We start from the raw sequence: 288,358 nt of genomic DNA, 5'->3' as shown, positions 1-288,358 counted from the left end.
GAGAGAGAGAGAGAGAGAGAATCCCAAGCAGGCTCCACACTGCCAGTGCAGAACCTAATCCGTGGCTGGAACCCAAAAAGCCGTCAAAGTCGTCAAAGCCATGAGATCATAACCTGAGCCAAACCAAGAGTCAACGCTTAACTGACTGAGCCACCCAGGAGCCCCCTTTTTTTCTCCACTTTTTTTTTTTTAGTTTATTTTAGTGTGCATTTTATAAAGTGATTTCAAGCATCAAATATGTCATAATTTATAAAATGTGTAAATTTTTAAAAAGTGGAGGTGGGACTTAAAGAAGCTACTCTATCAAATTTTTAAGTATGTTATGATTCTGCAACAGAAGTATAATGTAGAGATCTATATTACCAGTAATCACTGTTTTTTTTCTCATTTGAGAAAATTCCAACTCCCAGTTAATGGATTCCTCATTGGAAATTCTAATTTGTCTATTCTATTTATAAAATAAGGAAAATGGTTATAAATATTTGTTAAATGAATGAATAATGTGAAATTTAGGAGGGAAAAATCAACTCATGCAATCATTCAAGAGTTTTTGAAAGTCATCTATGCACCAGAAAGTGGTAAATCCCTTGTTTTCATGGAGTTTATATTCTAGCGGAGGAATCAGTTAATAAATGATTTTTAAAATTACATGTCAGATGACTATTGTGCTGTACACCTGAAACTAATAACATTATATGTCAGTTACACCTCAATAAAAAAATACGTCAAGTGATAACTTTTATGAAGAAAAGTAAGTGAATAGGGACAATAGGGCAGCTATTTTCGATGGGGTTTCCAGGAAAGCATGTGTCATAAGGTAACACCTGGGCAGAAGTCTGAAGGAATTTGAGGGAGATGACCACATGGATATATGAGGGGAAGGGCCAGGAAGATGGAAGAGCCTGCACAAAGACCCTGAGGCAGGACAGTGTTTGGTGCTCAAGGAAGGACAAGGAAGCAAGTGTTGCAGGAGTAGAATGAACCTGAAGAAAAGCAGGTGGCAACAGCTCAGACAGGTAACAGGGTCACTCCGCAAGCCTGGGAAGCCAGAGCAAAGACTTGGGCTCTTTTTTTTTTAATATTTGTTTATTTTTGAAAGAGAGACAGACAGATAGACCATGAGGGGGAGGAGCAGAGAGAGAGGGAGACACAGAATCCGAAGCAGGCTCCAGGCTCTGAGCTGTCAGCACAGACCCCAACACAAGGCTTTAACTCACGAGCTGCGAGATCATGACCTGAGCTGACATCGGACTCTTAACCGACTGAACCACCCAGGTGCCCCAAGATTTGGCTCTTTAGTCTCTCTGAAAAGGAAGTCATTTAAAAGGAAGAGTGGCATGTTTCCAAAGGATCTCTCACTTTGCTAAGTGCGCAGTAGACCATGAAGGGCCAAGGGAATAGAGGAGAAATTAGAAGATAATAATCCAGGAATGAGATTATGGTTTGGACTGGAGGGGTTGCTGGGAGTATTGTGAGGTTTGGTCAGATGTGGGAGAAACAGGTTTGCAGGGAGGAAATTTCATTTTGAACATGTCAAATGAGAAAGGCCCATCAGTCATACAGGTGGAAATGTCAGGTGTACAGGTGGACAGACATGTCTGAGAACCAACTGGAGATGTAAACTTAGAAGCCTTTCACATACAGGTCTTTAAAGCCACGGGATTGAAGGAATCACCTGAGATGTGAGTGAGACAAAATCAGGTCTAATGACTGAGACATGGTACATCCTAACTTTAGAGTGTGGGAAGATGATGAAGATCCAGCAAAGGATATTGAGGTAGGCAGAGAATCTCAAAAGAGTGGAGACCTGGAGGCCACATGAAAAAATGTGCCCAGCAGGAGGGACTGATGACCATGTTAAGCACTTCTGATGTGCCCAATATGATAAAGCTGATAACTGGATTTGGCAACATGGAAATCATTTGTGACCCTAAAAACCCTAATAACTCTGGACCTCTGAGAATATTTTACACATAGTGTATTTAAAAATATTTGTTGAATACATGAAAAGCTATAGCTGTACACCATAATTCTGAAGTTTTATAGAATTCTGTCATTGAGCCACTTAAAAATATAAAAAGTTATTGCTCTGATTTAGCATAACAAAAGTACAAAAGAAATAAACTCTATGCAAACAGGTTGCCCAAATGCTAGAGATACACCAGAGAAATTCTCTGCATATGATTTAAAATAAATTTTAATGCTGACTGTTGTATTTAGATGAATAATTTTTTTTCATTAAAAATAAATAAAAGCACAACTCACTAGACAGCCTGCGGGAGGAGATAGTAATGGATGTGATTAACATAAAAACAGTAGCTTCTAAAAGACGGCTACAGAAAGAAGTATCCTGCCTCCAGGGTGACCAATCAACCAGAGACCTCAGGGTAGACTTTCCAAACACCTGCTTAGAAACTGGCGTATTTTCCCAGATCTATTCCTGCGGTTGTAATTAAGCTAAAGAACATATCAGTTTTTATACTTGGTATAAGCTGTTGCATTTCCAACTGCTCTCAAGGTTTATAAATAACATGTGCATCAAGGGTAGAAGACATTGAAGTGTTATGGCTTACTTTATGTCATTTCATTCTGTGAAGAGGTTTAACACCAACACTAAGATGATGTGGGAAATAGGAGACACAGAGTAACGAGTACAAAATACTGGACCTGAAAACCTGTGATGATTTTTCTGAGATATCTTCACATTTGACAAAGTATACTAAGTACTCTGAAACTAGGAATTAATATTTCAGCACTATCAATCAACTAACAAAGTATTTGAAAAACATACTGTAGGGGATACAAAGAAATATAAGAAATGATCAACTGATAATCACCTCATTTACAACTAACCAATTGTACAGCTGACATTTGTGTCAGGAATTTGAATTTAACTAACACCTTCTGAGCATCTTATATAGGCCAGAAATGAGAACAAAAATGCATTAAGACTTCCTGCTTCATGCATTTTATGAAGTAATAATTATTTATTTCCTCACTCCAAGGCAAGAGCAGATTAATTGAAAGTTAACGTGAAGGGAAGTTCAACAATTAGGCAGCAAGCCCATTGTGAGGGTTAGGAAAGGCCTTTCATGATACCCTGGAGAAAGGACATGACAGCAGCATTAGGTTTTGCGATCTACAGACTTAAGAAAATAAAGGGAAATGCAATGCATAAGGAATAATTAGGTTAATTTAAATATAGACTCAGTGTTACAATTATTCATAATTACTGGGAAATTAATGTTAATTTTGTCATCTGGGACAATGGTACTGTGTTTATATAGAAAATATTCTTCTCATTTAGAGATGTCATATGACATATTTGGGGGCAAAACATCATGATTTTATTAATTTAAATCACTTGAGAAAATTAAAACACAAGAAGTGAAATGCAAGGGTATCAGATACTTTTGCCTATTATAAATATCTGTCTGCTGTGCGTCTTCAATCCATAAAATTGTAGATACTTTTGTCTCCGTCTCCCCAAGCAACTTATATTGATCTGAGAACCACTGTTCTGAGAACTGACAGAATACAGTTACAGGTCATTTGAAGATTAAATGTGTTTTTAGGCTTCTAATCACACTGAGAGAATATGTCACATATGCAGATTTTTCTCTTGTACTCGATATTAGTTGTTTTTTTTTTAAGTTTTTTTTAAGTTTAAATAATCTCTACACCCAATGTGAGGCTTGAACTCACAACCCTGAGATCAAGAGTCACATGCTCTTCCAACTGAGCCAGTCAGGTGCCCCTCACTATTCGCTTTTATGATGAAATAGACCTCACATTAGAAAATATATTTAACTTTTACATACAACTTAAAAATATACACCCGGAATGAGACTGAATCTATATATTAATTTGGGGGAAAATTGACTTTTTTTTATTTGGAATCTTCCTACTCTTGAACATTGTATGGGTCCCCTTTACATTTATATTTAGGTCTTGCTTTAGTATCTTCTAATGTTTTATAATTCTCTCTACAAAATGGTGTTACACTTCATTTGTTAAACTTATTTCTAGGCATGTTATTTTGCTGACATTGTTGGGAATAATTTTTATTTTTTAATTTTCTATTTGATGCCAACATATAAATACCAATCTACACACAGATGTAGATCTGTTCATTCATCCAATGTATTATGTTGATCTTATATCTGGGAACCAGGCTAAGCTCTACTATTATATTTAGATTCTTTTCAATTTCTACATAAATGATCATAGAATTTGTGAATCTATCTAACTCTTTCCCTTTCTGGTCTTACTGCATTGGCTAACGTCTTTAATGCAATGCTAAAAAAAAAAATACAGTGGTAGCAGCAAGAATTATTTCCTGGTTTTTAATTTCAGACAGAAATGTTTTCTAAAGTATATACAATAAGTATTTTTTTATCTGTTGTATTTCACTTTCTTTAGATATCCTTATAGGTTAAGGAAGTTACTATCTATATCTAATGTTAGAGCCTGCAACATAAATTAATTAAATTATAGTGACTGTATCATTGTTCTCTTATAATCTTCTATACCACTATGGTGACTTACATTAATAATATTGCATTCCTGGAATACTCCAACTTGGTCAAATTGTATTATTTCTGCTATACCTTGCTAGATTTGATTTGCTAATAAAATAAAATAATAAAATATTTACTAATATTTTACTAGTACTGAGGGCATGCATGAAATTGGTCTAATGTTCCTTTCTCATATTATCTTTATCCAGTTTTGATTCCAAAATTATATCAGTCTCATCAAATGAGGTAGAGAATGTTTTCTTTTTATATCTATAAGTAGATATAAGATTGGAATTTGCTGCTCCTGATATGCTTGTAGAACTTGCTAATGAAACCCACTGAGTGTTTATAAGAGGGATAATTTTTGACTACTGATTCAACTTTTTTAATGTCTTAGCTGAATTCTACAGGTTTTCAGATGTAATGTTTTTATTTTACATAGTTAAGTATTTTCTAGTTTCTCCTATAATTGCTTCTTTGACCAACAAGTTGGTTTAAATGCTTTTAACTTCTAAACATACGTTATCTATTTTGTTACTGACATCTAATTCAATTACATTGGTCAGAGAATGTGGTCTCCATACCAGTTCTTAGAAATATGTTGAAATTTGCCTTATGGACTCACATATTTTCCACTTTTATTAAAGTTCATTGTGTGCTTAAAAAGAATGTACAATCTCCTGTGGTTGACAGCAATGTTCTGTATATGTCCATTAAATTAAGTTTGTTGATTTTGTTTTTCTTTTTATTTGGTTTTTTTAAATCTTCTATTTCCTTAATCATGTTTTTGTCCACTTGATCCATCAAATACTGAGAGAAGTGTGTTAAAATTTTCAAATATGATTGTGAATTTGTCTTGTTTCTTTTGTAATTCTATTGGCTTTTACTTTATAGAACTTGAAACTATGCATGGGGCATACACACTTGCAATTATTATTGTACTGAAATTTTATATATTACATATTATACATATTATACACATATATCAGTCCATTTAAATTGACTGTTATTACTAATATATTTGGATTTATTTCAAATGTGTTATTTTGTTCTTTTTGTTTATGTTATTTTATAATTCTTTTTCCCCTTTCTTGCCTTCTCCTGGAGTGATGGACTATTTCCCTTCATTCCATATTTTCCTTTTCCTGCTTTGAAAGTTATAGTCTATTGTAGTCTTACAGTAAGTACCTTAGAGATTACAACATGCATATTTAACTTTTTTAAAAGTTTAAAGATAATCAATGTTTTTGTTTTTGTTTTTGTTTTTTAATTTTTTTTTCAACGTTTTTTATTTATTTTTGGGACAGAGAAAGACAGAGCATGAACGGGGGAGGGGCAGAGAGAGAGGGAGACACAGAATCGGAAACAGGCTCCAGGCTCCGAGCCATCAGCCCAGAGCCTGGCGCGGGGCTCGAACTCACAGACCGCGAGATCGTGACCTGGCTGAAGTCGGACGCTTAACCGACTGCGGCACCCAGGCGCCCCGATAATCAATGTTTTTATCCCTTTCTGCATAATACAAGTACCAAAAATGTTTTAACTCCAACCCCTATCCCCTTCTACTTATACAGTCTTGTTGTTAGATTTATTCATGCTGTTTATTTATTTACTATCTCCCAGCTCCAAGTCCACTTTTTTCTACTCTGTTCTGTGCTGCAACTCTACAAATGATACTTCCCAGACTTTCTTGCCTGCTGACTTCCTATTGTGCTGATACTTGGGACACAAAAGGAATGTGAAAAGTCAGGGGAGAAGAGAAAAACATTCCTTCCAATTTTTCAATTCTGGCCAGCATTGCCCATCAGCAACTTTGTTGGTCCAGCCCTCACCTTTTTCCAGAACTTCCAATACCAGCTTTGGCAGTCTCCTTCAGAGCAACCAGCAGCCTCCACGGGGACTCCCTCTGGAAGTTCAGCTTACTAACAAATGGGAAAATTAGGAAGAGTGAAAATGCAAGGCCGGTTCCAAAATAAATATAATGTTACAGTGACATCTTGTGGATACTGGCAGTATAGCACTGACCCATCAGTGAAAAGTAGCATTGTAACTACAAAGCTGCTAGGTATTTTGGAACTTAAAAACAACAACAACAACATGTTTTAGCTAGACTAGAAAAATTAAGATCAAATAAACACAGGACAACAGAAAGTACAATTGGTTAAATCATGTTTCCATTCCTTGTGTTGCACAACACTAGATTGCTCCTTAAAAACATCAGCTTGTTCACATGAATAGACACTTTTACAAAAAAAGCCATCGAGATGGTTAATAGACACATGAAAAAATGCTCAGCATCACTCATCATCAGGGAAATACAAGTCAAAACCACAATGAGATGCCACCTCACACCTGAAGGAATGGTTAAAATTAACAACTCAGGCAACAACAGATGTTGACAAAGATGTGGAGTAAGAGGATCTCTTTTGTACTGCTGGTGGGAATGCAAACTGGTACAGCCACTCTGGAAAACAGTATGGAGACTCCCCCCAAAATTAAAAATAGACCTACCCTACGACCCAGCAATTTCACTAGTAGGTATTTATCCAAAGGATACAGCTGTGCTGTTTCAAAGGGGCACATGCACCCCCATGTTTAAAGTAGTGCTATCGACAATACCCAAAGTATGGAAAGAGCCCAAATGTCCACTGATGGATGAACGGATAAAGAAGATGTGGTATGTATATACACAATGGAATATTACTCAGCAAGCAGAAAGAATGAAATCCTGCCATTTGCAATAACGTGAATGGAACTGGAGTGTGTTATGCTAAGCGAAATTAGTCAGAGAAAAACAAATATCATATGACTTCACTCATATATGGAATTTAGGATACAAAACAGATGACCATAAGGGAAGGGAAGCAAAAATAATAAAAAAAACAGGGAGGGGTACAAAACATAAGAGACTCTTAAATACAGAGAACAAACTGAGGGTTGCTGGAGGGGTTTTGGGTGGGGTGATGGTCTAAATGGGTTAGGGGCATTAAGGAAGACACTTGTTGGGATGAGCACTGGGTGTTTTATGTAGGGGATGAATCACTAGAATCTACTCCTGAAATCATTATTGCACTATATGCCAATTAACTTGAATATAGTTTAAAATAAACAAATAAATAAGACCAGCTTGTTCCACTTCAGTTTGCTGCCATTTTTAATTTCTCAAGTTTAAAGACCTAATTTCTTCTTCAAATAAATCAATGATCCTCACCCTTTTTTCATAACTAGTGTTTTCCTATTTATTATATATTTTTATAGTTGTGTTCTGTACATTTCTACCCTTTTCATTAAAATTTTCAACTTGTCAAAAAGAAAAACACAACTTTTAGCAATCTATCCTACTAAACTATGTTTTTGTGTAAGACAAAGACATTAGCCCTGATATAATTGTAGTACACCCATTAATTTTTCTAAATTTCTACATTTTCCCTTTATTAAAAAACTTGCTGGTTTTTAAAACCTTCTGTTATTATGTTGTGTATGTCAGTTACCACTTCAACAGAATTTAACCACTTTCATGGTTTTTTTTTATTTTTAAAAAAAATTTTTTTAACGTTTATTTATTTTTGAGACAGAGAGAGACAGAGCATGAACGGGGGAGGGGCAGAGAGAGAGGGAGACACAGAATCTGAAACAGGCTCCAGACTCTGAGCAGTCAGCACAGAGCCCGACGCGGGGCTCGAACTCACGGACCGCGAGATCATGACCTGAGCTGAAGTCGGACGCTCAACCGACTGAGCCACCCAGGCGCCCCAAACCACTTTCATGTTTTAAAATTAATATAGTATGCAAAGAAGTTTAGTAGGCCATATAACATATTAGAAAACAAGATACTTGGTTTGAGAAGACCTAACCTCAAGGCTAGCCTTGCCATTTATTAGTAAGACTAAGGAAAGTTGTCTAATTTAATTAGCCTCAGTATAATCATCTGTAAAATGGGGATTCCAACAGGACTCACAAATTTTACAATATTAAATAGGAAACTGTACATAAAATACTGATACATTGTAAAGTATTCTACAGATTCCGTTAGTTGAGATAACATGCATCATGTTCACAAGAGTCTACTTAGTTTAGAATTTTGTATGGAAGAAATTTAAAGTAGCCCATTCCATACATCTGACAAACAATCCTCACATAATTACTCAGAGTCTATTTTTTGCAAGATACTCTAAGAGATATAAAGGCAAATGATTCCCAGTGACAGCCTTTAAAGTTTTATACTTTGTTTTGAGGATTCATATATACCTGATAAGCTAAATTACAAAGAGATTTAACTAATCTTTATTTTTTAATGTTTATTTTTGAGAGAGCATGAGAAGGGGAGGGGCAGAGGGAGGGTGGACAGAGGATCTGAAGTGGGCTCTGTGCTGACAGCAGTAAGCCCAGTGTGGGGGCCCAAACCCATGAACCTGTGAAATCATGACCTGAGCAGAAGTCTGACACTCAACCGACTGAGCCACTCAAGTGCCCCTAACTAGTCTTGAGGTGACTTCACAAAAAAAGTGTTCAGCTAGGTTTGGGGTACAATGATGGGAAAAATAAGCTGTGAACAAAAGAATACTTTGATTTTCCCTGTCTTAGCACTGCTACAGTATTTACTGTTAAAAAAAAAAAAAACACTGTTGTTAACTTTTGGCTCCTAACCATATGGTGCTTTAACGTATAGTTTTGGTTCCCAAATATAACTTCGGCTCCTGTTTAATTTAGGATTTCTGCATGGATGTTCAATTAAGCTTGGTCAACGATTTCTTTTTCTGTTCTAGTATTGAAACCAATGTCAGATTACCTTTTTAAAAATGAATTAGATGGTGTCTCATCTTTTTCCATGTTCTGAAATAGTTTGTATAAAATAAGAATAATCTGTTATTTTACGATTTGGTATCACATGACATTTGCTAGTGGCAAAACTTTGCAATATCCATTTTTCTTTTGTGACAATTCCTCTATTCAGATTTTCTACCAGCCCTGTCTCAGGAATGGAGGTGGATATACTCTATCTTTTCCAAAAGAACTGCAAATTTAAGTGACAAAGAGCAGCGATATAGGGAAGGATATAGTGTGAACATAAGGAAGGATATAGTGCGAACAATTATGCAAAATACCACAGACTATATTGTGTTAAACCATATTTTTAAATTTCCTGTGTCCTTTTTTTTCTCCTGTTCCTCTCTTCTCCTTGAGAAATCCTACAAAAGATTTTTCTACATTATTACATTACATAAAGAACTAGCTTCTAATTTTATTAATGAACTCAAATTGATTTTTTGGTTTGTTTTATCTTTCTTTAATATTTATTTCTCAAATTCCTTCATTCTACTTTTTGGAGGATTATTATGTTGTTCTTTATCTCCGTATCTTTGCTCAATTATAGTCAATCTTTCTTTTCTAATCACAAACATTTAAGGGTATAAATTTCTCACTGGACACTAATTCAGGTGCACAACAACATATTGCTTTTTTAGCCTAGTTCCAAATTTTTATAGTTTGATTTTTATATGCTATGTTTAACCAAAAAATTATTTAAATGTATGTTTTTAAATCTACAGCTATGTATAGAATTTTTAAATATATCTTTCTGTTGTTGATTCCTTTTTAATACTATTCAGGTCAGTGAACAGGTATGTATGCATGTTTGGGGTTTTGGAGGCCATTTGTGGACAACTTTTCTCTTTGGTTGATTTTCAAAGATATTCCATGTTGAAAAGAACATACATTCCCTTTTTGTTGGGTGCACAGTTGTATATGTATACTACGTTCTGCTTGTTAATTGTTCTGGTCTTCTCTGTTCTTATTTTTGCCTACTTGATCTTTCAGTGTCAGAGTGATGTGTTAAAAACTCCCAACAGGCTGTATTAGGCCATTTCTCCTTATACTTCCATCAATTTTGTTTTATAAAGTCTGACACTATGCTGTTCCTGCATAAATGTTAATGACTATAATGCATTCTTGGTAATCTGTTGGATTTTTTTTCCATATAAAAGTAACATTCTTTAGCCTTTTTATCTTGGGAGACTGAGTGAGTACAGGAGCTGTGTTTTATTCAGAGGACCAAATCCTAGTGCTCCTGGGAGCCTGTACTGAAAGCTGTACAGAAGATGGCACATAGTGGCCTGGAAAGTCAAGTAAGAAAAACCTTTTAAACCACACTGCAAGACAAAAACTAAATAAATAAATAAACAAACAAACAGATCAAAGAGATTCTGTTCAAGAGGGAAAGAAACAAACACACACAAAAAGGTGGGGCGGGTAGAAATTAGAGAATTAGAGGATAAACCTAAGAGATCTAATACGCAAGCAAATGTTCCAGAAATAAAAGATGCAGAGGAAACAGGTTATAATTAAAGAAATAATAGAATGGGGCGCCTGGGTGGCTCAGTCAGTTGAGCCTCCGACTTTGGCTCAGATCATGATCTCACGGTTCCTGAGTTCGATCCCCACGTCAGGCTCTGTGCTGACAGCTCAGAGCCTGGAGCCTGCTTCGGATTCTGTGTCTCCCTCTCCCTCTGACCCTCCCCCATTCATGCTCTGTCTGTCTCTGTCTCAAAAATAAATAAACATTAAAAAAAAGAAAGAAATAATAGAAGAATTTTTTCCAGAGCTGAAGGAAGACCTAAAAAAAGTTCACCCAAGGATGATTAACACACACACACACACACACACACACGCACGCACACACACACAGAGCCAGAGACACATTCTAGAAATTCCTAAACTCCAAGAATAAAGTGAAAACCTTATAATCATTCAGTCAGAAAAAAAGTTGCCTCATGAGACTGGCAATGAATGTTTCATCTGCAACATTAAAAGATGAAATGGAAGGCTTTCAGGGAAGATGATGGAGTAAGAGGACCCTACGCTCACCTTGTCCCACGAATACACCTAAATAACACCCACATCAGTGTAAATAACCCAGAAAATGACCCGAAGATGGGCGGAACAGACTCTCCACAGATAAATGTACAGAAGAGGCCACATCACAGTGGGTATAAAGGGCAGGGATACAGTCGGAACCAAGTTCTATCCATGGGAGGGAGGGATGGCACATGGAAGATGAATCCTCATAACGTTTGGCTTTGAAAGCCAGAGGGGCTTAACTCTGCAAGTTCTTACAACCAATGGGGCCTAACATCTGAAGATGTTGGTTCTGGGAAAACCAGGAGGAAGACAGGAAACTGGGCCCTCTGCCTTAAAAAGACAGCACAAGAAATAGCCCCTCTGACATACAGTATAGAAGGAGCAGTTTGAAAAATACCTGGGGTACACAGGAGGGAGATTTGTTTACTAATCTCAGAGCATGTGCTAATGGGGCAGAATCTTTAGGAAGCTTCTCCAAGAAAAAAAAAAAAAAAGAGCTGGTGGGTACCATCTGCCTCCTCTACCCCCTTGTGTAGACACAGGGACACCTGCAGGAAATAGTGCAGCACTCTGCACCTAGCTTGCTAACAATGTGCCTCAGCTCCACACTCTTCTGCAGATGACCTAATCCAACCTGTCCTCAACAGGAGTTTGCCAAAGCGGCTCCAGGTCCCTTCCCACAGCAGACCTGTGCAAACCTTGCTAACACCCCAAGCTCTGTTCCCTTACTCTCTTGCAGGCCTGCCCCCTCCAACCCACCCTCTGCAGAATTCCATCTAAAGTGGGCACCTCAAGCATGACAGTACGCAAGCAGCCCCAACAGGTGCCAGCACCACTCCAAAGTGACTCCTGCCCCGGGAAAAGGGAAAGATAACCACACCAACAGTATGACTGTAGCCCAGGCAGTGGGCTGGGGGCAGATATCTGGGGGAAGATAGGCCCCACTCACCAAGGAAAGCTTCTCAGGGGACAACACAAGGAGAGCACTCAGCAGTTCAGTGCTACTGCAGCTCTGACAAATGCCTAGTCTGATCCAACTCAAGCCCAACATGGCCCCAGTCTGGCCCATTAGTAAAATGAGGACCAAAACCTTTGCACAACAGGTAAAGAGGGCCATGGAAGACAACTGGACTGAAGGAAGATGCAGCTCAGCCACAAAAGCAGGGCAGACACAACACACACAGGAGAAGCACCATGTACTAGTGAACAGGGGATATGGCACAAAAGGACCTCTTCTTCATAAGGCCACTACTTTCAAAAGCAGGAGATGGAGCTGACTTTTCTAACCCATAGAAACAGACACAAAGAGTTAGACAAAATGAGGAAACACAGGAATGTGTCCCAAATGAAAGAAGAGGACAAAATCACAGCACAAGAGCTAAATGAAACACAGATAAGTAGTATGTCAGATAAAGAATTTAAAGTAATGGTCCTGAAGATACTCACTGGACTTGAGAAGTGAGTGAAGGATCTCAGCGAGACTCTCAACAAAGAAACGGAAAACATAAAAAAGGAACCAATCAGAGAGGAAGAACTCAATAACTGAAATAAAAAATACACTGGAGGGAATAAATAGTAGACTAGAGGAAGAAGAAGACCAGATGACTGAACTGGAAGACAAAATAATGGAAAAAAATCAAGCTGAAGAGAAGAAAGAAAAAAGAAAAAGAAAAAAATGAGAGTAAACTAAGGGAACTCAGTGATACCACCAGGCATAATAACATTTGTATTATAGGAGTTCCAGAAAGAGATGAAAGAGAAAAAGTGACAGAAAATGTATTTGAAGATATAATAGCTGAAAATTTCCTGAATCGGGGAAAGGAAACAGAAATCCAGATCTAAGAGGCACAAGAAGGTCCACACCAAGACATATAGTAATTAAAATGGCAACAAGGAGTGATAGAGAGTTTTTAAAAGCAGAAAGAGAAAAGAAAACAGTTATATACAAGGGAAACTCCATGAGGCTATCAGCTGATATTTCAGCAGAAATTTTGCAGGTCAGAAGGGAATGGCATGATAACTCAAAGTATTGAAAGGTAAAAATATACAGCCAAGAATACTCTATCCAGCATGGCTATCATTCAGAATAGAAGGAGAGATAAAGAATTTGTTAGACAAACAAAAGTTGAACAAATTCACTGCCACTAAACCAGCCTTACAAGAAACATTAAAGGGGATTCTTTGAGTGGAAAGGAAAGACCATAAGCAGGAGTAAGAAAAGTAGGAAGCACATAAGCATTAAAAATAAACATATCTATAAAAATCAGTCAAGAGATTCAAAAAATAAAAGGATGTAAGTATGACACCATATACTAAAACGTATGGAGAAGAAGAGTAAAAATTTAGTGCTTTTAGAATGGGTTCAAACTTAAGCAACCTTCAACTTAATATAGACTGCTATATGCACAAGACATTATATATAAACCTAATGATAATGACAAATCAAAAGCCAGTAATAGATATGCAAAAAAATAAAGAGAAATGAATCAAAGTATATGACTAAAGAAAGCCAGCAAACCATGAGAAGAGAGCAAGAGAAGAAAGCAACACAGAACTACAAACCAACCATATAACAAGTAACAGAATGGCAGTAAGTACATACCTTTCAATAATTACCTTCATTATAAATGAATTAAATGCTCAAATCAAAAGACACAGGATGTCAGAATGGATAAAAAGCCAAGACCCATCCAAATGCTGCCTATAAGTGTCTCATTTCAAACCTAAAGGTGCATGAAGATTGAAAGTAAAGGGGAGGAAAAGCATTTATCAGGCAAATGGAAATGAAAAGAAAGCTGGGGTAGCAACACTTACATGGGACAAAACAGACTCTAAAACAAAGAAGGACACTATATAATCATAAAGGGGAAAATCCAACAAGATATAACAATTATAAATATCTATGCACCAAACATGAAAGCACCCAAATACATTAAGCAGCTAGTAGTAAACATTAAGGAAGCAGTCAATAGTAATACAATAATAGTAGAGGACTTTAATACCCCACCTACTCAGTAGACAGACCATCCAAACAGAAAATCAATAAGGAAACAGTGGCTTAGAATGACACATGAGACCAGATGGATCTAACAGATATATTCAGAACATTCCATCCTAAAACAGTGGAATACACATTCTTTTCAAGTGCACATGGGACATTCTCCAGATTAGATCACATACTGGGCCACAAAACAAGTCTCAGCAAATTCAAAAAGACTGAAGTCATACCCATAATCTTTTCTGACCACAATGCTATGAAAGTAGAAGTCAAACACAAGAAAAAAATTCTGGAAAGGCTGCAAATGCATGCAGGTTAAATAACATGCTACTAAACAATGAATGGGTAAACCAATAAATCAAAGAGGGAAGCAAAAATACATAGAGACAAATGAAAATGAAAACACAATAGTCCAAAATCTTTAGGATGGAACAAAAGCTGTCGTAAGAGGGAAGTTCATAACAATATGGGCCTACCTGAAGAAGCAAGAAAACTCAAATAAACAACAAACCTGACACCCAAAGGAACTAGAAAAAAGAACAAACAAAACCCCAAACCAGTAAAAGGAAGGAAATAAAAACTTTAGAGCAGAAATAAATGAAATAGAAACTAAAAAAACAATAGACGAGATAATGAAACCAGGTGCTGATTCTTTGAAAAGATCAACAAAATTGATCAACTGTTAGCCAAATTCATTGAGAGGGAAAGGAAGAGAATGGACTCAGATAAATGAAATCAGAAATGAAAGAGGAAAAATAACAACCAACACCACAGAAATACAAAGGATTGTAAGAGAATATTATGAAAAATTATATGCCAACAAATTGGACAACTTAGAAGAAATGGATAAATTCTTAGAAACATACAACCCTCTGAATCAGGAAGAAATAGAAAATGTGAACAGACCAATTACCAGTAATGAAATTAAATCAGTAATAAAAAAAACTCCCAGCAAACAAAAGTCCTTGCCTTCACGGATAAATTCTACCAAACATTTAAAGTTAATAGGTATTAACTTCTCAAACTACTAATAGGTATTCTCCTCAAACTACTCCAAAAAATATGAGGAAGGAAACTTCCAAATTCATTTTATGAGGCCAGCATTACTCTGATACCAAAACCACATAAAGACACTACAAAAACAAAAGAATTCTCTGATGCCAAAATCTCTGATGAACATAGATGCAAAACTCCTCAGCAAAATATTAGCTTAACCAAATCCAACAATACATTAAAGAAATCATTCACCACGATTAAGAGGGATCTATTCCCAGGATGCAAGGCTAGTTCAATATTTGCAAATCAATGTGATATACTACATTAATAAAAGAAGGGATAAGAACCATATGGTCATTTCAAAAGATGCAGTAAAAGCATTTGACAAAGGACCACATCCATTCATGATAAAAACCCTCATCAAAGTAGGTTTCAAGGAAACAGAAGAAAGGCTATATATGAAAAACCCATGGCAAATACCATACTCAATGGTGAAAAATGGAGAGCTTTTCCCCTAAGATTAGGAGCATGATAAAAAGCTTCTGCACAGCCAAGGAAACAATCAACAAAGCTAAAAGTCAACCTACAGAATGGGAGAAGATATTTTCAAATGACATATCAGATAAAAGGTTAGTATCCAAAATATATAAAGAACATAAAAAACTCAACACCCCCAAAATAAATAATCCAATTAAAAAATGAGAAGACATGACCAGACATTTCTCTGTAGAATACATACAGATGGCCAAAAGACACATGAAAAGATGCTCATGATCACTTATATCAGGGAAATGCAAATCAAAACTACAAGGATATATCACCACACACCTGTCAGAATAGCTAAAATAAGGGGTGCCTGGGTGGCTGTCGGTTAAGCGTTCAACTTTGGCTTAAGTCATGAACTTGCAGTTTGTAAGTTCGAGCCCCGTGTTGGGCTCTGTGCTGACAGCTCAGTCTGGATCCTGCTTCAGATTCTGTGTCTCCCTCTCTCTGTGCCCCTTCCCTGCTCATTCTTTGTCTCTCTCTGTCTCTCAAAAATAAGTAAATATTAAAAAAAATTAAAAACAGAATGGCTAAAATAAAAAACACAAGAAATAACAGGTGTTGGCGAGGATATGGAGAAAAAGGAACCCTCACGCACTGTTGGTGGGAATGCAAACTGGTGCAGCCACTGTGGAAAACAGTATGGAGGTTCTTCCAAAAGTTAAAAATAGAACTACTACATGATCCAGTAATTCTACTACTGGGTATTTACCCAAATACAAATATACTAATTCAGAAAGATATTTGTACCCCTATAATTACTGCAGCATTACTTACAATAGCCAAGATATGGAAGCAGCCCAAGTGTCCACTGATTGATGAATGGATAAAGATGTGATGTGTGTGTGTGTCAACTCTACAACTTGACATTGTGTGTGTGTGTGTGTAGTGGCAGGCATAAAAAAGTATGACATATTGCCATTCGCAATGACAAATGACATGGTTGGAGCTAGAGAGTATAATGCTAAATGAAGTAAGTCACACAGAGAAAGACAAATACCATATAATTTCACTCATATGTGAAATTTAAGAAACAAAACAAATGAACCCAGAAAAAAACAAGAGAGACAAACCAAAAAACAGATTCTTAACTATAGAGAACAAATTGATGGTTACCAGAGGGGAGAGAGGTGGGGGATGAGTAAAATAGGTGATAGGTGATGGGGATTAAGAGTACACTTATCATGATGAGTGCTGAGTAATGTACGAACTATTGAATCACTATATTGTATACCTGAAACTCATATAACAATGTATGTTACATACACTGGAATTTAAAAACTAAAATTTTTAAAAAAAATTTTAAATTTTAAAATGGAGATAGAATGGCATCCACCGACCAGTGAGAAATAAGAACTGTATTCCAACTACCCCATGATGGCCATAGATTTGCGGATATGCAAAAATTTAGAAAATACATCTGATTTGAGGAAAGATTTCCAACAACAAATGAATGTGAACAAGAGTACTCAAGCTAAGAGCATGTGGAGAAGAAAGGAAAAGAGTGATGTGCAATGAATCTTCCAAGTTAACTGTCTTTAAATAGTTCGATATAAATTAATAATGAGAAACTGAGGATATGGAAAATAAATAAAAACAAAGAGCACTGAAAAAGAAGAGACACAGTGCCAGAGATATTCTAACCACAGTCACGAATGGAAAGCAGTAAAGGTACTCAGCAATTCCTAGTAGCAGGTGGTTGCGATAGGAAAGAAATACAAGCATTACAAATGGGTCCAGAGGAGGCTGGGTGCAGAGCAAGGATGATAAATTATTCTAAAGATCTCACCTTACTGGGGAAAAGAGTGAGGAAGGTGAGTATTCTGGTGGGGGAAATATTGGTTATCATGTTTCAAAAAATAAAGAAATTGATGTCTAATCATAAGTGCTAAAAATTGAAAAGTAGAGTGGCATTTACAAATTAATCAGGGGGAAAAAACAGTAAAGACCCAAGTAAAAATAAATAATAAAGAACTATGGAAGGAATACCAAGAATATTAGTCAAGACATAAAACTCCTACAAATACTATCACTGTCTGACACTCTGCCAGATTCAACGGAAACTAAACCTGGCTGCAGTCTGTTTCCAAGAAAACAGAATGGGAAAGGGGTAAAGCGAGGCTGGAAATGAAGAGAGGGGCAAAAAGCAGAAAAACATAAATTAAGCAAAACAGGGGCAGGATGGGCAATTACGATCAGGAAAGATTAAAGTGAAAAGTGATACAGTGGACAGTCATGTTTACATATGTAGATATGGATATATAAATAGACATACATACAGAGATATACATGAGTTCTTACAACTTGTAAAAATAAAATTTCCAATGGGTAAAAAATGTCAAGTTGTAGAGTTGAAATTTTCACAAAGAAGCAACAAAAGCAGCCTGTGGACTGCTGGACACAGTCCACACTGGCAGCACCTAGAATACTTGTTCAAGTCATTTGCAATGTTTAAAAAGTGTGTGTTTGTGAGGTGCCTGGGTGGCTCAGTTGATTAAGCATCTGACTTCGGCTCAAATCATGATCTCACCGCTCATGGGTTCCAGCTCCCTGTTGGCCTCTGTGTTGACAGCTTAGAGCCGGGAGCCTGCTTTGGGTTCTGTGTCTCCCTCTCTCTGTGTGTCTTCCTCTCTCTCTGCCCCTCCTCTGCTCATGCTCTGTCTCTCAAAAATAAATAAATGTTAAAAAATTATGATAAATAAATAAATAAATAAATATTTTTTTTAAATTAAAGTGTGGTTGGGAGGGTGGAGGGAGAATCTCCCAAAAGAGAATCTAGAAGCAATTCCTCAGAATCCTGTGTAAAAATAGCAGAATCAGCTTGTTTTTGCTTTACCATAGCAACAAAGAATAAGATTTTGAGTTTCCAGTTTGTAAGTTGTAAGGGCATTTGCACCTAGGTCAGTGGTTCTTATCCTGGGTGATTTTGCCCCATAGGTACGTTTGGCAATGTCTTGAGACATTTTTTGATTGCGACAACCAATGGTGGGAAGTCTTAACTGGTATCTAGTGGGTAGAGGCTATGGGTGCTGCAAACATCCTACAATTCACAGGACAGTCCCCCAAAACAACAAATTATGTGCCCCACCATGCCAATAGTTCCAAGGCTGAGAAACCTTGCTAGAGTGACCAACTAATGTGGTTTGCCCAGGACTGGAGAGTTTCTCAGAACTAAGAACTTTCAGCTCAAAAACCAGGAAAATCCTACATTATTGTAAATCAAAATGACAGGCAAAATAATATGGCTGTGTAAGGAGCATTTTGGGGCACTCAAGATACTGACCTTAGTTGGACTCCTATCTGTATCTCTACAGATTGCTTCACAGCTCCTTTAAAGTTAATTTGGAGCTACAAATATAAAAAGATAGAGTTTACTCCACTTTCAGAAAAATTTTCTTTGGGACAGTGTCCTCATAATATTTTTTAACATAGTAAATGGGCATAAAAACTAAGCCATAAAGCGCTATACATCTTTTAGAATAAAAACTATATAATTAAAAAGTGGAATAATTCTGTTCCTAAATGATACCTAAATAACCCTGATTTTATAAAGAAAATCTTCTCTATATTTCAAAAATAATTCTAATTAATAGACTAATTCCTAGGACTAATATGGGTTTTTAATAGATATATAGTTAAGATAACTTGCCAAAAATTCAAAAATAAAATTATGCTTTAGAAATATTCTGTTTTTTTTTATTTTTTTTTTTAACATTTATTTATTTTTGAGACAGAGAGAGACAGAGCATGAACAGGGGAGGGGCAGAGAGAGAGGGAGACAGAATCGGAAGCGGGCTCCACGCTCATCAGCCCAGAGCCCGACGCGGGGCTCGAACTCACGGACCGCAAGATCGTGACCCGGGCTGACATCGGACACTTAACCGACTGAGCCACCCAGGTGCCCCGAGAAATATTCTGTTTTTTAGGGAAGATGTTTCTGCACTGTAAAATTAAATACTCAGAAGTATGGCAACTTTATTTTTTTTTTTTTTTTTGAGAGAGGGAGAGAGAGTGCACGCAAGTGAGGGAGGGACAGGGAGAGAGAGAATCCCAAGCAGGCTCTGTGCTGTAAGTGCAGAGTCCGACAGGGGGCTCAGTCTCACAAACCATGAGATCATGACGAAGTATGGAAACTTTACAGATGCAGTAATTCAGTGGTCTCTTTACGTGTCCTGAGAGCCTGTTGGTAGATTTATATTCAGAATAACAATAAAACAGATATAACAATTCCAGACAACCATTTCTACTTATATCACTTTCTTAAAAGCAAACAAACATTTCCTAGATTCCCCCCATATGACTTCCCTTTTAATCTTACTGCCAGAAGTAGGTCACATGCTCATTTTTTTTAAATTGTGATTTAAAAAAGGCATACAGGCAAAAGACAGGGGTATCCATTCTCACCACTCCTATTGAATTAGCATAGTACTAAAAGTCCTAGCTAGAGCAATCATTCAAGAAAAAGAAATAACAACATATTAGAATTGGAAAGGAAGAAGTAAAATTGTCTCTATTCGCAGATGATATGATTTTATATATATAAAATCCTAAAGACTCAACCAAAAAACTATTAGATCTAAGCAATGAATTCAGTGAAGTTACATCATACAAAATTAATATTAATATACAAAAATGAGTAGCATTTCTGTACATTACTAACGTATTTTCCAAGAAAAATAAATCTATACCATTTGCAATAGCATCAAAAAAAAAACACTTAGAAGTAACTTTAACCTTAACTACAAAGATGAAAGATGTCTACTCAGAAAACAAAACACTGATGAAAGAATTGAAGGAGACACAAATAAATGGGAAAGAATCCTATAATCGTGGATTGGAAGAATTAATGCTGTTAAAATGTCAATATTATCAAAATTCCTCTGTAGATTCAATGCAATCCCTATCAAGATTCCAATAGCATTTTTTTACAGAAGTAGAAAAAACATTGCTAAAATTAATTTAGAACTACAAAAGCCAAATAGCCTGAATAGCCAAAGAAATCCTGAGAAAGAAGGAAAAAGAGAAGGCATCACACTTACTGATTTCAAGTTATACTATGAAGCTTTAATCATAACAACAGTATGGTGCTGGTATAAAACAGACAAACAGACCAATGGAACAGAAAACCCAAGCATATACAAATCAACTAGTATTTGACAAGGGAGCTAAGAATACTCAATAGAGAAAAGACAGTCTCTTCAATAAATGGTGCAGGGATAATTCGATATTCACATGTAAAAGAATGAAACAGGACCCATATCTTACACCACTCACAAAAATTAACTCAAAATAGATTAAAGACTTACGTGTAAAGACCTCAGATCATGAAACTCCTAGAAGAAAACAGGAATAAAGCTCCTTGTCATGGGTCTTGGTAATGAATTTTCTGGGTATGACACCTAAAATACAAGCAACACAATAAAAAATAAGTTGGACTACATCAAACTAGAAAACTTATGCATGAAAAAAAATCAACAAAAAGACTATTTATAGGACAACTGTGGTTAACAATTCATTATCACCTAAAATGTGCCAGGAATCCACTAAACACTTTTCAAGCAAGCACTAAAACATCAATGATGGAAGTTTTACTCTCACTTAAAAATATTTACAGTTACTTGATTAATTGAGCTCTTATTCTGGGCAGTTAGAGAAGGGTGTCTGTGATTCCCAAGTGAAGATCCTAATCTTCATATCTTTCCCCAACAATCTTAAGAAAATGGAGATAGTATTTATGGGTTCCCCATGTTGTTATCAATCATCCCTATATTTTTTGAGATCTGAGCTCTCTCTAAAGCAAAGTTCTTTAAATCATGACGTAACACACCAAGATCAGAGTTAAAAAAAAAAGTGGAGACCTTAATCTGGTAAATGTCGTTGCTCATTTCTTCCTGATACATTAGACCTGGGGTTAATTCAAATGCAGGAAATAGTGAAGCAACTTCAGTTACTGAGCTGGAAGGTCTCCTTCACCCTTTACTTGAGCAGAGAAGTTCCACCTGCATGCTCTATGCAATTCTTTATTTCCTTTTTATCAAATTATAGTTGACACGCAATGTTACATTCATTTCAGGCATACAACATAGTGTGGGTACAACTCTATACATTATGCTATGCTCACCATAGTGTAGCCTCCATCTGTCACATACAACACTATTACAATACCACTGACTCTATTCGCTAAACTGTCCCTTTCATCCCTGTGACTCATTCATTACACAACTGGAATCTATGCAGTACTTTATATTAAATTTTTTCCAGGAACAAAGAGAGTGTTCACACAGCCTTTAGTCTTGAAAATAGAATAAAGGTGGATTGGGGACGGTAAAGCACAAAAGAACGAGATTCTCTCTGAGAGACATGTTCAGCTAATGCTATAACTTAAATTGGAAAAAGTGAAATATTTATATCAGGCTAGGACAGCCCTTCAAGATCTTGGGCCAGTCATTTACCTACTCCCATCCTCTCTCAGCTCTTTCATCTTTTTCATAAAACAACATGGCTGGAGAAGATGGCAAAGGTTATCTGTGATTGCATTGATGTCAAAATGACTATGATCCATAGCCTATCTATAAACCTCACATAGCTCTCACCCTAACCCATATTGCTGCCACACCCCTCAACCATTGTGGTATGGCTGCTTAATTTCTGTAGTCTTTTTCTAGATCTTAGCAAATTAAAACAAATAACACAGTATTTTAGTCCCCACACTGTCCATAGAAGTTACGAATCCCTCTTCCAACTATATAGCTTGGGTGTTCTTTTGCTGAGTTTCTTTAAATGGCTTGAGGATTGCAACACCCGTATCTAGGACTCTGTGATCTGAACGTATAAGGGTAAGAATGGATTCTGATTCCACTGAGGTTTTTATTGGGTTCAAAATCACAGTAGACACAAGGAGTGGACTCTCTTTCTCTAGGTTATATTTAGAAATGGAGGAAGTAAGTAGGCATAGCTCCTTGATGATTTGTGTGGTCTTGCCCAAGGGTGACTCGTATGACTTTGGACAGTTTTTCTACCTCTAAACATTCGTTTTCTGCAGCCCCTCCACTGCCCCATTTCCTCAGGAAGCAGTACAATGAGGGGGGAAAATGTGAGTTTGGTTTAATATCTTTGTAGTTTTTCATGTTTTTTTAAAATGCCCATGCTTTAGAGTTAGGTAGATCAGAGGTCAAAGACATGGTAATAGCCTTGGGAAAGTTACTTATGCCTCAATTTCCTCATTTATGAAATGTGGGTAATTACATCTCCTTTTTCAGGTGATGTTCTTTAAGTGCAGTACCATAATGAAGTATCTTGGCACTTGGCACATACCAAGAACTTGGAAGTTGCTTATTTCTCCCTTCATCTTCACCCCTTCCTTTGGAATGAATGTCAAAACCATAAAAATAAATTGCCTGTATTACTTCTGTTTTTGTAGAATTCCTATTGAGTACATGTTCTTGATTTTGGGGGGTTCGACAATACTCAGCCTATGAATAAAGTAATCCATGATACATGGATAAACATTCAAAGCTGGCTTTACATCCAGCTTTACATCCAGCTTTACATCCAGCTTTGTCACTGAACATGTCATCTAGCTACTACTACACAGGATGCAATTGATAAGTCAGGGATTCACAGTGTCCCAAAAGGTCATCTCACTGGACTACAGGAAAGACTTTGAAGAAGTCATTTTATACATCAGATCCTATCCCAAGGAGGTCATCATTTCTAAGTGTGACTCAGGCACTGCTACCCACAGCCCTATCCTAAAACCAGCAAAGCATTTGCTAAGGTGCTCTTCTCCTGGGGTCATAGCCAGAATCCTAGAGGGGTTTTCAGCAGTGGTTGGCAAACTACTACTCAAGGGCCAAATCTGGCCCACTGCTTGTTTTTGTATAACGGGAGCTAAGAATGATATGTACATATTTTAATAGTTGAAAAAAATAAAATGAAGAATAATGTTTCATGATATGTGAAAATTATATGAAATTCAAATTTCAGTGTCTGTAAATAAAATTGCTTTGAAACACAGCCACACCCATTCATTTGTGCATTATCTATGTATGCTTGCATGCTACAATGGCAGAATTGAGTAGTTGCTACAGAGACTATATGGCACACAAAGCCTATTATATTTACCAACTGGCCCTTTACAAAGTTTGCTGTCCCCTAGTGTAGAGCACAGGCTCCAGGGCCATGTGGCCTGGAAGCCAAGCTCAGCTCTGTGTTCATCCCACTTAGGAAAATTCTCTCATCTCCTCTGTTTCCTCAACTGTATAATGAGGATGATATAACCATTTACCTTATGGGATTCTATGAGGTTTTAGTGAATATATAAAGTGTTTAGAAGAGGGTCTGTCACATATTAAGTACTGTATGTATCTGTTGTTATTAGTTGCCACAATTTTTTTCATAAACTAAAACAGCAGCAACTTAACAATTTGTTAACAATAATTGTAAGAATTTCATTTGTAGCACTCCATTAAATTTAATTGTTTAGCAGTGGGGTAGTGGGAAGATGTCTGAAGACAACTGAAAACACAATTAGCATAGTTGCTTATCCATAAAGTTCATTCTGCACACTCATAAATATTTCATACATTATATGATCTTTCAAACTTGAGTCTTGAAAGAGCTTACACTCAACTTTGAGTTCAGTCCTCTCCATCTATTCTTTATTCTTGGTTACTTCTACAGAAATGGACTTCAAAGCAGAGGTCAAGTAACAGAAGAGAGAGCCCCAAAATAAATCTGTGCATATACAATTAACTGATCTTCCGCAAGAATGTCAAAAATACACCATTGAGAAAGGATGGTCTCCTCCACAAATGGTGTTGGGAAAACCAGATATCCGTACACAAAAGAATAAAAAAAAATTGGAATCTTATCTTACACTATACACAAAAATCAACTCAAAATGGATTAAAGACAATATAAGACCAAAAACTATAAAACTCCTAGAAGAAAATATAGGGGAAAAATTCCATGACATTGGAGTCTATCTTAAAACCAGCTCTATCTTAAAACCAGCAAAGCATTTGCTAAGGTGCTATTCTCCCAGAGTCATAGCCAGAAGACAATGCCAAGGCAATGATTTCATAGCTATGACAACAAAAGCATAGGCAACAAAAACATAAATAGACAAGTAGGACTATATCATACTAAAAACCTTCTGCACAACAAAGGAAACAACAGAATGAAAAGGCAAACCATGAAATGGGATAAAAATGTGCAAACCATATACCTGATAAGGAGTTAGTTTTCGAAATATATAAGGAATTTTTACAACAGCAAAAAACTAATAACCCACTTTGATAATGGGCTAAAGAAGCCAACAGAAACATGAAAAGGTGTTCAACATTAATGGTCATCAGGAAAATGCAAATCAAAACCACAATGAGATATCACCTCACACCTGTCAGAATGGCTAAAATCAAAAACATAAGAAACAATAGGTGCTGGTAAGGATGTGGAGAAAAAGGAACCCTCTTACACTGTTGGTGGGAATACAAACTGGTGCAGCCACTGTGGAAAATAGCATGCAGGTCGCTCAAAAAATTAAAAATAGAGCTACCTAACGAGCCAATAACTCCACTACTGGATATTTACCCAAAGAATATGAAAGCACTAATTTAAAAAGATATTTGCACCCCTGTGTTTATTACAGCATTATTTACAACAGCCAAATTATGGAAGCAACACAAGTGTCCACAAGAAGGATGAATGGATAAAGAAGATGCAGTGCATATATACAATGGGATATTACTTAACCATAAAAGAGAATGAAATCTGGCCATTTGGAACAACATGGATGGAGGTAGAAAGTATTACACTAAGTGAAATAAGTCAGAGAAAGACAAATACCGTATGATTTTTTATATGTGGAATTTAAGAAACAATACAAATGAACAAAGGAAAAAAGACACAAACCAAAAAACAGATCCTTAACTATAGAGAACAAATTGGGAGATGGGTGAAGAAGTAGGTGAAGAGGATTAGGAGTACACTTATCATTATTAGCACTGAGTATAGAACTGCTGAATCACTATATTGTACATCTGAAGCTAATATAACTAATATAAACTAATTTAAGTATACTGGATTTAAAATTTTAAAAAAATTTTAATGGGCTAAATAATTAAATAAATATTTCTCCAAGGAAAGTATACAAATGGCCAACAAGTACATGAAAAAGTGCTCAATGCTACTAATCAGGGAAATACCACACTGAGCTATCACTTCACACCTCCACTATTAGGAACCCCCACCTGACCAGACAATAAGTGTTGGTAAGTATGTAAAATAATTGGAATTCTTGCATATTGTTGATGGGAATGCAAAATGGTATATCCACTATGTAAAACGGTATTGAGTTTCCTCAATTAAACTAAATTTAAATTTAAAATAAAACTACCATATGATCCAGGGGTGCCTGGGTGACTCAGTCAATTCAGTGTCTGACTTCCCATGGTTTCGGCCATGATCTCATGGTTTGCGGGTTCAAGCCCCACTTTGGGCTCTGTGCTGACAGCTCAAAGCTTGGAGCCTTCTTTGGATTCTGTGTCTCCCTGTTTCTCTGCCCCTCCCGTGCTAGTGTTCTCTCTCTGTCTCTCAAAAATAAATAAACATTAATTTTTTTTAAAAAAAAGAAAAGAGGATTTCAAAGAGCTATTTACACAGCCATGTTCATCGCAGAATTATTTGCAATAACCAAGATGCAGAAGCAACCCAAATGTCCATCTATGGATGAATGAATTTAAAATGTGGCATATACATGTAATAGAGTTTTATCCAGACTTAAAAAGAAGGAAATCGTGTCATATGCTACAACATGGATAAATTTCAAGGACATTATGCTAGGTGAAATAAGCCAATCACAAAAAGACAAATACTTCAAATGATTGTAATTATTGAGGTAATTACAATCATTATTGTAATTATTGAGGTATCTGAGATAATCAATCTCATAGAAACAAACAATGCTGGTTTTGAGGGGCTGGAAGAAGGAGCAAATGGGGAGTAGATGTTAATAGGTACAGATTTTCAGTCACACAGGATGAAAAGTCCTAGAGACCTGCTGTATAACACTATGCATATAGTTAACAACACTGTATTGTACACTTAAACATTTGTTAAGAGGGTAGATCTCCTGTTCATTGTTCTTACCACACAAAAGGAAAAAAATAAGAAAAAAGAAAACTCCGCGGAGGCCAAAGACTCAAAAATTGCCTAATCTACCTCGATAATAGCTTTGGAATTTGAAAACAGTAATCTACTTCCTAAATCAAACATTAAACAAAGTTTATTTGATAGGTAACAACAGGGACTATTAAAGTTGTTCTCACAACTCAGGACTTATCATCTTTGGAGTTTGAGCAGCCAAAAAGAGGACTTGGAAGACAGTTATACATTAGAAGAAAACAATGACCCTAGTGGGAACACAGCCCGGAAACTTGGAATGGAGGAACCCTGTCCACCATGGTGAACAGCACGTCACCACACTCAACAGGTGTTCCAACATTTGTTAAATGTTTATGACTCAATTTTTCAGTGCAGCCTCCGTAGCAAATAATGTGAATGTTGCTCATCAGTGCATTTCTTAAAACGTTCAAATTCAGAAAAACATTCACGACTGAAATGACATGAAACAAAACCAAAAAAAAAAAAAAAAAAAAAAAATCTCACACCCGAATTGCTCACATCAGACTGTTCAACGAGGGTGAAAAGAAAAATGCATGAAGAGAACCATTTCCTGAATCTGCCTAAAAGAATAGTTCTAACCTTTCACCTTCCTGAATATTTACCAGGGCACTCTTAGCTTGCCCTAAACTTTTCTTGTATACAAAGTGGCTGAGTAATTTTGGAGAAGGGGGATTGTTTCGCCTGAATCATCAAGATAATTCAAACAACTCATTTTCTAAGAACCTGGGCGGGGTTGCCTTGCCAGTCAATGCCCTCCGTCCTCCCCAGGCCATATGACACCCAGCTTAACCAAGAGCTGACCGCGTCCCCTAGCAAGAAAACAGGCCGGTGTTCAGTGAAATGTGCAACCGCAAACCAAAGGCTCGCTTGCACACAGTTCCTGAAGTTTATTCCTGTTTTCCAAGGGCGTTTTCTCATTTTGATTTTCCAACGTCTCCTTCCCTCACAGGCATCTAAGAACTGTCCTAATGCATCCAGCTCCTTCCCTGCAAAACTGCACTCCGCTTAGAGCCGAGCGGCCCAGACTAACGAAGTTGGTTAAAATGTTCAAAAGTATCAGAATATAGCCGAGTTAGGAAGAAATAAAGAACCCCCGAGGCACCGTACTGGTGTTGGAATGTGCCATTCGTTTCGCAGGGAGGAATGCCACCGGCGTGAACTGCGTCGCAGGTCCCAGGCACTTGCGGGAACCTGGCTTGGGCGCGACCCCGGCACAGGAAGCGCGGAGCCACGCGGTGCGCACGCAGAGGGCTGAGGCGGGAGCCGAGCGCCGAGCGGGAGGGGGCTCCGGCGCGCGTCCCCCGCCGCCCGCGTGGTGCTTTCCGGGGCGGCCCCGGCGGGAGGGTGAGGGCGGTGGCGGTGGCGGCGGCGCAGTCTGCACCATGGCGTACCCCGGGCACCCTGGCGCCGGCGGCGGGTACTACCCAGGCGGGGTAAGTGCAGCCCGCGCGGGCTGGTGGCCCGGGCGCAACCCTGGGACACCGCGGACGCCGAGAGGCCACGCTGGGCCACTCCGCCGGGGCGGCTCCGCGGGCGCCTCCCGCCCCCACCCCGGGCTTCTCCCGCCCCCACCCCGGGCTTCTCCCTGCCCGCTGCCTCGCCCCAGGCCGCTGCCCTTCTGCCTCATCCTGGGGCTCCCTCCTTCTCCGCGTCCCTTCGCCCTGCGGGTGGCTGCGTGGGGTCGAGGCGCGGGTGGGCTTTAATCCAAGAAGCCCACCCTGTGACTTTGGGACACGCGGCGTGAAATTGTGTAAATTCGCTTCCTTCCCCTCCGGGTTTCCCCTGAGAGCAACAGCCATTTTAATCTCGAATGGCCCTGGGATCCACCTCCCATCTTTAAAAGAAAGTGGGATTAAAAGAGAAGTTGGGGAAAGACCGCTAGAGTAAAAGCCTTCCGGGAGGAAGGCCGCCTCGCCGGGCGCCTGGGATGTGCGTCGTCGTGGGAACTGTTTCTGAAAAGGAATGTTCCTTCGCCGCGCCTCCTCGCCCAGGTGCTCGCCGCCAAATAGCCTAACCGAGACACCTAAGCACGGCCTAGGCTACACCTGTCTCAGAATGCTTCAAAACACCATAATCGTTGTAAAAGGAAAAGGAAGACAATTCCGAGCTCTGCCCTTAAGTTGCTTGCCTAGGCTGCATTTAATCTAACCTGCAGGTTAATTGGGATTTTGAAAGTTGCTTCGCTCATGCAGATGTCACTATTCGGGACATCTCATTTTGGTCCAAGCTGCCAGTTTTTACATTGTGATGGAGTGGGAATGAAAGAAAAGGGGTGGGATGATTGCAGTTAGAGCGTGCTGGTGGTGGGGAGGTGAACCATGGATGTGAAGGGCCGGCATTTGCCTAGCTTTGCACAAAGGCATTCAGTGGTGAAAGAATAACACTGGATTCAGTGGGATGATGCTTTTGTGTTTGTTGTTTTACAGTATGGAGGGGCTCCCGGAGGGCCTGCGTTTCCCGGACAAACTCAGGATCCGCTGTATGGTTACTTTGCTGCTGTAGCAGGACAGGTTAGCTTTTTCCGTTAATATTAAAGAATTGTCAGAGTCTTCATTTGTATTAGCTGTTGTTAGAGTGGCATGGAAAAAAGAACTCTCCTCTGGAAAAGAATCCCTTTGCTTGTGGAAAGAAAAGAAGAGAGAAAGAATGAAGTTTATAGTCAGTTACTTATTTCTGCATATTCAGAACAAATTAGGACAAAGTGTTACCTGTATTTATGTTAGTTCACTTCAAGACTAAATTTGTGATTGAATTAATGCCAGAACGAACAGAATAAAGGGCAATAAATATACTGTGAGGATCTGTAAAGTAGAAAGATGTTTTTAGAACGATGAATTGTCAGGGTCCATGGTGGTTTACAGAGAATAAATTCCAGATCTGGTGAACACAAACCCTTGTTAGTACGGTTTACAGACATGTGCCAGTAATCATGTAGTCAGATTCTAATGGTCGCTTTCTTTGGATTGAATTTGTTAATCAATTACCCCCTGAGGAAATAGATACTTATGTTAAAAACTTACCAGCTTCAACATAAGAAAGTTACTTACTATTCCCTTACTACCAGGAAGTGAATCTTGTGCACAGTACTTTCTCTTTGATGCTGATGCTGTTACTAGGTCAGCTCTTCCATGTCCGTATAAGGTGTTGTGGCTTGTTGACCCAGAGAGAGAATTAAGGTGGGCTCCTGGAGACCTTTGACTTCTCTATATTATGTGGTAGGACAGGCGGTGGTGTACATTGAGGAAGGACGCTTCCCTAGTTCACCACGCCACTGTGTATGGTAAATTCACTGCTGGTAGAACCCAGTCCTCTCCAGAAGGGATGTTTGCTCTTTTGTCTTGGCATTTACCTTTGTTTTGATCAAAAGCAAGAAACAGCACAGTCTTAATGTGAAGAAGCTGTAGAATATTATGGGATAAAAATTCAAGACCGCCTTGCAGAAAAGCATTCTAAGAACTATAGCTCAAGAAATTGAATGGAAAATTGAGTCCAAAACCGAAAGAGCATCCATTTAAGTATCTGCTTAATCGGTTAATGATCTGTATCTCTGAAACCACAAGACAGGGCAAAGCTCAAGACTTGTGTTCTTAGATTGCCTGTGCCTCCAGCCCTGTAAGTGACCCCACCTGCTTCGCTTGCAGCAGACTGGGCCTACACCTACATCAGCATAGCCATTGTCTTTCAAATTATTGATCCTGCTCTGCACTTAGAAGTTACAATCCTCATGGACGTGAGGGATTTAGGTATTTTATTTTTAAATCCCTAAAAACAACATATATCTAGTTGTGAACTTGGTTAGCCAATAAATAGGCACTGGGAACCTGTATCTTCCAGATATAATTGTAGTTCTGAAAAAAACCATTCACCTCATCATAAACCAAGGGATCACAAAGGCCTCTGTTTTATCCAGACTTTATTCATGGATGTTAGCTTTGTATGCTGCTATGCCTTTACCACCCCCGCCCCCCACAAAAAAATAGCTAGAAAGAGGAATAAGACTTTAAAGCAACTATATAAATAATTTTAAATGCTTAAATGGCAGTTTCCTAGCTCAGACTAAAAGAAGAGTAGTTCAAGACAGAAACTAATTTCATTCACACATTAAAAAAAAAACTTGTGTATCAGAAGAAGAAACTGAATTTACCTCAGTGTTTCATTAAAAAGACCAACCTTCCACTTGAAAATTTAATCCCAAATCTAATTGAGGAACTTAGAGGAATGATAAGAAGATAATGTTTATACTAAAGTAGAGGTGTAAGCAGCTTTCCAACCTTGTGAATTCGTATGTAATAATTATTTAAAATAGAGTCTGAAATTGAATGCCCACTTAAGTATCACGAAATGTATTTTGTTTGTTTATGGCCCTAAGTATGCATTTGTGGAAGAGGACTTAACTATTTGTTTTTCTTTCATTATTATTTTTGAAAGTAGAATTGGGAAAGGAATGCCTATGTTTGGAAGGCATTTTTTTTTCCAAAAAATAAAAAAGGTCTTACGCATGAAAATGCTCATTTTCTTTGTCATTGCTAAAATAATATACTGAAAGTGAACAAAGAACTAGAACGTACAAATCATTATTGTAATTTGTCTTCCTATTTTTTTTTTTTTTTTTTTTTTTTTTTTTCAAAAGGATGGGCAGATAGATGCTGATGAATTGCAGAGATGTCTGACACAGTCAGGCATTGCTGGAGGATACAAACGTAAGTTGACAATCCCACAGTACTCTTCTGTTTCGTATTTTAACTTCCTTATGATTATAGCCTCCAAGGAAATTGAGCTTTTCTGATCCAGCATAATTTAGAATTTCAAAAGCTAATTTTGGTTGTTTATTATCACAAAATATGAATTTGAAAACAGCTGTTAATAAATCATTCTACACTACCTGCCCGTTTAGCGGGTCCATTGGATTTGGAACCTTTGGAAGCAATGAGATGGGCAGCGTGGTCTCCTTCACAGAGGACGAGGTGAGGTGCTGAAATGAAATCTGCTAGGTCAGGTGTCATTAATGACAGGAGCTAACATTTACAACTGACCATTTGCCAAGAGTTGACTGCCCTGAGGCTGATGGCACTTAGGACTTTGAGTGCCTGGTCCTGTGCAGCTGCTCCCCAAATGGCCTGTCCTGCACTCCCTAGTTCTGAGTGGTCAGTCCTGTCCCACGTTCCCTGCAGTGGCTGGTCCCCACCCCTGGTGCTCAGGAAACCGGTTCTGCATTCATGGGCTCTGAGCATGCTGCTGGCAACATGAGTGCTTGCCATGACATCCCCCAGGTCTTTCTTCATTTCTCTTTCTGCTTCAGAGAGTGTGGGCAGGCTATGTTGGAAGTGCCCTTCCTAATTTCTTAACTCTTTGCACTAGTCTTCCTTCTGGCCTCGTCCTCAGTTCTGCCACCTTATAATTCAGTGCTTACACCACCTTCCTGCCTTTTGAAAGAGCTCTTTGCCACGAGCTACAGATGGGGAATGATCACAGAAGTACTGCATCTTATCAGTGCCTCTCAACCTCCCGTGTACATCCCACTTGCTTCTTTTCCAATCAGATCCTGACCCTGACAGATACATAAGGTAGAAAGTAGTGTCTTGACTTGCTAACTTCTTTGCCTGTTGTTAATGGGGACAAAACATCAAATCAGAGCCTTAGCTGTTGGTAAATTGTGAATTAAAATGCTCAAACTACAGGGGTGCCTGAGTGGCTCAGTTGGTTAAACGTCTGACTCTTGGTTTTGGCTCAGGTCATGATCTGTTGGTTTGTGAGTTCGAGCCCTGCATCAGGTTCTGCGCTGACAGTGCAGAGCCTGCTTGGAATTCTCTCTCTTTGCCCCTACTGCGTGATCTGTCTCTCTCAAAATAAATAAATAAACTTTAAAAATAAAATGCTCAAACTAGAAGTCACACATGAAGATTTATGGTCGCATTTTCTTTGACTGTTTGACATGGCATATTTACTAGATGGCTCTCTTCTTAAACTATTTGCATTTCTATTTTTATCCTTTGTATTATATGACTTAAGTATCCTATTAACATTTCCTAGTTGGAGGAATTAATATGAAAGAGGAACCGTTTGCATTTCTCATTTAATCTGGTCCTAAACAAAAGAAGCACTTTCTAGATTTGGGAATTTTTTTTTTTTTTTTAAGTGTTGTAGGGAATACATTTAAAGTGTTAAATGTTAACCTCAAGCAGTTGGGGCTAGTGAACATAGCAGGTTTAATAGGGTTTATGAAAGTGAGCTGTGTAGCAACATAAACTATTACTCTGTACCCTTTCAGTAGAAGAGGTGTGGCAGGTTTTAAAATCTGACTAACAAATGGGCTGTATATCCTGGGAGAACAGTCCTTTTAAAAATTTCATATGAGGAGGCGCCTGGGTGGCTCTTGTCAGTTAAGCGTCCGACTCTTGGTTTCAGCTCAGGTCATGATCTCATGGTTCGTGGGTTTGAGCTGTGCATAGTTTCTGTGCTGATAGTGCAGAGCCTGCTTGGAATTCTCTCTCCCTCTCTCTCTGCCCCTCCCCTGTTCATGTTCTCACTCTCTCTCAAAATAAATAAACTTAAAAAATTTTTTTTTTTAATTTCGTGTGAGAAAATCATGTTTAGCGATGGCCGTAGAGCAGTGAGTTATAGGGAAGACATTTCCTGAGTCATCAGAGCCATGTGATTGAATTAATTTGCTTACCATCCTCTGGTTGTGGAGGCTGTAATAAATCACAAAACCATCCTGCTTGTGAAGTGTCACAGTGAGTTTCATGATACAGAAATTGTACAGCCATTGGTGTTTTTTAAACCCAGCTTCCAAACCAAAAAGTACAGGTGGAGGTGGAATGAGGAACAGAGAGTATTCCAGCCTAGTTCCTACAGTCATCTTCTCCAGCTTAAAAGGAACCGGTCATACTCAGAAGTGGAGTTGATAAGGAACGTTGCTCTAGTCTGTAAGATAGTAATTCAACTTCTTTTTTTTCCCCTTGAGTGTAGCCGTTACTCTATGGTAAGGCTGAGAGAAACAACTGAAGGTAATGTTTTCCTGCTAGGTCCATTACATTTTGGATTTCTACTAGAAGAAAAGATGTATGAGGCATTTTAGTAGAATGAACAGGAGAAGGGAGAGAGTAAAAATAAAATTATCAAAGACTCTTGAAGCTATTTAAAATAGAATAGCACTAGTATTTCTTGGGACACCTAGGTGGCACAGTAGGTTAAGCGTCCAACTCTTGGTTTCGGCTCGGGTCATGATCTCACAGTTCGTGAGTTTGAGCCCCATGTAGGGCTCTGCACTTAACAGCACAGAGCCTGCTTTGGATTCCCTTGTCTCCCTCTTTCTTTGCCTCTCCCCTGCTCACACGTGCTGGGTGTGCACGTGTGCTCTCAAAGTAAATTTTAATAAATAAAAGCAAACTATTTCTGGAGAAAGATAAAATTGAGCAAGAGATTTCCCTACCCAAACTTCTGTGACATCAGTGTTCTAGTTCATTAGAACTGTCTGAAATAGTGAATTTTCTCTCATTCACTTTTGTTCCCTGCCCATCACATTCCCTCTTTTAAACCCTTCTCACAAAAGATGACCAGATTTTTGGGCTTCCTGACGCATCCTCTAACCTGTTAGTTTCTTCTTCTAAAATTCTTTGGTAGCTCCTTGGTACCTGTAAAACAAAACCTAAACCCTTAGTAGGAATTCAAGATCTTCTAATGTAGCCTCATCAAGCCTCCCACTTACTTTGCTTGGCCTGAACTTTCCTGATACACTTTGCTTATGCTGGTCCATAGCACTACTTACCTGTAAAACAAAACCTAAACCCTTAATAGGAATTCAAGATCTTCTAATGTAGCCTCATCAAGCCTCCCACTTACTTTGCTTGGCCTGAACTTTCCTGATACACTTTGCTTATGCTGGTCCATAGCACTACTTAACTGTCCCCAAATGTCCCTCATCTTTCCTGTCATTCAAGGCTTGACTTAAATGCTGCTGCTTCTGTGAAGTGCTTCTTAGTAGGAAGGAGCCTCCTGCTCCTCAGTACTTCCTGGTACTGCTTACTGTCTCCATTATGGTTCACCACTCTCTACCTTGATTGGAGTTGCATGCATGCATGACTTCTCTTTTCCTTAGACTGTCAGCTAGGGCAGGATCCAGTTTTTAATTTGTATCTCCAATGTTCTTGGTATCCTGGGCCCTGTACATAATGAGTACTTAACAGGCATTTGTTGAATTAATGAGTATGGAAGATTTCCTAAAATGGAGAAAGCATAGCTCTGTACCCTTATTGGTATTTTGACTTATGATTTGTCTTAAGGTATTATATAGTCCTTTTAAGTATCCGTAAAAATGAGATTTTATTTTTAAAAACCTATCCTGCGTATACTGGTTGAGGGGAGTGTATAGCTGTCTACACAGGGATGAGGGGTCCTATCTATTCAGCTGTCTAACCAACACATTTTAATGGATACCATCACGTGCAAGGTGCCAGGCTGTGCACCCACAAGTGGTGCCTGTGGGACACAGTGAAAAGTGCTGGGATAAGTGAAGTAGAGAGGCTGTGGGCCCACATAGGAGAGGCACATAACCCAGAAAGTGGTCAGGAAAGTTTTCCTTGCAGAACTGATGCCAAACTGAGGAGAAATGAAAGTCAAGCGAAACCAGGCAGATCAAGAAGTGAGAGGGATAAAGGGCAGTTGTGCCCCAGGCAGATAGAACAGCATGTACTAAAGACCCACAGGTAAGGGGAAACATGTGCATGTGCAGTCAAAGAACTGGGAGAAATTGGCCGTGAAGATGGAATGTGAACGTTGAATAAAGAGCAGGAAATTAGCTGGACTGGGAACATATGCATATGACTTCATATGCCACTTAGGTGCTTGGACTTCATCCTGACAGCAGTGCAACATGTCTACTGGGTTTTGTATAGAAGAGCACGTACTGTTCTGGATGTAGCATAAAAACCAAATTGCGGGGCATGGGTATGGGGGGTGTGGAGCACGGGGAGTCAGGGACACCTGTTAGGTGGCCATTGGAGTCATCAGGTGAGTAAAATACTTCCTAAACCAGGGAAGTGATTGTGGAACTGGAAATGGATAGGTCCTAAAGCAATTTAGAAGGCGATTGAGGGGCGCCTGGGTGGTTCAGTCGGTTGAGCGTCCGACTTCAGCTCAGGTCATGATCTCGCAGTTTGTGAGTTTGATCCCCACATCATGCTCTGTGCTGACAGCTCAGAACCTGCTTCAGATTCTGTGCCTCCCTCTCTCTCTCTGCCTCTTCCCACCTTGTGCTCTGTCTCTCTCTCTCAAAAATAAACATTGAAAAAAGAAGAAGAAGAAGGTGATTGAATATCAGGGGACAGGGAACTGGGGACACTCCCTGGTTTCTGGCTTGGGTGACTGAGTGGATGGAGATGTTACTTGTAGCTCTTGGGACACAGGGAAGCTGTCTGCCTTACAGCCCCTCAAAATCCTTGACTTAAAGTCAGACACAAGTGGATCTGCCTCTTGGTTGACAGGCCCTCTAGAGCATTGGTTCCTAAACTTGAGCTGTGTCAGCATCACTGGATTGCTGAGCCCTGTCCTAGAATTTTTCATTTAGAAGGTCTGAGGTAAGACCGGAGAATTTGCATCTGGAACAAGCTTCCAGAAGATTCAGGTGGTCCAGGTCCACCAGCTGTTTTTATGTGAAAATAAATCACCTGGGGATCTTATTTAAATGCAGATTCTGATATTTTTGGTGTAGGTTAAAGGCCGAGATTCTGTAATTCTAAAAGGTCCCAGATGATGTTAACATGGCTGGTCCAGGAATCACACTTTGAGAAGAACAGTGGTCTCAACCTTGGCTGCTCACTGGAATCATTGAGAAGCTTTAAAAAAAAACAGTCATGCCTTGGTTCCATGCTCAGGGATTCTCATTTAATTGCTCTGTGGTGATGGTGACAATACTGTATTATATACTAGAAAATAGCTAAGAGAGTTGATCTTAAAAGTTCTCATCACACAGACGAAAAAGTTAACTATGTGAAGTGATGGATGTGTTAAATAACCTAATTATGGTTATCATTCTGCAGTATGTGCATATATGAGATCATTACATTATACACCTTAAACTTACAGAATGTTATTTGTTAATTATATCTCCGTAACGCTGAGGGGAAAAAAAACTGTTCTGTGGTGCAGCCCCAGTACTAGGATCTTTTAAAGCTTCTGGGTGATTCTGATAAGCACCCGGGATTGAAAACCATTGGTCTAGATCAGAGAGACTTCGTGCCTCCACACAACTTAAAAGTCAAAATGAAGAATCAACCAACTCTTTCTCAAAAGTGTGTAGAAGCGTTGCTTCCTGTCACCTCAGAGACCTGTATCTGTGGATTAGATGGAGTTTGAAGGGCCAAAACAGAGATAGTCCTCCACCTTTTATTTCATGTTCCAGAGTATGCCAAACACAGGAATCTGTTAAAAGTGGAAAATTTATAGTTTATACTGTTTGGAAACACTACAGTACTGAGAGTTAGCTCAGATGTATTTGAAATTCAGTTTGTTGGAGATAAAAATGAAGCTAGTAAGAGCTGTAAAAATGTTAGTTCTGTGTGCCTGTCAACAAACTTGCAGAATTTATGCCAGCTTTGCCCACCTGACCTTTGTCCCTTCTGCCTTCTAGCCTTCTAGCTTCTTTGTAACTATATATTTCCCCAGTCGTTGATTCTCATGAACAGAATGGAAGATGCAAGGAATTTTTTCTTTATATTTGCTAATGCTTAGGTAGGTCATCAGTAGGCCCATTAACTAGTAAATATATTCTAGTGTGTTTTTCTAAGTGTCGTATAGAAATGTCCTCAGAATATATTCAAGCTGTACAAAAACTCAAAAGGCTTCCAAATCGTGGTCATCACTGAATTGGTCATTGTATCGTATTCCAGAGTGCTCTTACTTAACACTATTCTAGCAAGCATATTTATCTGGTTTCGTATATAAACTTACTGTATATAAAAAGGTGTCATAAGCTATATGAGGTAGGAGGTAATTCATTGTGTGACATTAAAGGGGAAAGAAAGGTAAACAAATGAACTAGTGACACAGAACAAACAAAACCAGCAAATGATAGTCAGGAGTAGAAATGTAGTAACCCTATCTTCCCACTTACCATGGTGAATATAATACATTATGGTTCATTATGGTGAATTAAACTCACTATATTACAGTTTCACAGGCAAAAAAGTATATAAAACTTTTTTAAAAAGACTATATTAGCAGCACTTGAGTGGCTCAATTGGCTAAGTGTCCGACTTCGACTCAAGTCATGATCTCACAGTTCGTGGGGTCGAGCCCCGTGTTAGGCTCTGTGCTGATAGCTCAGAGCCTGGAGTGTGTTTCAGATTCTGTGTCTTCCTCTCTCTGCCCTTCCCCCGCTTGTGCTCTGGCTCTCTCTGTCTCTCAAAAATAAATAAATGGTAAAAAAAAAATTTTTTAAGACTGTATTATAGAAAATGTATGCCTATCTAAGAACAGAGATAATTATTATGAACTTCCATGCACCTGTCACCCAGCTTCAACAATTACCAGTGTGTTGTTATTCTTAGTTCATGTGTAATCCTGTCTGTTTTCTTTTGAAGCTCATTCCAGATATCTTAACATTCATTTCATCTACAAATAACTTCAGTATATACGTTTCTAAAAGATAAGGACATTTCCCTCACCAACTTCAAAGCCATTATCATACCTAAAAATATTAATAGTACAATGCAATACTTTTTTTAAAAGATTTCTATTAAAGTTATTAAAATCAAATTTGGGTTCTGCAAGGAATCCCCTCTATCTGGAAAAAATCTGCTTCAAAACTCCCATGTTGTTTAGCATATAAAAATAAGATTGTGTAAATAAATAGTCATTTTCCTAATTAGAATTTGAATGTATGCAATATAATGTGAATTTTTGAAACTATTATGTGCTTTTTTTGATTTAACAGCTTTTAACCTGGAGACTTGTCGGCTTATGGTGTCAATGCTGGATGTATCCTTTACTTTGATTGATGTCTAGAGTGTTTTTTTCTGATCACCCTCCCCCCCCCCCAAAAAAAAAATTCTTCCTAAAAGAATTTATCTAGGAATTAATACCCAGTAAACACAAGGTGACAGATGACCACAAAAAAAGTTTTCTGAAATCATTAGCTTTTAAGATGTAGTTTGGTGTGAAAAAGGAAAGGAGCTCAGTAAATAGAATGTTGGTTCCTCAAGAATTCAAGGAAGCATCAGAGAACACCTATAGAAATCAGAGTGGTCTGGCAAGGTTTTTTGCTTTAACAGTGAGCTATGCATGATTCATACCTGACCTTCAGGCGGTGGAATTTCTCACATCACAGTTACTGCACTCAGGTTAGCTAGTGGTGACCCTGCAGTGCCTTTCATCCCACCTCATTTTCCAAAAGTGAAAACCCTGGGTCTGGAAGGGCCCAGCAAAGGAATGTTAAAGCCAAGACCCCAGGACCCTAGCAGCATCGCCTGGGGCACCCAGAAAGTGCGGCACAGTTCCAGGAACTCTGTTTTTTACCTGTGGCTCACAGTGGCCACATTATTTCATTGTAATCACCTCACATAGATTATCTTTTTCCCACAGTGGAAATACGTACTCAGCTTTTCTCCCTAGGCCCTTTTTATTATCTCATTGGAGTATGTTTTTATTATATCACACTAAGAAGAACATACAACATTTTTAACCTTTTTAGCAGAAAGATCATTATATTCCCTTATCCTTGATCTTGAATCGTTACAAAATGTTGCAAAATAAAGATACTCTAATCCTTGATTATAATTCAGAGAGATATGTCAGGCACAATGGGTTTCAATGAATTTAAAGAACTCTGGGCCGTGCTGAACGGCTGGAGACAACACTTCACCAGTTTTGACAGTGACAGGAGTGGAACAGTGGACCCTCAAGAACTGCAGAAGGCCCTAACCACAATGGGTGGGTATGGCTAACTCGAGCCACCTGGTCGGCATAATTCTGTGTTAATTTCTAAGACTAAGTGCTATGGGAAGGCAGTTTCTGATTTCTAGAAGAAGTGTATATTCATAATTACATGATACACACATAGTTGCTAGTGTGTATTCGTAATTAAAATGAGTGTGCCCCCAGTCTGAAAAAAATTGTGCTTGATTATTTTCAACGGTCTTCTTGTAATCCTTTCACGTTTTTTTCACCGGGTGATTTTCCTTCCTTCAGGATTTCGGTTGAGTCCCCAAGCTGTGAATTCAATTGCAAAACGATACAGCACCAATGGCAAGATCACCTTTGATGACTACATCGCCTGCTGTGTGAAACTGCGAGCTCTGACAGGTGTGTTCTTTGAGATGGTGTCTCTCCAAGGGCCAAGAAGACACAACTTGCATGACATTTCATTTTCAGTGTTCTGAACTTCTTTTGTCCCTGATCACTCTTTCCACCCCCCCTCATTTCAATGGCTTTTTTAACACTGCTATTGAACCTATCTAGCAGAGTAATTGTGTTTTTTGTTTTCAGAAATTCTTTCAGATTAGTGGTAATCTGCCATTAAAATAATCTTAACTTTCACAAAATATTCCAAAATATGATAAGCTAATTTGTGCACTTTTGATCAGAGTATGAGTAGTATTCTGTGATTTCTCCCTATAATGTAAATATGTGAAGAGAGTAAAATTACTCATTTGTAGCTCTCTTTCCTAAGTCCTCTTGTTGGAAAGTAATTTTAAATGGTAGTCATTTAAATGGTAGTGATATTAAATGGTAGAACGTACTTCTTAGATGAGGCTATATTAGTAATCTCTACTTTTCTATCCCCTCTTTCTTTTGTATATTTTTGTTGTTCCAGTCTTCTCTTTAGTCTTTTTTACTCTTTTTAAAATGTGGTTTTGTAATTTTTTTTTTTTTTTTTTGCATCCTAACAAAAATTTGAGGTCAGTTTTTTTAATTTAAATTCAAGTTAGTTAACTTACAGTGTAGTAGTAGTTTCAGGAGAATTTAGTGACTCATCACTTACATAGGACACCCAGTGTTCATCCCAACAAGTGCCCTCCTTAATGCCCATCACTCATTTAGCCCATTCCCCCTACCCATCTCTCCTCCAGCAACCCTCAGTTCTCCGTATTTAAGAGTCTCATGGTTTGCCTCCCTCTCTGTTTTTTTCTTATTTTTCCTTCCTTTCCCCTATGTTCATCTGTTGTGTTTCTTAAATTCCACATATGTGTAAAATCATATTACATTTGTCTTTCTCTGACTTTTTCACTTAGCATAATATACTCTAGTTCCATCCACGTTGCAGGTAGCAAGATTTCATTCTTTTTGATTATTAAAGTAAATTCTTTTCAATAGCACAGAGCTCAGATAGGTGAAATATTTTATTACAGCCCGTTTGTCATATTAGGGACTCCCATCTATCCATTTCCTAATTAAACATTATCTATGTTATTAACAAGTTTGAAATTCTGTGTTTTCATCACAATTAAGTAATGGCCTTGGAGGTCACATGGCTTTCACTGACTTTGGGATAAGATGCTTTCTTCCAGCTGCACATTGAAAAAGACAGTTGACTAACTTCTACATTGTTGTATTACTTTGTTGTTTATTAAATTTATTCATGTTCATTGTAGTTGGCTTCTTTGCTGTGGTCTTTTGTTTATGTTAGCTGGTTTTACAACTCACATGTTTCTACAGTTTGAACCCAATGCCAAAATAAGTAACTATTGTGATTTCAGATGTTACAAAAATAACCATAAATTTTACTGTGGTGTTTTACAGACAGCTTTCGAAGACGGGATACTGCTCAGCAAGGTGTTGTGAATTTCCCATATGATGATGTAAGTCTCCGTAAATTCACAATTGGGCATCCCTTTTGAAGTTAGCCATTAAGAGCATCTTAAGGATGCAGAGTAATGAAGGATTAAATGATCAGGAGTTACCGTTCAAAATTTATCAGTTTCATTTATTATTAGTCTTACTCATAGACCACTGTTTGATTCGCATTAAAAGACTTGGTTCAAAGCCCAAATGGTCTCACTTGCTGGTAGGGTCACTTAGGCAGGTTTCTTCATTGCTCCAAGACTATTTGAGGAGAGGAAGTAGTAATGCCTTCTTCCCTGGGCTGTTGTGAGATTTCAATCAGAAATGTCCCTGAAAACACCATGCAGATATTGCTGTTTTTGGCTTCATTGAATAAATATCTCAGTCACTGAGAAGTAAATTTAACAACACCCATGTTCTTCATTGAGGCTATAAAGCACAAACTTAAGTTGCAATTTAAAACAATGTATTTACTAAACAGCCACACTAAATGTGATAGGACAAGGCAAGGCCACGTAACCAATGTGAACATAGCCAGTTGTCATCTCTGATGGCATTAGCTGAATACACATAACTAGGGAGATGCTTAGTTGTTCTTCTATTTTTTGGTCAGCTATGGACTTTAAAAAATTGCTTTCAGAATAGCAGTCACTGTGATAACTGAATGTTCTAAAAAAGGTTTCTCTGCTACAAAATGCAAGGATGCACATATTTTCAGTTTGGCAGCTGCCACAGTTCAGATCATTTAAAAAGGCTTATGTGTAAGTATGTTTATTTCTTCTGCTTAAAGGTGTGTTTTCATTAGTGTGTATCAGTGTCTCGGGTGACAGTCCTGTCATTCTTTCCAAAGATGGAAAAGCAGCCTATGGAGTGGAAAGTGCATGGACTTTGGCCTCCGATGGGCCCTTAGGAGATTTTAAATGTTCCCTTTTATCTGAAAGTGATCATTAGCTTGGCCTTGTAGGAATGCTGTAGGGATTAGCATACACAGTGCCTCACTGGTGTCGGAAAAGCAGAGTGTTGGTGTTTATGTGAAGCAAATGTTTCACAGCAAATGCTGATGCCTCTCAACTTGGGTTTCTGAATTGCAGAGGAAAGGTCATATATTCCGTTTCTGTGTATACACATACTTGCATGCTAGGATTTATTTGCAATTAAGCAGATTTTAAGGGCATAACCTATTTAAAAGGTGCTGGTGCCAGAGCAGTGGGGTACTACTGTGTAGTTTGGAGGTCCCCAGGTGATTTAACAGTATCAACTGTTATTTCTGAGTGGGTACCTTTTACCATGACCATTACCATTTCTAGAGTCTGAGATATTTGGAATTTAAATATTCGTTATCCATTGAAGTAAAGTCTGCTTTCTGTAAGAAGAGAAACCCACTCGATTTTCTATTAGACTGCTTCCCCTACAAACATGAACCTTTCTGTCTATCATGTACTTTTATTTTAGAAATGGATGTTTCTTGATCCATAATTCAATTTAGGAAAACAAAATGTATACTGCTGAAAAATAAGCTAGGGTGTACTCAGTGCCACAATGTGTGCAGGGTAACGTGGACTTGGTCTCTCTTTCAGTTTATTCAGTGCGTCATGAGTGTTTAAATCAAGAGGAAGCTGCATGAACATAACCGACATTCCGACTGGAGTCCTCTTTTGCCTTTGCCTTCAGTAACGTGTGTAACTTGCATCACTGCTTTTCCTTAAGGGCCGTCATAAACGTTTATTACTTTATGTACAACTGAAGTTTTTAGTATTGATAATAAATTCTTTGGAATTTTACTAATACAAGATCGGGTCTCTTATACCATTTACAACTTCGTTGAGCCATTGTCAGTGATGCCTTATTTTGTTGCTGAGCCTCTTTTATGTAAATTTCAGCATGCAAAATGTTTAAGGCACATTATGTATTTTTCATTGTAAGATACTTTAAAATCTTCCCATCAGACTATATTGTTCTTATCTTTCCTAGAAGAGATTTTACATGGTATTGAAGGCCTTATGTGTGGAGTATTCTTATCATGTAAATGATTTATACCCTCTTGGATGCAGGGAAAAAAACAACGAAAAACCATGATAATCCATGTCAGGCTTCACCTTAGTGGAAATTTAAGAACAGGCTTTAAGGCTTACACATTTTTGATGGCCACACAATTGGACAGGGAGCATGAGTGATTATTTTCTGCCTCTTTAACACCTGTTGAACCATTTGAGTGGCAAATACTATCTGTCACCAAGTTTGTTTGTCATCATCCACCTAGACTTTTATTAACTGCACTTAAAAATCTTGTAAATTATGGACTTGACTATGTAAAAAAAGAAAACTGATGGAAAGAAACCTAAGGGAATATATGAAAATATTAACTATGGTCATTTTTGGCTTATGAGATTCTAGGTGATTTGAATTTCCTTGATAGATTTTAGTATTTTCCAAGTTTTCTATAATGTGTGTGCTTTCCTTCTAAAATCAGAAGATAATTTTTAAAATATTGATAGATCCAATTTGATAGGCCACGCATTCACACTCACATTATAAAATATACACAGAAAAAGGACTGGAAGAAAGGACCAAGATATTGATGTTGCTACCACTGGCAGTCAGGGTCATGAGTTCATTTTCTTCCTTCTTACTATTGTTCCAAATAATCTCTGATAAGCAAGTATTGCATTTATAATGGAAGACTTTTTTTTAATTTTTAAACCACGTGCTTTTAAGTAGGATCTGGAGTCCAATACCGGCTGTGTCTCTTCCTGAATATGTAAATTAATCATCTCAGATAATCTCAGAGCCTCAGTTTCCCCATCTTTGCAAAGGAGATTAATACTCCATGGGATAGTTCTGAACATGAAAAAGTGTGTTGGTTTAATAAGCACCAATAAAGTTTCCGTTTCTTGGATTTAAAGCTGGTCTGGTTTGCTCTTTTTTGCGAGAGAGCACAAGAGGTGAAACATGATGCGGTTGGCCTATTTTCTCCCTGCCAGCAGAATATCTGTCTTATTTTAGGGCTCCAGTGTGATAGCTACCATTCAGATGATCAATTATTTGTCACCAATGAGAAAACATTTCTAAGCATCTTCAGCCTCATTTCACTTGGTTATTTTTTCAAATATTGCTAAAGTATATTAAATTTATAAATATTTAGCCTTAAGTGTGTCAAGTATTCATACCTGGACTACATATGTGAGGCAGGCAGCCTGCTTTATATTACACAGTGTCTCTAGGTTTCACTCCAGATACACTGTGAGACCATAAACCTTGGCTTGAGCCTGAGCTTTCTAGCAAAGGGCTAAGGAAGGGTCAGAGGGCCAGGAGGCAGAGAACTCATTGTTAAAGCCCCAGTGCCTGCTGTTTGATTCAGACTCACTAGGATCCCACGAGGAAGGGATAGTTAAAGGAAATGGTCATTTCCTGGGTGACCCTAATGTGATAAGGAAGAAGGCCTACACTAGCCCAAAGTTACAGACCATGTTTGAACTATCCTCCTGCTCTGGTAAGTCCCACAGGGTGCTGCATCAATCATGGTTCTGAATTTGCTTTTTGGATAAATGCTCAAGTATTGCAAAACCGTGTCTCTTGAAACATTCAATTACTTCAGTTTTAATTATTGATACCTTGTAGCAATCTCCTTATCTCTTCCACTTCTGCTTTCATAGTGTCTTTCCAAAAGTGTGGAGCCTCGTCTTCAGTATGTCCCCACAGTTAGAACGTTTCCTTCCCCTTGACAAATTTGACATATCCATCCGTGTTCTTCAATTACAGCCAAAGTCTTCATTACAAGTGAATCTCGGGTTGCCTTATTCCTATTTTATGTTGGGTTCTGTGTTTCATTCACTATATACTTCCAGTGTAGTCTCACCAATTCTTAAAACTGTTTCTTGATCTGTTCTTCTTAAAAGCATCTAGCTGGAGTATGGTCAAGCTGTGAGCCCGAGCTTGACCACTTCAATTATTTAGAGATGAAGTTCCTCAAAAAATGCCAACTCATCTTTGGAGATCATGTGAGTTAGTCTTGTGTTTCAGGAGATTCATGATTTATAAAGTACCTATATGTAACCAGTTTTGACGCACTCCATTGGAATGTGGCTGCAGAAGCCGGATTTATACCACAGCAGCCCTATATAATTAACCACAGTCCTCTCTCCCTTTGAGCCAAAGTGGAGGTGAAACTGCATTTCAGCATGATGCTCCAGGTGGTACTGTCTGTCCATGAGAGGCACGTGAGCTAAAACTTGTGCTATCCCAACTAGACTTTGCTTTTGCTCACCTGAGTGTGTTACTGTTTCAGTGTTCATCTGAATTCTTCTATGCCTAAAATATTACAAATACAAGAAATGGAGCTATATGTAATCCTAAATTTTTTTAATCTAATAAACATACAAACTCTAGTCAATGACTTCTGTTATCCTCACGTTAAAACTACTTTGGGGGTGCCTGGGTGGTTCAGTTGGTTAAGCGTCTGACTTATGCTGAGGTCATGATCTCACTCTCCAGGAGTTCGAGCCCTGCATCGCACTCTGTGCTGACAGCTCAGAGCCTGCAGCCTGCTTCAAATTCTGTGTCTCCCTCTCTCTCTGTCCCTCCTCCACTCCTGCTGTCTCTCAAAAATAAACATTAAAAATAATAATTAAAAAAAACCAGTAGTCTGACTACTTACTACTTTTTTCCTCAGCAGACTGTGAGCTGAAGGCAAGGAAACAGCAGGTGTCAAGGTTAAGACCAGAGGATGAAATGGCTCTGTGAGAGACAAACAGCTAGGTGGACCAGTGTTTTAGGCAGTGAATCTCCTGAACCTAAGCCAAGTGCATCCAAAGCCCAATGCTTTAGAGTCTAACACAGGTGAGCTTATTCTATTAAATAAGCACCACTGCCCGGGTTCTGGGTCAGGATTCAGGAAACAGATCCATGTTAGGGTCAGAGAGGAAGTGCTTATGAGGCAAGGCAAGTGGATAACGGGAGACTCCACCTGTCACTCAGCTGAGGAAACTGTCCAACAAAGTGAGCAACCAGGCTTTGCTACAGGATCTCTGTACTTCTCATGCTTCTGAAAGAACCCACGATCGGGAGAAAAAACAGGATTAAAGGGAGTCAGGCATCAAAATAACATAAAATCTTTTATTGAAAGTCACTTTATTGATGTTACAATGAGAGTAACATAGAAAACTGTGGTATCTTTTTAGCTTCAGAAGTGAATACAAATAAAATTGTGCCAGAAATTTGAACCTCAAGTTACAGTGACCTTTAAAAACAGTTAAGGTTTTTGTATACCTACAATATAAGAACAACTTGATAATTTGAACAGCCATAAAACACATCACGCTTGCTCAGGAAAGCAGTTGCCATAAACATTTCAGTTGGTGATTGCCAAAACCCAATTTTTAAAATAGCTTAAGACCTGAAGTGCAGAGGAGCAGAGAGAATATATTAAAATGAAGCCAATCTCAGGTATATACACAGGATTACCTGGTTACCAAAAGTGAAATCATGCCGATAATAACACTTCCCCACGAAGTGGCTTCCACTATCTGTAGATGGACATCACCCCTTAAGATGATGGTTGTGGAAAACACTAGCGCAGACCTACCTTGGCTAACATATAAGCTGCTATGTTTAGTTAGAATGCCCAGTTCCTAAAAGAAGTTGTCTTTTTGGGATGCTAGATTGGAGGGGTAAGTCTCTTCCAGCAAGTTTAAAAAGGACATACGTGCTTAGTTATCCTGAATAAACCTTTTGTTAAGCACTTTAGAAGTTAGTGTTAAAAAAAAAAAAAAAAGTTTCCCATATAAAACAAAGGTGTTGGGTCATTTTTACCCATTAAAAAGACTGGCTGTAGAATCACAGATTTTGTGCTAGATTAGAAAAGAAAGTGGGGTTTCTAATCAGGCAGTGATACACATGTATAATTTAGCAAGAACTCTTGTATCATAACTGAATAAATTATTAATTCATATCAGCACTTTCCATAATGTGTTATCTGGTATAACTTAGCACCGCTATGTTTAAAGATTTGGGGGCTATTTGCATTATTTTAGAGTTTGACCATTACAACACAAAAAACCCACATCTGACACTTTTTTAACTTGAGAGGAAAATGTCCTTTTCTTCATAAACTCTTTGAAAACTTTACTGATGATTTTGTAAGTGCATTATCTTAAGATTGCTAGTCTCATTGTATGCCTTTTTGTAAAAAAAAAAAAAAGAAAGAAAAGAAAGAAAAAAAAAAAAACCCACCCTACATTTTCCCTGGTTTTGATTTTAAGGATACCTAAAAACATGAAATAATGGTGCCCTGGAGCAAAACTCTGCCAGCCTTGAAGTACGTCTCCATTCAATACAGGTTTTATGAACAATTCAATAGGGACACACTGAGCAAGGGTGACAGGCCCAACATGTACTGGGCCCATAAAGTATTTATAGAGCCAACACTCAGTAAAACTGCAAAGTATACCATCTGTCGTAGGCACTCAGCCCCTCTGTCCCCACCACACCCCCAGTGATCACCTTCTGCACACCTGGCTTCTGGGTTCATGTGCGTCTCCATTCTGCTCCTGTGTCAAGACTAAATACCCCGTGACCTCCCAAGGCTCACTACTTTCTACCCCCCCTCCATCCTGAAATATACCCGAGGACCAATCTCTTAGTGACTTCTAAATGTTGCATAATCCATGCCCAGTTGCCAGTGAGAGAAGACTAAAGGTGCCTCTCTTCCTCCTATTCTTCACCCTGTGGTTCTCCCCAGTGCCAGTTTAGCCAAGAAGGGACTTACCTCCATGACAGTGAGGAGAAAAGGGCTGGCAAGCTACTGAAGAGGAGTAGGAAGGGTTTGGAAGCATCTCTCAGACTCCGTAGGGAGGATGCTTACTGTTTGTCAGGCCCTGGAGATAAAGGACAAAAATGCCAGGCAGGTTTTTTTTTTGAATGTTTTGCTTTCCTACTTATAAACTGAACCAGATGGTGCTCCATGTTAGGGGCTCTGACAAAGCCATGAATAAAACATGAAGAGAAATACTATGCCCTGATTTCTAAAGTCCTGCTGTATCTTCGTTTGATGAACATCTGGGAAAGCTCCTCTCAGAATTAAAGGCACCTGCCTGCACAGCATATGCTATCAGCATGTGCCCAGAGTTCTAGCACATGCGGCTGTGCACACACGCATACAGACACCCAGATCGTGGGCTGCTGCCTCTTAACTGATTCATAAGAGCAGTCTAAGCTCCTCACAATCCAACAGGGGAAGCTGTTTATGAAAGTGCTTAGTGCTCCTATGCCAGGAGGAAACGTGCTGCATCCAAAATCAGAACAGTTTTTATCCATTCAGAAAATAACTGAGGGGACAAACAACAACAAAAAATTAACAAGCCTCAAATTAAGCCCTATTCCACAGAAATATCTGCCTTTTATATATTTTAAGCTAGTAGAATGAGAAATTCACCTTGACTCCATTGAACAACAACGAAAATGTGCGTAGCAGTTTTAAGGGAGAACGAAAGCAAAAGGAAAAGGACCATCAGGACCCTGAAATGTAGATGTTATGCTGCCAGTGGAAGTCAGAACATTTCATGAAAAACTGATGGCAACTTACCAAGTTGGTAGGATGGAATTTATAATACGCTGCCCAAGGGGGCGCCCTTGACAGCAGCTGGCAGTGGTGTCCCAGTCAGGCTGTGGCAGCAAGCGGCTGGCCACCCTTCGTTCCTTCAGTCCACTGAGTGCCACATCTCGGCACTGCCAGCTACTCAGTATCCTCCCAATAAACTACCCTTCCTTTACGTTTAAGTAAAATAAAGTAAAATAGTCTTCTCTTTAGGTAAGGATTTATTATGTTGAATAACACAAGGAAATATTAAAACACTAAATATATAAGTTAAAGTAGAAGTACATGACAACAGGAAATGAAGAATGGATGAAATAAACACGCTTGATTTCGTAAAGGAGGGCATAAAAATACTGCATTTCCTCCAGCCCATAGGTAACTAAAAAGTAAAGAGCAAAGTCCAAAAAAGCAAAAGGTAAAGAGATCTGGGACAATTGACAGTTTAAATTATGCAAATTTGCAAGGTAATCAACAACAACAACAACAACAACAAACGTAAGGCTGTGATGAAAATCAAACATAAATAGTCCTTTTCGGGAAGTGCACAAAAGATCTAATTTTATCAGCAACTTCTTTTAGAAACCCTATCCATCTTATGCACAGAAATCTATACCAGACTGACTTTATACATAAAGACAATTTTAAAAGCCTTTTTAAAGCCAGGAGAAAAAGAAACTAGTATCACTTAATAAAGCACCTATCTCAAGTATTTTTGGCATTTCAACCCTACATTTATTAGTCAAAAATTTTTAAAGAACAGCCCTGGGTTTCTTTAAACTATAGAGCAACTAAGGTAAACTGAAGGCCCTCGCTATGCTGTGCTGTTTGAGTGGGTTCCTTTCCACAGACTGCACGTGACCTGGGATCACTTTCCAGCTGAGGGACTCCTGAGGAGGACGCTACTTCCTGACTAAAGAAAGAGTTGGCTGGACACAGACCGGTAAGTCTGACCTCAGTTCCTTCAGGGGCTCCCTCTTACCCCCACCCCCTTGTTATCATTCTTAATAAAGAGATTTCAATGTTTAAGTCAGAGTTTGCTATACTGCAATGTCTGTGGACAAATGGACCATTGCAGGCAGCACGGTTGTCAATCTGAAGTTTTATCTATGCAAAAAACTTTAGAAAGAAAAGAAAAAGGCATACAATGGAACAGAAAGGCCAATGAACCACTCTTCTCTGCTTGGCGTCAGAGTTCTATAATTGACTGGGGGCTATAAATATTAGTTGCGTGATACAAACCGCTCTGATGACCTCAAAGTTCCTCTCCAAAATATATTAAAAAGTTCTAATGCTGTGCTTGTGTTTAGTGCCATAGGTCCATTTTCCTGTTTCAGTGGATGAAAAGTCATAAATATTTAGATTTAATACATCTAAATACCAACCATGAGTACCCGTATAGGTATTTCTCAAAAGTATCCACTAAGATTATAAACTTGTCAGAGAATTCTGCAAATGGCTATAAGAATGTTCAAACATTCTTAGGCAGATACCCAGAACAGAACATTAAAGCTACCATAAAATCATAATCTTCCTGCAAATAAAACAAATGCTTTTCATTCAGTTCCACCTGAAGGTTATTATCAAGGAGCCTGACTATAAATAACTATGCCTTACAAAAGACATGTTACAATGACTTTTACTTGAAATAATAATTTTCATGTAAAAATAATTGAGAAAGTAAGGAAAGTGTATGGGAGGGAATCTGTTGACAAGTAGCTCCCCATTTGTAAATTCTTTCAAATTAGGGTTTATGTAACCATAACTAGGAAGCATATTTACACAAGGTACCTTACATTCATATCTATAAACTCTTTTATAGTCAAAATAAATCTTATAACATTAGCATTTTATACACTCAATACCAGAAAATATTCAGTGCACATTAAAGTGATCTTGGTCAAAAGCCACTTTATTTGCTATATCTTTAAATCTGTCTGCCCTCCTGCCCTTCATTTGAGCTACATGGCATCGTCACCCAACACTCACCCAAATCTTAATCTGATGGATCATTTTATTGTAGTATCGACAATTACATCCCTTCCTGTCATGAAAAATGCCATTTACAAACACTTTATAGCTTTGAGTGATTAAATTTCTTGTCAAACATTTTCAAAGACTTTCAGAAGAGAGGTCCGTTACAGAAGACAAAAACCATAGAATATAAAATACTGCCTCTAACATGGCCCTTCAGTTTGGGCATCTAAGATGACTATATGTGAAGATGAAATGGATTTTGACCATGGACACTACTGGGAGAGATCAAATTTAGGAGAATATTTCTGAAATCTTGTCTCCAGATTCCATTCCTCTCAAGAAAAAGGAAAGAAAATGAGGAAATTCAGAAGTACTCTTCACATCAAAAGCATTAGATTGATCCCATCAATTTTGGAGTTCACTAGAGTAGTCTTTCCTGGGGAAGTTTTCTTTTAGAATGACAGAGCTGTGTTGTAACAGCTATCCAACTTTGGTTTTAAAGAAGGGACTTTAACATAGATTTCTCACTTTTCTATGGATTAAAAAAAAAAAAAAAAAAAAAAGAGTTCAAAACGTCAGATCTTTCCCCCTGCCAGCTGTTTGGGTAACTTCACAGTTGCCGCACACTTGCGGCTTTAGGTTTCTTCTAACCCTCTGTGGCCTGTTGAGGCTTCCCGCCCAGTTGGTAGAACCTCCATCACCTTGCTTCCACATCAGTGCGGAATGACCTGTTGGACTCACATCCTACTGATGATAAATATCCTTGATAAACAGTGTAAAAGTTGGTTTTATTAAAACAAGCTATTCATCTTACAGATAAAGGTAGCTAAAAAGTTTTGTCAAAGAACAAAAATTGAGGCCACAAAGGGTTAGAGTGTCGGCAAGTCGGAAGCTATCAATGTATCAGGGGCCCCGGTCTCACGTGTCTTTGGTACACTTGCTTAAGGTCAGCAGGACGTGCTGCTGAGGGGCTCACGGGCCTCCAGGGTGAGACTAGGCGTGCTCTGATACTGAAAGACAACAGCTGCCGAGGCAGACACTGGCTGGAGGACTCCCAGGGAGCAGCCATCAGCTTCAGAGTGAGTGCCTGGAGGCCGGAGACTGGCTACACTACTGAGCTCCTGCCCCAGCCAATGTGGAAGCCCCAGATTTGCTGGGCATTTTCTTCTCTGGTTCAATTAATCACTCAAGAAAACTGCCTCCAGGCTGTGCACAGCTTAAAGGGATATCACAGGTTTTGGAGGACAAATACCAATTACGGAGAGAGACACTTAGGGCACTGACCACTATATTTACAACATCATCTGTTTATCATCTTTAAAGACCATTTGATGGATGATGACGATGTGCCTGTTACTGATTATTTTTAGGCATTTGGCAAAATACACTTGTGTGTAACAGTTGCTTTTTTTATTTTAAAAATGTTTACATATGTACAATTGTCCTTGTATGCTGATATAAATATGAAAAGTAAAAAAACAAAAATAAAGATACATGTTTAGAGTAAGCATATGGGATATTGGCCTCTCAAGCTTTAAAGTCCTGCAGAAAAATCCTATATGCCTTAGCCCTGCATGCTAGTTTCTATTATGGGATGTTGTTTCCTTAAATGTGGAAAGCAATAAACAGAAGCTTCATGCACATAGCATTACTGTCTACAATGAGGATGTGCTTCAGAATGTCAGTTCTGAATCCACTATTGTCCCTTAGGAAACTTGCTACATTTGGGTCATGAGTTAATTTTAGTAAGATTTCTACATGTATCTGTCATGCGGATTATCCATTAACATACCGGTACCTTTATTTTTCCATGTTATAGTGTAACATTTCAGTAGTTCTTTTCACGGTTCAGTTAAATCCTAAGCCAATGACAAAAAGAAAACGGTATCCAGACGTGAGACTCGGCTTCCTCTCCTCTGTGGCATCTCAGAGGGTCTGTATTGTCTGAAGAGCAGATAGATTTGCAGTGATTCTGTGAGGCTGGGTTTCTATAAAAGTTGAAGTAAACAGTTTTGATGTATCACATGTAAACAGTGGATCTTAAATGGATGTCTCCCATAGCTGCACAACAGAGAAAAGCAAAATTTCACATTATGAAAGCAGGAAAACAGGCATATTTTTTTTAATGTTTATTTGAGAGAGAGAGAGAGAGAGAGAGAGAGAGAGAGAGAGAGCGCGCACATGAGCAGGGGAGGAGCAGAGAGAGAGGGAGACACAGAATCAGAAGCAGGCTCCAGGCTCCACGCTGTCAGCACAGAGCCCTATGTGGGGCTAAAACCCATGAGCCGTGAGATCATAACCTGAGCTGAAGTCAGATGCTTTACTGAGCCATCCAAGTGCACTGGAAACAGGCCTATTCTGAGCTATGAAGATGAAAAAGATGAAAAAGAGTTGGTGATTCCATCCATACTTATGTGGTTGTGGAAGCACACCCTTATGACATCTAATGAATGAATAAAATAAACGCTCTAATTTTTAGCTTTCTCCTTCCTCTAAACCTGTGTTTCAATCTTGTTAGCAATTGCCACCTTTTAATACCAAACCCGTCACATCTTCATTTACTGTTACTCAAAAATTTGAATAGATTAAATATTATGTCTCGAATGAAATAAAATAATTTAAAATATTATTTTTTTAAAATCATATATACACTCCTTTTCCCCAGGATTCTGATATGGCCTTCTAGAGTAGTGGTTCTCAACCCACCTGCACATTTCAATGATCTGAGGAGGTTTTAAAAATCCTACTGCCCAGGCCACTCATCAGACCAACTAACTCAAAATCTCTCTGGGTCTCTGGGTGGGATTCAGGCATCAGCATAATCTAGAAGCCCTTCAAACAATTCCCATTACGGCCAGTACTGAGAAGTACTGACCTCGGGAAAGTGTGATTCCATCAATACTACTACCACCCACTTAGAAATCACTGCTGTGGGCCTATGACCAGGCCATCCACTCTCCAAATCCATCACTGTCTCCTAGAAAATTGTCCTTTCCCAGGAAACAAAGCACCCATGGCATGATGTCAATTCCTTACTTCCCTTACCTCTTCCCCTCCTTACCTCTCCCATCAGTTCTGTACACTGTCCTGTTCATATCTAATTTCTACAGCATTCAGTAATTGCTTTAATGGACTATAAACAACTTTGGAATGATCAAATATGAATGCAACTCAGCTCACCAGAGTGGCTAATTAAAAAGAAGAAGAAGAAGAAGAAGAAGATGACGACAACAACGAAGAAGACCTGGCTGATAAAATATTGCTTCCAGGCAATATGATTTGGGTACACTTTTATAAACATGAACAAAGAAAGTCTAGAGACCAGTGTGACTTAAGTTACATCCAAATTAATCCAAATTCCATTTTTACTGAAATCTAGAGCATGTCATTGTATACCTAATGAGATTCTGGGACAGAAAAAGGAGAAACGGCTAAGTGACTATGTGGATGTTTCTATGTAGGTTCCCTATTTAATAGGTTCTCTTGAATCTTCATGGAAATCTTGTTCTCAATAGTCATGTTGGCTACTCCACAAAGACTATGGTAGAGACGCCTGTGTTCTCACCCTTTGGAGGACAAATCTCTCAACTCTAAGGATGCTTGTGTGTGTGAATGACCCCTGTTGGTGGAGAATAGTGAAAATGAATGGTTAAACAGGACGTTTGCTGGGTAAGAACATCTGGATTGACACTCAGATGATGGTATGGAGTGGTAAAGGGTTCAGGCTTCAGCTTCAGTGAGCCCAGTTTTCTCTCAAACGGTTAAGAAAATTAGTGACAGCTTGCAGAAAGGGGAACAGAGGGATTACACTGGTGGGACACTGGTGGAACCTGAAGATCACCATCATCCCATTGAGGAAAAAGGAGCGAAGAATTTTCCAAGTCATCACTTTTAGGAACAGACATGACTGTGGCCGTTTCTAATTTCTAGATGACTATAACGGAGGGGTTGCTGGTAAAAAAGATCTGCTCGTTTGATAACTCCCCAGCCCTCCAAGACAGGCCAGAGATGGGGGCTGCCTATTCTTCAGGATTCTGCTATGTGCTCATGTGGCTGTTCATGGTGAATGTAGCCATGGGCCTTTCACACTGTCCCCGGGGTTACAGTCTTCACTGTCGCCCCATTCATTGCCAGGAAGAGGCCACGAGCCGGCCATGTCCTCTGGGGAGCTGTCATTTTCAGGGCTTTCCTGTGGGAACAATAACCTGCACCCTGGCATGACAACAGGTGAGAGAATATCCCCAAGTAGACAGAGCAAAACAGCAATGTAAACAATTTATCAGAGGTAAAAAGTAGGGTGTTATACTTTGACAATTCTCTGAGGAAGGATGACAGCCTTGGATTTCTTTACCACATACTCGTGTCATGAACAACTGGATGCCTATTAACGATTCTGTTTTTTACAGCCAGAAAGCTGAGTGCTGGGAATCTGAATTTTCTTCTTCCTTTCCATCTTTTACCATTACCCATATGAACACAGGAAGCTAACTTGTCACGTAATTCACAAAACACCACTGCTTAGTTTTAAAGTCTTTTTGATCATAGTAATCTAATCTGCTTTTAGCGAGTTTTCTTACTGACTGCGAGTGGATCGAGTTAAAATTTGAATGATTCGTGTATACCTTGAACCCCATTACTTAAGCCATCAAAGAGGCTCTGAAATATCTTTCTACACCAAAAAACCTAAGAACCCGAGACCCACTAGCAGATAAATCTGCCCGGGCTTTTAAAGCTCCATTTTTTTTTTATTTTATTGCAAAATTATTTCTGAAAAGATCAACATTACACTGTAACTGACCACAACAGAACTCGGATACCAATAAAAGTATTCTTTAGTTATATCTCTCATTTAAGCCTCTCTGAGGGCCAGTCTGCCTCTCTAAATTCAACTACCTCTCAAATTTCACATAATGGATGTATTCTGGGAATACTGTGAGGCTGAGCAGAACCATAATTAAAGTTATAAAAGAGGACTCAGTATTTAAGGAAACTTCTGGCACACCTGAAGCTAATATAACACTGCAGACAATACTAAATTATATTACTAGATTATAGTAATACATTACTTCATTTAAAAAATAAAGTAGAAAGGAATTGGTTCTTCTATGTGAAGACCCAATGACAAATTTAAAAAAAAGTAAATAAATAATAAATAAATAAAACTTATGGTTAACCATATTTTTATATAATCAGTTCTTATGTGTTTTTAAATATGGCTTTTTAGGGGTGCCTGGGTGGCTCAGTTGGTTAATTGCCTGACTTCAGCTCAGGTCATGATCTCCCTGTCCATGAGTTTGAGCCCTGAGTCAGGCTCTGTGCTGACAGCTCAGAGCCTGGAGCTGGCTTTGGATTCCGTTGCCTCTGTCTCTCTTTATCCCTCCCCCATTTGTGCGCTCTCTCTCTCTCTCTCTCTCTCTCTCAAAAATAAATAAATGTTAAAAAAATAAAATAAATCTGTCTTTTTAAAATATAAGAGGTTGCTAAATTTTACCATACCCATTGCCATATTTTTTTAATATTAGAGATTTTCTTTTTTTTTTTAATTTTTTTTTTTTTTTAACGTTTTATTTATTTTTGAGACAGGGAGAGACAGCGCATGAACAGGGGAGGGTCAGAGAGAGGGAAACACAGAATCTGAAGCAGGCTCCAGGCTCTGAGCTGTCAGCACAGAGACCGACGCGGAGCTCGAACTCACGGACCGCAAGATCATGACCTGAGCTGAAGTCCGCCGCTTAACCGACTGAGCCACCCAGGCGCCCCAATATTAGAGATTTTCATATGTATCCAAATTCCACCCCTGCCTCTAAGCCACTGGTCTTTCTGTCACAGGTTCTGATTTCTAAAGTCCTATTGGGTATTATTAGCCAGTAAAAGGCCTGAGTAAGCAAATTAGGCATGAAGATGAGGCTAGTTTATTTCATCTCTGGCATTTCCAGGTATATTAAAAAACTGATAAAAATGAAACACATTGTTTTGTTTATTCCAGGCTGTCATATAGAAGCTATGAAGTATAATAAAAGATATAAATACATAGCAATGAATGATTAAAACATACCAAATATCACTAGAATTAATTCAGTAATTAAACTCATTTGCAAATATAAATCTGAGCCCCATACCCCAAGAATCTTCTATTTTTCAATGGAATCTTGAAAATCTTCCCCCCCCTTTTTTTTATAAAGAAGGAAAAACAGTTCTCTCTTTTAAAGCATGAACTCATAGATAAACGATAATGACTGAGGCTATTAGTGTATATTCCACATACCCTGGCACTTTGTCGGTTCACTTTCTTCTCTTCATCAGGAAGTGGAGGCATTGGGTATGGGTATTTTCTGCTGGAGGCAATAGACCCAGTTGATGAAGAAGGAGACTTGGCAGGAGATAGAGTCCTGAGATGTTGAGAACACATGGAATAAATACTATGTGACTGCCTAACATCTCTTTCAAATATCTGAAAAGTAGGTTCAAAACAATCCCTCTGATTGCAATTTTCATAGGCCACTACTGCAAAGGTTTAACTACTGGGAGATTCTCTGTTCTTCACAACACTGGAATGCTGGAATTTTATTTTCCTAATGTCATAACTGCAATGGATTATTTAAATGTTAGCACACAGAATCAGACTCTTCAACTAGAAAAGCCAATCATGAAGTTTCCTATAGAATAGATAAAAAGCTAAAATGGAGAAGGGGCAAAATTATTCTAAGAGCTCATAATGGTAAATTAAATGGACAACATAGGAATATTCTGCCTTGTTTTTACCACTTAATGTAAAACATGTTTTAGTACAGTAATTCCAATTATATTTTTAAGTTCTGAAAATACAATACAATTGATACATTTATTAGTTGCTAAGTCACACACCAGTTTACACATAACTCATGCATTCAGAGGCCAGTGTGTTAGTTGTGAAAGAACAAAGGCAAATAGAGGGGTTTTAATAATAAATTAGTAAACATGCAAGCAGTAAGGAGTGCAGAGTTCCAGCCAAACAACGAGTCTGATGAGAACATACAAAAATGGTCTGATCAGTCCCTACAATCAGCATTTCTGGACAGGGAGGGTTTTGTGCCACAGAAGTAGATCTTGCTAACTCATGTAGGGTGTACTTCTCATGCTAATAAGGTGGCTACACTTTAGTGACTGGAATTTTACTGAAACGAACACAAAACACAAATACCCTTCCTATTTAGATAACGTGTATTATCTCCATCATGAAGACATTCCATATGAAAGATACGCATGAGTTGTGATGTATTCTGCTCTTCTGTATTCTGCCTGTGCAGTGGTAATATATGTGACTAGGCTGAGCTCACAGGAAGTGCCCACATCTGTTATCTTGTCTTCAAAGTAAAAAAAAACAAAAACAAAAACAAAAAAAACAGCTGAGAGTTTGTTCACTTACACCATATCAAAGGGAAACAGATGTGCTGATTCAGCAGTACCTATCCATTCACAAATGTTACCACTCCACATCTATGACTGCTCAGCTCCCAGTGTCTGGTGGCTATGAGCCACACCGCTGAAGTAGTTACACAGCCACGTCAGAGCACAGGTATTATTGCCGCAGGAGGCACCTCACCTGCTGGGGGGACTGACAGCCTGGGAGTGTCAGCAGCAGGGCGGTGCTGGGCAGGGGAAGATCCACTGCACTGCATGCAAAGGCATCAAGAGGGTTCTTCTTTCCCCCTTGTTGTAAATTTTGGTTCCCATCCATATATTATGCTTTGCTCTAGTTCTCCTGTAGTCTTCAAACCGGCTTCCATGTTATAGACACCAAATTCAAGCTGAGGTTTGAAAATACTTTTTCCTACAAGTTCTGAGATTCAAGTGACCCTTCTTGCTCAATTGTAAGAATCAATACTGCTTTAACTTGCTTTTAATTTGTAACTCCTAACACTTCCTCTAGTTTTGGGAAATGTCCAGGACCAGTGTGAACTGGTCTAATGTTCTAGCAGTGTGAATAGTCACAATATCACAGATATTTGACTTTTCTTGTGCTGATGCTCCCCACTACAGAGCAGATGGGTAAAACTAAGAATACAAGTACTTCAAATCCTTCGAAAGACTATTAAGGCAGTGTATTGCTACTGCATTTTTTTTCTAATGCAGAAATTAAGGATGTTTTTAATTTTAAGAAAACACTGCCAATATGACTATGACCTTTAAGAAACATATTCAGTGTGTGTAGAATGAGGGTAAGTTTTTGTATTTAGATATTTAAATACATATTTCTAAAACAAGGGATGTTAACCTGGGTTCAGATTTTTAGCCTAATCACTACTGGCAAGAAACCCAAGTTCAGGAAAGCTAGTCAGGTACACAAAGAAATAAATCTTGTTTGCTTTAGGGGAACATGCAAAATGAGTCCTCTTCTTAACTTGCTACAGTGTGGATGTGTCCATAGCATGAGCTGTTAGCTTATAGCTTCACAGTCATGCCAGTCATTCACTTGGCCATGAGTCCAAATGACCAGCTCTACACACATACCAGGCCATCCCAATGAGAGGTGCTGGAATATTTCCTCCAATATTTCCTCCAAATATTTTTCCATGGCCAAAGCCAATGGTGAGTGAAAACAAAACAGAAGATATTCTCCAGATCCCCCAAGAGATTGCATGTATACTTCCTCTCACATGAATACGCCAGCTAGCTGACACTTTGACTGACCCTAAGGGGAAGAAAAGCCCTTAGGGTTTTAGTAGGGATGGTTTTAGTAGGGGCAAGGGGCATCATGTCCTGGAGGTTGGGTGGTGTGTGACAGCATATTATTTTGAGGGGTTATTCAGCACCAGAACAGGAGTCAGAATAAGAGCAGAGAACAAGGTGGGGTAAATCAGCTTAGGGAAATAAAAGCAAACTAAAATTTTGTAACAAATGTCTAAAGAGAGATTTCTGCCTCCACAGTCTTTTCTGACCCTGGCTACTTGCCTGGTAGTTCCAATCTGGCATTTACTGAAAACCAGGCACTGGCCCAGCTCATTCACTTAGAAAGTAATCTTTGAACAAATGTTAATGATTATCATTACAGCATTTTAAAAAACCATATAACCTTAATGGGTGCCATTTAAGGCTACACAATGAATGTGTGCCTGTGTGCCCATGGATTGTGGTCTATCTTGGGGCCACAGGAGACTTGCTGGGCTTGTCTTTTTTAAACATGTCTGTAAGGCCACGCTAAGCTCAGTTCTGCCCCCAGGAATGGCTGAAACCACACCAGTCACATATGAGGGACATGGGTCCACCCTTACTCACTTGTCTTTGTTCAGATGCAAATTTTATATAATCCAGAAGGATTTATAATGTGTCCTAGGATAGAATTTAAGTAGTCACTATACCCCCTGCCATTCTTAAGTAATTACAGAGAAGTAGAAAGGGAACAGATTTTGGAGTCACAGCCAAGCTGATAATTCTGATTCTTATACTTACTAGCTGTGCTACCCTGAGTTACTGGTTGTGTCTCAGTTTCCTCTATCCATAGAAAGGGAGTAAGAATGCCCAAATATCATGATGTGGTAAGAGATAAAGGTATATAGCAGGCACTCAATACAGGATAATTATTTCTGGTTTCTTTTCAGAGCTACTGCATTTTCCGTAAGATCATGGGACTCTGAGTAATCAAATGCATAATACTCCAGAGAAAAGATACCTGCTCAGAGCTTGGAAAGCACTGTCACCAACAGAACTGCCCCCAGGGTGTGGGTATGGGGAGATAATGCTCTTGTCCTGCTTGATGGGAGTGTATGCTGGCAACCATTTGAGCAACCAGTGTCGGATACAGAACTGCGTAAGGGAGCACAGCTGAGGCACTACCATCACTCAAAACTTTTTGGCATTTGCTTTTCTCTTCATAGTGATGAGGATGTAGTATTTTAAATGCTGGGCTATACTTTGGACCAGTTTGTAGCACTCACAAAGTCCCCACTGTGTTTTGATTAAGGATGCCACAAAGCCCACACCACATGGGTGATTAATAAAATGACCTTTGCCCCCATCGGTGTTTTGGCAGGAGAGGGAATCCCAAATAACCTGGTGACTGTTGAAGCATATCTGAGCTTAAGCACAGGGTTGGCAAAGCATAAGCCAAAGTGTGAATGCACTTCGGCCCTCTATGTAAGGATTGGCTTGGACAGAGGGTGGATGAAATTCTCTCTGTTGTGTTAGAATCATTGTGCTAAAAGCTCTGGGGCATCTTCGATTATTCACGACTTTCACAAAAATTGTGCATTGGTTATCAGGTCCTACCAACATAATGCTTATTAATCCTAAAATGAGAGTTACATTATAAACCTCCACTGGATTTTATCTAGCCTTTAAATACAAATACGGACTTTAATAATTAATTCATAATGTTGCCATCCACCGTGGGAGGTGACATCTAATTCTAAAAGAGGAGATAAAGAAACCCTCTAAAATTGCCCTCGCAGCTTTGCACGTGCAACCAGGGGTGCTAAAGCATTTCCCCATCCAAATTGCGTTTAGTCATGCAGCTTCTGGGCAGACCTGGGTGCTGATTTTAAGAAATGTGAACTCTTCTCTGGGAGCCACATCAACTACTCAGCTGACCCAGGGGAGGTGAAACAACTCTTCCGGGGTACCATTTCACAAATTAGTGTTGCAAAGATGCTAGGTCCATTTAGGGATAAAAGTCCTAGCCCATATGCGACTAAAGTCATTCTGTTTGGGTTCCATGGCTGATACAAATTACAATCTGCCCACAAGCCTGAGGAAGATAGACAGGAGAAATAGGACTGCAGGTGAGCCAAGATTCCAAATAACATTCAAAATAATCTTACCTGTCTTCCTGACGCTGGCCATCTTGAGAGCTACAGGTGAGGGTGGGATGTTTGAATGTGAGTGTATGTGTATGAGGTTCAGTGTGAGAAAGTGGTAAAAGCAGAGGAACAGGGCAGAAGGGAAAGATGGGGTATAAAAGCAGGATATATTGTTGTGAGCAGGCAGGGTTATGCTTTCCTTGGGGCATATGCAAATGTATGGATCAAAATAAAATGCAAGTAGGGTCTAATCATTTTCTCAAACTATACATGTCTAAACTAAATGGTACACTGGAAGAGAAAGTCCACCTTATATGGGTGCTGAGAGTTAAACACACGTACATATTTTGATATCTATTAATGCTGACCCAAGTCATGGCAAAAAGTAATCTGAAAGCTAATTGTGTTCAGAAGAGGTCGTAATTGAGTCCATATTTCTTCTTTACATTAGTTGTCCACAAAGTAGTCAGATATAAACTGGACATTTACCTCTAGGAAATCACTTTGGTATTAGAAAGAGTGAAAAAATGCCATTAAGAGCTCTTGGAAATTCTCTCTGACCTCTGACGTTAGATTGAGCTACAGTGGATTGAGTAAATTCTAGAGTTTCTAAAATGTAGGGATACTCTGCTCTTCTGTGAACCAAGAACATGTTTTCAGTCTGCTTCCTGCTCTGTCTGAAGTGTTATACAAGCATTCTACTAGCATAAAAAGTGCCTTGAATGTTTTGTTGCAAATCTGTAAAGTACTTCTCGGCACTGCCCTTGTCTGGGAGCAAATGGTTGTACTGAAAATGAAACCTAAATTCATCCAATCTACTCTCTTGTGGTCAAGATTCTCTGGATAATTTTAAGTTCCATTAAATCACTGGTTTTACTCAAAGTAAAATTCCACTACATTTCATTTAGTTTCTTTTCATGTTTTCCCTTAAGTTTCCTTGTACACACTATGCACTCTTAAGGCAGTAAGTAGGAAAAATGCACTATGAAACTGCTAAATTCTAGACATTAAATTGTTCAGGTTAATAGTGCTTCTTTATTAGTGGAAAGTATGTTTCATGCCCACAGAACACTACATAGCATAAAATGAAGATAAAGCTACTAAAAAAGCTCAAGATGGTGATGGGGACATGCACTAAATGGCAACCCTTTCAAATGGCTTCATTTGAAACATTCAGGAAAAAAAAAAAAACTAAAAACAAAAACTAGACTTGCTCACGAAGCCAGAAACAGAGATCAAAAGGCAGCAAATAAACAAGGACCCTTTCCACCTATGGGAACTTGTATTGGGAGATACAAGATAGAGAGCCAGTCACACTACAGTATTTGTATGTGCTGGGAGAGTTTGAAAAGGATATAAAATTAATTTATAAAATACCTAAAGTATGGTCCTTCAGTGTTTTTATTCACATCTTCTACCCACTTAGCTACATTATAGTCTCTTTTGAACCATGGGTTTAAATACCTGCAGAAAGCAATGGAAGGAACAAAGAAAGCAGAACAAGATAGAAAATCTGAAAATACACAGCACAAGCTTAGCAAGGATGTTCTTCACCCTCCAAATGCAAGTGACTATGGCAAATAAACCAGGATGGATGTTGGGTGATTATGAGGCAGTCTGTACAATGACATGAGAATAAACTCAGCTACAACAAGGCTCGAGGCATTCTAGAATGTATTCAACATTGCAGGGAAAATCTTTCCAGTGGTTTCCCCAAGTGGATCAGAAGCGGCCTTCCAATCATAGTACTGTCAGTAATCTCATTCACCCACCTCCAAAGTGGCTTTTTCCAGGCCACCTCTCATTTGGTTCCTTGGTTTTCAAATGATAACGATGCTTTTTGAGAATATTCAGATGGCTGCAATTCCAACCTGGTGTTTGGGTATATAATGCCCCAAGAACAATTAAAAGGAGCAAAGTTCTCTTTCCAGTATGAAAAAAAGACTTTACAAGGCCTTGGTCTCACGGTCTCACTCCAGACAGCAGATCCTAAGCTGGAGTTAAAGATAGGTGCCTCAGCCAGCTCTATCAAGAGCAGACAGGGCCCCTGCTCTTCTGATCCTGGAACCCCAAAACACATTAAGTGTGGTCCAAACAGGCCTGCACGACCTTTAAGTTGGGCTCCGCAATTTTAGTTGTAGCTGCAAAACTCCTTCCTTTTCTTCATGCACTCCAGACTAAAGTGTTCCATGTTTGCATTAGCAAATGGACCTCAGAAGTTGCCTTCTGAGTGTCCGATCATGAACTTGTGTGACTGCCAGAGGATACTAATGACCTTAATTAGCATTTCCATGATGGATCTGGCAAAGTCTCCATCAGAATTACTGTGCAAAGGAAAATGTAAAAAGGTGGTAAAACTGGGAGTGCAAGTCTGTTTTTGTTTTGGGGGGGTTTCCCCCCACCCCTCCCACTAGAGTTTTCTTTGATTTACTCAGGGAGCCAAGCAAAAACACATCCTCTTTACAATGTGCCCTTGTAAAATAAAAACAGATTCAACAAATTCAGTGTTGGAATCATCTGCAGGTTCTACTGAGTTTTCTCATTTAAAAAGTAACTCCTAGAGATACTATAGATAACGAAGATGCAAGCTCCATCAAATTTTGCAAGTCATTTGGAAACAAACCAAGGGAAAGGTAAAATACACTATTTGTTTGGGGTTAAACTTTGCTTCTTTCTACCATGTTTGGTTTCAGTTTGTAAATACACTTAAATCATGACATTTCCAGACATATAAACAAAAGTAGATTACTTTTTCCATAGTCCTTTCCCTCATTTTTAGCTATAACCAATGAAGTTCCCTCCTAAGAGAAGGGTTTGGTTGCCTTTTATGGCTGTAAGACCATTTTTGCTAAGACAGTGTTCCCTGACTCAGGAACAATTTCACACTAGTTTTGCCTTTAGCCACAATCATTGCCAACTTGCACTTTTCACAGAGATAGCCAATTAAAACTTGCATAAAAATTTCCACCGAGACTTTGAACAAAAAGAAAATGTCAAAAAGCAAGTGCAGCCACAGATGAAGGCTAGTGAATGCTCTGGCCTGGGGAAAACCGTAGAAAAAGCCCATGCAGCTGTTATCAGGTGAAACATAGCCACACAGCAAACTGAGTCACCCACAGGCAGCTTCCAGGAGGAGACGTGTGTTCCTTTCACTGACAATCTTAGAAGCTCAAAGGACTGATGCCATGGCTGTTCCATGATACCTACAGCTACATGGCTTGGCTTGTACATGATGGACCTTTTCTTCCATTTCAAGGAGCATCTCAGAAGGCTGTGATCACTTCACTAGAGGTCACTGAAGAGAGCTCTCAAAGGTTGTTCCTTCTGGGGATCTGCCCGTTAAAGTGTCTTCACAGTGGGCTTCCTAGCATCTCTAGGTGGCGGTGGTGGAAGTAATGAGAGTTTATCAAACCGCTATAAACCTGCCTATGTGGCTTGACTTGGCTTGTAGCGCAACATGCAAAAAAAATGCGTTAGACAGGGTAGGAGAGCTCTTTGTGTTCTCCAGGATGGAAAGGCAGAGGAAAATTAGCTTGTGCTGGCTGGACCAGGACCATGTCCAAGCAGACATTGGGGGTCAGTCAGAGATCAAATGACCCCGTTCTCAGCCAAGGAAGGGACTAGGAGGGAGATTAAGTGGCAGCCCAGAATGAAGGGGCAGGTGGAGACTGACCTGTGATCCAGACTCCCTGTCTGGGGGCTGTCAGAGCCCCCTGGGCTTATGCCTTGGGATGGGACTGTCTGGGCGAGGGAGTGCCCAGGCTCAGGTGCTTGGGGCTCCCTCCTGTAAAAACACAATATATAATACAAAGTCTAAGCCAAAACCTTCTTTTCACAGCATGTACAACAGTGAGGAAGATGCAAAAACGTTGAGTGTCAAAACAATACAATAAACAAGGACATTTTATGTTGTTAATTAGTAGGGTATGCATTTGTGGTGAATGCTTTAATTCATGTCCTGATGTTTTATCATCCCTGGGGATGATGGGTACTAAAGGGGATATGGAAATAATGAACCTGATGATACCTTTTAACCTAAAAAATAAAAAAAAGGTATGTTTGTCTGTGGTCATTCTGCTCCTCTTATAGTCCCACAAATTATATTGTTGTATCAGAAGCAAGAGGGATTATTTAACGAATATGGAAAGGTATAAAAAATGACTGTCAATGTAATTCCTAAGATGCTACGTATTAGGATTCCTTTTAAGAAAAAACAAAATATGTATGTATATAGTGCCCATATAACAAGGTATGTGAGAATAGTGGTAAACTTCACAGGCTTGGTTCCATTTAATTAATATGAGTCATGTAACCCAAATGCAGAAAGTGAAAAATCTGAGGGAGTCATTACTACTTTTTCTCACAAAGGTGATTCCACTATGACGTCTTATTAAATATTATAGCGTTATCTCACAGGCAAGAGATTTATTAAGGGCTATCTAGTATTATAATTTTCATCATATGATATGAGCGGGAATTCTACAGAAAAATTTTTCAAAATAAGTGACTGCACTAGCAAATATTGTATGAATCTTGCTAAACACCAAGTGCTGTTTCGGTCCTAAACACATAGCTTTACTATGATGTTGATCTATTTCCACTCGGGAGTTTTCAAAGCCTTATTATAGGAAATATCATTAAAACGCTAACCAGCACACAAAGGAAGTTCTGAAGAACACTTGACAGTTTTATCTGTATTCTCGTGAGCAACTGAGATGAGCTAAGGAGCTCTTACCAGGTGACCTCATGCAAAACAAATCAAACAACATTCCAAGAAGAGTTTATCCACAATGAGCCCTAAAGCATCCAAGCGCTTTGGGAAATGTTTAAGATAAACTCTAACAGATTAGTTATTTATGATGGAGTTCTATGATGCCATTCTGGACCATGCAATGGTATCACTTAAACCTATATTTTGTTTCTAAGGTAAAGTGTCCTCTAGCAAACTTTGACAAGCCACTTACAAGACAATACCATCAGCAGGAAGGTCCAAATTTCAGGGCACTGTTATTATTCCTGGACTGAAAAAGGCAGGGTATATGATGGAAAAGCTAACATAAGTTTCTGACAAGCAGTTAACAAATACCTGCTATTCAGATTTTTAAAGTATTAAGGCATGAAGAAGCAATAGTGATCCTGAAAACAATAACTAGCACTATAGTGAGAAATAAGTTAAAAAAAAAAAAACTTTAGGTAGGTCAAAAAAGTACGGTTAATGAAAACCTGGTGGCAAGGAAGTTCCAGAAGCATACCAAGGGTGTGTTTTATTCCTCGACGTCAGGTTTGAGGAAGCTTACTTTTGCTGTACTTTCTTAAGTGAAGAAACAAACAAAAACAGTGCATGGTGTTTACCTCATTAGAAGTAACTTTAAATGTAACTTGTGATCCCACCCCCCACTTAAAAAAAAAAAATGTGTGGCTATCATTTAAAACGGACAGTGTTGCACTTAGTGACAATGATTCCGTTAAAGAGCAAGTTTTGGGTAAGTGCCCTTTTAAATGTCCTCAGAAGGAAGATTTAAAAGGGAAGTGTATTCCATTAGTCTGAGAGAATGCTTAGATTGCAGCCATGAAGCCCTCGGAGCGGTGGTTTCACACTGGGAGCAGTATCATGCTCAAGGACGGTGGGAATTTCCCCCTGATGCTTCTAGGCTGTGTGAATACTGGGAAGAGGAAGGGTGACCCCTCTGGAATGGCTGGACCCCGGGTGATGAGAAGAAAGGAATGTTATCAAAATTCCCTTCAAAAGGAACCAAGACACCACAATGGCAGGTTACTGGAGGAAAAAGCCTGCAGCGAGGGTGGGAACCCCGCTAGCAGTGAATATTGGTTTGGGCACAGTTGCGGAGATGCCTATGTAAAAGAGAAAAGCCATGGTTAATTTTAAAACGGCAAAAAGGAATTAAAAAGACAAAACCAAGACCAGAGGCATGGTTTACAGTTCTTTGATGATCTCGTTAATTAACTTTTCACACTAATTGCATAGGACCTTGGAATGCCTTTTTCCATTAGAGGTGTAGACTTACTCAGTTGAATTAGACCGAGGTCTAAATCTTTTGCCTCTGATTTTCTTTCTGTTGCCTCCCAGGTTACCTGAAAAAGATGGTTTATGGCTAGATTCGCATATAAATGAACAACTGCCATATGTTTAATCACACAGTATTTCAAGTGGTAATATTCCCAGCCAGTCCCACCCAGAACACAGGGCTGTATAGCACATACAGCCTTCTGAGTTTGTCCAGAGCCCTGGTACTAGTGAATCCCATCATTTCTCAACCAAGAAAAAAAGACATGGACTTTCATAATAAATGCCCTCATCTCTGTTGGGAGAAGAGCTAAAGAGCTTACAGGAAAGAACAAATCTTTACAACCAAGAACCACAAAATGTAAAATTTGGGTTCTGCAAACAGACACACTAGCTGTTCAAAATGCCGCCCTCTACCTTGCCAAGAGTTACTTCGAGGTCGTCCATTTTCACAGATGTCTGAAATGTGTTTTGTGTCTGGGATCCTTTCACTCCAAGAATGAGAAAGCCCATTAGACCTGAAATTGAAAATGTATATATACTGTTCAAAAATACAATCAAGTGAATGCTTTAAAATCAGTAAGCAAAATCTCTAAGCACTACTGTGCATTAAATAAATCAAGAAAGAAAAAAATCTGAAATGAAAGAATGAAGAGAACATGAAAGTCTTCATGAAGAAGGCAGAATTACACAACATTCAATGTAAGAAAAGTCAAATACAATGGAACCCCATTACAATAGTTTATAGTTGAAAAGTATCAGCACACAGTGCAAGCCAATCACATTGCCAGCAACCACATGTAACAAATTCACTACATATTTCAGCTATATAACTGGAGCAGAAGAGTTATAATGGGGTCCCACTATAGATGTTTCTTAACTGTAAAGCAATGGTTTTCATTCAAATATTATGAGAACATGGACTTCCAAGAGATTTCACTAAGATCTGTTCAACTGAACCTAGTCAACGTTTACCAAAGTAACATTCAGGTTTTTTTAAACAATAAAACTGTTTTCTGAGAATTGGCATTTTCTCCACAAATACGGCCACCTCAAAATGTAGTGTTGTTAGTTAACTGTCCAATAACTGAACTAAATCACATGTTTATGCTGGAAGTATCTCTCACAAAGCCCATGTACCATGATGCCCTTGTGCTATCTGTGTCCTGCCATCTTAAATAAACTGTCTACAGAAGCAAAATTCATACACCTACCACATAAAAAAAGTATTTTGACAAACTATATATACTTAGGAAGAGTTACATAATTTGATACCATTTTTAAATGCTTAAAAGTCATAACCCATTTTTCTAAAATCTGGGAATTATTCAAGTCAATATTTTAAGTTCTTGAGATACATTAGAAAATAGCACTATGCTTAAAATATTTTCCATACGTCATTCCAGTTAATCACTAATAAACGTCCATTTTAAAAGGAATCTTCTACAGATGAATGAAAATAAATGGAACTCAGCACAATTATTACATATTAATTCCCCAAATTAGGATTTTTGCAATGTAAATTTGCTAATTATAGAATGAATCTTATTTTGTACAGAAGGACAACAGAAATTCCACTGGAATACATTGATTTCTCTGCTTATTTACCATCTTATTTAATTTAAAATTAAATATGTGACCAAGAAAATATTTATATACAGGCAGAATTTAGATCTTATTCTCTTAGCCAAAAAAATTCCCAATATGTTAAAAAAAAATAAAAATTTGGGGGCATCTTATAGATTTGTACTCCTTGTGCAAAAACTAATATTTTTACTTTTGCTCTAAGCTATGTTATCTGAGTAAAAACAATCCTTCATGCTTAAGATAGTTCTACATAAAGAAGAGTTCCCAGATTTACTGATTCTTTCTTTTCTCCTTTGTGATTGTTTACTGAGTGAAATCCATTGCAGAATTTTTACAGATGATTCACTTTAGAATTCCAGAAGAGATCACATTTCTTCTAAACAAACTAGAAATTTCCACTTCAGTCTACAAAGTAAGTACTGTGCCCAAAGTAATGTACTGGGCTATAAAAAATTTTTTTTCTATATATTACACCAACAATATTAAAGAAACTTTTCCACAGGAATATTTTAGATTTCTTCAATGTGAATGGAGGTCTAATTTCCTAAAACATTCCAACTATTTATTTCTTCTACCAGTTTATTTTATTAAGCAATTATACAGCATGCAGAATTTTAACTGGTCTTATACATCTTAAGATCCTGGATAAAGAATATAAGATCGAAGTTTAAAACATATAAATAATATATTAACCCCATTTGTCCTATTATAAAACTCAGGCAAATAGATTTAAATATACTTAAATTAATTTGGCAACCAAACTCTAAATTAGAAAGTCTAGAAATAATCATTCCAGGAATAAAAAGCAAAATCATAATATTCAAATATACAATTCACAGAAAAGCGATCTTTTTTTTTTTTTTTTCACAGCAAGCTTAGCTTTGGTATATTTAAAATTTTTAAATAGTCAACGCAACACTTATATTACCAACTTAACAACTGCTTTACGGAAGCATGACAGTAACCTTTTTCTTTGACTACCAAACATGACATAAAGCTCACCATTTAAAATATTATCACATACTATGAATAGTTTCTCAAGCCATATAAGAGCAAGATTGAAAAACCCTATGATTTCTATATAGATTTAGGATTGCTGTTCATTTAGTTCAGTTTTGTTTTGATTTCTGGCCTGATTTGTTTGAGTGGTTCTGAGCATATGGCATTTTGAAGCACAGTAATCAAAGAACAAAGGATACTATTTGTTAACATTCAAGAAAGAAGGAAGAAGTAATCAAACCTGCTGCAAAATAATGAAATGTTCTGACTAATGGAATAATGTGTGATGGAACAGGCAGAAATCTGAAAATGCGACAGAAAAGCAGACCTCTTCTTAGAACTAGATGCTGAGTTTGTGCTGATTCCGGGAGGAATGTCGCTATAAAAAGAGTCACCATCTCCAGGCTTTTTTACATAATCTCCCTGGGGTAACTGTCTAAGGCATAATAAACATTTCAGAGTCAGAAAACAAGACACACACATGAACACAGACATATACAAATATTATTTTAGGAAAAAAAGAGGTAGGGGTAATGATCTACATGAACCAAATCTATAACAACACGTAAGATTATTAATAAATGTGACAAGTTTAAGTTAGTCATTCTAACTGCCAAGGTCAGAAATGCAATCGCTTAAGTCTTTACAGTCTGGATGAATAAAGCCTTGCTTCAGGGGAAAACTATGGAAAGATGAGGTTTTTCATTGTAACTTTATTATACTTCAAGATGTTAACTGCAGTTTTGTCTGAAAATAAATAAATAAATAAATAAATAAATAAATAAATAAATAAATAAATGGTGCTGAAGGAGACATGTCGGGACAGACAGTCCCTGCCTCTCATAAGGCATAGTTTTGTTTTTGTTTTTTTTTACTGTCATGAATAAACTATTTATGATTTCTAAATGTGATATAATGTAACCTTAATTGGTCTTCAAATAACAGATTAATTTCTAAGCCATGTCTATAATTTAATCCAAGTAAATTCTTATTAATCTGTTCAATTTGGAGTTTCACTGTTCATTTAAGAGGAATATGAAGAAACTGAAAGAGATTCAAACATCAATCAAAAATGTAATTCTATAACTGCACAGGAGAATATGTGAAGGAAGATGATTTAGCAAGAGGAAGAAGGGGTTGAAAACAATTCTTGTTGAGACTATAGGAAGATATTTATAGGTAGTTGGTGGGTGACCTCAGTTCTCTGTCTCCACCATAGAAGGATTACAACAAAGGAAGATCTACTTACTCTGTACTATTACTGACCCCACTTGCTCTGATTTTGAATTAACTACGATTAAAACAGACTTTTATTACTTTTCCTAAGGGAGGAGGGTAGAAAACTATAGAACGGACCACTCAATCTCAATAACCAATCATCAGCCAGTGCATGGACCGCAAACAGCCAAGTGCATCCAAAACTTGATTCAGTTCCATTCAGAATCATTGTGGGAGGTGCCACAAACTGGTGCTGGATTGAGAATTTTAAAAAGAATATACTTAAAAAGGTATCCAACGAAGGCCACAGTTTGTAACTGCTTTTCCTACTTGGTCTTTCCTTAGTTACCATGCTTACCTTGGTTACTTGCTGATGCTAAATTCTATTTTATTTTTTTTCTATTTAAAAAAAAATTTTTTTAATGTTTATTTATTTTTGACAGAGAGACAGAGCATGAGTGGGGGAGGGGCAGAGAGAGAGGGAGACAGAATCCGAAGCAGGCTCCAGGCTTTGAGCTGTCAGCACAGAGCCCGACGCGGGGCTTGAACTCACAGACCGCAAGATCATGCCCTGAGCTGAAGTCGGATGCTCAACCGACTGAGCCACCCACCCAGGCACCCCTAAATTCTATTTTTAAAAAATGCTACTTTCAGATATTTGCCTTGCTTGTACTAATTCCCATTCTGTTTAAAATGTTTACAATACTGGATCATTCGCTCTTTGGAATGACTGAATACTTCTCTCATATTTTTTCAATCCTATATACTCACACACCTCCATAAATTAAATTTTCAACCCATACGAAGCACATATAATAATTTATGTGATCCTCCCTTTCAAAGAAAGTCAAATTTCTCATTAGAATTGTAAGACTAATTTTACCTATAACTCTGTGACACATATTCCTTCAAAATATTTTTAACCCCTTACGTGACTTCAGCTGGTAATTATAACCTTTTTTCTTTTTCCCAGTATATTACAAAACATTAATTTTTGATAAGAAATAAGACAATTCCCCCATATTCATAGTGTTAATAAGACAGAGGTGGTTGGATGGCTCAGCCACTTAAGCGTCCAGCTTTGGCTCAGGTCATGATCTTATGTTGGGCTTTGTGCTGACAGCTCAGAGCCTGGAACCTCCTTGTGAGTTCAAGCTTTGCATCAAGACCTGTGTTGACAGCTCAAAGCCTGGAGCCTGCTTTGGATTCTGTGTCTCCCTCTCTCTGCCCTTCCCCTACTCATGTGCACACACTCTCTCTCTCTCCCTCTCTCCCAAAAATAAACATTAAAAAATTATAAAAATATAGTAATACAGGACAAATGATACATATTCTTATTCAAGAGATCTTTAATCTCTGGAATCACATTTTCTGCCTTGCCTCCTATGAGTAAAATATTCTATCAATGCTCAAAAAAAAAATGATCTCAATAAAATCAGAGCTCTGTATGTCGTCTCAGGGAGGAAACTTTCCTTTTGGATATTAATATTATCAAAGAATGCCAAGGAACATCCATCAATATCACATTTCCAATAATAATCCTTATGGTTAAATCCTTTTCATCATCATTACCTTTAATGATCATCTGTATAAGTTGATGAGATGTAACTCACTACAAATTAAAAAAAGACAAGTTCCAAATCCACTTGAATTTTCCCATTAATCTATCCCCTAAATTACCTTCTCTTTACATGGTTCTAGCATTTGTGCATTTACCCAGGGCTCACTTAGCTGATCATGCAGGCTTAAATGGACTGCCTCTCATGACGGATGGGCTTAGATTTGTTGTTGGTTTGTTGTTGTTGTTTTAACTGTGCACATTTTACACTCCTTCAACATAATTCCTCTGCAGTGCATGGTCATCTATCACACAACGCACAAAACTCCTAAATGCCAAATATATCATAAACTGTGGGCTTCAGTCAAGGGGCTGGAAGGAAGTTCAAGTACAATGAACTTCTGGGGCATGGCCTTGTTTTTATCGTGATGGGCAGATTAGATTCTTACCTACCTCTATTAGGAAGACTCCAAAATATAGACGCTACTCTGCATTCTCCTTACAATTCCATAAGGAATGCATGTAACTTTCTTCACATATTAAATGAATAAAAATGTTAATTATAAATTAAGAATTTTGTTAAATCTCTTAAGAATAATATTTAACATTCTTCACTGTCCAGAAATTTATCCTTCATCAATATCCATTACAGATTATAACAAACTGATTTCTTCTTGCTTAAACTTTAGTGAAGATAGAGAGTATCAGGTCCCCATGATCAATGAAATAATATTTCATCATTTGTTACATAAGATCATAAGTGACCAGCTAATTGATTCTTTAAAAAATTTTAACTGAATGTATTTTTCTAGTCTTTGTGACTTTCTTCTTAAATTTTGCTCATTTCATGGAATTTTGAATCAAGAAGTGATTACTACATTAGATGGCCTGACCAGTGCCAAGTTTTGTAATGGGAACATTATCTCATGTTTCCCACATTATATGCAAATATTGTAGACATGCGCATGAATTTTTATAAATAATGGCCAAATGAAAATAAAAGTTTATTTAACTAAATTCTTTTTCCTCAAGAAGGAACCCTCTTATGAGGGAAATCTGGTATTTCTTTAAAGGGTCCATTGAACCATAATATTTAATTTAATAATCCTTACACAGACTCAAAATGAGAATACAATGAGAAAAAGTAAGTCTTAACCTTCATGCTGAAGGAAGCATTTCTCCAATGTTTTGTTGGTACCTGGGTTGTCTGATATTGGAATTGTTACTTTACTGTTTTAAGAAATATTGTGTAATGTGTACCAAGTCACATTGACAGATGCATGAATGTCACTGAAATAATAATAATAATAATAATAGTAATAATAATAATGTAAAAACAAATTAAGATAGGTTTGAAAAAAATGAGGGAGGGTGGTTCACAAGCAGAAAATAAACTGGTTAAAAAGGATGAGAGAGAAAAGAAGTGGGGAAAGGGGTTTCTGCTTAAGGAATAGATCAGGAAGATATGATCTAGTTATTTATTCTATTTCACATTAATTATAATGATGTGTGTTCATTTCAGACAAAGGAAGAAAATATTTCAGCTCACTATGGATGTCTCATAAATCCAAGTTCAGATTAATGTTTTCTTATTCTATTGCTCTTTGCAAACCTATCTGAAAACTAAAGCTCAAACTTGTAATTCTTGTTACAAAGTATACAGATGCTGGGGCACCTAGTTGGCTCAGTTAGTGAAGCTTGAGACTCTTGATCTCGGGGTTATGAGTTCGAGCCCCCTGCTGGGTATAGAGATTGCTTAAAAATAAAACCTAAAAAAAAAAAAAGTATACAGCTGCTAAATCCTAAAGCAATTATGCTAAAAATGTAAGTGATAGCATCAACTGAAAATATTATGGAAGTCTTCTTCCCTGAAGATTTTAAAGAAAAAGATCAATAGCCATCTATCCAACCACATTATGTGTAAGAACTCTCGGTGGCTCCTAGGTTACATGGTTCTACCCTTCACAAGGTAACATCAGCAGATTTAAAGTAATATCATTCATGTATTGGGTTCTGCCTCTACTGTGCCCCAGAATAGGGTTCTATTTTTTATTAAGCAATTTGTAAACAAAAAGAAAACAATGGGTTTGCTTCACATCTTTTTGCCAGACCTGCTATTAAACCTATCATGCCAAGTTATCAAGCTCCTTCACAGAAGTACTTGCCTGACCTCTCCAATAATTTGAAAGTTATGCCCAATGGCATTTCTGAGCCATTATATCATTAGTAAGAATCTGATAACTAGCTACATATTTAATACGGTCTTGCATTTAGTGTCAAAGCAAACCTTTATGTTCGCGAATACCTATACCAGGTCAACCAGTATGTGTGGGTCTCATTCATATCCATGAATGCTGCCTTTCTCTTTGAGAATAACCACATCCACCTCCTTTATTTGAAGATCAGAAAAACACAATGCCCTCAGAGACCACATACTAATAACTTCCCTTGCGATAATGCTTTATAGATTACAAAGAACTTTATCTGGTTTTAAAGTTGTGGAAAGTTTAAATGATTTCCCAAGACCACATCCTAGCAAGTGGATTTCTGATTTCTTGCCAATTGGTCCGCTCACCATGGAACCTCAGAGGAAAACCTACCTTAAAGGCAAGGATGACTCAAAATTCTTATTTCTATTTCCTGGCATCTTTTAGAACTGGACACATCTTTATTTGAATCCCTGACAATATTTTTATGAGACTATAAATTTCTTAATGCATCCTTTGTTCCATTCACCTTACCACCTGCTCTGTAACCATTGACAAATATTCTCAAAAAGGAAAGTCCTTCAGAAGATATTTATACATTTACGACTTGCTGATCTAAAGTCCACTGTTTGCTACTTCTCCACTTTGAGGATTATTATACAAGGCCTAAGATTCATTAGCAATGGACAGGGCAAAAATAAATAAAGTTTGTGATGAAACATATCAAAATACATAAAATAAATATCTGTCGAAGATGTGACAGCTCTCAAAATAATGAACTAGATTCCAAAAAAGTAACCAGATCGACAAAATGATGACTCAGTAATACCAGGAGGCATGAAATTTTATCAGACACATAACGAAAATTCTTAATGTAAAAATGTTAACTGTGCCTAAGCATATATTGAGATAGAATAAGAAACTGGTACACAGTTTTGCCTATGAATAATTTTTTGTACCGTGGGCAATCCCCTAATTCTGGATAATACTCTTGGTGAGAATGTGTCTTAGAGCACTGGTTTAGGTTTGCTTATGTTACACAGTAGTGACATTTCACTTTCTATCTTATATAGCTAGCAATATTAAATTACTTTAGAGTCTTAGCTACTATGGAAATGAGCCTGGGTCATCAATATTTGATCTTATTAGTCTAATTTTATTTTTCATTAGAGAAATCCACCAAACTTAGATTTCAGTGTGACTGATCAAATTCTACCCAACAGAAAGCTTAAATGATTCCAGCTCTTCTCCTGTAGTTCCAGACACTAGAATTTTAAACATATCAAAAAGAAATCTAGTTTTTAAAACTTAATTAATTTTGTTTAGGTTTACCTTTTACATTAATGATGAGTTAGTTACCCAGAGCAAGGTGAATATTTTCTATTATCTATGCTAACTGACCAAGATCTGCCTTGTGAGCACATTTATAGAGACTATACTAATGGCTAAAGTCTTCTAGGAATTTTAAATTATAACATGGAAGGAAACCGAATGAAAAAATGAAATCTGGTTGGGGAGTGAAAAGGTGTTATCACGTTTATTACTTCTTATTTCCAATCTGCCTCTGACATTTAATGGAACAGTGGGGAGAGTTATGTAGGAACCTGCACAGATATCTTGAGCACAAAACTAGTACTATGTGATGTGCAAGACCTGGTCTGGCTCATCTATTTCCAGGATATTTAAATGTTTTTATTGGGGCGCCTGGGTGGCTCAGTAAGTTAAGCGTCCAACTTCAGCTTAGGTCACTATCTCGTGGTCAGGGGATTTGAGCCTCGCTTCCAGCTCTGTGCTGACAGCTCAGAGCCTGGAGCCTTCTTCGGACTCTGTGTCTCCCTCTGTCTCTGCCCCTCCCCTGCTTGCGCTCTGTCTCTCTCTCTCTCTCTCTCTCAAAAATAAATAAACATTAAAAATTTTTATTAATAAATAAATAATTTTTTGTATCAACAGCTAAGAACATTAATAATTTTTTTAATGTGAAAAGTGAAGGAGATATCTCAATATGGACTAATTTAGATTTAGAAAAAATAGACATGTTTATAAAACTACATGAATGCTTTGTATCTCTTTTTATGCTGTTAGCTAAACACAGATTTTAAGGTTATGATGAATAGGGGTACCTGACTTTATGGGCTTTTATATTTATAAAAAAAGTACACTAGACAATCTGAGATTCTAATAATGCAAATCATTTCTTTACCTAGGCAATTACCTAATCAGTACAAAAATATTTTCTTAGGCAGAGATAATCAGGCCCATTAAGTACTAGGACATTCTCCTGAACCCAACACAGTGCCCACAGAAATGTTATCATTTATGAATGGAAGTTACTAATATAACAACAGTAACAAATAACAAATAAATTCCTTTATAAAGTACTAGGCAATAAGATTGTTTAAAAGATGAAGAAAAGCCAATTAATTAATGTAAACACAAGTGGTTCCTTAACATAGAGGAAGTTTGTTTTAGATGGAAAAAAATTCAATTCCACACATATTACTATAAAGGTAATACAAGTAACTGCTATTACTGTAGTATTGTTGGATGAAAGAACCATTAAAATTAAACAATAGGTCTATTTTAAAGTAATACATTCCTCAGCACCATTATTAAAATTATCATTTCAAGGTCATGAAAAACAAGATTGCTTTATCATTTCAACACAAAAACAAAGTCAACCTGATTTATAACTGCATGTATAAATTCCAAGGATGCTAACAGGATTTAAGCTTTTCAGTTATATGTTCAGGTTATTCTCATCACATACCTCTGTTCTCGATAATTTCTTTTCATGGACAAGAAGAAAAGGGGGGAAAAAAAGAATTAGTTACCTATGGAAGTACATTCAGAGAGAGCACTAAACATAAAAGCTCTAACACTCATCGAAAGGTCTCTACAAAGGATTTTGAATTGCAGAACTAAAATGAGGAATACAGTCTCTCTCTTACACACACACACACACACACACACACACTCCTCACTTCATCTTTAGAAATGATACCAATGGATTAGTGACAATATTTTCAAATAACTATTTTTAAAAGCATAAATAAGCTTCAGTTATTAGAAAAATAACCGTCTTCTCAATATCAATTGTACCATATTTAACATTTAGTAATGCTCTAAAGTCAATCTTACTCAACTTACTTATATAAATTAACTGTGCTTCCATAGAAATAAAAATCATAATTCATTCCTTTTGGAATCTATACCTGCAAACTAAAGCTCTTCCTAAGAATTTCAAATAGGAGAACATAACTGGACCCTAGAACATTTTATGTCATCATGTATGTAAAATATTAGAGTGAGTTAATTCACAGCTGTTATGGACCTTCTAATTTACCACTACTTACTGAAACTGTACACTGGAAATACTTTGTTCAAAGTTTAGTCTCTGTTTTTCACTAAAACAAAATTACATGAGTTTTAAAACACATGATCTTAAAAATGTGTCCTAGATGGTATAGTAGTTAAGACACCAGAACTCAAAAGAGTTAATTTTTAACTTTCTATCATGACCTAATTAAGTTTTAGTATTTTGAAGACAAGTTAGAAAGGCCAAGCAACTGAGTAGTGGGCTCCTTCCTCCTAGATCAAGCATGTTTCCATATTGCTTTCATTTGTAGCACCTTCCTCTGCCTATCTAGTCCAATACGTATATTGGCTTTTTTAAAAAAATTTTTAATGTTTACTTATTTTTTGGAAGCAGAGAGAGACAGAGCATGAGTGGCAGAGGAACAGAGAGAGAGGGAGACACAGAATCCAAAGCAGGCTCCAGATTCTGAGCTGTCAGCACAGAGACCAATGCGGGGCTCGAACTCATGAACCGTGAGATCATGACCTGAACTAAAGTCAGATGCTTAGCCGACTGAGCCACCTAGGCACCCCAAGTATCTTGGTTTAATGATGAGCTCATGAGAGTAAAAGTTCCAATTTGTTACTTATGATTTTTCATTCTTCAAACCACTGGATAGTGGGGGAGAGAATAAGCTCCAGAATTTTTCTATTCAGTTTGTTTTAATTTTATTGCCTCAGTGTGATTACGTGAGTGGTCTATCAGTTCCAAGTGAGTATTGCTCATTGCCTATTCCTGCCATTCCTTCACTCCAAGTCTTGGAGAAGGGGTAGAAAGTTTAATTGGAAGGATTAATGAGGAAATGAATTCCCACGTCCTACATCCATCTTTGAATTTCAAATAGAATATGAAATTCATGAATTTAATTCCTATATTAAAACTTAGACATTCTCTTTCTACTCTTAAACATATTCTGAATAAGTTTAGTAGCATTAAAACTTCCATCGTTTATGTTCAAACTATTTATGAAGAGGATACTGTTGTATGAATAAGATTGGTATTTTTCCTTAGTGAATATGCAAAGTACAAATATTCAGAAATGGAAAAAAACAGTGAAATCTCAAAAGAATTTCATAAAAATAAGAAATGATATAAAGAAATAAGTATTTTAATTCTAATTATTAAAGCAAAGGTAATTTCATTAGCAATAGGAGAAGTTTAGATTTCATATTTTCTGAAAAGTAATTTTTTTCCAAGATTGCGAAAACATGAAATACCAATTTGCATCAGTAGGTGGCAGAAAACTGCACACAATAGAACTAATAATTTTGCTTTCCCCTTTTCCCATGACCAATGAAACCCCTGAGCTACTTCAAGAATGCAAAGCTTCTGATGACAATTGCCACATAGGTCTTAAATCAGGGAAGTTGAGGAAACAGTGTTACTCCAAGATGGGGCTGATTCACCTGAGGTGTGAGGCAAGATCAAACAACAAATACACAGAAAAGCCTTCCTTTCAAACATGGGATTTTACAACTTCTAATGTTATGCTGAAATCAGCTCGTGCAAATATAAGTATGCAATATACCTGATGGCCTGCACATCAAAAAGGCCCATAGGTAGTAAGCATGTATGAGCCGGTACAGAGCTAGGTTCTCATTTAATCAAGGCAAAGCATTCCTACTGTGCTGTGCCCTCCTTCACTGGTCTAGGCTGTATTTACTATGCTGTGCTGAACTATATACTATGCTGTCTGGGTTGCTTGTTAATATAGCCTTCCACAAATGCCTTCTATATTTTAATGCCTTTAGCATATGAACTTTATTGTGGCAGTAAGTTAAATGGTTTCCATCAAAGAAACTCTTTCAGAGTTTTGACCTCGGAAAGAGCAACAGCCATGTACGCTTTTAAAGAAATTTCCTTTAACTCAACTGATTTAAGACTATGTCAGGTAATAATAATAGTAATAGCACATAATTATATAGTGCCTAGCCTACTGAAAAGCTTGGGGTAATTTGGAAGCCTAAACTATTCTAATACCCAAGTCTTTCAGTGAACTAAGTTTGGTCTATGAGGGTGAAAAGGTGCTAAAACGCGGTAATGGCCAGAATGCCTAGAAAAAATTGCAGGCCCTTCAAAAGGGAGAAGCCCCGTTGGCCCGGGGTGCTGAGACATCATCATCAGAGATCAGTAGAACTAGGATTTTAAGTTGAAATATTAAACATAACTTAAGGTTCACCATATTTAAGTGTCAATTTATTAAATTTAAATAATTTACTTGAATACTAAGGAAATTTTTTACATCATAAGATGTACTTTAAAAGGAAGTTGAACATATTAAATATACAAATAAGTTTGGAATTTTTGAAGTCATTTACTCAGCTAAATGTTCAACGAGATGCAGGATTCAAAAGTTATATAATTTATAACTTTTTAAAAATTATATATAAGAACTAAAAACTTGTAAATTGAACTTGGAAGCTTAAGAATTAGGTTGTAGGGGTACCCGGGTGGCTCAGTAGGTTAAGCATCTGACTTCAGCTCAGGTCATGATCTCACGATTCGTGGGTTCAAACCCCATGTTGGGCTCTACGCTGACAGTGTGGAGACTGAAGCCTGCTTCAGATTCTGTGTCTCCCTCTCTCTATGCCCCTCCCCACTCACGCTCTCTCTCAACAATAAACACTAAAAAAGGAATTAGATTGTAAAAGTTGTAACTTAAAGCTGAATTTTAATTTGAACAAATAAAATAATCTCTGAACAGTATTTTCTTCACACACAAAAACCCAATATTAACAAATAATAGTATCTCCTTCATACTGCCTATGAAGATAAAGAGGTTTTGTCCTCAGCAGGATGCAAGGCCATACCAAGTACGCAGCCAACAGATGTGCTGCTGCTGTTCTTGTCAATATTGATGTTATCACTGGGGTGGTTAGTAAAGCACTATGCTCCCTACATAACTATCTTGCCTAGATTTTTGGATATGGGTTTAAGTCAAGAGAACCTGTGTCACTAAATAGCCAATCCACACAGCCTTAGTTTAAGACACGATTTAGATTGATTTCACTTCACACCATGGTTTTTAAAACAATATTCTTTACTTTGAGAATAGAAGGCAGTTATTTCAAAATCTATTTTCAAGAATAATAAATCATGATTACCTCTAATCATGCCAAGAATAATCACTGATTGCATGTTCAGCCAGAATGATTTTCACTGAAAATGCTACAAAACTTTCTAGATGTTTAATTCACTTAAACAAAATGTTTTAAAGTATATTTTGATAGTAACAATACTGAGACATTTCACTTACTTATAACCCCATGCAGTTATTCCTAATATGAGGGCCAGCACCAAGATAGTGCCAGCGATTATGCCTATTATGATATTGGTACCAGCAACACCTACAGGGAAAAAAGAAAACAATGAAGATCAAGTGTATGTAATTGAAATTTTGATACAAAGTTCTTTCAGGAACTTTATTCTCCATATTTGGAATCATGACACTAACAAAATTATTTGTTTTAAAAAGTGGGTATTGTTTTCTTTTACCAGTCTCAATGTTAGAGAATATTTTTTTTCATTTAATGTTTTTGACCTACAATTGATACGCTGTTGTAGTGGTTTCAGTTGTACAGCATAATGATTTGGTATTTGTACATACTGTGGAGTAAAAAAATGGGTGTTTTTTAAAAGGATAAAAAAATCAACCATTACTTAGCAATCCCCATCAAGTGTTTTTTAAAAAATAATTCTTGGCTTACATTCTCTTTTAATTCTTGTCCCAGTGCGTTCTGCAGTTTTATTTTCCATGTAATTTTCTCAAAAATAAGATGAGGTCAATGAACTACAAGAAGAGTAAAGACTGAAAAAAAGGGAGGGTAAGGGTGACCCTACTATATTGCCATAGCACTCTCTGGACAAGAACTTGTAGAAATTCATGTTCTTTTTTACTCTGACCTCTTCCTCAGGAATTCCAGAGATGTTACAGTCTTTGTCTCTCCATCTTTTTTTTTTTTCAAGTTTATTTATTTTGAGAGAGAGAGACAGCACATAGAAGAGAGAAGAGAGAACATGAGTGGGGCAGTGGCAGAGAGAAAGAAAATCCCAAGCAGGTTCTAAGCACTGTCAGCGCAGAGCCCAAAGCAGGACTCAAACCCATGAACTGTGAGATCATGACCTGAGCCAAAATCAAGAGTCGGATGTTTAACTGAATGAGCCACCTGGGTGCCCCCATGTCACTCCATCTTGACAACTTATGCAAAGTTCTTATTGCTCCCACTTGTACATGTGATACACTGTCACTCATATATAAGCTCCTTAAGAGAGAAAACATGTCTACAGAGTTATACAATCAGTGCTTAGGTGATACAGATAATACAAGCACCGGGCTTGTAGTTCCCAGTCTTTGTAACAATGGCTGGCATCCTAGAGAAGGAAAAACCAAAGATAGAGTGTAGTGAGCAGGAGATCAGTGCTGGTCAGGCATGAGAGTGAGGCAGCAGCAGACTGGCAGAGGGCCAAGACTGGGCTGACTCTCAGGACTCAGTAATGGCACTGTTGTGTCACCACCTGCTGTCAGATAGGCAGAGATGTAATCCATAGGGGAGATCATGGTGGTGTGAGTGGCCCAGTAAGCCAAAGCCTTGGTCAAAATGCTCAAGTGACAGCCCAAGAGCAGAAAAGACTGATCAGAGGCCTGGCTGTTTTGCTGATAATGATCTGCACCACACATTTCAATCACCCAGATCTGTTTCACTCAGAGCAGCTCAGATCTCTTTTTGTCTGCTGCACTCATGAAGCATCCTTCTAGATGTCAACCATCAGTGATCATGTGCAACAGAGCAGATGGCAAATCCCCATGACAGAAGTGGCAGCCTCCTTGTCTGGGAGCCCTCAGTAAATCATTTCGGGAGCAGGGCATCTGAGGAAACTGGCAGACTCCACCCTGCCCAGGTCCTCTGTGAGATGGGTGGATGCAGAGGACCTTCTGGGTCAGTGGGGTTTTCCCACTGTAAGGCCTGGCATGTCTGTATTCTCTTCCTTTTCTTCCAGTGATTTTTAACAGGGATCAATAAACTTGGATGCCAGCCTGGTTATTTCTAAGTAATGGTAAGACTTTTGACAAGTCACTTAAATCCATGGATCTGAATAGCCACATCTCTGCTTTAACTGCTGAAAAGAAGCTCCACATTACCATTGCTAAGGCTGAGGATACCAGAATCTTAATTCTTTCACTTTCCTTGCTAAAGTCATCTTGGCTAAGCATTTTAACCTGTCTGGATGATTACAATGAACATACTTCTTTTTTCTCATCCTTTGGAAGTGAATGGACTTCAGAATTTGAGAACTTCTGTATGTAGAACACTCAATCATGAAAAATAATAAAATAGTTTAAAAGGGGACCTCTCCTTGCAAAGTATGCGTTCTTTCAACTATCTGCATTTAATTTCTACTTCTCCAGTTGGACCATTCTAGCTTTTAGATCTGCACCTGTTGTTTATTATCCATGTCCTTAATCCCCTTCCAGGCACCTTGGCTAAGGTTACTACTTCTAGAATTACCTACAGTTCAGGCTACAGAACTCGGGTTGAATACAGATGAGATTCTATAATGAAAAATATTAAAGTCGGGGCACCTGGGTGGCTCAGTCTGTTAAGCATCCGACTCTTGGTTTCGGCTCAGGTCATGATCTCATGATTCGTGAGATTGAGCCCCACCCACCTCAGGCCCTGCACGGATAACCCAGAGCCTGTTTGGGATTCTCTCTCACCCTCTCTCTCTCTACCCATCCCCTGCTCATGCTTGCTTTCTTCTCTTTCTGTCTCTCAAAATAAATAAATAAACGTAAGAAAAAAACACACATTAAAGTCAACAAGATATTTAAAACTCAATTCTTCAACTGTTTTTTTTTCCTACGTATTCAGTCCCCAAATATAAAATTCTTCCCTTAAATTCAGACAGTTCAGAAAGAGGACTACTGCTTTTTCACTTAACTTCTAGGGTTTTGTTGTCAGCTCCCAAAAATAGAATACTTGAAAAATCTCAGTCTCATGTAGGACAAGATGAGGCTCAATCAGTAGACTAAGTTATATTCAATATTACACATGATTACAAGTTAATGGAAAATATCAACTTCATATTGTAGATCCCAGTTGTGTTTTATAGTTGAATTATAATCTAAATGAAACTGTCTGAAGAGTTTCCTTTAGTTATGCATAAAACGATGTAATGGCACCAAATCCAGTACCTACCATTGCCAGACAGAGTAATGCCAGTCTTGGAGTCCTCATTGTGAGGGAAGTAAGTGCTGCAGTCTGCACCCACCCAGTGTCTGTTACACACACACTTCAGCTCATTACTGCAAACCTGAAATCCAAAATCAATCAAGAGGAAACGTCAACTCTCTGATACAATGGCATGAAAACTAAAGAGTGATTTCTAATTGTTATATGCCTAGAATTTGATGGTACTGAAAAATTATTGGTACTTTCTTCTTCATACTAATTACCTTATTTCTCACTCAAGTACCCAAAATAATATTTTCTAGAGATCAGCAGTTAGACCCAAAGGGAAAAATGAATTTTAACAGGGGAAATGAGTTTACAGTCCAAAAAGAAACCAATGAAATTACTGTTTTGAATTTCATTAACTTAAATTTTATAGGAGGGAGGTTTTTATTTTTTTATTTAAAAAAATTTTATAGGAGGGAGACTTATAAACTAAGCAGAAATACAAGCATTTGCCAATTATCTAATACAAACGTTTCTTTCTTCCAAACATAATGTCAGGAATTCTAGATGAAGAAGACATTGTTATCATTAGCATGAATGAACAAGAAATAATTTCAATGCTTTTGCCCTATCCCCCAAAAAGCATTTCCGCTAACATTTTCTTACTTATTAAAGAAAGAAGACTTATTAGACTCATCTATAGGAGCAGAACTACTTACCACATGCCTTCTCTATTTTCATTTGGTGTAAGAATTCCTATCCTTTGGCAAAAAGTTACTAGTAATACCTCCCTAAGAAACTTCTTGGCACATTCCTGGGGATCTATGTGGAATGACCAGGATTAAAGACTGACAATTTCAGGACAGGGATCCTTCACCTCAACTGGATATTATGACCAGTTCAAGCAAAGAATCTGGTGAGGGTAGAAAGAAAATCATAGTACATGCCAAAAGAAAAAGAAGTGAAAATTATTTTATTAGTATAGGAATTCCTAACTGAAAATGAGAAAACTATAGTCACTAATAGAGCATGTTTATCTAAGCTACAAATTTTGTTATCTAGGACTAACATTATCAGATAGATATATGACAGAAAGAATAAAATTTAGTATTTTATACAATGCCATTATTTCTATTCATTTGTTGATAAACACTTCCCTGAATTATTCAGTTTTCATTTCGAGGAGTTATCCTCAGCTGATACACACTCGGTGTGGCCACAACAGGTACTTATGATCTGTTCTAATTGCTTAGTGCCTGGACAATACGAATTGTTAAATACTGTGGCCAATGATATTCCCTTTTACACCCTTTTTAAAAAACCCCATTACAGTTTATTAAAATTTGTCTCCCAGATCACTTGTAGAAAACTGGCCATTATACTTCTATTATATGAGATCACATTAACATGATAAGAAAGAAAAACAGAAGAATTTGGTTAGGAAAACTATACTTTTTCTTATTCCCAGGCTTGCACAGATTACGCAAGAGAAAATATTCCAGTGACTATGACCAAATAACTGTTTACATGCCAGCTAGAAACACGGATAAGCATATTTTCCATTTTTACAAAATAAACAGGTTAGGGTCATGTCTATTTCTTTTTTTTTTTTTTAATTTTTTTTTTAATGTTTTTATTTATTTTTAAGACAGAGAGAGACAGAGCATGAGCAGGGAAGGGGAAGAGAGAGAGGGAGACACAGAATCGGAAGCAGGCTCCAGGCTCTGAGCCATCAGCCCAGAGCTCGATATGGGGCTCGAACTCACAGACTGTGAGATCATGACCTGAGCTGAAGTCAGACGCTCAACTGACTGAGCCACCCAGGCGCCCCCTTTTTTTTTTTTAATTTTTTTTTAATGTTTTTATTTATTTTTGAGACAGAGAGACAGAGCATGAGCAGGGAAGGGGCAGAGAGAGAGGGAGAGGTCATGTCTATTTCTGTGTTACAAAAGAATAGAGGAGTTTCCCTATGGCAAGGTACTGAATACTTACTCCATTTCCTGAACAAACAGTGCCTTCTTTATTGCTTAAGCAAGTACTAAAGTTGAAGGAAGCCACAGGAAGACACCTGTGTTCTAAGCACATCATTTGGGGACCACAAGGTGTCCCATCTTCCACATAGCCAAGATCTACATCTTCCTCAAGCTTCACATGCCCACCACTAAAAAAAAGGAAGCAAAAAGAAAATAGGATTGTATTAAGTCACATTCATTTTGAGAATCTGCTTTAAAAAACTAAAAAGTGGGCAAGAAAGTATTGCCCACTTATTGTACAACTGCAATAAAGTCGTACAGTGCTCTCTCTTCCACCATATATTCCTCCTTGGAAGAAACTACTTTCTACTCTATTTTCTATTCATTATCTAATAAAAAACAACAGCATGAGCATTTTCTTCCTTTAAATGAAGAAAGCAATTGAATCTTTTGATCTAATGCTTTTGAGATATTGACATATTTTAGAATTTGAACATAATTATTATAGCAAAGGTCTGAATTAAAATAGCTTTATCATTTTGCCTTGGATATCATGTACAAGTCAAGTGAGGCATTATTGCTAGGATTTGATTTGGTAGTTGTAATTGTAGCTTTCAAGATTTCAAACATGTTTCAAACAAGCATGAGAACTGGTCTGGGTTTACATTTCCCAAGAAGGTTAATAATTTAAAAATTATATTAGAGAATGGCTAAAATATTTAACTTCACTATTCAATAGAGCAAGCCTACATGTTCTATAGAAATTTAAAAAACCAGAATGAGATAAAAATGTATATTCATAGTTGATTTACTCATATGGTGCCATGTCAATGCCAGCACATAAATCTCAATTCTTTTTATTTATTTTTATCAAAATGACACATGCATACAGTTTAAAGAGTCAATCAGATAAATCAGTTTTTTAAATGCAATAAAGTCTTACAGTGCTCTCTCCTCCACCATATATTCCTGCTTGGAAGAAACTACTTTCTACTCTTAATCGGTTCTTTTGTTATTTATCCACACATTTTTAAATAATGAGTGTTACTATTTTTTATTTTTCCATTTCAGATATTAGCAACCAACTTACCTCTATGGAACTTGAAGATTTATGTCTTTTTCCTATACCCCCATCATAAATTTTGTTTAATGAATAGTTAAATCAATAATAAAAAGGCACATTACGACTATGTAAATGTCATTCAGTTGAGTGATACAGTGTGCCATAATTAAGTCTTTTCTTTCCTGCACAACTCTTCATTTTCCCTCAAATTAGCAAGTCTCTTATTGTCTTTTTTGCCTACTTTTTAAGAATCTGTCACCAATGTAAAACTGATCAAACTCTGCTAACCCCAAATCCATACTCGAGATGTGTCTTGAGCATCAGTTCATCTTCCTGCAGAAATCTCTCCTAGAGTTTCCATCTGCAGTCTGCCCTGCTCCTGTCTGATCTAGTTGTCTACTGTACCTTGTGGAAAACTTGAACACTTGGATTTCCCCTCACCATTCATTGCAGGATTGCCCTGTCTTCATGGTGGGTATTTTGTTTCCTACATGCACAGCCTTTCTCTTAGTTTACTCTTTGATTTTGGTGGAGTACAATTTCACCAATAGCTTCCTAAGAAATGGTACAGGGCAATAAATTCAGGGGCAACCTGAATATCGAAAAGTGTCTCTATTTTCTACTTTCACACTTGATTGATAAGGTACAGAAATAAGGTACAGAACTTATTTCAAAAATCATGTTGTCCATTGTCTTCTGATTCCCAGGGCTCCTGTTAATAAGATTCCAAGTCTGATCCTTTTTTTCTCCTCTCTGGAAACATCTGGGATTCCTTTATTTGTCCTAAGGTTGTGAAATTTCACAATGACATGTTTAAATGTGCCTCTAATTTCACTCAGTGTATTTGGCACTGGTGAACCTGTCAATGTAGAAACTCAAGTCTATCCATTGTAGACAATCAAAGTCACTCATTGACAATTTCTTCCCTGGTATTTTCTCTGTTCATCGTGTCTATTCTAACTTGGTGAGGTTTTCTCTGTGGTTCCATTCCTTTGCTGCTTTTGCCCTACTTTCTGGGAGATAATTTCAACTACTGAGTTTAATTCCTACCTCCCTATTTTAAAATTTCCAACAGCATTTTATTTCTATGAATGCTCTTCATTTTTTTAAATTTTTTTCTATTTTGAGTAAGAGACACAGCAAGCGAGCGGGGGGAAAGGTACAGAGGGAGAAAGAGAGGGAATCTTAAGCAGGCTCCACACTCAGCATGGAGCCTGACACAGGGCTCAGTCCCACATCTCTGGCATCAAGAGTCGGATGCTCAACCGACTGAGCCACCCAGGCACCCCTGCTCTTCATTAAATAGCACTTTATTCTGGTTTCATGATAGAAATATCTTATCTCTCATAAATATTGACAGGTGCCTTTTTTTTCTGGCTCTTTTTAACTCTTTGTGTATGTGTGTTAGAGCCTTTATTCACATGTCTGATAAACTGCTCATATTTGAGTTAGGAAATCAGATAAACTATAGGAGATTTTAGGGCTTTCTGGCTGAACATCAATGAGGCTAGACCACTTCCATACACCCTGATATCAATATTGCCGGCTATCCTTCAGTTTGGAAACCTGCTTTATTATCTGCAGAATGTAAAGCTCAAATCTTTATTGGGAGGGTGAGCAATCCCCAGTTTAGGTGGGTCAGGCAGTAATCTGTTAGCAGACTTTCAACTAACTTCTTTAATTTTAGCCCTTCCTTGCCCCAAATCCTTTACTCCCTCTTGCAGAAGTAGATGATGTTACCAATTTTTTAGCCTTTTGGGAACTAACTTTATAACTGGGCTACCTCTCAGTTTTCCCCGTTACTGACTTAGGAATTCAGCTTTCTTAGTTTTTTTTTTTTTAATTTTTTTTTAACATTTATTTATTTTTGAGACAGAGAGAGACAGAGCATGAACGGGGGAGGGTCAGAGAGAGGGAGACACAGAATCTGAAACAGGCTCCAGGCTCTGAGCTGTCAGCACAGAGCCCAACGTGGGGCTCGAACTCACGGGCCGCGAGATCGTGACCTGAGCCGAAGTCGGCCGCTTAACCGACTGAACCACCCAGGCACCCCTCAGCTTTCTTAGTTTTGACAACTATTTGCCACACATCCATTTGCCTTCCATACTCCAAAATTTTGTTGTTGTTGTCTCTTCTCCCTTTCTCTGCCTCCCTGTGGATACATGAATTCTAAAAAAAGATCCAGTTAGTGTCATTTTAGTGGGATTTCAGAGGGAAGTAAAAGAAGATGCATATATTTAATCCACTGATTTTACCCAGGAGTTCTCACTCACTTTCCTTAGTAGGAAAGAAATGCAAACCAAACCCTGCAAGGTATTACTGACCCATTAAATATAGCTCCAGCAACCAAAGTCAACTAATTCTCATCTTTTCAACCCTCTTGTGTCAGGATTTACTCAGTCACCTCTCTGGGCTAGATTCCATGTCGCCTTGCTAACATGCATGGGAACTGAAAACCGAAGTGATTCTACGCGGCAGTCCTCAGAAGTAAGATGAATGATGTTCTCATGGAAAGAGATAGAGCATTACCTGCAGTTTAATGTTCTTCCCTGCTGCACAACCAAAGTAGATGTGATTTCACCGTCAAGTTCTCCAAGCCTTGGGATGTTACCAACATTGGTGCACAAAAGGTAACCACAAAGCACATCCCTGTGTTAAAAGATAACAATTCTTTACTTCTTTCCACAAAGAAAGAACAAACCATGTATAGTTAGAACAATAATCTTATCCTGCTTTAGCGTTTGTTTTTCATGTTTGTTTACATTTTATTTGCTCAAATTACAAGCTAAATACGCCCAAATTAGTTTGCCTCTCACTTTAAAAAGTGTCTTCTCTGAAACTCCTATTAGTGCACCAAAATCCCAACTGTGTTCTAGCTTTTCCTGTACTGTCCATTAGTTCAAGTATTTGTTAAAGGAAATTATCCATCAGATAGACATCTTTTAGATCAGAATCTCTTTCTCTAGAACATATTACTGGATATGTGAAAACATTTTTTAATATTTGGTAAGTGAATAAATGACCTTTGGGTGAGTATTCTTTTGGAATACAGCTCTTTCTTTAACCTGTTTCCCCCAAATAAAGAAGAATTATGTGTGTGTGGGGGGGAGGGTATGTGTCTATATATATAGACACACACTCATGATCCCTTTTTCAATATATTCCACTATTCTTCCAACTGCCACATATAATAACTAAACCTGTAAAATATTTGTACTGGTACAAAATATTATCTGACATATTTTCTGTATATAGAACATTTTAATTACTAACATACATAATTATAAATACATATACTGATAACTATCTTGTCAAGAATGATTAGTAGACTAGCAAGATTATATATGGAAACAGGCTTTATCAGATAGAGAAAAGAGAAAAATTAGAACTTACATCTATCACTAGCACAGAAAAAATGTATTAATTCATACTTAAAAAACAATTTTTAAAAGTTATTTCATTTTATCATATCTATCATAAACAAAAATGCTTTCTTAACACAGAAGAGATGGTCAACATTTTTATAAGTCTTATTTATGTGCATGGAGCTTACAAAGTACTTTAGGATATACAAAGAAAAAAAGACATGGTCAAGGAAATACACTCTCGGTGAGAAGAGAATCTCACACATAAACAACGATAAAACAGAGAGGCTGGGACAAGGGCCACAATAATAGAACAAAAGGCCGTGGGAATTCAGAGAAGAGGGAAATGACTTTACGTTTGTTTATTTATTTTGAGAGAGAAGGAGAGATGGAGAGTAAGCAGGACAGAGGCAGAGAGAGAGGGAGACGGAGAACCCCAAGCAGTCTCCATGCTGTCAGCACAGAGCTTGACGTGGGACTCAAACCCACAAACTGTGACATCATAACATGGGCCATAATCAAGAATTGGATGCTTAAGTGGCCAAACTACCCAGGTACCCCGAAAATGATTTATTTCTAGAATAAACCCAGAAATAATTCATAAAGCATGGAGAGAGGTGGGGGAGAGGGGCAGAGAGAAAGGGAAAGAGAGAATCCCAAGCAGGCTCTGCACAGTCAGTGCAGAGCCAGATGCAGGGTTCAAACTCACAAACTGTGAGATCATGACCTGAGCCAAAACCAACAGTCAGACACTTAACCAACGGAGCCACCCAGATGCCCCTCAGTAGAAGAGTAGAAAACAGCATGCCAGATCTGCTTGGCTTAAAACACTGTTAAGAGGCCTTTGTAATAGACCAAGCGTTAACATAGGTCTTAGCTGGGGTAATAGGAAAGGAATGAAAAGATGAATTAAAGATAAATGGTGGGGGAGTAAAAGGGAAGAATGACCATGATTTGGCATTTGGACAATGTGTCAGAGGCACAGTGGCATCAAGGTCCATTGTGAGGCTTCTCAACTGGAGGACAGTGAGTTATGGTGACCTCTGACAAAAACAGTGGTTTCGAAAGTCAGAGCCAGCTAACTGAGAACATATTCTGGTGGCTTTAATTTTTGTTGCTTTTGAGATGCTAGCAGGTGCCTTCTACGTGAGAAAGTCCTGAGGCAGCTGCAAGTGTGACCTGGGCCTTTGGGGAGAGGCCAGCATATGTGTTAAGATTTGGGAGGCTTCTGCAAGTTGGTGCTGGAATGCAGTGAAAAGATGAGGTGAGCAGGCAACCGAAAGCTCTGGAGGATGCAGAGAAGAGGAAATGGGATGCTGAAAGTAATGCTTGTAATTCACTAAGGGATAAACTCTGGACAAACTTCATCTCACCGTTTGTTGCACTGTATCCACGTATCTTTGTCTTTTCCACAGTTACCCTTCTCTGTCCCTTCGATGTTCAGTTTCTCATAGCAGTATTTGTCTGATGCCATCACCTCTGAAGCAGAATAGAGTTTTCTCTCAGTGAGGGACAGAACATGTGAGTTGCTCAAAATGTTTGCAGTAAGGGAAAGAAGCCATCTAAGGACTCTTCTTCATGACAATGTGGCCAGTTCCAAAACCTGGACCCATGGTTCTCCAGAGTTTTACTTGACCACAGACATCCATGACTCAGCTACATTCTTCATGACTGCTCATTGGAAATTTGGAAAACCAATCTATGTCAATCTTTGATAGGATTGAGGCTATCGGTTCCAAGGAACAACACTCCTCACAATTTGGCCAATAATTAGGGCAAGATACTACCAAATGGCTCCCAGAATAAATACTCCACACTTTAATCTCAGTGCCAAATATAAAGCACAAATTTTTCACGTGTCAATTTTTATTAATCATAACGATGAGTTTATTAAAATAGCTATGCACTATAATTAAAGATTTAAGAAACAGTATGAATTCTACCTTGTTTATAGTTAATTCTTATAGTTAATTCTATAGTTAAGTCTATAGTTAATTCTACCTTGTTAATTCCTAACAACTATCAAAAAAAACCACCTTAATTTTATTCTATTCTAAATAAGCTTGAATTCATGTTAAATGTATGAGGGCCAAATAACATTTTAAACAATGTCAGCATTACAAAACTTTAATTTTGCTAAAGCCAGGGCTGGCTGATGGGATTGTCCTGTAGTGAGATCAAAAATGACTTCTGCAAACTAATCAAATGATTACTGTTTGTGTATATTTTATTTTTTTTTTAATTTTTAATTTAATTTTTTTATTTAAATTAAAGTTAACTTACATACAGTATAGTCTTGGTTTCAGGAGCATTTGTGTATATTTAAAAAAATAACTAGTCACCATTGGTAGTTCTTTTTCCCTACTTCTTGTGGTGAGCAACACTTTTATCTCAAGCGGGGGAAACAAAACTGTAACTCCGTTCAGAGTGCAAACGTGCACACACCTCCCCTCCCAAACAGAATGCAGCCACTATCTGTGACAAGTAAAGATCAGCATTATCTTTTGAGCTTGCTTTCTAATACAAACTGTCTTCTGAAGGAGTTTCAAAAAAAACTGCTTTCAAAAGGGCCAGTAACACTGGGGGAAAAATAATGACACAACCTTTAAATACACATTTAAATAAAGATATAATTTAAGTCGTATGTTTTAGAAATCAATGTTACATTTCCCTCAGAAAGTGTGACAAACTTTGAAAGCGATAATGCTGAAATTGTTTTCTGACACAGTAGAGCTACCTCAGCAGAAGGTCACCTGTAATTTTAAGAGAGATGGTTGAGGAAGAAAAAGCCACTCTAGCTAAAGTGCTACAGTGCCAAGGGTGCCCTATCCAGGGTGCATGTCCATTCCATATGGTTGTACAGGTTTTGCTTAAGGACATTCAGCTGAGGGAAGTGTAAACGGAGCTCAAATCCAGGTTTGTTCTATTCTCCAGGCTGCATACTCTGGGGTGGACTTCACCTGCCTGGCAGCAAAGGCACCTTATTTCTTGTCCAAAGGCACAACCAACTAGCCAAGTGTCTTTCAAGGGAGGTGCTCCTCTCTAATTCCACAAAAGTGACCCTTCCAAGACTTGCAGTGTCTTTGAGAATCCCCCAGTCATAAAGTGGTTCAAAATTAACTTCCAGCCCACACGTCATAAGGCCTCATATCATATTGTGAAAGCAATCAATCCACGCTATTTACTTACTTTGCCCCCAGATGTATTTGCATTGTCTATCCCTGGTTTTACATCTTCCTCCAAAGCAAATCCCCTAAAATGGAAAAGCACACCTATTAATGATGCAGTGTCTGCTTATGTCGGATCACTGAAAAAGAAACTGCGACCGCGACAGCTAGTAGATGAGTATTATAAAGGCTTTTATCTTCAGAATGGATTACAAAACATTTAAACTGACTTTCCTCTTTTGATAAGATTTCAGTATTTCTTTCATGCTGGCACACATGAAAGATTTAGGTAAAGATGAAGTAACCTACCTGAATACCATCACATGAATATCCATCCATTTTATGAATATTTGGGGCACACTAGGAAATGAAAACAGAACTGTGAACCACGCGCACAGCAAAATATCAGGCTGAGCTAATCCCTGTAATGTTTCCATTAAAAAAAGGTAAAATAAAAGTCTGATAATATGGTAAGTCTCTTAAAACAACTGAAAATAAAAACAAAAAAGATCAAGAGAAAGCAAAAGGAAATACAATGATTGGTGCACTTTCCTCTAAAAATATGCATCTACCAGAGGTATAAACAGTTGATTACATAGTAGCAAATAAAAAGAAGCAACAGCAGTGACTCAGACAACCCCAACATTTCAGAGCATCTTGCTTTATACAGATACATCATTCCTCAGAGCGAGAAAAACGAGAGCGCAAAACAAAAGCAAGGAGGATCCCAACGTAAACGAAGCAATAGCTAGTTTCCTCTTTTTTACCATGAGAAGCACCACAGCCCTTACTCTTAAAATGCTCCTTGAGCAGAAATCCACCTAGCGCACATTAGAAAAATCATGTTATTTTATAGCCTCGGTTTTCCCTTGTAGCAAGTGCAGAAAATTGTAAAACATTCCTGTGTGGCTATAAAGAGTAATTTTTAAATTTATTACACATTTTTTTCTATCTGTAATAATTACACACTCACTTGAGAAAAGTTAGTAAATGTAAAAAAAGTAAAAACACACACACAAAAGTCTCATGTTCCCACCACCCAGAGACAATTTTTTATATTATGGTACATCTTTTTCTTTACATTTTTCTACAAAATTTTATTTTTTATTCTTTATTTACTTTCTTTTTCTTTCTTTCTTTATTTTTGAGAGAGACAGCTCGTGAGAGTGGGGCAGGGGCAGAAAGAAAGAGGGAGACAGAAAATCCTAAACAGGCTTCACAAGGTCACCTCAGAGCTCAACGCAGGGCTCGAAGTCATGAATTGTGAGATCATGACCGAAGCCGAAATCAAGAGTCAGATGCTTAACCGACTGAGCCACCCAGGTGCCCCCAAAATTTGATTTTTTTAAACACAGGTATGTAATCAAGTTATAGACAGTATTTTATATTCAGCTTCTTCTCTTTATTTTTTCATCACGTGAATTTCCTCATGTCACAATAAGTGTTTTTGTAGGGAATCTCTTTAATAGCTGTAGTACATTGCATTGTGCTAACAAACCATATAACCACCGTACTGCATTATTCATTTATAATTATAAAATATTATAAATTTATAAAATACTCATTTATAATTAAACAGCAGTTTATGCTGTTTACAACTAATTCAACAAGAGGATCTTTATATGCCATCTTTGGATTTGGGCTTCTTTTTTTTTAAAACTCCTACTTATTGGATTTCCAAAGAAGTTGCTTTAATATACTCCCCCTCCAGGAACATATGAGGCAATCATTAATTGTATCCTCATCATCACTACGTGTTAACTTAGAAAAACAATGCTAATCAGATAGTAAGAAAAGAAAATACTTTCATATGAAAGATCTTTAGTCTCTTAGGATGACTACCTTTAAAATAAAACATTTTTAATGATTAATGCAGGTTTACCACTATTGAATCCCTCTTCTCTAGAAGAAAAAGATATAGGCTGTCCTTGTTTTCATGGCTCCGATATACATGAATTTCAGTCACCATGGTTTTGTTAAATGACATCAGTACCCCAATGACACGGTTCCAACTTCAGTTACCACAGCGTATTGACTGTGAGTAACTGCATAAAGCACAAACTTTGCTGCCAGCTCGTTAGTCTGTGGTCACTAGGTATATGACAGCTGCCATTGTGGTCATTGATCCAACCTGTCATTTCTCGCACAGTCCACAAGGGACTGGTACTTGCCTGTATGCATTTAGTTCATGCACAGACAACAAAGGTTGTAGCTGTGCTGCCTCTCTGTCTCTGGGTAATAGCACGTGACATTTTATAAAACTGGACAATCATAAGAGGGAGCTGGCCAGAAAAAGATGAAAGTGCAGAAAAGAAATGAAAAGTGATGACAGTAGAAGTGAAATTCCAATCAAACGTAAATTGACTTACAGAAAAAAAAAGCACTAACTAGGAATGCTGATACTGCTGTTTGGCCAAAAAAAACCCCTCCCATTCACATCTTCACATCTCCTGGAGATATTTCATGACATTGGAAGTACAAAGGATAAAATGTCAAAAGCTGATCCAAACTTAGAAGGGAGTGTGATCATTGAACAAGGCACAGAAAAGATGCTTACTATGGATCTTAAGGTTTCTGAACAGAAGACATGCACAGCTCAAACTACTCCTGATAAGGATTTTACAACAAAAATAAAGCTTTTAATTCTCAATGTTTGTTTTAATTTAGCATGCTAAATAAATACTGGTCTATTTTTTCATTTCCTTATTCACTTAAAACCAAGAGTAAGAGAGGTTTTAGTAGGCTGGCAACATTTTTTAAAGATCACAGAACAACTCTCATTTTTTCCATTGATTAAGATGACTTTACATGACTTCAGCCTGCATGGTCATTTTTATGGTCCCACACTACCATGCAAACTGAAGACTGTCTGTAAATATAAGGACCATGTGAAATCTGTGAACTCTCACCAAAGTGTATCAGTTCCCGCATCTTCTCCATTTACAACTACATGATACTAAATTCAAGAGCAGGTATTAATGGGTGAGGTGCTGCATGTGGTCTCAGATCAACAAAAGATAGAACAGACCCCTTCTCACAACCCAGTGCTCTGTGGGTCTCTGTGCCTTGGCTGGCTCCTGTCTCAACCAGCTGAATTGAAAATTAGACAAAAAAGCAAATGCCTTTTACTCTCTCCTTAAAACCAAAATAGTTAAGGTATGAATGTAGTCTTAGGTTAGTTAAACATTAAGATAAAATTACACGGAACATCTGCTCAAGCTTTGATCACGGAAACTTAAATTCCCAGAAGTAAATAAAGAGAGAATGAGAACTGATGTAGAAAAGACATCGTGTCCCTTGACACTTTGTCTGGGGGCCAGGGCACTTAAGCTACCCCTGCTTTTTTGCCATCAGGTTTAGAGGAATGATTCTGTAAAGTACCTGGCTGGAATTTCCTGAGCACGTTTCACGAATATCGCAATCATTTACTGCTTCTCGGCACACAGTCCCCATAGGCTGAAACTAAAATGAACAAAAATCAATGTGTAAAAATGTTGAAGAAAAAAAATCTCTCACAGTATCTATCATCTTAAAAAAAAAAAAAGCAACATGAATATTTTTGGATAAGAATATTTTAAGCTGTTTTAAGATGGTAGTCTGAAGACCACAGTTACTGAATGAAACGTTCATTTAGTAAGAGAGTTTCTCTTGTGTGAAAGAATTTGCATACTCATCACACAGAAGTCTTACAACATCTACTAAAATAGGGTACATCTTGATGGTACCTCTCCCCAGAAGGACAAGTCAGTCCATGTTCTACTAATTCTCCCTCTCAAAAAGGTTTTAGATTTACACTTTCCTCTTCATTTCTTACTGGCACCTTTGTCACATTACTCTTCTTTGGCTTATCTGCCAAGAATCTGAATGTTACATTCCGGGCTGAATTGCAAAAGTTAGATTTTCTGGCAAAGCAATTTCTTCCCATACTGTCCTTTATCTCCTGCCTCGTTTTTATATAGATCTATGGCTTGGTCTTTTATTCTTGTCTAATGTTCTTGTTATTTGTATACCTGTGTATGGGAAGAGTCTTTCCTCTTTGTTTGTTTGTTTTTGCTTTTTCTTTTCTCTATTTTCAACTACCTCAAATATTTCTCATAAGTATAGGGGTTACAAATAAAATTTTAAGCTCACTGAATTTATAAATTGCTAGAGTCTTTATCCTCACAAAACAGACACACAAAGTCATCATCTTCCTTCTCTCCTCTTCCATACTATTCTCTTTCCCTCTCCAAAATGCTAACAAATGCTATGCTTTTATGTCTGCTCACACAAACACACACTCGATGTGGGCCCCTCCCTCCCCCACTAACTTCCATTTTCTCTGCCTTGCTCACAACCCTCCAAGCACTTGCGTTTCCTATTGTTCCCAGAATATGAACAGCCCACTCCAATCAGGATTTCAACAGTATTTCTTAGAAGAGCGAAACAAAATTTGTATTCATTTAGTTACCAAGTATTTACTAGGCACTTAACATGTGCCAGGCACTTTCTAGTCACTGGGGATTCAGTGGAGGAAAAAAAAGCACAAGAATCCTGCTTGCAAGGAACTCACATTTTAGTGGGAGTAAATAGGCCATGAAAATAAGGAAATAAACAAGTAATTTAAAATCATATACTCTGGTTCTTATCCTTCCGATTTCTTGGGATTGAGGTAAGTAAGCCACAATTTTAGAACATCTCAGGTACAAATATAAGCAGATTTAAGATGGAGTTTATATGAGAGTGTAAATGTTCTAGAACTGCCAAGAAACTTCTGAAAGAAAGCCCAGTGAAGGACAGTTTGCTCTAAGTGCTGGGATATGCAGTAGATAAAGTGACCCAAATCCCTGCCCTCTTGAAACTTACCACTGAGTAAAGAAAAATACTAAGTCAATGGGCAATGTTTTAGAGCAGGGGTTGGCAAATTATAGCTTGAGGACAAAAAGTGGCTGTCCATCTGTTTTATTGGAACATAGCCATGCTGATTTGTTCCGTATTTTTTTACAAAATTTTTTAAAAGTTTATTTATTTATTTTGAGAGAGAAGGAGACAGCGTGAGCAGGGGAGGGGCAGAGAGAGAAAGGAAGGGAGAGAATCCTAATCAGGTGCCCTGCTGTCAGCACAGAGCCCAACATGGGCTCGAGCTCATGAAGCTGTGAGATCATGACCTAAGCCAAACCCAAGAGTTGGACACTTAATCGACTGAGCCACCTAGGTGCCCCTTGTTTCTGTATTTTTGATGGCTGCTCTCAAAGGTAGAGTTGAGTAACTGAGACAGAGAGCTTATGACCCACAAAGCCTTAACTATTTACTACTTGACCCTTTACCTAAAATGTTTGCCAACTCTGACTTACAGATACTTTAGCATAAATACATACAGGGAAAACAGAGATACACAGGATTTCTCATCCTGTTTTTCTGTTCTCCCTCCTCCATTCACTATCCTGCCTCTGGCTCCTCCAGGAGGGTAGGGTGGGAGTAAGAGCCGGAGGTGCAGGATAGAGAGAGTGGCAAAAAGCTCTTACTTGACTGGTATAACTGTAGCTTACTTTGGGGGATAGTTAATCCTGACATTTTATTGTACATATTATGATTCTATTATTTTATATTTGTTCCTTGAAATATTCATATCACAAAGAGCCTAATTCTATACTTAAAAATAAAAATGGCATTTTATAAATGGGCAGACTTAAAACATCGAAGATTAAAATGAATGATGGGGGACCCATTGTTATGGCAGTTGGAGAAGCTGACAGATTATATAGTTGATGCAGCCCAAATTTAAAAATGTCTGTTTCATATCTGATTTTATATTCCTTTTTTAGAAAGTGCTTTCAGAGATCTCTGCCAGTGCTTTGCTTGTCTTAAAAAGCTGCCAGAGAGATAGTGATAAAGTGGAAACAACACAAATGCTGCCAGCAGATCTGGGATGTAACTTCACATTTATTCCTTAATAGCTGAATGAGCATATGCAGGTTATATCACTTCCTTGAGACCAGGATTGCTCAACTGGAAAAATAAGGATAATAATGCCTTTCCCAAAAGTGTGGTTGTGAGCATTATCTACGACAGCAGTCTCAAGCAGCAATGATCTTACCCCCAAAGGGACATTTGGCAATGTCTGGAAATATTTTTGGTTGTCACGGCTGGGAGGGGTGGTGCTTGGATCTAATGGGCAGAAGTCAGGGATGTTGCTAAATAACTTACAGTACACAAGACACACCCTCAAAACAAAAGAAAAAATTATCCAGCCAAAAATGTCAATAGTGCCAGGGTTGAGAAATCCAGATTCATGATGATATAACATAAAAGTGTTTACCACAATCCCCGGCACACAGTAGATACTTAGTATGATAGGTTCATATCCTACTCTCCCTTAACTCATTAGACTAACATTAGTCAATCAGCATATAATCAATAAGAGAGTGTTGCACATATTTATTCTTCATTCAACAAATATTTACTAAGAACCTGTAGCAGTTACTCGGTAAGTACTAGGGGCACGTAGGTGGCTCAGTCAGTTGAGTGTCTGACTTTTGATTGTGGCTCAGATTATGATCCTAGAGTCATGGGATGGAACCCCATATTGGGCTCCACACTGAGCAGGGAGCCTGCTTAAGATTCTCTCTCTCTCTCTCTCTCTCTCTCGCTCAGCTCCTCTCCTGCTCAGGCTCTCTCTGCTAAAAAAAAAAAAAAAATACATACGAAGATGTATACCAAACCTCAGAGATAATGTAGAATATTGTACCAGATTTTATATGAGAAGAGAAAAAGAGAAATAGATTTATTTGAAAAAGATAAGCCTCAAATAACTTTTCGTCCTGATGTTAAGGCTTAAATATTTGGAGAGAGGTATAGGATGCCATTGGGAGGATGAAAACAGATAATGTGAATAAAGATGCATTCTAAACTCTCATGTGAAGTGTTATCATGTCTAAAACTACAGTTTCCGATCTCTCAACTGCTAATGCAAGAAATATACCAAGCAGAGTGGCAAGGAAAAAGAATCTACTGAATAGCCACTTGGCTTTACAAAGAAAGGAAAAACACAATTCAAAGGTTAGGAACACCTGGCTTCATACAATGTGCATATTTCTGAGGGAGGCAGTAATAAAAAGACAAACTGAGGAGATTAACAAGGTTCAGGACCCAGCTCTGTGACTTACGTGGTACAAGACCCCAGGCACACTCGCACTTAGTCACTCAATATATCTTAGACACTACTATTGTTATTACATTATATTTACCCAGTCTTAACGATTAAATCAAATATATCCTCTTTTTTTGTCAATTAGTCATTGCTCAACATTTATTTACCTTGCATTTCTTACAACAAAGACCATCGCTGCATTGAGAGTCTTGAGTCAAGGTGCATTTCTTACAACACTCTGCTCCTTCAAGGACACATTCCTAAGGAATATAAACATTTGCAAAACATCAGGAAATCATGTCATTTTCCTGAAAGTAGCAGAATATTTTTTAAAGAAAAGTATATAGACACCCCCCCAATAATAATCTTTCTTCCATATATCCTATGAAATTTCCAGACATAACACCAGCTCTGTATGTCTCAGTGTGTGGAATAACTCTGAATAACCTAAAAAAAAAAAAACATCAAAACACCCAGAGACTTACTGCAGGGGTCCCACAGTCACACTCCTCTCCAGTTTCGATGAAGCCATTGCCACATTCAGGAGGATCGAGCAGCTGCAGGATGAAACCAAAAAGACAACTACAAATTAGATAAATCAAGATCAAAGACCTTATGAGGGACCATAAGTGCCACACCTACGCATGCGGCATACTTATCAGTCATTTGAAAGTATATTTTTATTTTCCCAAACTTGAAAGCTCAACTTTAGAATTTTAAAACTGGGAGCTTTAGAACAAAAGTGTCTACTTCTGTTTCCATTTCAGATTTAATTATATTTACATAAGTAACATACATATCAAGTCTAGTAAATTCCACCAAAATAAAGATGATCTAGCCATTGACCCTTGAAAATTTCATTTCAAAGAGGAAGCAAGAGATTTGGGGACAGAAAGTCTGTTCAAATCTTGGCTCAGCTACTTATCTTGGGCAAATGGCTTGTCATCTCTGAGCACATAGATGCCTTAATATTTCAAGCAAGAATAATAATAATATTAGCTGCCCATCTACATCACAAATTATTGTGAGAATCAAGTTCAATTATCTGTGAAGGCCTACTAACTATAACTCCTTGTGAAATAGAGAGTTATTTCATAGACAAGTAGGAAAACATCACAAAAATTAATAAATCCATTGATTTATTTAATATTAAATAGAACTCCTCCTATTAACATAGTTTTACAGATAACAGTAATAATAATTTGCCCCAGAGATGGAAGCAACTTTTGGCCTGTACAAGAGTATATTTTAAGGCCATTTTATCTTTTAACTCTGTATCGATTACATTATCTTTTGAGCATAACTTACCTTATGGTGATAGTTAAAATTAGTAAGTAGCTGCTATGTTCCACTTACATATTACTTATTCAGAAGTTCATCAAAGTTTATGTGTTATAGAATGGGCTGGAACACACACCTATCACAGACATACACCCACACATACACTTTCTTAACTAATTAGAGGGGGGAAAAACAGAATAAAAAAAGCAGCAATAACAACAACAAAACCCCCACCTGATTTCAAATATTCTCTTCTCTCCTACAAAATAATCAAAACATCTTTAGATTCTATTTTCAGTTGAAAGGGATCATAACAAATCAGACAGCTTTAAAAGCCAAACTAAAACTTATTAAGGTGAAAAACACACTTATTCTTTTACTCTGAGTTCAGAATAATCAGTTATTTTGGTAAAGAGGCTTGAATTGTTTTTCATTTATAGCAGCAGGGATTTAGATCAAATATCCCTTCTGAAGTTTTGCAACAAGTCTCACAATTATCAAGTTGCTTTTCAAGGCAATATGATACTCTTCCTAAATTTCACTGGAACAGAGAGAGAATGAAACCAGGAAAAATGATTATAAAGGCAATGCCACTCATTGCTATGGCACACAGAAGCACGGAATGGTTCACATAATTAACAAGGACAAAGCTTTCTACTGCATGCAGTTTTCCAAATGCATGAGGAAATTACTGCTTTCAAGTCAGTAACCAGAAGATGCCCTGCATGTTGGAAAAGCCTCTGACAAAGTCTAAGTACACAAAGACTTTCTCCTTTTCTGCTGTAAGCAGCCTTGGTTTTTATACTGAGAAGTAATGGTAATTTTAATCATACTGCTCATTCTGAAAGGCAGTGGTGGGGAGTAATGTGGGAAGCAATGCCCTCCTTGCTATCAGTATGAGTTGTGATTACATATCCAACAAACAAGGATCCAAGAACATGAGAAAGAAGGCAAATGACACCATCTTTGTAAGCTAATTATTTTTCAGAAGTAACAGTCTTTCTACCTGCTTTCTATTCCTATCAGAAGAGCCCCAAATGCCCAAAATTAAGGCTGACTTTAAAATGCAGACATTTTAGGGGCGTCTGGGTGGCTCAGTCAATTAAGCATCTGACTTCTGCTCAGATCATGATCTCGCATTCATGGGTTCAAGCCCCACATGGGGCTCTATGCTGACAGCTCAGTGCCTGGAGCCTGCTTTGGATTCTGTGTCCCTCTCTCTGCTCCTCCTCCACTTGTGCTCTCTCTCTCTCTCTCTCTCTCTCTCTCAAAGATGAAAAAACATTAATAAAATGAAATAAAAGCAGGTATTTTAGGGCTCCTGGGTGGCTCAGTTGGTTAAGCGTCCACCTTCGGCTCAGGTCATAATCTCACAGTTCGTGAGTTCAAGCCCTGTGTTAGGCTCTGCGCTGACAGCTTGAAGCCTTCTTCGGATTCTGTCTCCCTCTCTCTCTCTGCCCCTCCCTGGCTTGTATTCCCCTCCACCTCTCTCTCCAAAATAAATAAATAAACATTTAAAAAAATAAAATAAAATGCAGATATTTCACGTATCTAGTATATGTACATATAAGCCAAGTTAGAAAGCCTTCTTCTGTAAGACCCAATGGCTAAAAACTTGTGCTTGTAATAGATTATAATATAATATATATAATATAACAACTGATTATTATTAAAGATTATTAACTAATAACTCTGATCACACTTATTACCTTGGAAGGTTTGTTGAAAAGGCAGGCACCACCCCCACTATTCAGAAAGTCATGATACTCTTCAATATTACACTGAGTGAATTTTTTAGGAAGGTAATACCTAGAAGACAGAAGAAAAGCAATAATTGGGTACAATTTTAGTCCCTTATCTGTATGTTAGTCTTAAATTTGAACATTGTTAGAACTGCAACATTATTCTTAAAGATGAAAGAATAAATTCCACTTACGTACAAAATTTGTGTTAAATCCATAAGACTTTCATTCCACCAATACATTTCTAAATTATTCATCGGGTAAGTAATCGTGACTATGGGTTATTCATTGTTAGCATACACACGTAAAGGAAAAAACACATACCTGTATTTTCAATCAAAGAGAGATAGGAATACTTTATTTCATAATGAGTCTTTCTTAAATATTAAAACCTGGCTGGATCCCAAACTGCACAACATCTTACAAAGTAACTGATTTATAATCTATGAATGTGTCAAAGTCATGAAAGTCAAAGAAAAACCAAAGAACTGCTCCAGAATGAAGGACACTAAGAGACATAAAACTAAACACGATGCTTGATTCTGAATCTTCTGTTAAAGGGGCATTTTTGAAATAGAGGGCTAATCTTGAATGAGGGCTAGGAATCAGATGATTTCCTTGGTTGCACTGTGGTTCTGTAGGAGGAGCTGGTCTGTAGGGAATGCACACTGAGGTGCTTGGGGGTGATGGGGCACCAAGTTAGCACCTTAAGATTCTAAGAAGTTTCTTTGTTATTATTCTTGAAACTTTCCTTAAGTTTATGTCTATATATATATATTTATATTTATATATATATATATTAATATATATATATTTATATTTATATAAAAATATATATATAAAGAAAGGTATACCAAAAAAAAGTAATAAAAGATCAGTAGAAAAGGAAATGTGGCTAGAGAACAATGGCAATATATATTAAGAACCTTCAAAATGAGAAATATCCTTAAATCTGATAATTCTGCTTTAAGAAATTCTTCTTGAGGAAATAACTAGCTATGTGTACAAAGATGTTGGAACAGAGGAACTTCCCACTGGAAGTTACACAATTTATTTATTACACAAGTTGTAATAGCCAGCACTATGAAAATCACCTAAATGTATAGAAATAAGAAACTGTTAACTAGACTGTGATATATTAATAAAATAGAATACCATGTAGTTATTAATAATCATGGTGTCAAAAACTACTCAGAAAAATGCTGACTATATAATATGTTACGTAAAAAATTAATAAACAATGACATATGCAAGATCCAAATTTTATAAAGCAAGAATAAACATGGAAAGAGAAAAAAATACTAATTAGCAGTATTTTCACATTAACCATGGCTATTACCAAATAATGAGACAAGTAGCAATTAATATTTAATTTTCTATTTTTCAAAAATTGTTTTAATTGAACTTTTTTTTATGTTTATTTTTTTTTTTAATTTTTTTTAATGTTTTATTTATTTTTGAGACAGGGAGAGACAGAGCATGAACAGGGGAGGGTCAGAGAGAGGGAGACACAGAATCTGAAACAGGCTCCAGGCTCTGAGCTGTCAGCACGGAGCCCGACGCGGGGCTCGAACTCACGGGCTGCGAGATCGTGACCTGAGCTGAAGTCGGCCGCTCAACCAACTGAGCCACCCAGGCGCCCCATCATGTTTATTTATTTTTAAGAGGAAGAGACAGGGTGCAAGCCGGGGAGGGGCAGAGAGAGAGAGGGAAACACAGAATCTGAAGCAGGGTCCAGGCTCTGAGCTTTTAGCACAGAGCCCCGACACAGGGCTCAAACTCACGAACCGCAAGATCATGACCTGAGCCAAAGTTGGACGCTTAACCAACTGAGGCACCCAGGCACCCCTAACATTGAACTTTTATAAAAGTGAAACATAATTAAAAGAATAATGGATAGTTTTTATAAAGTCTCTCCCACCAGCCTGCAAGTACGATGTCCACTTATATCCCTACTTCTTTCTACCACAAAGGTTAATGCTTTGTGAATCAATTAATGGAATTTACAATGATTATTTACCCTAAACTAATTTGTCAAGTGTTTCATGCCAAATAAAGGTATCCTGGGTTTATGTTATCTGAATTATTTTATTTCCTTCACTTCATCTTCCTAATAGGTCATGAACTTTATGCTTTATTTAAGAAGTTTGTTACACATATTACTTACTTTTTTCCTTCCATTGCCTACACCCTAGCCAAAGTTTTTATCATCTGCCCCTCTAATCCATCCTACGTATATCTGTCTGAGTTATGGGATTTAAACAGGATTTAAGTTCCCTCTTCACTCTACTGGCCGAAACTTGATATAGCTCCCTACTGGGAAAGAAAAAAGTGACTAATTCTTAGTGTTGGACCCCTAGTGTTGGAGTCCAACTCTAGTTCAGCCTCTACCCTGCAACAGAGCCCTCTGGGGCCTCAGCCTGGCCCAGCCTCCTGCCCACTGCTCACCTGGGGGTTTAGTCTGCTCTTAGCAGTGACAGGAAACTCACCACCTTATAGGAACGTTCTTTCTACATATGAAGAGTTGGAATTTGTGGATTTCTCTTACCTTCACCGTGCCAAGTCTGACTTCCTATAACTGTCACACACAGTTTTGTGTGATTACCTGTGTCAAATAAAACTAACTCCTCTACCATGCCATGGCTCTTCAAATACCTGAAAGCCAAAATCTCCCTAGGCTCTTCTCGGAAACTTCTTTTTTTGCAGGCTACTATATTTATTTTGAAGGGCAACTATATCTATCTATTTGCAGGATAATGTATCTATTATAGTAAATGCTTTCTTAAAATTTAATTTTTATATCTTTAAATAGGACTGGTGGTCATTTCAACATGCTTTCCAACATTTAGGAGTACACAGAAACTTCAGAAAGAGAAATGAGAGGGAAAGTACCCATCAGAAATACATGTCCATAATTAGTACTGTTAGGTGATGTTTGACACAGCTCTAATTTTATATAGTATTGTGCTAGACAATGTCTTACGTTAGAAGCTTTTCTCTTGCACACATCTATTTGATGTAAGAGGAGTTCAATGCAAAGAGCTATATATATATTTCTGAATGTCGCCATTTGATCTTGCTACACATTATGCTTAGTCTAAGTAGATTGTCTATAAAATTTTGTTTCTAGTAATTAAGCAGAATAATCAAATATAACATACTAAATAGCTTTTAAAAGATAAGAACCTCTAGCTTTCAATTTAGTAATTGTTGGAAAATTACAGCTATGGATAAGGAGTTTTATCATTTCCTTTTATTACTAAACAGAAAATCGAAAGGTATTTTGAAAAATATTTTAATACCTGTTTGCATACACATTCCCTCAATCATTTATTTTCCTTGTCATACATTTCTTGAGAGTTCAAAATTCAAATACCAATGAATAGTTATTGAAAACCAAGTGTGTCAAGAGATGATGGTGTGAGGTCAAACAAAAATATCTACGTAATCTTCAACAAGTCACAACTAATTGGTGAGTATAAGGATATATGGAATTAAATTACAACACAGGAGTTAAAATTACAATAAATCTAAAATGACTAGAAGTGTGGTTAGAGAAAAATGAGAATTCCAGATGAAGACAATATACTAAAGGAATCAAAAGAAGCTGGAAATTACATTAATGGTGAGCAAATTTTTAAGAAGCTTAAAATCAATGGAGGATTATCGTTAGAAAATTTAAAAAAAAAAGCTGGAAACCCCTGTATAATTATGGCAATAAACAAACTGACAACCATGAACAGCAGTGGAAAATGAGGTTATAAGTGATGATGAAGAAAGATTATGCACATCTAAGTACTGGAGGAAGAAATCCAAATCTTATTCTTCAGACAATAGAGACTCACAAAAGTTCTAAGCAGGAAAATGATTCACACACACGAAGAGGAAAGAGAAATTTGTGCTGTATATTTTCAGTGAACTAGGGCTATATATTATCAGCATAGATAAATCTTACAAACATAAAGATCAAAGAAAAGCAAGTCACAGAAGACTACATATAATATGACCCCTTTCATATAAACTAAAAGTTGCAAAGCAATGCTATGTATTACTTCAACACACACACATATAAACTGTGAAAGGTGCTTGTGAATGATACGAATCAAATTCAAGACAGATGTTACTTTGGTTGGGGCTGGGGACCGACCAATAAGAGAGAACACAAGGAATATTTAACTATGTAGGTGGTGTTTTGTTTGTTTGTTTAGGCTGGGTGATGGTATACAAGTGTTTACTCCTCTATGCTTTATACCTTTTCAGTAATGATGGAAATGGAGTTCAGAAGGGGAGAAAGGAAGGCTGAAAGTTGCCTGAGTATCTGGAATGCTATTAAAATAATAAGAGCTAAGAGCTCAAGATGATAAGAGTTTAAAGAAGTAGTGATGAGCTTGACATGAAAAGAATGGTTGTACAATTTATTTAGGAAAAATAAATAGAAGACTGGCATCTGATAGTGTGTGAAGGGTTTAGAAATGAAAACCTTTCTCAGGACAGCAAAGTGTACACATCTCTTCCCTACTCCTTGCTCGGTGACATACTATTGGTAGCCTGAAATCAGCAATTGTAGGAGTATTTACACCACAAAAATCTGAGAAAGCTACAAATCCAGGCTCTTTTCTTGTTTTTGACTTTGAATATCAGCTTACTAGCACATTACTGTTTACAACCCATTTAATTAGAATTGAAGAGACAAAAGAAAATTAGTAGGTAAGCCACGAAGAACACACCTGTTCCTCAATTCTTACATTTCTAGCCTAGATTGAAGCCTACAAAAGTCTTTGGACTACTATCTTAACTGACGTCAACTGTTTTCATAAATAAGAAACTATTTTGTGAAAATACTTTATAATACAGAGCCATTGAGAAAATCTACTTCCGATTTTCTTTTTAAAGTCTTTGGTGAGGTTGCGCGCACTAAGTTATTTAGTATCATATTCCTAAGAAGACAACAGCACAGCAGGAAAGGGAAAGCGAGTTATTTTCCAAGAGAGGTGGCTCACCCAGTGTCTCCCATTATGCATCCAGACCACGTGTCCTCACATTTACACTCACCTAAGAGAAAATGAATACACATGCTTTGTTATAAAGTGAAAAAAGGTGCTTTAGAGTAGCCTGTTTTTAAAAGTATATTTTCACTTTATTCCTTAAATACCTTTTAAAAAGTAATACCTGTTTTCTAATTTTCCTTATATTTGAAGTTTTCTATGCAAGTATAACAACAAAAATCTACTCTGATCATATCAAGATTATATAATTTTTATAACAATAAAATCTTGATATTTGCTTCAAAATGGCTTAACAATTCCAGGGGCCCCTGGGTGGCTCAGGTGGTTAAGGGTCTAACTTTGACTCAGGTCATGATCTTACAGCTCGTGAGTTCAAGTCCCACTTTGGCTCTGTGCCGACAGCTCAGAGCCTGGAGCCTGCTTCAGATTCTGTGTCTCCCTCTCTCTCTGCCCCTCCCCTGCCTGCTCTATCTCAAAAAGTAAGTCTTTTTTAAAAAAAATTTAAGAAAATGGTTTAACAATCCCATACCAATGAAACAGCATCACTATGGGATTCTGGTTTCACAGTTCCTTATGGGAATTCCTACACTTTCTTGTCCAGTTTTAAAACCTCTGCACCAAAGCTGCTGGCAGAAGGTAGTATAGCATACTAGTTAAGCAGAAAGGCTTAAAACACCTGGGTTCAAAACCTGGGCTTGCCACTTAATTTATGTGTCATCTTGAAGACATTACCCTTTTGACATCCAGTCACATTATTCTGTAAAATGGGGCTGATAATTGGTATGGTGCAGGATTATCTTGAGGATTAAACCAGTATCTAGATGTAGATAATAGTGGCATTCGGTTATGTCTTATAAAGGGTACCTCATAAGTGGTAATAGTTATTATTAACAGAAACAGTCTCATTTATATTTATTATTAATACAATAAATAAGGTTCTAATCAATTCACTCCAAATACATAATATTTGACCATTCCTGATAAATTAATTTTACCTACTTGAAAAAACATATTCTTCCCTGATAGTAATCCTAGTGTATTTTACTAGATCTGTATTTTACTAAGCCCTTTACGAGGTCTGATCCTGGCAGACAAGTTCTATGTCTGTGGCCATACTAAGAGACGTTTTAAATAAACCATAATAGAAGTATGCCTTAAACCTATATGCCTAAGATTCTCTACTAGACCATTTGAAATTAGCAAACTGAGCTCAATTTTTAGGTGAAATTCAACAATAAATTTATTATCACACAGCTTTAAATGTTTATTACACATGGAAAAATTTTCATCTGCAATATAAATATTACCTTGTATTACTTTTGACAAAGATGTTATATGCCCTGGCTGTTTATCTTAGACTGTTACCCAAACTCTTTTTATCAAACAACTGAATTCAAAATCTCATTCTCTAAAATATTTATAAATAGTCTATTTTAAATACAACTAAACCACAAGGGTGAACTTACCACTTGCTAACTTTCTTTTGTCTGAGATAATACCAATATTATGGGCTAATGACTGAGCAAGTGTAACTGCCATTAAATCAGTTTTCCCAAACTGAAAAACAAAAACAAAATACATGTAAATACAAATTATGTTTTATTTAAGATGGGCCAGAGAAAGATGTCATAATATAATTGGAAATATGTAAGTTCTAAGCATCTTATTTAGCAGAGGTTAAACCAGTAGCTAAAGCTGAACTATGGAGCATTTGGGAAAAAGCTGTAAGAAATAAATCCACATTTGATAAAGTCTTATAGGGAAGCCTAGAAGCCAGAGAATCACCAACTTTTGGGTTTTGAAACTTAAGTCTAATTGTGAGTCCAAATTTCACCAGTGACATTTCTGAAAAACTTAATACTTGTATATACTAAATCAGTCTTTTAGGTAATAATAAAAATAAAGGTGTAAATTATTTGGAACTTGTTTATCTTTGTGTATCCATCCAGTTCACTCCTGAAATTTCCCCAGATTAAACAGAGTGTGACTTCAGAAAACAAATGGTATGGGTAAAAGGAAGTGGTAATGATCTGTGGGCAAAAGAAACTTGAAAAGACCAATAAAAGATTTTTTTTTTCATTATGTCAATTTAATATTTTTCTTGTAGATCACTTCCATCAGATTTAGTGCCCTAAGGGTATATCCAAAAGAAAGTTTTCTTTGGAAAACCTAATCTATTTTTTTCTCTAAAAATTTACCAAATAATGAAGAAGGAAGAAAATTTCCAACTGGGTTGTTAGGTAGGAAGCCAATGCTTCAGAGAATTACTCAATTCTCCAGAAAATCAGCCAACATAATAAACAGGGTTTTATTTTCAATAAAGGTAAAAGTAAAACATTTTATCTATATAATCTGTAAATAGCTAAATTTGCAGATTATTCTAAGGAGAACATGAACAGAATTATCAAATATGATCTTCCATTATTTTCCTATTCTTTGTCCTCTGATCATTTTGGTTGTTAATAAAACAACCTAACATCTAGAGAATGTGGAATATGAGAAATGATCTCTTAAATATTAGGAAAACATTTTCAGCCATCATACCACTTTGTATTGTACAGATGTTCACACCTACTTCATTCACGCCTCCTCCTTTCAGCAACGAGCAAATCCCACCAATATAAGCTGCCCCGCTCCGGCTACTCTCAAATTGACTTCCCCTTTTAGAAAAGGAAATGGAAAATGCTTACTCTTCGCAGTTCAAATATCATTGCACCTCTCATTATTAATTTACCACACTTATTTTCTCAACGAAATGCATTTCTATACTACCTGAGTAAGTGAGGAATGTGAATATGGTTTACACACATAGCCAAAGAAAAAAGTCTGAGGGATGTTTCCCCACATGAGCAATAATATCTTAAACAGGACCATACTTATTTTAAAAACTTACTAATATGAGGTATTCTGAGGATACAAAAATCACTTCTGTGTTTATTTCTGACCAAAATACATAACTTGAATCTCTTAATGAAAAAACATCAGATAATCCCACAAGGAGGAACATTCTATAAAATAACTGACCTACACTCTTCAAAAATGTTAAGCCCAAAATACACAAAGAAAGGCTGAGGAGATCTCCCAAATTAAAGGAGACTAAAAAGACAGGACAATTAGATGCAATGCATGACCCCGGGTTGGGTCTGAATGGGGGGAGGGAATTAGCTATCAAAGACATTATTCAGATAACTGAAGAAATCTGAATATAGACTATGGGTTACTTAAAAGTCTTGTGCTCCCATTTAATTTTCTAGTTTTAGTAATTTACTCTGGTGATATAAGAGAATGTCTTTATTTTTAGGGAATATATATGTATTTAGTAGTGAGGCCCAGTATGTGAGTATCTCCAACTTCCTCTCAAATGGTTCCAGGAAAAAAAAATTGATAGATAGAAAAATAAATGAAAGCGAAAAAAAGAAGGAAGGGAGGGAAAAAGGCACAGAAGGACAGAAGGAAGAAAATCATACACAAATGGGGCCAAACGTAAATAATTGATGAATCTGGGTAAAGAACATAAGATATTTCCTTGTAGTATCCTTATAACTTTTCTGTAAATTTGAAATTGTATAAAACTTAAAAGTTATCTCAAAATACACTCTTTGACTTCCATTTAAACTTCCTTCAATAGTTCTTTTGATAACAGGTTTTTTATATGCTATAATATATAACTTGCTATTATATCACATATGCATTTTACCCCCCAAAAACTGAAACAGTGAGAAGAAATTAAAAATAAACTCCAGAAATACTAATGTCTCCCCTTGGAACCAAAACAAAGGTAACATTAACATTTAAAAGAAAGAAACTTAAAAGAATATAATTAATCTGTTAAGAATATTCTTTATAATATTACCAGTACTTTTACTCAATAAATACTGATTAAAATATCTTAAAAATTAAATACAAATATATATTCAGTAATAAAATAATTCAAAATTAAACTTCTTACACTTTCGTGACAATTTCAAACAATCTATACTTTAAAACTTCTTCCAAATGTATCTGCCATGTCAAATTCTAACTGCACTATACAGCAGAAAGGATATATCTCAGTCACAAGTAATAGAACATTCAACATGGAACCAAAAAAAGTAATAAATCATAAGTTACGTACGAAAAAAGGTGAACTGCATCACTTTTCTCTTTGATAAAATCCCTCCTGTATTTCATAAACTCACGTAGGGTGATCAATGGATTTTCAGATATGGCAAACTTGTTGTCAGCTGCCCAGGTTTCCATGGCAACCAATACTATCCTTGTCTTCAGTTGGTCCTTATAGATCTAGTATATTAACAAAGTGAACACACCAGCTATATACATGCAGTAAAATCAAATGATTTATGAACAGGACTATAAATCTTTTATTAAAACCCTTGCATTTTAGTTAAATGTAAACAACTCTACTGTCTTTGAGGGAGATAATTATTTTTTCTAATTCCTATGCATTTTCCTTGAGTAACAGAGAATCAAATTGTTTACCAACTAATTTCCAAAGAACAGAACACTAGTTAGAAACAAAAGATCACTTTTTGACAAATATTTGCACCCTTATTCAAGACACCCTGAGTCTATTTTCTGGCACCCTGGAAAAAGAATTTATGCATTCTTGGGTTTTCCAAGCAAAGAAAGGAACAACAAAAACACCCCAAGGATATAAGTTCTATGCAACCTAACTGGCCCCAATTAAACTCACACTGCCTTGTCAAGAAAAGATTCAGAAAGTGAACACAGTAGGATTACTTAGTGCATTATTCCCAGAGACCTAGGCACTCTCTTGAAAATAGCATAACTGCTGTACTGTTTCTCTGTATCTTTGTTAAGGGCTAGGACTCAACTTTTTATTTTTCAATGTGAAAAATATAAGAAGAATTTCAAGCGTAAATCCATGGGTAACTCTGACCACCGCCTTTTATCCTCTTCCCAGCCAGGGATCAAAATCAAGGAAGTCCACTGCAAGGTTACTAGGGACATAGAGGACACCTTGCCTGAAGGGCAATTCAGAGCACCGAAAATATATGAACCATATTATCCATTCTATTAGCAATCAGGAGAAGAAATCCCTCTATGGCAATACTAAGTAGAGTCGATACTTACCAAATCCGCCATGTTCACCACCGATTTTGCATATGTATTGGTATGTACAACTGAAAGCCGATGTTTTTTAAACTGAAAACAAAACAAACAAACAAGTGAAGGGTTTCCAAGGTCATCAGCAAGTAATCACCTCAGCAGACAAAAACATAAAGTAACTGAAATATCTCTACAGCTTTTTGTAAAAAAAAAAAATGTAAGAATTGAGAATTAGTTCTTTATATGTTGTATAGTCTAGGAAAGGCTCTTAAAGTTTGAGTCCTCAGTTGATTCAACTGTGAGATAAAATAAAAAAATACCTATTCCATCCATTTCCCAAGTTTATTTTTATCACAGAATTGTTACTCAAAATGATAAAACATGAAAGTTGTCTATGAACTGCAAGACATGCAAATATAAGTAGGGTGGACAGCCAGAAAAATGTACGTGAATACTGCTGTACGTATAAAAACTTACAAGTTCTACAAGACTTAATCAGTAAGAAGAAGAAAGTCCTAACAGGTCACAAAGAGGTAACTTAAAGGCTAGATGTGGATGCCATAAACCTTTTGTTTGGCCTCAATAGTGTTTTAGAAACCAAGAACTATGTAAACCTGATTTCTGGCTTCCCTTAAAATTAGCATTCTCCCCATGGTGATAACTAGCAAGGCTAAGAGGCAGTTACTTCCATTAGACAGGCCATGTAACTTTGCTTTTGCCGGAGGCCTCAACCTCCTCCCCCATTGTTTTACTCCTGGCTTATTTCACTTGTGTTACCTGCCTATAGACATCTGAATCTGTGCTGTCCTAAAACATCCAAATATATGTTTTTATAAATTATTCTGATCTTGTAAAAACCTCAGAAAATAGTAACATTCACTGATTTCAAAGAGGTAGAAAGATAAAACTTAGTTCTAGCCTGAAAAAGAAGCACCCAATCTGGATATTATTATCATTATTATTATTATTATCATTATTAGCAACAATACATGATCAATATGTTTGTTTACTTAATCATATACAAACAAATGAGACACTTTCCTTCAAATAAATCAAAGTAAATTAAAATGCACTTGTACTTGAAATTAAGTAAAAATCAGCTATGTTCATCACTGAACATGTTTAGTTTAAAACAGTGGTTACATAGAACAATTAGCATCATAATTCACTGCTGTGCTATAAATGTAAGCTAGTGACTCCAACAAGTCCATGAGTTGAATATACACACACTCTGGGTCAAAATAAATGACTCAGCAAGAAGGAGGTTTTGCCAGGTTCCTATCCTAAAATCTTCACTGCTTGCCTATGTAAGCATTTCCACATGGTTTGCTACAGAGCAAGCCAGAAATTGAAAAGCTGCTTTTTCTTTTATTAGGATAAAGCTGTACATTTCAAACTAAAGTGTCACATTACTGGTGCCTCACTAATTTTTTTTTCAATATAAAAATATTAATTAAGCAAATCCAAAGAGCTGACTAATTGTAAGTCAAATAAATATTTTTGGAACCTCACAAAATACTGCTAGTTACATCCACCTAAGAATGTTTCTAATTTACAGGTTGTTACTGGCTAACAAATACTTCAGCCACTTAAATGTCTTCTCCAAGTAACAATTTTTTGGGTTTCTTGTTTCTTCTAAACATATTTTTGCACCAACCAGCTTTACCCACAGGGACAGACAAGTTCAAACAACAAACATTTCAGCAAATCCTACCATGAGATGATCGTTGACAATCATCAATTCAATATATTTGGTCTCCTCCTCTACATTACGAGGATGTCGACGAAGCTGCAATATAGTAAAGGAAATAGCACCTAAATAAGCCCTCTGAACTTAGCTGTAACTAAAAAATATGTTACACGTTATGTCACACATTTTACTGTACTTTTTTTTCCAAACTCTCATTTCCCCCACTCCTAGCCCCTGACAACCACTTTTCTACTCTTTTTTGTGAGTTTGACCTTTTTTTTTTTTTGATTCCACATAGAAGTGGTACCATACAATATCTTTCTTTGAATTATTTCATTTAGCATAATGTCCTCCACGTTCATCCATGTTGTCACAAATGACAGGATTTTCTTCTTTTTTAAGGCTGAGTGATACTCCACTGTATATATTTACCACATTTTATTTTTTTTATTTTTTTTAACGTTTATTTGTTATTGAGAGACAGACACAGAGCATGAGCAGGGGAGGGGCCAAGAGATGGAGAGACACAGAATCTGAAGCAGGCTACAGGCTCTGAGCTGTTAGCACAGAGCCCCACACGGGGCTCAAACTCACAAACTGCGAGATCATGACCTGAGCCAAAGTCCAACGCTCAACAAACTGGGCCACCCAAGCACCCCCCACGTTTTCTTGATTCATTCATTTGTTGATGGACACTTACACTGATAAGACTGTATTGTTTAATTGAAATATATACACACACATACACATATTATATATATATCAAATCCCATTGTACAGTTGTACATCCCATTGTACATCCCATTGTACACACACAATCAGTGTGTGTGTGTGTATACACATTATATATATATATATCAAATCATCCCATTGTACACTTCAAGTATCTCATAATTTTATTTGTGAATTATGCTTCAATAAGGCTGAAAAAATGTTTTTAATTTTAAAAAACAAAAATGTATGAGAGAAATAAAATTTCCACTTTCATTCCTTCAGAATTCTTTTTTTCATTTTCATCAATTTTAACCTAGTTTTTGAATAGGTAATACATTTATATGGTTTAGAGAATTGTCAAAAGGTTCAGGGTCAAAATCTTCCTCTCACTTCTGTTCCCTATCTACCTAGTTGTTAACCCTTCCCCCACAATTGGTATAACACAGTTACTTGTTTCTTCCAGAAATATTTATGCATATAAAATCAAATATAACATTTATTTTACTTGGTACTTCCACTTATTTCACTAGCTTTTGCATGAGGGTATTTTCACTTACCAGTATATCTTGGAGGTTATAACATATGAAGGGCATGCTTTCCGTTTAATTTAAGCTCCTGCGGATCTCTGAGAGGATACAGGGAGTGTCTGATGGACACTTTTATTCTACAATCTCCAAATCTGGGACTGAGAATGTCCCTCCTTCTTCTGGTACATTTTAAGGGATCTCCCAAATGATATAAGAGCTTTTGTTAGGATAGTTTTGAGAGGTTCCAGGAAGTCTTAGATTATCTAGTACAGCTATATTATATGTCTGTTTAACAATGAATTTTCTCCACCTTCAAAATCATGATTAGTGGATGCCACCAGTAGGAGACACGTAGGCAGCCATATGCCTTTGTTCCCTGCAGTCAGTCTATAACACAGTCTTTAACAAGATCTATAAAATTAAGTCTTAATTTTTTTTAATGTTTATTTTTGAGAGAGAGAGAGAGAGAGAGACAGAGCACAAGAGGGGAGGGGCCAAGAGAGAGGGACACACAGAATCTGAAGCAGGCTCCAGACTCTGAGCTGTCAGCACACAGCCCGACACAGGGCTCGAACTAATAGACTGCGAGATCATGACCTGAGCCAAAGTTGGATGCCCAACCGACTGAGCCACCCAGGTGCCCCAATTCTTTCAATTATGCTATCTTTGGTATCCATTTTTTCAGTAAATCTTTTTATTCACTTGTCCAATGGCTATTTTTGTGATGAGAGTATATAAGCAAACCTAACCAATGCATGAATATTTGCTTTCAGAGCTGCATTTAAAATAAACTAAAAAAATTGCTGCCATGTGGATTTTGTTCCAGTGTTAATTGCATTCCCAAATTTTAAAACTTATTTTAAAATTCAAAACCCTTATTACACCAAGTTGATAGAATTCTCAGTTTGGAAACCAAGTAGTAGTATAAACTGCATCCAATAACCTGAGGCTTTTTAAAAGTGGATGTTTTAGGATGACAGTATCTGCTTTGTAATTGTGGAAGAGACCTGAGTCTTACCAGTTATCACAGCAGACTTTCTAACAAGACTCAACATTTTCTCAATGTCAGAGACTTGCCATATTGGCCACACAGCATTCTAGCACCTCACCTCTGTGGGTCCACAGCTGTCTCAGAAAAAGAAATCTAGTGTCTGTCTGCCTTCAAATGACTGGATGTCACAGATGTTTATTAAGAACTTCAAGGAATGCATCAAAAGAAAACTATCCTGTTCTCTGATCTCATAAGTCATGAAAATAAATATTATTTCAAATTAAATCCTGTTGGCATCTTTATTTAACTGGGCCTCAATATGTATGTATATTCACAAAATATATAAAGCTCATGTAGCAATTCATAGAACACAAGGGCTTCTGAGAGGCAGTATATAAAGTATATATGGTTATAAAAATACCAGACTTCCTAGGTCAGAATCTGAACTCCACCACTGGATAACTCACTATAACCCTGGGCAAGTTTCTTAAGCTTCTCATGCTTCAATGTCCTTATCAGTAAAATAGGGATAATAATAATACATTCCTTATAAGATTGTTAGGAGAATCAAATGTATTAATATAATTTAAATTCTTAGAATAGGACCAGGCACAAGTAACCTGTGCCTCAATAAAAATAAGCAATTTTATTCACATTAGATATGTGTCTGTAAACTCATTTTATGTCATACTTATAAACATATTTAAACAGAAGATGATTGGTTTCTTCAACTGTGTGATCTTACTAGAGATCTATTTCCATCATCCTATGTTTTTTATGCCAAACACCCATACATAATGTATGATATTTTAATTCTAATAACCGGAGTTCTGTTCTTTCTTTTCCTCTCCTTTTCTTTTTTGAGTATACTAGACATATAATGTTACATTAGTTTCAGTATACAACACAGTGATTCAACTTCTAAGTTATGCTGTGCTCATCACAAGTGTAGCTGCCATCTGCGACCATACAGGCTATTGCAATATCAGTGACTATCTTCTCTGTGCTGCCCTTTACCTCTGTGACTTGCTCATTCCATAAATGGAAGCCTGTGTCTCTCACTCTCCTTCTCCCATTTTGCCCATGACTCCACCCACTTCCCTCTAGCAATCACCTGTTTGTTCTCTATATTTACTGGTTTGATTCTGCTTTTTGTTTGTTTATTCATTTATTTTTTAGATTCCACAAAGTGAATGAAATCGTACGGTATTGTGATGAGCAGAGTTCTTATTATGCCTAAAGCATTCGCCAGTTCTATGATTCTGGTCATTTCACATTCGAAGACATCATTTTTTTTCCTGTGAAAGGGGATTGATAGCACCTACTTCATATGGTGCAAAGCATTATACAAATTGTTATTATTTTTTCCAAGTCCAAGATGCACTGAACATTCATAAAGTTGACATCCTGAGTTTATATCCCAGACTCCAACATAGTTTAAGTGTGGCAACAGCATTTTGTGGCTTTAAAACCTGATGGATTCTCTTGTAAGGGGGTATCAAGTAGACCTCATGATGTGGTACAACCCAGGCCAAGGAAAGAGGCCTATGTTATAAAGAACCCGAGATGCCACAGCAGGGGCCATAATCCATCTGTAAGATGGATAACCATATTATCACCACTATCTTGAGTCCTTTTTGAGTCTATGAAACAATATGGCCCCATCTCCACTGCTCCTACAGATCCATCACCCTTTCTGTTTACCATGACAAATGACTGAACTAATACTTAGCCATCTTACAGAGACTTAATATAGATTTAGATGACTGGTAGTTGCCAAGTGTTTTTGAAACATCATGGAATATCCTGTGAATACATACCTGCCGTTTACTTCTTTTTGGTGCTGGCTTCAAAATAAATTTTGGTGGAGTGATGTGTACTTGCTGAAATTCTAAAAGGAAATAAAAATAAATTAATGTAACTTGTATTTGCCAGTTTTCTTTCATATAGAGGAATCAAAGTTTTACTATCCCTTCCTAGAATAAATTGTATAATTATACTTTATTAACTATTAGTAACAGTTACTATGACTGTTGATAATTAATGTAAGTTATAATTGGAAAATTAGATCATTATAATTATGTGGTTATTATAAATTTTATAATATATAATGTTACACTTAAAGATAATATAGAACATTAATCAAAGTAATTGTGTTCATATTAATACTAAATACATATATCATGAATGAATATAATTAAAGCAATCTTGGGCACTATTCCTATTTTAATTTATCTCAAAATTTTTCTCATATTTCTGTAATAAATACTATCACATCCTTTATCAAGAATCTTCTAAATAGCCAACTTGACTTCCCACTACTGACCTTCATTAAAGAATGACACAGCAAACGCTGATGAAGATGTGAACAATCAGAACTCTCATATAGTGCTGATGAGTGTAAAATGGTATAAGCACTTAAGAGAAAGGCTCAGCAGTTTCTCACACAACAATAGTTCTCAAAGTGAAATCCATGAACTAATGGCATCAGCATATTCCCAGCATACCTGGGAACTTACTGGAAATGCAAACTCTCATAACCCACCCAAGACGTACTTGAATCAAAAACTGTAGCAACTGGTGCAGCCACTATGGAAGACAGTATGAGGTTCCTCAAAAATTAAAAATAGAACAATGCTAGGATCCTGCAATCCCACTTCTGGGCATACAGCCAAAGGAATTGAAATCAGCATCTCAAAGAGATACGTGCACCACCATGTTCACTGCAGCATTATTCACCATAGCCAAGACATAGAAACAACCTAAATGTTAAAGGAAATGTGGTATACACATGCATTGAAGTATTACTCGGCCTAAAAATAAAACAAGAAGGAAAGAAAGAAAGAAAGAAAGAAAGAAAGAAAGAAAGAAAGAAAGAAAGAAAGAAAGAAAGAAAGAAAGAAAGAAGGGAGGGGGAGAGAGAGAGAGAGAGAAAGAAAGAAAGAAAGAAAGAAAGAAAGAAAGAAAGAAAGAAAGGAAGGAAGGAACCTTTCTATTTGTGACAACATGGATGAACCTGGAGGGCATTATGTTGAGTGAAACTAGCCAGACACAGAAGGACATATAAGAGTCCAACTCCTAGGGGCGCCTGGGTGGCTCAGTCGGTTGAGCGTCCGGCTTCGGCTCAGGTCATGATCTCGCGGTCTGTGAGTTCGAGCCCCGCGTCGGGCTCTGTGCTGACCGCTCAGAGCCTGGAGCCTGCTTCGGATTCTGTGTCTCCCTCTCTCTCTGACCCTCCCCCGTTCATGCTCTGTCTCTCTCTGTCTCAAAAATAAATAAACGTTAAAAAAAATTTAAAAAAAATTTAAAAAAAAAAAGAGTCCAACTCCTAGAAGCAAAGTGGAATGGCAGTTGCTAGAGGTTAGGAAAAGGGGAAACAGGGGAGCATTCCTCAAAGGGCACAAAGTTACAGTTGTACAAATGAGAAGGTCCTAAAGATCTACTGTACAGCACAGTGCCCAGAGTTAACAATACTATATTCAGTATACTTAAAATTTTGCTAACAGTGTAGATCTTGTGTTGTATTCTTACCACTACTACTACTACTAACAATAATAATAACAACAACAACAATAGTAAAGAGGGTGAAAACAAACTGCTGGAGCTAATCGGTATGTTTACAACATAGATTACAGTGATGACTTCATGCGTCCACATTTACCTCCAAACTCGTCAAACTGTATACATTAATTACGTACAGCTTTCCTTTAGTGCCAATCATATCTCAATTAAGTGGCTTGGAAAAACCCTCTAGATATGCGGCCAGGAGTCTGTGTTTAACAAGCTGCCATGAGGTACTCTGATGCACTCCGAAGTTTGAGAGGAATACACCATTGTATGGTTAAACATACAACTACGCTGTGACTCGGTAATACCACCGCCAGGTAATTAATTACAGAAGAAATGTAAACATGTGTCCACCAAAGAGATTTTTATAAGAATATTTATAGTTATTTTATTCAGACTAGCCAAAAAGTGGAAACAACCCAAATGTCCATCCACAGAATGGATAAAACTCTGTGTTATCTTCAAACAACAGAACGTACTCAGTAATTTAAAAAGATGAAGACAAACTGTTGCTACCTCTGACATTAATCTCATAGGCATATGCTAAGCAAAAGAAGCTGGACACAAGACATAATGCATGAAGATCTAAATCAGGATAAACTAATCTACAGCAAAAAAAAAAAAAAAAAAAAAAAAAAAAAAAGCCACAAAAGGGACTGCAGAAGTGGGAGCCACTGACTGGGATGCGGTACAAAGGAAGGTACTGGGATAACAGAAATGTGCCAAATCTCACCAAGGGAGTACATATGTACCAAAACTCATTTAAAGGTATTCAAGATTTACATACTTCATTGCACTAATTTTTATTTAAAAAAAATTTTTTTTAATGTTTATTTTATTTTTGACAGAGAGAGACAGACATGAGCAGGGGAGGGGCAGAGAGAGAGTGGGACACAGAATCTGAAGCAGGCTCCAGGCTCTGAGCTGTCAGCACAGAGCCCGACGCGGGGCTCAAACTCACAGACCGCAAGATCATGACCTGAGCCGAAGTCGGACACTCAACCGACTGAGCCACCCAGGCGCCCCTCACTGTACTAATTTTTAAAACAGACTGTGCTAAGGGGTCCATAGGAAGTAAATAAACCTTTCCCAAATGTTTTCTTAGGGACACTAGTCCTGAGAGATGGGTCATGTAAAACAAAAGGGTCCACAGTGAAACAAGTCTGGGGGACACCTGACCACATTCTGTCTCAGAGACATGCATCATGCACAGCAAGACAAAGGTACTGATAAGTCATGACCCAGGAAAACTTCATTAAATCTAAAGTAAAAAAGCTTCCACATGAGCTTATTTCACAAAAATTGCAGTTTTGACATTTCTTTCTTTCTTTCTTTCTTTTTTTCTAATTTGTCATAATAAATCCAAGTATCTAGAAAGACAAATAACACTCTTAAAACTGACAGTGCCAACTTCTGACGGGAAAAGAAAACCAGAAACTAAGGGAGACAGACCTGACTTGGGGAAGAACACATTCAAAATTATTGTTAATGACAGCAAAAGTGCCAAGTCATCTTTAAAAAGTTTTATAGAATAGAAACCCTGAACAAAGTTTAAGAAACAAAACAAAACTGGAAGATTGTATCACAGCAAGCCTACAGTAGAGTCCTTAGGGGGATCTTTATTTATGACTTTAAATATTAATTAATGTTTATTACTTCCAGTAAGACCTATTAGGTTGTAGCTTTATTCTCAGACAGACTGTCATGATTTACTTTCTTCCCATCACAGGGATTGTAAATGGTTTCACAAGGTAACCGAAGGAATAGCCTCAAGTATCTATGTAAAGTAAGAGCATCTATATGCCTATTTGCACATTTTTTTAAATTGTGAAATCTATAAAATGGATCCCCTAGCCCTTTGGCAGCAGGGCAGAAGAAGTGCAGAAGATCAAGGAGTCACAAATCTATTTCAGAGAAGGGACATTAGCAAACACTCATCTCATTTTCTAATAAGGAGACAATGTTAACGTCTTAAAAAGTATTTATTTTTTAATTTATTTTGAGAGACAGCAAGTGAGAGCACACAAGGCAGGAGAGGGGCAGAGACAGAGAGAGAGAGAGACAGAATCCTAAGCAGGATCCATGCTGTCATCATAGAGCCTGACGCGGGGCTCGATTCCAGACACCGTGAGATCATGGCCGGAGCCAAAATCAAGAGTCGGACGCTTAACCAAGTAAGCCACCCAGGCATCCCAAAACTTTTTATTTTTTTAAGTTTTTATTTATTTAAGTAATATCTACACCCAATATGGGGCTTGACCTCATGACCCCGAGATCAAGAGCTGCATGTTCTTACAACTAGGCCAACCAGGCACCCCAACAATGTACACTTTTAAGTGGTTTTCCTAAGCAGCAATTTAGGACATGCTCTTAGTTGGATAATTCTTCCATTTCCCCGCTGCCTCTCTCCCAGCACACGTTCTCATAGTGGCACAATCCAAAACCCCGCTCAGCCCCCGACTAGCTGTGGGCCCAGGAAAAGACAAGCTAGATGAGCCCATTTCCTCATCTATAAAATGTAAATGATAAGATCAATCTCACAGTGCTGTAACGAAGATAAAAATGAGATTAAAAATTCGAAGGTTCTGTAACCATAGGCAGGGCCCACTAAGAAAGGAAGCGTCTCCACCCCAGGTATTCAGAGCATGCTCTGTCTTGAAAAGAAAATCAAGGAATCCAGTACATCCAAAGACAAATGTATTCTGTATAATCGCTGCTCGACTAACGAGGCCAAAGTAGGAGTACTCTGCCCTGCTTGTCATGCAAAGATTTGGATCATCTCAAGCCAACACGTATAAATAAATGGGCCTGCAAACAAACACACGTGAGATGGAGAGACTTTTCACAAAAACACATAATAATAAAAAGCATTAGTCTATAATCGTGCCTTCTGAAAACGCTGGGGCAAAAAGAGAGGAGGAAAACAACAAATGGGGAAATGATTACAAGTCCATCCGTATGTTTATAAAATCAGTATCTCACTGAAAGTGAATTTTTCTGTATTTTGTCCACGCAGACCAATTTTTGCTCTAACATTATTTCTCCTTTCAGAGACACTACTGTGATTGTTGCCATTTTAAAAAGTCTTCCTCCAATGTGCTCAAGCTGTATCTTTCCAAACTCATCCACTACAAACATGAGGTCAGTTTGCATTTTATTCTCCTTCTTGATGTCACTTGACCTCATGTCACTTTCTCTCTCAAACTGTTATGAGCAGTCATGTGCTAAGGACATTTCACATACAGATTAGCTCTAAAGCATTCAAATGAATTATTAAGCCTGACTTTTTTTAAAGTCATAATATGAATACCATACCAGATGGAAGATCATCCAAGGGAAATTCAAACAGTCTGGATTTGTAAACCGAATGAAAATGGAAATCCTCCTGCAATAACAAACAACAGAGATTGAGCACATGCAACCACTTATCCCCAGCCTCAGGCAATGAGAGCTGAAGAAGCAGAGACCCCTAAAAGAAGCATGACTATGTGCCCTCCTGGATTTGGAAAGGCAATGAGCCACTGTGCAACCCTCCCCCGCCTGGATTCCCCCTGCACCAGAGAAATATCCTATTAGAAACAAAATGCCTCTGCAGACACAGAGGCCAAAGCCTGCAGTAATGGAAAATAAATGAATGAACCTATTCCCCCAAGGAGAAGTAAGACATCTGGGAAAATGGGCTAATGCTTTTTATAACTAGTTCCTTTCTGTGGATCCCTGCCCCACTTTCAGAGTCAGAGAGTTTTGCTAGGCAAAGACTGCAGGGCTAACACTCTTCCGGTATCGGGGAGTAGGATGACTGGTGTAAGCAGATGCCCAAATGGACCTTGCTCCAAAATTCAAATGTCATACAAAGTTCTGTGACAAACCAACAGACAAAAAGTCCTGTTCCATCTAAGAAAAATTAATGAACATTCAAGTAACTACTTCTGGCTTCTTTCCATTAAAAAAACCCAGAATGTCATAAACAGTCAAGTTTCATGATAACTGCCATAAAAACATCACCTGGCCAGGTGAAGTGATACAACAGCCAGTAATAGGCACCCAGAAAACAAAATACAATACAAATAGCTTCCCTTTATGGGTGGCAACACAGTGTATATTTTTAGAAATTACTTAAGTGTTTGAACACTGTTGCACGACACAATGAAGAATGTTTCTGCGCACAGAGCTAGAATGGAAGTGTATTATCTTTCTCTGCAGTCTATAATATTAACTCAACCCTCTTCTAGTTTTTTTGGAAAATGAATTGTTTCGACTAAAATGAAGGAGAAATTAATAAAACAGATTTCTCTACATTTCACCAGCACAAGGCCTTACAGACAATAGGCAATAGAGAAAAATCTGAAATCCAGAAAAGAAAATGAGGTGGAAAATCATGCATCTATTGAGTTGGTGTGTAACAGACTGAATGATTGTGTCCATCCCCACCCTGCCAAATTCATATGTTTAAGCCCTAACTCCTAATGTGACTGTATTTGGAGATTGGGCCTAGGAGAAGATACTGAAGGTTAAAACAGGTTTCAAGGGTGGGGCTGGGGTCCTTACAGGAAGAGGAAACACCAAAGCGCGCGCTCTCTCTCTCTCTCTCTCTGCCATGTGAACACAGAGTAAGAAGGAAGCCATCCCAATCGAAGGGGAGAGCCCTCGACAGACATGGACCCTGCCGGCACCTTGATCTTGGACTTCCAGCCACCACAACTGTGAGAAAATAAATTTCTGTTGTTCAAGCCACCCACTCTCTTATGATGACTGCCTGAGCAAACTAAGACAAATCACAGGACATTATGGTGGAGTTAGAACAAAAATGGAGGCTTCAGAACACCTGAGAAGGAAAGTATTTCCAGTATCTAGAGAAAGAGACAGACTTTAAAAAACACTTGTGGTTTTGACTTATTCAATATTCAATTATATCCTGACTCTAAAAATATGAAAATAGAGACAAAAAAAAAAAAAAAAAAAGGAGGAAAAGGGAAGAGGGAAAGCCCCCAATATAAATTTTTACATTGGCCACAAGAAACAGGAGCACTTACTTGGGAGGTGTCATTCTCTTCTGGTTCAATGAGATAGGTGTGGTTCCCATCATAGAACATTCCACTGCCAAGGACAAGAAAATAATCAGGCATAGCCATCTTGCCTCAGAACAAGATCATTTTAAAATCAACAGCTGCCGAAGGATGAATTCACTTCTCAACACTCACTTCCCAGTCCCACCCATCATCGCCAGTTACACACCACATACCATAGACACACAGACACACACACATTCCCCATATACCACACCACACACACCCTACTTACCACACACCACACACATACACACACACCCCACATATACCCCCACATACCACACATACACAGCACATACAGATTACATACTACATACCACACACCATACCCCACAAACCTCCCAATACCACACCCCACATACACATACACACTGCACCACATCACATGAGGGTAAACACACACACACACACACACACACACACACACACACACACACACCTAAAGGGAAAAGCCCGTTCCTCTGACTCCCCATAAACAGCAGGGTCTCCTCATCCTGACCCTTCTCAGGTTCAGGATTATCATTCTTTAACTGTGGTCCATTATTCCTCCCTCTAACACGTAATTTTAAAACTTTATATGCAAATAGTCACCTGGAGAGCTTGTAAAATTGTAAAACTTTCAGGGCCTCCCTCAGATTTCTTGGCTAAGGCCCAGGAAGCTGCATTTTAAACAAATCCCAGGTGGTTCTGACGCAGGTTGTCAGGGACTACACTGAGAATTGCCTATCTACCACACACCTGAAACATTCTCTGGTAACAAGAGATGATGCATTTCAACAATTTACCATGAGCTAAAAACTTGACACTCATTTGAATCGGTTCCACAAATGTATGAGGGAGGCACACTTATACGTTTGCCTATACTCATTTTACAAGAAATGAAACCAAAGCTCAAAGAGATGAAGTAACCTGACCACATTACATAACCAGGAAGATCAGAGGTGGGAACAGAGAGAGCCCAGGCAGATTGGTTCCTGAACTCCTATCTGCAGTTGGCTACCTCTTCATCCATTCACTCATTCAGCACACACTTATAGAGCACCTACAATACACTGCTCTAAGTGCTGGGGGTACCATAGTGGACAAAACAGATGATTTTTCTGCCCTCATGGTGCTCATGTGCATTGTAGGGAAGACAGACAAAAAATGTATAATCAACAAGTATATATATATAGACATAGATAGATGTAGATATATAGACATAGATATATATATAGTATATATATATACTATATATATACTATATACTATACTATATATATTTATATATACTATATATATACTATATACTATACTATATATATTTATATATACTATATATATACCTATATATACTATATACTATATATATTTATATATACTATATATATATACCTATATATACTATATACTATACTATATATATATCTAGATATATCTATATATATATATAGATATATATATGGTGGTAAAAAATTCTAGGGAGGAAAATAAAGCAGGTTAAGGACAATAAATTGTGCTAGAGGACTGGGTGTAGAGACCAAAGAGAGAAGACTGTTGATTTACATAGAGTCTCAGAGAAAGGCTTTCTAGAGAAGATCTGAAATAAAGGAAGGGAGGATATCTGTGCAAAGAGCATCGAGCCCTAAGTGTGCTCCAGGAACATCAAGGATGCAGTGTGGCTGGAGTAGGGTGGGTGTGAGGAGGGCTCTGAAATGATTATCAGAGGAAGAGTGGGGCCACATGAGGCAGGCCCTTCTAACAGCCCTGGCTTTCATCCTGAGAGACACGTGGATTTAAGTTAGCAGAGGGAAACATGATCGCTCTTAAATTTTAAAATAATTGCTCCAACTGCTGTGTTAGAATAGTCTTTAGGATGGCAAGGACAGGAAATGGGGAAATTATAGCAATAATCCAGGTGGAAAAAAAAATGGTAGCCACCTAGATCACTATGGTAATGGTGGAGATCGTGAGAACTGGTCAAATTGGGGGTAGTTTTTCAAAATTAGAACACCAATAGGATTTACTAATGAATTTGAATTGGAGTATGCAGGAAAGAGTTGTGTTGATGAAAACTCCAAGGTTTTGACCTGAGCAACTGGTGAGATGGGTTTGCCATTTAGTCAAATAGGAAAAGCTGCAGGAAGGACAGAATGGGCCTTGGAAGCAGGATGCAGGGAGCAGGGCATAAATCTGGAGTTGGGTTTTGATCTCTTAGGCTGAAGATGACTATAAGCCAACTGAGAAATCCTCTGGAGGGCATTTTAAGCTACAGATGGCCTCAGCTACCACTCAGAGAGATCCTGATGGCCATTCCTTCTAGGAGAACATGGTCTTTCTACTAAGATGAAACCTCTAATGACACTGAAGAAATGTGTCTTATCATTCAGGCATCTGAGAAGGGACAAAGTGTGATCTTCAGGAGTCATTTCTCAGTGTTATGTGGAAATGACTGCATGAGACCCAAACTGGTAAGCATATAATAGTATTTATCTTTTGATGATGGCTTAATGGAATCAGTTGGTTTCCCTGAGCTGTAATCATAATGGCTTTCAGCTCTGCCTCTATCCAAATTCTTTCATTCCTGCTGTAACATCTTCCACATGCCCTCAGCTTTCATATACCCTTAGAACTGCTTCTCTCACATCTGTAAGGTTTTCCACCAAAGTACACTTTCTGAATTTGGATGACATCACATTTGGAATTTGAAGATAAACAGATGTGATTTGTAAGATATTACTGACAATACACTCCTAAAGAATCAGAGTGGGGGAAGCCTTTTTCAAACAGTAGACCAAATATGACAGCAGACATTCTCTCTGCACCTGTTGAGAACTGGCCAGACCCATCCAGAAAATGGTACAGAACAACCACCCTTTGCCAAAATTCACATGGCTATGCTGATTAAACAGCAAGCAGATTGTTTTGTTTAAATAATCCAGGGTATTATTTCCTCTTGCATTAAGTTGGTGTCCAGTGTGAAAGTCAGTGACCTTTATTGGATCTAAACATCACGATACACAGGGTAAAGAAATCAGATTCTGACATCATATATATCTAGAAGATTCTGGCTCCCTATATGATAATGTGCCATCACTAACTCTTTAACTATTAAAAAGCATATGTGTTTTATTTGTTTTGAGGATTGACACCTTTCAGTTTTATTTATATAAAATTCCAATAAGTATATCAAGTCCACACAGAGTATACATTTGATAAAAACCAGCATCCAGGACCTATTTATTATAGGCTAATAGAGCTGATTTTTTAAAAGGCTGGATCAAAACAAGATTTTGAAAAGAAACGGCCATTCTTAAAAATTGCCACAAGAGGGCAATAAACTTACATCTGATTCCATTCTTTTAGGTTCCTATAGTTACAGGATTTTGTCATAACATCAAACATACCAGGACCAAAATACTGCCTGTTAGTCCTCTGAATTTGAAAAAAAAAAGTGCAATCCTGAGAAACTTAACAGAAACCCATGGGGGAAGGGGAGGGAAAAAAAAGAAAAAAAAAAAAAAAAAAAAGAGGTTAGAGTGGGAGAGAGCCAAAGCATAAGAGACTCTTAAAAACTGAGAACAAACTGAGGGTTGATGGCCTGGTTGGGAGGGAGGGTAGGGTAGGTGATGGGTATTGAAGAGGGCATCTTTTGGGATGAGCACTGGATGTTGTATGGAAACCAATTTGACAATAAATTTCATATATTGAAAATATAAATAAATAAATAAAGACTGCTTTCCAAAAAATAAAAATAAAAAATAAAAAAATAAAAAAAATAAAAAATAAAAACTTAAAAAATTTTAAAAATTTTTAAAAATGTGCATTTTCTGGTTCTTTATGGAAAATATATATAAATCTGCATCTTTCCCCCCCCTTCATGTTCTTCAACTGAATTCAGTAAATCAAGAAAAATGAGAGATCTATGTATGTACTTGGTAAATTATTAAAGATGAGTCATGGATGAAATAATCTATTTCATATCCAAATCAATGTAATTGATACAATATAAATTATTTAATATTTAGTAATATCCTCTAAAATATTTGTCAGCAATTTTTTCAGAAAGTAAAATCAACATGAGGATAATTAATAATAAATTAACAAAATGGATCCAGAGTAAATTTATCCAACACGCTCACGAAGGTCTAAGAACACCCAAACATGCTTATACACAATCCTGACAGTGTTCCTAGACACATGATGCATTTTCTGTTTGTTTTTTTTGTTTCATTTTAAACAGAAAAGTTTCTCACGACAGAGGTAAATTTTAGCTAGTTAAAACAACTGAAGCTGCCTCAGAGTGATACTCCTGATATAGTCACTAAAGTTTCCTTAAAGTTTCTTTTCCATCCTCCTTCAAATGACTGTGTAAGGTTAGTAGCAAGCTCCTGGTCTACCAGAGTCCCTGGAAGGCAGTGACGCCTTCTCATTGCTTCTTACAACATGCTGTTTGGAAAACTGGAAGACAAAGCGGAATAAGCCCTGGGCAAGATGCTTACATGGGAACTTTGGGTTGAGATGGTAAGAGGAAGAGAAGGAGAAAAAAGCCTCTTCTTTTTTATATCACTATCATACATTTGTTGTCACGAATGTCGATGGGCCCAGGGTACCACTCTTAGCAGAAAGCTGTGCTCATCATGAGATGAGGTGTAACAATTTTATTACTGAAGGGGACTTTAAATTTATTTTTACAGATAAGAAAACCAAGACCGTATAAGGCATGGATTCCTGTTTGTAAAAATGTCTCTTTAGTCAAAGACTGTAATCAAAGTAAGTAAAAGTCTTTCAGAGCAAACGATCAGCAGATAGAGGTCTTCCATGCTCTTGGGCATCTGGTGTCATTCCTCTGGTTCCTCATAGTCTCTACCTTCTGCCTCTCGCATACCTACTGCCCAAGTCTGACTGGAGGCACCACTTAGGTAGACTAGCTCGATTTTCCTGGATTTCCCATTAGAACTCTATCCTAGCGTTCTTTAAGACCTGTCTGCCTAGCCCTCTCTCTTGGAAGGCTCTATCAAAGCCTATTCCAGGGCCACTCTACCTACTCAGATGGCATTTCTGCGGAGGCCTCAAGCACTACCTCATTCCCCAGTGCCCACTCTCTATTTGCATTTTTCTGTTACTTTCTCTCTCAAAGAAAACATACCTATCTCATTCCATAGTAGGAAGCTGAGCTAGTTTTAGCTTCCCCCACAGGACTGTGGGCTGTTGTGGACAGGAGTCATGTTCTCATTGCCTCGATTTTCCCAGGGGCTGGCACATAGCAGACACTCAATAACTGCTAGCTACACAAAAAAGCCAGATCTCTAACTTGGGAACTGACAGGATGCATTTTAAATTTTCCAAGCAAAAATTTAACAAAACTAAAGTGCTGGTTTGTTCCACATCCAAAAAAAAGTAAAACAAGGAAGAACTGAGATGATTTAGCTTCAGTAGAATGCAGAGGAGTGACACGGTAGCTTCACACGGTGTTAACAAAACAAGTAAGAGCTGGCCACCTGTGTGTCACCATTAGCGACAGAACAGAGGAAGTGGATGTATTCCCATGTTAAACATCAGCAAACATTCTTTGATAATGAAGGTTATGAGAAAGGAAGCAAGGCCCCGAAGAAGGATGAACTCCAGTCCTTGGAGGTTTCCGAGAACAGACAGACGCTCCCACAAGCTTGCTGTGGGTTTTAGGTGGGATTCTGGCCAAACAATGGGCTCCAACACATGAGCTCTTGAGGTGATTTGCAGTCTACTGTCTTTGTACAAGGAGTCAAGAGTTTCCACCTACTAAAATTTCTACTATTCCATAAAAGTATAAAAACTAGCATCAAGAAGGAGTAGGGACAGAATGGTACCAAGGGTCTAAACACCCAGAGAAACAGAGACCCACATTATGCAAACCGCTCCTGTCCCAACTTGGATGAAACTAGAAAATGCTTCAAACATCACCATAGGGTGTCATATCATAACTCCAAAGACCCTGGCCTGTTTCCGCAACTCTAATTTAAAAATCTACCTGGTTTCGAAACCTCAGAAGAAAGTAAGATCAGATCCGTTGCTGATTTAAAATCATTTCTTGACATAAGAATTTTGATTACAGTGCATTAAAAATAAAGAAAATAAGTGACTGAAAGAGTGGATAGTACAAAAAATTGGGGGGACACTTACTGAAGTCCATGGCATGTTGACAATGCAACAAATGAAGCAGGGTTTCCTCGGACACGGCCCTGGTAGTAGCAATGTTCTCCTCCCTGGAAACAGAAACCGAGAGCATAAGCCTCCACCATCGCCAGGAGCATCACCCACGTCATTCCTCAGGTTCCAGTGCACACCACACCTCCATGTCTAAAGCTCTGCAGAATATTTCGTTATTCAGATTAGTGCTATCAGACCTCTTCTAACAGAATTATTCATAAACACTCCAAGTGAGCCAACTCCAAATCAAAAGATGAAGAAATAAAAGTTGACTTAACTTGCCTTTTATGTAGGTGATGATAGAAAGAGCAAAGAAATAGATAGTGAAATACATCTGTGGCTCCTGCATGAGGATCGGTTGAATCATCTATCTCCCCAGTCATGAGAAACTCAACCTAGAGCACCAGCAAGATGATGCTCTTCCACATACAGCTAAGTAAAAATGACTATAAATCATTCCAGAGTCACTAAATTAAACTGACAGAGGAAAATACCTATTTTTATAGTGTTTATAGCAAAACTTGACAAATTTATACTATTTTGTTCTCCAATCATGAATGGCTTTCCCAGGAAGCTGTCTGGGGTTTGAAATTCCAAACTTTCCTCTAGCAGCTGGTTACATTAACTAAAATCCCATGAGACTCATTTCTTTGGATTAAACGTTCCTGGAAAAGGTAATAGGATAAATCCTCTGCCATCTCAGGGTGGGGCCTCAGTCTTCAAATATCTGCCACTCAGAGCATAGTCTAGAAACCAGCAGCACTAACACCCCCAGGAGCTGGTTAGAAATGCAGTTTCAAACTCCAGCCCCAACCTACCTACTTATTATAATCGGCATTTTAACAAGGCCCCTGTTGATCCATATGCACATTAAAATTTGAGAACCATTGTTCTAAATGGCCTCTTCCATTCCCCCACTAATCTCCTATTTCTTCAGAAGCTGAAAGCTGCTACTTCAACTGATCCACTGAGATGTGAAAGAATGAAATCAAGGACTTGAAGAATGGATGGTTTAAAGGGGCAAATGCTACCTGCCTTATAGTCTGACTTTAGGACTAATCCTACCTCAAATATTCAGTACTTGACAAGTAGAGGGGAGAGAACAGAAAGACACAGGATGTAACAAGCCTGAAGACATTTTCTGCACTGGAATCCCAAGGAAGGCAGCTGGGCCTGTAACTTCTGCTTCTCGTGAGATAATCCTACAGGATCTGGGGGACCTCAGCTGCAGTGAGGGGGCAGAGAATAGGCACTCGAGCTAGTCTGCCTAATCCTGTGACATCACCAAATCTCCAAAGGAGTCACTGAGCATCATGAACTGGGGAATGCAGTTGGATTTGATGGACGGTAAGAACAGGGGGGTACTTCACCTATAAGCCTTGCAGGGGGTATAACCCAACAGGCCACAGACTGTATTTCTATCCTAGGAAATACAGACAGACACCAACTTTCTGCATAGGGCTGGTTTGGTGTAGATGCTAACTGCATGAGCTATCACCTCCTTCATTTACTGGCTGTGTGACCTCAGGCAAGTTACAGGCCATCTGGCAAATGGGGGCAACAATTTCAGAGGGGTGTTCAGACCATTAAAGAGGTAAAATGCAGAAAGGGCTTAGAATAATGCTTGCCACTTAGTAAGCACTTAATAAATGCTTGCTACTGTTATAATTACTGTGTGTCAATTATTCAATGTGCATACACAATCACCTTAAATCCCTACATCAATCCTATAAAGAAATATTGCTCCCTCTGTTCTACATAGGAGGTCACAACCTTAAGAGTGAAGGTTGTCCACCTGGGAAGTTGTGAAGTAGAGATGCAAACTTTATGTGAATGTGTAAATGCAAGCCCTGTGTCATTTCCACTACACTACTTATGAGTTGGGCCTAGAACCTGCAGGGTGTCTAGTGAAAATCTAACCTTTCCCCCAGGCTGCTTCTTTAGGGGTTTTGTTTGTTTTAATTTATTTTTTGAGTAGAGCTAGGAGTAAATTTAACAGAGTTTAAAATATCTCCTGTTGTGAATTATCCATAACATTAGATTGTAAATTAGAACTCACTTTGTTTCAAAAGACCTTGTTTTCCTGGAAACATCTAATTGGACCAACAACACTCTAGCTTTCTACTCAACAGACAAGAGGGGCCAAGAGTCAATGGGGTCACCTGGATAGAGAGATAATTCTATCTAAAAATGTTTCCCTCTATTGGATAGTTACTAAATAACCCCATCAGATCTCTTTCTGAAGTCTAAGACTGTAGTGAACAGCAGATATAAAGATAGTAGAAACAGGTGGCTCAGTTGGTTGAGCATCCAGCTCTTAGTTTCTGCTCATGTCATGATCTCATAGTTTGTGGGTTCGAGCCTCGTGTCAGGCTCTTTGCCAACAATGCAGGGCCTGCTTGGAGTTCTCTGTCTCCCTCTCTCTCTACCCCTCCCCTGTGCTCTCTCTCTCTCTCTCTCTCAAAATAAAAAAAAAAAAAAACAACTTAAAAAAAAAGCAGAAACAAAAAAGATAATCACAAGAATTATGGTATCAAATTAGGGAACAATGGAAGTTGACAAGTCACTGTACGTGGGGAAAATATGTCAGAGGGAAAGGCACATAAGAAATCTTTTATAAACTACTAAAGTTTTCTTTAAAATGCCAACTCTGGAAACATGTTATAGTAAATCATAAAAAAAAAAAAAAAAGAATTCATGTTTTAAAACAATCTTCCAATATACTGGGACTAAATAGATGATTAGATAATGGAAAACAATCTTTCACTAATTTCTGATTCTGAAAAATAGGAGTCAATCCAAAAACAGCATATGATTGAGACCCATCTGCACAAAAGCCTAACACTGCAAATGAAGCGAAGAGCTCAATATGGTTGACTCATTATCAAATGTTTCCATGACACTTCAAGAGAAGCACAAACAACAGGGGGTAAAATCTCTTCAGTTGGGCTATTTACAATTCCTATCCTGAGGCTCTTCACTGATGGTACATGCAATTCTTCTAAATACTGATGAGAATTAATTTCTGTGTTGTGATTTTTTAAGGGATTATTAACCAGATAGCAATAGTTATTAAAATAAGAACTAAAGCAATGAAGTTTTACATTGAAATTATTAATTTATTATTAAAATAAATAAAATAAGTATTGCTTCTCAGCCTTTTGGGTAAGATCAAGTGTAAAATACATAAAATAAATTTAATAGATTTTGAGTTTTTACCTAACTTTTTATTCAGTATTTTTTTTTTGTTTACCCAGTATTTAAAAATTAAAACATGCTTACAGAAAAATTCTAAGAATTCAGGAGGTACATGACAAAGAGTAAAAAAAATATCTCCTTCATAAACACTGTCCAGGCTATAGATGACTCCTAAAAAGTAAGCATGTTTGGCAGATTTTGTGTGCTGTATCAGGAATGGTCTGTATGGTATATTTAAGGAAATACCTAAATACACAGATATCTATTTCAGTGCACAAATGGGTTGTACACTGGGCACACTGTTCTGCCACTTAATTTTTTTCCTTTAAGGTAACCTCGACATCTTTGTATATCAATATCTCATTCTTCCAGTGATGGCATAATATTCCATTAGAGGGGTGAACCATGATTTATTTAAATAGTCCTGTACTAACAGACATTTAGATTATCTCCATATTTGTTTGTCATCATAAACAACATTGCAAACATCCTTTAACATATTTTGTGCAATTCTGTCACTGTCTGTAGAACACATTACTAGATGTGGATCTGGCAGGTCAAAAAATATGTGCATTTTAAATTTAAAAAAATACTTTAAGAAGCAAATAAAATTGTGTATCTTTGCACTTATATCTTAAAAGAGGCACTCCATTTGAAAATAATACACTTGTATCTTAAAAGAGGCACTCCATTTGAAAATAAAAACAGTATACTGTAAAAAAGATGACTCCTTAAGCCAACTTTCTCGAGTATTATCAATTATAAAAGTTCTCCATATCTTCATACAAGTTTCTTGAGGAACCAGATGCTTTATGAAAGTAGGTATTATAAATAATAATCTAAGACAGATGTAGGAAAAGAAAAAAAGCCAGCAGCACATCCTAATAGAGTTCGGCTCTTTATCCAACTGCCAGTCAGAGCTTTATTCCTTAAAGTCTCTTTTGTTCCAGAAATAAATCCACTGTCATTGAAACTTTCTTCGTACTCCTTGATTTAGTAACACAATCGTAACAGTACAGATGTTTATTTTTAGCTAATTAAATAGTTACAGCTAAAAAAAATTACCCACCTCTATAAAAATGAACTGTATGATAGCTCCATTGGTTTACTTCCCCCTGGACAACAGGCTTATTGTAATTTTTATTCTAAGGAAGTCAAAATAATCACTTACTTGCAATATTCAAAGACAAACCACATTTTTATTAAATAGCCAGAAAGATCTCAAAACAGAAACAGTTTATTATAAATATGATAAACTGAAAGCACTAAGGAAGTTACACAGACTGGGTTACAAAACTATAAAAATCCAATAAAGGGAACCAATTGGAGCGCAGCACCAAGGCCACAGTCATTTGTCCTCCATTCAGACCCTCAAAGGAAATTCTGCAACTTTCATCAGTTCCAAGAGGAGTGGAGCCAGAGTTACCTCCTCTAAAGAGCCTTCTCTGAATCCCTCCTCTTCACAAATTACTCTTCCTAAACCTCTTTGAATTTTCATATATTTTCAGGTCTGTACTCCACCTCATTACTATGTCCCCCACTAGACCATGGTGTCTATGTTTATATCTCCAAGTGTGCTGTTAGAAAACTGTGAATCTCAAGTTTCCTCATCAATAAAATGGGGATAATATCTACCCACACTGCTTCACAGACATATGCGAAGGATTCCAGGAGATAACAAATTAAAGTCCACTGTAAACTGCTATATAAATAGGTGAGAGGTGCAGTCGGGGAATATTTACTCAATGAAAGATTCTATCATGCCCCTTGAGCTAGGATTCTGTTAATTTATTGTCAAGACGAACAACTCAGGGCATTGATTAATAGGAATACACCAGAACAGTGGTTCTAAATCTTGGTTGCATATCAGAATCACCTGGGGAGGTTTTAAAATCCCATTGGGGTGCCTGGGTGGCTGAGTTAAGCGACTGATTCATGGCTCAGGCCATGATCTCCTGGTACCTGAGTTTGAGCCCTGAACCACATTCTGTGCTGACAGGGCAGAGCCTGGAACCTGCTTTGGATTCTTTGTCTCCTTCTCTTTGCCCCTCCCCACCACCCCCCCCTTCACTCTGACTCTGTCTCTCTCTTTCTCTCTCTCTCTCTCTCAAAAATAAATAAACATTAAAAAAAAATTTTTAGGGGCATCTGGGTGGCTCAGTCGGTTAACCGTGTGACTTCAGCTCAGGTCATGATTTCATGGTCTGTGAGTTCGAGCCCCGCATCAGGGTCTGTGCTGACAGGGCAGAGCCTGGAGCCTGCTTTGGATTCTGTGTCTCCCCCTCTTTCTACCCCTCCCCTGCTCATGCTCTGTCTCTCTCTAAAAAATAAACAAACATTAAAAAAAATTTTTTTAGTCCCAATGCCCAGGCCATACTCCAAATCAATTAAGCCATAATCTCTGGAGACAGGGCCCAGGCATCAGCAACTTTATAAATGTTCTCAGTGATTCAATGAAGCTTCAGTGGTTGAGAAGCCCTGCACTGGAGAACAGTTGCTCAGGAGCAGTGGTTCCCAAAACTATTCCCCAAAGCAAAGCCTCACTGTGATAGGCTTTGTGAACCAAATGATTCCCAGGCCTTTCCTCAGACCTACTGAAGCAGAACGTCCAAGGAGGTAGGGCTCTAGGTTTTTTAGAATTGCAAAAAGTTCCCCAGGTGGTTTTGAATATTGTATTTGGAATTACTAACCTAAAAATACTCAACCCAATAGGAAATCATCCCCAGGTAGGCACATGGGTGGCTCAGTCAGCTGAGCATCCAACTCATGGTTTCAGCTCAGGTCATGATCTCATGGTTCACAGGTTTGAGCCCTAAGTCAGGCTTCATGCTGACGGTGTGCAGCCTACTTGAAATTCTCCCTCTCTCTCTCTCTCTCTCTCTGCCCCAACCTCCCCACCACCCAGCTCACACTCTACTCCTGCTCTCTCAAAACAAACTTAAAAAAAGCAGTTTCCATCACAATAACATGTACTTGTTAGAAATACAAGTTCCTGGGGCCCCTGGGTGGCTTAGTCATTTGGGCGTCTGACTCTTGATTTTGGCTCAGGTCATGATCTCATGATTCCTGGGTTCGAACTGCACATCAGGCTCTGCAATGACAGCGTGGAGCCTGCTTAGGATTCTTCCTTTCTTTCTCTCTGTCCCTCCCCGACTCATGCTGTCTCTCTCTCACATGAAATAAATGAATGAATGAATGAATGAGAAAGAAAGAAAGAAAGAAAGAAAGAAAGAAAGAAAGAAAGAAAGAAAGAAAGAAAAAGAAATTCTCAGCCTCACCCTAGACTTAATCCAATCCGACGGTCTGGGGATGTTTTTGCCAACCCGCCAGCTGACTTCAATGCACTCTAGACTTTGAGAACAACTGCTTTACACCACACCTGTCCTCAGAGCCCCTCACTGCAGAGCTCCCTGAAATCGTACACTAGTTCCTCAGCAGATTCTTAATGAAGCAGAAAGGACGTAAACAGCCACAGCTCTTCTCCACTCCTTTTCCTGTTTTCCCCAGAGCAGCTGGCTTTATAAGAAATAATATGGAAGGTTAAAGGTGAGCCAAGAATATGTGAGAGTTCTACTGTGGACAGAGTCATGAAAAGCAGCACTACTTTTTGTAGGTGAGGTGCTGGTAAGTAGGATGCTTTGGCCTGCATTACAAAACCCAGAATGATCAATTGTCCTGGTTAGATTAAGATCAAGGGGGCCTCACAGGATGCAAGTTATTCAGTGCTACATCCATGAAAACCACAGGAAAATAAAGATGATGTGGTCACCATAAAAGGGACATGACCAGTGGAGACACTACCAGATCAAATTGTCAACATGGAAACCCTTGTGTTCCTGCTCTGCTCCCTGGGTCATAGCCCTCTCCCTGTCCATGGGTACCAGTTCCAGGACCAGCCTTCTGCCTTGCAGATCAGGGCTTATTCCAGTCATCCTTGTCTATGGGTGAGATCTCTGCTCACTCTAGCACAGTGGTTCTGAGCCCTGGACATACATTAATATCACAGGGGAAGCTTTTAAAACAATACCAAGCCTCACTTCATACCAGTTATATTAGAATCTCTACAGGTGGGACCTGGCATTTTTAAAATCTATCCAGATGATTCCAATATGCTGCCATGGTTGGGAAGCTATGCTCTGGCCAATACCCCTTTGCAAGAACTGAAGCCCTGCTGTTGAACTTTACTGTATACTAGATTCCTCCCAGGCATGTGCACTCCCCAGACTTCTGTTTGTGGCCACGCTGCTGAAATCTATTCCACCAGGTGCTTGCCTACAATAACCTATTTCCAATTTCCTCTTGAGTAGTATCAACATGAGGAACCCACCCTTTTCTTACCTTTACCCTCCCTCCCAATGGTGACAAATGGTGCTTTCAGTCATTATTCAGTCAGGAGTATACCACATCTCCCTAGTGCCATCTGCATCAAGGAAATTCCTAGAAAAGCAAAATCTTATTATGTTGGAGAGGATCTACCAACCCACCTGGATTAAAATTCAGGATTAAAATTTGGGATTACAAAGAATCAGAGCAGATTCGCAGAAGTGACATAGGCTAAACACCTCTTCAGGTACAAAGTATAAGAGTATTTGATTCTACAGGCTCTCAAAGAAAAGTGTAGAGAAAGATAATCTCATCTCATTTTACAGTAAGTTAAAAATTAAAGAACACTACCACATGGTGGTTCCCAAATGCCAATAATCCATGGGTCTATACTAATGCAGGTCAAAATCTCTACCAGTTCATGGCAAAATGAGAAAAATAATTACAATGTTGTCAGTTTTTCATAAAGCTAAATGTACTTAATTTTTATATAACTTCCCGTTGTTTTGAGATTAGTCCATTCCTTCCCTTTGATTATTAAACTTAAGCATTTTTAAATTTTTTAGAAAATCTTTATTTTCAGGGTAATTTTAGACACAAAAAAGTTGCAAAGATGGTGCACAGAGTTCTAGAATACCTAATCACCCAGTTTCTCCCACGGTTAACATCTTACATTACCTGAGTACATTTGTAAAAACTAAGAAATTGACCTCAGTACATTACTATTTAATAGACTTTGAGCACTGAGATTTTACCAATGTTTCCACTAATTTCCTCTTTCTGTTCCAGGATCCCTAACCCAGGGTACTATACTGCATTAGTTGTCATACTCATTTTCTGTGAATTGGTGACAATAGCAAATAGAATTTAATATGAAAGGTTGTTTCCTATACAGTGAAAATTAAAAGACTGGCAATCCTATAATGATCTCCATAATTTGTTTTGTTAGTTTGCTGGGCTATGAAATATAACTCTAGGATGAATAGTATAAGTGAATACTTCCTAGGCTTTAACTTCACTCATACTATAAGTTTTCAAAAGATTTTTTTAACACCCTTATGTAATCAGCTTAATTTAGGTGACTGGTTAAAAATATATTTTTTAAAATAACCCATGGACATAAATTCCAGGGGCGCCTGGGTGGCTCAGTCGGTTAAGCGGCCGACTTCGGCTCAGGTCATGATCTCACGGTCTGTGAGTTCGAGCCCCGCATCGGGCTCTGTGCTGACAGCTCAGAGCCCGGAGCCCGTTTCAGATTCTGTGTCTCCCTCTCTCTCTGACCCTCCCCTGTTCATGCTCTGTCTCTGTCTCAAAAATAAATAAACGTTAAAAAAAATTTTTTTTAAATAACCCATGGACATAAATTCTAAAAGATTAGTCAATAACACTTTGCTATAATAAAAGTCTAGGACCCTTTGTTTTCTGTGATTGTTCTGGACTATCCTTTCAAGGATGTTCATATAATGGACGGCCTTGAAAGACAGAGATATCTCCCTCTAGAGCAAAAAGCTAACCATGTTTACTTCCTATTTTTTTTTATATTTACTTATTTTTGAGAGACAGAGAGAGACAGAGCGTGAGCAAGGGAGGGGCAGAGAGAGAGACAGACAGAATCAAAAGCAGGCTCCAGGCTCTGAGCTGTCAGAACAGAGCCCGACACAGGGCTCGAACCCACGAACTGTGAGATCATGACCTGAGCTGAAGTCGGACACTTAACTGATTGAGCCACCCAGGCGCCCCTGCTTCCTATTATAAAAGATCTAGGTTTCCTAAATTCAGAATTTCTCTCTAGTAACATGACACACCATGTGTGCAGGTGTCACCCAGTCCCTCTGTTAGCCCCTGGAAATTAAGGCTCAAGACACAAATAAAAGAAAATGTTGATGTTCCGGCTATTGCTATTGCTATGAGATATAAAGTCCTTTGTCTCTGACCCGGGATCTCCTCTCTTCTGCTAACACAGATGAAATTGCAGCAGGCTAACTTGTTAAACTGAAAGTAGGATAAAATCTCAGACCTTCAGAGTTCTGGAAATTGGGATTTCCATCTTTCTCTGAAGGTTAGGAGATTTGCTAACAGTGAGCCTTAGTCCCATACTTCCATCTTCCTGTAGGACAAAAATCAGCTGAAGATGAAAAAGGCACACATTGCCCATTTTATCACAGCTAGCCACTCTCTCATTTATACTACTGGTTGATACCTTTGGATATTTGTGCTTGCCACCCTATTCCATGGTATGGTTATCTAAGCAGCAACCAAATTACAGGCTTACTCCAACATCTGGAGCTAATGGGTCATTCAAAATTTGTGCACTGTTTTAATATTCACTGATAAGCACTAGGATTTTGCAGCAACATCATTAATCAAAAAACATTTTAAAAACTAATAGATATATCTAGCTGACAAAAAAAGAGAATTATTTCATTTAAAGATTACATGGTTCCTGTTAAAGAACCATGTAATGGTTCTCTTTAACATGGTTCCATGTTAAAGAGAAAAAGATGTATATTATTGTAGCAAAAGTTACTACAAGAAAGGAAAAAAGAGAACTAGAAAGTCACTGGATATAAGTAAAGGTGATAAGGAAAGAGTCTTATTGGAAGGTGGTGAACATCACAGAAAATGAGGGCCATAACTTTCTTACGAGCTCTCAGGTTTAAAAAAAAAAAAAATCCCACCAGGGACCTAGTGAACTTAAAATCTATTTTTATCGTTGTGCAGGAGTCTTTCCTTATACTGATTTCCCCTGGGTAATGTCAGTTAAGGAAAATAAAGTATGAAAACTATGATAAGTTCCCAGGAGTTCCAGCTCACAAGTACCCTAAGCGAACAATTGGTAGTCTTTTGCGATGCAATGCATTTCCAAAATGTACAGACTTAGTTCTTTCTCCTCTTGGATATTGGTCCAGGCACCTCCAGCACATATTCTAAATGTTTTTACATTAGTTATGATCAAAATGCCTTCTGTATTAGTTTCCCAGGTTGGCCATAACAAATTACCAAATTACCTGGGTGGCTTAAAATGGAAATGTATACTCTCACAGCACTGGAGGCTAGGAGTCTGAAATCAAGGTGTTAGCAGAGCCATGCTCCTTCTGAAGACCCTTGGAAAGAATCCCCCTTGTTTCTCCCTAAGTTCCTGTGGTTGCCAAGAATCCTCTATGTTCCCTGACTCGTACACACATCCTCCAGCCTCTGCGTTGTCTTCACATTGTGTTTTCCTTGTGTGTTTATGTCTCTAAGTTTCCCTCTTTTTTTTTTAATTTATTTAAGTTTTTATTTATTTATTTTTAAGAGAGAGAAAGCACAAGGGCGGGGGGGGGGGGGGGGCAGAGACAGAGGGAGAGAGAGAGAATCCCAAGCAGGCTCTGCACTCTCAGCCCAGAGACCGATGTGGGTCTCGAACCCACAAACTGAACCTGAACTGAAGTCCAAGACTTAACAGATTGAGCCACCCAGGGGCCCCTAAGCTTCCCTCTTATAAGGACACCAGCAATGTGATTATGGACCTCTTTGTAATTTGATTATAATCTGAAAAGATCCTATTTGCAGAAAAAAGGTCACATTCACAGATAACAGGCACATGAATTTTGAAGGTACACTCACTATTCAACACAGTACAACTTCTCATCAAGTGAATGTTTAGATTTCTAAATCCAGGGATTTTGCTTCTAAGAAGATTGGCTCAATGGAATAAACTGGAGGCGTCCAGCTTCATTCATTTAATAAGATTAAAATGTATCCTAATTACCTCTAGCCAGCCATTCTAGTTTCCCATAACTTCATTTAAAAATGCTCGCCATTATTTTTACACAAATAGTATGGTAAATCTGACCTTCAGTTCCCTTATTAAGTCAAACAGAGCTTCCCAAATTGCTTATTTTTAACCAGAAAATAGGCAAGAGAAATTATTTTTCAGCTGTCAGGTAATTATGACACTCATCAATATAACAATGTCTTCTTAGACTGCTAAAAAAATATTCAGTTCCCACAAAGTGCTCCTCTGCAACAAATTACTGTAATACAGACAGGGTACTTATCAGGTACTGTGAGATGCACTTCTAAATTGGGAGAATGGAAAATCAATGTGGACCACATACAGTGACTATATAATTACAAACTCATGAAATTATAACTCTTTCCAGGAAATTATTACATCATTGTATCTTTTTAAAATAACAGAAGTTTAAATCAATTGCTCTATATGAATTTTTTAGCATAAGAGATGTATATTATCTAAAACTTTATTCTGTAGTTGATGTCTGAACATTAACATTGAGAAATATAACTGATTAGGAGATAGTTCTGCAAAAAGAAAGCATATGTGGCATCCCTAAAATGAAGAAAAAGATTATGTTACATCTGAAAAGAAGACTTTTGTTGTTTTCTTGTCCTTTTTCTCCCCCCCCCCCAAGAAAAATGAGGGTCTGGGGTAAGGAGAAAAAGGACTTTTTTCCCTCACTTCTACCATGAATTTATCCTCCTTTATTTTCATTTCCATTCTATCATTCTCCCTCTACTCCTTTTCTGAAGAAGTAAGGATAAGCAGCATCCTTTTTCCCTCTTATACCTTGAGTCTCAAACACTTGAGCTCAAGAACTCAACACCAGCATTCAGCATTCCCTCCCTGGATGATTGTGAATTAGCTCAGGGAGGATTTAAATGCACATACAAAAAACTGACTTTGTAAGGAGGAACTTCTTAAGCAATGTCCTTCAGAGAGACAAACTGGTATATTTAAGGCTGTATCTGATGAAAAGTGAAATTAAGTTTGGAAAAGTAAGTGTTGTTGTTTTTTGTTTTTCCCCCAGCAACTGTTTCTGTGGACACAGGTTGGTCATTTGCCATGTTTTTGTTGCTTATTTTCTTGTAAAATGAAAGTGGGAGTTGAATTACATGGTATCTATGATTTGTAATCTATTTTTTATTATTGTTTTTTGTTTGTTTTTGTAATTTACTTTTAAAAAATCAAAGATTACCAACTTTTTTCTTTTAAATACCAGGCCAACTTCCAAAAATTCAGTATCTTATATACAGCACTTAGCATAAAGCAATAAAATTGAAAAACAATAACATAAGATTTGGAAATGTTTTTAATGTTTAATACAAAATTTTTAAACAATTTAAAAATTGTTTCTAAAATCTAAATAATTTCTGAGTCAACTGAAGGTTGATGGGTGTGGGGGCTGGGGGTGTGGGGAAATGAGTGATGGGCATTGAGGGCACTTGTTGGGATGAGCACTGGGTGATGTATGTAAGTGATAAATCACAGGAATCTACCACTGAAGCCAAGACTACACTGTATGTTAGCTAACTTGAGAATAAATTAAAAATAAAAATAATAAATAAATAAATAAATAAATAATTTGTGAGTCATATAAAAGTCATGGTATAGGGGCACCTGGGTGGCTCAGTCAGTTAAGCATTCCAACTCTTAATTTCGGCTCAAGTCATGATCTATGCGTTTGTGAGATTGAGCCTCACCTCGGGCTCTGCACTGACCGTGCAGAGACTGCTTGGTATTATCTCTCTACCTCTCTCTCTCTGCCCCTCCCCTGCTTGTGTGTGCTCTCTCTTTAAATAAGTAAATAAATACATTTTTTTAAAAAGTCATGGTTATAAATTACGGAAAAAATGTATATGGACAACAAAAAAATGTAGGTATCAGAACTTCATGAATACTGCTAAAATAGTACTTAAGAGTAAATTTTACATTCCTAGATGCTTACAGAAAATAGGATTGATAATGAATCAGCTAAACATTTAACTCAATGAGTTATGAAAAGAACAAAGAGAAGTGCTTTTAAAGTAAAAGCAGTAAACATTAATAACAAAAGTAAAGCTGATTCTTTGAAAAAATGTTTTAAAAAAAGTTTCAGGATTGATCAAGTAAAAGAGTAAAAGCATAAACAAATGGAAATAAAATAGGAGACACAACAATATAGAATTCAATTTTAAAAACCTTGAGAAGATTTGAAACAAATATAGCAAAATACTAACATGTTAAGTGTATACATGGATATGTTATAATAGATGCAATTTTTAATGTTTTAAGTATTTCAAAATTATAGGAATTTATATCACAGGTCAGCTGCTGATAGCTTATGATTTTCAATTTAAAATTGACTTAGAAGTGGCTCTAAAATACTTTGGAAAGGAAACACGTGTGGATGTGAGCCTCAGCACAGGTGACGAACTTAGCACTAGGTGAACAGATGTGAGGCTCACAATCTGGTTCTTGGTATTCCTGTTTATAGTTACTGCATCCTTTTATGGCAGGGGGAGAAACAGAATCTCTCACACCTGTCCAAACTGGACTTCGCCCCACACAGTGTTGGGTGAATAGGAGCAACTACCCTATTTCCTAACGATGGGCTTAATTCATTCACTTATTTTTTTTTGTTCAACAGATATTTATTGTCTTCTAGGCACACAACATGCTGAAGGCTAGGTACACACTACAAGTTTCCACATGAGCTTACTCTTGGAGTAACTTCTCACGGAATGTACAGTCTAGAGGCACAGATGATTGTTTTATTGTGAAGCAGAGTGTGAAGGATAGCTTTTGTTGATACGGCAGTGCCTCCTGTGCCCTGAGTAGGATCAGAAACCGGCAGGAAGAATGGGCAGAAGCCACCAAACGCCTAGCTAGAAATTCTTTACAAACTGTCACCCTACCTTAATAATAATATCAAAACTGATATTTATGGAGCACTTTCTCTACCCAAAGCTCTGGGCTACATGTTTGTCTTACTCATTTCATAGACGAGGAAAATGAACAAAGAAGGAATAAGGACTGTCCAAGGTCCTACAAATACAAACTGGCAGAGTCAGGATATGAATCTAAATTCATAGACTAATTCTTGAACTAAATTCAAGACTGTCTAGCCTTAATGATACTGTCAGTCTTTAAGCTTTACTGCTTCCAAACTACAGACCTGTTCTGGACTTCGAAACAAAAGAAGTGCTTAATTATATCTGTTAACACTACTCAAGAAAAATTGAAAAAAAAAATTGTTTTTTAATCAGAAAAGGAGCATGAAAAAGCTCAAGAAGATAGCGCTTACTCTGCACAAAAATCTAATTGCCATGTGGAATGTCTACTGACCCCACTCAGAATTACCAAAGCCACTATTCTGCTTTCCAGAGACAGTTAAAAGTACTCTTCCAGATTTTCGAGAATATTGAGAAAAGAGAAAAATCAATGTGTAAACCCAAAGGCAGGATTGGTCCAATTCTTGTAGGTCATACCTGATTTCTTTGAGTTGAGGCTCTGGTCACAGATCATACTCCTGCTTTGATCCCATCCCTTCTTGTACCACCTCCTGCTCTATCCACTCTCTCTGGTTTCTTTCAGTTTCTCTAAGGCACCAAGATCCTGCATCAGGGCCTCTGGATCCTTACACATGCTAATTTCACTGCCTGCAAAGCTGTTCCTCTCGCTTTTCACCTGCCTGTTACTTATTTTTCAAACTTCAGAATTCTTATCATTTCCTTAAGGAAGGCTTTCCTAACCAAGCAGACTAGATGAGGTCTCCCATAAAATGCTTTTGGGATGTGGACTTAATTCCCTTTACAGCACTTTCATAACTGCCATTTGAAAAGCTCTTTTGGTAGTTATTTTCATTATGCCTGTCATCCCCACTGAACTGTAAGTGTTGAGAGAGAGAAGTGTATCATACTATTCATAGCTACATCCCTAAGCTGATGGCAAGCACTCAATATATATCTATTGAAAGAAGGAGAAGTGAGAACACAAACAGGGTATCTGAGAATTTAGGTTTTTTCCCACTGTCATAAATCTCTAATGTCACCTTTCATAGTTCCTTAAACTCCACATGGGTAAGTTTTCAGAAGTTTCCCATAGGGATAATCAGGTCCACTTGGATCTACCTCCCATTCTAACTCTTACATGCAACAAAAAGGCTGTTATGATAAAACATCAAAAGGAGCCCTGATCAATTACCCCTCCAAAATGGCTCAAACCACTCAAAGCTAAGGTACTTATTCTCTGGTCATTATTACCTGTTCTTATTTTTACAGTGGCCACTTATTCACTGGAAAATAAGCATTTTTTTATAAATGAGTAAGAAAATAACACTAGGACAACACAGGGAATAATCTATGATTTTTTTTTTTTTTGCTTCAAACCAGTTTCAAACTTGTCAAAAACATTTCCACAACTTCCTGTTCAATCATAATTACTCTAGTAATTGTTCACTCTAAATTCAAAAAAAATTGCAACAGTAGATTTATATAAGACATTATATAATGAAAAATTAACTCTATGATTAGAGTTAGAAGGAACAACATTCTATTACAAAATAGTTAATTGGTTCTAAACATAGAAATACCATTAGTTAGTGCTACTTTTAATTTTAACTTACGGCTGAACATGTCTTTTTAAGTTTATGGATAACACTTTGAATATTAACAGATGAAATAATTATTTAGGGACTTAATTGGAAAAAATATTACACTAGAAAGAAAAGAAATAGGACTTTCTACTCAAACTGGTTACAAACAGAGCTTTGAAATAGAACTCACACTGATACCAGCTGTCACTTTTCATTTCTCCCTGCTCCTAGCCCTAAGATACCTGACCTGTATAAACTGGGAATGGGCCAATATATTTTCTTCAGGCTACAAAGTTAAGACTACTTGCAATCTTAACAATGCCATTAAGGTAGCTGATGCATTATACATGATGATGGACCTACAGCAACCCTGCTTTAGTCCCAAGGGAAAGGAAAATTTACTTAATCCCCAAAGAATTTCTTCCTACAATGCAAAGAGAACCAAATTGTGAAATGTGAGACCTTCCTGAAACCACACTGATTACAAGATGGCAGAGGAGCATATGTCTGCATAAGCTTGCCAAGGGAAAAATGCACACACTGTCCAGCTCATCAAAAGAATACTAAAATAGAGACTAGCTGTGGCTAAAAAATAAAGTTAGGAAACATACCCAGAATAAATATCACATGTAAGGAAGAAACAAACACTTTAGAATTTTTAAATTAAATTTGTGTAGTTCTTTAACTCTTCTGGGGGGGGGGGGTGTGGGTGCACACACATGGGGAAAGAAAAGGGAATGGGTATTTTGAAGCAGGCTGGCAGAAATATAATCAAATATCTTCTAGTCTCTTGGCACGATGATGATATGTTTCGGCTTAGTTACTCTTGTCCATAGAACTTCACATTTCCTCCAGATGCAAATAAATTTACACATAGGCATAAGATGGGCATAAGAACCCAGCCATGTGTTTGCCATGTGCAAGACAGTAACATATTTCAAAGGGTTATAATTTAGCAGCCTTGGCAAATTCCTATACTGAATGGTAGTCTAACCTCTATGGAGAACAAAGAATAGTTAAAAATAAATCTCAAGAGAATGGGGCACCTGGTTTGCTCAGTAGGTTATGCATCTGACTTTGGCTCAAGTCACGATCTCATGGCTCTTGAGTTTGAGCCCCGTGTCGGGCTCCGTGCTGACAGCTCAGAGCCAGGAAACTACTTTGGATTCTGTGTCTCCCTCTCTCTCTGTTCCTCCCTCACTCACGCTCTGTCTCTTAAAAATGAATAAACACTAAAAAAAATTGTTTTTAATAAGTAAATAAACCCCAAGGGAAAATGGCTAAAAAAACAGGGCTTCCTTAGAAGGCATTTGGTTTTCTTTAGAATAGAAATTTTGTATTTAGAATAATTGAAATTCACCTAAACCAAATGATTACATCTTCACTATATGGCTTACTAAAACAAGTGCCAATGGAGAGGTAATTGCAAATGGTAAACTGAAGTGTTATAACTTAAATATTTGTATTCTGATTCCTCTGTTATTATTTGTTTCCATACAGAAAGTAGACTATAGTGGAAAATAGTAGGAATTCTGGCACCAGACTACTTGGATTTAAATTCTTGGGCAAGTTAGTTATTAAACTTTCTGTGTCTTTGTTTCTTCACTGCAAAATGAGGATAACAATGGTACTATTGGAGGATACATAACTTAGCGTATGTGAAATTTTTATTAGACTAGTATCCAGCACATAGTTAGTACCACACCACCATCTGCTATTTCTTCAACTGCCACCAGTACTTCTAATCTTATTATTCCTCAGTCCAGTTACCAGTATTGATCCCATCAGAATATCAGTATGATTCAAAGAGGTACAGATCGCATAAAACAAAAAATCCCTGATGGTAAAATGAGCATCCAAGGGGTAATAATTATTCATTTGCAAAAATGCAGAATTTTGAGAATGATATAAAACAGAAGCACAGCTAGGGATTTTATTTTTCAATTCCATTAAGGTGAGTACAGTTAGCTGGAAAGAACATGCTACCAATAGCCTTAAGGAAGCAAAATGAGTTTGGCTTTTAAGGAGAATTGGTTAACTCTTGCAAGCAGCTAACATTAAAACCACTGGCAGCAGTAATTTGCCATGAAGAAAGATTGAGTCCTGCAGATAGCAATGAACACATAGACTTTATACAGGAAAGCAACACATGGTAATTATCAATCAACAAAGCCAGCTGACTAGGATTCACAAACACTAGCCATCAAATAGATGGCTTTTCCAGCTATACTTTTGTTCACAATTTAAAATACTTATATGAGGATATATGGTTCTTGCACTAGTAACAGGGAAAATTAAGGAGTCGTCATTTCAATATAATTCACTATTTGAAGATTAAAATATTTAAAAATGAGCAACAGCTCAACTCTGGACCAGAAGCACAAGGTTTCCCTGTGCTGTCTCTAGTTGCAGTTACAGAATCATTTCTAAACCAGGAGATCCTAGAATTGAATACCACTACCAGCCCCCATTATTACTCAATTCAATAACTTCTTATTAAATTGCTGGAAGATTAACCTTACTTATATACATATTTTGCAGAAAGTCTAGATCTCATTCTTGGAGGATTCTTATATCCTCAGGTTTAAAAAAAATTAGCTATGTCAGCAGTTATAGGCTAGTGAAATCATTAAATATAATAAAATACATCTGGTAACTAAATATTCATGCATAACAAAAATATGTAGACCAATAATTCTTTAAAAGTCATTCAGGTTTTACTACTAGTCAGACTGATGTTACATCATGGCTAAACTGTCTCAGACAACGGAGAAGAAATTTCTTAAAGTCATCTAATTTTAAAAATCACATATTTGTGGGTTGCCTGGGTGCTCAGTCGGCTGAGTGTGTAACTCTTGTGGTTGGCTCAGGTCATGCTCTCACGGTCGTGAGATCAAGCCCCATGTGGGACTGCACTGAGCATGGAGCCTGCTTAGGATTCTCTCTCTTCCTCTCTCTACCCTGATCCCATCCTGCTTGCATGCACATGTGCTCTCTCTCTTTCTCTCTCTCTCAAAATAAATTAAAAAAAATTTTTTAATTGTGTATTTGTGGTGAACTTGGTTTTTATTTTATTATTTTTTAAAAAATTTTAAGTTTATTTTGAGACAGAGAGCAAGCAGGGGAGGGACAGAGAGAGGACGAAAAGAGGATCTGAAACAGGCTCTGTGATGATAGCAGACAGCCCAATGTGGGGCTCAAACTCATGAAGTGTGAGATCATGAACTGAGCCGAAATCAAGAGTTGGATGCTTAACTGACTAAGCCACCCAGGCACCCCTGAACTTGGTGTTCATTAGTGTAAAAAGTTATCACGTCTATATATATGACATATGAAAATCTCCCCCCTGGTAAAGAGAACCTGTGTCAGGTACCTGCACAACCTGTAACACCTGTCCCTGAAATTGACCTTCATCCTGTACCTAGGGTTTTGCTCACAGAGTTTTGACTCAGTGGTGAAAAGTCCTTAGCCTAAATCTCCCAGAAAATCTAGCAACAAGAACATAAATACAGATTCTGACATATGGGTAGCTGCATCTGCCAAACATACTATCAATGCTTCACTAAATTGTTTGTAATAATTTTAATCAACTCTATTTACACACACTTGGTTAAAAAAACAAAAACAAAAAAAACCTCCCTAACAGACAAAATTGAGACCAAAAACCACTTCAGTTTATAGTAAGTGAACTGTATCTCAATAGAACTGTTTTTTTAAAAATAATCCCAGTTACCATGGCAGCAGGAACCCCCCAAAGGACCAACTAAGGGTCTTTGATTGATAGTCTGCCCCTCGGCCATCCTTAAAATGCACATCACCGAGTTACTTTACTAGATAAAGGCCTTCTCCATTTCCACAGAGCCAGGGGAAATGCCTGAACCTTGTATTTGAAATTAAAGGTGATACAACTAAGAGCTTACATGAAAACTTCTATAAATAGATCCATTAAAAAAAAAATCCTCTCTAAAAGCATCTTCCCAGATCATGTGACTTAATTACCGTCTAGGTAACTAAGTATTACTCCCTTATCCAAGAAGCTCCGAAAAAGCTACTGTAGTGAGAATTCAAGATAGAAAGCATGTCCCTCAAATGTGAAGGAAAGTTGTAAACAGACACATTTTGGAAGGGAAATGCTGTTGTTGAGTTGTCCTCCTAAAAAAACAAAAACAAAAATGGAAAACAACATTTTAAAAAGCTTTTGTGTAGATCACTTGGCAACAGTGGCTGTTGCTTGCATTTCATGTCAAAGACAGCCTCAAAACAAAGAGATCACCTAAAAGCTACTTGAAAAAAACACAAGTCTCCATTTCAGAAGATTCATCACTGAAGCAATGGTATAGAGGGCCCTGTACTAATGCATGCAGCAAAATTTACTGCACACCCAAACCTGGTTTTCCTTTTCTTCTTAATCGCTTACTCTTTCTTCTTCCTTCTATAGAAAGAACCAGGATTCTGAACAGTAATGCAGTTTTGAGAATCAATAAGGAAACTTGATACTCAGAATAAGCAAAAACAGATTAACCCCTTTGTTCATCTTTTCTGCTGCAATAAATATATATAATGACACTTTGGCAGTTAAATAGCAATTTTTGTGTTCCCATGGCCAAAAAATAAATAGTTCAAGCATTTACGCACTACTCAATTGCATGCAATGAATTCAAGAAAAATCTCTCTCATAAAAGGATATGTTAAGCTTTTGTCATTAAAATAAAAAGTAGAAGCAGAATGCAGCCACTGAACTATAATCTATATTTTAAGTAGACTAAATCCTGCTACTAATGACAAACTGAGAACATTTTTTACTTAAGAAAGCAGTCCGCAATATTTTATAGCAACACATAATTATTTGGGGGGGTAGTTTTTTGCAAACAAAACAAGTTAAAAGATATCTTAAGAAACATTTATTTAATACATTATAGGCTTTTTAAACTATTCAAGTGTCGAACATTATGTTCATTGTGGAGAAATCAGAAAATGAAACATGAGAAAGCTTGAAAATAATTCAAAATAACCAGGAATTTTTTATGGATACCATTCAGGCTTAAAGGAACTACAAAGTTAGCATAAGCCAGGAAGGTATATGTTGCCCTGATGGTCATCACATTTAATATTTTCTAAGTGATCTCTTAAAGCTATTCTCCACTAGAAGCTTTTTTCCTATCTTTGACACATTCATTGTGGAAAACAAAAAGATTAAAGGCAGGATTAAAAAACAAGTTAATCTCTTCTTTATGAAAGAAGAACGAGCTAGAAATTGACTTATAAAAATGAGTGCAAAAGGAATCTAGAGATTCTGCCTGTAGCACAGGTATCTGCTGGTAGATGGTACCACTCTATGCTGTTAATCTTTCATGGAGCTTCAACCCCAGGGAGCTAAGATGATGTGAACAGCAGGAGAAAAACTATGGTAGAAAAACTCAGGCTTTCTCCTTGCCTCTATATAAACTTTACTGATATTCTATTTCCAGAAGTAACATTAGCCATTTCAATTTTCTTAGAAAGTATTTTATTTATTTTTAAAATTTTCTTTTAAAGAAAAAGGGAGAAAGAGCAGGGCAGAGGGGCAGAGGGAAAGAGAGAGAATCCCAAAGAAGCTCCACGCTAAGTGCAGAGTTCAACACAGGGCTTGATCCTGCAACTCGGGGATCATGACCTGAGCTGAAATCAAGAGTCTGACACTCAACCAACTAAGGCCCTCCTTAGGAAGTATTTTTAATGAGAATTACACCATCATTCTTTTACAGTAAAAGGTTTCCTCGAGTCACAATAACCTTTCCTGCCCTCAGGTAAACACTTTTTCCTCTGGCACCTGCACCCCAACACACAGCAATTCCTTTACCCATTTGTATACTCAACCTTGACCCACACTCCTCTGCTTTCTTACTATCTTTTTACTGCCACTATGGGTATTAACTGAGACAATGATCCTTGAGTGCCCTCAATTCAATTAAATGATGGACAGTAACCAGTTGATTGACAAAGTCAAGGCTGTATAATGAGCATTCTGTACACAGCCATTAGGATCCTGATCCAAAGACAAGCTGGGAGTGCTCATATACAGTAGATTAGAAATAATTTGAGCTAATTAGATACTTAGCAGCTATTACTTTTGCTTATAAGACATCAAAAAATCTAACCAAAAAAAATATTGTTATAACAAATGATACTGATGACTGGTCATGGTCTTTCATAGGTAATAAATACAATAAATCATATCTCTACCAAGATAACTATTCTTTTTCACCCAAAGGAAATCTGCCCCATTCCACATCTATATATATTCTTGATAGATATAAAGAATTGAACCATTCCTTTCCTGATGATCCAAAATTCCTACTATGGTGATTTTCCTGAGATGTGATAAGTAAAACAGGCTTTGTACTAGATGTGTCTTTACCATATGTTGCACAAGGCAAATGACATAACTGAAAAACTACCCTAACACACAACCAAATTTGAGAGAAATACCTAAAAGGTCTTTGAGTAGACCACCACTTCAGGTTAAGGATAAGACTATAAAGGAGTCATTAGGTACCTCCAAAATGAATTAGGTATGTATAAAATCAGTCCAAATTAAATACATTTCAGTTTTCATGGCTATCCTCTCTTACATAATACAGAATATATGGTAGATAATATGGTGTAAGAGTTAGCTCGGGAGTTAAATAACCTAGATTTCAATTGTGGCTCTACTACTTTTCACTGTGTTGATTTCAGCAAGTTACATAACCTCTATATACCTCAGTTTCCTGTCAAGTGTCATAATAATCATATTTATAATCACAGGTCATTTTGAACACCAAATACATAGAAGTTCATGTGCCTGTCACATCACAAGCAATAAATACAATGATTATTAGTATTATAACACTGATTAACCAGAGTCTATATAACTGGAAACCAATTAAGCTGGATATTGGCAGCTTTCAAGACAAAAAAGCTAGCTAACAATAAAACAGTAAGCTGCACAGTTTACACTCATTTGCTGCTGCTCATCAATCCTAATTTACTTTGTCTCAAGAATCTAGATCTACAGTTCTTCACAGTCAAAATGAAAAGATTTTGTTCCCAAGATACTCTGATCAGTTGAAGCTTACTGTTAAAATTCTTTTTAAATGTTTTTTATTTATTTTTGAGACAGAGAGAGACAGAGCATGAGTGGGGGAAGGGCAGAGAGAGAGGGAGACAGAATCTGAAGCAGACTCCAGGCTCTGAGCCATGAGCACAGAGTCTGATGCAGGGCTCAAACCCACAAGCTGTGAGATCGTGACCTGAGCTGAAGGAGGACCCTCAACCAACTGAGCCACCCAGGCGCCCCTTAAAATTCTTTTAAGAGTTCATATTAAACACATAAAAGTTCTCTCTAAGCTAAGGGGCAAATTTAGAATTTAATTTTTAAATGAAATGGAAATAAATTTAAGTGAAAGATGAGATTAATATGTCTTATTAAAGGTACAAAAATATTTTTTTTCTGCTTAAAGCCTTTATCTTTGTAACCTTTGAAGAAAGTTTTTTAAAAAACTTTAAAATCAGGATTCTGTATCTATCTGACCAGAATAAAACCACCTTTGACAAGGCATAGAATGTCTTTGCAGACAATACACATTACTATCTTAAGGAAAGATCACTGACACATATTTCATTTTACTCTAAATATAAAATTGCAGTCAACAGCAAAATCCAGACTGTAAGAAAACACACAAGATCAACAATGTATCTGTGGAAGAAACAAATTTGTTGTAAAAAGAGAAAGATATGGGGAAACCAATGGATTAAAAGAGACTTTTTAAAAATCATTTAGGGGCACCTGGGTGGCTCAGTCGGTTAAGCGGCCGACTTCGGCTCAGGTCACGATCTCACTGTCCGTGGGTTCGAGCCCCGCGTCGGACTCTGTGCTGACAACTCAGAGCCTGGAGCCTGTTTCAGATTATGTGTCTCCCTCTCTCTCTGACCCTCCCCCGTTCATGCTCTGTCTCTCTCTGTCTCAAAAATAAATAAACGTTAAAAATAAAAATTAAAAAAAAAAAATCATTTAAAAAACTTAGGCAAAATTAAACTACAGGGATACATGCTTGGGTAATAAAACAATAAATAAAACCAGAAAAGTCGCAATAGTATTTACAAGTCTCTAAGAGGAGGCAGGAGGAGCTCAGCTTTGGGAAGTATCACACAGAAGAGCTGGTCAAGCTCCATTTCTTGAATTGAATAGTGGTTATGGAGTATTCACCTTAGTAATTTCTGTGCCAGTGTTATATATTAGAAAAAAAAAATGTTTGGAAAAAAAAGGTTTGAAAAATATAATTGCAATCTAAAAGATTTGCCAAAGTAGCTATTATGTACTTTTCCATGCAAATATATTCCTTTCCCACAGTCATACTCACACACTTAAATAAATGCATTGTACCTGAATCTCACAAATAAAGGTTCCATGATACGTGAGCAGTCATTTATCAGATTGATGTCTACTCATTGCTTAAATCTGGCATAAATGAATTTGGTTTTATGTCATCAAAAAAGTAGAGTTTTGGGGCACCCAGTTGGCTCAGTCGGTTGAGCATCCGACTTCGGCTCAGGTCATGATCTCGCAGTTTGTGGGTTCGAGCCCTGCATCAGGCTCTGTGCGGACAGCTTGGAGCCTGGAGCCTGCTTCGGATTCTGGGTCTCCCCCTCTCTCTGCCCCTTCCCCACTCATGCTCTGTCTCTTAAAAAATAAATAAAAACATTTAAAAAAAATTTTTTAAAGAAGTAGAGTTTTGTCTTGATTTCATACCCTTCATTTATTTCACTTCCAAGAGCAAAGCCAATTTAAAAACAAAACCAAACCAAATAGAGCTCTTAGGAAAGGTGTTATGGGCTTAATTGTATTCCCCTGAAATTCTTATGTTGAAGTCCTAACTCCCTACTATTTCAGACTGTAAAGATAGTCTTCAAAGAAGTAATTAAGCTAAAATAAGGTTGTTAAGAGCAGGCCCTAATCCAACATGATGAATGTCCTTTTAAGAAGAAGAAATTGGAGAACAGATATACACAGAGGAAAAATCACGTAAAGCCGTATGGAGAAGGCACCATCTACAAGCCTCAGAGGAAACCAACCCATTTGACACCTTGGTCTTGAACTTCCAGCCTCCAGAATTGTAAGAAAATACATTTCTGTTGTTTAAGCCACTCTGTGGTACTTTGTTATGGGAGCCTTAGCAAACTAGTACAGCACATAAGAAAAAAATTTTTTTGAAAAGGTAGTAGAAAGAAGAAAAAGAAATACAAAATGTTACAATTTTACAATTTTAGTTGACTCATAATGTACAGTGAAAAGAAAAGCTTAAGAAAATTCTGAGTCATTAGTAAAGAAAAGAGAACAGATTACGTTAAAAAGAAACACCCCAATGAGCGAAGCACAAAGGGCAAGACACGAGGGAACCAGCAGGAAAATAACTGGCTACTGACTGAATTGACGGGGCAGGATTCAGAGCTTTCAGTGTGGTTTCTGGAAAAAACCCAGAGGAGAATTTTGAGTTAGGTTTTTAAAGGGACTAGACACAAATGGAGGTGATGGGTGAGATCCAAGTGGTTTTCTGAAAGGGAGAAACGTCTTCTGGCCCAAGGGTTTAAATGAAGGTTGGATTTTATTATTTCCCTGGTTTAATAGGGTTGGGGTTTAGGCAACCATCAAACAAAGAAAATGAAATTCTCAGACTGGAAAATCAGCAAAGATTGTGCAGAAAGTCAGTGCTCTGAGTGTTATATATACCCATGGAGCCTAATGATCTCAGAGTGGAGTACGCTCTGTTGATTAAGTACAAGTTTCCTGAAAAGGGACATTACTGGAGCAACAGCAGATGGCTCTTTGCTCGATCTGCCCTCCATGCTCATATTTGCATTTCATCATTCCACTGACAGGCATAAATAGAAATAGTGAACTGCCTGTTTCTTTTCCTCTTTAATTTAACAATAACAAATACTCTGCATTCAGAAAAGCAACATACAAAATAGGGAAGTAAAGCCAAGCAACGGGAAAGAGAATAAAAGCCCAGAAATTCTAAATCTAGGTAATTTTTTCCAACTATAAGCAACATGGCACCATTTTCCTGTGTCATGCCTGGAAGCATCCTTACGTCCTTTCTACAGAAAGGCAGTGAAATAAATCAACCAACCATTCCATTTGTCAGCCTTAACAAGTTTAGAATAACTTTCTGGAAGGACTGGCATAATTATTATAAATTAGTTCACTTGTAAAAGTTAACATATTTTGTTTTTAGTCTTTATCAAAGATATCTATACATGATATAGAAATTTTGCTTATAAAGCAAGATACAATACTGCAGATGTATGTGATAGCAAATATACAAAAAATTAAAATATAAATATGTGCACAGAGCAAAACAATACTAAAAGAAAATACAATAAAATTAAAACAAAGTTTACCTCAGTGATGAATTTTAGTGAGTTTTCATTTTTATTTTTACTCTTCTCTACTTGTAAGTTTTCTAAAACGAGTCTGTATCAAATGTATATTCAGAAAAAGAAAGCAAATATATATAAATGGTATTATAATTCTGACAAGGCAAATAGGTAGTCTGAACTCTTTTCGAAAGAAAATAAACACTTAGCCAAAACTTATAATACTACAAAATGAGCCTAAAAAAAAAATGAGCCTAAAAAAAACCTTTGGGTGGAATTTGGTCTCACATACCCTCAGATTACATCATCATCAGTAGACCAGAAAAAATACACATGCCTATGTCTGCAACTGGAGGAGGATTTTATTTACAAGGCATATCTCGTCAGAGCTTACTTGACAAGAATCAATATCCCGGGGCACCTGGATGGCTCAGCTGCTTGAGTGTCCAACTTTTGATTGACTATTGATTTCGGCTCAGATCATGATCTCATGGTTCGTGAGTTCGAGCTGCACATCTGGCTCCATGCTGACAGCATGGAGCCTGCTTCGGATTCTCTCTCTCTCTCTCTCTCTCTCTCTCTCTCTGTTTCTCTCTCTTTCTGTCTCTCTCTCCCCCTCCCCCACTTTCTCTGTCTCTCTCTGTCTCTCTCTCAAAATAAATAAATAAACTTAAAAAAAAAAAAAAAAAAAAAAAAAGAACAATATCCTGAGATATCTCTCTCCAGGGATTTAAAACCTCCTAGGACTACCCTGAAGACCAAATAAATTTCTCATTTTACCAGGGGAATGTCTTTTCCAACTGAATGCAAAGTCACATACCTATCCTGGACCCAAGATTTCACCTTTTGGTTCTCAGGGCTAACTTAAAGGCAAATTTCAGGAATTACTTTCTGTGACATATTCTAAATAAGAACCCTTGCATTGTATTAATCCCACACAACTCTTGTATTAATCCCATAAAACATAACTCCCACAATTCCTATAGCACACTAAGAACACTTTCTCTGGTAACTAAAGGTTTTATTCACAAGCAGGTGATACACTTAGTTGAAAAATGCCGAAATACAGAAACCCCAAAACTGTACATTAGAAGTTTCACTGAAAATTAAAATCATAATCAATATTTTAACAATTTTCAAAAAATCTCCGCCAGAGGGAGACAATCTTACTTACTTTAACTTCCACAGTCTTCCCTCCGTGTTCAACATGTCTCTCTACATATTCAGAGGACAGCAAATCGCTGTAACAGATAGAAATGGTGATTAAAAGGGACCCTGAGAGTGTAAATCACTTGAAAGTCACCAAGTTTACATATATCAGCTTTCTGATTTTTAACTCAGATTTGAATACAAAAAGAAAACTTTATAGGTGTCTCTCTGTATCCCTCCCCCTCTCCTACTTTCTCTCTCTCTCTCTCTCTCTCTCTCACACACACACACACACACACACACACACACACACCTGGACTTCTAAAAAAATGTGAGGTTAAATCACCTGTCACCCAATGCAGCAGAGCTAATGCCACTGGTCAAGTTCAACAGGTCTCAGAAACTACCATAAGGACACCGTTATTTGCAAGACATCATATTCTTCCTGGTTTTACTTTAGTTTTTATTAAATAGTTCCGATTTGCTACTGTACTTGACCATTTTTAAAGTGTGATATATTAACCTAACAAAATAATCCTTTCCATCACAAAAAAACATTAAAAAGGGGGCAAAGGAAGGCAGAAGAAATGAGAAGGAATGTGCTTTCAGAAGTTTTAAATAATTCTTTTTGAAATCTGTCCTCAACAATCTTCTTGTATAATTTAAACATGCTTACATTATCTTAAATATGCTTCTCTTTAATTCCATATATATATGAAAAAAAATTCCCCTTTAATGGTGGTGCCTCAAGAAACAACTTATATAACAAGTCATAAAGTCTGAAGATTTTTAAAGCAATAAATAAATAAATAAATAAATAAATAACATTAAGTAAAAATAATTGTGAAGCTATAAATTTCTAAATGTATTAATAGACATTCAACCAACTAAATAATCTTTTTCACAGTGTTATGAAGGTCACCATGCCAAAATTGTCCCGATCATTTCAAAAATGTGAATTTCTGAGCACACAGGTCTGCTGTGATAAGCACCCTGTCTACAGTTGCTTGAAATGTAAACAGAATGATCAAACATGTGTTATATTAACCCAGGCACCATCATCAATTTCCTCCAGCATCTGACCCTTACATTGCCATTTTGGAAACCTATAATCATAGCTTAAGTCCTTGTTTCATTTATCTTTGTAATTTATTTTCCTATTGATGTTATGGGGGACTCAGTTAGGATGCTCTAAGCTGCAAGATGCAGAAAACACAACTAAAAATGGCTTAAACAATCAGGACATTTATATCTTATTTCTTGTTAGAAATTCCAGGACAGGTGTAATGTGAATATGCTTTTGCAAATCTCCAGATGTTAGACGAATAAATCTGGAGTTCATAAAATACATGCAAACACATTTTAGATGTCGTAAATATAGATAAGTACTAGTAAACAAAATTGTGTTAGATGCGCCAGAATGCAAAGGATGTGTAAAGTATAACTAAGAAGATCATGTGTGTGTTACACACTGATAGAAAGGGATGGATGACCAAAAGATACCTAATGTTCATGAGGCACCTGGGTGATAAATGTTCATGATATAATAAATATACAAAAAAAAGATACTAAATATCCAGGATACACTATACATAAACACTTATTATTTATGAGGTCTTCATTCAATACCCATGGCTTCTCAACTTCCATACCACTGACATTTAGAGCCAGATAATTCTTTGTCTTGGGGGATGTCTTATACACGGTCACATGTTTAGCAGCATCCCTGGCCTCTACCCACTAGGTGCCAGTAGTATCACACAGACACACACGATAGTCATGACTATCAAAAATGTCTCCCAATATTGCCAATGTATACTCACGGTTAAAATAGCTTTGGTTAAGAAACACTGCTGACATCCATTTCTGCCTCATGTTTTCTTTGCCCCCAAAATACAAAGAGAATTCATGACTGACCATCAAGCTAACCAGCAATTTACAACCCCCGACCAAGCATACTGTCCCTGTGTAATTCAGATACGGCAAACAGGTGTCATTAACTTGGACTACCTTTCACCTATGGAGCTTGCCAAAACCTCACCTCTAGTCCTTGAAACCACATCATCAGTAGGGAAGATAGATGCAGCAGAGAGAGAAGCAGAACATATGAACACCGTGTACCCGAGGATTAGCCGGAGCGATTCTTCCATCCAACTTGCACCCTAACCTAAGTGTGCTAACCTACCCATTTCTTTCCTCTTGCTTGTCACCAGGTCCTTAAAATTAATTCAGCAAACCATGTGACCAGATTTTAATTTGGCATATGGGGGCTAGCTTGCCTGGTAGTATACTTGTAGACTACCATTGCAACAAAGTAACTTCCCACCAGACAACAAGGCAGCTCCAGAGTTAGCTTGTGTGGTGGCTCAGCACAATTGTGTGACCAGGCATAAGTTCATCCTTCTGTTCTGCCATCAGTATAGTGAGTGATCTGTTCTCTTAACTGGCTCCTATCATGACCCTAACATGGCTACTGCAATTCTAAGCATCTCACACAGATAAAAATATCCCACGTTAAAAAACAAACTGTATTTCTTTAAAAGAGTCAGTAAACATCACAAAAAGCCCCTAGCATTCATCTTCTCAAACATGTTTTTCCAGAATTACCTTACTGGGCCTTGCCAAAACAAATCTTTTCACTGGGAAATTTGTCTTTGAACAATCAAGTTCTCCTTCTCCAGAGCCTGGCATGTATATCATGACTACCCAAGAGAGAGCTGAATAATGTTAGGGGGAAGGATGGTGGTGGAGAGAGTGTCTGTTGAACATCCAACCAACAGTTGTCTTTCTTTTATCTCTTGCTTGCTTTTTTTTCCCCTTATTATGGGGTTATCAGATAGTATTTCACAAGTCTCCAAGGCCTTCTAACAAAAGTAAAGCCACATGATAAAAATCTGCCTCAAGCAATATATGTCATTGTTCAAGCATCCACATCTCACCCTCTTAGGCGTGACCATACCCCGAACAGGAGAGATACCAGCCAGATGTCTACAAGAGACTGTCCCCCAACCTTGTATCGGTCTCAAACAACCTCCCCAGAAGTGGGAGAGAAAAACTGCCATACCCAGGTAATGTTTATTAGCAGAAACTATTCCTTGCCTTGGGAATCTTAACAAATAAATGCATACACACAAAAAAATAATTCAAGGAAAGAGAAGCAGGAAGTCAAAAATAAGCAGACATTTGAGAGAAACAGAGTTGTGTCGGTGGTGAATACCAGAGGGAAAGCCCCAGATCTCTGCTGCTTAGGTCCCGGGACCCAGAACAGCACAGCCCTGCTGCTGAGTATTGGTGGGATCCTTTCTCCATCAGTCACCTGAGTAAACCCCCTAGCACGAGTGAGATCAAAAGCAACTAGGTACAATATCACTTAGAGAAGTTGTGATAGTAGTAATAATCACAATAATTTCTGAAAAACAACTTTTGAATCTTCCAGGTTTTCAAAGTTCAAGGGAATATTTTCTTTTCAATTATAAAATCTAGGAATTAAGAGAGTTTATGAGTCACCACATGAATGTAATTACAGCAAAGAAAACTCCCTGCTCAGGAATTATGTAGCTCTATACCTACAGGTATTGTTGGAAGGGGTTCCATGTAATTTAAACTAAAAACAGCCCTGACAACTGGGTTTTGTTTGTTTGCAGTATTGTGGAAGTCTGCTAAGTATTGCTATTTTAATTATTAGGCTGAAAAACCTTATATTTAAAATGTCACTTTTCCTCCACTAAAGCATAAAATCTTGACTACCGTCTACTTAGACCCTAAGCAAATTTTCTTGAAGCCTCCTAATTAGAGATAATAAAAATTACCTTAAGTTCCTTTCCTTAGATCGACATTGTTTACAGTTAAGCAGGGATCTATTTAAATAATCTCAAGTGCAGGAAATGGGGAATCTCCTTAACATTGGGAAATTTTATTTTACTGTAAAGTGAGAAGGTAAAATTTACTCTATGTTAACGGCTTACTCGAAACTGATGTGTGAATGCTAACTTGTGAATTTTGAAAGATGAAAACTGAAAATCATTTTCAATCAAATTATAAAGGCCACTTGTTTTACAAAGAAAGTAGGGAGATGTTGGGGCGCCTGGGTGGCGCAGTCGGTTAAGCATCCGACTTCAGCCAGGTCACGATCTCGCGGTCCGTGAGTTCAAGCCCCGCGTCAGGCTCTGAGCTGATGGCTCGGAGCCTGGAGCCTGTTTCCGATTCTGTGTCTCCCTCTCTCTCTGCCCCTCCCCCGTTCATGCTCTGTCTCTCTCTGTCCCAAAAATATATAAAAAACGTTGAAAAAAAAAATTTGAAAGTAGGGAGATGTTTTTAAAATTAGAAATGTAGTCTGAGGCCTTTTTTTAAATTTGCTTACCTTAATAAGCCTAAAGAAAGCATAACAAATACAATGTAAACGTTCTCAGTCATAATAATGATTACTCTTTGTCTAGTGTCATGAATCAGAGGCAGCTGGTAAAGTACAAAGATTCTGGAGTTTAAATATGAAACTAGTATTTTGACTTCCCATCCAAACTGTCATTTATTTGCTGTGTGACCTTGGTCAAGTTATTTAATCTTTATAAACATAATTTGTCTATGGAAATAATATGAAGTTGGTAGGTATTAAACCAGAATATGTGTGAAATCCCTCCCACATCCTGATTCCAAACACCCCATTCCCTATTCACCGTCTCCTAGCCATCTTTCCCTTAAACTTCCACTTAACTCTTTGGCATTTATTTATTTTTAAAGTTTATTTACCTATTTTTTTGGGGGGGGGAGGGGCAGGGAGAGAGGGAGAGAGAGAATCCTAAGCAGGATCTGCACTGTCAGAGTGAAGCCTGACACAGGGCTCAATGTGGGGCTCAAACTCACATACCACGAGATCATTACCTGAGCAGAAACCAAGAGTTGGACATCAAATCTAATGAGTCACCCAGGAGCCCCTGGAGACTTTTAAACAATGAACCCTACCTACTGATTTTTCACTGTCCTTTACCTCCCTCCTGTCCATCTAATCTAACTCATATTCCATGCTCTGTCATGATAATCACCCCCTTATATACACTCTAAACTTCCATACTTCTCTTGCTCTGCTCTCTCCACTATGTTCACTTGGCCAAACCTCAACTGTGGCAAAACTTACCTCTTCCGATAGTCAAAGTCTGTCCTCAAAAAGCAGAACATCCTGAATGGTGATATGTTGAATTTATGACCACAATTATCAAGTGGTCCCTCAGCACAACACTGCCCATCAATCCACTAATCAATTTACTCTAAGAGGACCCTTCCAAGCCTTTCTCTCCAAAGTATTCCTTCATCATAACTCTCTGTTGATGACCTCAATTCTGTATTCACTGAGAAAATGGAGACACAAAAAGACTACTTCACCTTTCCAATCAACAGACCAACTGGCACTCCTATTTCTAAACCAGCCTGTACAAGGATGTCAAAGAGGCATCTCAAACTCAACATGGCTAATGCATAACTCTCTCAGCCAAATCCCAATATTCACTTCTACATTCAAAATGTACCCTAGTAATAAATTTACACTGAAGAAAACTGGGGCATGTCACCTTAATCAAGTGATCAGTTAACATCATCAGTAATGGAAAAAACCAAAATCATGTGCTTCCTGAAGTGATACACTGAGAAGGACATATCATTTACAGTATTCCCACTAAAAATACCAAAGGAAGAAACGAATGAATGAAGAAATCTGAACCAGCATTAGATTTTCAAAATAACAGCCTTAGAGCAAGCTCTAATCTAAGGTACTACCAGTAAAATGTGACCTCAAGGTCAAGATCAAATCAAAGATGCATTTGTAAGACCCTTTGTTAAGACCTCAGAAAGACTTAGGGCTGTTTTACCTGGATTATATCACCTATATAAGAGTTTCTAAGATTCTCCAGGGCCTACCTACCAGTAGCTCAGATACACAAAAGAGTTTCCAAGAATCTTAAAAGCACTGTCCTATAGCATCTTAACTCAAAGTCAAAAATAGGGAAGGGCCTCCCCCCCAAATGAGGTGTGGCTATGGTTTTGTCCAATGGGGTAAATCTCGATGAATTCACACAGAACCCACCAACAGAGCAACCACCAGCTTTGGTCAAAATGGAAAGTCAATGAAAAATTTTTAGTCAGGAAGCAGACCTAGAAAGATATTTAGATTAAAACTGGGCCCATTTCTTATGGAAAAGAAATGGTGACGCAAACAGTACAGCCAAGAACCACAGGCAACCACCCCCAGGAAGCAGAACAGAGCCTTAACCTACATATTCCCTTTCCCCAAACAGGGGAAACCTGGCTGAGTATCAGAATTTCAATCAACTACATGAAAGCTAGGTACTTCCTATTTCCTCCCTTTTTAAACAAGAGTATCTACTGCAGTCATCCTGTCCTCATCTCTCCCTTTGGAACTTGAGTGTTTGTGGAACAGCTCATTTGTCTTCTCAGTTCAAGGGTCTGTACCTGAGTTACTTCATCTAATAAGCTAATTAAATACCAGAACCTGATTCAGATGATGAGGACCAGAGCCCTGAGCTCAAGTCTGATGCTATAACGGAATGAGATTTTTCAGGAATGTTTGGAGGAATTGAGTGCATTTTGTATTTGTGAGAAATGTAAATAATATGTGGTCAAAGGATGGACTGTGGTTAATTAAAGATGTCTAGGGGCACCTGTGTGGCTCAGTCGGTTAAGCATCCAACTTTGGCTCAGGTCATGATCTCACAGCTCTTGGATTTGAGCCCTCCATAGGGCTCTGTGCTGATAGCTCAGAGTCTAGAGACTGCTTCGGATTCTGTGTCTCCCTCTCTCTCTGCTCCTCCCCTACTCATGCTCTGTCTCTCAAAAATAAATAAACATTAAAAAAATATTTTTAAAAAGATGTCTACAAATTATTTGTCACTTCTCTTATAGTCAAGTGGAGACCATTTCTCCTCCCCTCGAATCTGAGCTGGCCCTGTAGCAAATCTAATGAGGCAGAAGTAATACCGTGTGATATCTGAGGTTTGCAGTTTCTACTTTCATGCATGTACAATTCTCCATTTTTCAATCTCTGAATCCAGCCATCATGCTGGTGAGAAAGCCTAAGCAACCACATAATAAGATGCTTGTAGAGGACAACCAGAATCCTGACCCGATAGCCCCAGCTGAATTCCCAGCCAATGGCGGCACCAATTTCCAACCATGTGATTGAGGCCATTTTGGATCCTACAGATGTAACAGTGCCCCAGCCAATACTATATGAAACAGAACTGCCTAGTCAACCCACAGATTTGTACAAAATAATAATTTATAAGGCAATAGGCTGACCGTGCCTGTTTATTCTCATCATTCAGTAACTGTTAATAGTGCACAAAATTAACATCATGTTTTCCTTAGAGCAGGCTCCAAACGAGCCCAATGTAACTTACTTGGGATAATAAAAACAAAAGGATCATAAAATTTTCATATATGACTATAATCCATCCATTAAAATATGGAAACACCCTATGGGTCATGGGCCACAATGGAAAAATAGAGATTTCATTTGGTTTCAAAGCTTTTCAGAAGAACATAACTGGGAAAATGAAAAGTTTAGGAATCCAAATTTCATTAACTTACATAAGAGGTATAAGAAACTATAAGCTTAGGGGAAAAAAGAAAACACTCTTCCAATTCTATTTTATGCATTCCCTCCCTCCAATTCATCTTCTCTTTTGTTTTTTTGCCCCATCTAATCAAGAATTAATCTCTTAGATCCTTTTTAAAAACTAGTATCTTTACTGAGAATCTTCACTACAGAAAATAGATAAATGTCCTGGACATTCATACCACTGAGAATTAATCATCCATTCTTCAGCCCTAGTTTGTGCCAGAACTGTTGCCTACATCCTCAGTATGTAATAACTAGTATTTAAAATTCCTATGTTGTTTAAAATAAATTAAAAGGAAACAACTAAATTAAAAGCTTACTTAAGATCTGCCTTTTGGATGAAAGTTTCATTTTATTCCTTTCCAAAATGTAAATATGAAGATTCCTTTCCTGCTTATACACTTACAAGAGATTTTCTGTATACTCTGTGCCTAATGGTGAGGCTACTTCAGTTATGCTCAACTGAGGAAGTCATAATCTGATGAAAATTCTCAAGGAGCTTTCAGTGTCCATATAAGGACTAAGACCTTTAGAGTAAATGTGATTAGGTGACAGTTGAATTGGGCACTATTATTAATACTGCTTCTTATTTATAGAATCCGTATTCCTACTAAGGCAAAGGTATCCAAACCTGGCTTAGCAGCAGAATCACAAAAAAAAAATTTTTAATGCCTGGGAACCACCCCTAACCCACCTACTAAATCAGAATCTCCTAGGCTTATTTTGACATACAAAAAATGTTACCAGGGCATTGAAGTATAATCAGACTAAGTCTACAAATATTCTAGCAAAATAATATTAATATAACAATGTGTTAGTATATTTTGACAATTGTTGACTCATTACCCCGCTGAAAGCCAAAGATACTAGGGAACACAATGCAGCAAAGCAATAAAAAGAAATCCCTGGTGAATCTTAATGGCACACAATCAACAGAGGGAGGAAAAAAATGGCCTTTTGTCCATTAAAGCTAAATCAAGGAGTCATTTAAAAAAAATTGGGGGGGGGGCGCCTGGGTGGCTCAGTCGGTTAAGCGTCCGACTTCAGCTCAGGTCACGATCTCGCGGTCTGCGAGTTCGAGCCCCGCGTCGGGGCTCTGGGCTGATGGCTCAGAGCCTGGAGCCTGCTTCCGATTCTGTGTCTCCCTCTCTCTCTGCGCCTCCCCCGTTCATGCTCTGTCTCTCTCTGTCTCAAAAATAAATAAACGTTAAAAAAAAAAAAAAAATTTAAAAAAAAAAAAAAATTGGGGGGCACCTGGGTGGCTCAGTAAGTTGAGCATCTGACTTCAGCTCAGGTCATGATCTCACAGTTCGTGAGTTTGAGCTCTGCATTGGGCTCTGTGCTGACAGCTGGGAGCCGGGAGCCTGCTTGGGATTCTGTTTCCCTCTCTCTCTGCTCCAACCCTGCTCACGCTCTGTCTCCCTCTCTCAAACATAAACATTAAAAATTTTTTTTTAATTTTTTTTAAGTTTTATTTATTTTGAGAGAGAGAAGGAGCATGAGTGGGGGAAGGGCAGAGAGAGAGGGTGAGAGAGAGAGAATCCCAACCAGGCTCTGTGCTGTCAGTGCAGAGCCAGATGCAGGGCTCAGTCTCACAAACCAGGAGACCATGACCTGAGCCAAGATCAAGAGTCCAACATGTAACCAAATGAGCCACCTAGGCGGCCCAAGGACTCATTTTTTAAAAAGAAAATTGACAGACTTACTTCAATATTTACTTACATTTCCCATGAGCACCATAGAAATGAAAGGTTTTGGTACTTGTAAAAAGTTGTAATCCTTACATATGGTTCAAATAAAGTGTATTAATTAAACATTTCCATTTTTATATTAATTACTTGAAAAGCATTCTCAACAATGTAGGGCTAGCCTCAAACTCTCTAATGCCATCTGCCCAATGAACATCTTTACCTTCTTTGTCTCCTTCCTCTCCACTAACCATATTCTGGGAGTATGACCATATCCCTCAGCCAGACGCCATTGTCAGTAATAAAGAAGAACTCACTGCTAAATTCACTGTTCCCCACCCCTACCTATGTGACTTCATAAGCTGGAGTCAAGTGGGAGTCCCAATTCTGCCTGTTCCTAGAAGACAGCATCTACCTACCATCAGCCCATACAGCCTCATCATGGCAATATGCTCCCAAAATATCAAGATTAACCTACTTCAGGCCTATTACCCTAGTTCATGTCTGTCACCTCATGTCTGTCAGGCTCCCAAATCATCCCTCATCTCCAGATCTCAAATCCCTTTAGGGCTCTGTCACTTTGTCCCACACTCTCTACCCTAGATACCCTTTAATGATGCCCTCTGGAATTCACCCATGGCCATTAGAAAAATCTCCAGTCTCTTCCTTTAACACTTCCTTCACCATCTTCCTCTGGGAAACAGCTCTTCACTATAGGATCTGCTTTTCCTGCACCCCCTTAAGTGGGGGCTGCACATCCTTACTAAAGGGATGTGGAAAGATATCCTCCATGTTTCTCATTGCCATGTCATTCCATCCTAGCATATTCCACCAAAAATCACACCACTTTATAACTCCTATCATCAGACTATACCACCTATCACTGATCCTTATAGCAATTTATTGATTCCTGGTCAACACCCCTCCTGCTGTGGACATTTTAGCTTCTAGTTTTCATCATACTCTCCAACACTACTCTGTTGTAATTATTGGTGATTTTGATATTTACCTAGGTGACCCTTATAATTCTGCCTTCTCAGCTCCTTGACCTTATCTCCTCTGATGATCTCCTCCATTCCTTCACCTACATTTCACCTACCATATAAATATTCTAAATTCCAAGGCTCTCACTCTCTGAGCAACTTCTGTCCATCTAACTTTCTCCTTCAATACCCCATTTCAATTCTTTGACCCCAGTGAGATCCATAATCCACTGAAATTACTACCATTTCACTGTCCCTCACCACCCTCATGTCTCACACCCTTCCTTGCTCAGCTTCGATTCAATCTTAATATTCACTGCTTTGTAACTTTCCCTACCCAACTTCTACAATATAATTCTCCCTGGACTAAACCAATCCTGATTAAAGCCCTTACAAGCACCAGGCCTACTCAGTGAAAGTGAATGAAGCTGAAGAGCAGCCTATCATCATGTTGACTGTATTCGCTTTACAATGAGGAACACTGACCTCAACAAATCCTTTAAAGCCATCTGGCAACTTCCCTCCTAGTCTAGGAATTAGCTGTCCAGGTAATTATCCAAAGCCAACACCCCTACTCATGCACCATAATCCATCCCTTCTTGCCTACCAAGGGATATGGCACCAGATGTTGTTCCCTTTCCTGCATCATCAAATTCCCCCCTTCTATTAGATCTTTTCCACCAGCACACAAACTCTGTTATTTCTCCCATTCACAAAAACAAATAAAACAATTCTTAACATCATTTCCCTATCCAGCTGCTACTACATTTCTTTCTGTCCATTAAGCAAAACCACTCAAGACAATTACCCATAGTCAATATCCACCTTTCTCTCCTCTCCTATCTCTTGAGCCCATCTAATCAGATTTTCACCACATCACTTCACCAAAACAGCTCTTAACAAAGTCACAAATTACTTACCTTAAACTAAATGTAGAAATCTAATGGCTGATTCCCAGTCTTCATCTTACTTGACCTATAAGCAGCATTTGATACAACTGATCACCCGTCCTCTTGAAAATATTTCCTTACATTTCCAACCAGGCACCACACTTTCCTGGTGTTTCTCCTACTTCTCTTGCTGCTGTTTCTCAATCTCCTTTGCTAGTTTCTTCCTGTTTCCCCAATCTTTAAACAATGTAGTGCTCTGAGGCTCAGTCGATGGTCCTTTTTTCTTTTTATACTTAGTCTTATGGTGATCTTACCTAATGTCTTCTGTTAAATAACAAGTATATGTTGATGACCTTCAGATTTATATCTCCACTTCAGAATTCTCTGAACTTCAGAATAATATTTCCAACCACATAGTAACATCTCCTCCTTATCAAATAAACATATCACACTTAACTATATCCAAATTTAAGTTCCTGATCTTGCTTGACAAACGATTTTCCAATAGTCTTCCCACCTTCATAAATAGCTACTCCATCTCTCCAGTTACCCTGGCCAAAAACCAAGGAGTGATCACTGACTCCTCAATTTCTCTTATATACCATATCCAGTTGATTATGCCAACTCTGTTTTCAAAATATATCCAGAATGTGACTTCTATTGCCACCATTCTGGTCTGAATCACCATGGTATCTTGCCTGGATTATAGTAATGCTTAAGATCTATGTGTCAACCTGTCAATATTTTCCTAGTCATTTGTGTGAAGATGATAATAGTCCCATTTTTAGAGAGAACACAGATTAACAGGCTTTTCTTACCCACTGGTTATGATGGTCAAATTTTGCCCCCTTTTTTTTGTTGTTGGAGTATAACTAACATACAGTGGTACATTCAAGCGTGCAACATATTAATTCAACAATTCTATCCATTATAGTTAACGTCCACCACAATAAGTGTAGTCACCCTCTGTCATTATGCAATGTTATTACAGTATTATTGTTTATATTCCCTATGCTATACTTTTCATGTCCACGACGTACTCTGTAATTAGAATTTTGTACCTCTTAATCCCCTTTATCTATTTCATCCATCCTCCCACCCACCTGTCCTCTGGCAACCACCAGTTTTTTCCCTGTTTTTAAGAGTCTTGGGTTTTGTTTGTTTGTTTTATTTTTTATATTCCACATATAAATAAAATTATGTATTATTTGTCTTTCACTCTCTGACTTATTTCACTTAACATAATGCCTTGTAGGTCCATCCACGTTGTCACAAATGGCAAGATTTCATTTATTTTTATGGCTGACTAATACTCCACTATATGTATGCATCACTTCTTCCTTTATCCATTCATCCATTGGTGGATCCCTAGGTGGCTTCTGTATCTTAAATCATTGCCCTCTTCTGAGAAAGCAAACTTTCAAAATTTAGTAAAAGTCTTAAAATTCTGATATTCTTGACATTCAAGAATCTAATGAAGGAAAATAGCTATAAATATAAAAGATATTTTATGCCATTTAAAAAATAGTTATTATTTAAAAGACTAGTGTTGACAAGGCTACTAGGGAACCAGTAGCACACACACTGTAAGCACAGAATTTTTAAAAACTCAAGGAGGGCAGTTGGACAGTACATCCTGAACTTAAATAGTTTTGAAACTGCAATTCTGTTTCTAAAACTTTAACCTAAGAAAATTATTTTTTTACTGTGTACAGGTGTTTAGCCATAAAGACTGTCAATATAGTATCATCATGGAGAAACACTGGAAATAACAAGAGAAACAAATACATAGGGTATAAAAACTTACCGTTGAACACTGCTAACAAGAACAGGTCATTAAAAGATATTAAAAGATGTTCATAGTGTTCATATGAAAAGATGTTCATAAGATGTCTACTTAAGAAAAACTCCAAATTTTGCAAAAGAAAGAAAAACATATAGGTATGAAGGACAATGAAAAAACAAGCACACATTAAAAACGTTGCAGTGCTTACCTCTGGGTAATTAGATTGCAGCTACATTAATTGTACTTGTTTTACTTCTACACATTATATTATCTATTATTTCTATAATAAAAATGTATTACATTAAGAAACTAAAGAAATAAGTTATAATTCCCTAAAAATAGGAAACTAAATTTGAAATGTATTTCTCAAAGCGATCACTAAAATTATTCACAAAACAACCTAAACATACAAAAATAGATGAATGGTTGAACACATTACTTTCTATCCAATAAGTAAAAAATAATAAAAGTCAACCAAAACTTTTAAGAAGAATTTGTATTAACTAGAAAAATGCTTCTTAAGTTAAAAAAGAAAAGTAGTACATGAAATTACATTGAGAGAACATGACAATTACATAGATAAAATAAAGCACAGAAAAAAAAAACCTGGAAGAAAATGGACCCAAATATTTAAAAAAGGTCGCCTTTGAGTGATCCTTAAATTTTTTTTTAGCTTCTTAAACAGCTTCTTCTCCACATTTCTCAAAAAGAAGTATGCTCAAAATTATATTTCTTTACTGTTTTAAGTTTAATTATTCATAGCAATAATAAAAATAACAGTTAATAATTTTGGGTCCTTACTACTAATTATTACTACTGCTACTACTACTGATCTAATAGCTTCACATGCATTAATTGAATCTTTATAGCGATTTTGGTAAGTGGGTATTATTATTATCTCCATACAGACGAGGAAACTGAAGCACAGAGAGGTGAGTAACTTTATCAAGAGTACACAGTAATAAGTGTAGAGCCAGCATTCGAACTCAGATGGTCTGACTCCGGCGTGCATCTTCTTGACCAACTAAACCCAACCCCACATGTACTTTCTTTCCCTTCTCTCATCATTTTCTTCTCTTCTTAATTAATCTTCCATACATGTCACTAAATTAGCCCCAGACTTTCCCACAGAACTATAAAGCCTTCAGTATGGTCAAACACATCAGGTACTCTATCAATTTCATGTTTCTTCTTAGTTGTATTCTTCCTACACCCTTCTATCCTCCTGCTCATAGATGGACTGATTGCACTCAAGGTCTGTGGCACAGATGTGACCTGTCTTTGTCTTCACCATGATCCTGAGAACCCCCTCTGGTTCTCTCCTTCTTGTAAACCTGTTTCCTATTTCTCATATCTTCATCTTTCTTGGTGTTCTCTCATTTATTTTGGTAGGAGTCAGTCTCCAGTACCTTCCAAATAAAGAATGCATATGATGTTCATTTATTTTAGACCTTGCATGTACATTTTTTGAGAACTCGCCTTTGATTGATGGTTTAGATTTGCAAGTACAGAAATCCTTCAGAATTTACACAGCACTGCTCCACTTTCTCTGGTATCTGGCATTGCTAATGAGAAATCTGATGTTATTCTGATGCTGATCCTTCCAATGTGACCTGGTTCTTGTCTTGAGAAGCTTTTGTGACCTTCTCTTCTATTTCTATCCTAAAACTTCAAAATTTTATGTCTTTATGTCGGTCTTCTTTTATTCACAGACTTGGGCACTCAATATTCCCTTTCAATCTAGAAATTCATGCCCCTCAGTTATGAAGAATAATTTTTGTTAATTTATGTTCTGTTTTCTCTCTTCCCTATGGAATTCCTATTACTTGGATGTTCAGTCTCCTGGATTGATCCTCTCACAGTTTTTATCTTTTCTCTCCTACCTTCCACCTATCTTTTGTCCTGTTTTCTGGGAGACAACTTTCCCCCCAACTTTATCATTCAACCCTTCTATCGATCTTTATTGTTTCTCTTATTTTTGTAGTTGCTTTTCTCTGGATTTTTAATAGCATTTTCTTGTTTCATAGATGCAGTATTTATCTTTCTTATTTTTATTTGGGTTGGGTTTTTAAATATTTTCCTCTGTTTCCTGCATATTTTTGTTTCAGCTGAATTCATTTGTTTGTTCTGATCTCTTTATTTTTGTTAGATGTTCTCCTCAAGTATATGATAGTCCATATTATATGCTTACTGCTTTTCAAATTTGCTTTTTTCCTCAATTATTGGAATTCTAATACCTAGTATTGACAATATGGGCCCTTCTCACAACAGATGACCCTTCAACAACAAAGGGTTGAATTGCATGGGTCCTCTGAATCGGTAGATTTTTTCAACACATGTGGTACAATACTAAAAGTATTTGCTCTTTCTTATGATTTTCTCAACACTTTATTTTCTCTAGCCAATTTTATTATAAGGATACAGTATATAATACAAGCAACATAGAAAACATGTGTTCATCAACTGTTTATGTTTTCAGTAAGGCTTCCAGTCAACAGTAAGGTATTAGTACTTAAGTTTTGAGGAGTCAAAAGTTATAGACAGATTTCTTACTGCGTTGGAGGTTAGTGCTCCTAATTCCCATGTTATTCAAAGGTCAACTGCATTGGTGAAAGGAAGTTCATCAGGATAAAAAAAAACATTCTTTCTTCTTCCTGCTTCTATAGTGGCAGGAAAGCAAATACTAATCTATGTTATTGAACAGTTTTTGAAAACGTTATTTCCAACAACAAATTCTTACCCAGAATCCAGACATGAGGAAGTGTGGTATGTCCCATGAAAGTAAGCATAATGTCTAAAAAGTCTGTAATTCTATTTGGTCTCCTTACTTAAATGTTATTCTATTAATAATATTTAAACATTGTTTTTTGTAAAGCATAAATAATCGTTAAAAGAGCATTTCTTGCTGACACTTCTATCTTTTCCCACGTTAGAGATGTAAAACAAAGTAAAACTATGACTGTATTATTTCCCATTATAAAACACAGTTTTAGAGCTTAATATCTTTTTAAGTTAATATAATCTACCTTTGCTTTCAGCACCACACCTTAGCCCAGTTTCCTGAGATATCTGATGATTCCATTTCCAGAGCTCTTCCCAGGTTCTGCTTCTTACTGAAATTAGAAAGCAGCTTTCTCCACCCAAGTCAGTCAGTTACCCCTTGCCCGTTTTTGTGACATCTTCCAAATTTTTATTGATGTCTCTCATCTACTTTGCTCTTGTGAGTTTATTATGCCCTCACTGTCATTATCATGGAGGAAAGACACATGTGAGGGTTCAGTCGACCCTATCTAATCAGGAATATGCAGGTCATTTTAAATGTTTATATTTTTACATGATCATATAATTTTTATGATGGAAAATTATTCGATTAACCTGAGCCAGGGAAATCTAGAGAATCTGGGCACAAAATAGATACCAGAGAATAGATAATTACATCTCACCATTTGTCTCAAACCCTAGCAATACTTCCTTAACAGGTGCCCTCTGCTCTCACACATTCCATTCTATTCTGTTAGCTGTCATTTCCTTACCTATCATTCAATTCCAAGGGCCATTTCCAGTTAGTGTCAGTCAATTTACAATGACTTTTTATGAGCAAATGGTAACCACACCAAGTCAAACTATTTTATTTTGGTTCCACTAATGTTTCTTCACAATGCCAGAATATTACAATTAATAATGAGTGGTTTTTAAAAATTATACCAGAACTAAATAGCCAGCTGAATTTCATCAATTTCAAACCGTCATCTTTTTTTAAAAAAGTATTTACTTATTTATTTTGAGAATGAAGCAAAGGGGAGGGGCAGAGCGAGGGAGAACGCGAGAATCCCAAGCAGGCTCTGTCCTACCAGAGCGGAGCCCAACATGCGGCTCTATCTCACGAACTGTGAGATCATGACCTGAGTCTATATCAAGAGTCAGACACTTAACCAACTGAGCCACCCAGGTGCCCCTGAAAACCAGCATCTTGAGATCCTCTTCACCTACACCAGTGATACTATGTGACCCATGAGGAAACGAGTCTCGTTATTTCCTAACCATACTTTCTAAATAATAAATAGGCTCATTCCCCATACTAGTGAAAAGATGATGGTGAATGGATGGTGGCTGCTTCCAAAATTCAAATACGCCCTTCGTTACCAATGTCATGTCACCATTAAAAAGGTTCAAAAAATGTGCTATAGGCTTTGATAGAAACTCTCCTCAAAAGATCTAACATTACTTTGAGCAATAGAGCGGTTATTGTAATAAATGCAATGCCCTCTTACAGGGACATCTTTGAAGGAAACAACTTACCTGGTTGTATGTGTTTTAAAAAGCTTGTTTAAAAAGACTTTCATCAGCTCATTATCACTACTCAAACTGGCTTAAACTGAGCAATAAATAGAAAACTAATTAAGATCTTGACTCTCTGACCTGATCCTGAGTTAGTGTCTATATTCTAAAAGCTAATAATCAAAACATAAAACTGCAGACATAGAAGCTAAATAGGCTTTGCTCTCTTACGCTCTTAGATTTTACAAAATTAGCCCTAGGAAACCCTTTTAGGAATAAACTTTCTTGTGGAAAATTACTGAAATTTTTGCAGCTGAAAATCTGTAAAGCAGATAAAAGGAGAACAATAGAAAGCATCATATCATCATAAATATATATATATGTGTGTGTGTGTATATATATATGTATATATATGTGTATATATATATATATGTGTGTGTGTGTATGTATACATATATATATATACATACACACACACACATATATATATTTTAGTGGTGAATATCTACACTCCAGACACAGAGGATTGATTATCTAAGGCCTTTGTGTGTGCCACCTCTTTCCATAATTATGTGATGAACCACCGTATTCTTCTCAATCTAAATTCAGCCACCAACCCAGGAAAAGGGAAAATAGTGTTTTCAGTGCTGCTTTTCAGTCATAAATTTCAAATTATGTTTTAACAAAAGAGAAATCAATGCATAATGGTAAGGCTTCATGTTCAGCTACTGGGAAATAAGCAGAGATCCTGAAACAAAATAATGTCTATTATTACAAACATCCACCTGAAAAAGACCCAAGATATAGCTACATGATGTGATATTCCTCCTGATGGGGTTCAGGGCAGGCTGCCCCAAAATATGCCACACTGGCAATAGTGATTATTTTGATTTAAAGCTACTTAAAAAACAGCCAGAGAAAGAAAGTCACTCTGGCCCTCCTCTATGACCCTGAAAGTAGGAAATGGATCTTCCATGTGAAAGGTACCTTCCCTGTACCAGAAAATAAAGAGACATCCTCATCACCAGAGACAAGGAATTTAGGACTGAGATACTGTATAAACAAACCCTGTTACTTCTTCGCGAATTTACTATTCCAAGCCCAAACTTCTTTGTCTAGTCAATTCTTCACAAATTTATTGTTTCTTTGTCTAAAAGATATTAAAACTGTCTGCTCTGGTCACTTCTCTGAGTCTCATATTTCTATGAGCTCCCATATGTACAAAATTAAAATTTGAGTTTTTTCTGTTCATCTGTCTTGTGTCACTTTAATTAATAGACCAGCCAAAGAACCCAGAAAGAAAGAAAGGAAAAGATTCCCCCACCCTCCTCTATTCTCCCATGGCTCTATCTGGTTTTGGCTCTAATTTTAGGTTTCAGTATCAAATGAATTAGGCATTTGGGGAGAATGTTTTAATAAAATCTAAGCATTTCTCTTGCCTATCAAATAAAGAGAATGGACAAAAAAGAATCTATGAATATTCTATGCAGATGTACCAAGAAGTATAAAACTATGAGAGTTAACAGGGACTCCATAAATATTAAAAAACTTCAATGAAATGAAAGGAAGTTGAAGTGGGAACTAGGGATTGTACAGGACTAAAGGAATATTTCCCAAAGCTCTGTCAATCATATGTGGATCTTCTCATATGCAGATTCCTAGGCTGTGAGGAGTCAAACCAGGGCTGTGAAAGCCTATGAGGATGACTGGCAATCCAAACAGCAAGTAAAACACTTGTCATGGAGAGAGGCCGGAGATCAAGAAAACTGGGTTATTACAGTTCAAGAAGAGAGAACAAAACGATGTGGGGAAGAACACAAAACACCTAAAAAAGATATGTGCAATAGAAAGAGTACATAACTAAACATGGGAAGGGTTAAGAAAAATGCAAGAGGGAGCCTCTTTCCCTCCAATATACCTTGTTTTCATGTTGGAGCAGTGGCACAGGATTCTCCCTTGGATTCCTACCCTTCTGCCTATCTGAAGAAATGAGCTCACCTGGTTAGGAGCAATCCTGGTCCATGTTTCTGAAAGGTTTACAGTTAATCTTTTCAAAGTTTGTAAACACTAGGACTGCCTCTCTTTCCCTCCCTGCTCCAGACCAATGTGAATATAGAGATTGTAAGAAATCATATCTTCTCTACACACCCACATCTTCCCTAAATACCAAAGTCTAGACTTTCCAGGAAGAAATGGAGACAGGAAGACAAATAGGATCATTTGGCCTTCTCACTAAGGCATGATGTTTTTCAACTGTCTTATCAGTAAGACAGTAATCCTTTGCTCTCCAAATTCCTGCCTATTTCTCAGTGTTTCCAAACTTGGGCAGGTCATGGGAAACCTGTTCCAAGCAAGGGCCTGAAAACAAAGGATGACCAAACAATAAAAGTAATGGAAAGAAACAAAAGATATGCCTTTGATATTTGCTGAGTTTGAAGAAACAACAGCATATTCCATTGTAAAAACCCTACAACTCAAGGAATGGACGACTGGAGTACTGATTTGAACCCAGAGAAACAGTCAAGTAAAAAAAAACAACTGGCTTTGGGGCGCCTGGGTGCCTCAGTCGGTTGAGCTTCCGACTCCGGCTCAGGTCATGATCTCACAGTCTGTGAGTTCGAGCCCTACGTCAGGCTCTGTGCTGACAGCTCAGAGCCTGGAGCCTGCTTTGGATTGTGTCTCCCTCTCTCTCTGACCCTCCTCTGTTCACGCTCTATCTCTCTCTATCTCAAAAATAAATAAACATTAAAAAAAATTTTTTTAAACAACTGGCTTTAATTTTTTTCCTTAATTTTTTTTTCCTTAAAAAACAATGAATTGCCTGATTTTTCATTTAGAACATTAAGATTAGGAACTATTTCTCACTACTAAAGTGAATACATTGGATGTAATGATAACCAAGGTCTTGTTCAACCTAAACTTCTGACATTGATTTATTTTAATTCATTTAAAAAGAGATCAGCTGAATGGAAGTATGAGCAAAGAGCCACTGAGGACAGTTCTGCGTGATGAACACTGTTAACATAAGTATGCAGAAGAAATCTGTTTTGTTTATAGAGGAATCTCACACGTACCCAAAGGACAGCACCCCAGAATGGGTCTGGAAAGTTCTGGGAGAAGACAGCAAAATGGTGCTAACAGAGCAAGGATGTTTCCAAGAGAAATTTGTGGGAAAGCTGAGTCTGGAAGGGAAACAAAGACTGGAAGAAGGGAGGGCACTATGGTGGGGCAGGGGTAAATTCCCAATGGCACAAGAAAGCACAAACTGAGAGAAGCATGAGAGGACGTGATCCCCTCAGGGACCCCCAGGAAACTCAAGAACAGCTAGAGTAAAGCTGCATGAGACGGATACTGGAGTGAGAAAATAGGCACTCTCACAAGTTTCTAGTGAGAATATAAGTTGGTACTCCCTTTGACTCAGCAATTTTACTTCTAGAATTTACCCTACAGAAATAATTCTAAAGGTTCAAAAGAATATGTTTACATGACTTATGACAGTACCAGTTGTTACCACAAAAAAACTAAAAACAACCTAAATGGCCCTCAACAGAGAACTATTTAAAAAATTGCAGTAAATCCATCAAATAGTAAACTACACAGCCCTTCTAAAAAATGGGGCAGCTCGCTATACATTAATATGGAAACGTGGGGCGCCTGAGTGGCTCAGTTGGTTAAGCATCCAATTCCTGATTCCGGGTCAGGTCATGATCTCACAGTGGTGAGATCAAGCCTGGCATCAGGCTGCACTGGGCCTGGAGGCTCCTTAAGATTTTCTCTCTCTCTCTCTCTCTCTCTCTCTCTCTGCCCCTCCCCCTACCTTGTAAGCTTGCATGTGCTCTCTCTCTCGCAAACAAACAAAATAGAAACATATCCAAACATATTGCTAAGTGAGGAAGGAAATGTCAGAAGTGACTTTTAATACATTTAATATGCTAACATCTATGTAGAAAATACACACAATTATATACGTAGGCATACCTCATTTTATTGTGCTTCAGAGATAATGCATTTTTTACAAATTGAATGTTTGTGGCAACTCTGCACTGAGCAAATCTGTCAGCTCCATTTTCCAACATCATTTTACAACTTTGTATGCCTCTGTCACATTTTGGCAATTCTTACAATATTTCAAATCTTTATCATTATTATTATTTTTGTTATGGTGATCTGTGATGAGTGATTATGACTCACTGAAAGCTCAGATGATGGTTAGCATATTTTAGCAATAAAGTATTTTTTAATTAGGATATGTATTTTTTTATTAGACACAATGCTATTTCACAGTTAGGAGACACCCCCCCCCCCATATTGTAAATGTAACTTTTATGTGTGCTGGGAATCCAAAACCTTAATTTGATTCACTTTATTGCAATCCTTACTTTATTGCAGTGATCTGGAACCAACCCGCAAGATCTCTGAAGTCTCCCTGTATGTGTGTACGCATATTAGCATATGCATGTACAGACAGGCTACCTCAGAAAGGACACTCAGTAAATGTAATAATGAATGCTGCAGAGAGGGGGAACTGGCCAGCTTTCTGGAGAACAGGGATGTAAAGGAAACTTTATTTTAAATTCTGCACCATGTGTCTGAATCATCTATTTAAAAATAAACATATTTTAATTCATAAAATAATTTAGCAATAAAATATGAAATTAACATCCAAGTATGGTTTTTAAAAATGTAAACATAATCCCATGTGTTCAAAAGAATATGTGTACATCATTTATCACAGCACCATTTGTAGTAATAAAACACTGGAAGCCACCTAATGACCCTTAATAAAAAGAAAGCTTTTACATGAATGATGGCAGCTGAGGAGGAGTCTGAGGAGAGGGAGCATTCGTTCGGTGAGGGGAGATCTGAAAGAGCCAACCAAAGTGAAGAGCAATAGAGTTTAAAAGCAAACAGAACAGTTTAAGAGGGAAGAAGGAAATGGGAAAGTTAGGTTTTTTCCTCAGTTTACCCCAAGGAAAAGAAATAATGCATGAGAGCATGAAAGACAGAGTAAACAAAGAAACTATCACAGAGGGCCTCAATTAGGTTGGAAAAAAAACATGCAAAATCATCAGAGTATGAAAATTGTATTGAAATTTCACGTATAGTGCTAAAGATTCTGAAAAAAATGCAATATTTGATAATCTGATCAAATGGCATCATTTAGGGGTTGGATTTGTTGTTGTTGTTGTTGTTGTTGTTTTTTTGTTTTTTGTTTTTTAGTAGCAAAGACCCAGGGTATTTGTTTGTTTTCATGGATACCCAGCTACCTTCCAAAGTTCAGAGTGAAGTGAGCAATGAGGACACTTCAAATGGTGGGCAGTAAATGGACCAAATGAATGATGAGTGAAACAAACACACCAAAGTTGCAATAAATGATATATTTGGAATAAGCTCAATTAACAGAGAGCTTCAGTTTCACATCTAGCAGGTTAAACCTCACCCAGACATATTCTGAATTTCAGTGGATATTTAAAAATGTCTTTTTCAAAGGCAAAGGTAAAAATCTAACAACTGATCATCTATGTCAAAATAAAAAGAACATGGTAACAACCTTATCCCATGACTCCCCCCCCACTAGACACAATATGTCTGGTCTGGTAAAGCCCTTTCACTGGTCAACAGGAAGTAATATTACATGAAGGGCCAAACTGGGATGCCTGGGTGGCTCAGTCGGTTATGTGTCTGACTCTTGATTTCAGCTCAGGTCATGATGTTGCAGTATGTGAGACTGAGGCTCACGTAGGGGTCTGCAACAACAGTGCAGAGCCTGCTTGGGATTCTCTCTCTCCCTCTCTCTCTGCCCCTCCTCCTCAAGCATGTGCATGTGCTCGCTCTCTCTCAAAATAAACTTAAAAAAAAAAAAGGGCCAAGTTAAAAGCCAAGATTCAGTATATCTTGTTAATAAATAAAAAAAGAAAACAAACTATTGGGGAGATATATCCATGTTCTTTTAATAGAAAAATCAGATAAGCTAAGGTTTTCTCTAACTCTGACTTCAATAACCATATCAAATCATTCAATCATCTTCTTTACCCAATTCCTTTTGTTGCTGTCATCTTATGATCTCTAGGACCGATTCTCGACATTTTTCTTCTGTTTCATGCTTTATAATTTTCTCAAATATTTAAATTATTATATTTAATAAATAAAAATCATTTGGAGACCAGAGATCTTAAACAAAAACTTGAAATTAAAACTGTTCTATATCTGTACTTGATCTATTTTATTTCTAAGTTCATCTTTTTTTTTGTAAAGTATATATTACTATATCCTCTTTTGATAGCACTTCATATTTCAAAGTTTCTGCTACAAAAAGCATTTTATATAAAATACCATATTTCATCACCTAAAAATAACATCAAATATGGCCAAAAATAAAAGTTACATAGCATTCACCAACTCTAACCTTAGATTTCTCAATTTATGATCAATGTCACGACAGACAAATCCCATGCACTGCAGACTGTACTTATCCAAAGGGCACATAGAAGACTGTACTCAGAAAAGTTCTATTACAGATCTAATAAGATATCAGACCCTGGACAAGTTATTAAACCTCCATGGACTTCAGTGTGAGATGAAAAATAATTTAACTCTTGGGGCGCCCGGGTGGCTCAGTTGGTTTAGCATCTGACTTCGGCTCAGGTCATGATCTCACAGTTCATGGGTTCGATCCCCACGTCAGGCTCTGTGCTGACAACTCAGAGCCTGGAGCCTGCTTCAGATTCTGTGTCTCCCTCTCTCTGTGCCCCTCCCCCACTCACACTTTGTCTCTCTCTCAAAAATAAATAAACATTAAAAAAAAATGTTTTAAGGAAATAATTTAACCCCCTACTTTATAAATAAGAAAAGTGAGACTCAGAAAAGCTAAGGGATCTCTCAAGAAATGTAACCTGTCAGTAGCCATTAAAACTTGAGGTAGAATCCTCCAACAAGAACAAGTGACAGACTTTTTGGAAAAAGTAAGCTGGAACCTTCCTTCACACTAATACTTATATAGATCCTAAATGGGTTAAATGCTCAATTATTAGAAACAAAATGTTAAACGTAGTAGGAAAAAATGTGGATGACTGTTTCCTCAATGAAGAGACCGTTCTAAGATCAAAACCAAAACTAAAAAGAAAACTTTTAATAGATTTGGCTACATAAACATTTAAATAGTCCTTTTGACAAATAACACTAAACCCAGTTAATGAAAGTGACACTCACGGGGTTAAAGAATGAAAGGAGAATTATTTGTAGAATAGATAGGGTGGCTGTAAGATTGAAACATAGATATTATTTGATCATTAATTATATGAATACCTACTAGTCATTTATTATATATTCTCCTGTGTGTCCAGACTTAATGATGACCCTGTATATCAAACAAACAGCTAATCAGTAAGAGAAAGGCAAACATCCCAACAGAAAATGGTTAGACTACACGAAGAAGTAATTCATAAAATGCCTACAAATGGCCAATAAACATTTCAAAAGATATATTCAATCTTTCCAGGATCAAAGAATAAAGAAAAGAATATTAAAATAAAAAAAAGTTTAACTTATCATAAGCGAGGACTTTAAAAAATTATTAAAGGTATAAAAACAGACTAATCTTGAAAGAGTAAATTGGTATACCTTGATAGAAGGCAGTTTGACAAAATGCATCATAAAGGTTGTATTATCAATCACCCAAGTGCCCCTCCTAAGAAGAGAGCCAAAGAAAATTTAAGTGGCCAAGAATACTAATGTTCATATATTCACATTAGAAAAAAATCTAAATATTCACTAATCCATTATTAAATAAATTACAGAACTATATACTGGCATACTATGTACATTAAAAATGATAATATGGATGTATTATTAACATAAAAATATTTATAAAATTAGATGAGTAAAAAAAAAAAAAAAAACAGGTCACAGAACAGAACAAATACTATCTCTTTTTTACATGTAACAGGGAAAATAATTATTTTTTCTACAGTTGGCACCAGTCCAGAAATAGGGCAGGACATGAGGAGAAAACATGGCCAGAAAAAAATTCCAGGAGACAGACATATTCAAGGAACGTCCATTTTTACTTTTGTTAAAATAAAATATCAAAAATACCTGCATTCCCATGTTCACTGCAGCATTATTTACAGCAGTCAAGACAGGGAAACAACCTAAATGGCCATCAATGGATGAAGGGATAAAAAAAGATGTGGAAAAAGTATACAATGGAATATTATTTGGCCATAAAACAAAAATGAAATCTTTCCATTTGCAACCACAATGATGGGTCATGAGGGCATTATGTAAGCGAAATAAGTCAAAGACAAATACTGCATGGTCTCACTTCAATGTGTAATATATGTTAAAAAAAAAAAAAAAGCAAGTTGTCTCATTCCCATTTTTATCTTTTCATCTTTTTAAAAGTGTATTTAATGTTTTTCTTATGTATATGTACACATAAATTTGTTTAAGTGCATAGAGTTTATGCCTTTACTCACTTAATCCATTTATTTATAAACACACAGTGCCTCGCATATGTGTAATCTAAAATTTTACTATTAAAGAAATCTTTGTAAAAGACTCTGCCATAATAAATTACAAAAAACATTTCCCCATAAATGTATTACAATCTCATATATTTTAATAAAATTGTTAAGAATTAAAATATTTAGAATATTGTTTTCATTTGCAAATATATGTAGTTAATAGTAAATAACACAAAACCATTAAAAAAGAAAAAAAGAAAAGAAGAAAAAAGACAATTCAACCATGCCTGCATGTTCAATTCTTAGGAAGATGCGAGAATTTAAAGGGCACTTGATCCCATGGAACTTCAAGTCTTGTTAGGAAACAAGAAAATAGAACAGAGCTCAATACAATGTATTACTGAGAACCACAATAAATGGAACTGACAGTAGGCACACAGAATCCACAAAGAGAAAACTCCCTGTGAATGAGAATAATCAAGCCAGGTTCATGAAAGTGTAAAAATTCATTCCCAGAATACAGTAGAACGTCAGCAAGTTGGAGAGAGGAAGAGAAGGCATTCCTCAAATGAGAGGAAAAAGAGAGTTGTAGCAAGGGAAAAATTTCAAGTGACCCCAGGGTAGTGAGATAAGCCTACCTAGAGCTGAGGGTTCCAGTTGAGAGAGTAATACTACGAGCCAGCATTTGTGGAGGGTCCACTGTGTATCAGGCACTGGGTGAGGACTTTAAATGCATTAGTAGCTCACTGAAGTACATAACCCATCAGCAAGGCAGGTATCAACAAGATAGGAAGGCATGGAAAGAGCAGCCTAGAGAGGTCAAGCGACAAACCTAAAGCTGCCCAACTGGTCAAAGAGAGAGGCAAGCCCAAAGCTCCCCAGCTGGTCAGCAATACCACGGGATTCATTCCCAGGTAGATCCTGAGTCCACACTCTGAACAACTACATTCCTCTATTACTAGAAAAGGGTAAAATCAGACTGCTAAGGGTTGTATCCTATAGCAACAATATGGCCAATGAACATAAACAGACAATTCAAGATGAAAGTCCTACTAAAAATAACCTAACTACAGTAGGTAAAAAGGATTAGCAGAGGAGACTCATGAAAAAAATATCTCCATTATATGAATAGAATGAATTTCTCCAACTCAGGGTAGATTCATGGAAAATTCCACAAATCCATCCATCTGTATACCAATTTGAGAACATCCAACAGAGTAGGTAATATGGTAGTTCATGAGCCTTCTAAAAAACCCATCATCCTTATAATCACAGATGATATGTAAATGAAATAGCCATAATCCAAAAGGGAAGAATAACTTCTGAGTTAATTTTAAATCACTTTCTTCAAATTATTCACTTACCAATTCCTTAATAAGAATTAAATTTCACTGTAATATCTGAGAGTTGTAAAGGGCAATTATATGATTACAGTTTTGACATACATTTAAAATATCTACTTTTTAATAGAATGCATATTGCTTAGCTCCCTATTTTAATTTCAAAAAGGAGTACTTCTCTTTGGATTTAATAGAAACCATACTGCAGTGATGAAAGAATGGTATAGTTGATTTATATGATGCACATACATAAAAATAGATGAAAAGAAATATCTTTGATGCTAAGAATGAAATTATTTTCCCTGGGATCTCTTGTACTTTTAAGTGGTATGCATACCAATGAAAAACTCTCCACAATTTCCATCCACCACATTGACATGTGTAGATAGTAGATGCGCATGGAAGTATCTGAGATAATATAAATGCTCTTCTTAAGTATTTTGCCTATACCTTTATTCAGTTTTTTCATTTGTTCAAATAGGAAATGAATGTAAATTTCTAAGTGTACTTTTTTTATATAATATAGAATGCTATACACTTTACCATGAAGAGTAGAACACTCCTTCCATTTAATAAAATAATGAACTGAATCACTCATTACTTTTCCAACAATTACTTCCCTGATATCTATGTTTAAGATAAGAAATGGCGGGGCTCCTGGGTGGCTCAGTTGGTTAAGCATCTGTATTCTTGATTTCGGCTCAGGTCATGATCTCACAGTTCATGAGTTCAAGCCTTGTGTTGGGCTCTGTGCTAACAGCACAGAGCCTGCTTGGGATTTTGTCTCTCTCTCTCTCTGCCCCTCCCTCGCTCTCTCTCCCTCTCCTCTCTCTAAAATATAAACATTAAAAAAAAAAAGATAAGAAATGGCAATATCATTTGAAACTGAAGATTTGAAATATGCAGCTAGCATCAAAACATTCACGCAGAGAAGGGGCGCCTGGGTGGCTCAGTCGGTTGAGCGCCCGACTTCGGCTCAGGTCACGATCTCGCGGTCCGTGAGTTCGAGCCCCGTGTCAGGCTCTGGGCTGACGGCCCAGAGCCTGGAGCCTGCTTCCGATTCTGTGTCTCCTTCTCTCTCTGCCCCTCCCCCATTCATGCTCTGTCTCTCTCTGTCTCAAAAATAAAAATAAACGTTAAAAAAAAAAAAAACATTCATCCAGAGAAAAAGAAAAACAGGTAAGCTACTTGAAAAGTGGCCACTATGCAGAGAAGTATGTTTTATTCACCTTTCTGCTACTGATAGCAACATTTTTTTCCTTCCACAACTTGGTATATCCCTTTCCTTAGAAAGTTATTAATATTGTCAAAATTAGATCTGGTATACCCAGGAAAGAGGAAGAAATATTGATGGATCACTAGGGCCTAAGACACATCAAACGCCTTGAGATTGGGTGAGAAGCACATTTTAATGACATTCAAGAACAAGATGTTATCTTGTGGATTCATATATCAAGGCTCCTTTAATTGAGGCGAAATGTCAACCTGACCAGAACAAGTTCAAGAAAGATTTGAATTGAAAGATGAATAAAAATACTGACTGAGCCATGAAGCTTTTTTTTTCCCTCTAAGAGAAAAGAAACATTAAGTCAATAAAGAGAAATGAAAACCAAATGTACAGGTGGGCAGAGATAAGCATATTAATTTCCAATTTTATTTTAAACTCCTTCAGATCAAGCACAGTGCTAAAGGGTCTACAGCAGAATAATCTATGAATATATATGTAAAAGACTGCTCCACATAATGGTCTTGATAGCTATAAGCAGCTCTAAATTAAAAAAAAAAAAAGTTAACTCTTCAAGTGTCAGTATTTAACTTCACATCAGCTAAAGACTATATCAACAGAACCCACTAATTTGAAAATAATACCAAAGCTGACTTCTTCCTTTTGTTTCCTACAAAATCCTCTAGCTAAGATACCGTATTTGTAAAAATCATGTGAAGTTTTGGATCCCAACCTCTGTAAAATGAAAGTAAGATTAAAAATCTTTCTTTCCTACAGCCAATTGAATAAATAGGCCAAAACTAGCAACAGGCTTCAATGTATGCAAAACGAATGCAAAACAGTGGCTCCCCTAAATAGATACTTTCTTCTTAGACTGGGGAAATGATTTAGACACTAGAGCAAATAATGCAAGATAGATATGACTCAAAGAAAAGGTCTATCACCAATTTTAGCAACACAAGCAAAAAAACAATTAACAACAAATCCCTATATATTTATGTAGAAACAGATGCTATTTATAAATATATTTTAGGAAACCAGAGCAGAAACACTATTCTTTTTATTCAAATAAGAAATCTACATTTTTATTTCTTTTAACAGATTTGCTCCTAAGAAAAATAACATTTCAAAAACACAGTTTGGCTCATACACACACAAAAGCAACTAAAACGAGGAAGAATGCTGTTCCTCCAAAGGTCAGAGGGCGAAGTAGGATGAAAGTAATAATTTGATTATTCACCAGAACCAATTATCCTTATCTGTGAGGACTGATAAAGACAGTCACCTCATATTACACCTTATGTAGGCTAGCTAGGGGAAAAGCATGTATAATTATCTAAAATTTTATAACAAAGAATAAGAGCAAAAAGTACTCACTGTATCTCACAATAAAAACACAGTTCCAAAAATTATCTTAAATTTCACATTCAAAGTCGGAAATATTTACTAAAAAGCATCAAAGACAGATTTTAGATACAATTAGTGTAATGTAGATGAGTAAATATTAAAACATTTTCTAAGTCTGTTTTTTAAACTATCAATATGGATACATAATTATTTTTCATTAACACCTACACATGCTAATGAAATTTTAAACTGGTATTTTATTGACACCACCTAAGTTAATATAACCATCTCAACTTCATCACTTAAATAATTAAAGGTGACACTCCTACCATCCTCACTTCCAACTATCCTATGGTAAGGAGACTTCTAAGATGGTCCTTAGGATTCCCACCCCATGGTGTACACATCCCACATAATCTTTTCCCCCTGGGTGTGGTGGAACTGTAAATATATTGGGATCTCACTCTCAAGATTATGCTACCTTGTATGGAAAAAAGGATTTTGCAACTGTAATTGAGGTCCCTTAAGGCCAGCTTTGAGTTAAGGAAAAGGGAGAGCCTATGGAGTGGGTGTGACATAATCAGATGAGCCCTTAATCAGGTCAGAAAGCAGCAGCTCTCCCATAAGGACTAGAGACTAGAAAAAAACACGTTATGAACTGTGAGTACTTGAGGGTGACCTCTAGGAGCCAAAAGGAGAGCAGACAACAGCTAACAAGAAAACAGGGACCTTCGTCATATAATCACAAGGAATTCTGACCTCTGCCAACAACCTAAATGAGCTTGGAAGAGAATCCCAAACCTCACATGCAATCACCTCCCCAGCCAGCACCTTCAGTCCACGTTGGTAGAGGACCCAGCAAATCTGAAAGTGGTCCCCCGACCTAGAGAAGCATTGAGATAAAAAAAAAAAAAAAAAAAAAAAAATGTGTGTGGTTTTAAGTCACTGAATTTGAGCTAATTTGTTGCACAGCAATAAAAGAAAACTAACCCTAATCAAAATTCTAATTTTCTCTTCACCACATCATCTCCAACAGATATTTAATAAGCCGGGATGTCTGTAGAAGTAGTAGAGACACAGATACGTGAAAATCTTGAAAAGACCTATCCAGGGGAAAAGCTGATGAGTTTAGCAACAGATGTGTCGATCATGAAGTGACTGCAGAACACCTGTCCATGGAGAGGTAGGCAAGAGAAAGTAGAGTTGTGGGGAGAAAACTCATCAAAGAGGTCAGGTTTAGGAAATATCTACAGAAACAGAGCTGAGCTCTGATGTACGTGGGAGAATAAAAAGGGCATTGACTCAGGCTGGGATACACCCACACTCAGAGAAAGAAGTTATATTAAAGAAGTAGAAAGGAAGGAGGAGTTGGTATTAGGAAAAGAGTTTTGAGGATGAGAGAATCAACCTTTTCGAGTACTTCCAGAGCAACCAAGGACCAAAAAGGTCACTAAATCAGAAGAACTAAAATATGTAAGTGGTAATGTGGGTAAAAGAAAATTCAGTAAAGTAACACTGGCAAAAACCAGATAGTGAGGAAATGAAAAGTAGTTCATTCTTTTTTCTTTTTTTAGACAGGCAATAAATACTGGATGATAACCACTATTGACCATTCCAAAAATGAAAATACACATACACACAAAGAATAAAACAAAACAAAACAAAACAAAAAACACCTTTTGAGTATAATCCTATTATCTATTCCAGTCCTTAAATTCTTCAATATTTGGAAACAAAATCAGGTTCAGATTATAGCTATCCTGTGGGAAATCATTTGTCTTCTCATTTAGAATTCCTTCTCATAAACTTGATTATAGCCACCATCCTTTGTAGATCCAGAGTCCTGGGATAAAAATTTGGAACTGTCCAGTTGGATTAAGAAATGTACACACACAATTACTAGATAGAAAACCAAAGATGGATCTTTCTGTTTATGTGATTTTTTTGGAGCTTGCTTATAAATGGAAGTTCCAGTCTAAGTTTTCATGCAGGGATTTTATAGTTATGTCAATGAGTATGTCTGACAACCATAAGCCAACATTTTCTGAAATTTGTACTGTATGTTAAAATTTTTGACAGAATGAAGTAATTTTTTGTCATTTTTTTAATCCTAAGTCAAAATGAGCCAATTGTTCATGGAACTTGTCCCCTCTGGCCTATATTCTGTCCCACAGAATGTGACAGAATATACTTATCTCTCCATGAGACATGGGGAATGCTAAGTCATACTGGCCAGCAACTGAGCTAGGTCCCTGGGACACACACACAAATAAAAACAAGGCATTATCTGATTTCTCAAGACATAAAGTGGCTCACAACTCCAGAACATTTCCATGCCAGCTGAGATACATCACAATGCCCAATGGCCACAGGGTGAAAAAAAAAAAGCTGCTAATGAGGTACAATGTTCAGAATAAATTCATTACCTTTGGTTTTCCAAGCTGTCCAACAGTCATTTAAAATGTTCTCAGAACAATGACACAAAGTTTCCCACTGAAAGTCTTAAAGAGATGATATATATGATTATACCTTCCATACAAAATTAAAGAGAGCTAGTTTTATGAAAATTTTCCAGGAGAGAGGATGTACATGGAAGGGATGGGGAGCAGGGTAATCACCAAAAGCTTCTTGTAAAGGGAAAGATGGTGAGGAACTATCAAACCATTATTCTTCACTTACCATGACTGGGTTTAAAGGTCAACACCTACAGGCATGAAATAAGCTCTTAACAATAGGCAAAAAAAGAAATCAAACTAGACCTACCGGAAATTAGGCAGCAGGCAGACTTAATGGAAACTAGAAAGCAGGTTGAAAAGAAAATCAATACATGTCCCTTAACCTTTCTCTCTCCTTTTTCTTTCTTTCAAATATGAATCTATGCTTCAGGTTTTCATTTTTCGCCCACATAATAAACACAGTAAAGAAAGGTAATTTGGCAGAAAACATGTGATGAAGCCAATAAAAAAAAAAAAAAATAGTACTCTAACACTGTAGCTATATATTTCCAAATTTTGAAAATATCTCAAGTTTACTATAAGATTATTAAAAAAATGCTTCTACTCTTTAATCCATTAAATCCATTACTTATTTTTTAAGGAAATGATGTCAAAAAAGAAACATTCTAATATGCAAATATATATGTTCATAATAGTGTCATTTATAAAGTTCAAGACCAGAAACAACATGAATGTGAGTAAAATGTTAATTCTTTCGTAAATTATGGAACATCACTCACTTAGATTTTATGTAGCCAAACTGGATGTGCAACACATGGAGATGTTTATGATAAATGTTCAATGAAATGGGTAGAAAACAAACTGTCACTAAGTATGATGACAATGAGAAAAAATACATGCAACCCCAATGGGAAAGGACAGGAAAGAAACGAAGTGGGAAAAAACAGTTGTTTTCTTTGGATGGTAAGATTTTGTAGGAGGATTTTCTTTTCTTTTTATTTCTTTTATTGTTGCCATAAATTGTGGACATCTTTTACAAAATAATCCTTCAAAAATGGGTAACTAAATCAAGAGAATTTTTCATGTTGTCCTAATTTACTTCTTATCCTTTAGGTGGAAAGAAGAGATGAGGAAGAACAGTTACTAAAATCAAAAGAAACTAAGGATGGGCTCAATTTATCCAGGGATTCATACATCAAAGGAGAGGAAACAGATATGGTATTGTCTATTCTCATGAACTGCTAAAGTCATGGTAAGGAAACTTTCTCATAGCTTTAGCCTGTGGTGGCTGTTTACACGGCTGATTGTACTGCTATGTACTGTTAATGTATCACAAGTATAATAAATTACAATAATGTGGTGATAAAATGAATTGCTACATTGAAACTGAGATTGTGAAAAATGCTTTATCTTTATTCCTTCTAGCATCTGTACCCAGCCCCAATTAGAACACTGCAGAAAAGAAAGGTATTATTAATTTTTCCCATTAAAAGAGTTAAAGAAAGAAAACATTTACCCTAGAGGATTTCTGAACTTTGGGAGGGGCAATAAACCTTGCATCAATTATAACTCTTGAGTCTTCCCATTCTTTCGTGAAGGTTTTTAGCAAATTTCCAAAAGAAAAAAAAGAGTATTATATGGAAAAAAGAGCAGTGAAGGCCTTTTGTATTCAAAATACCCATGCAAAAATTATTTCCAAATGTGTCATAAACATAAAACATAATGTGCTACTTATTTTTCATTTGCATTCATATTTAATTTTACCAGCTAGTCAGCAACTTAAAAGCCTTCTGCAAAAATAAAGATTATATGGCAATTATACTTAAGTATTATCTACTTGACATTCTTCTATGGAAAGACCAAGACCATGTGGAGATAAAACAGATCCATATTTTTCCAGACTTTGTGCCTTTATAGCTAAAATAGAACAAGCAATTTAATTCTTAGCTTATAGAGTACAGAGGATGGTATTCTGGTTACTAATTCAACCCCAGAATTTTCTGACACATGTATACACTAACTCATTGTGTTAGGCCAGCCCAGCAACCCTGCCCCCTTACTCAGGTAAGAATATGCCTCTCCTTCCTTTGAGAAATGGCTGCACCATTGAATGAACCAACTGGCAATCATGGGGTAAGCAGGAGGCATTATCCCATGGTCCAACAATTAGACATGCGAACCAAGCAAAGCAAAAGAAGCTCTTTCCCTGGATTTTTATATATATTTTAAGTAAAAAAAAAAAAAAAAAAAAAAAAAAAAAAAAAAAAAAGAGATGTTTTCTATTTATTTGCTGGCTGGAATGTTATAAGTCTGGATCTTTCCATAACTACAGTGTCTTCTCAGCAGGAAGAAAAACTGAATTAAAAGAGAATGAGGCCAACACAGAAAAAGAGACAAGAAATAAAACTGAAGAGGCATGATACAACTGTGATCCTGGATCTAGCCATACCTGAAGCCAGTCCACCTCCATTGTTCCCACTATAACTCATATAAATAAAAATAAATAAATTCCCTGTTTTGTAGCCAGAGTCATAAACAAAAGAAAAGTGAAATGAGTAGAAGTAAAAGACTGATTCATCTAATCTAGCCTAACAATGCTTTAACACAATGTAACAAGAATTATATTGATCCACTGATTGTTTAAGGAGTTTGTATGTACCTCATGAAAGAAACAAATTCCCATAAACACTGTTAGAAAATCATATCTTGAGCTCACTCAGTTATTTTTCAGTATTAAATTAAAATTGTTTTCTTAGAAAAATATTTGGCTAGAGGACAGAATACATAAAGCAGGAATCCAAATATGACAAACCTTGAAATCATTCACATAAAAGAACAATAATTTAATGATAAAAATCTTAAATATGAGTGTACTTAGTTTAATTTATCAAGTCTACTTACGGCTATGATGAAAATCAATAACAATTTTTACACAACAGAACATACTATAAAACATACTATAACATTTCTGGACAATTTTATGTGGAAAGAAAAACAGTATACAACTTTTTCATTGATCCAAATCCTCCTTCCTATCACCTAACCAAAAGATTTTTCTCTTGCTTAAATCCAAACAAAATCTTCTCAATGAACATAAATCATCTTATTAGCTGGCCACAGCAAGAACTGTGGACCAGGATCACCCTGTTTTATATTTCAAGAATCCTGTAGCACGCACAAATTCATCGCACTGGAGAATTTTCGCTTGCAAGTTACTGAGAGCATTGAATTTCAATGTCATGAAACGTCTGGTATCATTCACTTTGTCCAGGCTACTGAACCCTAAAAATGCAGAGGTCACATTAGAAACATGTAATGAAAGGAAGAAGAAATTCCAAATAAATCAAACTTCCTTTCAGACCAATGTTTGTAGTCTTACGACACAAAGACCTCTGTGAAAATTTGACGAAAATCATGGCCCTGCTCTCCTAAAAAATTCACATGTTAAATGCAATTTCAGGGGTTCCTAAAAATCAGTGTCCATCCATGAACAGTAAGTAGGTTAGGAAACTGTGTTTTGGATCCACTGAAAAGTCTGTTTAAGAAAAAAAATGCTATAATCACTTGTCTCAAAAGAACCAATATATTTTTACATGTTTTATTTCTAAGCCAGATCACTAATAAAAAACACAAGGCAACAATATAAAAATTTAACCTATTTAGCATTTTTAAAGCCAAGATGGACTGTACAAAGCACCCAGAACAGGATGTGTCATATTATCTTACATGACCCTAAGCAAAAGTTTGGCACACATCAGGAGACCCTTCCCTGCAACAAGATTTGCACTACGCAAATTTGAAATTTGTAAAAATAATCCCTACCCCTCAGTTTACTTAGGGAATAACAAGGCTTAAGATCTCTGGAAAAGAAGCCCTGGTAAATGGTTGCTTTTGCACTGGGGACCTGGGGAACTGGGTGCTGGGGCAAGAGAGAGTCTTTTCCCCATATATCTTTTGTGCTAGATATCTTCTATTTGCTCCTGGGAATCCATGTGCCACCTTGCCCGTACCCCAGGAAGCTGACCTATATGGTTAACATCAAGGGTTTCCTGTCCTCTGGCTGAGATAGACAATGGAAAGCAGGACAGATCAGTGGGAGGGAGAAGAATGAGGACAGAGTATTTATTCCCTGGTTCTCTCATGAAAGGTCTCCTGGAGTTGGCTGTCTCTCTGCAGGAGGTTATGGCTTCTCTCAAGGACAACTCTACCTTAGTCCTAGTACCCACTCGCTTTAGTTCTAGTACCCATACCCTCCCTTCATCCCTAACTAGGCTAGTACTTCCAGCCTAGTTCTAGTTCTAGTACCTTAGTGCTAGTACCCCACTCCCTCCCCTCATGCCTAACCAGGCTAGTACTAACAGCCAGGTTACTGCATTAGCCTTTGGAGTCCCCCCTACCCCCCATGCTTTTGTAAATGGTTTCACTGTAAAGAAACTCTCCTGGAATAATCCTATTTTTAATGCCACCTATTCCCTTCAGAGCCCTTGACTGATTCACTCTTCTTCATATTTGAAATTATATATATATGAATACAAAATAAATTTTAAATTTTAAAAAATGTATGTTTTCTTATAGTAAATATATCTGCAGGACTTGGTGACTACCGGGGCCTCCTGCTTTAGGAGGCAGAGGGAAGGGTCAAAGATTTCATGAGAATTCACCGAATATCAGCAGTAAATTTCAGCAGTACTACTAAGGTAGGCTGAGATAGTGAGGAAGGAAATGAAATCAAGATCAATACAAATTTGAGGAAACAAACCCAGACAACAGTGTTGCCTCTACTCTCCCAGTGACAGGAAGTATGAATTACTAACTCATGCACTTTGCAGGCAAGACCACTCCTTTAATAAAGGGTAGAGTTGCACTGTGAGGGAAACTGCCCATGAGGAATATTGTTACATGTGGTTATGGCACCAGCCCCCCCTCCTTCTTGGCACAAGATGGGCAGAGCCATTGAAAACCCACTGTGTCAGGTTTAGGCAGGCATTACTAACCTTTAATTGAAAGAGGCTATGGTTCTGACGTGAATGAGGCTCCAGCAGAAAAGATACTAAGAAATTTGTCTTTTCATTGTCAAGCTCTTTCACACTGGTAGTTAGAGAGAACACCTTGGATAATACTTAATGCCTGCTCATTAACACCACACCAGTACTCATGAGAATGTGGTTAAGTCACAGGTGTAACGGCAGAGCCTTTTCTCAGTATCATTAGTATTCCCCAGAAAAAAACTGCTATCCACATAAAGAGATAGCTTTCACTATTCTTTGTGAACTCTCATAAAGTTTCAGGAAGTTAACATTTACTTCACTTTCATCAGTATTATAGAAAATGGTAACACTAGTTTTTCATGGTTTAATCTTTTAAAGAATGAAATATATTTAAAACTAAGTTTGTTCCCTTAAAAATTTCAAAATCAGTATGTTAAACTTTAAAAAGAATGAGTGTCACTAGGGAAAACTGTATTGAGGAGTCTCAAAAAAATTAAAAATAGAAATATTGTATGACCCAGTAACTCCACTTCTGAATATTTAACAAAAAAACCCACAAAAACACTAATTTGAAAAAATATATGCACCCCTGTGTTTACTACAACAGTACTTACAATAGGCAAGATATGGAAGCAATCTAAGTGTCCAGCAACAGATAAATGGATAAAGAAGATGGGGTGTGTGCTTTGGTGTATGTAATGGAGTATTACCCAGCCATAAAGAAGCATGAAACCTTGCCATTTACAACATGGATGGACCTAGAGAGTATTATGCTAAGTGAATAAGTCACAGAAAAGACAAATATCGTATTATTTCACTTATATGTGGAAATTAAAAAACAAAACAAATGAACAAACAAAATAGAAACAGAACACAATGGGATTCCTGCAGGTACAACTCTTAAAGTGTGAGAACCGCCCTAAGACCATGGCCCACAGGTGTCCCTCACTGTCATGCTAGTCCATGTTTCACTCCAACAATTCATAATCAGAGTTACCATTCCAGTGTTCCCACACCAGCAAGTAGGAACTTACTGCTTCAGATAAGCTGATCTCAGCTATTTTTCTCTATATCCTCCTATCTCCCTAGATCTGGGGCTGGCAGCTTACCCTAGGAACCTCTGTTCTCTGACGGGTCCAAGAAAAATCATTGATGTTCAATTTGTTCAGCTTTTTTCTCATTTTATGGATATAAATGATGACTTCGAGCTCTTTATATGCTGGAGCTGAAACTAAAATTCTCTGTATTTTCAGTAGATTATATTTTTCCTGAAGCTTCTGAATGCTATATTGAGATGAATGATTTTCACTGATGTGACTCCATACATTCATATTCATACAGAAAGTAGTCTATACTATTTCCCATATTTGCGTTTAGACTTTGTTAGAATGTAAGCCTAATAAAGAGAGAGACTTGTCTATATTCTTTACCAAAAACCCATCAATAAATAATCATGAAAGGAATAAATGTTAGTAAGTGTTAGCCAACTCTGGATATCACTTATATTTTGTTTATATTTTTCTTGAAATCAATTACTCTTAAATGTTTTAAATATCTACTGTACCCTTCCTTTAAGGAGTAATATCTGAAACCATAGGCTTGATATACTTATTGCACACTATTTATGATATATGTTGAAATAATTTCCTAAATATTAGAATAAAAATTGCCTAAAATCAAATGATATGAACATATGTGTCTAACTGGTGGCATAAGTACCCATGTTGGTAAGCAGTGCTCTAAGCTAATAAGTATGAAGAACAAACTGGTCCAGATGGGTGAAGTAGATAAAGTGGATAAAGAGGTACAAACTTCCAGTTATAAAATAAATAAGTCATGGGCATGAAAAGACTAGCACAGGTAATATACTCAATACTATAAAAACTTTGTATGGTAATATACTTACCATGGTGATCATTTCCAAATGTTATAATTGTTTAATTACTATGTTGTACACCTGAAACTAATATTGTATGTCAACTATACTTCAAGATAGATAGATAGACAGATAGACAGACAGATAGATAGGGCTAATAGTGTCCTGTCCCTACCTCAGTGCTAAATTGTCTGAGTTTTTTCCTCACCATATAAAAATGGAAAGCTATTGAAGTTAATCACTTCTATTTTAGCAGTTTACACATTTTTAAGAGTTCAGAAAAAAAAAATTCCATTAGGTAAGACATATCATGCTATATAGTATGCCATGCTATATATTTTGATTTTATAACTAAGCTCAATCCTTTTTATGTCAAAAAAAAAGCTATAGGGCTCATATGTTATCTTGCAAAAGGAATGTGCATGGATACTACCTTTGTCCAAAGCTTTATGTAAACACTATTATATCCTATCATTTCTTGCAAAGTAATTATGCAGTTTACTTTCTAAGATTACTATGTAAGAATCAGAGACAATTACTGCTATGGAGGCTTTTTTCACTGCTAAGAAACCATTTAAATAACATTTGACCTCTAGGGGTTTTCATGTTCCAAGATTGTGTGCCTGTAACAGGAAAACAGGAAGTGAACATACCATTGGGAGTCTTAAAAAGTGAATTCAGATGGAAAATCTTTTGGAAAGAGTGCTTTCTTTCTTTACAATGTGCCTTACTGTCAATGCATTTTGCAAATAAGGAAAAAAAAAAAAAACAACGCTTTGTATTTCTACCCAAATCTCATTAATATCATTTTACTCTGTTTTGGCTTTTCTTTTTTATATATGTACATACAGGTGTTTTTCTGCTCTAGTTAGTAAGATTATGCTAATTCGGTAGAATAGTCTGATGGAAAAAAAATCTAAATTACCTAATAGAATTTATTTAGAAAACAGAAGGTCCCATACAGAGGAGTTTATTAATTATACTGCTCTGTAATGTTTTTTGACAATGTTTTAAGGAAGAAAAACCATAAAAAAGAGACTATGGTGTTTAGAACAAACTGAAAAAACAGGTACAATAGTGGTCTGTGGGTGGTCCATCTGGATCTTTTATTTTCAGAGGACAAAAGGGAGGCAAAATTCTTTTTTGGCCACCTGGCAACAACACTGTTCGGATCATCTACATATATGCTAGCACACAAACAAACATAATACACTATGTTATTTCTCAAGTCCTTTCCAATAACATGGGATAGCAAATACTGACCCTGGACAACAGGTCATTATTAAAGGGCCCAGTCTGGACACCTGAAACAAGAGGACCTGAGAACAAAACGAGCTATTAGCTCACTGGAACCATCTCAAAATCTTTGGTGGGACAGGAGAAAACATAAGTATACAAGGCTTCTCCATGATATTCAGGATATATATGAAGGAGAAAAGTATGGGAATAATATGCAGAGCAAATATACTTTTTATGTTTTTGTGAAAAAATCTGAAGAAACAAGAATATGTATACACCCATGCTTGCGTTTATAAAAACAAAAAATGAAAGGAAAAAGAAAAGGAAAAAAGCAAAAAGTTAATAAAAATGATTACCTATATGAGGCAAGGAGGTGGAAACTGGGTGGAGGGAACAGACATATAAGTGAAACTACTCTGAGTATATACTTTATGTATTTTATATAGTTTTGAACATGTATATGCCTTACATATTTCACAAATTAAATAAAAAAGAAAACATGTTGGCTCTATTTGAAAACTAACTGAAACAAATAACCCACAGATATATAAAACTGGTAATATAACTAAACAGAGAAAATAAATAAAGTTAATTTAGAGCATAGTACTTTGTACTTAACAGGAAATATTCTAAGACCCAAAGAAGATATAAAGATATAAAGAATATATATAAAGGTATCTTAAGCATCATTAAACAGTTATATGACTATCAGAAAGTAACCATGTCACTGTTTTTAGGAGCTACGAATGTTAGCCTAAGAAAAAATACATATATAACACCCTGTAATAAATCTATTGCTATTTCTAATTTAAAAATAACTCACAATTTTTAAATCTGTCTCCTAAAAGGGCCTCAAAACAAAGCCCCAATAGCAATGAACACATCTAGGACACAGATTTTAGTCTCTAGAGCCATTCCCCACTGTTGTAGGAGGAGTGAACTTGCTGTTTTGTCCTGTTTGTATTAATACCATTTAAGATGTAATCTTTGCTAGGTAGGACGCTAACCATCTGGCAACAAAAAAGGAAGACAGAAATACAATTAGGAAATGTTCTATTCCCTGGCGAAAATCAAGAAGATTTAGGAAATGACTTTCAGACTCTAATTTGTATCAGGATCACTTCCAGGTTGTATAAAATGCAGATGCCTAGGCCACACAACCCAGCAAGAGACTTATTAGGGCTGGAATGGGACCCAGACTCCTCATTTTTAACTGTTATCCCAGCCAATTCTGATGACAGTGATCAGAGAACACACCTGGAAAAACAGTTTTAGGGAAAAGATATTTTCTAGTTATATCGTTCTTTCTACACTTAACTACTTATGAGGACAAAGTAAGAAAGAGTGGAAAGTCATTGCCTCATAGCAAAGGAAAGTGTACAACTACTGAATTAATTTAAAATATATATACATAACTTCAATCAAAATTAAAAACTCACAGGGATAATACAATGCCTCTAGCTCCACCACACAAATTTCACTAGTACAAAACGAAGCACAGATTTTTACATCAGTAATAAAAAAATAATACATGAGAATACTAAAAATCATCATTTGCTGGGACATGGTGCTTGCAGAAAAATCCAAATGCCTGGCTTTAGAAGTCAAGCTTTTAATATTTCCTGGGCTTTGCTTGGCTTTGGTAGGAAGACATTTAATGTGCTCAGATGAAATGTGATGGTTGGAGGTCTGGTTCCATTTCCTCCTCCAGTTTCATCATGCGGCTGTTTTATTTGATCCAACTATATTCCTCTTACCACTTAGCTTCTCTGAACCTCTTTCCTGAAACCAAATGCTTGCAGTTATGCATGCCTGTGATGATTGATTCCACATGTACAAGAAGGATGTCAGGGATGGTGGAGACAGCATAGTTACATGGACAGAGCCAGAATCCACAGTTGCTTCACTCTGCTATGATATCGCTTAATATGGGTATTATTTTGGCATCTTATTACTCTTGTTCTACCTCTTTAAAAACAATACAATATTTATCTACTTCATCATTAATCAATGTTTCAGTACTTCCCAAAGTCTTAGAGTACTCAGACTCTAAGACTGAGTTATGGTTTGTTATGGTATAACAAAATACCATAAACTGGGTGGCTTCAACAACAGACATCTATTTTTCAGTTTTGGAGGCTGAGAAGTTCAAGATCAAGGTACCACAGATGGTGTCTGGTGAAAACAACTTTTCCTGGTTTGCAGATGGCCACTTTCTTGCTTCATACTCAAGTTGCAGAGAGAGAGTGCTCTGGTTTCTTCCTCCTCCTTTGAGGGCACCAATCCCATCATGGGACCCCACCCTCATGACCTCATCTAAACTTTACTACCTCCCAAAGGCCCAACCTCCTAATACTATCACATAGGTGGTCAAGGCTTCAAAATATGAATTTGGGAAGACACAGTCTATAACATCAATACACAGAAAACATTAATTAGGGTTCAAATCAACTCAACACAGTTTAACCCCTAACTCCTTCTGAGGCAGTTTTTAAAGTTCTTTTGATCTCCACAAGAATGGTATATTCAGTACCCATAATCCATTGCTTTTTCTTTTTAATTAACCCCTTGGTACTTTATTTAGAATGAGAGGAAAAGAGTGTCATAGCATATGTTGAACAATTAGATAAGGTTTCTACCCTACTGCAATGATCACTGCATAAACCAGAACATACATAGAGTACTATATCAGGATCACCTGGGGAACTTCACAAATCCGCACAAATCTGCAGGACTTCCCCACCAGGTCTGCTGAATTAGAATCCCTGTGAGTGGGACTTGGACTGGGAATCATTTCTTCTAAAGTCTACCAAGTGATGCTGCTGCAGCCAGTCTGAAAATCGACATTTGGAGATCATTGGAATACTACCTATTCTCAGTGGAATAATGACTTGGGAAATGCTGCCTTTGTAAATTTCCTGCTGCTGGAAAGCTCTTGAACAACTTCTGGTTTTGAGGTGGCAAACTCTTAGAGAGCCCAGTGTTGCCAAAAGTGTATAACTTTTTTTTTTTTTTTAATGATTATTCACTTTTGAGAGAGAGGGAGAGAGAGAGAGCAACCAAGTCGGGGAGGGGCAGAGAGAGAGAGGAACAGGTATCTGAAGCAGGCTCTGCACTGACAGCATGGAGCCCAATGCAGGACTCAAACTCATGAACCATGAGACAATGACCTGAGCTGAACTGACGCTCAAACAACGGAGCCACCCAGGCGCACCATCTTCTTGATAAAGCTCATGCCAGGAAAATTTTCTCAGCGGACTCTCAGATGTAAAGAGTGGTACAATGGAATATTCTAGTGAGAAACTGTATGATGGAGAGTTGGGAGAAAGGTGTGCCTTCCTGCAACAGAGGCAGCACCAGGGTCTCTTTCATTCCCACTCTTAGGCTATCCAGAGAGACAGAGTTTCCTCCTATCTTACTGAGGGCAGTGTGTTTCTGCTCAACTAGCTAATTTTTGACAGAACTCATAAAAAGAAGTAGTATAGTTGCATGTTACTCCTTAGCTTAGAGCAGTGCTTCCCAACATGGGTCCAGATGCCACTACTTAGACCCAGGATGATTTTAGGAAAGTTTTATTCTAATATTTAGGAAATTATTTCAACATATATCATAAACAATATACAATAAGTATATTAGGCCTATGATTTCAGATATTACTCCTTAAAAGAAGGGTACAGTAGATATTTAACATTTAAAAGTAATTGATTTCAGGGGCGCCTGGGTGGTTCAGTCAGTTTAGCACCAACTTCGGCTCAGGTCATGATCTCACAGTTCAAGGGTTCAAGCCCCACGTCGGGCTCTGGTGCTGACAGCTCAGAGCCTGGAGGCTGCTTCAGATTCTGTGTCCCCCTTTCTCTCTGCCCCACCCCTGACTGTGCTCTGTCTCTCTCTGTCTTTCAAAAATGAATAAAAAAAATTTAATACTGCAAAAAATGAAAGCTCAAATAACAATTGGGAAGTAATTAAATAATATTTTTAAATAATATAAATTAGTGGGGAGATTTTATCCTATGGGCTAGTATATAATATATGTCATATTATATAGAGAGACATTTATATTATTATAATGCCAAAATTCAAATGTATTTCTTTATCTAGAAACAAGTACCTTTTCATTCTAGATGTTTCCAGCATGTAATTGAAGCCAAGCTGTGCTCTAAAACAGCTCCACCATTTTACCCTGACCCTCAGTGTTCTCTTCTCCAAAATGGGGATAATAATTGTACCTAGGACATTAAATTGAGTCAATGGGTTTATGTAAATGTTAGTCCTGACATATAGTAAAAGTTCAATAAATATTCCCTATTACTAGATTTATTATGTCTTTTTAGTTACCGGTGCTCAACTTCTTTCCTGACCCCTCCAAGGTTTATCCTGCTAAAATTGCTATTTTATAAACTGTTTCTCTAAATAAAATATAATAATTCCAAAAGTATATTTTCCCCCAGAAGAGCTGTTATATTTTTTGGCATAAGCATACAAATTATTTATATACAGGGTAAATATTCTATTTCAAGATAAAGTTTCTAAATTTTACATTCTATGGGGACAACACACAACATCCATCAAAATCAAATTATGTCACCTCATTCAAAGGTATGATACTATTTCTTTTTTATTTCAACAAGACAATGTCATGGTAACAATCTACCACTGAAAGTGCTTCTCACAAAGGTATCATCTGATAAATAATATATTTCTTTCAGGATACTATATATCTGATAAATGAAGAATGCTGTTTAATTTACATGTTATATTTCCATGAAGTTTACATTTCCTTAAATCCATGTATGATCATGGTATTACCATACAATCTCAAATAATTAAAAAATAATTATAACTCCATTAATGTAAACAAATTATAATACAGTTCAACTTTGTTAGGTCATATTTGATATAGAACAAAGGTTATTTCAGGGTTCACCACCCACCTTCCCTTTAAAGAAACACATTACCAGTTCCAGTCCAAGATGGTGAGGTAGGAAGACCCTAAACTCACCACCTCCATGAACACACCAAATCTACACCTATTTATAGAGCAATTCCTCCTGAAGAAAAACTGAGGACTGACTGAACAGATTCTACACAGCAAAAGACAGAAAGATCACACTGAAAATGGCAAGAGAGACAGACACAGCAACAAAGGGAACCCTACTCACAACACTGCAAACTGCAGTGGGGAGGGCTAATAAGGAGGGACAAGGAACACATTCTTCCACCTAGGGGCACAGAAAAAAAGGCACAGTTTAATAGAACAACTAGAATATAAGGGATCCAGCCCTAGAACCATGCCAAATGGCAGGGCTGCTGCTGGAATTCACTTACATTGCAAGGGCTGAGGAGTACAACAATTTGTGTTTCGCTCCACCTTGATAGAATGGGTAGGTGGAGGGTCTGGGCACCCTAAACAGCCTACCATCTCAGCAACCATAGGCCCCTAACCCACACCAGTCCCAGACATCCAACCAAGGCAGCTCCAACAGAGTTACACCAGGACAGCCACAGTCAGTGCTCACTGCAGCTCCAGCCGTCTCGCCAAGGTGACAAAGGTGCAAAGCACACTGGAACACTCCAGGCTCACACCACTTCAGCTGTAGACAATTTGCCTGGGCACCCTCAGAGCAGAGCACTTTGGGATACCCCAGCCCACAATTACCTTGGCTCCAGCCTCCTCACCAGGGCACCCCTGCAAGAAGCATCCTGGGACACCTTAGGTTGCACCCACTTTAGGGTGCCCTCTGTGCCAAGAGCCCTGGCACTGACCCAGCATGCATCTACTTCAGCTCTGGCCATCCCACCAGCGTGACCCCAGAACAAAATGCCCTGTGACTCTCGCTAGCCACAGCTCCAGCCACCTGAAGTCACCAGGCACAAACCATCTTCATAGGGGATGACCATACACAAGATCATTCCTTTAAATTTAGGAGAAGTTAGCTGTTCCACCTAATTCACAGAAACAGAGAAAGTCAAGCAAAATGAGCAGACAGAAGAAAATGCTCCAAATGAAAAGAACAAAACAAAACCTTACAAAAACAACTAAATGAAATGGAGATAAGCAATCTACCTGATCAAGAGTTCAAGGTAATGGTTATAAAGATGCCTATCAGATTGGAGAGAAGAGTGGAACAAGTTAGTGAGAACCTCAACAGAGAGAAAATACAAAAAAGAACCAATCAGAGATGAAGAATACAATAACTGAAACAAAAAATACATTAGAGGGGATCAACAGTATATCAAAGGACGCAGAAGAACAGATCAGTGACCTGGAAGACAGCGTAATGCAAGGCACCCAAACTGAATAGCAAAAATAAAAAAGTATATTAAAAAAAAATTTTTTTAATGAGGATAGGTTAAGGGATACCCTGGACAACAATAAGAAAACTCACATTACAGGGGTCCCAGAAGGGGAGAAGAGAAAGGAACGGAAAACTTATTTGAAGAAATAATAGCTGAAAACTTCCTTAACCTGGGGAAGGAAACAGACGCCCAGGTTCAGGAAGCACAGAGAGTCCCAAACAAGATGAACCAACCAGAGGAGGTCCTCACCACAACACATTATAATTAAAATGCTAACAGTTAAAGATAAAAATACTGATTCCTCACCTAGAATTATGAAATTAGAAGTTCTGAGAGCAGGCATGAAAATCTGCATTAAATAGCAAGCTCTCAAAAAAAAGTAATGTTGAACAAGAAAAATGATTTGGAGAACATAAGCATGATACACTTACATAAATTAAAAACTCAACAAACACTAAATGTATGTATCTATACACATATTTAAACATGGTAAAGGCAAAAATAAAAATAGATTTGAATGATTCCCATAAAATTCATAATAGAAGTTGTCTCTGTGGAGAGAGGAAGCAGGGGAAAAAGCAGAATTAGACTTTATCTGTAATGTTTAATTTCTTATGTTATGAAAAATAGGAAACAAAAATGGAAAATGTTAATATATGTTAATTTTTGGTGATAGTTATACAAATGCTTGTTACATAATCACACTTTTTACATAAGAAATTTGAAATTTTTTTAAAAAAGGAAACATACTATCCAAATATTAATATTCTCCACCAGGTTGACTTAAGAAGAACAGAAATGCTAAGCCTTTAATTTTAATGTTCAATACCAAGTTGTCTTAGTCAAAGGGTTTAAATCAAAACTCAGATTAATTTAAACATTTCTTTTTTGCCATTTTAGTATAAACATTAAAAATGTTGTTTCTGAAAGTTTCTTGGCCCTCAGATCCCCTTATTTCCTAACTGCTCACCCTCCTGAACTGCTATTTTCCAAATTATATAGGTTAGAGCCCTAAATGATTTTTAGAACTAATTTAGTCCCATTTTATCCAAATGTTAATAAAGAATTATGTGAATTAACTCAATACCTTACAATATACTTTTTCTTAAGTGTCACCTTTTTTTAAATGTTTTTTATTTTTGAGAGAGAGAGAAAAGAGAGAGAGAGGAGTAGGGAAGTGCAGAGACAGGGAGACAGAGAATTCCAAGCAGGTTCTGTGCTGTCAACACAGAGCCCAATGTGGGGCTCGAATTCACAAACTGGGAGATCATGACCTGAGCTGAAATCAAGAGTCAGACACTTAACGCCTTAACTGACTGATCCACCTGGGTTCCCCTGATACACTTTTAAAGGCACGTACTTAACTATCACAGAGAAGATACTTTCTGACACTTAGTGAATTTTGTTCCTGAATTTATCTTCAAAATGGGGATAAGCTACTGGTCTACATGGGGAATGGCACACTCCATGTGGTGGGTTTCATCAGTTATATGATTTCCATGCCCATGTCCACACCAAGTCTTAGTCTCACCCACTGCAGTGGACAATTATGGTTTTGTCTTTCCAAAATGATACCCTATGTCTTCAGGGAACCTACTCATCTCTTCCACAATCACATGCCAATCACAGTGCCCCACACATGCTAGACCCATGGGGAGGCACAAAAAAGTCACTGGTTCTAGAAGTTCTTTTGCCTCTTGGGCTAAAGAACCCACAATACCTGCAATCATTTTTCAGAAAAAGGCTATTTTCAGGAATAGAGAATGAAACTGGCAGAGAAAAGCAGAGATGGGAACAGAAAGAAACTGATGAACAGACATGAAGCTGTTCAAATCCCTACATCCAAGTGATCCTCAGGCTAGCTCCAACCTGCTCACCTTTCAATAGTTTGTTAGCTGAACCAGCAAATTTTTTCTAACAAAGCCATGACCAATTCAAAGTGGGTGTCTGTCACCTGGTCACTTGCAATGAAAAGAGTCTTAAACCAAATTCATAAACGTACACTTCAGACAAGAACTCTGTTGTAATTTCACTTGTGACAAATTTGAAATTAGGTCAGTTTCTGGCACCCTCTAGCCAGTGTCCTTTGATGTGTCTTTTCATGGTTCCCCTGAGTGATTTGTTCCAAGTGAGGTACAGCCAGAGGCAGGTGTACCCTGAACCTAAGGATCCCTTCCAAGCACTACAAGAGACCCTCACCATATGTCCATATGCTCTTACGTTTTCTGTATTTGAAAAAGATATTTAATCACAGTGGGCTGGAATAGCTGTGGGCATTTTGGCATCTAGACAAAGGGAAAGTAAGTTGGAGAAATACTTATGTGGTTTGTGTCCCTTTTGTGTATAGTTAAGTTACTACTAGGCTTAGTGGCATAGAAATGGCACCCAGGTATGTTCCTACAGCCCACTGCACCTACTTAACCACTAACAGGACAAGAAAGTGCATGGCCAAAGTCCTATCCGCACAGGGATGCACCCTTTGATGCCTGACACTGAAGCATACAGGTATTGGAGATGAAAGGTTTGAAAGAAAAGCTAATATGTGGGAAATTTTTCCAGCCACCAGATGTCTGAATTATAAGCAGAAGATTCCATTATCACTGATGCCTAGTCAAAATTCAAAGTGCTCTCCTGTCAGAAATAAATTCAATATAAATGCACTATACCTTCACCAACATAATGTGAAGTGAAAAATTATGATGCCTGATTTGGATATGTATAAAGAGCACCTTCTTTTGTCATTTTTAAATTTATCAAACAACTAAAAGAAAATTCAGATAAAAAAATAAATCTGAAACAAAACTGACAAAGAACAGTCATGTAACCGATTTAAATTGATTTGACATTGAGAAACAAATGTTAGAATTTTTTTTCAGATTATACCAAAAGCAGAAATCCATCAAAAAGAAATAAAAATAATGAATAGGCCCTTGGGTTGCTTAAAAATCTAATTACGAAGAGGAGTTAATCATATGATCATACTAGAAAAAGATTTAAATTTCTTACTGATTTGACATAAAATAGTGACATCAAAAGGATACTTCAAAGCTCACAGTGTGCCACTAAATGAGGACACTGATGGCAAACCATTTAACGAGGGTCATTAATGCATAGCATTTAAGATTAGTTAATGTGTCCCCCCTCCAAAACTTGAAATGCAATAAAATCTTACAGCTCATTAGGATAGATATTTCCCCAAATTTTTCCAAAAATCCCCCAAATTTGTAAGACATTATTAATAACAAGAACAAAAGCCAAAAATAGAAATGAAACTTCAATAAACCACCATATTGGAGAGACTGAATTATCTCCATGTTGTCTCTCTACAGGAAATCATATTTCAAAATGATTATCATATTAAGAGAGGTATATAGAAAGTATACAGTCAAAACACACTGACTAAAATAAAGTATTAACGTGGTCTTCCAGACACATAATTTTTTAAATGTTATTTTTTTGATTTTATGATGTTTCTTATGTTTGTTAGCTTTTTAAAATATAGAATTTTATTTTCTCATTCTACATAAATATTCACATCCATACCTAACCTTGTGTTTATAATTCTGTATTTTTTTCTTTAAAAGACCCTCAAAATTACACATACTTTCAGGACTTACAGAATCCAGAACCAACCATGGACTGACTCAGCCCCTTATCATATTAATAAAAATTGCACATGAAGCCTACTACATTAGTCAAATATGGTTAAGGCGGCAGATTTAGCATTCCTTTCTGCCTGATCCCTTCACCCACACACCTCAGCATCTGTATATAATAGGAATTCACTGGCCCTTATGGGTTCATGTCCATCTAGCCCTAGAACCAAGGTCTTAGCCTATTAACAGTATACTGATACAAACCTCCACAAGAATAAGTTGGGTCTGAAAAGAGTACATATCTAGTACCTGAAACCTGCAATTGCTCGAAAGCAGTAGATCCCATGGTCATGGTGATAGCACTGGGCCTCCAAAATCTGCCTTCTCAATAAGAACTGTCTGCTTATCCAGACAGCTTCTACCACCCCTACCAGGCCCTGCCTCTCTAGGCCCGACATCAAGAAGGTGGCTGCAGTGTATTCCTGAAGGTTAAAGAGATGCCTCCTTCTTACCTCTTTCCTCCACGCCCAGTTTCATTGTCACATGGTCATCAATAACTTCCTGGCTATCACTCAGTCTGAGCTCACCATTCACAATCCCCAAAGCTTTGAACTGTGCACCCTTGGTTGATGACCTTCATTGAAGATGGGAATGACCCACCGAAAGGTAGATTTGGCTTTCCCACCAGAGTGGTTTTCTGCACTGATACTTCCTCACAGCAAGTGGATTCCTTTCCTTTAGCTCACCAACCCATAACTAGCTCAGGCAATCTCCTATCCATGTAATGTATCAACTTCATTGGAAGTGACCGGGTGAAGAGAAGATTCAATTATTGTTTTAGAGTAATATGGCATAAAATTCTCACTTACGGTGTTGGATTATCCAAAAGTCAAACGATACTGGGGGTGCCCGGGGGACCTAGTCAGTTAAGCGTCTGACACTTGATTTTGGCTCAGGTCATGAACCATCGTTTGTGAGTTTGAGCCCCACATCAGTATCCATCTGCCAGTGCAAGCCTGCTTGGGATTATCTCTCTCTCTCTCTCCCTTTCTCTGCCCGTCCCCTGCTCTCTCTCACTCTTTCTCAAAACAAATAAGTAAACTTTAAAAAAACTAAAAACAAAAGCCCAACTATACTGATGCTTAGGGCTCTAGAAAAACAAGACCTACGCCTCCCCAAATGAGAAAAAAGATTTTTTGACAAAAAAAAATCAACAAATTTTCAAAAGCATCCAAGTTATTAATCTTAGAGGTAGAATATATATTGTTTAACAGCATAAACTTCGGCACCAAACTGCCTCATTTTGAATCTCAGCTCTACCACAAACTCTGTGAGTGGCCTTATGCAACTGACTTAATCTCTCTGTGCCTCAGTTTACTCCTATGAGTTTTGAACATATTTATATATGTGAGTGTTCACCTGGCACACAGTAAATGGTACATGCTTTTGTCATTTAGAAAATTAGAACTTTGTGGGACTTCCTTACCTTATTTTACAGCTTATTGTTTTTATTTTGAATTACATTTCATAGGCCATTGCCCTTTCTTCAGTGCTTCAGGCATCAAAGCTCATAATGTGACCCTAGTCATATCTTGAGTCTTTATTTCCTTGACTGTGGTCCAGAAGATATTAAAAGGTGTTTTCATGCCTGCCCCCGACAGATACATACATGGGTGAAGAAGGTTAGAGAAATGCTGAGTTCATCAAGTTTCTTACCTTAGAGCTTCTCAGGGCCTTTAACACGTGGGTATTTGTCACCGAGATGACAGATACCAAGTACAGGAAAAAGATTCCAAGTCTCCAATATATGAGGAGGCCTCAGAAGCCTCCAGGTCTCTACTGTATGAAGAGGCCACACGGTGGTACTCCCAGGAAGAGAAGTCTTCCCAGGCCTTCAATCCACAAAAAAAGCCCTAGCTGCTGATGTTTCTCCTTAAATAAAGATTAATTTCGGTTTTCAAGTCTTTTTTTTCATACGTTTCTTTCTAGGCTCTTAACGGTTCCTACTCAGATCTTCTGTCTGCCTGTCCACCAGATGCAAGCAACCACTAACAAACCCATATGTTTCTGAGTGCTCCCTTAAGACTCCGTAGAGCAAGGGTGATTTCCCAGGTGCCACATATTTAATCTACATATGACATCAAGAGGTGGACATACTGCAGTGCATTTCCCAAATTTCTCTGATCACAGAAACTTTTCTTTAGGAACACTGAAAATCAGAGCTCCCTCTTTATAAAGAACAAGATTTCCCTACATTTGGAGACTCTAATCTGCCCTCTCTTCTCCTCCCCAATTTGAAATAGCCAAGTATTTTATAATAGTTAATTCAGGCAACCAGCCCTGAATTTAAAAGTGATTCTCAGGATATATCTAATTTGAGGGAACAATCCAAATGAACAAAGGTTGTTCTGACTTCTAAGAAGCTGTACGTAATACCTGAGTCACTCCAGGACCACCGCCGATCCATGTGATTGCCAGGCAAAGCCTCACCTCTAATACTGACTCGCTGTAGAACCTTGGCCAAGTTACTTATTTGAGCTTGAATTTCTCCATATGTATAAACAAGAATTATCATGAGGTTTAAATGAGAAAAATAATATAAAGTTTCTGCAATAACAAAGAAGGCCATTTTAAATGGTCAATTTCTTTCCTGAGTTAATAGCTGTTTAACTTTCTGCCTCCTAAGTCTCCTTGGGTTTGTTTATTCCAGACCTTTGAAGACTCCCAGTTCTCGATAGCATGCCTCCTGCAGCTCTTTCCCAAACAAAATTTTAGTGGAGTTTTTGTAATTTTCCCTGTTTCACCTCTTTTCATTCTGACTCCACTTGGAGTCACTGAAAATCAGCATCAGTTTCACTATTGTTGTAGCTACTATTCTGGCAAGAACAGGTACATTTCTGACATAGGATTTCTCCTTCTGACTAAAGGTTCCAACACGTCACAAATAACATCCTCCTCTTATTTCAGCCAAGAATGAGCTTTTCCTAATCCTATTCCTTTGGGCTGAAGCTCTTTAAAAATGAATTGTTTCTTGGGTTAGGATCAAGAAGGAAGTAATAACAGTCTCATAAAATGGCCATCCAATAGGGTGGAGGCTATTATCACTAGGCATGATGACTCTCATCCAAGTTACATACAGGAGAGGATTCTGCTTCACCCGTAACATTATTTACCTGTCCTCCATACATTTCTGGCCTTTTTCCTCTCTGATTTACTGAATAAAATTCCCTTTTAAATTTGGTCCTTTCCTGAAATTTATGAATGCCCATCCATTATTTCTTAACTTTCCTTTTAAGCCATTACAGAGTCTCTTCACAGAGAAGAAAATAACAGTATCTTGTTCACTGGCAAGTTGTTCTCATGACACAGTATACCTTGAAGTTGGTAAAAGCATGCTCTGAAATTCTTTGGGGGAATCAGCCCTCTCCACATTCAGGCCATGAGCTTTGGGAGAGATCAATTCCACTCCCTGCTCCAGGGGTAGGTCCAGACTGGCCCTAGCCACTGGCCACATCATATTTCTTGGTTATACTGCCGGGTTCAGAGACAGGTATGTGACTCAAGTAAAGCTGGTGGAAGACAATGAGACTCACTGAGACGGAGGCAGGCAGTCGTCTCTACTGGACTGAACTTGAAGGCACATCAGCTATCATGCCCAGAGAAATACATTGGATTACAAGCTCAAGATGGAGAGGACTAGAGTTGAGAGTGGACAGCAACCAAATCCTGATAATGAAATCCAGTCCTGCCCCTGGCCTTCAGTAAATCTCTTTCTTCCTTTGGACAGTTGACTTAAATTTTTGTCATTTGCAAATGAAAGATTCCCAACCAATACACGTCATATTTGGTGAGGTGGCAAAGTTTGTAACATTAGCTCTTGACAACAATTCTCCAAGACAAAGCAGAAAAAGAACACTCACCATTTTAAAGTCAAGGAAACTGACCTCCAGAGAGATAATACAGCATATAGCTGAGGTTACATAACTGCTACATCACAGAGCGACAGCTCAAACCTGGGTCTTCTAAATTCCTGCTTTGCTATAGTTTTCACTTTTCTACAAACAGAACTACAGATGGAAAACTTCCAATGTGTTTGCTCCTCCTTGTCTCACCTTGCTAGTTCTTCACCCAAGTATTAGATCCTAAAAGACTCACCTATTGGTGAGAACTACAGACATTGTTAAGCACCACATGGAACAATGGAGAAATGATCACTGTCTTCTATATTATAAGCCTGGCCTTAAAAATACAAAGTTATTGGGGCGCCTTGGTGGCTCAGTCAGCTGAGTGTCCAACTTTGGCTTAGGTCTTGATCTCACAGTTTGCAGTGACAGCGTGGAGTCTGCTTTGGATTCTTTGTCTCCTTCCCTCGCTGCCCTCCCCGGGGAATGTTCTCTCTCTCTCTCTCTCTCTCTCTCTCTCTCTCTCTCTCTCTCTCTTCTTATCTCTCTCTCTCTCCTTATCTCTCTCTCTCTCTCTCTCAAAAATAAACAAACATTAAAAAAAATTTTAAGTACAAAGTTATTAAGTGGCAGCACATAGTGTACCACACATCAATTCTACCATTAAAACTCAAAATGCTATCTACCCCCAACCGCCACCCCTGGCTTTGAAGTGGAGCAGAATTCCCCAGGTATAAACACAAGTTTATAAAATCAGGAAATCAGAGCCTCAGTCCCCAGTCTAAACAGACAGTGAAATACTAGATCTCTAAACAAGAAAGAATTATTTATTCCCAAATACCTTAGCCTTTGAGTTTTCAATGTCCTTCTTGCTGTTTCAGCATATGTCTCTACAGCTTTGGGCTGAAAGATGGGGAAGACCCAGAGTATAAAGGGTCTTCCTCAGACTGAATCCCATAAAAGCTAACCAATCTCCATTCTTGTGAGCCCACAAATGATAGAACCAAGTCCAAGATGATACAATCACACTTCCTGACCTGGAATTCTGTCTAAAACAAAGACAAATAATAACCAACAAACAAAAGAGATGGAGAGCAACCTTCCTCAAGACCAGGGTTAAGAACAAAACCTACTTCCCTTCTCAGCCGTTCAACCTCCTAACTTCCCAAAACACCGCAGTTAATTAAAACCGTATTTATTCCTACTGAAAGAAATCTGAAATAAATATTTCATAAGCTTTAATCCAAATGGAAAAATATTCAAATAATCACATTCAATATAGGTATCTATCTCAAAGCTTCAGTTTTGCAAGGTAACATTTTTGTTAAAGAATCCACATTATGTAACACAAAACCTATTTTGTTGAATCATAAAGCTGGTCCCGAGCCAAGATTTTAAAACTTTTATCATAATAAATCATGTTAAACTAGAATATTTTCTTTGTGGATATAAAAACAAAATAACAGGAACAGAATGAAGACATTAGGAAAATCATTGGTCTTTGCCTGATATTTATTTTTCAAAGTAATGCACGATCGAGAATATGCATGCCTATTTTCGTTTTTTATCCCCTGTGACAATTGTAAAATAGAAAATGATAAGATTATTTTAGTAACAATTTGGAACAAATTCCTATTCAGACACTTATTACAGCTGTGTTTCTTGTGTCTTAGCTAAAATACCTCATTTGAAAACTACACTGTGATTTGCTGCTCTAATTGATGCATATTTTTATCTCTCAGTACATTTGCTTTCTGTCAACACTTTACTACACAGAGAAAACAGAGACCAAAACAGCGAGGAGGAATTTAAAGAGAATCAGTAGGGAAGCTGTTTACTTTTCAAAAGAGAATATTTTATATAGAAAGAATAACAAGCTGGAAATCTAAACTTAACAACACCAAATGTTATGAAATGTTCCAATATTGGAAAAGGGTATTATTATTTCTAGCACTCGATAATGACTGTTAAATTGGTAAACGGTGTCATTTTGAGAGACGGCAATTTATAGCAAATAATTTTTAATAAAGAATTCGCCTAAGAATAAAATACTCAAGAGACTCTACTCTTAAGATTTAACCAATTAAAATCGATCCTAAAATAGTGGTAATTTTCAATCCTATATAACTGATAGCCTAAATGCAAATTAATTTTGGTAAAAAGTCAAGCATCATAAATTGCCCCTGTAAGAAGTTTCAAAATGTTTTAAATATTTCAGAAAGCACTTGTAAATCTATAATTACGGATTGCAACTATTTTAACAGGGTGAGACAGAGGCTAGTGTTTAAATCCCAGATCTGCTTCCAAATAGATGCTTCTTTGATGAATGGAGAAAGCTGACTTTGAAGTCAGAACCAAGTTCAAATTCCAGTTTCACAGTGACTAGCCATGTGACCTTGAGTAAATTAAATTACACACATGGGGTGCCTGGGTGGCACAGTCAGTTAAGCGTCCGACTTCAGCCAGGTCACGATCTCGCGGTCCGTGAGTTCGAGCCCCGCGTCAGGCACTGGGCTGATGGCTCGGAGCCTGGAGCCTGTTTCCGATTCTGTGTCTCCCTCTCTCTGCCCCTCCCCCGTTCATGCTCTGTCTCTCTCTGTCCCAAAAATAAATAAAAAACGTTGAAAAAATTTAAAAAAAATAAAAAAATAAAAAAATAAATTACACACATACACACACGTGTGTGTGTTGTATAGTTATCTAAAGTTAACAGTATAGTATTTGATAAATGTTCTTTTCTTTCATCCTTTCTCTTACCTGTAATATTGATGCCTCCTTCTGAAACTTTAAAATAATGGTTTTATCTTGAAAATCCCTTTCAAAGATTATTTATTTATTTTGAAAGAAAGAGACAGAGCATGAGCAGGGGAGGGGCAGAGAGACAGGGAGAGAGAATCCCAAGGAGGCTCCATGCCATCAGCACAGAGCCTGACGCAGGGCTCAAACCCACAAACCGTGAGATCATGACTGGAGCTAAAATCAAGAGTCAGACACTTAACTGATATCATGAGCCACCTAGGCACCCCTTGAAAATCCCTTTTAGTTCTGTAAGTATGAATCTGAAAAACATACTCATTTTCCTGTTCTCAAGTACTGTTACATATGTAACATTCCACAATACTTTAAAATATATTATCAATATAAATGCTTTTTAAAAATATCCTTCACCAGTATTTTTTTTATTATAAGTCCACAATCTTTTCAATAACCCTGAGGCTAGCTGTGTTTGGAGTTGAGAATTTTTTTTAATTTTAGAAAGGTAACAATGTGCATATATTGTGTAATGCTCCCAGCAGGATCAAGGACAGCAAGCTCTAATGAAACATTTTGATATTTCTGCACCAAATGATATTCATACCATAAGTAGGATAAAGACTATTATATAGTTTAATGCACTGGGCAGGCACAATTCTCACAATGTCCCCCAAAATTCCTATTCTCTGGTTAGCCAATCAAATGCTAATCTAGGTACCACACAAAGAGACTTCACAGATAGAATTAAGGTTACTAATCAGCTGACTTTAAAACAGAGAGATTTTCCTAGATTATCTGGGTGGCCCCAGTGTTATCACAGGAATGCTAAAAAACAGAAGAGGAAGACAGAAGAGTGGATCAGAGAGATATGGTGAAAGAGAATGGCAGCAGGGCAAAGAGGAGGCAGAAAGGGGAGTCCACGCAATTCAACGTCTGGGAGGCAGGTGAATGGCCATTGCTGCTTTTGCAGATGGAGGAAGGGGGCCACTAGCTGAGGAATGTGGGGCAGCCTTTAGAAGAACAATCCATGGCCAACAGCCAGCAAGGAAGTGGGACCTTAGTCCTACAATCTCAAAACACTGAATTTTGCCCATAACCTAAAAATACTTGGAAGTCCAGGCATCCTCAGAGCACTCAGGAAGGAGCACAATCCAGATGACAATTTCACTGAGGTCTGTGAGACGGAGCAGGGGATCCAGGTGGGCCAAGTGGTACCTGCATGTCTGACTCACGGAAACGGGGAGATATTCAATCTGCACTGTACCAATCTGTACCACTAAATTTAGGGTAACTTGTTATGGCACCAATAGAAAAGTAATATATGTATGTTCGAGTGAGGTTTTTAATGCCAAATGAGTTACAGCAAATTTACAAAATCTTTCTGTGATCAAGGTGCGGGGGGTTTCAGAACTGCACACAAGGATTCAGAACTCTATTTCTGTTATTTAAATGTGTTCAGTGAGCTTACCAAGTTAATGGATATTAATAAGGCTTTGGAACTTTCACTAAAACCTTATTATCTATCTTTAAAACAAAAACAGGGGCTCCTACGTAGCTCAGTCGGTTCAGCATCTTACTCTGGATTTGGGCTCAGGTCATGATCCCAGGGTCGTGGGATTGGAGCCCTGGGTGGGGCTTCATGTTCATCATTAATTCTCTCTCTCTCTCTCCCTCTGCCCGCCCCCCCCCCCCAGCTCATACTCTTTCTCTCTCTCAAAAAAAACAAAACAAAACAAAACAAAACAAAAACAGAAACAAAACAACTTCCAATAGTAATCCCATCTCTTAACTCCCTTTTATGTTAAAGGTTTCAAAGTTAGCCAGTCCCTCCATGACAGATGACATCATAGCAACTCTTTAAAAGAAAAGTGCCTCTGTCAGTTTATAACAGTTAAACATTTACTGAGCACCTCTACATGCTCATCACTGTTCTGGGGGCTTCATATACATTAACCCATGTAATCTGCCAACCACTCAAGAGAAAAGTACTGTTACCATCCCTGTTTTACAGATGGAGAAACCCAGGCACTGAGCAGTTAACTGACTTGCCCAAGATCACATCGCTAGTAACTAGCATAGTTTTAAACCCAGGCAGTCTGGCTACGAAGTCTGCTACTAACCACTTGACCATATTGCCTCTCTGTTGGTACAGGTACCATTTAATCAAACACCCACAATGGGCACCAAGGAGTACCTGCTACTCCAGAATTTATAGGCTAAATCTTTCTTAATACAAACTTGTACATTGATCCCTCAAGTCCTTCAGGAAACACAGTACGTTATTAGTCAGACAACCAGCTCAATCTTCTACCCAGGGTTTCCTGTTGTGCTACCTTTTCTCTCCTACTATATTGTGAAATTTATTTATTTATTTATCTATCTATCTATATATCTTATTTGGGGTGATTTTTTTTTTACTGTTTATTCATTTGTGTGTGTGTGTGAGAGAGAGAGAGAGAGAGAGAGAGAGAGACAGAGACAGAGACAGAGACAGAGAGAGAGAGCATGCAGGAGCAGGGGAGGGAGAAGAGAGAGAAGGGGACAGAGGATCTGCAGCAGACTCCGCACTGACAGCACAGAGCCCGGTGCAGGGCTTGAACTCACAAACCGTGAGACCATGACCTGAACTGAAGTCACATACTTAACAGACTGAACCACCCAAGTGCCCCTATATTGTCAACTTCCAGAATGTCATGCCTACTACCAGATCTAAAATCCCAAATAACCTGGCGTCACAGCCACGTCCCTCTTATTGCAAAACAAACTCATGGTGACTCACTGAGTGGCCAAATTGCCATTGTCCAGCTCAATATAATACATCAGATCAAAGGAAGCTACACAGAGCCCGGGGGAATCTTCTTCAACCCAATTTGTAATAGCCAAGGTATAGTTAAAAAAAAAAAAAAAAAGACAACAACAACAAAACTGTTCATAGTTTTCAGCAAAACTTATCCAGAAGACATTACCTTTATTATAATATGAGTGAAAAGAGTTTTTAATTACTGAGAACTTCAATAAAAAGTTCATCTTGGAATATACGTAAGAAGCTAAGTGGCATATAAGTACAGGGTTGGGCTGGTGTCTGGACTATATCAAGATTATGAGAAAAAAATTAATGGCATGAGGTGAATGTCAGAGGGAAAAAACACTACAACAGTGGCTCTCAAACTTGAACATACATCAAAAATCACCCAGAGGGCTTATTAAAACAGTTTCTTGGGTCCCACCCATCAGAAGTTCTGATTCAGTAGGTCTGCGTGAGGTCCCTGAACGTTCCTTTCTAACAAGTTCCCAGATGATGTGGATGCTATTGGTCCAGGGATCACACTGCAAAACCACTGAACTAGTTGGTCTATGGTGAACCCCAGGTACTGGCAGTTTTTCAAACTCTCCAGATAATTGTAATATGCACCCATAGTTGAGATCACCGAGGAAAGCTGAGGAAAGCTGTTAACAAGAAAGACAGTAATGTAGAAACTGATCTTGAATAGCTAGGATAATCTTGGAGGGAAGATGTTCTTGGGGGAGTGGGTTTGCAGGCTAGTTTATGGCCTTTGAGAAGAGCCCTTTTGGACATCAAAATGTCCAGCTCTTCTGGACATTGCTCAGTAGCAATCAACGGCACACATGAGGGAAAACCCTAACCCTCTCCATCAAGGCACTGTAATTCCCAAGATAATTTTTGCAGAGGAAGGAATAAATCCACATCTGTTATTTCTCTAAAATCTTCTGGTATTCATATCCATAACCATGTGTTACTGGTTAACTAAAAGGCCTTTAAAAAAACACTGCCAAAGGGCTGTTTCAAAGCCACTTTACTACTTAGGCTTTAGAGACTATCTATGCACATGATAATTTTTATTTGAAGAAGTTTGTGTAATTATGCACTTTAAATGCAAAGTACACAGCAAAGTGATAACTGGGGTTTTCTGTAATGTCTATTAAGCTTTGTTTTCTACTAGAATCTGGACCAAGCCTTAGAAGAGGAAACAGAATGGGATCAGAGCCAGAAAAAAATATTTTTTTAAGAAGAGATATGAATTAGATCCACATCAATATTAGATCTAGAGAGGCAAAAAGTAATGGGGCAAAAAGATTACTCAAGTGACAACGGATACCTGATCTCCACAAAGTCTGGCTGAAGAATGACAATCAACCATTGTCACTATGGAATTCACTTTAATTAATAAAATACTACTCAAATAATTTTTGTGAAAAGAGGAGGAGTTTTTCTTACTATTTTATTGTATATCAGGAAACTGAGAATCTTTCATTGTTAAAATGATTTTTGTTCTTCCTCTAAATGATTAATTGTGTGAGTATTCGGAATCTCTCAGTCAAGTCTGGTGTATATTTGGGTTCATGGGCCCTAATTATCCTTTGACTAGGGCTAATTCTGTGTATATCATGCTTTTTGTGCAGTAACATTTAAGAGATTTCACTGTTCCCTGTCTTCCTAGCTGGCCTGAAATACCAACATTTAGTCAATCCATTGAGTTACTCCTAAGGGGCAGGAACACCTCTAAAAAGTCACATATATAGACAAAGAAGGGGACTAGAAAGAGCCAACACACAAGCATGGACTAATTCATCAGTGAACAGGTGATTAACAGGACCAAGTTAGTTAAGTGACCACCCAACAGGGGCAGGACAGATTGCACATGATGGGTAAGATGGTGGAAGGGGCAAAGCAATGCTGAAAACGCCTGAGGCATACTGACTTCCCTACACAGGGAAGCTATTGGCTCAGGTGGGGTCCAGAGCCTGGCAGCTGGAAGGCTAATAATGCCTAAGACTATTCTTGGGCAACCAGACATTCAATACTTCTAATCTGATTATTCAGCTACTTAGGGCAAAAGTTACTAAAATGAGAAAAAATTAAAGCAATTTATTACAGGGTCTCAGTGGATATGGATAATAAGATATATATAGGATTATCAAAACCAGTGAATAAAATCCAGTAAGAATTCCTAGGTTTTACTGTCTCATGACACATTACTTTTTGGTAATGGGAGCTTCTCTTGGCTCAAGTAGAAAGGGTGTGCATTTAGAAGACCAGAAGGTTCTGATTTCAGCAAGTCTGTGGAATGAACTCAGCAGCAGTATTACGATATAGCACTGCAATCTATTCTTTGAAGGTCACCTTCAATAAGTAAGTTCTTTCTTTGGCAGACCTTCTTAGCTATCTCTCTAATATCTACCCCACATGGCACTAGCTAACAGAATCCAGAATGGGTCAGATATCCTACCTTCTCCCATGAGACAGGGGGAAGATGAACTCACCCTACTTCCAGAATGATCCTGATTAGTATTAACAAATCACAGAGATACCTTCACCTTTGCCAAAGACTAGGTTAGCAGAAGATTTGACCCAGTTCTGGCCAACAAGACTTTGAAAATTTCAGTTTAAAGGTTTCATGATTTGCTACAATGAAAAGGAGGAGAGGTGGTCTTTTTGGCTCTTCTGGACATGAGAATGGCAAGCTTCAAAGCTAGAGTCACAGAGGCTGGAGCTGCCCAGCTTCTGGATTTATAGTTATGTGAGATTATCTTCTATTATGTAAGACTCTTTGACTTTCACTTTTAGCCCAAAGCATCCTAACTAATTTATTACCAAAATGTGCTATAAGAAAACAATTTCATAGTACCATAAGAAAATCACCACCTATGGTAGAGTTAAAAAGTAATACTACCTATGTGAGTCAGGAATTATTTTGAAAATCAAAACCACTAATAAAAGAAAACTTATTAAGTAACTCAAAACAGGTTTTTACCAGGTTTTTGTTTTCATGATTAATCAAATTTCCATACTACCATCAAAGTTTTCTTTCACACTACTGACTTTAAGACTTAAGTCATGTAAAAACTTTGACAGTCCTCCACTACCAATCACATAAAGTCCACATTCCTTGGTCTAGCAATGCAAGACCTCACCTAGTTAAGCCCCAGCCTAATGAAGCAACTTGGCCTCCTAGCCTTCTTTGGCTCTCTGAACTTGATACAACTCTGCCCAGAGCACTTCCACATCACCATATCATTGTTCTGTCCCTTTTCTCTGTTTTACAAAATCCTTGCCCTCGTAAAATATTACATGGTTTAAAATTCAGGAAGAAAAATATTTTCTCTGTGACGTGTTCCCAGAACACTGGCAAAACTGTTCATTCTCTCCCTGGATTATACAACTAGAAACAGCTTTGATCATCTTGCATTGTACATCACTGTATAGGTCTTGTTTCCTCCACACGGACAAAAATACCTTGAACAACAAGATCATTTCTCTGATCTCAGTTAAATCGGATTAGGGCGTACAGATCTCAATCAAATCTTTTGGTTGGAAGAGAAAAAGACATTAAGAATTTTACTTTGGGTAGGGAAACAAATATAGTTCTCTTTTAATTGACGGTTTCAACTCCATTGTTTCTTCAAATTCCTATTACCTCAACCCCCACATACGGTTAACTACCATGATATTCTGAAAACAGCCATATCTGAGATCCTATATTTTGCTTAATTTAATTGTTATGTGTAAGGTAATCCTCCCCCAAAACAAGTAATTAAAATACTTTTGTCACTGATTCATGCATTGGTTCAACATTTGATTAAAAATAAGAGTAAGTGATAGCTGTCAGTCTTGGGTTTTAATGAGATGATAATGCAATACAACTGAAATATTACTAAGATGATAGGGGCGCCTGGGTGGCTCAGTAGGTTGAGTGTCTGACTTCGGCTCACGTCATGATCTCACAGCTCATGAGTTCAAGCCCCACATCGGGCTCTGTGCTGACAGCTCAGAGCCTGGAGCCCGCTTTGGATTCTGTGTCTCCCTCTCTCTCTGCCCCTCCCCCGCTCATGCCCTTGCTCTCTCGCTCTCTCTGTCAAAAATAAATAAGCATTAAAAAAATCTTTTTAAAGATGATAATGACATAAAATTGAAATAGCAAAATAACAAGTATCTGTTCATAAACTAGTCACCATACAAAAACAGAAATCTGTTATAAAGTTAAAAGTGAACCTGGTTGTTCCATATGAAAGAAAGCCTTCTTGTTGTCCCAGAAAGCAGAGAAGCCCTTAAATATTAATGGGGTCATTAACATGTCAAAGGGACACAGGAACCAAAATGAAAGGGCTCCCACGAGCCAACTTTGGGACAATTTGAACATCATAAAGAGTTATAACTAATTGAATGTAAACATTGCATAAATAAAAATCCACAAGTCCATCCTACATTCCAATTTTTTTAAAAAGAGAGAGAGAGAGATGTACCTTTGTGTTTAGGGATGCATAAGTAGGTGATAAAACTATAAAGAAAATCACTGAAATGATTATCAGAAAAGTCAGGGTGGTTGTTTCTAGTGTTAGGGAAGGAGAGAGCATGCTACGGATTTGGAGAACACTGGTAACATTCCATACCTGGGTAGTGGTTAAACTGATATTCTCTTTATATTTTATACTTATTCATATGTATTATTTGGACTATTCTATATATATGTATATACATTTCAACATTTTTTTATATTATTTCTTTTTTGAGAAACAGAGACACAGTGTGAGCGGGGAAAGGCAGAGAGAGAGGAAGACACAGAAACTGAAGCAGGTTCCAGGCTCCGAGCTGTCAGCACAGAGCCCGATGCGGGGCTCGAACCCACGAACCACAAGATCATGACAGAAATCAGACACTGAGCCACTCAGGCACCCTCTACATTTCAATATTTTAAAAACACTTAAAATAAATAAAAGTTTTAATCAGTCACAGTGTAAAAACATAAAACTAGCCAACAAGGGTTGGTGTCTGCACAAAATTTTTCAATAAATATTTCCAGAAAACGGTATCCTTTAAAAAAAAAAAAAAAAGTAGTCTTCACACCCAGCATAGAGCCCAATGTGAGGCTTGAATTCATGACCCTGAGATCAAGACTTGAGCTGAGGTCAAGAATCAGATGCTTAATCAACTGGGCCACCCAGGCTCCCCAAATTTAAATTATTTTTTTCAACTTTCCTTTCTTTCGTTTTTTCCCCCCTAAACTAATCATTTGGCAAAAACAAGTCAGGATTAAAAATTATTTAAGAACACTGGACATTAGGGGCACCTGGGTGGCTTAGTCGGTTAAGCGTCTAACTTTGGCTCAGTCATTATCTCATGGTTCATGGGTCTGAGTCCCGTGTCAGGTTCTGTGCTGACAGCTTGGAACTTGCTTTGGATTCTGTGTCTCCCTCTCTCTCTGCCCCTCCCCCACTCGCGCTCTGTCTCAAAAATATACATTAAAAATTTTTTAAAATTAAAAAATAATAAAAGAAACACTGGGTGTTATATGAAGTGTTGAATCACCGTACTGTACACCTAAAACATATTACACTGTGTGTCAACTAACTGGAATTTAAATAAAAATTTAGGGGTACCTGGCTGGTTCAGTTGGTAGAAAGTGCAACCCTTGATCTCTGGGTTGTAAGTTCGAGTTCCACATTGGGTGGAGAGGTTACTTAAAAATTTTTAAACATATGGCATCTGTCTTTCTCTGTATGACTTATTTCACTTAGCATAACACTCTCCAGGGAGAGAGCCAAAGCATAAGAGACTCTTAAAAACAGAACAAACTGAGGGTTGATGGGAGGTGGGAGGGAGGGGAGGGTGGGTGATGGGTATTGAGGAGGGCACCTTTTGGGATGAGCACTGGGTGTTGTATGGAAACCAATTTGACAATAAATCTCATATTTAAAAAAATTTTTTTAATAAATACATAAAAACTTTTAAAAACTTGTGAGAGGGGGCTTGTCTCAATCAGTAGAGCATGCAGCTCTGGACCTCAGGGTTGTGAATTCAAGTCCCATGTGGAGCACAGAGCTTACTTAAAGTAAAAATTAAGTAAGAAATAAATAAATAAATAAATAAATAAATAAATAAATAAATAAATAAATAATATTGTGAGGCATATCACATGATTCCCTGTTTATGTTGCATCAAATAAAGTAGGGTTATAAAATACAAAACTGAATAGAATAATTGTTTTAAATTATTCCTATTGAATAACCTCAGCTCTAGAGTTTGTTGAAATACCTACTTCACATATAAGTAAGTCAAATATGGAAAAGATATATCTGTATATGTGTGACTAATTATAAAACACAATGATGATTTAAATAAAGTTCAACCTTAGGTGTTTTTATATATGCACTGAAAAAAAAATGAGTTATCTAAGCTTTCCATCTGTTTCTATTTAATAAACATGCAAACTTCCCATAATTGTTTTCTTTCAAAAGATGTTTTGATTAAACAGCCCATTCATAAATGAAAGCCTAATAGTATGTCGTAAGTTCACTGAAATATCCTACATCATATACTTAACCTTAAAGTATAAGGTTAAAGTATAACCTTAAAGTATAAGTATAAAGTATAAGTATAAAGTATAACCTTAAAGTATAAGTTTAAGTTTGGTTAAACTTAAAATCCCATGCGGAAATGCATCTGTTTAAGGTGTAAAGCTTGACTGTTTGTAACTTTTGACTCTGGAAATAAAGCATAAGCTAACAGCAAGATTAATCATTCATTTGCTAATTATTCTTCCCTTGGGAAAAGAGAAAGCAAATAAAATAAATGGATTTATTTTAGGGAAAAATCTTTTTTTTTTTCTCTTTTGCACTATGGTCTCTCTTTTTTTTTTTTTAAGTTTGTTTATTTATGTAGTTTGAGAGAGAGAGAACATCAGCAGGGGAGGCGCAAAGAAAGAGAATTCCAAGCAGGCTCCACACTGTCAGCATAGAGCCCAACGCAGGGCTTGAACCCATGAATCATGAGATAATGACATGAGCCAAAACCGAGAGCTGGAAGCTTAACCGACTGAGCCACCCAAGCACCCAACTATAGTCTCTTTTATTTTTCTTTAAATTTTTTTTAATGTCTTTATTTAATTTTGAGAGACAGCAAGAGACAGAGCAGGAGCAGGGTAGGGGCAGAGAAAGGAGACACAGAATCTGAAACAGGCTCCAGGCTCTGAGCCTTTAGCACAGAGCCTGATGCAGGGCTCAAACTCACGAAACCATGAGATCATGAACTGAGCTGAAGTTGGACGCTTAACTGACTGAGCCACCCAGGCGCCCTTATAGTCTCTCTTTTAAAAGAATATACAGGGAGGGGCGCCTGGGTGTCTCAGTCAGTTAAGCGTCCAACTTTGTTCAGGACATGATCTCTCAGTTCACGAGTCAGAGCCCGCACTGGGCTTTGTGCTAACAGCTGGGGGCCTGAAGCCTGCTTCAGATTCTGTGTCTCCCTCTCTGTCTCTGACCCTCTCCTGCTTGTCCTCTCTCTCTCAAAAATAAATAAACATTTAAAAAAAAAAAGAGGGGCACCTGGGTGGCTCAGTCGGTTAAGTGTCCAACTTCAGCTCAGGTCATGATCTTGTGGATTGTGAGTACTAGCCACCCACCCCCCACCCCCATCCCCATCGATGGGCTTTGTGCTGACAGCTCAGAGACTGGAGCCTGCTTCAGATTCTGGGTCTCCCTCTCTCTCTGCCCCTCTCCCACTCACACTCTATCTCTCTCTCTGAAAAATAAACATTAAAAAATATATTTTTTAAAGAATATACAGGGAAAGCAAAAATCTCTAGACTAAGACTAAGAAGAAGTTATCTATAACTCTTATTTTATCATGTCTACTGGAGAGGGATATGTATGCCTGAATTGAAGAGGTCCATCTGCTGTTTTAACCATTGCTAAAAAGGGCTATTGATCCTCTGAGAAGCAGAGGAGGAGAAAAGAGCAAGGCAGCACAAAGAATAACCTCCAGAAAGACCGCAAATGTCTTATGCTTCTATTGGCCTTACCTCTCCAACACGTCTGAGTAGGATAAAACTGAAGTTACTATGAGTTCAGTTACCACAAGGTTTTCTTAAAATAAAATATGTAGAGATTACTTGAGTTTAAATATTCAATTCATATGTAAATGCCCTGCCATAAACATTAATCTAATGCATATCCTACCATAAGAGAAGTCTTCTAATTTTCTTCCCTGCAAGAGCAAGGGATACACCCCGAAATATGGGAATACACTTACGCAAAAGGTCCTGCACAGGGTTATTCCAGCATAGTCCTTACAGAGGAGCATTCCGGTTGTAGGAGGGCTAACAACACTGACTCCATCTTTGGCCCTCCATCTTGTTCATGCCCATGCAGTGACCAATCTCAGGACTATGTGTTCTAGGCCCTGTGGAAGTTAATGTATGCCCTGACTAGAATGTGGGGAGGCTTGTTCTGATCTTCCCTAGAGAGGAGCACATAACAGGCCACTTCAGGCAACTAGTAGAGATCTTCTGGGGCACAGAAGGTGCCACTTCAGGCAACTAGCAAAGACAACTGGCATACAAAAGACCCTACTTGAGATAATTAGTTACATCTTCTGGCACACAGGACGGCACCACTTTAGATAACCACTCAACAGCCCACCGCCATGCCCCTTGTTCTATAAAAGCTGGGGATTAAGGTCCAGACTAAAGGAGAATTGCAGAGAAGAGCTGCGTAGAGCCTGGATCATCTGTCCACCCAATCCCCCCTTATCAGTAAGCTACCCTGAATAAAACTCTGTCTAACCATTACAGAGCGACTTCCTTCATTCTTTTGATCTCATAATGCCTTCTCAGTATCAGAGGATACGGTACTGACCCTCTTCTACCTCCTTTTTTTTTTAATGTTCATTTGTTTATTTTGAGAGAAAGAGAGAGATGTGTGGGGGAGGAGCAGAGAGAAGTAGAAAGAGAATCCCAAGCAGGCTCCATGCTGTCAGTGCAGAGCCTGACGCAGGGCTCAATCCCATGAACCTTGAGATCATGACCTGAGCAGTTCCCACGAACTGTGAAATCACGATCTCAGCCGAAATCTAGAGTTGGATGCTCAGCTGACTGAGCCACCCAGGCTCCCTACCTCCTCCACCTTCTAACACCAGGGCCTTTCTCTCAAATCCCCCAGTTTTATAACAGGCACCCATGTATAATTCCTCCCAGCTACTGTTCATACAATTGCAACCGGCCACCATGCTGCAACAATATTTATGACCCCTCCCTCCCTATCATCACACCATGTTTCCATTCCTTGCTGCCTCTGCATTTTTACCCCATGATTCTGGGACCATTTCCTTGAAGGAAGCTGAAGCTGATCTTTATCCTCTCCCACTTTCAGCAAAAGCCTTAAGCCTCTGTAAAATGTTTAATGACCAGGCCATTCATATTTCTTTGTTTCTTAGTATAGCATGCCTAGCACTATCACTTCTAGGTATTAGAAGTCAAAACTCTTTGGTTTTAGACAAATTAAAGAATCACCAAAGAATAATATGGCCACACTCCCTGACAACGGTTATAGCTAACACTCATGCGACAAGCATGTAAAGTACAACCTTCCACATCAGATCTCATTGGCTGAGAACCTATGCCAAGAGCTGAAGCATGAGAAAATATACATATATTCACAATGAGTGATAACAAGTTGATATATATTTTTAATAGAATGAGAAATGTATTTCAGAGACAAAGAGCAACAAGCCAGCTCTATGTAGATGGCATCACCTGGGGTAAAATATGTACCTTATACCTCACCCTAAAACACAGTCTTTTTTTTTAATGCTTATTTATTTTTGAGAGAGAAACAGAGCACAAGCAGGGGAGGAGCAGAGAGAGAGGGGGAGACACAGAATCTGAAGCAAGCAAGCAAGTTCCAGGCTCTGATCTGTCAGCACGGAGCCCAATGCGGGGCTTGGACCCACAAACTGTGAGATCATGACCTGAGCCTGAAGTCGGGACACTTAACTGACTGAGCCACCCAGGTGCCTCAAACACAGTCTTTACATAAAACAAATGTTGCCATTAAAGAACAAGTGTCCAGTCACTCAAATTTAGTCTTTCATCTTGCAAAGATTTTGTTCACCTAATATCTTAACAGCCATATCATAAACTTAAATTTATATTAAATATGTCTAGGGAATCCAATTTATTGCACCAGCAAAATTCCCCTTAGTTGGACTATCTACCATATCACTGCTAAATAATTTAACAGAGTTGTATAATTTGGCAACGAGGATAAAAATAGCAGTGAACTCTTATAATTTAATCTTTGATGTGTCTCCTAATCACTGTAAAAACTCCAAAGAGTTTCTTTGCCATTATGCAAAAACATTTATTGCAAGTTTCATTACTGCACATCAAAAATATTTACTATATCCAGCAAATTACATAAATCTATAACACAGAAATATACAGTAATCATTTTAACTATAAAAATAGTATTTATGTGGTATTTTCCTTGAAACACCAAGGGGCATAAATAGTCTCAGTTATACTAAATAATTATGTAACTATTCTATTTACAATTTAAATAATATACTCATAAATGTGCTGAAATCTCGAGACTCCCTGATTAAAAAGAGAGGGGATAGTGCCAAAAACATCTCAAGGTCATATTAAACAATCAGATGAAAGACAAAGGAGTCTGCACTAAGGCTGTACTTTTTTTTTTAAGTTGGTTTATTTACTTCAAGAAAGAGAGCGCGCTCGAGAGAGAGAGAGAGAGAGAGAGAGAGAGGGAAAGCATACACAAACAGGGCAGAGAAAGAGAGAGGGTGAGAGAGGATCCCAACCAGGCTCAGTGCTGTCAGCACAGAGCCCGACGCAGGGCCAGATCTCACTAAGTGAACTGTGAGATCATGACTGAGCGAAGATCAAGAATGGGATGCTTAACCAGCTGAGCCACCCAAGTGGCACCCTTTCCTTTTTAAAAGAAGTTTATTGAATATACTGCAAGGGAGCAGCAGGCAGGACAGCAAAGGAGAGGCTATCTGCCAAGGCTGTACTTTTAAAAACAAACCAGAAAGAGAAAGCTTAAACAGACCAGTAATAGGAAGCTGACTCTCCTCTGCTCAGCTCTGACCCATCCTTATAAAAGGACTGACTTGAGCCTTGCACAGCTTTCTCCCTACCCATGAGTTTGGCCTTCCGAACCCTATAAAAGGCTCCAGCCCCTAGGGTCCTGTTTGCCTCTAGAACTCCTTCCAGATGCCCCCTTCAAAACAATTTTCCCGGTCTCAGCTTTAGTACTGGATGACTTTTCGGCTCTTGGCCAGGCACATCCAATGCCCCCTACCTCACCCACCATTCTCCTTTGCTATGGGTTTTGCAGTCAAGATCTGCCCAGCTAATAATCAAGGCCATTCTAGGCTAAGCCCAGGACACTTTCTGCCTAGTGTTAGCAGTCAGAATTTAAAATGACCATCTTTCAACTTAGAACAAAAGAGCAGAAATGAAATACATTTCAGCTGTGGTATAAAAAATATCAGGTCTATATAAAATTCCTATATAAAGTGCTAATGGTAGAATCTTATCCCTTAAAAAGTGTCAGAAGTTCAATATATATTTCAAATGTAGAGTTTTATTATGAATCAAAGAGCATAAAATCATAACCATGAGAAGCATGGAGCTCCTTCCAGACTTGCAATGGACGTGGAATTGAGAACCTGAAAGCTTAGCAACTATTTATACCTGACACCACTCTTCCTGTAAAATAGAACTTACAGAAAAACAGCTGTTACTGTACCATTAAAAAACCAAAAGTCCACTTTGGAAAACAGTTTAGCATTTCTCAAAACAATTAAACATAAAACTAAATGAAAACTTAGATCCACACAAAGATTTCCATGTGAATGTTCATAGCAACATTATTCATAATTGCCAAAAACTGCAAACAACGTACATACCCGTCATCAGGTGAATGGATAGACGTAATCTATCTATATCATATATCTATAAATGAAATAATATTCAGCAATAAAAAGGAATGAACTGTGAAGACATGCTACATCAGGGATGGACTTCAAAATCATGTCAAATAAAAGAAGCTAGACAGAAGAATGCATATTGTGTGATTCCATTTATATGAAATGCCCAGAAAAGGTAAATTTATAAAGACATAAAAAGGAGGTTAGTAGTTGCCTGCGGCTGGAGACAGGAACGGGGATTAAGTTTCAATAAAAATGAGGTATCTTAGTGGAGAATTGAAAAGTGTTCTAGAGCCACCTTTGGTGGCTCAGTTGGTTAAATGTCAGATTCAGCTCAGGTTGTGATCTCACAGTTCGTGTGTTTGAGCCCTGTGGGTTGGACTCTGTGCTGACTGCACAGTGCCTGCTAGGGATTCTCTCTGTGCCCACCCCTCTCTCAAAAATGAATAAATAAACTTAAAAAAAAAAAAGAAAAGTGTTTTAAAACTGACTTATGTTGATAGTTGCACCACCCAGTAAAGTTAAATTAAAAAAAAAAAAAAATCATTGAATTGTACACATGAAAGGGATGAATTTTATGACGTGTAAAAACGCCTCAATAAAATTGTTTTTAAAAATTGCAGGGCGCCTGGGTGGCTCAGTCAGTTAAGTGACTGACCTCAGCTCAGGTAATGATCTTGCAGTTCAACAGTTCAAGCCCCGTGTCAGGCTCTGTGCGGACAACTCAGAGCCTCAAGCCTGCTTCGGACTCTGTATCTCCCTCTCTCTCTGCACCTCCCCCACTCACACTCTGTCTCTCTCTCTCTCTCAAAAATAAATAAACATTAAAAAATAAATAAATATAAATAAATAAATAAATAAATAAATAATAATCACATTGCTTAATTTATGTGGTAAATATGTTCCTAAAAGTTTGTATATTTGAGTTTATATCTGATAAGCATAAACGAAAGCATGGAAAATGACGATATAACAACAGATATAGAAGAAATTTTAGAAGTTATTTCCTAAAAAGCATACACAAAAATATACTGACAAAACTTATGTAGACAATTCTTCAGGAAAATACAACTTCCCAAAGTTGGTTTAAAAACAAGTAGATAAATATATCAATATCCATCAGAAATTACCGTTTATTGGGGCACCTGGGTGGTTCAGTGGGTTAAGCATCAGGTCATGATCTCACAGTTCCTGAGTTTGAGCCTTGCATTGGGCTCTCTCCTGTCAGCGCAGAGCCCACTTAGGATTTGCGGACTCCCCCCCCCCCCCCCCACTTACGTGCGTGCACGAGCACTCTCTCTCTCAAAAATAAACATTAAAAAAAAATAAATGACTATTTATCAAGGACTTATCTCTTTAAAAGATTACTGGACTAGTCAAAATAAAGGTAAGGACTTTTAAACACTAAAGATACGTATGTGACTCTTATAGTCTCCAAGATAGTGTTTCAAGGAATTTTTTGTAAGTAAAAAAATTCATTTTATACAGTTTTTTAATTCTGATACAATCTCATTCATTATTGCTGATGTAAAAATTCTAATAATATAACAGCATATATCTATTTTAGTAGTTAGTAATAGGGTATCTAAAGAGACTGGATCTTAAAATTCTAAATTAGAAACTGTCTTAAAATCAGTTGTAACTTTCTAAAATAAAAACTAGAATTTGCAGTTGGGCAACTCTCCCTTTTGGGGGGAGCAGATTCCCCCAGGAAATCCTTGGGGTTCTGTGAACTCTTCAGAGAGCCTGAACCAACAGAGAAAAGCAATTACACTCTCCTCAGGGTGTTAATTGCAGTGTTTGCCCCATGTTTGTGTTTGTCTTCCTGCCCCCTTCCTGAAAACTGTCTATCCTTGTCTAAGCACTGGATCAGGGAAAATTAGGAACCAGATCGAATGCAGGAGGGCTGTACAATCCTAATCTATTCCTCACCTCATGCAGGAGTAAAGACTGTGACAAAGACATGTACTTGGTGTTCTAGGCTACAGTCATCACACATGGAATATTATTTAGAGTTGAATAAGTCATACTTTGGGAAAGATACTGAAGCCATGGTAGTCAAGTCAGATCATCACTCTGAGATTAGGGGTCCAATTTCACTTTCTGAGAGTAGATGTCCCCAGTGCTTTTCACACTGAAACAGAACGTATGGTGCCTTGGACCAGAGAAAAAAAGAACTTGCCCTTTTCTCTGCCTATCTCTAAGTAGAGGCTATAGCTGTGCCCTCCTACTATGGTGGCAACGACTCCACAAGAAGGCCTGTGGGTGGGTTTGGGCCCGTGGGTACTTGGAGTGACCACTCCTGGCAGATGTCAGCAGTCTTCACTGGTGGAGGGCAGCTGTGCCCAGCAGGGCAGCTGTCATGAGAGTCACTGCAGGAGATCTATCAGAGGCAGGAATGGAGGGGCAAGGTAAAAGACAACAACAAATCTCCTAAATGGTTGAGGAACACACTTGGAGACAGAGGTAACTTATAGCAGAAAAGCCCGTAAGGGCTTATGCCATAGTAATTTAGATAAAAACAGGAGGTATAATTCCATTCTGTAGTCATAACTAGAAAGGCCAGCAACATATGGGCTACAACGATGAATTATGCAACATGATAAAGTTGTCAAATAAGAATATCAATATGTTCACTCAAATTGACTAGAAAGGGGTTCAATAAAATCTAATACTCATTCCCTTAAAAAAACTTATTATACAAGATATAGGATATTGCTTTAACATAATAAAGACTAGCTCTCAAAAATCAACAATCAACATTCTACTTAACAGTGAATACAAGACATATTCCCAGTCCCCAAAGAACCAAAACATGGGGCGCCTGGGTGGCTCAGTCAGTTAAACATCCGACTTTGGCTAAGGTCATGATCTCACAGTTCGTGAGTTCAAGCCCCGTGCCGGGCTCTGTGCAGACAACTCAAAGCCTCAAGCCTGCTTCGGACTCTGTGTCTCCCTCTCTCTCTGCCCTTCCCCTGCTTGTGCTCGCTCTCTCTCTCTCTGTAAAAAATAAACAAACATTAAAAAAAAAAAAAAGAACCAAGACAAAAATGCTATTATCACCAAATAATAGAGTTCAGGAACTGCTAGAGAAAGCATTAAGATGGGCAACAGTAATATGAAGTAACACTTTGGAAAGAAAAAACTTTTTTTTTTTTTTTAACGTTTATTTATTTTTGAGACAGAGAGAGACAGAGCATGAATGGGGGAGGGTCAGAGAGAGAGGGAGACACAGAATCTGAAACAGGCTCCAGGCTCTAAGCTGTCAGCACAGAGCCCGATGCGGGGCTCGAACTCACGGACTGCTAGATCGTGACCTGAGCCGAAGTCGGCCGCTCAACCGACTGAGCCACCCAGGCGCCCCAAGAAAAAACTTTTATAATTCTCCAGTAATGTTATTGTCAAACTAGAAAATCCAAGAGAAACAAATAAAAAGCACTAGCAACATTAAAGAAATTAATAAGGTATGCAAATCAGTGACTTTCCTAAATATCATTAATAACTAAATTACAAAACATGGAAAGATATCCACAGTAGCAACAAAGACCACAATTCCTATGAAAAGGTTCTACATGAAATGTGCAGAACCTGTAAAAACCAAAGTACTAAATTTTACTGAGAGACAAAATAGATGCTTAAATAAAAAAAAAAAAAAACAAAAAACAAAGAAACAAAACAAAAAAACACAATGGTATTGGATGGAAAGAATAAGTACCTATAAAAACATGTACTTTTCCCAAATTAAAATAGAGATCTAGTAACAATTCAATTAAAATTCCAAAAGGAGATTGACAAAGTTAGTATAAATTTCCATATTAGAAAAGGCAAAATATCTAAGAAAGTTTACAAAAGAAAACTAATGAGAGATTTTTCTATGCTAGATATTAAAACATTTATAAAGCTACAACAAATAGTATGAGGATACCAGGCCAAAAAATTAATGAATAGATCTTCAGAAGAGATTGGTTTGGGAAGACATTAAAATATACAATAACTAAATATGATTAATAAAGGATCATAAGTTAGTGGAGAAAGGAGTCAATAATGCAAGATCATGGTGTGGGGAAAACCAGGAGTCTCTGTTTGCCTGTCATCCAAAGTCTTTTCTGTGTCTATGAGACCCTATATAATCTGGGTCCTGCTATCTTGCCAACCTCATTAATTTTTAAGTTTTTTTTTTACTTATTTTGAAAGAGAGATAGAAAGCAAAAGGGGGAGGGGGCAGAGAGAGAGGGAGACAGAATCCCAAGCAGGCTCCGTGCTGTCAGCAGAGAGCCCGATGTGGGGCTTGAACTAGCTGAACTAGCCGCAACCAAGAGTCAGACGCTTATCAGACTAAGCCACCTAGGCACCCCAAGCACCCATCACTTATTTTTATTCACAATGTACATAAAGCATAGTTAAGGAAATGAGACTTCCAGACCTAACTTCCAATTGGATTCATACCCTGTTTTTTGTCCATTGGGATTTCTACTTTCCCTGCAAATTCAAGAGTGCTAGCAGAAAACAATCAAGAGGTGATTGACTGGCAAATGATTAGAAGGTGACTAATTGGCTAAATGAGAGAAGACAAAACTGGACTTGCCCATTTGAACAGAATTTGGATGTTCCTTGTCTGACCTTGTTCCTGCTTCTCCCCCTCCCCCTACCCCCATCTCTACACCACCTCCCACTTGGCATGGGCAACCCCATCTGCTGACAGCTCCCCACCTCCCTCCTGTCACATAGGGAAAAATGCCACTGATAAAAGGATCTTCAGTTATAGAAAATATTTTTGTTGTTATCAGAATTTTAAAAATGAGAGAATATGTAAAATATAGTCAAAACTTAGGAACAGGATCATCTGAAATCTGTGAACTGTACCACAGAATCCCCTTCCAAAAACAGGCTATAAAAGATAGGTTCTCTTCCTAATTATATGTTTCACATCATAAAACAACTAACCATATCCATGTGGAGTATTTGCTTCTTTGTGGGGTGTGTAGGGATGGGTATGTGGGTGTGTATGGGTGCAGGTGTGGGTGTGCCTACACGTGTGATTTGTGTTGTCAGGACACCTGTTGTAAAAGGATCAAGGAATATGGAAAAGAAATTTTTTCAAAATTTGTGCAAGGCTTTGGGCAGTTTAATCATTCACTTTTTGAAGAACAGGAGAGAGACTTATAGGAAAAGACCTGGCTTGAATGAATTGCTCCAATAACACATATGTAATATATATTATGTACTATTTTATATAGTGTGTGTGTGTGTATACACACACACACACACATATGTATATACAGTATTACATATGTGGTATAAAATATCTTCATCGAGTCTTCTTCTTTCCCAGAAATGTTTCACCAGTCACTGATCTCTGGAAAGGTCCAATGTGGCCTCAGGACCAGTTTGACCAGGCTAGACCATAGGTTTGGGCTTTTTTTTTTTTAATTTTTTTTTCAACGTTTTTTATTTATTTTTGGGACAGAGAGAGACAGAGCATGAACGGGGGAGGGGCAGAGAGAGAGGGAGACACAGAATCGGAAACAGGCTCCAGACTCTGAGCCATCAGCCCAGAGCCTGACGCGGGGCTCGAACTCACGGACCGCGAGATCGTGACCTGGCTGAAGTCGGACGCTCAACCGACTGCGCCATCCAGGTGCCCCATGGGCTTTTTTTTTTAATTGATCTGTCCTAAAGAGTGAAATTTCACAACTGTGTGACCCCATGAAAGAACTAAAAATCGCTCGACAAAACAGGAACTGGCTGTGCTTTTCATTTTTAGCCATATTCTATATTCCTTATCTGTCTTTTGTAGAAATTACAACTTAAAGGTTGAACTCTTGCATAATTTTGTTATAGATAATTCTGTTTACTGAACAGTCAGAAGGAATATTATGTAATGATACTTTTCCTTCCACTCCAATCTAAAAATATGTATTATTGGATCTAATCTGCAACTGGAATCCAGCTACACAGAGACTTATTTAATTTGCCTCCAGTTTAAAACAAATAAACAAAAAACTCCACCGGTCCCACAACCCTAGAATTGCCTCATAAGAAAAATAATTTTTGAAGAGCATATTCAATTTTTCACCTTCCTGCTCCTTAATCAACACAACCACAAGGCAATATATAAACTGAAACCATGAATTAAAAACATTCTTCATAAAAATAAGAAAAAAAAAAAACTTTGTATCAAATCATCCTGGCTCTTATAGCATAAAGAAATCAGCTTTGTGCAACCCATATGTAATATAGATCCCAGAACAAAAAAAAAAAAAAAAAAAAAAAAGGACTTCACATATTCCTCAGCCCAGGAACCTCCATTTATGTTATTATCTTATACTTTGTATTTCTTGCAATTTTAAATTTCCATTGCAATAAGAGGAAAAATGCCCAATGGAGATTCTTGCCAGTATCTCCAAAGAAATTCTGCTTTACCCTTAGTATTCCAAAGTATTCATGCTCTGATAAGTATGGCCATGTGTGTTTCGCCTTTAGGAACAGAATGTTTTGGGGCTGAGATTTCTCCAAAGGAAGTGAGGTAGTTTAGGGCAGAATGGACAGGAAAAAATATCATTTCTTTGAGAACTGATAATCAAGGCTTTACAACTGTCAGGAACCAGAAACTGAGGCTGGGCTATCCACAGGAATAGTGATTTAAAGGAGGAATGTGAGGGAATTTCCACGTCTATGTCACTCCCTCAACTTATGCTATTAAATTATTCTTATGTTAAAAAAAGTTAAATAGGGGCGCCTGGGTGTTTCAGTTGGTTGGGTGTCCAACTTTGGCTCAGGTCATGATCTCACAGCTCGTGAGTTCGAGCCCCACATTGGGCTCTGTGCTGACAGCTCGGAGCCTGTAGCCTGCGCCAGATTCTGTGTCTCCCTCTCTCTCTCTCTCTCTACCCGCTCATGCTCTCTCTCTGTCTCAAAAATAAATGAACATTTAAAAAAATTTTTTAATAAAATAAATTTAATAAAATTTAAAAATAAAGGAGGGATAGGAAAGAGTCATTGAAACAGAAACGTAGGAATCTGACTTTCCAAATCACACCTATATACAGATGCTCAGCTTTTGGGAGCTAGTCCCAAACACTTAATCTCTGGATCTTTTTTGCTGTTTGCCTTCTCCCCAGTTGATAGCCTCCATCCTTTATCTGGTCTTCCCTGTGTCCTGCAAATTCCAGGGAATTCCAATGTCTGGCTTCTAAGTCTATATAGCTTCCCAGCCTGGAATTTAGTACCCATTCTGTGCTAAGGAAACACCAAGGAAGGAAAGAAAATTCCTGCCCTCAAGGTGCTTACACTCTAGTGAGAGGAAAAAGACAATAAACAAAGTAAGTAATTAAAATACAGAATATTAATTCACCATATGACAATGCTGGTGCAAAATGATGTGCAAAAATGATGATATCATGTGATTCAACCTATATACTAAATGGTGATGAATATTATGTTTTAAAAAATGAAGCAGGGGAGCAGTGCTTGAGTGGCTCAGTCAGTTAAGCATCCAACTTCAGGTCATGATTTCATGGTTCATGGGTTCAAGCCTCGTGTCAGACTCTGTACTGACAGCTTAGAGCCTGGAACCTGCTTCAAATTCTGTGTCTCCCTCTCTCTCTGCTCCTCCTCTACTCGTTCTCTCTCTCTCTCTCTCTCTCTCTCAAAAATAAACATTAAAATAAAATAAAACAAAATTAAATGAAATTAAAATAAAAATGAAGCAGGGGAGAAGAACAGGTAGTAGGCTCGATAAAAGAGTGAGAGCAGAGAGGGTTACAATTTAAAATTGGGCAGGGGTGCCTGGGTGGTTCAGTTGGTTGAGCGTCCGGCTTCGGCTCAGGTCATGATCTCATGGTTTGTGAGTTCGAGCCCCGTGTCAGGCTCTGTGCTGACAGCTCAGAGCCTGGAGCCTGCTTCGGATTCTGGGTCTCCCTCTCTCTCTCTGCCCCTCCCCCATTCGTGCGTACGTGTGTGTGCGCGTGCGCTCTCTCTCTCTCTCTCTCTCCAAAGTAAATAGCCCCTCCCCCACTCGTGCTCTGTCTCTCTCTCTCTCAAAAGTAAATAAACATTAAAAAAAATTTTTTTTAAATAAAATGGGGCAATCCATTTCCAAGTGGTACACTTATATGACACTGTTTTTGCTACTTTATCATTATTCTTTTAAGGAGCATGCATTCCTTTATACTGAGTTTTTAAAAACTTTAGAATATGAAAGTTGCCGAAAAAACGCAGTAAGTAACTTAAAAATGTATATTTTAGGTCATTTACATCAAGCAGGAATATAAGATACAAATCATATTAACAGAGTCTTATGCTCCATGAAACTAGGTTAAATACCTGGTATAAAGTGTGGTAGAAAGGCTTTAATTATATATGTTCTAAGCCACTGATTTTAAAAACAAGCAATAAACTGTATTTTAATGAGCACAGTAGAAATATAGTTTATGCCACATTTTTAAAAATTTATGTTACATTTTTAAAATGTACATGATCAAAGAACAAACAACTCCCATTAATGGATCACCCAAATAGTCAATCTAACACAATGCTTTTCAGATTTGTTTGTGAACTACAAAAATGTGGGGAGAGAGGAGAAAAACTTACAAGAGGTAGCTATGAGACAGCCTAATTAAAAAATAAACTAGGGGCTCCTGGGTGGCTCAGTCAGTTAAGCATCTGACTCTTGGTTTAGGCTTAGATCATGATCTCCCAGTGTCGTGGGATAGAGCCCAGAGTTTGGGGTCTGAGCTAACAGTGTGGAGCCTACTTAGGATTATCTCTCTCCCTCTCTCCCTCTGCCTCTCCCCTGCTTGTTCTCTCTCTCTCTCTCTCTCTCTCTCTAAAAAAAAAAAAAAACAAAAAAAACAAAAAACAAAAAAAAACACCTAATACACGGCTTAAACATTAATATAACACAAATGATATTATCAAAATTTATGACGTTGCAATAAATTCCATAAAAACCAGGATCCTAGTAAGACTAATTATTAAGTTAATCCATTGGACATGGCCTGGAATCTAAAAGGAAGACATGAATTCTCCTCCTGAATACTGACTGATCTAGCTCAAGAATCTAACAGTTATACATAGTGCCCATTCCCCAAAAGAAATCTAAACCAGCAATGCTCAACAGAACCGTTTGCCGTGATGGAAATGTTCTGCCTTGTCCAATAAGGTAACCACTAGGCATGGATAGCTATTGAACACTTCAAATGTGGCTAATAAAACTGAAAAACAGAATTTCCAAAATTATATCATATTTACAGAATAATAGCAGTACCCTACATCTCACAGAAACGGACTCCCAAATCAAAGCATCTAATGCCATTATTAGGAGTCGCACATCATGCAGCCAGTCCTTTGAATCACTGAGCAAAAAAAGTAACTCTTTTCTGCTGTTCTTAAAGAAGATGTGTTAAAATCCTAAATATTATTTTCACAATTTACTGCCATTCATAGGAACTTAGGTCACATATACTCTTATGCAAAATATTAGAGTAAGTCCTGCCCTCCACTTTACCTTCTCAAATCTGTTACAGCTGTTCAATTTTAAATGAATATCCATTTCCTGTCATTTGTCAGACTTTATAACTTATAGTCAATAGAAAAGTTTTAAATGTAGTATTTAACTGATATGGGAAGATGAAGTAAAATACAGTAAGAAAACAAAACTTTACAAAAGTTATAAAAGTGGTTTGAATGTATATCTGACAAAAGTGAGAACAGCTCAACAAAGACTTACTGGTTTAGCACGACATCGAGAATAAAGGATGTTCCAAAGGCATCAACCTGGAAGCTTGCCTGGTCAACATGAGTCAACTGCAATATCAAAAAGATAAAAGGTATTTATTATTTAGCCACGGCAATTGGACAATAAGCATTTCTTATGATGATTCAAAAAGGTTTATAACATCATAAATTAGAAAGCCAATTCAACGCGGACATGAAATGAAAAAAACATAAAATCTGCACCTTCTTAGAAGCCAAACATTCACCAGTCTGAAGTAAAATACCACCTAACCTTAGAGGGCAAGCGCCCTACCTTTCTGGTTTATCTCAAGTGGCTAACCATTTCATTTCCAAGAAGACTGCACTTCATTCATTTTATTCTGTATTAAATGACTGGCTCCTCTAAAATTAAACTTTGTATGTTAAAAAAGAGACATGGGGGGTGCGTGGGTGACTCAGTCGGTTAAGTGTGACTTCAGCTGAGGTCATGATCTGGCAGGTTCATTCTAGCCCCACATTGCTTCAGATTCTGCCTCCCTCCCTCTCTGCACCCATGCGTGCTCTCTCTCTCCCGCTCTTTCTCTTTTTCTGTCAAAAATAAGTAAACATTAAAAAAAAGATAGGAAAAATATGTTCAAGAGTAAAATAATACAGTGAATATGAGCTATTTACAAGGAAGATATCTGAATCTCTTAAAAACCTTCTTCATCCTAAATGAAACACACACTTTAAAAATAATAAGTCAGTTCTAATTTACCAAACATTATTTCAGAGAGGTTTCCACATCTTCCTAAGAGCAAAACTGAACCTCTGCTATCTACTGCAAATACCACCTACGAAAATTTGTTTGGAAAAAAAAAAGTCACTATTTTCTATGCTATTCTAGGAACTCCCAGAGAAAATCACAAGGGACTCTAAACTTAAAAAAAAATGTAATGTTACCAATAACACTAATATTAACATATTCAATAATCATATGCATTAACTGAAGTAATCAAAACTATTCCATTTGATTCCCCAAATATTAACTGTAGCTATAGCTAAGCAGGACTATGAATTATTTTAATTTTTTGTTTATGTCTGTCTGGTATCCAAAATTTCTAAAATAAACACGTATAATTCCAACAGTGAAAATAAAACAAACGCGATTTTATAGATAAGAACCATCTGAGCAATTGTATTTATGTGGTACGTGAGGCAGATGGTGTTACTGTTCTCGGAGAACGAGCACATCTTAAAAAAAGAACTATCCTAGGATTCTGTGGGGCATAAAGGGCACCTCAATCATCCCTGGGATCTTCACACATAGTAAGCTTCTGGTTGTAGGTGAAAGGAGAAAGCTTAATTGATAATAATAAAGCTTTATGGAAAGAAAGGGTAATCCTTCTATTTTCAAGTATTTGAAAGAAGTGGGGGTAGGGCATTCCAGTTAGTCAGTTGCTAACACATTCCAATCCCCATGAAACCCCAAGAAAGAACAACTATTTGAATACCTCTCAGCCTCATTACCTCATTACCATTCATTTTTAACTGCTGGCTCTTCCCAGTTAACACCCAGGCTATCTATCACCAAACTCTGGCTTTTTTTTTTCTTCTTGTAATTCCTGAAGACACACCTTACTCTTCATTTCCATATCTGCCATAGATCATATTCACCCTGATCTAAAATTGACTTTTGGTAAGCCCCAGATTTTCTACTGTATCAAATACAAACTTTCTCCCCCTGGATATCAAGATCCTCCACAGTCTCCTCCCCACCTCCCAGACAATGCCACACAAGTCCCCAAGGACCCACCTGTACTCTATTCATGCGCAATTCTCTCTTCTCTTTAATTCAACAAGCTGTGTGCATTCCCACTTTTTTTGTGGCTTTCATTCATCACTTCTGCAAAGTGCCATGATGAACCAGACCCTTGGATACTGAGTGATCTTCACCAAGGCCATTTCCCAGAAATGGCCCTATCCATCTTTCAAGATGTAGATCAAACCCCTCCTTGTATCAATCCCTGAGGGCTGTCATAACAAAGTGCCACAGACTAGGTGGCTTAAACAACAAAAATTTACTTTCTCAAAGTTCTGGAGGCTGGAACTACAAGATCAAGGTATAGGCAGATTTGGTTTCTCCTGAGACCTCTCTCCTTGGCTTTTCACTGGATCCTCACATGGCCTTTACTCTGTATGTGTGCATGCCTGTGTCTCTCTATCTCTTCTTTTTTTTATTTGAGAGAGAGAGAGAGAAAGAAAGGGAAAGAGAGCACGAGCAGGGGAAAGGCACAAAGGGAGAGGGAGGGAGGGAGGGAGGGAGGGAGGGAGAATCTCACTCCATGCTGTGCATGGAGCCTGATGCAGGGCTCCATCCTACAACCCTGGGATCATGACCTGAGCTGAAATCAAGATATGGACGCTCAACCAACTGAGCCACCCAGGTGCCCCCCTCTCTCTCTTCTTGTAAGGACATCAGTCATCCTGTATTTAGGGCCCACCCAAATGACCTCATTTAGTCTTAATTACCTCTTTAAATACCTCATCTCCAAATACAGTCATAGCAGGGGTGAGAGCTTCAACATATGAATTTTGGAGGAAACACAGTTTAGCCTAAACACTCCTCTTCTATGAAGTCTTCCCAACCCTTTCAAGCCTCCTCCTCCCCTCCTCCTCAATACTGTTCAATTTGATATGAGGGCCTCAGTACTGACCAGCATGGGGTACTCAGTAAGTATTTCCTAACTCATTTGAGGGTTTGTTTTATGAGTCACCTGGATACAAAAATGAGCAAAAATTTAACAGCTATAAATTACCTGCTTATAGAAACGCACTCCTTCCATCAAGGTTGTTCGTAATGCCATTAATGTCTTTCCTTTTGTCTAAAAGCTTTCAGAGTTTCCTGAAGTGCTAACAACCGTGTTTTGGAACAGGCTGAGGAAAGCTCAGCTTACCAGAATTGCTGTCTCAATTAAAACCTCTCTTCCCTCTTCCCTCCATTCTTTCTTGGCATTTACTGTTGTCAACAGGGAAGAGGCCCCATGTTATTCATCACGGCATCATGATTCATTGTAGGGATCAAGATAATATAACCATTCTTTCTTAGCAAGATACTCACTGTTTATATTAATTTCATCTAGTCCCTATGTTTTGTTTTTCCTGTAGCTTCAGTTTATATCTGGTATCTTTATTGATCTCATACATGTCCCAAAGAGAAACACATTACTTAAATTCAAAAGAAAATCTATTGACAGCATGTTTAACTGCTATTTAGTAAAAAGAAAAAATTGCATTATTGATAGTAATAGGAACAAGTATATATTACTATTGTTGTAATGTAAGGCAGGCTTCCTTAGACTGTATACAGATTGATTCATTCAACAAACATCTTCTGAGAATCTACCAAGTGTTAGGAACTATTTTGATCTGGTAGACAAGGTAGTGAAGAAAACTGACCATGTTTCTCTGTTACTGGAGCTTGTTTTCAAGTGGAAGGAGAAAGAAAGTGACAAATAAAATGACAGAAAATTAACAATAAGAAATAAAATTGGAAAATAAATACACTATTCCCAGATTTAATAAAACAAGGTAAACAGGTGACCAGGATAGATGAGATTCTAGGTGGTCCTGGAAGCCTCTCTGAGGAGGTGGCACCTGGGAGACACATAAGTGACTAAAAGGAATCTATAGCAGATAGAATAATGGCCCTAAAGAGGCCCAAACTCTAGCTCCTGGAACCCATGAACATACTACCATACATGGAAAAAGGGAGCTTGCATATGTGCTTAATTTAAGGATCCTGAGATGGAGAGACTAGCCTGGATTATCCAAGTGGGCCCAATCTAATCACAAGGGTATTTATAAAACCAGAGTCTTAGAAGGGTCAGAGTCAGAGAAGGAGATGTGATCATGGAAACAGAGATGAGAATAAGGTGAGGCAAAAGCCACATGCCAATGAACATTGGAAGCCCCTAGAAATTGGAAAAAGCAAGAAACATTTCTCCCCTAGTGCCTCCAGAAGGAACATACTCCTGCCAACACCTGCACCTTCGCTTTGTAAGACCCATTCCAGGCTTCTCATCTCTAGAACTTAAGAAAATTAATTTTTGCTGTTTTGTTATATTAATTTTGTGGTAATGTAATGTGTGGTAATGCTGTAACAGCGGCAATACGAAACCAATACAGCATTCAATGGCAATGTGCCTGAACATTTAGAAAAGGGGTTCAATAAAGAGTTGATTTCACCAATGGTTCCATGTCAGTCTCCTCCATGGCACTCACATTGGAAGCACTGATACCCATGAAGGCATAAGGATCAAACTCCAAACATCAGACTTTCCCAACCAAACCCAACTTGCAGTGGTGACCACGACAGTAAATGTTGTCCCTGTATTCTCTGTGACCTTCTATCATTCAGGAACCTGCCTTCTCCATGTTTGTTTAAAAACCAGGCCAAAGAAAAGAAACATGTTTATGTCTTTAGGTTATCTTGGAGAAATAATAAATTAAGTAGAATTACACTGACTTCATGCTATATTAACAATGCAGCTTCTTAGCCAACACCATCAAAGTGAGACAGAGTGGGTCTCAGAAAGTTAATCTTAGACCCTGCCTTTTTAGTTCAAAGAAAAAGAAAATGTTTGAAACAAGAGAACCCATACAATATCAGGATTTTCCCTTTTTTTTTTTTTCAGGAGCGGGTTGGGTAATTCCTAACGCACATTGTCAAAGAAAATTTCTAATATTTATTAAGTTTAATTTGAATGTAAAAGGTAGTAATTGCTCCCAGAGATATTTTTTAAGTTTATTTATTGATTTTCAGAGAGAGAAAGAGTGCCTGTGAGTGAGAGAGGGGCAGAGAGAGAGGGTGGAGAGAGAATCCCAAGCAGACTCCACTCTCAGCGCAGAGCCCGATGCGGGGCTCAAACCCATGAACGGTGAGATCACACCCTGGCCGAAATCAAGAGTCAGACACTCAACCAATTGACCCACCCAGGTGCTCCTGGCTCTCAGGGATGTTTTTAAAATGTAATTTTGCAGAAATGCCTTCTTTCAAATTACTACATAAGAATGATTTGTGATTTTAAAAACTATTAATCAAACACTTCAGTATCATAGAATAATATGGAGAAAACCCTTAAAGCTCATATAATACAACACCCTTATTTTACAAACAAGGAAAGTGAGGCCAGTGTGAGCAAAGGTCATTTGCAATGTCACGCTACTTGGCGGCAGAGACCATTCCCATCACACTTCATCCTGGCTTCCATTCTGCAGCTTGGAGGTGCTCGCAGGTTTTACTGGGTTCATATGAGTAATCATTTTTTTTTTAATTTTTTTTAATGTTTATTTATTTTTGAGACAGAGAGAGACAGAGCATGAATGGGGGAGGGTCAGAGAGAGAGGGAGACACAGAATCCGAAACAGGCTCCAGGCTCTGAGCCATCAGCCCAGAGCCCAACGCGGGGCTTGAACTCACGGACCGTGAGATCATGACCTGAGCCAAAGTCGGACATTTAACCAACTGAGCCACCCAGGCGCCCCATATGAGTAATTATTTAAAAAAAGAGCATTTTGGGGTGCTTGAGTAGCTCAGTTGGTTAAGCGTCTGACTTCAACTCGGGTCATGATCTTGCGGTTTGTGAGTTCAAGCCCCGCGTCAGGCTCTGTGCTGACGGCTCAGAGCCCGGAGCCTGATTCGCATTCTGTGTCTCCCTCTCTCTCTGCCCCTCCCCTGCTTGCACTCTGTCTTTCTGTTTCTCTCTTTCAAAGATAAATAAACATCAGGGGCACCTGAGTGGCTCAGTCAGTTAAGCATCCAACTTCAGCTCAGGTCATGATTTCACAGTTCGTGGGTTTGAGCCCCGTGTCAGGCTCTGTGCTGACAGCTCGGAGCCTGGAGCCTCCTTCGTATTCTGTGTCTCCTCCTCTCTCTGCCCCTCCCACGCTCATGTTCTGTCTCTCTGAGTCTCTCAATAAATAAATGTTAAAAATTTTTTTAAATAAAAAAGGAGCATTTTTAGAGCCATTAAAATGCTCTAATGAGCTTTTTTAATATATATGAAAAGAAAACTTAAATAATGAAAAGCAGTGTTTAGAACTTTTTCATCAGAACAGTCAATAATGTTACCACATCTGACACAGAGCACATGTTCTGAGGCCAATTTGATTACAACCTAAGAAATTAAGAATTAGTTTAAAGTAGGTATCTCTTAAGGAAAAAAAAATTACATAGGTATGGTAAATTGTGTGAGCGTATGTGTGTGTTTTCGGGACTGAGAGAAGTAGTGAGGCGGACATTTATAGAAGCTGTGAAACAAAAGATTAAGGGGAAAACATGCAAAGATATAAAATAACTATCCAGATGGCAAGAAAACTTCATAAATCAATAAAATTACATAAGGATAATTTTAATTTCAAATTTCAAAAATGAATCACAGAATTTTAGGACCAGAAGAACCTGATATAAATTTCCAGATTGAGGCCTATTTATTATTCATGGCTAAGAGCTGAAATTTAAATATGAAGTTAACATAGCCCCATGCTCCTGTGCATTTTGCCTCTCGGCAGCCTTTTTCTCCTGATATCTCCTGGAGCCAATGAACCAGGGCCAACCTACATAACCCAAAGATCAAATAAATACAAAGGAACTTTTGAAGACTGCTTTATTCATAACCCTTTTTGAAAGCTAAGTTGACGCTAAAACTTTCATGGTAGAATTGGAACTCTGACACAAAGAGAAAGACAAGGTAGTCTGGGTGTTTAATTAAGCCCAACTTGAATGAATCAATGAATACCAATGGGTGGGAATATTCCCAATCAAATGGCATTGTGCAGCACAATAACTGTGAAAGTAATGAACATTATTAAAAAGAAGTCTTTAATGCAAGTAACAGAATCTCTGGCTTTTCTGCATCCTACATACTTCTTTGCCATTTGATTGCTTCAACTGAGTTTTTAAAAAAATGCAAGTGTAATTCCTGGCATCTAATACACCTTGAGCTCAGTAAAAAACAAAATACCAATAATCACTTGCATATATTATCCCTTTTTTTCTACAACAGAAAAGGCCAATTGAAAAATGACCATCATTTCACTGTAGTTACTCCATTGCCTTGCATGGACTTTGGACAAAACAGCTCAAAGAGACACATCTAGTAACCTTAAGATTCTTCATTCTACAATTTGTTGTGGCCACATGAACAAGATAGTTTTCCCCTGGCTAGTTAGTTAAGATATGGAAATAATTTTATGAAGTAGAATTCTGTGAGAAAATAACATGAGTAAGCCTAAAGTGTAGCCAATTCCCATGATCTTGCCCTCCAGATGAACTTGCTCTCCAAATGAAATGCCTGTCCTTGCACTGACTTTATTTGACGTGAAAATTTTTACAATCAATGTAAATATGTTCAATTGATGTGACATACCCTTGTTTTGAGATGGATGACCCAAGGATAGATATGATGCCATAGAAATCTCTGCACCTAGAGTACCTCTAGGTGAAGCCGTATATACCACGCACGCACACACACACACACACACACACACACACACACAAACTTTAGAAACAAGGCTTTCTTTAGATGAGTTTTTGAGAGGCATTCTCTGAATTTACCTTGCTGAAGTGTCCAGTTCTGGTGGCACTGAACACCCTAAAGTCTGTGATTCCCTGGCAGCCACGGGCCCTTGTCTCCAGTAGCCCCTCTGCTCCGATAAACTGGAAGCACAGAGACTATGCTGACACAGACACCAGCTCGATTTTCCCATCTCCATTCAGGAAGTCAGGCAGCCTCATTACCTATTTATGCTCCAGCTATCTTCTGATACATCAGTCTCTCCATCATTTTGGCCATTAACTGCCCATTACTAGGCATTCATTTAAGGTCTGAACAAGAGACGCTTATTCGTATAATTTTGAAGTCAAAGCAGATCTTTAAGATCTTTAGTAGCCAGAGAACAATATAATACGTAGTCATATTGAGCTGTAATTAAATCTGAGTGCAAGAAACCCCAATGTTTGGATGCAACAAAATCAGCAGACAAAATGAGCAGACAAAAGACGAATCAGTCTTGAAAAATGGATACTCTTCCTGAATGAAAAAGGCTTGGGAGAAAGATGACAGGGCTTCCAGGCCCCACTAGTGACTTGATATTTGATTTAAGAGTAGAGTTATGAAAACTTTCTATACTTCATCTTGCTTCTCCCTAAATGTGAAAGGGTATTAATTATAGAATGCTGTGAGAAAAATGCTTTAAAATTTTTGTTTATGGACAAAGTATATAAAAGCTGGTTACAAAGAATAATCTAACTACTGAAAGCTAAACAAAAGACAGGTGAAAAAAAAAAGCAGAGGAGGGAAAATGAGTAGGTAGTTAAGCTATGATGTTATCAAATGAGTAAGTAGTGAGTTCAGCTCTAAATCAGATCATTTGAAAAGCAGCCTTAGAGAGAAGGGTTGTGTCTGCCAGCTGGGTCACACTCTCTCCTGGAGGCAACATCGGAAAAAGGCCAAGTCCAAAGAATAAACTTAAGGATGGTGAATTCATCACATCAAGATTCACTTCACTCAGTTCTGGTATGTCAATGGACTTTTGTCTGCTTGCTTGCTTAATTTCATCTTCTTTACAAAGACATTAGAGATGTCTGAGAGTTATGTCTCATTTCCACTAAAAGGCCAGCTCCAAGTGTCCAAAGAAAGCAGAATCAGAAGTAACACTGAACAAAATTCCATGATGAATACCCGGAACATAAGAATTCCATAACATTTCCTTTGAGAAACAAATTCTCATGGGATAAAAAGGGTTTTTCTCTCCTAGAACTAAAGACTGTAACTAAACATAACTCCAGAGGGCTTTCTGCTCACACGAAAACATAAAAACATAAACTTATACATACATATACTAAACTTTAAAAGGACCAGATTCCTCATTTGCCAACATATCTCAACTGTCCAAAAGTTTTCCAAGAACATAGTGAAGAAATAATCAAGTAAAATATCACAAGAACAAAGCTCCTGCTTTAGAGAAAAAAAAAAAAAAAAAAAAGACAGTAAGTCTCTAATGACAAACATATTAGAAAGATGCTTTTTTTTTTTTTCCACAGAAACTTGGCAGGCCAGAAAGGAGTGGCGGGATATATTCAGTGTGCTGAATCAGAAAAATATGCAACCAAGAATTCTTTATCCAGCAATGCTGTCATTCAAAATAGAAGGAGAGATAAAAAGTTTCCCAGACAAACAAAAATTAAAGGAGCTCGTGACCACTAAACCAGCCCTGTAAGAAATTTTAAGGGGGACTTTCTAAGGGAGAAAAGATGAAAATATATATATATAAATAAATAAATACCAAAATCGACAAAAGATTAGAAAGGACCAGAGAACATCACCAGAAACTCCAACTCTACAAGCATCATAATGGCAATAAATTCTTATCTTTCAGTGCTCGCTCTAAACGTCAATGGACTCAATGCTCCAATCAAAAGGGTAACAGAATGGATAAGAAAACAAGATCCATCTATATGCTGTTTACAAGAGACCCACTTTAGACCTAAAGACACCTTCAGATTGAAAATAATGGGATGGAGAACCATCTATCATGCTAATGGTCAACAAAAGAAAGCTGGAGTAGCTATACTTATATCAGACAATCTAGACTTTAAAATAAACACTGTATCAAGAGATGCAGAAGGGCATTATATCACAATCAATGGGTCTATAGACCAAGAAGACCTAACAATTGTAAACATTTATGCACCAAATGTGAGAGCACCAAAATATATAAATCAATTAATCACAAACATAAGGAAACTAACTCATCAATAGTAATACCATAATAGGAGACTTCAACACCCCACTCACAGCAATGGACAGATAATCTAATCAAAAAATCAACAAGAAAACAATGGCTTTAAATGACACACTGGACCAGATGGACTTAACAGATATATTCAGAACATTTCATCCTAAAGTAGCAGAATATACATTCTTCTCCAGTCCACATGGAACGTTCTCCAGAATAGACCATATACTGGGACATAAATCAGCCCTAAGTAAGTACAAAAAGATCAAGATCATACCGTGCATATTTTCAGACCACAACGCTATGAAACTTGAAATCAACCACAAGAAAAAATTTGGAAAGGTAACAAATACTTGGAGACTGAAGAACATCCTACTAAACAATGAATGGGCTAACCAAGCAGTTAAAGGGGAAACTAAAAAGTATATGGAAGTCAATGAAAATGATAACACCACAACCCAAAACCTCTGGAACACAGCAAATGCAGTCATAAGAGGAAAGTATATAGCAATCCAGGCCTTCCTAAAGAAGGCAGAAATATCTCAGATACACAACCTAACCTTACACCTTAAGGAGCTGGAAAAGGAACAGCAAATAAAACCTAAAACCAGCAGAAGACAGGAAATAATAAAGATTAGAGCAGAAATGAATGCTATCGAAACCAAAAAACAGTAGAACAGATCAATGAAACCAGAAGCTGGTTCTTTGACAATATTAACAAAAGTGATAAACCACTAGCCAGTTTGAGCAAAAAGACAAAGGAAAGGACCCAAATAAGTAAAATCAAGAATGAAAGAGGAGAGATCACAACCAACACAACAGAAATAAAAACAATAATAAGAGAATATTATGAGCAACTATATGCCAATAAAATGGGTAATCTTGAAGAAATGGACAAATTCCTAGAAACATACACACTACCAAAACTGAAACAGGAAGAAATAGAAAATTTGAACAGACCCATAACGAATAAAGAAATCGAATTAGTAATCAAAAATCTGCCAAAAAACAAGAGTCCAGGGCCAGATGGCTTTCCAGGGGTTCTACAAAACATTTAAGGAAGATTTAACACTTATTCTCTTGAAACTGTTCCAAAAAATAGAAATGGAAGGAAAACTTCCAAACTCTTTGTATGTAGCCAGCATTACCCTGATTCCAAAACCAGACAGAGACCCCACTAAAAAGGAGAACTATAGACCAATTTCCCTGATGAACATGGATGCAAAAATCCTCAACAAGATATTAGCCAACTGGATGTAACAATACATTAAAAAAATTACTCACCACGATCAAGCGGGATTTATACCTGGGATACAGGGCTGTTTCAATATCCACAAAACAATTAACGTGATTCATCACATCAATAAAAGAAAGGACAAGAACCGTATGATCCTCTCAATAGATGCAGAGAAAGCATCTGACAAAATACAGCATCCTTTCTTGATAAAAACCCTCAAGAAAGTAGTGATAGAAGGAGCATACCTCAAGATCATAAAAGCCATAAATGAACAGCCCAGCACTAATATCATCCTCAATGAGGAAAAACAGAGAGCTTTCTCCCTAAGGTCAGGAACAAGACAAGGATGTCCATTCTCGCCACTGTTATTCAACATAGTACTGGAAGTCTTAGCCCCTGCAATCAGACAACACAAAGAAATAAAAGGCATCCAAGTCGGCCAGGAGGAGGTCAAACTTTCACTCTTCACAGATGACATGATACTCTATATGGAAAACCCAAAGGATTCCACCAAAATACTGCTAGAATTGATTCATGAATTCAGCAAAGTTGCAGGATATAAAATCAATGCAGAGAAATCAGTTGCATTCCTATACACCAACAATGAAGCGACAGAAAGAGAAATCAAGAAATCGATCCCGTTTACAGTTGCACACAAAAACATAAAATACCTAGGAATAAATCTAACCAAAGAGGTGAAAAATCTACACACTGAAAACTATAGAAAGCTTATGAAAGAAATTGAAGAAGACACAAAAAAAATGGAAAAAGATTCCATGCTCCTGGATAGGAAGAACAAATACTTTTAAAATGTCAATACTACCCAAAGCAATCTACATATTCAATGCAATCCCTATCAAAGTAACACCAGCATTCTTCACAGAGTTAGAACAAATAACCCTAAAATTGGTATGGAACCAGAAAAGACCCCGAATAGCCAAAGCGATCCTGAAAACTAAAACCAAAGCAGGAGGCATCACAATCCCAGACTTCAAGCTATACTACAAAGCTGTAAACATCAAGACAGTATGGTACTGGCACAAGAACAGACACTCAGATCAATGAAACAGAACAGAGAACCCAGAAATGGACCCACAAACGTATGGCCAACTAATCTTTGACAAAGCAGAAAAGAATATCCAATGGAATAAAGACAGTCTCTTCAGCAAGTGGTGCTGGGAAAACTGGACAGGAACATGCAGAAGAATGAACTTGGACCATTTTCTTACACCATACACAAAAATAAACTCAAAATGGATGAAAGACCTCAATGTAAGACAGGAAGCCATCAAAATCTTTGAAGAGAAAGCAGGCAAAAACCTCTTTGATCTTGGCCGCAGCAACTTCTTACTCAATAGGTCTCCAGAGGCAAGGGAAACAAAAGCAAAAATGAACTACTGGGACTTCATCAAAATAAAAAGCTTTTGCACAGTGAAGGAAACAAACAGCAAAACTAAAAGGAAATTGACAGAATAGGAGAAGCTATTTGCAAATGACATATCAGATAAAAGATTAGTATCCAAAATCTATAAAGAACTTATCAAACTCAATACCCAAAAACAAATAATCCAGTGAGGAAATGGGCAAAAGACATAAATAGACACATCTCCAAGGAAGACATCCAGATGGCCAAATGACACATGAAAAAATGCTCAACATCACTCATCATCAGGGAAATACAAATGAAAACCACAATGAGATACCACCTTACACCTGTCAGAATGGTTAACATTAACAACTCAGGCAACAACAGATGTTGGCAAGGATGAGGAGAAAGAGGATCTCTTTTGCATTGTTCTTGGGAATGCAAGCTGGTGCAGCCACTCTGGAAAACAGAATGCAGGTTTCTCAAAAAACTAAAAATAGAACTACCCCACAACCCAGCAATTGCACTACTAGGCATTTATCCACAAGATATAGGTATGCTGTTTTGAAGGGACACATGCACCCCCATGTTTATAGCAGCACTATCAACAATAGCCAAAGTATGGAAAGAGCCCAAATGTCCACTGATGGATGAATGGATAAAGAAGATGTGGTATATATATATACAATGGAGTATTACTCAGCGATCAAACAGAATGAAATCTTGCCATTTGCAACTACGTGGATGGAACCGGAGGGTATTATGCTAAGTGAAATTAGAGAAAGACAATCATATGACTTCACCCATATGAGGACGTTAAGAGACAAAACAGATGAACATAAGGGAAGGGAAACAAAAATAATATAAAAACAGGGAGGGGACAAAACAGAAGAGACTCATAAATATGGAGAACAAACTGAGGGTTGCTGGAGGGGTTGTGGGAGGGGGGATGGGCTAAATGGGTAAGGGGCATTAAGGAATCTACTCCTAAAATCATTGTTTCACTATATGCTAATTTGGATGTAAATTTTAAAAAATAAATAAATAAATAAATAAATAAATAAGTACATTAAAAAATTAAAAAAAAATGTTCAATATTGGTCACTCTGATGTATACCTGATACTTATAGGTTATTGTATGTCAATTATACCTCAATAAAAAATTATTTTCAATTAAAAAAAAAAGATGCTTTTTCACCTGTAACTTAACAGTCACCCACCAAGGGCTTTCTTTATTAGGACACCAAATGAGAGAATTCCAGAGATAAGAATTCCTGCAAAAATATTTCATTTTTTGGTGGTTTCTCAAATAGCTAGAATGAAGATTGGTATGAAGAACACACTAGTTATCTTACTCACCAGAACTATGAAGGAAAGGAACAAAGTCAAATTGTGTGAGAAAAATAGAGAAAACATTACCAGCTATCTCTGAGGAAACCATGTCTCAAGACCATGGAATCTTTCAATGCATGCATACATTAGAATATAGCAAGAATCTGTTAGAGAGATTCAGTAAGACATGAATCTGCCCCCCTCCCTCCAAATTCTTAAACTGAAGGGCTTCCACATACTACTAGCTGGTGTCTCCAAACTGCTTTGAAGGATAACTCTGTACCCTTAGGTTAAAGGAAAATGCAAAGGATCCATCCATGATGACGCATATTTGAGAGAAAACTCAAATACACAATAAGAAAACTGCCGTTATGTGTGCTGCATTACATGTATCTGGCCTATAATCTTGCTGGGATGCTAACTTCAAAAGCATCTAAATCTAAATAAATTAAGTAAGTACAATTTTTCAGACATGTTATAAGGAAAAATCAAAGGGGTACCCTTATTATAAGGGTAATGAAAGAAACTCTAGAAATCACCTTTTTAAAAATATTTTATTTTTAAATAATCTCTATACTCAACACAGGGCATGAACTCACAACCCTGAGATCAAAAGTTGCACACTCTACTGACTGAACCAGCCAGGTACCCCTAGAAATTACTTTTACTTACACTTCTATTATTTATTGGAGCCAGTCATTATTAGCCCTGGAAATAAATAGGTCATTCTTGTCACCTAATACTTAGCATGAAAAACTTCCCCTAGAAAAGTGAAATGCCTTTTAAAAATACGTTGACTGTAAATAATCTCTGAAAGTAGGAAATTCTAAAAGATACTGTTATTAAGACAGACAGAAAAGCTCAACAAATCAAGTCACATTATCCACTGTACATCCAAATAATGCTTGCATGCACACGTTTCTGTGCATGTGTGTATATGTTATGGCAGGGAAATCTTGTAACCAACTGTAACCTAGAAAATAATTACTACTTGCAACAAGCCAACTCTATAAGCTGATGAGTCTGACTCTGAAAAGCCCAAATAGAAGGAACAACTGCTCCCCTAAAAGAGGGAGATAGGACATAGATCATCACTAAAGGGTCTTCTAGATTAGGACAAGCTAACAAACAGTGTCTAATGACATAAAGTCAGAATCAAATGTAGAGTATCCCTTAGCCCTAAAATGCATCTTCACACACGAAGAAAAAAAACCGAAACATAATACTGGAGATTTCCAATTTTTTATGAATTTGTGTCTAAACCAGAAAAGAAAGAAAATCCTTAGTCTCACCACTGTTTTCTTCACTGGCATACACTCAGCTCTTGCTAGACACAACTTCAGGTCAAAGGCATGATAGAATTTGACTACCTCTATGTAAGACACAGAAAGGATAAACCAATAGAGTCACAAGCAGCCATGACCTCATTAGGGTGGGTTGGTGGAGCCTGGGAGTCACCAACTAGAGGAGAGCCATTTTTTTCTTCCCTCTGTGTAAACTCTTGGCCTCAACCCAGGAGCACACACTGGGCTGTTTTTAATGTTCTATACATGACCTAGGTCTCTATGCTGCTCATGTGTTTTGATATAAAGCTGAACAAACTCTCTAGCTGTTGCCTCTACCGGAGGAAAATTAAAGCATAATGAGGGCTTTGTGCATCTCACATGCTGGGTTGAAGAAAGGATTCCTACAAGACATCTTGATTCTCTTTTACAAAGGAAAAAGCCATTTTACAAAGGAAAAGTCCATTTTGTGACAGTTTTTTACTGGTTGTTGCTCTGAAGCAAATGAATACTTTGAAGTAATATGGATTTCACTTTTCAATTAATTTATTAAATGATAACATAAAGGAATTTATTCACTTCAGAGCAGTGGGTCTGAACTATGCACACTGAGTTTCTGGGAAGCTGCCTCCTGGCATGGACTCCTGAATGAAACGTTCCCCAGATCAGCATCCTCAGCAAACTGCCACTGATCCATCCCCTTTGTCCTTCTCTGCTCTTCCCTGCATGCGTCTACTGCCTCCATACCACCTCTGCATCCTGAACCCTTTCCGTGTGCACAGGGATGCCGTGAGAACCAGAGAAGACAGTGAGGAACTCACAGTCTGCATCCACAGATTTCAACTGTCTGCAAAGACATTCAACTACTATGTAAGAAAATAATATAATCCAGCATGAAACTGTTTCATCCTCAAGACTTTCCCTCTGTTTTAAAACTGTGAGCAGTTTCTTATGAAAAGCTGCAGAGGGTATTGGCTAAGACTCTAGATTCTAGAGCCAAATTTACTGTTTCAAATTCCACCTCCCCCCCTCTTCCCCCAAGTTAATGATCTTGGGCAAGTTATCTAAACTCTGTGTGCCTCAATTTCTCCACTTAGTAAATGCGAACAACAGTACCAACCTCAGGACTGCTGGGAAGATTGAGTATATGTAAGGTGCACAGAACACTCTAGCTTTATCAGGGCTACTTATGACTGCACCACATAAGCAGCAAGAGTCTGAATATGTGCAAACAGAATTTTGTATTGCATCCAGGGCTCGGAATCGTTCTTGCTTACCCTCTGTCACGTCCATATGACAATTCCTCCGTCCCTGCCTCTTGAGGTCCATGCCTTACAGCTACATCACCCTGCATTTTCATCTCTATTCCAAGTGCCTATGTATTCCCAACACTTAGCACCTTTCTTGGCACAAAGGATGTGCTCGCTTATGAATGTAAAATAAACCTGACAACTGTTACCTGACAATAACATAAACAAACATTATTTTGCAAATTGTAATGATCCAAAAATGGGAAGGAGTTCTCAGGAGTATAACCATAATGAAGGCTGCTTTCATTGGTATAAACTGTTTTATTGGCTTCTTTTAGTTCTCTAGTATTTACAAACATTTATCACTGTTAAAAAGGGTATAACCCTTACCAGCATGTGCTTTCCACTGATGGTCCTTAAAATTACTAATCTGTATTTCTGTGCCCAATTTATTCAACTAACATTTGTTCATGAGGGTGGTAGTCATTTGGTTACATGACTGAAAATATACATTATCTATAGGACAGAGGGAGAAAGATGGAACTTTTGAGTTTTAGGGAAGCTCAATGACTTATGTGATTCATTTCTCACCTGTTAGGAAACAAATATCCATTCAAAACTATTATGAAAAAATGATTGTTGAGCCTATTTTATTATAAGTTCTTGAGAGAGTTCCTCAACCGCTATTTGTGGTCTGTTCCAATGCTGAATCATCTTATTTTCCCTCTTACATAGCTAACAAAACTCTCTTAATGCAATTTAGGCCCATTTTCTCCATTTGTGAAGCAGGATATGTTCAAAGATGGGTTGGAAGTATGCCTCTCATCTCTTAGGCAGAGTAGACATCATGTGCCACTTTGTAAGCTCTACAGCAGGCTAGCACTATCTACCAACCACACACAATAAAATACCTTGCGCAAAAGTAAACCATAGCCATCCATGTACTAAACATAAAAGAGAAGTACATTTAACTACATGGAAGTGATACTGCCTTGCAAAGAAGAATCCAAATGCATTATATTGTGGGGAGATGGAGGGGGGTGGATTACATTCAAACCCCAAAGTGAAAATTTGTATGGTCTTCTTTGGTGATAAAATGCAATCCTTTGAGAACCCAAGATAAGACTGAAAATACTGCCAGAGACATGGATAATTCCAAATATTTATCCCAGTACAGTTTTCAATGAGACCGCTCAACACAAATCTTTAGAGTAATAGCCCTGTTACTCATACTTTACAGACACGCGCTAGTCTTGGGGTCATTGTACTGGCTGTTCTTTCATCTTGGAATGCTCTTCCTGATATATATGCCTGGCTCACTCTCAACTTCCTTCCAGTTTTTCCCAATGTCATCTTCTCTCTGAGACATGGTGGACCACCCTATTAAAAATTACAACCTATGATATCCACACCCCCCTGTATGCCCAATCTCCATTACCATGCTCATTTTTTTTCCTTTTTCCATAGTACTCACCATGTAACTTACCATTGATTATGTTTTTATCTATCTGCTAGAATATAAGTGCCATGAAAAAAGAAATGTAGGGTTGTTTTTAATCACTTATGATCCAAAGGGCCCAGAATAGTGCTTGCATATAAGAGGCCCTCAATAAATATTTGTGGAGTGAATTTTAAAAATGTTACTTCACAAATCAAACCACAAGAAATAATTCCATCTCTCTCTCTCTCTCTTCCTCTCTCCTCCTCTCTCACCTACGTACTTACACACACATACACACACACACACACACACACACACACACACAAACACACTAGTTATTAAGTCTTAATCTGAAAAAATTTGTAATGTAAAAATTTTAATTGCAAAGTTGTCAAGTTCAAACTTCATAAGAGAAGAAATAAGAATCAAAGCCTATTAAATATTTGCAACCTTCTCTGCTCCCTCATTATTCAAAGATAGGATGATAAAAAGAGAAATCAAGAATCTCTAGTTCTAGTGAAAACACGCTGCAGAGAACAGGAGCTATAAAAAGGCATGATTAATAGCTCGAACATAACTAAAATACCCAACTGCACAAGGGCCAGAAGGTGCAGAGACAAGTGTAGCTGTTTTTCTCATCAAGTGGGATATAAGAACTGAAACTGACCCCCCTGCCCTATGGAGACAGGATGGTCTGCAAACACTCTCCACACAGCAACAATATCTGCACTTAGAGTTCTTTTCCTCCTCAACACTTTCTGCAATGAGCATATGATACTAAAATGAAAGCATACGGACTTCTTCTAACCTAATTATTTCTTGAGAAAGAGAAATAACACAATTAACTTTGAAAGCACAGATTTTGGAAATATGTTTGTTGAAAACTGTTGGAAATTCAGAAACACATGGTTGATTGATTAAGTGTTAAAATATTTATTAAATATGGAAATCCACTGCAAAAAAAAAATGGAAAGTTCTTCCATTAAGCTGAAGGCTATGTCTAACGCTGGGTTGAGTCATCTCAACAAGAAGCTCAGCGAAGGTACTTATGATTACAGCTTATTTATAATGGGATTCAAAACAACAGAATGATAAAGAGTGAAGAGCCAGAACATAAAAGGAAAAACAGAGAACTGAGAATGACTAAAAGTTTTTTTTTTCCAAAAGGCATTGTATTTTTATTATTTTTATTTTTTTAATTTAAGTCCAAGTTAGTTAACATATAATGTAATAATTATTTCAGGAATAGAATTTAGTGATTCATCACTTACATATAACATCCAGTGCTCATCCCAGCAAGTGCCCTTCTTAATGATCCTCACCCCTTGTGCCCTTTCCCCCACCCAACATCCAGCCAGCAACTCTCAGTTTGTTCTCTGTATTTAAGAGTTTCTTATGGTTTGCTTCCCTCTCTGTTTTTGTATTATTTTTGCTTCTCTTCCCTTGTATGCATTTGTTTGGCATTTTAAATTCCACATATAAGAATGACTAAAAGTTTTATTAAAAGCCACTGAGAGGGGTGCCTGGGTGGCTCAGTCAAGAGCCTATGACTCTTGATTTTGGCTGAGGTCACGATCTCACGGTTCATGGGTTTGAGCCCTGCATTGGGCTCTGCGCTAGGGTTCAGAGCCTGCTTGGGATTCTCTTTCTTCCTCTCTCCCCCTGCCCCTGACCAGCATGCGTGTGCTCTCTCTCTCTCAAAATAAATAAATGAACTTAAAAAAAAAAAAGCCACTGCTAAAAGGGTGAATTTTGTATGCTAAAAGGATGATTTTTATGATACATGAATTATATCCCAAGAAAGCTGTTATCAAAAACTATATTAAAAGTTAGGATTGTTGTCATAAACAAATACAAAGTTTTCACAGAAGAAAAATGGACTTTGTTATAATAACTGCTACTTTCTATAAAATTTTGGAAACAATTTCTTCTTCAATGATCTGTTCCTTTAGATTTTTGCCTTCTGAAGCTCTTCAGATAAAACATGTTTTTATAAAAGAAAATAAAGCAAGCTATTAAAATAGAGCATCTTAATCTCTAATCCAGTTCAACATATAGATTCCAACACTCAGCCTAGTTTAGGAACCAAGAGCCCAACCTTTTATCCCACTGCCCATCAGCCTCTTCATGTCCTGCTTTCCTTCCCTTTCCTCACTTCCTGGCTAGGAACAGCCCTGTGGAGGATAGAGACTACTGAGGTCTGGACTGATGCAGAGAGGCCTCCCATCCCAAAGTAATTAAGATGCATTGTTACTCATTCAATTTTAAGAAAACAAATCCTACCTGATGTTTGAACTAAAACCATGTGAGGGGACAAACAAGAAACAAAATTATACAGCATAGAGCATACAGTCAATGATACTATAATTGCCATGTATGGTGACAGATGGTAGCTACACTTGTGGTAAGCACAGCACAGTGTATCAACTTGTGAAATCATGGGATGCCTGGGTGGCTCAAGTCAGTTGAGCATCAGAATCTGGATTTCAGCTCAGGTCATGATCCCATGATTGTGGGAGCCAGCCCTGCGACGGACTACACCCTGAGTGTGGAGCCTGCTTAAGAATCTCTCTCTCTCTACCCCTCTGCCTGACTCGCATGTTCTGTCTCTAAAATAAAATAAACAAACAAACAAACTTGTGAAAGTGCTATGTTGTACATACCTGGAACTAATGTAATATTGTGTGTCAACTATAACTCAATTAAAGAAAAGAAACATGATTAACTTGTTTTGTTAAATTCCTGGAAAGAATTCAACTACATCAAAGCTGGAACCCACAATTAGCACCAGGGCCCAAACGTTCTAAATACTCGATAGGAGTCACAGCTCTCATGAAACAATCTGAGTAACGCAGTGATTTGAATACACAAGAAACTGGGCACCAATTTCACACCAAGAAATGATCATGATGGAAGCTTAAAAAAAAAAAAAAGTAACATTTATTGAGCTCTTACTATATACCAAATACTCAGCCACAAGCTTTATGTGTATTATCTCCTTTAATCCTCACAACAACATATGAGCTGGGTACTATTCTTGCTCCAGTCTTATTGGTGTAAAAAGTTACAGGCATGCCAAGTTCACACAGTGAGCTAGTGGCAAAGGTAGGCTTTGAGCACACGCAGCCTAATTCTAGAACCTCCAACCCTTAATCACTATCCTATAATGTTTCCAAAAAATTGTATCAGGGACTTATTTCACTACGAATTAAGACTTATTCTTTTCTTTTTTTTTCTTAATGTTTATTTATTTTTGAGACAGAGAGAGACAGAGCATGAACGGGGGAGGGTCAGAGAGAGGGAGACACGGAATCTGAAACAGGCTCCAGGCTCCGAGCTGTCAGCACAGAGCCCGACGCAGGGCTCGAACTCACGGACCGTGAGATCATGACCTGAGCCGAAGTCGGCCACTTAACCGACTGAGCCACCCAGGCACCCCGAATTAAAAAAAAAAAATAGTAGATTCTTATTCTTAAAAAAAAAATAGTAGATTCTGCAGAAATCAAGTAATACACAAATAATTATAAAGAAAAGAATTGATACGGATATCAAAAAAATTATTAATGTTAAAACAAAAGACACAATACAATGAGAATGGATGAGCCATAGTATTTTTTTTTTCATTTTACTTATTTTAGAGACAGAGAACAGAGGAGAGGGACAGAGGTGGGGGGTGGGGGGAGAGGGAGAATATCATAAGCAGGATCCACATTCAGCATGGAGCCCCACGTAGGGCTCGATCCCATGACCCTGGTACATGACCTGAGCCAAAATCAAGACTTGGACACTCAACCGACTGAGCCACCCACGTACCTCATGCCATAATAATTTATAAAAGTATTGGCAATAACCAATAAAAGAAAAGAATCCATAATATATTTTAAATGCCTATAAATTAATAAAAGACAAATATTCTTATAGAAAAATGGCAAAAGTATATGAGTAGACCATTTAGAGGAAGAAATATGATCAGCAAAAATGCTCAATCTCATTAGTCATCAGAGAAATGGGAAGTAAAATAATTACACACCATTCACATCCATAATGTTTTTATAAGTTTTTAAATCTTATGGTTCCAAATGATTATGAAGATGGAGACGTACAGAAATTCTCATGCACTGCCAGGGGACATAAATTGGTATATCACTATGTGATGTGGCATTATGTACAGAAGTTGAGAATGCACAAACCCAAAGAATCAACAATGGCTCTTCAAAATACATGTCCCACAGAAACTCATGCACATGTGTCTATCAATGGTAAATACTGCTTTAAGAGTGAAAACTTGAAAACAATCCACAAATACCACTAATATAAAAAGAAAGAAATGATGGTAAGTTTGTAACATAGAAAGCCAGACAACAATAAAAAAAGAATAAATTCAATTATTTTACCTGTACCAACTTAAGAAACCGAAAGTCAATGTTGATCAAGAAAGAAATAGGTATTAGGAAGAAGAACTGAATGTATATTTTACAACGGAAAAATATAGTACCAGAAGTAAAAAAAAAAAATCCTGGCTGGCCTTAAGCAGCCAGTAATGAAATAGCAGAATGAAGACAATAAAAATATCCAATCTGAAGAAGAGAGAGAAAAACTTCTTTCTTTAAAGTGAGGAGAGCTTCAGATCATGGGATACAATTTCAAAACGTCTAACACATGGATAAATGGAGTCCACATGGAAAAGAGTAAGATAATGGAGGAGGAAGAGGAAATTGAAGAAATAATAGCAGAAAACCTAACAAATTTGGTAGAAGACACAAATTTATAGATTCAACATCTGAATAACCTGTCTTGTTTGTATGTTGTTGAGTTTTAAGTTTACTCTATATATTCTGGGTATTAATCTCTTATCAGATATATGATTTGCAAGTATTTTCTTACATTCTATGTGTTATCTTTTTACTTTATTAATATAGTCGTGATACACACACACACACACACACACACACAAAGAAAGTCAATGGTGAGAAGTACCAAAAGGACATATATGAAACCAAATATGCACATGTAAAAAAACACACAAAATAGTAATATACACTGTTTATGGATAAATATTTATGTAGTTAAAGTATAAAAAGCCAAGAAGGATGCACATTAATTGCAAGATAATGATTTTCCCTGGGAAGGATGGGGAAATGGAAGGCAGGAGAGCATCAACTGAATCTATAATGTTTATTACTTAAAAAAAAAAAACAAACAAACTAGGGCCACCTGGGTGGCTCAGTGGTTAAGTTTCTGACTTGTGCTCAAGTCATGATCTCACAGTTCATGGGTTAGAGCCCCATGTCTGTGCTGACAGCTCAGAGCCTGGAGCCTGCTTCGGATTCTGTGTCTTCCTCTCTCTCTGCCTCTCCTCTGCTCATGTTCTGTCTCTCTCTCAAAAATAAATAAACATTTAAATTTTTTTAAAAAAAACTATTAAATTTGTGTTGATTCTGTATGGTGAGTACAAGTGCCTATCACATAACAAGGAGTTTTAAATTTAAAAAAGCAACAAAAGTTGTCCTAAATAAATTTTCACAAACACCTTCACACGGTCGATTTTGTAGACTCCACATAACAGCCAAGGGATGAATAGCACAAGCACAGAGATGTCTCTAATACTACGGCCAGAAGAACTACAAGAAACAAAAATTAATGTTTCTGAAAGCTGCAGGGAGCTTCACATTGACTCAACCTTCTGAAACCTTTTTATTTTTATTATTGAGAGAATGAGACAATGAGCGAGAGTATGTACAAGTGGGGGAGGAGCAGAGAGAGAGGGAGAGAGAGAATCCCAAGCAGGCTCTGCGCTGTCAGTGCAGAGCTCAACTCGGGGCTCCATCTCATGAACTGTATGAGATCATGACCTGAGCCGAAATCAAGAGTGAGCCACCCAGGCACCCCAACCTCTTAAAACCTAAACCAGAGCTGTTCAAAGAAGACCTGCCTTATAGGTATCAGGCTCACCACCAGGAATCCTATAGGTCAGATCATGACCCATTAGAGGGCTCTGAAATCACTGTAGTGCACCACAGCCAGCATTTTTTAGAAAATAACAGAGTAGAATGCGGCCCCCGGGTGGCTCAGTCATTCGAGTGTCCCACTCTTGACTTGATCAGGTCATGATCACATGGTTTGTGGGATCAAGCCCCACGTTGGCTTCTGAGCTGATGGTGTAGAACCTTCTTGGGATTTTTTCTCTCTCCCTCTCTCTCTCTATCCCTCCCATGTACATTCTCTCTCAAAATAAATGGATAAGCTTTATAAAAAAAAAAAAAAGTAAAAAAAAAAAAAGAACAGAGTACAATGAAAAGTATACTACTGCATGTATTAAGGATAAGTATTTTTCAGGACACACTTGTTTTGGTATTTGGTGTGTTTGTGTTTTCACATGTTCACATAAAAACTTCTACACAAATGCTCATAGAATTATGCAGAATTCCCAAAAAGTAAAAACAACCCAAATCTCTATCAAGATGAATGAATAAGAGAATATTATTTAGCAATACAAAGGAATGAAGTAACACCTCATGCTATAACATGGATAAATCTTGGAAATACTATGCTGAGTAAAAGAAGTCACTCGTAATCATACACAGTGTATTATTCCATTTATATGAAATGTCTAGAACAGACAAATCTACAGAGACAGAAAGTAGATGGTTGCCTAGGGGTGAGGATGGGGGTAGGCAGTGTGGGAGAGTTTGGGAGATTGTATGGACTTTGTGAGGTGATGAAAACATTTTAAAGTTGACAGTGGGGGTCGTTGCATTACTGTTTGAATATACTAGTAAACTTTGAGTTGTAAACAATTGTTAAGTGGATGAATTATATGGTATGTAAATTATAATCCAATAAATCTCTTATTAAAATATATACATACAGGGGCACCTGGGTGGCTCAGCTGGTTGAGCATCTGACTCTTGATTTCAGCTCGGGTCATGGTCTCACGGTTCATGGGATGGAGTCCCGTGTCAGGCTTTGCACCGACAGAGTGGAGCCTGCTTGAGACTCTCTCTCTCTCCTCTCTCTCTGTCCCTCCCCAACTCGTGCTTTCTCAAAAAATAAATTAATTAAAAATTATATATGTACACAATTAAAATATACATAATTTTGTTCCAGAGATTACACTGGGGCCACTCAAGTCATGAAAACTGTTAGAGTTCATTTCTATGGGCCAGCTACTTGATCCTAATATTTTGATGTGGGACCTCCCCACCACCATATGCCTCTATTTTCTTTTCTGGTCTTTAACCTACTTTTAGATCGTTCATTCACACTAAGCTATGAGTGCTTAAAAACAGCACAGAGTGCCATCCATCCCTCTCTGAGGTCTCTACTTATACTAAAGAAACTATTCTCTAGTGGTGTTTATTTTTTGTTAGGACACTTTTTAATGTTTATTTTTATTATTTATTTTGAGAGAGAGAATACAAGCAGGGGAAGGGCAGAGAGAGAGGGAGAAAGACAATTCCAAGCAGGCTCCATGCTATCACCACAAACCCCGATGCAGGGTTCAATCCTAAGAACTAAGAGATCATTACCTGAACTGAAACCAAGAGTTGGAAGATTAACCGACTAAGCCACCCAGGTGCCCTTGTAGTGGTGTTTATTCGGATTTAAGGCAGATGTGCAGAGCTTTTTGAGTCATGGAGATTTCATGGAGTAATAGTATTATATAGATATTATCTATATCTACCTCCTAAGAAACAAAGAAAGTAAATCTTTTATATTAACTTGTTAGGCCATAAAATGGTGTAGTAAACATTGGGGGCGAGGCAAAAATAAAGATAAAATAATAGACAAGGAAGTATCTGGGACTTAGTTAAAGGGAAACAAAAGACCATGTGTTGTACTTAGTTCAAAAACCCAATTTAAAAAATCAAAATTATCAAAATTCCAAGAATAAATATCAAGGGAACTCCTTGGTTGAATTATGTCACATGAGTTTAGATCCATCAAAAACACTACATGGTCACTCTCCCAGAAGACATGCATCATTGTCTTAAAGAAAATGCAGCTCCAGGCACCAAATGGCAAACTCTGGTGAATAAAGTCACACACAAAGGTTAAACGGCTTGGATTTATTTTTGTTGGGGGAGATGAGGCTATAAACTGACATGAATGATTTTGTCACAGCGATTAAGGCTGCAGAGAGATGGCAGGCAGCCTCACGTGCCGGAATGTCAGTGTGCCAACCACTGTCCAAGTTCCCGCTGCCTTCTCTCTCCTTCCCATCACAGCCCTGCCTTTCCTCATAAACCTCGCTTCGAATGTGAAGCAAGAGCGACAGCCATTTCAGTTCAGATGCTCACAGTGACGGGATCCTCACAGAACCTGGGCATGCCATCTACAGGGTGTCTCTGTAGGGTGAGCAAGAATAGTTGCGGGAGGAAGAGGAACAAAGAGATCACAGATAAGGCAAAGTCCATGGCTCCTCTCGAGCTCATCCCAACAAAAGATTTTAATAATCTCAGGGAAAGAACTACTCTAACCATTGGAAATAAATCAAAAGTACGTAAAATCGTAACATAAATGGTCACAGAACTTTTCCCTGCAACTTTGAGACAGAAAATTGAAACAAAGCCAAAATATTTGCTGAGCATCAACTATACGTCAGGCACAACAAGAAGCAGTGAACGAACAACAGTAAATTTGAATGACAAAGTCCCAGACCAACATTATTCAGTCTAATTCATGGGGACACCTTCTATTAACACACCCAAGTTTTCAATGCCCCAGTCCCCCACCCCACACACCAACACACACATAAGCAGGAATAATTTTATGACCAGCCTCTGAGGCAAGTTTTACTATACCTGCAAAAGTGCCTCATCATTTCTTAATACTGAGTCTGAATCCTGTGGCAATGCAGTGATGGGTCATTCTAGAAGACTCTGAGAGGCACATGCTGAGCAACTATGGAGGGTGGACTGAGCACATAACTCAGAGTTGAAATCCAGGGAATGAAGAGCAATGAGAACAAACAGAAAAACGATTTTAGGAAGGCAATTAGTCCAGCAGTAAAAAGCAGAAGGGGCACTTCACTCCATGTCCAAAGAAAAGAAGGAATGAGAGACGACTGAAGGGAAACAAAAGAAACAAACAGAAAAAAGAAAAGCCATACCCAACCCCTGCCCAAAAAAAGTTTTAAAGATAAGTAGTAAAACGGAAAGCTTGTTGAACTATAACACATTTTCCAAATCGCAAAATAATCAAGTCCAGCAATGTGCAGCAGGGATGGGTCCTAACACTGAATGTAAATAACCTTTCAGAGACTTGTTTTTTCTTTAGTTGCTAAGAGAAAAAGAGGAACTTGACAGAAATAGAGTAGGGGAGAAATAAAAAATAAACCATGGTCATGGGGAAAGTGAACAGAGGAAGACTAGGCTCACGGGAAAACAATAAATGGAAAGAGGCAACAGGAAAGTGCCCAAACTTGTACTGAGAGATGAAGAGAAAGAAATAACCGACCAGGGAAAACCTAACCTAATAACAGGGGTCTGGGGACATGGCATCAATGATTTCATCCAGCCAACATCTGCTTGTTGAGCACTAGGTACAGGGAGCCATGTACAAGGCTGTGTGTCAACACTGGGAAGAAATAAAAATGAAGATGAGGATACATGCCTTCGCCCCTTGTTTTTTCTGTACAATGAAATTAATGTAAAATAATTTTTACCCCATCACCCTAAGAAAACTGCAAACTTCACGATTTCATCATCAGAACATATAGGAAATGTCCTAAATATCTCATTAATCAATGACTTCACATTGATTTCACATGAAACTGGTTAAGCTATAAATTAATAGTATTCTCCCTTCATTAATTCTGAGTACGTTGTCTATGCAAGATGATTAAGAACCGTAAGAACATCATGCTAAACTTACTTCAGAAATTAAATGAGACTTTTCAGTATCTCAGCACCAATAATATTTTTCTTCCTGTTTTACCCTAGAAAATCCTGAAAACCAACAAAAATTGTTATACCGTGGTTTGAAATACCTTATCTCAAGTCACCCTCCCAGGCAGAAATTGCTTCACCTTTGGTGACCACAATGAACACTACTTGAATTTTGCCCACCTTCTTATCAATATCTGTCCAAGATTTAAGGTACTTTTATGTACCTTTTGTACATTTACAATGTACATTTACAGCTAAACTAATGTAACATTTACAGCTAAACTAGATGTACAAAGTCCTAAAGTGTGAACACAATTTTGCGGTTCTGAATCTAAATTTTCATCACCTTCAGTGATGTTTAAGTTTTTATCAAAATAAATAAAAATCTTCCTAAGAAATGATGGCTTAATTATTTTACATAACAGTACATTTGTAAATGCATCTGTAAAAACCAAATTCCCATTCTTCTTATTAAACATTATCTAAACTTTTTTGAAAGTTTAGGTAATGAAACTTGAAAGCACATGCAAGTACTCATAACTAGTGCTAACTCCATATAATTCCAAACTCACCACGAAAATAACCCACTATTTATAGAAACAGAGACTGATACTGTCACCAGCAACATCCCACGATGGACCTCAAGACCTGACCTTTATTGCATAGATCCACCGACCTTTGTCCCACATTTTCCTTAAGTTCTTCTTTCCAACTTATCTTTTAACAGGCAAAGGACCTCACAGCAACCCATGATGGAAACCGAAACGACTTTCTCAAGCAGTAACAACTGTCCTAAGAGTTCCAGCCTGCCCAGACCACCCAGACCAGTTTGAGCTCAACCACCAACTCACATCTGTGCACATGGACCATGGAGCGACTGACAGGTACCTCTGCCTTGTTATAATGCTAAAATCTCTGCCCCAAAAGGAGCACAAACCTCATTAACATTACACACAATGTGTGTATAGGCTTGTTTCTCTAAGGCACATGCGTGACTTCACGCCTACCTCCACATCCAAGGACAAAACGCCCCTTTCTGAATATTCTCCCTAACCCTAAATAAAAGGAACCCATTCACCGTTGCTCAGAGGGTCATGGCTTTGGAAGATATTCCCTGTGACCTCCTCACTTGCTGCAAGTCAAGTTTCCTTTGTGCAACAACTCTACCCAGTGTAGTTCCTATCAATAACTCACCAAGGAGTGCACTACATTAGTTTGATTACAATACTAAAATTATCCACGTCAGTAAAATAAATGTTCCAAATAGCTACTGCAAAACAACTCTTCAATCATTAACATACCTTTATTTAATGCATACCACATGGCATTCAAAATGAGCCTGTTGCTCATTTTGTACAAACAAAGTGTGATTTTTCAGAGTATATAAAGCCATAAATCTTTAAGCCTCATCTCTTGACCCAGGAGAAGCAGAGTCCACGGTCTGAACTATGCATAATGGGGCAGAGTGAGCCCGGGAAAGCCCTCTCCCATCAGTCTTCAGACCTTTAAAAAACACCAACAAAGATGGGGCGCCTGGGTGGCTCAGTTGGTTGAGCGTCCGACTTCAGCTCAGGTCATGATCTCACAGCTCGTGAGTTCAAGCCCCACACTGGGCTCTGTGCTGGCAGCTCGGAGCCTGGAGCCTGCTTCTGCTTCTGTGTCTCCCTCTCTCTCTGCCCCTAACCCACTCGCATTCTGTCTCTCTCTCTAAAATAAACATTAAAAATAAAAAAATAAAAAATAAAAGACCAACAAACAGTAAGATGGAGGAAGAAGAAGAAAGCAGGAAGAAGGAATAAAGAAGGATAAGAATAGGAAGAAGAGGAAAGAAAAAAAGACAAGGAGAAGTGAGGAAGAAGAAGAAGGGAAATGGTTCTTCCCTCTGAAACAAAAACTTAAAACTCATGTGAGGATGAAAATGATCGCTGGTGCCATGAGAGACAGGTCAGGCTAAAAAACACTCCGTTTCCTTAAAAACACAAGCTCTAAATCAAGAGTGGAGCCGATCACTAAAACCTGGATGTGAGATTAAAAACTTAGATTGTGCCTCAGTCTGTTTCAGGTAGCTCTCTCTAGTTGGGACCCATCTGGCACAGTGCACCTAATATCTTCTCCCTGTAACTGCGTTGTGATTTCCCTGAGCTTTACCACCACACTTCTACCCACACCCTGTTCCTGCCCATGTTCTGATGACCCTAGACAGTTGTCTTCAGACAACTGCTCCCTCAGGCTACTTTAGATTAATTGACAGCTCATTATGCCCACTGAGGATCCATAGCTGGGTTCCTGGCCAGACCCCTGACAGTGTATTCTAAAGGCATTAAAAATCCACTTGAGAATTCACAGAAATCTACAGAACTAGTTTTTGTCAAGTGCCAGCTCTTTCTACAGCATCTTGCTACCTAGTCCAAAGAATGAGAAACCACTTAAAGTTTGAGCTGTGACCAGCGGTGCCAAATCACATGTACCCGCCTGACTCCCAACCTTCTGACCTCACTAGTGGGGGAGTGGGAGGGTGGGGGGAGGGGAATGGAGGCAATTTCTCCCAACCAAGCCTATAAAAGAAGTAAACTGGAAAAAAAATAAAATAAGAAGAAGAGCAATTGACCGACTAGAGATAAAGGCTAGAGACATGAGTTAGTGCCAAGTAGAATAAGGAGTCTAAGAAAACTGTCAGCCAGGAGTTCTCCTGCCTCAGGTAGAAAATGTTAAAGCCACTTGCAAAATGTGAGCTCTTGAGGCCCATCTTCAGGAAAGCCTCATTGATTTCTCATTCTTCCAAAAACGGTTATCTAATGTTCTTTACTTGGGAAAAAAAAAAAAAAAAGAAAAAAAAATGCAGCAAAAGGGCAACTACTGCTCAGTGCTAACTAAAATGCCCTGGTACAAAATTGATTTTTAAAAAGGAGAAAAATGTTGATCTACCCTTGCTGATACATGTATATGATTCTGAAAAACCTCTTCAACATAAACAAACAGATTGTGGGGGGTGGGGGCCAGGGGGTGGATTAAGTTGTTTATTCCTTCTCTTCCCAGTTATAACTGCTGGTATTTCTTGGTCATGGTATGGCATTTTTTATTTTCAAAATCAAATTACATCTAATAGTCTGCTCTAGGGAAGACAAAACAGATTTTGATCTTAAAAGCAACTCAAATGATGAAATCAGAAATAAAGGACAACTAGAAGTCTAAAATCATTTTTATATATGAAGTATTTATATTCTAAAAATACAGCACACTGATAAGTAAAAAATAAAAACACAGCACACTGAACTCTATTTTAATTATGTGTAAAAGAGTTACAATTATCGAAGGGGGCTATAAATTCAATATTTAAAGACTAACATTTATTCATGTATTCATTATTTTATACCATACCAAGTTTCAAAGAGGACTTGAGGATGTTTACATGGACACTTACAAGATATTATAAGAAAAACTTATAATGAGAACTTATATTATGAGAAAACTTATATTATGAGAAAATTGGAGGGAAAGGAAAATTTATCACTTCAAGAAATATTTATTAAGTACCTACTCTGTGCCAGGCACTGGGCTAGGCAGTGGAGATGTGTGGTGAACAAACAGACAAGATCACTATTGTCATACACAATTCTCGTAGTTTATATTCCAGGGATGGCACACTGGAGGAACGACAATAAACAAGCCAATCATTAAAAAGAATGTCAAGTGCTGACAAGTGCTGGGAAGACAAGAGAGTAACATGATGTGATAGGGGGTGGGTGGACCACTTTAGGCAAGCAGACAGAGGAAACCTCTAAGATTACTTTCCCTAAGCCTGAATACAGATATGACGTTTCATATTGACAAATTATCACGAGTCAAGAGATATTTCAGATGACTCTTGAGCTGAAATGGGTGCTGATGAGCTAGGATAGAGCTGGAATGAAAACTCAGGCTATGACTCTGGCTTGGAGGAGGGCACAATTTGCCTCTAAACTTCTGGCGTCCCACCCAAGGAAGGAAACAATTACATGACAAATCTCTCCTCTTGGTCCTGATGAGGCACCATCCATAATGTTTTCCCCAGACTTCAATTAATACTGTAACTGGTTTCTCAGGAATAATTCTTACAATGTCCTTTAAAATATCCTTTTGAAAAGGTCTGATAAATTATTGAAGAGGTGAGTGATGCAAATAAGAAAACTGATCCCAATTCAGATACAAATTCTTGTGACTAACTTAAATCCAGACAGATTTAAGATGAAAAAAAAATCTCTTAAATCTTAAGGATACACAGAGCTCCTTGACCCTGCGTGCAAATTGGAATCCACTGGGGAGATTTTTTTTTTTTTTTCATTACCCAGAATCCCGGTAGGTGAGGCCAGCACCCTATGGAGGAACAGAGGATAGTTCCCCATAAATAGTTTCTTCCCTCCCCCATAAAGAGTTTTTTCTGAGTTTCTGGAAGATAAAACTCCAAGTACTGAGTACAGATATTCTATGCTGTTGTTTAGATGTAGACTCAAATATGTCTATGTGGCTAAAAGAATATCTGAGGTAGAAACAGAAATTATATCCACTTCTAGAAATGAAGACATGTAACAAGTGCTAAACACGACATCGATTCACACCTGAATGAAGTTAGCAAGGGAGGAGACATGAGCAGAACCAAGAGTTTCTCAAAGAAATGTGAGGATGATTCCACCACAGAGATGAATGGGTAACTACATGTTAAATAAGTAGCATATATTACAGAAGGATTATTTTATTTGGATCTCTAACATTTTCTTTGAGAATTCTTCTCCTAATACTACTGCTTCCTGGTTGTATGACCTTGGGCAGGTTAATTAGCTTCCTTAAGCCTCAGTAGCCTCATCTATAAAATGGATATAATATCTACCTCATAATGATAATACATGTAAATCACTCATCACAGTGCCTGGTACATGCTACATATTCAATAAATATTCATTCTTCTTTTTCATTTCCTTCCCTTAATATTTGCTTTCTAGGGCTTTTATTACCAAAATAAATGTGTATACTTATTGTTACATGAAAGCATGACTAGATGCTCACAGAAGCTATCATTTTGGTTATTAATGATTATGTATCGCTTTTCCCTGAAAGCTTTGATATTTGGAACTCTGGAGCTACTTGCTCTGTGAAGCTACAAAAGATATTCTGTATCTTTTCCTTTGGAGAAAGGTAAGGGTATCGATCCCTGTTTAGCATTTGTTTCTGTTTTATGAAACTTTGACCACAAAAGAATATACATAATTTTGGTACTGACTGTTGAATATTAAAATCTTCAAATTACACAGAAAGATTATAACAATAAGTATACACATGCAATTCCAAACTAGAACATGACCCTTGAAGAGGTGTTTTTCATCTTTTAAATGTTAAATATCTTTATATAGTCCATTCTCATTCTCAAATTAGTAGAAATGATGCATTCCTACTGTTTCTGCAAGCTGCAAAAAACATAAGGTTCCAACGGGACCAAATGTAAGAAAGCTTTGATCTCACTGCCATTGAACGACATCTAAAGAAATGTTGGTGGCCTCCTGCCATAAAGCCAGTTAAGCATAGTGGTTAAGCCCAGGCAGTGCAGTGGAGTTAAAGTACCTGGGTTTAATCCTTTCTCAGCTACCTACCGGCTTTGTGGTTTGACAGCTGATAAGTACTACCTGTCACGTGATTCTTGTGGGACTGCAATGAGTTAATGTGCACCAAGTACTAAGAAAACTGTTGGGTACATAAAAACTAACCACATAAGTTATTGTATTTAAGTATGTTAGTGTACATTATAACATATATGATAATACTACTATAAGCACTTCTCTCTTTTCCTTATTTGTTTCCTTCCTCCTTGTCACCACTCTCCTTACCATCCTTTCCTCTTCTGCTCACTCCCCTCCTTTTATTAACATCCTTTTTCCCTTTGGAGCTTATCCATGAAATATAATGATAAATGTGGCCTTATCTCAGCCCCACTGGAGCTACTGAGAGCTAGTGACCTTACAGACTACTGCTCTCAATGAACCATGACAAGAAAGCAGGCCTCCCTCCATGTATAGACTTAGAAAGGGCTTTATCACTAAAAATGACAGAATACTTCACATTCTTTGAAAGTTGAGAAAGCAAACAAAACTAAGAACGATTTTTACCAAGCCATAAGCTCTTAGAGTCATTCACAGTTTTTCAGGTATAAATGTAAAGAAGTGAAGAGAGGGGCGCCTGGATGGCTCCATCAGTTAAGCGTCCGACTTCAGCTCAAGTCATGATCTCACAGTTCGTGGGTTAGAGCCCCGCATCTCGCTCTGTGCTGACAGCTCAGAGCCTGGAGCCTGCTTCAGATTCTGTGTCTCCCTCTCTCTGCCTCTCTCCCACTCGTACTCTGTCTCTCTCAAAAATAAGTAAAACGTTAAAAAAATAAAAAATAAAAAAAAAAGAAGTGATGAGAGATGGGTTCTTTTTGTATGCAGTGAGATCATTAGGCATAATTTCAAAGATGCCCCAAACATACATATACAAATTGGGATCTCACAGAGTAAAAACAAGACTTAAAGAAAACTCCCACAATTCTGAATACCATTTCTTTTAACAATTTAATTGTAAGGGAAGGATGTTGGTAGGAGAATTAAAAAAAAAAAAAATGTGGTAGGAAATGTCTCCTTCCTATTTATAGCAGAACAAACTTTTTACTGGTGGCAAAACTTTATCAATATTGAGCTACTTAGGTTTAACAAATGCCCATTAAGAAAAAAAAAAAAATGCTTGTGCTATCCTTGCAAAATACTCCCAAAGCTATAATTCCTAGGAGCCCTTTTTTTGCCAGAGAAGCAGTACCGCAGACAATTTACCGTGAAGCTGACTCAGTGCTCCCAAGTGAAACAGCACAATTTTAACTACAGCTCATCCATGCTTAGGCACATGTATAAATATACTCATAAAAATGGAGCACACTAGAGGCACTTGGGTGGCTCAGTTGGTTGAGTGCCCGACTTCAGCTCAGGTCATGATCTCGCCGCCGCCGTTCCTGAGTTCAGGCCCCCCCACTGGGCTCTCTGCTGTCAGTGCAGAGACCACTTTGGATCCTCTGTCTCCCTCTCTCTCTGCGCCACTTTCTCTCTCTCTCAAAAGTAAATAAGCCTTTTAAAAAAATGGGAGCACATGACTACTTACCATCTTGCTATACCATCTGGCATTACTGATTATCAAAAGTATGATAATTTACAGATCTGTGTTTTTGGTACCTGACTACTTGAGAAGCTACAACACTATCCAGGGAAAGAGACAGAGAAATGAGTAGCCCAACTACTCACTGAAAGCAAAGACTTATGATAAAAAGAAATTCTGCTATTTATAGAGAAATATCAATGGGTGAAAAATAAATAATTGAAAATATATGGGGTGAACACATGACAAAATAAACCACCAAATAACTTATCTTTGATGTTACAGTAAATCTGTCCTGCTTGGCTAGCCAAAAAAAAAAAAAAAAAAAAAAAAAGGAACCATTAAGGTGCTTTTTCTTTTTTTAAGAAATTTTTTTTAATGTTTTTTATTTATTTTTGAAGGAAAGAGAGAGACAGAGCATGGGCTGGGGAGGAGCAGAGAGAGAGGGAGACACAGAATTTGAAGCAGGCTCCAGGCTCTGAGCTGTCAGCACAGATCCGACATGGGGCTCGAACTCACGGACCGTGAGATCATGACCTGAGCCGAAATCGTACGCCTAACCGACTGAGCCACCCAGGTGCCCCTAAGGTGATTTTTCTTAAAAATAGCAATTAAATGATTATCAGTTATCAGTATCAAACCATCAATAAGGCTCAGGAGGCACTATCTTGCCCATATGGATGCCCAGTTAAAAAAGTTTTATCTATTTATCTGCAAACACCCAATTCCTTCAGCACAAATCACTTCAAGGCAGAAGAAAGAAAGACTGAATAATGTGAATATTCTAGTTCCCTGTTCTATTTTACAGGACTGAAATTATCTCAGACTAGGTATACTAGTCTTGAGGTACCTTGAGGTACCAAGGTATACAGACTTGAGGATACCAAGGTTACCCACAATCAAACATGGTTTCTTGGACTATCATTTCTAGAACCTGATGGCAAAATAACCTTTCATTATGGGTTGATCATCACACTTGGGATAAAAACAAAGTATGCATTCAAGTAACTAACTGGACAGGTAATAAAGAAATCTTTTACAACTTGGACTCATCAACAGAATTATTATTTCACACCAATCATATTGCCAGTATTTCCCCAAAACTGAAATAAAAATTTCTTTTAAAAATATCAGTATTCTGTGGCACTTGGGTGGCTCAGTCAGTTAGGCATCTGACTTTGGCTCGGGTCATGATCTCACAGTTCATGAATTCAAGCCCCTTTGGGCTCTGTGCTGATAGTTCGGTACCTGGAGCCAGCTTCAGATTCTCTGACTCCCTCTCTCTCTGCCCCTCCCCTGCTCATGCTCTGTTCTCTTGTCTCTCGAAAAATAAATAAACATTAAAAAAGTAATAATTTGAGTATTCTTTTCCATTCAGTGGTTAAAAACTGAAACAAGGACACATTAAGAGTAAAATTAAGGTGTTTTATACCATCATAGTTCTTGTGAGCTTCCTGAAACATTAAGTGATACGTTACTGGTTTCCTTACTGTAGATCAATGACTTTATCTTACCAGGTGTGAAGTAATTCCTGAATTAGGTTAGATGACCTATAAGGTCTCCACCATCTCCAGGACTGTCAGATTCCACTTACTTATGTAAATTTTAGTAATGTGTAATTTACTTCTGGGAATGTGTTACATTCAGGTAATTAGGGCACCATTTTGCATTAAAGTGATGTCATAAAGTTTCTAAATAGTACTCAAGCAGCCTGAGGGAGTAAATGTTATTTAACAAAAACTCATATAATGCTTACAATATACCCAGCATTGCTCTAAATGCCTTATAAACTCATTTATATGGTGTTTTCAGTTTACTAACTAAATTCTTAGGAAGCTAACGAGTATGTGAATTAGCATTTACCAATAAATTAAAGTGAACAACCACTTGAACTTACCCTGTGAAATTAAAATTATTCATTTCTAACAATTAGGACCATCCCACAGTATCATGAGTCTGGTCAGTAAACTCTCCTTACTAAAGTCCTTCAATTGCCTTTGGGACAAAGTCCAAACTGCTCCACAAATCATGAAGGTACTGCAGCATTTACTCTCTGCTTTCCTGTTTTGGCTCATCTGTCCCCTAAATCCTATTTGCACCTAACAAAAAAGTGTCCTAATTCCCAAATGTCCATGTACTTCTGCCCCTTTGGTTTGACATGCGCATCCCCTTCCTTTAATCTGGCCCATTTCAGCCTCAAAACACAGCTAAGACAGCACCTCCCCGTGAAAGCCCACCCTGCCTGCTCACCTGGGTTAAACACTGTCTTCACTGCCTCCAAAGCTTTCTGTGATCACCTCCAGAAACTCACACAGAAGGGCAGAGTATAACTGCTTATCCATTCATGCACGTTCCCACTTGTCTATAAATTCCTTAAAGGTTTGAAGTGTGTCTCTTACCTCTAAATCCCCAGAGCCTTGTACAAAAATTGGTACACAGTATGAGCTCAAGTAAATAAGTGCCTTTTAAATACACAAACCAACAAATGATTATATAAGCTTTGCAGGCTGATAGGAAGGCATCCCAATTTTATTTCTGAAGAAGAAAGGAAATTACTAAAAAATATCTATGGGTAGCTAAGATGCCATAAATTTTATCTATTTAATTACCAAAGAAATAACAAGGGCCAAATATAATCAGCTTGAGTTTTTAGATCCAATGCCAGCTCTCAATGAATCTAAAAATGCAGGAACACTCCTGAGTTCCCTAACTGTAGGAAAATTTGGCATATGGCAACTAAGTCTTTACAACTGTAACTGCCAGATTCAGATCTAGCAGTCAGCGATTTCTAACTGTAGTTTAAGGAGCACGGTAAAATGCAACAGCCCCCCAGGTGATACAGACATCCAACCAGGTGTTCGGTATATAACTTACTACGTGCCAGGCACTGAGGTAACTACTTGTAATAATTACTTTGATGGTAAGACAGTAGACAGTATCTTCACTTCCAATCCTGACTTGAATAAACAATCTATTCATGCTGTTCAACCTAAATCATACCAGTTCATCCATACCTCACCAAAAGCCAGAGTCATTCTTCCTAACTGTGAGTTTTATTATTTTAAGAAGAAACTGCACAGGCCCAAGGTATCTTCTACCCCAAGTGGAAAGGCCAATGAACCAAAAAACTGCCGAAGTGGTGCTCCATAAATAGGAGAAAAGAAGGAGGACTGGCCTGTTTTCCAAAAGTGGTGGTCTTTCACCAACATAGTGAAGGGCAGAGGGTACCTGAAGACATTACCAGCATATGGCAGAGATGTGGGAGTTTCCAATTCTAAAATTTTCTTTTTCTATATTTCTACTTCTGTCTCCCTCCTCTCCGAGAAAGACTTTGTGATCTGTTTTAAAGCACTGGCTATATCAGCAAAAATTCAGGCTGAGAAACTACAGGATGAAAGACCCCCTGTCTTCAATGAATAAATCGTAAGGAAAAAATGAAGGAAACAGAAGGGGGTAAATTATGCATTAAAGAGACTCAAAAAAATAAACTAATTGCAGTCTATAGACATCATTTGGGTCCTGGATCAAACAAACAAACTTAAATGTATACATATTATATTTACATATATTTATCTAATATACTTAAATATATTTTACATATTTATAATATTTATGTATTAGGTATAATAACAGGGTTACATTCTTTCTTGAAAGAATCCTTTTAGAAGTACAGAGTGAATTTTTTATGAATGAAATGATCTGATCTGCCTCAAATACAAGAAGGGGAAGAAAACAGGTAGGAGACAGATGAAACAAGACTGGCTATGAGTTGCTAATTGTTGAAGCATTATGTATTTATTCTAATATTCATTCATTATAACATTCTATTTTGCATATGTATGTGAAATTTTTCCTAAGCAAAAGTTGTAAATGAGTGTGAGAACATTCCTCCACAGAAATAATTCTCATTTATTGAAAAATAAGAGTGTCCCCTGTTTCTTCAGTTTTACTATGAAAACAAGTCAAAATGAAAGAGAAGAGGTATTTATCAAACAATTCAAATAATGGAAATCTTCATTAAAGCTTGGCACACTGGACTTTCTACCACAGTGCTCAAACTTTAATGGATATTAGTGTAGCCCTTTAAATTAATTTCTTATATGAAAATTTCAACAGAGCTAAGCATTGGCATTTTTATGATTTATATGGCATTTTTCTGCTTCCACATATTTTACAGAAATAGAGCAAATATTTTGACTATCACAGCTACAACATACATCTTGAAGTATTAATAAATGTATTTACACACGTGAAAATGTTCAGCTGCCTTTAGGTCAGCAAAATTTACAACATTTTCAACCACACGAACAAGCTCTACCTTAATATGTACTTACAGGTGAATAAACTGCTTGCCATACAAAATACAAAAATTGCTTAGAGAGCCCTGAAATAATTACTTAAATTAGCAAGTAAGTTCAAAATAATTTTCAGGCATTATCTGTGGGCATGTGATATTGATCTAAATATGGGTAAATGGAATAAACTTAGATTTTTTTTAACATAGTTTATAAATGCCCAAAAAACAAAAGGACTCAAATTATGCCAAAGGACCATTGCCAGTGAAGAAATGGAGGAGGAGAGGCCTTTCCTGAAACGTGGAGGTGAATGGGTACATCTCTGGTGTCCATAAATCGAGTGAGCTGAGAACCCTGCAGGTTAGCTTATTTTTACAGTTTGAGTTTAGTTAGGGATGTCTAGGCTTGTCTTTCCATTTTTTCTACGGTACCAACCTTGGTTTAAATCACGTATAAAGTCTTTTTGAGGACTAAAACAACCACAACAATAATGATGATGCAAACCCTGCCCACACATTACATCCTTTCTTGCCTATGCATGTTTTTTTGCCTGCCGGAGGTGAGAGGGTCTCCGCCCCCCCCGCTCAGGCTACCGCACTGCCGAAGACATCCCGCACAAACTCCTCTCTAGCAAAGCTCCGGCCTGTGGTGCTTTGAGGGGTTTGTCCCCCCTCCCTTCTTTTTCGCACTGGGAGCGCCATGCACGACTCGCACTAGGGCTGCGCTCCTTCCACCGAAGACACTGCATCTCCAGGGCGACGGAGAGCAAACGTGGGGTCAGGGTGGGCCAGGCCGCGCCCGGGCCCACCCCCTGGACCGCGCCTCTCACCTGCCCGCCGCCGGGGTGGCCCCGCACCCGCGTGTCGAGCGCGTCGTGTCCAGTTTCGTCTTCACCGCCCGAGCGGTAGAGGAGCCGGAGTGGCACGATGCTCTGGCGCTCCAGGAAGCGGTTTTCGTTCCTCCTCTCCAGCTCCGTCAACGAGGCGTCTCCTCCAGGCAGGACGAGGGTAAGGAGGGAGCGGGGAGAAAAGGAGAAAATAATGACCCTGACCCACACGCGTGTCTCCTGCGGTCCGACGTCTTCTGTAGGAAAATCCCACCGCCCCCTCCCTCCAGGTCCCTCTATCTGGGAAGGACGCAGAGACACCAGCCGGAGAGCCTTGGACCAGCTCATCTGAGATCATCCAGGATCGGGGCCCAGAAGCACAGCACCCCTTTCCCATCCTCCGCATTCCGCTTCTTCAGAAGAGGAAAAACATGCATTTGACCGAAGGCTTCTAATGCATCTGCGCGCCCCCACACATGTATTTTTGCTTCACTTCTCACCACCCTTCTAAATAAAAAAATCTCCCCGCGCACTCGGGAAACGGGCATGCCCGTTTCCAGTGCGCTTGAGGGCTGCAAAGACTCCTGGAAAATGGTACGTCCCTAAGCCACACAGGGTGGCGAACTTACCTGCCCGACCGCAGCGCGCCGGGGGGCAGGTCCCCAGGGCGCAGAGCAGCAAGAAGGGCACGGACGCAGCCGCCGCCGCCTGCATGGTGCTGCCGTCAGCCCGCCTCGTTCGAGACGCTCAGCTAGCTCCTCATGCCTCGGCAGCAGGGTCCGGCTCCCTCCGCCCGCGCCCCCCGGCTCTCCTCGGCCACCCCCTCCCAGCCCCGGACCGTGCTGCGGCGGCCGTGGCGCTGCAGCCTCCGCCGCGGCGCTGCCTCAGTGCTGCATTGTGCTCCGCGGGTGCTTCCGCTGGCGGGGGGAGCGAGCGAGTGCTGCATTGGGCGGTTGACTGTAGCTAAGTGGATTCTAGCGCCTCCCACCTCATCCCATGGCAAAGGCTCTGGCGGGCGACGAGCGCTCGGCAGGGAGCGAGCGCCTGGTGCACTCGCCCCCCGCGCGCACGGGCAGGGGCGCGCGCAGGAGAGTCAGCTGGGAAATGTAGTTCTCCGCGTCCCGCTCCTCTCCACTGCGGTGCGGACGGTAGCGACTTTCGGGACCACGAGATCCTCCATAGCCGAAGACCGGAGGGAGGAAAAGGGCAGGAGAAAGAGAGGTCATCCCCGCAGGCCTCCTGGCACCGAAATATCCAACTATGCCGCTGGATACAGTATTCCTCCACTCCGTACATCCTCAATAATGTTTTTCAAAGAGTTACTGGTTACATTATTAACGGGGAATCACTCCCTCAAGAGAACATGCTAAGTTCATCATTCATCGAATACTGATTGAGGACCTACTGTATGGCCCGGTGGTTAAGAACGAGGATACAACCGTGAAAGACATGAGTGTAAGAGGCATGTGCTCTAAGATACAGTTGAGTAAATACTGTTGTTTTTTTTTTACAGGACGGTGTGAAAGTGCCCGACAGTGCTTAGAGGAGCATCGTTAACTCAGCCAGGGGAGTCAAGGGAGAACATCAAGAAGCTCTACTGGAAGGATGTCTTGAATATAGCCCAAGTCTCCAGGATATTTTGTTCTTTCTCTGATCTCTGCCTGTCTCAAACCTGTTTGTGAAAACCAGACTTGGGGAACTCTACTTTCTCAGGCTGCTTATTCCATTTTTCTCTAATTCCAAATGTTAGAAACTCTTTTGAGGATAAGACAGTAATACAATACATACAATTCAGTAATTAGTTATCACCGTAATTAACACTTGTGTAGTATGATACAGTTTTTCTGGGGTCACATATAATGTCGTTTGATCTTCGGGTCAGCAATTTAATAAGTGTTATTATTCCCATTTCAGAGAGGAGGAAATTAAGGCTTAGAGCTGCACCTTCTAAATACTGCAACCACTAGCTACATGTAACTATTTAAATTTAAATTAATTAAAAGTAAATAAAATTTAAAATTCTATTCCTCAGTCACACTAACCACATTTCTTGTGCTGCATTTGGCTAGCAGCTACTGTATTGTAGAGCAAGAATATGGGGTATTTCCATCATTGCAGACAGTTCTATTGGACCACAGTGGTTTGGGGAACTTAAATGATTTCCTAAGTTCCCGTGGCTTGTTATAGAGTAGACTGGATATCCTGCTTTCAAATCTGAGTCTATTTCCACATCTTCCTGGTCAAACCCGTGTTTTTGTCACCTCCATCCTGATTCTGGTCCTGTAAAACATGCACAAGAATCTTCCACGTGATGTTCTTTGAAGATGTTTTTCCTTCCCCCGTGGGCAAAAATTCTTTTTACCCTTGCCTTTTGTGACACGGTTCTAGGTTTCCTCATGATCATGATGATTTGAAAATACACTCCAGTATGTCAGTGTTCCAATTAAAGTGTGGTATTCAAAATTAAATACAACTTAGACACGGTTTTACAAGCAAACAGTAGAGAGGGACTCTTTTCTCCCTTGAGGGAACATTCTATCATCTCTAGGTAACCACATCTCACTGATCTTATTGTCATTTCAAAAAAAAAAAAATTCCCCAAATTTTCAAATAAATAAGACACTTAAGAATTTTATATATGACATGCAATTATAACCTGAATAAGATCTAAAAGATTTCAGTCGTACACTTTACACCTTGATGCAGGAGATTCCATAGTAGTTACAGTAAAAGAGAATTAAAACCTACAGGCCTGGAAAAGCCCAATATCTTCATCTTCTATATCATACATCTAAATTCTTAACCCAATTCTCTAAGTTGGAATAATTAATTTTACAGGTTTTGTAAATATTGTGCTATTCTAAGTATACTCCATATTTTTTTTAAATTTACACGTCTCTTATTGTTATAAGCAATGCCTCCCTGTGCATGTCTTATAAGCATTTCTCTAAGACAGACACTGGATTTAGGACTTGCTTAGTCCAAAAGGTTTGCACATTTTTTTAAGGTAGTAGATACATGCCTTTATTTATTTTTTATTTTTTTAATGTTTATTTATTTTTGAGAGAGTGCAAGCTGGGGAGGGGCAAAGAGAGAGGGAGAGAGGATCCGAAGCAGGCTCTGCATTGACAGCAATGTGCCCAACGTGGGGCTTGAACTCACAAACCACGAGATGATGACCTAAGCTGAAGTCAGACACTTAACTGACTGAGCCACCCAGGTGTATCTAGAGACATGCCTTTAAACCATTTCATCTTCTTGGCACAGAATGGACATCCTGAGAGGCGAGGTAAGCAAGAAGATACCTGCTCTAAACTACACAGTTTCTCCAAGGTGTGTGTTGTTCTGGGGAGGGCCAGGAGTAAGCTTATCCCAGTGTCATTTCAAAACAAAACATCCCATCCTCTAGAGACAGAATATTCTTTGAATCTCTTTGAAGTAATGCTTCTGACTGCATCTTGCCTATTTTGTATATATTTATATTTGATATATAGGTTTTTGGTGAATTTTTTATTTGGTTTCCATCATCTGGTTAATTAACACATTCATCACCTCAAATACATGGTGGGGATGGGGAGTGGGAACATTTAAGTTCTATTCTCAACAAATTTCAGTCATATAACACAATGTTATCAACTATAGTCACCAAGTTTTATGTTAAACTCTCAGGTATTATTCAACTTATAATTAAAAATCTGTACCCTTTTACCAACCACTCGCTATTATCCCCACCTCCCAGACCTGACAACCAATTTTCTACTCTCTATTCTAACAAGTTTGACTTTTTTTTTTAGATGCCACGTATAAGTGATATCATGCAGTATTTGTGTTTGGGGGGCTTATTTCACTTAGCGAAATGCCCTTAAGTTCCATCAATGTTGTTGCAAATGGCAGGATTTCCTTCTTTCTTATGCCTGAATAATATTCTGTGGCATACATACACCACATCTTCTTTATCCATTCAACTGATTTGTATGAGTTAGTTATATATTTTGGATATTAACCCCTTATCAGAAGTATGCTTTACAAATATTTCCTCCCATTCAGTAGGTTGTCTTTTCATTTTGTTGATGGTTTCCTTTACTGTGCAGAAGCTTTTTAGTTTGACATAGCCTCAGTTGTTTTGTTTTTTTTTTTTTACTTTTGTTGCCTTTGTTTTTGGTATTAAGTCAAAAAAGTCATTGCCAAGACTAATGCCAAGTTGATGTTGAGAGTGGTGGAGTTGGTTAATAGAACATGGTTCCTTTAGAAGCAAAACAATGGAGAGTAACAAGATAATTTCTCAATATGTACCTTTAAAATAAATCAGCCTCAGGAGGCTGAGAGAAGTTGCTGCAATCAAGAATCATGATCTGTTTCCAGACTTAAGTCAGTTTTCAACCAAGAAACCACTGAAGAAAAAGTCATATCCTCAGAAGAAGGACCCGGCATCACATGGTAAGTACACATGGTAACTATTCCCTCAGCTCTTCCCCAAAGGGACTTACCTCCATTTACCTGGGTAACTGTACTGGGGAAAGGGGGAAGAATACCCAAATAATTGTTGGATGCAGAGTCTCAACTGGCAGTGATACCTGGGACCAAAGTACCTATTAAATTGGGTGCATGGGAGCCAGCTAATAAATGAAGTCCTCACCAAGCTTTGGCTCATAGTGGGTCAACAGTGTCATTTGCTTAGCCTCTTAATGTTTTATTAGAAAAGAAATACTTGGGGGCACCTGGGTGGCTCAGTCAGTTGAGCATCCGACTTTGGCTCAGGTCATGATCTCACAGTTCATGCGTTTAAGCCCCACATGGGGCTTACTGCTGTCAGCCTGTCAGCACAGAGCCCACTTCGGATCCTCTGTCCCCGTCTCTCTGCCCCTCCCCTGCTTGTGTTCTCTTAAAAATAAATAAACATTTAAAAAAAGAAAGTAAAGAAATACTTAGTACTTCAGTAAATCCCCCACATTGTATCTCCGGCCTCCAGGGTAAGAATTATTATAGTGGACAAGACCAAAAAAAAAAAGAAAAGAAGAAAGAAAAGAAAAAAAAAAAAAAAAGACCAAGTTAGAATCTGTGAAACTGCCTCTATCTCTCAGCCAAATAATAAATCAAAAACAATATCTCATGGGGCACCTGGGTGACTCAGTCGGTTAAATGTCAACTATTGATTTCAGCCCAGGTCATGATCTCACTGGTTCCTGAGTTCAAGCCCCACATCAGGCTCTGCATTGACAGTATGGATCCAGCTTGGGATTCTCGGTCCCCCTCTCTCACTGCCCTACCCCTGCTTGTGCTCAATCTCTCTCAAAAATAAATAAATAAACCTTAAAAATATCTTTTTTCCTTAATTTTTTAAAATGTTTATTCATTTATTTTGAGAGAGAGAAAAAGAGTGTGAGCAGGGGAGGGGCAGAGAGAGGGGAAGAGAGAGAAGCCCAAGCAGGCTCTGTGCTGTTAGAGCAGAGCCTGATGCAGGGCTCAAACTCACGAACCATGAGATCATGACCTGAACTGAAACCAAGAGTCAGACGCTTAACCGACTGAGCCACCCAGGCACCCCTAAAGAAATATACCTTAATATGGGGCAATGGTGATGGTGGTGATGGAGGAAATTAATGCACCATCTAAAGATGGTGGATTCCCATCCTTTTCATGTGGTTTATGAAGAATAACAGTAGACTACCACAAACTGCACTAAGTAGTAGCCTCAACTGCAGATGTAGTGCCAGATGTAATATCCTCTTCATTGGAAGTGAACATAGCCTCAGATAGGTGATATGCAGCCATTGTTTGGGTGGATGCATATTTTTCCATCCCGGCCAGAAAAAAAGGATCAGGAACACATTGCATTAACAAGGAAAACATTACAGTATACATTTTTAATTTTTTTAATAGAATTTATTGTCAAGTTAGCTAACATACAGTGTATATACAATGTGCTCTTGGATTCAGGAGTAGATTCCCATGATTCATCACTTACATACAACACCTAGTGCTCACCCAACAAGTGCCCTTCTCAATGCGCATCACTCATT

At 37.8% G+C, this 288,358-nt stretch overlaps 2 protein-coding genes and 1 long non-coding RNA gene across 24 annotated transcripts; 2 read left to right on the top strand and 1 right to left on the bottom strand.

Annotated features, from left to right (window-relative positions):
* Positions 1 to 28,401: 28,401 nt before the first annotated feature.
* Positions 28,402 to 44,779, top strand: SRI (sorcin). Its single transcript, XM_019443246.2, has 8 exons — positions 28,402 to 28,532; positions 29,526 to 29,609; positions 31,730 to 31,799; positions 39,032 to 39,075; positions 39,879 to 40,026; positions 40,285 to 40,398; positions 41,836 to 41,894; positions 43,455 to 44,779. Exons 1-8 carry the CDS (start codon positions 28,482 to 28,484, stop codon positions 43,479 to 43,481), a joined length of 597 nt encoding a protein of 198 aa, XP_019298791.1. The 5' UTR covers positions 28,402 to 28,481; the 3' UTR covers positions 43,482 to 44,779.
* A 5,773-nt stretch (positions 44,780 to 50,552) lies between these two features.
* On the bottom strand, positions 50,553 to 283,192 carry ADAM22 (ADAM metallopeptidase domain 22). Of its 22 annotated transcripts, none has more exons than XM_019443214.2 (34): positions 282,968 to 283,180; positions 282,342 to 282,502; positions 242,506 to 242,582; positions 161,315 to 161,381; positions 133,838 to 133,920; positions 127,661 to 127,724; positions 125,943 to 126,012; positions 120,881 to 120,951; positions 116,853 to 116,927; positions 115,163 to 115,234; positions 114,183 to 114,349; positions 112,644 to 112,728; positions 111,535 to 111,625; positions 110,063 to 110,114; positions 105,030 to 105,129; positions 102,525 to 102,596; positions 102,207 to 102,299; positions 98,292 to 98,372; positions 95,220 to 95,270; positions 94,933 to 94,996; positions 93,117 to 93,222; positions 90,908 to 91,027; positions 87,335 to 87,503; positions 85,364 to 85,478; positions 82,423 to 82,513; positions 78,579 to 78,596; positions 71,070 to 71,264; positions 68,660 to 68,760; positions 68,244 to 68,310; positions 65,891 to 66,001; positions 63,595 to 63,681; positions 62,239 to 62,268; positions 57,708 to 57,831; positions 50,553 to 53,430 (listed from the first exon to the last, which is right to left on the bottom strand). In XM_019443214.2, exons 1-34 carry the CDS (start codon positions 283,050 to 283,052, stop codon positions 53,302 to 53,304), a joined length of 3,144 nt encoding a protein of 1,047 aa, XP_019298759.2. In that variant the 5' UTR covers positions 283,053 to 283,180; the 3' UTR covers positions 50,553 to 53,301. The 22 variants fall into 22 exon arrangements, 21 of the variants coding, with proteins under 21 accessions (XP_019298759.2, XP_019298765.2, XP_019298764.2 ...); XM_019443220.2 differs by having other exon boundaries at positions 71,157 to 71,264; positions 282,968 to 283,170; XM_019443222.2 differs by having other exon boundaries at positions 53,219 to 53,503; positions 282,968 to 283,169.
* Positions 282,413 to 284,379, top strand: LOC109263650 (uncharacterized). The gene is made up of 2 exons (XR_008420610.1): positions 282,413 to 282,519; positions 283,852 to 284,379. It is a non-coding gene; the product is annotated as an uncharacterized LOC109263650 (long non-coding RNA).
* The last annotated feature ends 3,979 nt before the right edge of the window (positions 284,380 to 288,358 follow it).

The sequence above is a fragment of the Panthera pardus genome, unplaced genomic scaffold (genome assembly GCF_024362965.1).
Source record: "Panthera pardus isolate Hobbes unplaced genomic scaffold, ASM2436296v1 HiC_scaffold_8, whole genome shotgun sequence".
In the NCBI taxonomy this organism is placed as follows: domain Eukaryota; kingdom Metazoa; phylum Chordata; class Mammalia; order Carnivora; family Felidae; genus Panthera; species Panthera pardus.
Note: the sequence above shows the minus strand (reverse complement) of the source record. Positions and strands in the feature narration are given on the sequence as shown.

Bases quoted from the DNA above. Each gene is read 5' to 3' on its own strand.
- ADAM22 (XM_019443214.2), bottom strand. From the start codon at position 283,052: ATGCAGGCGGCGGCGGCTGCGTCCGTGCCCTTCTTGCTGCTCTGCGCC. The intron at 114,350-115,162 runs GTAAGTATCGAC...TTAATATACTAG, and splicing joins TGGTGAACATGGCGGATTTG to ATCTATAAGGACCAACTGAA. The intron at 68,761-71,069 runs GTTTGATTACTT...TTTCAATTTCAG, and splicing joins ATTTCATTATTTTGCAGCAG to GTCTAATGGGCTTTCTCATT.
- SRI (XM_019443246.2), top strand. From the start codon at position 28,482: ATGGCGTACCCCGGGCACCCTGGCGCCGGCGGCGGGTACTACCCAGGC. The intron at 39,076-39,878 runs GTATCCTTTACT...ATTATAATTCAG, and splicing joins TTATGGTGTCAATGCTGGAT to AGAGATATGTCAGGCACAAT. The intron at 40,027-40,284 runs GTGGGTATGGCT...TCCTTCCTTCAG, and splicing joins GAAGGCCCTAACCACAATGG to GATTTCGGTTGAGTCCCCAA.